Here is a 288,358-nt window from a genome sequence, read left to right as displayed (position 1 = left end):
TTTCTTCTCAAGTGCTCATGGAACATTCTCCAGGATAGATCACATCTTGGGTCACAAATCAAGCCTCAGTAAATTTAGGAAAATTGAAATCATATCAAGCATGTTTTCTGACCACAATGCTATGAGATTAGGAATGAATTACAGGGAAAAAAAAGTAAAAAACACAAACACATGGAGGCTAAACAATACGTTACTAAATAACCAGAGATCACTGAAGAAATCAAAGAGGAAATCAAAAAATACCTAGAGACAAATGACAATGAAAACACAACGATCCAAAACCTATGGGATGCAGCAAAATCAGTTCTAAGAGGGGAGTTTATAGCTATACAAGCCTACCTCAAGAAACAAGAAAAATCTCAAGTAGACAATCTAACCTTACACCTAAAGGAACTAGAGAAAGAAGAACAAACAAAACCCAAAGTTAGCAGAAGGAAAGAAATCATGAAGATCAGAGCAGAAATAAATGAAATAGAAACAAAGAAAACAATAACAAAGATCAATAAAACTCAGAGATGGTTCTTTGAGAAGGTACACAAAATTGATAAACCATTAGCCAGACTATCAAGAAAAAGAGGGAGAGGACTCAAATCAATAAAATTAGAAATGAAAAAGGAGAAGTTACAACAGACACTGCAGAAATACAAAGCATCCTAAGAGACTACTACAAACAACTCTATGCCAATAAAATGGACAACCTGGAAGAAATGGACAAATTCTTAGAAAGGTATAACCTTCCAAGACTGAACCAGGAAGAAATAGAAAATATGAACAGACCAATCATAAGTAATGAAATTGAAACTGTGATTAAAAATCTTCCAACAAACAAAAGCCCAGGGCCAGATGGCTTCACAGGTGAATTCTATCAAACATTTAGAGAAGAGCTAACACCCATCCTTCTCAAACTCTTCCACAAATTTGCAGAGGAAGGAACACTACCAGACTCATTCTATGAGGCTACCATCACCCTGTTATCAAAACCAGACAAAGATACTACAAAAAAAGAAAATTACAGACCAATATCACTGATGAATATAGAGGCAAAAATCCTCAACAAAATACTAGCAAACAGAATTCAACGACACATTAAAAGGGTCATACACCATGATCAAGTGGGATTTATCCCAGGGATGCAAGGATTCTTCAATATACATAAATCAATCAATGTGATACACCATATTAACAAATTGAAGAATAAAAACCATATGATCATCTCAATAGATGCAGAAAAAGCTTTTGACAAAATTCAACACCCATTTATGATAAAAACTCTCCAGAAAGTGGGCATAGAGGGAACCTACCTCAACATAATAAAGGCCATATATGACAAACCCACAGCAAACATCATTCTCAATGGTGAAAAACTGAAAGCATTTCCTCTAAGATCAGGAAGAAGACAAGGATGTCCACTCTCACCACTATTATTCGACATAGTTTTGGAAGTCCTAGCCACGGCAATCAGAGAAGAAAAAGAAATAAAAGGAATACAAATTGGAAAAGAAGAAGTAAAACTGTCACTGCAGATGACATGGTACTATACATAGAGAATCCTAAAAGTGCCACCAGAAAACTACTAGGGCTAATCAATGAATTTGGTAAAGTTGCAGGATACGAAATTAATGCACAGAAATCTCTTGTATTCCTATATACTAATGATGAAAAATCTGAAAGAGAAACTAAAGAAGCACTCCCATTTACCATTGCAACAAAAAGAATAAAATACCTAGGAATAAACCTGCCTAGGGACACAAAAGACCTGTATGCAGAAAACTATAAGACACTGATGAAAGAAATTAAAGATGATACCAACAGATGGAGAGGTATACCATGTTCTTGGATTGGAAGAATCAATATTGTGAAAATGACTATACCACCCAAAGCAATCTACAGATTCAATGCAATCCCTATCAAATTACCAATGGCATTTTTTACGGAACTAGAACAAAAAATCTTAAAATTTGTATGGAGACACAAAAGATGCCGAATAGTCAAAGCGGTCTTGAGGGAAAAAAACGATGCTGGAGGAATCAGACTCCCTGACATCAGAGTATACTACAAAGATACAGTAATCAAGACAACATAGTACTGGCACAAAAACAGAAATATAGATCAATGGAACAGGATAGAAACCCCAGAGATAAACCCACACACCTATGGTCAACTAATCTATGACAAAGGAGGCAAGGATATACAATGGAGACAAGACAGTCTCTTCAATAAGTGGTGCTGGGAAAACTGGACAGCTATGTGTAAAAGAATGAAATTAGGACACTCCCTAACACCATAGACAAAAATAAACTCAAAATGGATTAGAGACCTAAATATAAGACTGTACACTATAAAACTCTTAGAGGAAAACATAGGAAGAACTCTCTTTGACATAAATCACAGCAAGATCTTTTTTGATCCATCTCCTAGAGTAATGGAAATAAAAACAAAAACAAACAAATGGGACCTAATGAAACTTAAAAGCTTTTGCACAGCAAAGGAAACTACTAACAAGACGAAAAGACAACCCTCAGAATGGGAGAAAATATTTGCAAATGAATCAACAGACAGAGGATTAATCTCCCAAATATATAAACAGCTCATGCAGCTCAATAATAAAAAAACAAACAACCCAATCCAAAAATGGGCAGAAGACCTAAATAGACATTTCTCCAAAGAAGACATACAGATGGCCAAGAAGCACATGAAAAGCTGCTCAACATCACTAATTATTAGAGAAATGCAAATCAAAACTACAATGAGGGATCACCTCACACCAGTTAGAATGGGCATCATCAGAAAATCTACAAACAACAAATGCTGGAGAGGGTGTGGAGAAAAGGAAACCCTCTTGCACTGTTGGTAGGAATGTAAATTGATACAGCCACTATGGAGAACAGTATGGAGGTTCCTTAAAAAACTAAAAATAGAACTACCATATGATCCAGCAATCCCACTACTGGGTATATACCCAGAGAAAACCGTAATTCAAAAAGACACATGCACCCCAAAGTTCATTGCAGCACTATTTACAATAGCCAGGTCAGGGAAGCAACCTAAGTGCCCATCTACAGACGAATGAATAAAGAAGATGTGGTACATATATACACTGGAGTATTACTCAGCCTTAAAAAGGAATGAAATTGGGTCATTTGTTGAGATGTGGATGGATCTAGAGACTGTCATACAGAGTGAAGTAAGTCAGAAAGAGAAAAACAAATATCGTATATTAACACATATATGTGGAACCTAGAAAAATGGTACAGATGAACCGGTTTGCAGAGCAGAAATTGAGACACAGATGTAGAGAACAAACGTATGGACACCAAGGGGGGAAAGTGGCGGGGGTGGGTGGGGGGTGGTGGTGGGATGAATTGGGCGATTGGGATTGACATGTATACACTGATGTGTATAAAATTGATGGCTAATAAGAACCTGTTGTATAAAAAAATAAAATGAAAGCATAAAAATAAAATAAAATAAATGAAGGAAACAATAACAAAGGTCAGTAAAACTAAAAACTGGTTCTTTGAGAAGATAAACAAAATTGATAAACCATTAGCCAGACTCATCAAGAAAAAAAGGGAGAAGACTCAAATCAGCAGAATTAGAAATGAAAAAGGAGTAGTAACAACTGACACTGCAAGAAATACAAAGGACCATGAGAGATTACTGCAAGCAACTATATGCCAATAAAATGGACAACCTGGAAGAAACAGACAAATTCTTAGAAAAGCACAACCTTCCGAGACTGAACCAGGAAGAAATAGAAAATATAAACAGCACTGAATCACAGGCACTGAAATTGAAACTGTGATTTAAAATCTTCCAACAAACAAAAGCCCAGGACCTGATGGCTTCACAGGTGAATTCTATCAAACATTTAGAGAAGAGCTAACACCTATCCTTCTCAAACTCTTCCAAAATATAGCAGAGGGAGGAACACTCCCAAACTCATTCTACAAGGCCACCATCACCCTGATACCAAAACAGACAAAGATGTCACAAAAAAGGAAAACTACAGGCCAGTATCACTGATGAACATAGATGCAAAAATCCTCAACAAAATACTAGCAAACAGAATCCAATGGCACATTAAAAGGATCATACACCATGATCAAGTGGGGTTTATCCCAGGAGTGCAAGGATTCTTCAATATACGCAATTAAAGATGATACAAACAGATGGAGAGATATACCATGTTCTTGGATTGGAAGAATCAACATTGTGAAAATGACTATACTACCCTAAGTAATCTACAGATTCAATGCAATCCCTATCAAACTACCAATGGCATTTCTCAAAGAACTAGAACAAAAAATTTCACAATTTGTATGGAAACACTAAAGACTCCAAATAGCCAAAGCAATCTTGAGAAAGAAAAACAGAGCTGGAGGAATCAGGCTCCCTGACTTCAGACTATACTTCAGACTATACTACAAAGAATATACACTGGAGAAAAGACAGCCTCTTCAATAAGTGGTGCTGGGAAAACTGGACAGCTACATGTAAAAGAATGAAATTAGAACACTCCCTAACACCTTACACAAAAATAAACTCAAAATGGATGAAAGACCTAAATGTAAGGCCAGACACTGTAAAACTCTTAGAGGAAAACATAGGCAGAACACTCTACGACATAAATCACAGCAAGATCCTTTTTGACCCACCTCCTAGAGAAATGGAAATAAAAACAAAAATAAACAAATGGGACCTAATGAAACTTAAATGCTTTAGCACAGCAAAGGAAACCATAAACAAGACGAAAAGACAACCCTCAGAATGGGAGAAAATATTTGCAAACAAAGGAACTGACTAAGGATTAATCTCCAAAATATACAAGCAGCTCATGAATTTCAGTATCATAAAAACAAACAACCCAATCCAAAAATGGGCAGAAGACCTAAATAGACATTTCTCCAAAGAAGATATACAGATTGCCAACAAACACATGAAAGGATGCTCAACATCACTAATCATTAGAGAAATGCAAATCAAAACCGCAATGATGTATCACCTCACACTGGTCAGAATGGGCATCATCAAAAAATCTACAAACAATAAATGCTGGAGAAGGTGTGGAGAAAAGGGAACCCTCTTGCACTGTTGGTGGGAATGTAAATTGATACAGCCACTATGGAGAACAGTATGGAGGTTCCTTAAAAAACTAAAAATAGAACTACCATATGACCCAGCAATCCCACTACTGGGCATATATCCTGAGAAAACCATAATTCAAAAACAGTCATGTACCACAATGTTCATTGCAGCACTACTTACAATAGCCAGGATGTGGAAGCAACCTAAGTGTCCATCGACAGATGAATGGATAAAGAAGATGTGGCACCTATATACAATGGAATATTACTCAACCATAAAAAGAAACGAAATTGAGTTATTTGTAGTGAGGTGGATGGGCCTAGAATCTGTCATACAGAGTGAAGTAAGTTAGAAAGGGAAAAACACCATATGCTAACACATATATATGGAATCTAAAAAAAAAAAAAAGGTTCTGAAGAACCTAGGGGCAGGACAGGAATAAAGACGCAGACGTAGCGAATGGACGTGAGGACACGGGGAGGGGGAAGGGTAAGCTGGGACAAAGTGAGAGAGTAAAATTGACATGTATACACTACCAAATGTAAAATAGGTAGCTAGTGGGAAGCAGCCACATAGTACAGGGAGATCAGCTCAGTGCTTTGTGACCACCTGGAGGGGTGGGATAAGGAGGGTGGGAGGGAGACGCAAGAGGGAGGGGATATGGGGATATATGTATATGTATAGCTGATTCACTTTATTATACAACAGGAACTAACACAACATTGTAAAGCAATTATACTCCAATAAAGATGTTAAAAAAAAAAGAAGATCCCTAGTCATAGAATTGCCCCCACTCCTACAGCATCCAATCCAGAGCAAAGTCCTGCTTCCTGAAGCCCTCCCAAATCATCTAACCCAAGTCCAAATCCCATAGTAATTCGTTTCTAACACCCTCTTACTGAGTGGCCCCACGGTCCCCATGGAGTATGCTGTCCCTCACTACAAGTCAGAAACACAACTTGATAACTGCCCTGTCTTTCTGGTGGTTTTTGGCTGGAGGTCCTTCACAAAGTCTTTACCCAGAGGTTACCATCTCCAGTGAAAACTGCAGCCTGCCCCACCCCCCAAGCCTCCCCATTCCCTTGCTCCGTTTCCATCATAGCACCCGTCGCCTTCTCCCACACTGGATCAATTGCTTATTTGTTCTATATCGTTTGTGGTCTGTCTCACCCGTCCCCAACCCCATTTGAATGTGAGCTCCACTAGGGGCATGGATTGTTGTCAGGATTGTTTCAGGATGTATTCAGAATGGCTAGAACAGGGCCTAGCACATCGTAGGCACGTGGTAAATATTTGTTGAATGAATGAACAATTGCTAGGACCGGAGGTCCTAACCAGCTTGGCCATCAGGAAGGCTTCCCTGGAAATGGGCTATGAAGGCTGGGATCTGATGGGTAAATAGAGGTGATCCTTCCTGACAGTGGGGAGGAGTGTTTCCAGCATGTGCAAAAGGCCTGGGGAAGCAAGGGGGTATTTCATGATTGGGGGATTACAAGTGCTTCGAGATAGCTCAAGAGGGAGTTCTGGAAGGGGAAGGCAAGAGATGAGGTTGGAGAGTTGCCAGGGGCCAAGAGGCCTGGGTCACTGGGAACTCAGAGTTTACCCTGAGGGCCACCGGGAGCCATGGTAGTGCTTAAGCAGAAGGCAGCATTTTAAGAGCAGATGGCAGGAGGGGGACAGTGCCGTGGAAGAGGTGAGGCTGGAGGTGGGAAGACCCGTGGCCAGACTGTAGGAAAGTGAGATGATGCCATCTGGGTCACGGTGGCAGCTGGAGAGAAGGGGCTGAGTCCAGGGAGAAGGAGGAAGACCCAGGTGCCTCCTGGGTCCTGGCCTGGGCATCCAGGTGATCAGAGGTGCCATTCACTGCAGAGGAGGATGTGGGAGGGGCAAGTTACGGGGAAGGTGCTGAGTGTGAGGCACTTTGTGCTGTGGAACATCAGGGGAGATGTCACGTGGGCAGTTGTATGTATACCTGGAGCTCAGAATTAGACTGGAGACACAGGTTTGGAAGATGGACACAGCGGTGCTGAGAGGAGTGGTGGAGAGAGGAATTCTGAAGACTTCTAGCTGAGAAGCCACAGCCCTGGGGCCTCAGGGCAGACAGGGTTTCAGGGAAGGCAGAGGAAGGCCCACTTCCCCCCCACCCCTCTTCCACTCTCTCTGGGGTCTCTAGGTCTCACCTTGCTCCCTGGAGCTCCCAGTGGCTGGAATCACTCGCTGGGACAGAAGAGTCCTCCCTCTCCTAATAATTCACCGCTCCAGGCTTGTTTAGAAAGCAGAGGGGGAGGCTCTGTGCTGCACACAGGCCGCAGCAGTAGGCGCTCTGGAACCACAGCCCCACCTGGAGGCGGAGATGGCAGCCCCGCCCCGGGACCCAGGCCCCCATTATTCTGGGAAAGCTCAGAAGGGGGGCTGAAGTTGGGGGGGTAACCAGAGGAAGTCCAGGCACAATGTCACCATCAGCAGCTCACAGACAGCAGAACTGGGGGGCAAGCCTGGCACTCTCCCTCCCTGTCCCAGTGGCCCCAGCCACCTGCCCCCGAGACTCCGACCGGAGCTGGCGGCAGCCCTGCCCCGATGGAAGGGCTTAACCCAGACTCCCTGGGCTCCATTCTGCCTCCTACATGCCTCTCCCTCCCGTCTGCCCACAGCCAGGCGGGGCCTCCCTCCTCCCTCCTCCCTCCTCGGAGCACTGATGCAGTGCCCCTCCCTGCCGCAGTGCCCACATCTTCCACATCTCCTCCGGGGTCTTCCTAAAGTGCAATTCACAGCACATCACTCCTCCTTCAGATGTCCCTCAAGCAGGGACTCATCCCCAAAACTTTTGGGTCAAAGGCTGATCTCCCTCCTGGGGCCTCAAACCCTCCCACTTGACTCTTTTTTTAGTTCCTTAGTGTGCATCCTCCCTGCTGCCCTCCCCCTTCATCTGCCATTCACCCTCTGCTCACTCATCACTTCCTCTGGGCGGCCTTCCTTGGTCCCCAGGCTGCGTAAGGAAGGTCTGCTTGAGTAACCCTCACTCACTGGGTTTTTTCCACTTGGGTGCCGGGAGGGCAGAGTCTGGGTCTATTGTGTTTACCACAGCTTCCCAGCAAACCCACAGTGGGCCAGCCGTATAGACAGCATTGAGTTGGAATGTGTCATGAAGCTCTTTCACCCTCCTCCCCTCCCCCGATCCTTGGATCCTGCCCCACTGGATCCGGTGAGCAGGAGGTGTTAGTCCCCATCCCAGCGAGAAGGGGCAGCTGAGTCCAGAGGCTGCGTCCCTTCACCTGTGCCACCCAGAGGGTCTCAGCCCTGAACCCAGTGACGTCCCAGGGGTGTTGGGAGGAGACACCAGCAACTGAAGTCACGTTTCATCAAGGCTCCCAAACCCTCAGGGGAAGTAAGGGCAATGAGACAGAGCAGAAGATTCTGTGGGGAGGGCTCCAGAGGGCCCCTGAGAAAGGGAAATTGCCCTGTGGCTTCCTGCTCCGAGCAGCAGAGGGGATGTTGGCTCCTGGGAACCTGGTTCGGTCTCTTCCTGGCAGCGGAACTTGGGCACACTGATTACCCTTTCCCACCTCTAAAATGGAAAGCACCGGAGAACCCTGTCTCAGGTATGGTGAGCTTAGCGAAGCAATGCGTGGAGAGCTCCTTGCACAGCGCCTGCCGCGTGGGGAGGCAAGTTCCCCTTCCCAGGCCCCCAGGCCTTCCCATCACCTTCATGCATATGAAAATTCAAGTGTGTGCAACGTCCAGGCCGAGGGTGGATGGGACGGACCTGGCGGAGGGGACAGAGGACACAGGGGCAGAGCTGCTGACTAGGGGCTATGGGACAGGGCCCTGGGGCTGAGGAAGAGCAGGAAGTCCTAACAGGAGGAATGGGGAGGGGGACCTGTGGCCTCTTTCAGCCCCTTTTCATTGCAGCTGGGGAAACTGAGGCTAAGAGGAGGCAGAGCCAGGTTTGCGACTGCAGCTCTCCTGAACCTACCGTGCTGACCGCAAGCTTCGAGGCACACGCTTTAGACGTAGACAATTGTTTGGCTCAAGATCACAAGGAAGAGGGTGTGACAAGCCAGGAACCCAGGGTCCTGACTCCCCAGGACCCTTCCCCCTTCCCCAGGAGGCCATCCTCACAGGGTCTGGAGGAAGGTGTGGAGGCTGGGAGTGAGGGCAGATCCCACAGTCCAGAAGCTTCCCATCATCTAGTCAACAAACGCCAGGCTCTGTGGAAATAGCAGAAAAAAAGATGCAGCCAGCTCTCAGGGAGCATATAGACTACTGGGGAAGAGATGTTAAGAAATCACGAATGAATGTAACAGTATAACTGTGACGAGGGCTATGGAGAAGGGGTTCATGGAACTGTGCAAGGATGTAGTAAGGGACCACACTCTACCTGGGAGGTCAAGAAAGTCTTTTGAGGATGTGGTGCTTAGGTTGAGACTCAGGATGAAAAAGGTTACTGCGAGATAATAATTATATATCTATATCGATACCTGCCCCTGGTTCCTGGCACAAGGCTCCTATAACCCTTGTAATTTCCTGACTGATGAGAACACTAGGAGCATCTCTTGTTTTACTGAAGTCACTTGGCTGGGGAGAGTGGTGGTCCCGAATGGCTCCTGGAGGGGGGCTGTCCACCAGGAAGACCAAGCCATGATTAGAAGCTTGGAATTTTCACATACACACTCCTCAACGCCAACTTCTCCAGAGAGGGGAGAGGGCTGGAAATGGAGTTAGTAGTTGATCATGTCTACACAAAAATCCCAATAGCATGGGTTTCGGGGAGCTTCTAGATGAGTGAACACATCCACGTTCTGAGAGGGTGACACAGCCCAGCTCCACGGGGACAGAGGCTCCTGCGCTTGGGACCTTCCCAGACCTCGTCCTGTGTATCTCTTCATCTGGCTGTTCATCCGTATCCTTTGCAATAACCTTTAATAAACTACTAAATGTAAGTGCTTCCCTAAGTTGTGTGAGCCACTCTAATAAATTGATTGAACCCTAGGAGGGGGTCATTGGAACTTTCGATCTGTAGCTGGTTGGTCAGAAGCACAGGTAATTACCTGGGCTTGTGACTGGCCTCTGAAGTGTGTGTGTGGGGGGCAGTCTTATGGGACTGAACCGTTAACCTGTAGAATCTGGTTGTATCTCTGTGCAGATAGTGTCAGAATTCAGTTGAATTGTAGGACACCTAGTTGGTTTCACAAAGAATTACTTGGTGTAGGGAAAATTCCCTGGGAAGATGGGTTTTTTCCCCTACACAGTTACCCAGGCAAGAGGGTGGAGTGCATTCCCGGCAGAGGGAATGGCATGTGCAAATGTCCTGTCATGGGAGGAAGTACAACATACTCTAGAAATGTGCTCCAAGTTTGCCTTTTCAGGAAGGTGGAGTAGAGGCTTCTTCTTCCCCTTTTCTTCTTGAAAATCACCCCATCACACACACACACACACACACACACACACACACAATGAGAACAAGAAACAGAAACTCCATCTTCTAAGAAGATATTTCTGACCTCAAACTACAATATTGTAGAAAAGCATCAAATGTTCTAGATTCTAGTATGGTTAAATAATGGAATTATTAAACAATTTTGTCTTCTCTCTAGTTCTAGAACTTGGCTTCCTCAGCCCTGCTCTTTCTTATTGCATTAACTAATAAAATTCCAATGCCTGCCCCTAAGAATGAAAATCTTAATTAACAACTTCTATGAAAACAAACCTCAGAAAGATGGGAAGTACCTGTCTTTTCTCCCCTGAAGCTGTAGAAACACAAATACTTACTATACTCCATCATAAAAATGAGTTTAAGAATCAGACATGATTGGGAATTCCCTGGCGGTCCAGTGGTTAGCAGTCCACACTTTCACTACTGAGGGCGTGGGTTTGATCCCTGGATGGGAAACTAAGATACCGCAAGCCCTGGTGCGGCCAAAAAAAAAAAAAGAAAAGAAGAAAAAGAATCAGACGTGATACAGATCAAAACAAGAAATTTCACGAGCGTGTCCATCTTGTTTTCCTGTCCAATGTGGAGACTGTGGAACTATGTATGAAAAACATGTTAGCTCTGTTAATACAACTCCATCCTGAGGAGGACTTCCCTGGTGGCACAGTGGTTAAGAATCCGCCTGCCAATGCACGGTTCGAGCCCTGGTCTGGGAAGATCCCACATGCCGCGTAGCAACTTAGCCCGTGCGCCACAACTACTGAAGCCTAAGTGCCCTAGAGCCCGCGTGCCACAACTACTGTGCCCACGTGCTGCAACTACTGAAGCCCGTGTTCCTAGAGCCCGTGCTCCGCAACAAGAGAAGCCACCTCAATGAGAAGCCCATGCACTGCAACGAAGAGTAGCCCCCGCTCGCTGCAACTAGAGAAAGCCTGCGTGCAGCAACAAAGACCCAATGCAGCCAAAAAAAAAAAAAAAAAAAAAAAATCCATCCTGGGAAATGTTGTTTGCACAGAGAGTCTTGAAAGACAACCAGACTTCAGATTGTACAAAACTCTGTGGAAGTAACTTTTAAATTCCAAAAATAAGACTGGGATGGCAATTGGCTATTTTAACTGATAATTTGAGCCAGGATAATTATGTTACAATTGTCATCTGTATGGCTGTTAGCATAACTGACACCATCTTGGGCCCATTCAGCTCCTCCTGTCCTTCCACTGACCTTAGCCAGGACTATACTGTCCTGTCATCAAGGACTTTGTAGTTAATAGATATTGTTTAATAATTGTGAGGTCCAGGTGGCTCTATGTTTTGTCAGTCTCCAAACAATGATGAAGACTTGTGCTGACTATTCCCGGCGCCCAAGAGACTAGTTACCCATTTATAAATCTTGACGAGAAATGCACTTCTTGTTTCCAAGCACCTACCCCCAAACCCTAAGTTAACTATGAAATTGTCCCAGTGGCCCCTTGGTGGTGCAGAGTGCAGATGCCAATGCTTCTGTATCATTGTCTGCCCCATCCCACCTTGTGATTACCCTATAATAAACTGATCCACTGATTATATGGAGCTGCTTGCCTCGTTTTTTGGTCTCAAGATACCTTCTCAAGGAATTCCCTGGTTGTGCAGTGGTTAGGACTCGGCGCTTTCACTGCTGTAGCCCTGGGTTCAATCCCTGGTTGGGGAATTAAGATACTGCTAGCCATAGGGCATGGCCAAAAAAAAAAGATACCTTCTCAGTTTTGTTTTTGTTACCTCCTGCAGCCAGCAATTAGCAAACCAGCCAGGAGACTGAAAACGACAGAGAAATGGGTAAAGGGATAGTGCAGGGGGGCTGGGGCGGGGGAGCCCATCTCTGGTGGGGGAATCCCAGGCTGGCAAGCCACGGCCACGTGGGGTGACCTGGCTAGGTTTCTGGAATGCTTCCGGCCGGTGTGTGAGTATGGGGATGCCAGGAAAACACCAGAGGGCTTACTAGATATATTAATCCCAGCCGTGGGAAAGTGAAAGTGGAAAAAAGAAAGTGAGCAAGCTATCAGGCTGTTGCATTACCTTCGTTGTGTGCTCTGAGGATTAGCACAGACAAGGAATTGCAGCTCAGCAGGGAACTAGAGCCAACTAGAGAGGCTCAGGGGTTAGAGAGGGATGTCCAGATGCCATGGTCCACCACCTCAGACGTTATGTCAGAGAAAATACAACAAGAAGAGCACGTTGAAGTGATGCATGTAAGATGGCTCAAATGAAGGGCTGTGGGCTGCCCCGTTCAAAGGTGTTATTTCAAAGGTGTTATAAATCAGAAGATTGCCTCTCTGTCCCTTTCTGGTTTATATTTCGCTCATACCTGATTATGCTGTGGGTTTGGATGTCCTACAGGACCGGGACCTCACAACCACCACGGGCGAGTTCCGGTTACTGATCCCAGGGGTCCAGCTAAAGGGGACCCTGTAAAGTTGCCTATCCCTCGGAGAGTGGTGGCAATAAAACAATATCGCCTACCTGGGGGGCAGGAAGAAGCAATGGCTACCGTCAAGGAATTAGAGAAGGTGGGAGTTATAAGACTGGCCCAAAGCCCATTCAATAGCCCCACGTGGGGACTTCCCTGGTGGTCGAGTGGTTAAGATTCCGCGCTCCCAATGCAGGGGGCCTGGGTTCGATCCCTGGTCAGGGAACTAGATCCCACATGCCGCAACAAAGATCCTGCATGAGGCAATGAAGATCCCGCGTGCCGCCACTAAGACCCGGTGCAGCCAGATAAATAAATAAATAATTAAAAAAAATAGCCCCACGTGGCCGGAGTAAAAACCAAATGGCACCTGACGCATGGCAGTAGACTATAGAGAATTAAACAAGGTAACACCCCATATCTATGCGGCAGTTCCAAACACAGCCCGACTCTTGGATACGATCTCCTCTTCTCTCAAGACATATCGTTGTGTCTCAGATTTGTCTAATGCCTTTCTCAGCATACCCTTAGAAGGGGTTCCCAGGACCAGTGTGCCTTCACGTGGGAAGGGAGACAATGGACTTTTACTGTCTTACCCCAAGGTTATCTGCATAGTCCTACTATACGTCATGGGATGGTGGCCCAGGTCTTGGAGAAATGGACTCTTTCTCCCTCTTTTGTTCTCTGTTGTTACACTGATGATATCATGTTAACCTGTGATGACTTGCTCTCTCTTTCCCAAGATGCTGTGTCTCTTCAGGAACGTTTAAAAGCTCGGGGATGGGAGGTAAACACTGACAAGAAGCAAAGACTAGGAGAGTCAGTAAAGTTCTTGGGAGCTCTCTGGTCTGGTGAGACCACAGTGACGCGCGAGACTGTCATTGATAAAATACAGGCGTATCTGCATCCCGCAATGTAAAAGAACTACGAGCCTTTCTTTGTAGGTGGGCGAGGGTACTGGCAGCCTTTATTCCTCACCTTGCCCAGATATTAAGACCCCTATATGCTTTAGTAAAAAAGGGAACAATCTGGGACTGGAATATCCCACAACAAGAGGCTTTTGAAAAGGCCAAGGTGGTTGTCAAACAAGCCTAAGGACAGAGAGTGTTAATGCCAGTCGTGAATTGGATATAAGTATACATCCAGAAGGGTTTGGATGGGAACTGTGGCAGCAACAAAATGGGAAAAGAATCCTGCTAGGATTCTGGTCTCAATTACAGAAAGGGGGGGAGAACCAGTCTAGTCCAATAGAAAAACAATTGTTAGCAGTTTCCCTAGCCTTTCAGCAAACCGGGGATCTGACCACCAACTTACCCGTCAGCTTACAAACTCCCCTGCCTGTGGGTCGATGGATTAAGGACTTTCTTTTAAAGTCTAAGAGTGCCTGTGCGTAGCTGAGTACCTTACACAAGTGCATGCGTACCTTCAACAGAGAAGCACCTCTTACACTGGTCCCCTCTCTCAGGAGTTGCATGTTTTATTAGGGTTGGTGACCACCACAGATGCTCTGACCATCACCTGCTTGCACCCTCTGTAGAGCACAGGTATGAGAAGATACCGGGATGCCCCCTGCTGATACATGGTACACGGATGGCAACTGTAGGGGCAATTCCCCCCTGTACTCGACAGCTGTTTGTTTGGATTCTGATGTCATCTGGTTCGAGAAAGGGACTAGACAAAGTAGTCAGTGGGCAGAACTCAGAGTGGCGTGGCTGGAGACTATTCACGGGTCCACGCCCCTCAACCTTGCCACTGACAGTTGGGCAGTATGGAAAGGCTTGACATGTGGATGTCTCAGTGGCATCAAGATAATTGGAAAATATAGGGAATTCCCTGGCGGTCCATTGGTTAGGACTCAGTGCATTCACTGCCGGGGCCCAGGTTCAATCCCTGGTTGGGGAACTAAGATCCCACAAGCCACACAGTGTGGAAAAAAAAAAGAAAAAAGAAAAATTGGAAAATATTAAATAAACCTCTGCGGGGGATGAATTATGGGCTGATATTTGGACTGCCTGCATGCAACCAGGTGCCAGTGTGCCCATGTGGCACGTTTCAGCCCACTCACCCTAACTCTGTCTGGCAATCATGAAGCTGATGCATTAGCCAGGGCAAGAGGTCTGCTGCTGGAGGAATTACAGATCCCCTCTGACATGGTGGAATGGCTCCACCGAAAAGAAAAAGGCTCCATTTGCCCCTCAAATATGCGGATCCCCAAGCTGTAGATCATTTGAAGTGCCGCCCCCTGAGACACCCCCCAGGGCACATCAGACACTCTGACCATCCAGTTACTAGATGGCAAGTGGATACATAGGGCCTTTGTGGGTGTCAGAAGGGTATCAGTGTGCTCTAACCTGTGCCCACACAACCACTGGATCAGTGCAAGCCTTTGCCATTAAGAGCCAATCAGGGGCTTCCCTGGTGGCACAGTGGTTAAGAATCCGCCTGCCAAGGCAGGGGACACGGGTTCGAGGCCTGCTCCGGGAAGATCCCACATGCCGCGGAGCCCGTGCGCCACAACAACTGAGCCTGCGCTCTAGAGCCCGCGAGCCACAACTACTGAGCCCATGTGCCACAACTACTGAAGCCTGCGTGCCTAGAGCCCATGTTCCGCAACAAGAGAAGCCACCGCAATGAGAAGCCCACACACCGCAACAAAGAGTAGCCCCCGCTCGCTGCAACTAGAGAAAGCCTGTACGCAGCAACAAAGACCAACGCAGCCAAAAATAAAATAAATAAATAGATAAATTTATTAAAAAAAAAAAAAGAGCGAATCAGGCCGTTACAATTAAAGGCTTGTCAAAATTGGAAGTTATGTGAGGAACACTGGCCCAAATTGACAGTGATCAAGGAATTCATTTCACTGGACATGAAATACAAGAGCGGGCAGAAGCCCAAGAAAGTCTTTGGCCTTTCCATTTTCTGTACAACCCCACTGCGGCTGGCCTGGTTAATTGGGTGTTAAAAGCCACCTTAACAGCCCTATCTCCCTACAGCACGTTACAAGGTTGGTCCCCTCGGCTGTCTGAAGCTATCAGACTGTAAAATGCAGGCTGACAATCTGCATATGAACGACTGCCTGACTGAACACCAACAAGGGCGTTGAGAAAACAGGTACAAAAGGGAGGTCTTTGCCTGTGCAGTGGGAGGAAGGTCTTGTTTTTGTCTGTTTTTTTGTTTTGCAGCTACCACTGGACTTCCCACCTGGTGTTACTGTAATTCATTGGCATTTAAATTGGTCTCCCCCTCCCAGGTGGTATCCTGGATGGGACTCGCCTTGGTATCACCTTCATTCAGGGATTTTATGTGGGAATGGGCCCCAGCAGACCCAGATCACCTCTCCAGAAGCATTAGCACGGGAGCTGAAGTGGATTTAGTCATGTGGGGTCCCACTGAGGTCCCTGTATATAATTTTAGTTTACCTACTGAAGGTATTAAGGATAAAATGTGTGATATCACCACTGGGAAAAAATGCCAAAACCAGGGGTGGTTTTGGCCGGTGGAGATCACACGGCTACAGTGTTACTCATGAATGAGGATTTGCTTTATCTTTGACCCCTAAAACACTTGTCTTATTGCCCATAGTGTCTGCCTCATGAACTTCCTGACTCTGGTTACGGGAAGTGTCTTCCTATGCTGGGCCCCAACATATGCAGAGGTCCACAGTCGTTCTGACTACAGGGTCTGTGGCCCGTTGCCTGTCTCCAGTGCCCAGGGGATGCCGTGGACAGTTCACCCGTTCAACCACATGGAATGGGAACAATGGCTTGGATTGGTGACCAAAAATCCCCTTGCTGATCTGACTCCTACTGAGGGAAGTTCTATGTTTGATTACAGTGACTCTAAACAATATGTTTTTCCCCTGGTGCAAAACTAGTCAAATGAGTCCCAGATTCCAGTGGCTTATCATATTTGGGATGGCTTGGGATAGTTGGGAGCTGAACATGGAGTCTTGAGGTCCGTAGCCCCCATCTGCATAGAAAGGACCAACCATATCCAAACAAATCACGGACATATCGGGTGTCTTCCCTATGAAGTCTGCCAAGTAACTCACTAGATATTAAATGCTGAATGGACAGGAAAAGAAGCAGCTTCATACAACAGGCTCCTTTATGACTCCCAAACAAGGGATCTGGATATGTGGATCCTATTTGTGCCTTATCTGCCCTGTGGGTGAATGGGCCGATGCACCTTGGGGTTTCCTTCCCTCTCAGGCCATATCTATAGATATATACACATACACACACGTTCTTACTGGAAATCTCCCATAACCTTCCTGCTATTAAGTCCAGGTGGTGGGTCCATCATAGTACGTCATGGTGGGGACGGCCAACATCTATTTTCCTTCCCCAGTACATAGGTGTAAGTGCCATACGGGAAATCCAGGCGTTAGCACAGTTCACCATGTCAGCTTTGAATGACCCCCTCGAAAGCATCTCTCTATTAAACCAGGAAACTGTTCACAAGAGAAAAGTGGTGCTGCAAACCGTACGGCTTTAGACATGTTGACAGCTGTGCAGGGAGGAGCTTGTACCTTATTGGGCAGGAACGCTGTGCATTTATACACCTTCATCTGAACCCAACATAACTGATTTACTTTCCCATATGAAAACAGTCATGAATCATATAAAGTTTCCTTTGCTGATGCTTTAACTCACTGACTTACTTCTCTCTTGGGTAAATGAGGAACCGTAGTTCTTAGTATTCTTCTATGTTTAGTAGTTTTTCTTGCTGCTGCTTATGCTGTTGCTGCCAATGAGGAATGCAAGCCATCTCCTGAGATCTGTCACTAGTGTCTCTGTGGAAGAATGATGGATAAGAGTGTATGGCTATCAAGACGTCATCAAGATGTCAGGGGTGGAGTGTACGGTGGTTGGCATAACTGACGCCATCTTGGGCCCATTCAGCTCCTCCTGTCCTTCCACTGACCCTAGCCAGGACTATACTGTGCAGTAAATGACTTCTCTGTCATCGAGGGTTTTCTAGTTAATAGATACTGTTTAATAATCCTTAGGACCAGGTAACCGCTATGCTCTGTTAGCCTCCAAACAATGACAAAGACCTTCGATGACATAGTCCCAGTGCCCACCACACTAGTTGCCCATTCATAAATCTTGATTTGGGAAGGCACTTCCTGTTTCCAAGCATGTACCTCCATACCCTAAGTTAACTAAAAAATTGTCCCGGTGGCCCCTCAGCCATGCAGAGTGCAGGTGCAAATGCTTCTGGGTCATTGTCCACCAGATCCCACCCTGTGAGTAAGTTACCTTATAATAAACTGATCCGTTGAGTACATGGAGCTGCCCGCCTCGATTTTCAGTCTCCAGATACCTTCTCAGTTTTGTGGGCACTTTTCATTATCTCCATCCTCCAACAGTCATCTCTTAATTGCTTCTAAGGTTTTCTTCTCTGGAAGAGTGAATCAAAGCGGAAGATAATCTTTGGCAACTCCCTCTCTCCCCATGAAATAAGAACAGGATGAATTAAAAGTAGAATTTTAAAGAACTGTTACCAAACCGAACTTGAGTCCACTCGCCCGTGCCCAGTAAAGCCAATCTGCTGACACTGGGTTATGGTGAAGGAAAGTGCAGTGTTTATTGCAGGGCACCAAGCAAGGAGTCCAGGTGGCTAGGGCTCAAAAAGCCCAAACTCCCTGATGGCTTTAGGGAAAGGTTTTTAAAGACAGGGTGAGGGACAGGGCTTATGGGGTACATGATTAGCTTATGGGTATTCTTCTGATTGGTTAGTGGTGAGAAAATCAGGAGTCAACATCATCAACCTTCTGGTTCCAACCTGTCTGGGGTCTACGTTCTTGTGGGCAGCATAGAGTTAACTTCTTCCATCTGGTGGGGGTTCCAGTATCAGCAAAACATCTCAAAGGATATGGCTCAGCATATTTTCTCTAGCCCTTGAGGAGGAACTAAAGGTCCTTGACTTTGTTTAATGGGTAAACTATTATTATTTTGTCTTTTGTTTCAATATTTATTTATTTATTTGGCTGCGCAGGGTCTTAGCTGTGGCATGCAGGATCTAGTTCCCTGACCAGAGATCGAACCTGGGCCCCCTGCATTGGGAGCATGGAGTCTTAACCACTGGACCACCAGGGAAGTCCTATTATTTTGTCTTGTTTGACTGTTTTACTTTGTTTCTGCATTTTCTCACTTCTCTGATTAGATTTATCCTTTGGAACTAGGGGAAGGCCTAGGAGGCTAAAGTTTTTCCACAAATAAGAGGCAGGTGGAGGGCTTGTGGGGGGTGGTCTGTCCCGGGAAGATACCATAGCATCCTGCTCGGTTACAGAAGTTTTTGGAAATTAAAAATGTAAAAGCAGAAAAAAATTTTAAAAGTTGTAGAACAGTTAGAAGATGAAGTCTATGAAATCTCCTGGAAAGTAGAACAGAAACTCAAGGAGATGAAGAATTGGTCCAGAAGATACAACATACAACTAAAAGATGCTAACAAAAGAGAGAAAAACAAAAAACAAACAACAACAACAAAACCAAAACAAGAAAGTTTCTAGAACTGAGGATGTGAGTCTCCATATTAAAAAGATTCACAAGTGCCCAGAAGCAAGAAAGAAAGACCTGCAGAGGGCTGAGCATGTGAAAAATCAGAGCACCAGGGACAGAGAGAAGACTCCCAACCTTCACACACAAGAGGTCTGGGATAAAAATGACACTGGACTCCCAACAGTAAACATGTTACTCCAAGACTATGGAACCATGTTCCAAGTTTGGGGGAATACTGTTTACAACCTGGACTTCAATACCAGCCAGATCATTGTTGAAGAATAAACAATGCTGTACATTAGATTTAGGCTTAGACACAGTCTGAGAGAACTTTTTTTTTAAAGATCATGATAGGGACTTCCCTGGTGGTCCAGTGGGTAAGACTCTGAGCTCCCAATGCAGGGGGCCAGGGTTCAGTCCCTGGTCGGGGAACTAGATCTCGCATGCCACAACTAAGACCCGGTGCAGTCAAAATAAATAAATAAAAATAAATCTTAAAAAAAAATAAAGATCACGATAAAACACACATAACATAAAATTTATCACTAGGTATATAGTTCAGGAGTGTTAAGTATATTCACACTATCGTACAACCAATCTCCAGAAATTTTTCATCTTACAAAACTGAAACTTGATCCCCATTTTCCCTCCCTCCAGGCCCTGGCAGCCACCCTTCTACTTTCCGTCTCTATGATTTTGACTACTCTAGATACCTTACATAAGTGGAATCATACAATATTTGTCCTTTTGTCACTGGCTTATTTCACTAGCATAATGTCCTCAAGGTTCATCCATGTTGTAGCATGTGTCAGGATTTCCTTCCTTTTTAAGGCTGAATAATATTCCATTTTATGTAATATATACCACATTCTGTTTATCTATTCATCTGTTGATGAATACTTGGGTTCCTTCCACCTCCTGGGTATTGTCAATAACACTGCTATGAACATGTGGCTGTACGAATATCTGTTTGAGTCCCTGCATTCAATTCTTTTGGATATATACCTAGAAGTGGCATTGCTGGATCACATGATAACTCCATTGTTAATATTTTGAGGAAGAGATAACTTCTTTTAACCTCTGCTGAAAGGAGACAGCAGACCCCGCTGTTCCCCCCAAGCTCAGAAACTACATAGAGGTTTTTGTAGTGTTTGGAACCCAAAGCCTGACCCCTGCTCCCAGAACTGAGCCCACTTCCTTCCCTCTGCTCGCCAGCCATGCCGGTGCTGCAGTCCCTGCTGGGAGAGAAGCATTTGATGCAGGGAGCAGGGAGTTTTGGTTCTATCCAGTCCCAGCTGGGACATGCCGGGGCCGAATGCTCTTTGGGCTCACACTCACTTCCCCAGGCCCAAGCCCCATGGTTCCACTTTCTGTGTTCCCGCTCTGCTCCGCCCCCAGTTCCCTCCTTGGGACCTCGCTTGTTCCCAGGCCTGAGCAGCTCCTGCCCGGCCCCCCTCAGCTGCCATCCCTACTGATCTGCGCCCCTGCAAGATGTCTTGGGACCCTCCACTACCCCCACCCCCAGAGCCAGCATCCCCTAGGCCTTCCCTGAGGTCCTGGGGCTTGAAGACGACTTGCAGCTAACTTTCCACCACACAGGAGGGAGCAGAGTCAGTCCTTCGGAGTTTCACAACCAGACATGGCTCCTCCTTGAGGAGATGCGAGTACTGAATATCTTTTTCCAGAAGGGACGTTCCCCCAGTGAACATCTACCGGGGAGGGGCATCCCTCTAGGACGGTCTCCACAGCTGTCTCAGGGAACACTTGGCAGAGAGTCATTCATGTATACAAACCAAGCTACAGAAAATCTAGCAAACAGGCAAAGACGACAGATCACCCCTCAAGCCCCCATGGTTCCCAGCTCCGGGAGCGTTACTGGTCTCCCGTGAGTTTTCTGCACAAGATGGGCAACTCGATGTGTGTCTGCTCTGGTGGGGCGCCCTCGACACCCAGAGGTACCATCACGTGGCAGACTGTCGTTTGACTTGTGAAAGGGCACACGTCTCATAGCCATCAGGGCCAGTGCCAGAGGAAGAAGTCCACAGGAGCCCAGGGAAGGCTCCAGGCTGTGGGACAGAAGCCTTGTAACCTAGCAACCAGCATGCAGAGGGTTTCCAGCCTCTGCCAGCTGACTGACCCCTGAGCAGAGGTGTCCTCCTCCTCTCTCCCACACCCTGGCCTTGATCTTCCTGACTGCTGGCGTGTTTTCCACCACCTTGGACCAACATGACACACTGGTGGACATTGAAGTGGACAGCAGGACATTGTAACCACCATGTCCAGCACTGCACCATCATTAGTCCCCTTCCCTTCCTGGAAAGGATCATCCCGCCCACTTGGCTGTTGCCTGAAAACCCCAGGCCACATGACAACAACTGCAAGAGTGGATGGTGCCAATGCAGCAGCAAGGGCCCCAGTCCCCCTGAGTCCCCCTGACCATGGGCTGCCCACAGCAGGCCCCGAGCCCATCACCTTCAGACTCCAAAAACCCGGCAGAGACTGCGGAGGAAACTCCAGCCCTTGGTCCTGGCAGGCACCCTCCTCTCGGCTCCTTCCCATGGCAGCTCCCCAGCCTCTCTGTGAGCCTGGGCTTCCCTCTCCACACCCTACTCGGCTCTTGAGGGACCTGGGGAGGCCCAGACCAGTGTTTTGGGGATGGAAAGGGCTCGGGTGACGGCCAGCATAGGCCTGGCTTCCAATTCCATTTCCTCCATTTGCATGATGTGTAAGGGCAAAGAAGAGTTTCCCACTCAGACTCTTATTTTCCTAAAATAGAAAGCAGGGTGGTGGGAGAAGGAAATGAGAGCTGAGATCTCTAAGAAATGACACAGGCACAGGAGGCCCTAGGGAAATAATAGTGATAACAGATATCGAGCACTTGGCATGTGCCCAGATGCCTATGTTACACTCTCATTTTCACCAACACCCCACTCTCACCAGTCCCCATTGTACAGAGGAGACTGAGACTCAGAAAGGTTAAGGAACTTGCCCAAGGTCACACAGCTAAGTGATGGAGCCAGGATTCAAGCTCAGCTCTATCTCCAAAGCCCATCTTTTTTTTTTTTTTTAAGTTATTTATTTATTTATTTTTGGCTGCATTGGGTCTTCGTCATTGGGTCTTTGTTGTTGCGCGTGGGCTTTCTCTAGTTGCAGCGAGCAGGGGCTACTCTTCATTGTGGTGTGCGGGCTTCTCATTGTGGTGGCTTCTCTTGTTGCGGAGCACGGGCTCTAGGCATGCAGGCTTCAGTAGTTGTGGCACATGGGCTCAATAGTTGTGGCATGTGGGCTCTAGAGCACAGGCTCAGTAGTTGTGGCGCACGGGCTTAGTTGCTCCGCGGCATGTGGGATCTTCCCGGACCAGGGCTCGAACCCGTGTCCCATGCATTGGCAGGCGGATTCTCCTTAAATTTATTTATTTATGTATTTATTTATTTTTGGCTGCATTGGGTCTTGGTTGCTGCACGCAGGCTTTCTCTAGTTGTGATGAGTGGGGGCTACTCTTCGTTGCGGTGCACGGGCTTCTCATTGCGGTGGCTTCTTTTGTTGTGGAGCACGGGTTCTAGGCGCACAGGCTTCAGTATTTGCAGCACGTGGGCTCGGTAGTTGTGGCTCGCGGGCTCTAGAGCACAGGTTCAGTAGTTGTGGCGCACGGGCTTAGTTGCTCTGCGGCATGTGGGAGCTTCCCGGACCAGGGCTCGAACCCGTGTCCCTGCATTGGCAGGCAGATTCTTAACCACTGTGTGGCAGGCGGATTCTTAACCACTGCGCCACCAGGGAAGTCCTGAAAACCCATCTTTTTATTCTTCATCCTCTACTATAATTCTAGACAAAATTGGGTTGTGTAGAAATCTGTCAGACTTACGTGATCCCCTGAAACATATGGGGGAGAGATGAAGAATTGCCGTTTTCTCTGGCCTGCTGAAGGAGCAGCAGAGCTGGGTTAAAATCCAAGCAACTCCACTTTCTCATTGCCCGATCTTAGGCAAGTCCCTTCACTTTTCTGAGACTCAGTTTCCTCATCTGTAAAGTGGGAATAACATTTGTCTTGCCTACTCATAGGGAGGATTAACTGAGTGAACGGTTGTATAGGTCCTGCTTGGAGGCCCTAGGGGTTCAGAGAATCACCCTTGGTGGTGTTTCTGGAAACATGTGGAAATGTCCCCTCCATCCTATCTCCTCTGCTTAGCAGACACTATTCCTGGGTCTGGGGCCCCATGCGTGCCTCTGTGTCCTGCTCCTCTCAGCTCTTGCAAAGGTCTCTCTCCTTCCTTATCTTACTGCATCCAGCGGAGGCTCAGCAGCCTGTCAGCAGGACTGAAATACACCCTAAGAAGCTGTAAAAGCAAGCACGCCATCTGACCCAGAAATTCCACCTCAGGAATCTATCCCAAGGAAGTCTTTTCCACCCATTCATCCAGTGAGTCATCAACAATGATGCTGATCATTGAGCACCTACTGCGTGCCAGGCCCTGTGCACTATGCTGGGGGTACAGTGGGGGGCAAAGCAGACTGGTACCCTGGCCTCTGCCCCTCAGAAGCCACCTGTCTAATTGCTGAGGAACAATTAAGCAAATAATTACACAGATAAATATACAACTGCAAATTGGAATGGCAAGGAAATGGTTTCAGTATGTCGGTTGTAGTAGGCTTTTGCCTACTGATTTTGGTAAGTCCACTTCTGTGCCCAGGAATCTGGAAGAATGCTCACAAGATAAAACCAAGTGAAGGGGAGGATTTGAAATTTCTGTTGAGGGTTATTACACAGGAACAACTTCTTCTTCCTCTCCTTCTTCTCCCTCTTCTCCTTCTTCCTCTCCTTCTCCTTCTCCTTCTTCTTCTTCTTCTTGCAAAGCTGAATTTATTTATTTATCTACCAATTTATTTATCTGTCTTCCAGTTTTCTTGATATAGTTGGCATACAGCACTGTATAAACTTCAGGTGTCAGCATAACGATCTGGCTTGCACACTTCGTGAAGATTAGTGAATATGCATCAGCTCATATAGATACAAAAATAAAGAAATAGAAAAAAAGTTTTTCCTTGTGATGAGAACTCTTATGATTTGCCCTTAACAACTTTCATATATAACATAGATCAGTGTTAGCTGTATTTATCATGTTCTACATTATATACCTAGTACTATTTATCTTATAACTGTACCTTTTGCCTGTCTTCTTCCGATTTCCCCTCCCACTTCCTATACCTCTGGTAACTACAAATCTGATCTCTCTTCCTTTGAGTTTGTTTGTCTTTTGAAGTATAATTGACCTACGACACTATGTTAGTTCCTGCTGCACAACACAGTGATTTAATATTTCTATACATTTCAAAATGCTCACCATACTAAGAAATAACGTAGTTATTGACTATATTCCTCACACTGTATATTTCTTACTGGTGACTCATTTATTTTGCAAGTGGAAGTTTGTACTATAGGAGCTTCTTCTTGAAGGTCAGGGCTGGACCTGATTTCAGCTGGGTCATGGGACAGGCAATGGTGTCTGTAAATGTTTATGCAAGGAAAGAAAAAGACGGAAAGAAAAAGACAAAAAGTACAGGCAGGGCTTCCCTGGTGGTGCAGTGGTTGAGAGTCTGCCTGCCAATGTGGGGGACACGGGTTCGAGCCCTGGTCTGGGAGGATCCCATATGCCGCGGAGCAGCTGGGCCCGTGAGCCACAATTACTGAGCTTGCGCGTCTGGAGCCTGTGCTCCGCAACAAGAGAGGCCGCAATAGTGAGAGGCCCGCGCACCGCGATGAAGAGTGGCCCCCACTTGCCACAACTAGAGAAAGCCTTTGCACAGAAACGAAGACCCAACACAGCCATAAATAAATAAATAAATTTAAAAAAAAAGTACAGGCAACACAGTGGCAAGGAGCACTCTCAGCTACCAGAGTATGGTTTCTAAACACCATTCTCCAATAAAAGGAAGCAAGGCTTCTGGGAGAAATGCCTGATTGTAGGATGAGGGCAGGGAAAAGACAAGATGACCCTGGAGCATCTGATAGCACCAGGCAGTAAGGAAGTGCTCAGAGAAGGGAACAATGGGGGTATGGCAAAGGGTCCCAGGAGCCAGACTTGGGGAACTCCCAAAGCTGGAACAATCTGAGAAACAAAATAAATAATGTAGTATTAGATTATAGTCAAAAGTATAAATTAAATATACATGAGTCCATACTGACATAAATAATTGAATAAATAAATGGGGGAGAAGAGACAAATCTTTCTTACAGAAGAATTCCAAATAATTTATTTGGATGCTGCTCCCTCCAGGAAGTGGGGCTGAGTTCCCCCTGAGTGTTCCTTCCAAAGAGCAGCTTTACTGTGGTGAAACCTGGAAACACCACCTTAACCAAGTGGTCAAGTTTAACATCACAGTGAGAAGTCACGCAGATATGTCATGTGCCCCCGACAGGGTGTGATGAGAAGGACACCTCACCTTGGTAGTATCCTCCCCCTAAAATTCATAACCCCAGTGTAGTCATGAGGAAGACATCAGAAAACAAAAACAACAAATTGAGGGACATTCTGCAAAAATACCTGACCAGTACTCTTTAAGACGGTCAAGGTTATAAGAACAAGGTCAAGGAAAGGTTGAGAAAGTGTCACAGACAGGAGACATTATGACTAAATGCAACATGGAATCCTGGTTGGGATCCTGGGCCAGAAAAAGGACAGCAGTGAAAAAACAGATAAAATCCAAATAAAGTCTGTAGTTCAGTTAACAGCAACGCAGCAATGTTGGTTTCTTAGGTTTGGCAAATGCACCCTGGTAATGTGAGATGTTACCAACAGGGGAATTTGAAACTAGCTGAGGGATATATGGGAAATCTCTACTATTTTTGCAACTTTACTGTAAATCAAAAATTAAAAACAAACAAACCACCACACAAACACCCAGGTAGAATAAAGAGTAGAAAGAAACACAGCAAAATGTTCGTTATATTTGGGAAAAGAATGTCCTCTTTTTATTTGTCAAATGTCTTTAATTAGGGTTTATTCTTTTTATTTTAAACTTTCATTATTTCTGATTAGAAGTCTTCTGTTATTTTAAAGTGACAAAAAACAAAATAAAGCATTTTGTACAATATCTATATCATCTCATTTAATCCTCACGATCAGTTTAGAAAAGATTCTTTCTACCATTTTACAGATGAGGAAACTAAAACTCAACATCAAAGTGATTTGCCTAAAATTATATAACAAGGCAGAGGAGGAGCTGGGACTTGAACCTCTGTCTGACTCCTGAGGCACAGGGAGATGGAAAATCCTTATCCCCTCTGGGGTCAGGAGAAGTGGTTGGTCTCTCTCCTAAGCAGATTTCTCTTTAGCCCAAGGAAGAATTTTTTTTTTTTTAATTAATAACTACTTTATTTATTTATTTTTGGCTGTGTTGGGTCTTCGTTTCGTGCGAGGGCTTTCTCTAGTTGCGGCAAGCGGGGGCCACCCTTCATCGTGGTGCGGGGGCCACTCTTCATCGCGGTGCGCGGGCCTCTCACTATCGCGGCCCCTCCCGTTGCGGGGCACAGGCTCCAGACGCGCAGGCTCAGCAGTTGTGGCTCACGGGCCCAGTTGCTCCGCGGCATGTGGGATCTTCCCAGACCAGGGCTCGAACCCGCGTTCCCTGCATTAGCAGGCAGATTCTCAACCACTGCGCCACCAGGGAAGCCCCCCAAGGAAGAATTTTTAAGTAGAACTGCGTCCTGGAAAGGTAATGAGCGGCAGAGGACCATGGAGTGTCCCGGAGAGGGATTCGGGAGACCTGATGCTCTACCTTCCTCCTCAGACCCAAAGCGCAGGCTGTGTCCCTCCTGTGAGACTCAGAACTACACCAGGAGGGCCATGTTTCCTCGTTCGGAGAGGACAGGGGGGATAACGGGGGTGGGTGGGAGTCGAGGGTTTCTTCTTCATCTTCATCCTCGTCCTCCCTTCACTATGGGGCACCTCACTGACGACTGGGCACGTAGGGACCAGCTTTTATTTACTCAGAGCCTCCCGGATGTCAGGTCCTGGTCTTGACCTTCTAAATCCTGCCACCAATGTGAGAGGTGGGTACTGCAACCCCCTTGTAGAAACAAGGGAACTGAGGACGGGAGAGAGAGGTGGCGCGTCCCAGAACGCGGCGTCGCATTCCCAACGCCCCTGGGCGGGGCGCTCCAGCCAACCCCGCCCCGCTGGGCCGGCCGGGCGGGGTTGCCGCGCTCGGCGGCGGGCGGGCAGTTCCGTCCGCGTCCAGCGAGCCGCGCGGACCATGGAGCCCGTATCGCTGCAGGACTTCGTGTGCGCCCTGGACCCCGCCTGCCTCCCGCGTGTGCTGCGGGTCTGCTCGGGTGTCTACTTCCAGGGTGAGTGAAGGGCCGAGACCCCTCCGACCCCGGCCCCGCGGCGGACTGGTTCTCCCTGCCAGGGCGTTAGAAACCCGGGACATTGCGCCCTGGGTTCGAATCCCGACGCTGCCGCTACCCAAGCTGTGTGATTTGGGGCCACACTCCAACTTCTCCGGGTCACTGCTTTTGCTTCCGTGGAATGCGGGATCGCTGATTGCCCCGCAGGGTGGTGATGGGAAGTCCATGAGCTCAGATACTCAAGTGGGTGGAACCGAGCCAAGCTGGGGTGGAACGGCGGTGCGCATTGCATGAGGTCCGACCGTGCGGGGTCGCGGCATTCAGGCGCTCACGACGCCGGGCTGTTGCTTGATTCTGAAGAGCCAGGTCAGCCTTCCCCTCCGTATGCCCTCCCACTCCTCCCCCTCGACGCCTATCTACACGTCCTTCCTTCAGTACCCCCATCCCGCCTTTGCCCTCTGCTTGGCACTGGGCCGTACTTGATCCGATCAACTCTTCAGTTCTCAGCTAAAATCACTCCTCCTCCGGGAAGCCTTCCTGGCTCCTTGCACACCTGCACATCTGCCCACCTGGCCGCAGCCCGCCTGGTTCACAGGGATGGTACACAGCTGGGGCTTAGTAGTCATTGCCTGAAAGAGTGAGAGGGGAGGGATTGACAGGCAGTGAGGGGCGAGGCGGCGGCTCTGAGGGTGAGGGAGGACCTGTGGGCAACTGAGTGGGAAAGGTGGAGGAGGAGGAGAGAGGGAAGTGAGAGTCTGGGTGGGGTGCGGGAGGCTCCTTCCTTAGAGAGCAAACTATGTCTGAGTGCCCTGCCTCATCCTGTTCCCTCCATCCGCTCCCTTGCTCTGCCACAGCAGCTTCCAGAAAAGTGTTCTGAGGCCCCAAGTGGGGTTCCTAGATCAAGGGTGAGACACATGGAGGGCCCCACAGGGGGCAGGACGGGCCACCACACCATGGGGTCTCGCCAGGCCCACTTGGGACTCTGAGGGATCTGGGTTCAAATCCCGCTCTCTCTGGGGGCTTCCTGCAGGCATCTGTGCTCTGTTTGCCCTCCTCTTGACACCCCCTCCCACTGTGTGTCACAATACTTGCGTTTCCTCATTATGCTCCCCCCGGCGGGGGGGGGGGGACGGGAGTGGCAGAAGTGAGGGTAAGAGAAGAATCTGACAGGATGAGAGTGTGGGAGTGGGGTGAGGTGGAGGGGGGCAGATGGTGATACTGATGGGGCAGATGCCTGTGGTCACCGCGTGGTTAGGAGCCCCAGTTTGGAGGCAAATGTCCTGGGTGGAGTCCCAATTCTGCCTCCTATTACCTGATGATCTCGGGTGGCCCATTCACCCTTGCCAAGGCTCGGTTTCCGTATTTAGGAAAGAGAAACTGTCCTTCCCTTCAGGGGCAGTCATGAGTCTTAAGTGCCATGACACATCTGCAGTGCCGAGCACAGCGCTGGGCATATAGTTAGTTCTCAGCACCAGGGCTGCTCTTGTTACCAGCCCCGAGCGTCTGTAGACAGAAGTGTGTGTTTTATGAGCCTGTGTGTATTTTCCTGGGGATAAGGGGTGGGATTTTCATCCGCTTCTCAGGGCTGTTGTAAAGGACCCTGCCGGGGCTGCCCCGGGGGTGGAGTAGAGTCAGGTGGCCTGGAGGCTTGCCCACCTGCACTGTCTGTCCCTCATCAGCAGGATGGGTCGCTGTGTGTGAGAGATCTTTACTGAGCACCTTCCATGCTCTGGACCCTGCTATAGCCCTTTAAACCTTGTAAGTCAGGGCCCAGACCCGCCTACTGGGCCCACCCTGTCAGCGGCCCGCCATCCTCTCCTGTGCTTCCCTTAACAGCAAGTCATCTGAAGAAGAAAGCGCCAGTGTGGGTGTTTGGCTTTGTGTGATCTTGGGGCAGTCACTGAACCTCCCTGGGCCTGATTTTGTAGCTAATAAGGGAACTGGGATTTACTGGGTTGTTTACTCATTCATGACTTAAACACACACACTTCGAGGCTGGGCCTGTGCTGGCTGAGATGGATCAGTCCTGCCCTGTGAGCTGAGTTCGGGAGGCAAGGGGATGTGACCACAGAGGGGTACAGTCAGTGCTAAAAGAAGGCAGAGCGGCATCAGGGAAGGGCATTCCAGGCACCGCAACAACGTGTGCAAAGGTGTGGCCGAGCAGTGCCTGGGGGGAGCAGGGCACAGGCCGCCCAGTGCTTGGCCTTTACTGAACGGGTGAAACTGACTCTTTGTCTCCGCAGGCTCCATCTATGAGATCTCTGGGAATGAGTGCTCCCTCTCCACAGGAGACCTGATCAAGGTCACCTGTGTTCGCCTCCAGAAGGTGGTCTGCGAGAACCCGGGGACGGGCCAGACCATGGAGCTCGCTCCCAACTTCCAGGGTAAGGCAGGCACCTCTATCTCCCTGAGTGTCCTGGAACCCTCCAGGCACACCCTCGGGCACACGTGACCCCAGCACAAACTCCCACCCCTCTAGGTTGGCACACACTGCTCTCACATCCACCGCTACCCAGCCCTGAGACCCGAATGTCCTCTGAGTGCTCTGACGGTGCCCTGAGCTGGCGTGGCTGCGTCCTCTCCATGTCCATCTCTGATTACATCTGCCTCTTGGCTGGGCCTTTTTTTGTTTCATGTCTTTGTCCACATGCCAGTTTTTGTATTCGCTCCCACATTCACTCACCAAACATTTATTGACACTTGCTGTGTGCCAGGCCTCATGCTGGGGGCTGGGGTGTGGGGTTCGGGATGAAGCAGATGCAGCCCTCTCCGGTGGGGAGTTTCCAGGATGGCAGTGAGGAGGACAACAGCACAAGTAGGCGCCAGTTTGAAGAGGGCCCCGGGCAGGAGTGGCCTGCCTCAGAGGTCTGTGCAGGCTTCCTGGAGGAGGTGGCACCTCAGCTGGAGGAAGGATCCCAGCTAGAGGGAGTAGCATGAGCACACTGGTGCTCCAGAAACCCCCCATAGCGCAGTCACTGCAGGAGGTGTGTAGTGTGGTGGACCATGGGCCTGGACGCTGAAGCCAGCAGCCTGGATGGGAATCCCACCTCTGCCGGCTACTAGGTGTGGCCGTGGTTAGTTCCCGTGACCTCTCTGCGCCTCAGCTTCCTCTTCTGTAATGGGGCGGTCAGCCTTGATGTGACAATTAAATGAGTTGCCATGTATGATGCACTTAGAACAGGGCTGGGCTCAGAGCAGGCACCCTCTGCAGGCTTGTTCTCAGTATGGTTTCCTGTGATCGCTGAAGGGGACCAGTGAGGGCATGGGTTCCAGGTGAGGGGAAGTGGTGGGGAGGTGAGCGGGAGCCAGACCACAGGGGGGCGGGGGGAGCTTGTGTGGGGCACGGACACATTTCGTTCTTTTTTTTTTTTTCAAGGCTTTTTAAATTTAATTTTTTAATAAATTTATTTATTTATTTAGTTTTTGGCTGTGTTGGGTCTTCGTTGCTGCGTGTGGGCTTTTCTCTAGTTGCGGCGAGTGGGGGCTACTGTTCGTTGCGGTGCGCGGGCTTCTCACTGTGGTGGCTTCTCTTGCTGCGGAGCACGGGCTCTAGGCGCATGGGTTTCAGTAGTTGCAGCATGCAGGCTCAGTAGTTGTGGCTCGTGGGCTCTAGAGCGCAGGCTCAGTAGTTGTGATACACGGGCTTAGTTGCTCTGCGGCATGTGGGATCTTCCCAGACCAGGGATCGAACCCATGTCCCCTGCATTGGCAGGCGGATTCTTAAGCACTGTGCCACCAGGGAAGTCCCCACATTTCGGTCTTTATTTTGAAGGTATTAAGTAGCCAAAGAGCTTTTAAATAGGGAAGTGATGTGTTTTGTTTTGTATTTTGAGGTTTTTAAAAAATGTGAAATAATTTCAAATTTACAGAAGACTTGCTAGAACTCCTGTATACTGTTTATCCAGATTCACCAGTTAAGCATGTTGTTACATTTGCATTCCCTCTCTCTGTATATTATATATGCATACACACACACACATATATACATATGAACATATATTACTATATATGTGTGTGTATATATATCTTTTTTCTGAACCATCTGAGAGTTATAGACATGATGCCCCATTACATCTGAATATTACTCCCAATATTTAGCTTATCTCCTAAAAAACAAGGACATTCACTCACAAAACTGTAGTTCAGTGATTAAATTCAGGAAATTTAATATTGATACAATACTACTGTCTAACCCACAGTCTGTATTCAGATTTCACCAGCCGCCCTACTAATGTCCTTGATAGCCTGGTGTTTGCCTTGATCCAGAATCTAGTCCCAGATTGCACATGACATTCAGTTGGCCTCCTTTAGTCTCCTTCAGGCTGGAATAGTTCCTCAGCCTTCCTTTGTCTTGATATCAACATTTTTGAAGAGTCCCGATCAGTACGTTTGCAGAATGTCCCTCAGACCGACTTTGTGCGGTGCTTCCTTGAATAGATTTGTGTTGAGGGTTTTGGGCAGGAAGACCCTGGAAGTGATATTATGTCCAGACATGGGGTATTTTAGGCCAGTCTGGTGGCAGAAGAATGGACAGGGCAGGGGGATGGGTAGAGGGGTGGTCAGAGGTCATTTGGCCGGTAGCTCCTGGGTTTCTAGTTTGGGAGGGACTGTGGCACTCAGCCACCCAGGATGGGGTGGTAGGTGCTGGTGTGTGGGAATGGAGCAGTGGTGAGGTATCTGGAGACAAAGATGGCAAAGTGAGAGGCAGGTGGGGTCGGGAGGTAGGAAAATGTGGCAGTGGTTTTTTCTGTTCTGTCTCTGGTGACAATCCCTCTGCGTCCGTGCCTGTGTCAGAAGGAACTGTCCCCACCCCTGCCCTCACTGTCCATTTGCAATGGTCACTTGCTGCCTGCCGTCCCTCAGCCCTGCAGCCTGGATATCCAAGTGCTGGCCCACCCTTGGCCCCTGTCCTCGGGGGATTCTGGCTGGTTCTCTGCAGCCAGACCTGGGCATGGGATATGCGGCCCTGGGCCCGGCAAAGGTCTGCCCCACCCTGACACCCCCTGCTGTGCCCCACAGGCAACTTCAGCCCCCTCACTGGCCCCCAGAGCTATGGAACCCTGGAGGAGCTGGTCTCTGCTGCAACCCAGAGCTCCAAGCAGCTGCCCATCTGCTTCATGTCGACCCACAGAATCACCACCAAGGCCAGGGTGGTGCCTCAGGAGCAGCCCCTCAAGCTTGAGGCTGTGGAAATGCACCTCGGGACCTGCTGTGCCCGCTGTGTGCTGGGCACCGGGGCCCAGCAGGTCCTTCTGCACCTGCCCCTGTCCCAGAAGGGGCCCTTCTGGGAACTGCAGCCTGGGCCCCCTCGGACTCTGCTCCAGGTGCTGCAGGACCCGGCCCTGAGGGACACCATCCTCACCTGCCCCGCCCTCCCCTGGCGCTCCCTGACCCTGATGCCCCAGTATGAGGTCGAAGCCGTCATGCACTGTGAGTTCCCCGGGCAGGTGGGTGGGCCCGGGGGCGGGAGGGACAGAGGGGGCCCTGGGGAGCTGCTCTGATGGGAAGATGCCCCCTATCCCCGTGGATAGTCCAGGGATTCCAGGTGGTTTACCTGGTATATACAACGTAACAGAATAAAGAATCCCCAATAGTGGAAGTTAGGTGCAAAAGGAGATAGGAAAACGGGTAACTTGAGTGAGGTCCCACGTACTTCATAAAGTTTGGCAAAAGTTGGGTTGTGAGGTTGCCCGCAGCTAGGACAAAGAAACATAGTGTTAGAAAGTGCAGCGTTGACCATTTGCTCAGGAGAAATATATTTTCCTGTTGCTGGGGAGAGCAGGATTGTTCGTGAAGGGCCTCCTGTCCGGGAGGGTACTGTCTGGCCGAATCCCCCGGCTGTTTCATAGGTTACTTCTTAGGACAGGCTGGTGGCTGCACACAGAGGGTTGGTGAAACAGAGGCAGAACCTGGCCAGGTCTGGCCGGTCGGAGGCCAAGCTGGAGCAGAGGTAGAAGAATGGGTGTACGTGTAGAGGTCCCCAGGGCACCCCCATTCTTCAACCTCCACTCAGCCTTGGCCTCTTGACTGGCCAGGTTCTGCCTCTGCCTCACCAACCCTTCTCTGGATTCTGCCAGCAGTCTGACTGAGGACTGTCCTAAGAAACAACCTATGCTTTGTTTACTAGTTTTTGTAAAAATAACGAGTTGGCTACCCTGGAGAATGAGGCAGCTCAGGTAATTTATAAAGCATTCTGAAGAAAAAAACAAGTGTAATGAACCCGCATGTGCCCATCTCCCAGCTTCAGCCAATTATCAGCTCATCTGGCACAGAGCAAAAATCCCAACCACGTGACCTGAGGGAAGTCACCACCACTCCTCGGAGCCCGTGTTCTCATCTGCAAAACAGGGAGAACATTCCCTGTTCTGTCTTCCGTGTGGTGCGGCTCAAACAACATAGTGGGTGGGCCAGTTTTCCTCAGACTCTTACAGAGTTTATGCACCAGGCGCTATCAATGCCAGGACAGGGGGAGGTTGTCCAAAGTCATGTAGTCAGTGTCTTTCTTGATTTGGTTCTATCTATTTAAATCCAGAAAGGATTTGGAAAGACAGCTTATAAAATTACATTCAAAATTCAATTAAAATTTTTAAAGTGAACTGATTGGATATTCAGTGATATTAAGGAATTATCAAATTATTATTTCAGTGTGATCATAGCCTAGTGGTTATTATTTATGAAATTTTAATTACCCCTTCTTTTAGCAATACACATTGAAATAGTCACAGATGGCAAGATGTGATTATTCTGATTCCAAATAATCCAGTGGAGGGGGAATGGATAGATGGGGGTATAAAGGAAAGAAAATGGGCCATGGGTTAAATGTTGAAGCTGGGTGACAGGTACATTGGGGTTCACTATACTATTCTACTTTTATAAATATTTTTAAAACTTTTTATAGTAACTTTTTAAAAAGAGGTTGAAGGAAAGAGTGGGCAAGGAATCTGGTACGATAGGAAAACGCTGGTAGGAAAGAAAAGATGAAGACAGCAAAGAGGTTAGCAGGCTCAGACCTCTGAGGGGGGGAGGGTGCGCGCCGGAGCTGACCTCTCCCCTCCACAGTGCGCAGGACCATCGTCAGGATCCCCTCCACCCTGGAGGTTGACGTGGAGGATATCACCGCCTCCTCTCAGCACATCCACTTCATGCAACCGCTGCTGCTGAGCGAGGCCCTGGCCCGGGGAGGCCCCTTCCCCCTGCCCACAGAGATCCTGGAAGTTCCGGAAGGGCCCCCCATCTTCCTCAGCCCATGGCTGAGCTCCTTACAGAAGGGCCAGAGGCTCTACATCTATGGCCTGGCCTCGCCACCCTGGCGGTTCCTGGCCTCAACCAAGGGCCGAAAAGTGCCCAGACACTTCATGATCTCCGGGGCCTACCAGGGCAAGCTGCGGCGGCGGCCGAGAGAGTTCCCCACGGCCTACGACCTCCTGGGTGCTCTCCAGCCAGGCCAGCCACTCCGAGTAGTGGCCACAAAGGACTGTGAAGGAGACGAGTTGGAGAACCCCGGGTTCATGTCCCTGGCCATGGGAGACAGGCTGGAGGTGTTGGGGTCTGGCCAGGCCCTTGGGGTTCAAGAGAGGGACATGGACGTCCTGGTGTGTCAGCGGCTGAGTGACCAGCCTGGGGATGAAGAGGAGTATGAAGAGGCAGAGGACCAAGAACAGATTCTGCTGCCCCTCCACCTCTCTGGCGGCTTCGTGGAAGAGTTGGGTGATGGCCGGCGCTACAGCCTGCAGGATCTGATTGCCCAGTTCTCACTGCCCTGTGAGGTCAAGGTGGTGGCCAAGGACGCCAGCCACCCTGCTGACCCTCTGCCCTCCTTCCTGGGCCTGCGGCTGGAGGAGAAGATCATGGAACCCTTCTTGGTGGTCAGCCTGGACTCCAACCCTGAGATGTGCTTCGAGGTCCCTCCCCGGTGGCTGGACCTGACTGTCGTGGAAGCCGAGGGGCAGCCAAGCCAGCCGGCTGGGCCCCTCCCCGTAGTCCCAGTGGAGGAGCTGACAGAGGCCTTCTATTATCACCTTCGGAAGTCACCGGCCTTTGAGGGTCAAGCTCCTCCGCCCAGGCCTCCGAAAAGTAAGGGCCTCAGTGGGCAGAAGCAGCAGGTCAGCAAGGCGAAAGGTGTCAAGGTACCAACAGAACCCAAGTGGGCAGGGAGGGGCCACCTGTAGGGATCATTGGGGTCCTGCCGTTTCTTCTTTGTCTGCCTGGCATCACGTGTCTCTTACAGCTGTACAGAATGTGCAGTTTGTTTATTTATTTAGTTAGTTAGTTTTGAATTTTATTTTTTTATACAGCAGGTTCTTATTAGTTACCTATTTTATACACATTAGTGTATATATGTCAACCCCGATCTCCCAGTTCATCCCACCACCGCCACTACCCACCCACCCCCGCTTTCCCCCCTTGGGGTCCATATGCTTGTTCTCTACATCTGTCTCTATTTCCAGAACGTGCAGTTTATAAACGTGCACGCTTTGTACCTATTATTCGATCCTGACCATCCTGACATTGGTGTGATCATCCATATTTTACAGTCGAGAAAATGAGGTCTCAGCGACTGTGAGACTCACCCAAAGTCACACAGTTTATATATGGGGGGGCCTGAACTGGAGCGGAAGCATTGTGACTCCAAGTTCACGGTGCTTTACCTCTCTCTGCTACCCCGGCTGTCACTCCTTAGCTCAAGTTACAGCATTTTTCACCTAAACTCTTTGAGCAGCCTCTTCAACCCCTCCCCACGGCTGTCAGAACGGCCTCCCACGTCCTTCCCTGGTCACTATGGGGCCTCAGCCCCACCTTCTGAAACCTTCCGTGGCTCCCCATTGCTGGGGTAATGCGAACCCCTTAACATGGTATCCAGGGTCCTTCATAGCTGACTTCAGTCTCACCTTCCCAGGCCCACCTTCCACCACTGCTCAGCAGCTCCAACCACAGAGGAACTCCTGACGCTCTCGGTATGCCAGGATTCCTGCCTCAGCACTTCACACACGCCAGTCCTTTTGCCAGGAACGTTCTTCCTCCTTTCAGACTCACGGGCAAGGCTCAGCTCACATTTCCTCCAAGGCGGTGACAGTTCTCTCTCTTCTGTAGTCACACTGCACACTGTACATAGCTTGGAGGTGGGAGGCCATGTAGTTTTAATTAGTTGTACTTGGTCTCTGGCTAGAACAAGAGTCCTGTGGGGCAGGGACCTCCCACTCCAAGGCAGGCAGAGAAAGTGCCAGTGAGTCCGAACTGAACCAAATTGAATCACAAGCGGGCAAAGAACGTCAGAGTCAGAAACACGAAGTTCACGTCCTTGTTTCCTCACTCCGTGGGCTGTACTGCCTCTCTGGGCATGTTCCCTCACCAGTGAGCCTGGGATAACATCACTAACTCTCAGTGCTGTTTTGTTAGCCTCTACTAGTGGGGCACTTACCCTGGGGTGGCCCCTTACACGTACGTACTGCCCCACCCAGCTCTCACGGCGTCCCTCTGAGGTGGGCGCTGATAGCCATGCTCTGCTGAGAATGGGGGGCGTGGCGGGGTGGGGGGGGAGTGATCTACATAAAAAGCACTTTGTAAACTGTAACAAGCATACTGTTTTGGGATGTGCAGAGACTTGGATTTCGTACTGTGTGGGGAGGCAGTGGGATGGCAGTGGAAGTTAAAAAGATGAACCCTGAGCGATCTCAGCCCCAGAAGGGGCTCGTATCTGTGGGGCAGGGGGTAGGGTAGTCGTTTTCTGACAGAACCAAAACTAGACTGGGACATCTGAAACACAGGCCTTGTGACAGTGCTGGAAAGAATGTGGTACAAAGAGTTGAGACCTCCGTTCCAGCCTTGGTTCCTGATGGCTCCTCTGGGATGGCTCCTGCTTGTTGCCCTAGAACCAGCAATTTCCCTCCCTGGGAATCAGTATTCTCCGCTGCTCATCAGGGAGCCGTACTGTTTGCTTCTGAAAGCATGACATGGTGGGAAGAGGAGCGGCTTTGCAGGCCACAGACATGGTTCTGCGTCCGAAGCCTGGCCTAGCCAGGGATCCCCCGTGCGAGGCTTGACGTGGCACACTCTTTCTGAGCCTGGTTCCTCACATGTGAACTGGGGACTCAAACAGCTCAGAGAGTCACTTGAGGATGAATGAACGGATATGCATACAGCTTCTGGCACATGGCAGGATTTCAGTAAAAGTCCTCTTCCTTCTGGGACCCCTCTCAGCTCTGCACTCTGTTTGTCCTGAGGCTTTGTGACTACTTTTTTCTCCTTCAGCAAAAGATTTGGAGGACAATGACCAAATCCCTGTGTAAAAACGCAGGGACACCCTGTCTCTAGCCCCCAACCCTGTCATCTCTCACCCTGGCCCCTTTCTCCCCTGCTAAAGAACAGTTCAAGTGCTTGTAGCAAAAACACCTGGGGTCCTGAGAAGCCATACGCTGAAAAGGAAGTTCAGAGGGGAGCAGAGGAAGTGAGATTTGAAGGAAATTGCATTTCATGTACTCTCTTACTCCATTTCTTGGGATCCTGCTAACTTCTGCTTTTTCTCCTACTTAGTCTTCTGAAGCCTTCCAATTGCAGAAACCATCTCTGCTGCCTAAACCCAAGAGGAAGACCTTGCCAAAGGTCACCAAGGACAGCTGCAATTTATACAGTAAGATTCCTGGTCACAAGAAGGGTCTCAGGCCCACTAAGCCCATCACTCAGGATACAGGTGAGTCTGTCAGCCCCCGTTCACCCCTGTCTTTCCTTCTCCCCTCCCCCATGCCATTCTGCTGCTGCTTTTGCCTCTGATGGTGCTGGCCATACCCTCAGCAGGGCCCTGCCCGTGAGTGACCCTTCCACAGTCCCAGTTGGATGGACAGGCCTATATGAGATGGGCTGAGGCTGAAGGGTCCCTACTGTCCTTCTCCCAGTGGCTCCAGGGCCCTGGCAAGGAAAATGAGTTCATCCCCCAACTACCCAAGGCACACAGGAGAATGTTTGCGAAGTGTTCAGACACAACAAACTGTGGTTTCTGGGCTAGCAAGGACCTTAGAGCATCCAGACCAAGCCCTCCCCTGTCCAAGGGAGGAAAGTACCCTAAAGAGGGGAAGGAACCTAAGGCCAAAGGTCCTCACTGACTTGGATTCTTTTGCAGATGATGAACATGATTACGAAGAAATACTTGAGCAGTTTCCGAAAACCCTCTAGGTGCTGGAGGAACCTTACTTCCTAACTGCTGCTTCTCAGGGAACCCGAGATATCAGCCAACTATTACAAGCCTTTAGAGGACCTTGGACAAGGTCTCTCAGAAATCAGACTGTGGACAAGGAGTGGCCGGGTGGGGACGGACTGGAAATGGGAAAGACCCTGCACCAGCTTCCCTTTGGCTTCTCTGGGCCCAGCACCTTGCATTTGGCTCCTTCAGCCTCGGAGCTTTGGTACCAAGTAGCCAGCTGGGTTCTACTCAGTCCTGCACCCCAACACCAGTTGTCCCACTGGTTAGTGCAGAAAGGAATCCAAGAGACTGCCCACCTTGGTGACGGCAGCACAGTGCCTCCTGCCTCTTGGTAAAGGGGCCTCAATCCTGATCACACACTGCACTGAGAGCCTTTTGTAATGTTGGCCGCCCCTGCTCCACTCTCTCCTCCCTCTCCCCGTCCCCCACCCAGGCTCTGAGCCCCTGAGGGACCAGGACTGTCTTCCTCATCTCTGCAGCACCCAGCACATGACAGCTGTAGGTGACTATCCAAGATTATTTCACTTTAAAACCACAGAATAAAAATGACATCTGAGCTTCTGGAAAAATGATAAGAGATTATCACTTATTAAGTTCTGTCTGTGTACCAGACCCTTTACAAACCCCATCTAAGTCAACTCTCTGAGGTAGACAAGGCCTGGTTTTAAAGATCGGGAAACAAGCTAGTCTAGCGTGCTTCAGCGGGCAGGCTAGTCATGGGCCTGCGTCAGGATCCTTGCTCACCACCTACAAGTGATTTTAACCTCTCTAAGCTTCAGTTTCTTCACATGCAAAATGAAACTAAGTTATCTACCTCAAAAGATTATTTTAAGGATCGATTGAGATAATATCTATAGAGCCTTTAGCACAGTGCCTGGCTCATAATAAACATTCAATAAACATGTTAGTATCATTACTGTTGACCAAGATCAGAGAGCTGTACGTGTCTCTAAAACCAACACCCCTTTCACATGCTTACACTGTCTCCTAGTCATGGAATTCATCCCAGTGTTTATACTATGTTCCTGGGCTGTGGAGACAGAGCCAGTATAACGAGGTAAGAGAAGAAATACAAGCCTGTGTCTATGCAGAGGATAACTCCGTTTCCAGGGTCAGTTAAGGCCTGTTCAGTAAGGTAAGACCACAGGCCTCACTTCCTAGAAGTAGTGGGACTTTGGTTTCTTGGGCTAATGCAGTCACTGGAACTAAGCACCATGGTCAGCAGAGGACAGGAGAGAGACAAAAAGATGGAAGGAGTGTCCAGTGGAGGCAGGAGCCGAAAGAGGGTCAAATTCCCACTCCTGGATTCTAGGCACTACACCTGAGTGTGTCCTTCCTTTGCCTCCTAACATCCCTCTGGCTCTCTGGACCCATGTACTTCCCAGGCCGCCACACTCCAGCAGGGCATTCTCCAGGTGACCACTGAGCGGTGACTACGTGCTGCTGGGCCAGTCCCCAGTATCTAGCACCCATGTTCATCTCCACACCAGTTCCCATGCCCTCCTCCACAGATGCAATCTCTACCACACAGGAGGACCCTGAGGAAGAGAGTACTCTGGGAAAAGCAATAAGCAAGAGACAAAGTTCCTCCTTGGCACCGAACCCCTAGGGATCACGACCCCATGCAAATGTCAACAGTTTCACTTTCATGTTTGCAGTTAATCTTGGCACCAAATTGAGCAAGATCACAAAAGGGGGGCAGAGGAGAGGGCCACCAGTTCCCACAAAAGGGGATTTCGGAGTGGCCAAATGCTGCCATGAGGAGAAAGGCAGCAATTTCATAGCAGGGAAAGCTGGGCTTCAAAGGAAAACATGTTTGAAAACCACAACTGTGAATGTCTTACTAGAGCAGTGAGCGTAGGAAGGGAATGGACCAAAGGCAGATACCACCCTCAGGGTGCTTTTGTCTTCTTTACCTCTGGAATAAACCGCTGGGTGGTGGGGAAGGAATTATAATGGGACTAGAGAGTCCCCCAGGCAGTGGTCTCCAAAGTGAGCACACAAGATGACTGACTGGGAAACAGAGAAGAACTACAGTTGACCCCCCACACGGTCAAAAAATCCACATACAACTTTACAGTTGGCCCTCCGCACCTGCAGATTCGACCAACTGCAGATCGTGTAGTATGTGTTTATTGGAAAAAATCCGCGTGTAAGTGGACCTGCACAGCTCAAACCATGATGTTCAAGGGTCAACTGTATTGGTACATCCTTTCATATTTATTTTTAATATCCTTTTTCATTTCTAATTTTGAGTGTTTTGTAATATATATAACAAACTAATATAGTAACAGAAGTAAATAACTGCTAAATAAATGAATATAACCTGGGGATGCATGCTCAAAAATTTATCAAGAGTTTTGAATTTCCCTCAACAGCATTTTAAAAAACAAATAAAAAAAAAAAACCAAACAAATCTATTAATTCACATCGGACACTAATTCTTACTGGCTTTTCTCTAGTTAAATCCAATAAAGTACCACTATTTCCCAAGGAGCCTCATCTCCCACCTGTACACCTAAAGAGATCTTCCTGAGACTAGGCTGGACTCATGGCTTGGCTGTGACACTGGGGATTTCTGAGAACTTGGGTCACAGTGCTGTTCCTGCTGTCTCAACAATGTACCAAGAGAACACTGTATACCTGACATCCCAGGTGACCACAAATATCCAAAATGCAAGTTCCCCTGGCTTGAGCAGGTAGAAGCTCTACAGAGGCTGGCGCTTCACTCTGCTGAGGAGTGGCCTACCTCTGCTCAGCCCCACGGGCCTCCATAGTGCTCAGAATCCACAGAGCTCCTGTGAGACCGTGTCACTGCCAAGGTGGCAGGGAATTCAGTATCCCTGAGCAGCTACTCTGTGTTATTGGGAATGCTGAATCAGCAAGTCCTGGGACACCAATCTCTTATTTTGCTTTATATTCCTAGTAGCTGACCAATGGGTTGACACAGTAGGTATTCAATAAACACTCGCTGAATTAATGAGTAAGTAGTTTTTGATTGCTAAATCATCGAATTCAAAATCAAAAGAAAAAGTGACTTCCACCCAGAACCACTGCTATTGCCCCCTTGCCCATTTGAGGGCATTAGCATGGTAACTAGAAAGAGAAGTCCACCACCCATAAAAGTATCCTATCATGCATTCCATATTCAAATGTATATGCTTTTTTAAACCTGTTTTTAACCATTGTTCTTTCTTGTAGGAAACAATCAAGAATGGACATACTTGCAAATGAACATACTGGTTGACTGACTTTTAAGCATCTGCACAGCTCCCCAGATGGGAACTATCCTGCATGTACAGAAAATAACAACCACATTGTTGTTCATTGTCAGAAACCAAGGGGGTGGAGCCTTCTCCACACAGCTGCTGGTAGATCTCATTTAGAAACACAGTTAAAGCAGTTATAGAACTTTTATTTGCATGTTACACCTCATTAACTTATCTCAGAATTAGCTGAGATAATAAAGTATTAATTATTACAGTGTAAAAAAATAAGAACATTTTTACAAGTTACTGCAATAGAACTATTTTATTAAACATATGAATGTACTTATTTTGCACAAAATACATATCTTACTCTCTGCCCCATGAAACCACCATTCTAGAACCCCATGCTTATAAAAACACACTTTGGGCAGCAATTAGGACAAGGTGAAAGAAAGTGCAATTCTGAAAGTAACAACACATAACCAAAGTGGGGAACAAAAACAGGCAGAGGTTAGTGGGCTTTGTGGCTAGCTCTCTGCTGACAGGCCCTAGTCCTACTCTTAACAGGAAACAATTTAGGAATAAAAACTCCTGCGTATTATTTAAGTAATACCGCCCAACCCTCTTGGTAGCATCCCTCTTCCAATTCCATTTATCCTGATATTGTAACTGATTTGTAACTTCTTTAAGAAATTCCGCCCTGGTTTACATCCCTGTCAGTTGCCCATATCCCTCTGAGCTTCAAAAACACAGAACAGTAGTAAGTTTCAAAAGGAGTCAATTGAAACCTTTTATAGATGAAACCTGCTTCCTAGAAGTCAACCTGCCAAATATATGCACAGCTGGAGACAAGAGATTGCATAAAAAGTCCAGCTGGAAAATATCTCGGGTACCCAATTAGATCCACTTATTCTGCGTCTGTGGATTTAAAATGATCATCATCCACAGTGGAATAGATGTGTCCCTCGTTGCTTAGAAAATCCACAGCTTGCCTAGAAAGAAAGAAAAAACCAAATGCAGAAGAAAGGAAACTGCCTTTTGGATATGGCCGAATATGTAAACTTCACTCATTTCCCTACTTTCTATCTTACCTGAGAAGAATTCATGGCCATTTTGCTCACGGAAGGCTCTTGCAGGGAGAAACACCAGTAAAATTACAAAACTGAGGTAATCCATGGAGACAAACGCTTTAGGGCTGCCTTGGATGCCTCTCCCAAGTTGTGTAAAGCAAAGAAAATAGGACCTCACTTAAATACCAGTCTAAGCAAACTGAAACCAGGATCTAAAGCTATAGTTCCGGTTGCATATAATGTCTCCTAGTATAAACAGCTATATAAAAAAAAATAGCTCCTCACTCATCCACCGACCCTCTCATTCCCCTCCGGGAAATCAAGTTGCAAGAAGGAAAGGAAAGGTCTTTCTAGAAATGGTATGACACCTTCAGATCCTTAAAGGCCCTCAGGGTCAGTGTCAGTAACATATTTAATAAGAGTAACAATTTATAGAGCACCTACTATCGTGACAGACATTCTGCACCTCACCATCACAGTAACTCTAAGATAGGAATTACTATCCTCATCTTATAGGACAGGAAATGGAATCAGACCTGAGTATTCTTTTCTATCGAGACCTAGAATATCAACTGATTGATAGTAACAACTATCACAAACACCATAATACTCAGTTTGTTTGATTAGTTCATTGGAATCAGGAAGCTGCTTCTCTAACAGGTTATCAGGACAAGGATGTTGGAAGGACTGTCTAATGGCTTCAGGTCCAGATAGCCTGAGGAACACTCTCCGCAGTGGGGACAGTAACGCCAGTGCAAATGCACACCTGAGGACCAGGAGCTCAGGATCTCATTCCTCCAGACTAAATTCCACAAGAGGTATCTGGTCAATTTTTGCTCAAAATTACATCCCTTGCACATAATGGGACTTAGTATTTGCTGAATGAAAAATGAATGAGTGAAGTGACAGGCAGCACCATCTTTGTGAGTCCTTTTTCTATTTTTCCATGACTGAACAACTTCGCTTTTGTTAGTCAACAGTTTTGTGTTTTTTTTTTAAATTTTTTAAACTTACTTCTCATTACCGGGAAATCCTGGTGAGGGGAAATGGGTACAATTCTGGAGTCCTAGTTCACAGAAACCAAATACTCACTTGATTGAGGCTACGGTCATGTGTTGGAGCTGATTCTTGAGATCCTGAAAGTTCAATCCTTCAGGCCTTGGGCAAGCCTTAATCAAATTCAGTACCTGAAGATTCAAATCAGAAAGATTTTAGCAACTACTTTGAATCAGCTCCCCTATGTAAGCCAGAATCCCTTTATAGGAAAGAAATGAGTCGGGTACTTAGCACCATTAACGAAGTAACATTATTTACAACTGTCTGTGTCTTGCATGTCTGGAGCCACTCAGCTGTTTACCTGGTTCTGGGCCACAGTGAGGCCATTTGCTGGCATGAAGCTATTCCCACCAAAGTTCCCAGCTTCACCCATTCCTGGATTGCTGATAGGTGCTCTCCCTGCTGAGGGCTGAATTAAGAAATAAGTTTACAACATTAGTAAATTCACCAATTTAAACACAGTCCTTGCTCTTTTAAATAGCTTAATAAGTAGTTTACAAAAAACAATTTAAGCAGAGTTTTTTTTTTTTTTTTTTTGGCTGCGCCACACGGCTTGTGGGATCTTAGTTCCTTGACCAGGCATTGAACCCAGGCCATGTGAAAGCGTGGTTAGAGTCCTAACCACTGGACTGCCAGGGAATTCCCTAAGCAGAGTTTTCCCAATAACAATTGCTTTCCTTGGAAAGGACAGCTATTATCTAATGAGTATTTCATAGGAAGATAAAGTCATTCTCTGAAGCGTATCATATCAAACAGAGAGAAAGGTACTTCCTGGATCCTCCTTTTCTTTTGTGATGTGACAGGAACCAGAGGAAAAATAGCACTGAAGAAGAAAATTACTGAGATCTGCTATAGTGGTATCTATCTCTGGTGCTTCAATCATGCAAGCATTTACTGAGCATCAACTAGGCATGAAGCATTACAAGGAGAGAAAAGGAGACATAGTTCTCATCACCCTCTCTTTTCTTCTTTTTTGCCACCAAACTTTTAAAAAATAATAGATTATAGTCACTGTTTACATTTCCCAGCACTATTTGGATTCTCTCCAAATATACCTCTGAAACTGTTCTCACCAAACTTACCAATGCTTATCAACCAACACAGCCAGTAATCCCTTTCAGTCTTCATAACACTTGACCTCTCAGAAGCAGACACTGCTGACCACACCCTTCTTGAAATGTACCCCTCCCTAGGCTTCCTGACACCATATTCTTCTGGTTCTCCAATTAATTTTCAAACTATACCTTCTCAGTATCCCTTCTCAGCCTCTTTGTCTACCTGTCTTCCAAAAAGCTGATAGTTCCCCCAGGATTTCATCCCAGACCTCCTCCGAGGCCACAAATCCTTGTTCCCAACCATCTACTGAAGACCTCCACTTAGCTATCTCACACACTTCAAAATAAAGTTCACTACTTTCCTCCCCAAACCTGCTTGCCCTGGTATATTCCATTTCTATTAGTAAGTCCAAGCCCAGTGCTGTAGACCTCGGCCATCTTTGAGTCTCCACTCGCTCACCTCCCACAGTCTGTCACCACAGCCCATTAATACAACGTTCAGCGGCTCGAATTGATCCTCATCACCCCTGGTCTCCTGACTGGTGTCTCAGCTGCAAGTCTCCTACTCCAATCAACCGTCCTCACTGCTCCAAGTAATAACTTCTGATCATGTCTCTCCTCCACCTAAAAGCTTTCAGCTGGCTCCCCCTGCCTGTGAAAATAATATAAAACTCCTGGACATTCAAGACCTACCACAACTAGACATCAAAGTCTGTATTTTATTCTTGACCACCCCCTTTCAACACAGGGAATTCTTGCCAGTCACACACACGCCTCTGACACGTTATTCCGTGTCTGGAATGCCCCTCCCCTCAGCTGCCTGGGAAACACTTCTCATGCCTCAAAGCCCAACTTAGTTGTCACTGCCTTTGTGAAGACTTCCCTGACATCCCCCAGGCCAAAGTTAGTTGTGTTCTTCCTTCTTGGCTCTCACAGCATTTGGCCCATTCCCTCTCATAGTAGCCATCACACTGTTTGCCTGTCACTTTCCCCCATAAGCCCCTTCAGCTTTGCACAGTGCCTGGTGGGCAGCAGGTGCTCAGTCAATGTTTAATTTATTGAATTGAATAAAGATGGCAAAAGATTAAATATGTTAAGTACTCATTACAGGTAAAAGAGCATTGTGGAAGCTCATCAGTGAAATCCCATGCAGTCAAGAGACTCATTCATTCAACAAACGTTCATTAGGACTTCCCTGGTGGCGCAGTGGTTAAGAATCCGCCTGCCAGTGCAGGGGACACGGGTTCGAGCCCTGGTCTGGGAAGATCCCACATGCCATGGAGCAACTAAGCCCACGGGCCACAGCTACTGAGCCTGCGCTCTAGTGCACCTGTGCCACAACTACTGAAGCCCGCGCGCCTAGAGCCTGTGCTCCGCAACAAGAGAAGCCACCACAGTGAGAAGCCCGCGCACCGCAACGAAGAGTAGCCCCCGCTCGCCGCAACTAGAGAAGGCCCGCGCACAGCAAGGAAGACCCAACGCAGACAAAAAAAAAAAGTTCATTAAATGCCAATGCTTCAAGGTCATTAAAAAAAAACCCCAAAATTCAGTCATGGTCTCTTGTTTTCAAGCTAGATGCCTTCACATTGCTTGCTGGTGAAACAGAAGTCCTATTTTATGATCCAGTAATACTGAACTGAACGCTATTTCTTCCCTGGATACCTCTGCTGAAATGACCTCATGTTCTGCTTCAGGTGCGCCCCTGCTCCCATATGTGTATTTTAAGACTTGGTTTAGGCATCACCTCCTCCAGGAGGCCCTTCTTGATGTCCAGGTCAGGACAGGAAACTCTTCTCTGTGGTTCCACAGCACCCTGCAGTTGCCACTCCTCACTGCTTTCACTGCTTAAGTGATCTGAACCCTCAACGCTTAAGGCAAACTCTTTGAGGGAAAGGATTATTTTATTTACTCCTCAATATAACTGTCTATACTCACAGCTTCCACCCATCCTCACTTTAAAACCATTTTTATCATAGAACATTTGATACGTATGTATAGGTTATGAAGTATAGTCATAAAATAAACACCCTAAACTTTCTACCCAGTCCCATTCTTTTTAACCCACATTTCCCCTATCCGCTGCTGAAGCCTCTCTTCTGAAGATCCACGTTTCCAAATCCGACAGACCTCTCTCATCACCTTACTTGACTTCTAGGCAGCATTCTACAGTTGAACTCCACTCCCTCCTTAAAGTACTCTTTTCAGAATATTCTACAGAATCACATTTCCTGATTTTCCTCCTGCCCAACTGGCAACTTCTTTGACTTTCTCTGGCTCCTGCTGTGCCTCCAGACTCCTAAAGGTTAGTGTCTCAGAGCTTAGGTCTCTTACCTCTTAACTCACTAGATATCTCGTCTCATCCGAGGCTTTAAATACCATCCACACAATGACTCCCAACACTCTCTCTCTACCCCTGACCTCTCCTTTGAGTCCCAGCCTTATACAGTCAACTGTCCATTCTGGTCTCCATTTGGGTGTCTGACACGTCGCATTTGCTAAGTCCAGAACAGAACTCTGGATTTTACCCTTCAAACCTCCTAGCTTCATCTAGTTACTCAAGCCCCAAACCTAGGAGTTATTTTTGAACCCTCTCTTTTCTTTATATCCTGTATCTAAACCAAAAAGTCCTGTCAGCTCTACCTTCGAAATGTATTAGAATCCAACCACTTCTTACCCAGCTGCTGCTACCATTCCCCAGAATTACTTCTGTTGCTATTGCTGGTGCCTCACAGTCTACTCTCCACACAGCAGCTCAAGTGAGCTTTTGAAAAGGTAAATCAGACCACATCACTTCCCTAGTCAAAACCTTCTAAAGGTTTAGTGTCAATTAGAAAAAAGTAATCCATACTATGGCCTACAAAGCCCTACATGATCGGGGTCTCGCTCCCTTGCCTACATCCCTGTACCACCTCCCCTGTCATTTGCTTCACTCCAGACAGTCTGGCCTTCTTGCTGGTCTCAAGTATGCCAAGCTTGTTCCAGTCTCATGGCTTCTGACTTTTTATTACCGCTGCTTGGAATGTTCTTCTCTCATTTAAAATTATACCATTCTTATTTCCTCCATCACTGTCTTCTCCTACTCTGCTTAATTTCAGAGTACCTATAACTACCTAAAATTATATTTGTTTTCTTGTTGATGGTCCATTTCTCTCAAGAATATAAATTTGAGGGCAGACACTTTGCCCATCTTGTTCACTGCTATATTCCCAGGGCCTAGAATAATGACTGGCATATACTAGGCTCAATAAATTGAATGAATTTATCTTCGTATCCCCAGCGCTTAGCAAAGTGCTTGACACAGAACAAGATGCAACAGCTCCAGTCCCTCCTACTATAACCAGTCCTCCACCTTGCCACCAGAATCATCTAAGGGCACTCTAATATTCAGATCAGCAAACCCATTATGTGGTCCTAGATAGACTCGCCAAATTGAATTTGTACCACAGAAAATGTTGAGAAATTTCGATATGAAGCAAGAAATATAATTGCAGGGACAAAATAATGGTGCATAAATTATCCTGTTTAGCCAATAGGTTGGAAGGAAAGCAGCAAAATGCTATCTTAGTTGGGGTTTTTCTCTGAATATGGACTGAAAATCCTGAAGCTAAGAGCTCAGCCGATAATTATGTGTCTACACTTGAAGCTTGTCTTGGCTTCAGCCATCCAAGCCACTGGGGTTAGAGGAACTTGTAATTTTGAGAGGAAAGTGTTCCATCAGGAATAAAATAACACAGCAAAGCTCATGGAGAAAATTTTTTTTGAGGACTGAATGATGCCTTTCTTGTGGCTCAATCTTCAAAATGTCAAGGAAATCAAAGCCAGAGCACAGAAGCGGTTTATGTTTTTTCAAGGAAGAGAAAAAACGACGAGAATGAAGCCGCTCACCTGGCTGTTAGACTTGCTCAGCATCATGTGTGCATTGACTACTTCCAGAATATGTGTGGTGAATTCATTCATATCCTCCAGGGGCATGATCTTAAAGGCTACCAGACTTTTCTTGTTCTATTAAAATAAAGAGAGAAATGTGAACAAAGAATGAGCACATTCAAGTCAATTTCAGGTCAAAACATTGTGGTTCTTTTCTTGGTTATAGTATTTTACTAAATGAGGAAAATGTGTTATATACTGAAAATTTTTAACTCAGAGTTAATCCAAATACAGTCAATGAAATATAGTCAAAAGAACAAAACTAGCACAGAGATGTTCAATGACTTTCCCAAGGTTATACAACCAGAGTCTAGTCTCCAAATCCAGTGTCCGCCTTCTACACCTAATGAATGGTACAGATGGCAACTGTAGGCTGAGATCTTGTTCTTTCTCTACCTTTCTGTTTGTTTTATATTGAGGAAACCCATTATTCCTTTTGAAGAAGAAAATAATGAAATAACTTCAATATAACTCCCATTAAATACAGACTTACTAAGTCTTAAGTATCCTAAACTTAGGCATGACCCCAGAAACTGCTTCATGCAGATACATTTTAACTGTCGTTTTTTTCCTGACTTTACCTGAAAAGATCTCAGATGACCAGCCACTTTCACATATGTTTCTGGAGGAACCACAGTGTTTTCACTGCTGGCATCCTAAACAGAAAAAATACAAACACACCACTTAGGTTTTAGTGATGCTGGTGAAAGCCTCTTCAAAATTTCTAAATTATGTACAGAAAGAGAAAGTTACAAAGTAAGAGCTAAAGGATCCTAATGTAGCACTACCTAGTTTGCCCTGCCTTTTAGAATTTAATTTTTTAAAAATAAAACGAGGAATTAGAATAAAAATATCCAAGTTCTATGTTATCCACATCAAAAAACAAGCAAACAATTATGGCACTCTCATTCAGTGCTCTTAGGCACACAACTTTCTGGTGGACATACTTATTGGCATAGCAACTTTACTTTTAGAAATTTAAGAAAATAAAGAACATGTATTAAGATTTAGCTTTAATATGGTCAACTAATCTATGACAAAGGAGACAAGGATATACAATGGAGGAAAGACAGTCACTCCAATAAGTGGTGCTGGGAAAACTGGACAGCTACATGTAAAAGAATGAAATTAGAACACTCCCTAACACCATACACAAAAATAAACTCAAAATGGATTAAAGACCTAAATGTAAAGCCAGACACTATAAAACTCTTAGAGGAAAACATAGCAAGAACTCTCTTTGACATAAATCACAGCAAGATCTTTTTTGATCGACCTCCTAGAGTAATGGAAATAAAAACAAAAATAAACAAACGGGACCTAATGAAACTTAAAAACTTTTGCAAAGCAAAGGAAACAACAAACAAGACGAAAAGACAACCCTCAGAATGGGAGAAAATATTTGCAAACGAATCAACGGACAAAAGATTAATCTCCAAAATACATAAACAGCTCATGCAGCTCAATATTAAAAAAAAAACAACCCAATCCAAAAATGGGCAGAAGACCTAAATAGACATTTCTCCAAAGACATACAGATGGCCAAGAAGCACATGAAAAGCTGCTCAACATCACTAATTATTAGAGAAATGCAAATCAAAACTACAATGAGGTATCACCTCACACCAGTTAGAATGGGCATCATCAGAAAATCTACAAACAACAAATGCTGGAGAGGGTGTGGAGAAAAGGGAACCCTCTTGCACTGGTGGTGGGAATGTAAATTGATACAGCCACTATGGAGAACAGTATGGAGGTTCCTTAAAAAACTAATAATAGAATTACCATATGACCCAGCAATCCCACTACTGAGCATATACCCAGAGAAAACCATAATTCAAAAAGACACATGCACCCCAGTGTTCATTGCAGCACTATTTACAATAGCCAGGTCATGGAAGCAACCTAAATGCCCATAGACAGACGAATGGATAAAGAAGATATGGTACATATATACAATGGAATATTACTCAGCCATAAAAAGGAATGAAATTGGGTCATGTGTAGAGATGTAGATATTAACACGTATATGTGGAACCTAGAAAAATGGTACAGATGAACCGGTTTGCAGGGCAGAAATTGAGACACAGATATAGACAACAAACATATGGACACCAAGGGGGGAAAGTGGCGGGGGGTGGGGGGGTGGTGTGATGAATTGGGCGATTGGGATTGACATGTATACACTGATGTGTATAAAATGGATAACTAATAAGAACCTGCTGTATAAAAAATAAAATAAAATTCAAAAATTCAAAAAAAAAAGATTTCGCTTTAAGAGTATTCATCACAGCATAGTTTTGAATACTAAAACATTTTAAACAACCTACATATCCAACAAAAGGTGCACGTTCGTATAATGGGTTAGTTTATACTGTTGCAAATGATAATGCAGAATACTATTCATTGTCTGGAAAGACCTGCTGTGACTCATGGAAAAAAGCTTATTTCCCATAAGGGGAACATATACATCAAAAGGTTAACAAAAGTTAACTTGGATAATTATAAATGATTTTAATATTTCTTTTTGGGTTTTCTAGACTATGTACCTATTATTTATAAGAAAAATACATAAGCTGACTCAAAGTTCTTTTTGATTATAAAATACATGACTATAAAAAAACTAGAATATAGAATCTATGTGTTTAAAAATAAAAAACACCCCAATTCCCATTATCTGGAGATTATCAACTATTTGCATTTCACTCTACCTATTATTTTACATAGCTGTATCTATACCACAGATAAAACTTTGTATTCTCTCAAAGAACATTTTAAAACAACTTGCAACTAACACAACATTGTAAATCAACTATACTGCAATAAAAATTAAAAACAAACAAACACTTGCAAAAAGTAAAGCTGGATCTATACTTCTCTCCTTTTACCAAAATACATCATTTAATTATAAAAAGACTTAATCATATATAAAGATATAAAAAAAACCCACAGAAATTATAGAAGGAAACATGAATTGAAAAATAATCTGTAACGAGGAAAAGCTTTTCAAAGTCAAAAGACAAACTAGAGAAATCATATAATTATGATAAGAGGTTACTATTTTTCAGGCTCTTGCAAACAAAAATAAATAACCAAACACTCCTGGGGAATCAAAGGACTTAGACAACTAAAAATCCCCCCACAAATTAATATTGAATAAAGTTAAAAAAAAAAATCCAATCTCACTAAAACCAAAGAATTACACATAAAAAGTGAGAAAATTCTCAATGACAAGACTATTTTTAAACTATGATACAAAAATTTAAGACTCATAAAACCTACTGTTAGGGTGTGGAGAACTAACGGGGAACTCTCATGCACTAAGTAAATTGGTACCTTTATGGAAGGGAATAAAAAATGTAAAAACGTAAATGTAAGATTAACCAAAAAAGAAAGTAGAAACATGTAATATGTGTATTTCCTCCAGAAAACCTAGTTTAAATTGATCTTAAGGAGATTATCTCAATCATGAAGAGATGTACACAAAGATACTCACCGCTGCATTGTCTATAATAACAAATGATGGAAATAAGCTAAATGTTTCCTGACTGGGTCTATAAGTAAGGGGTGATATATCCTTATGATGGAATAGGCAGTCACCAAAATTGATGATGTAAATCTGTATTTATTGACATTAAGAAATCAGTTCCACTACATAGTTTTGAGCGAAAAGAGCAGATTACAGAGCAGTTGCATATCATATTATCCTTTATGTAAAACTGTAAGCATACATCTCATAAATGTACAGATATGCAGAGAGAAATGTCTGAAAGGGTATTTCCCAAAATGTGTTGTAACAGTAGTCATCTTTGGGATGTGGGATTTCAGGGGATCTTTAAATGTTTATAAGTGAGCACCATACATTTTGTATGAGCATGCAGTATTAGGCATTTCTAGTAACTACCTTCCCCCTTGATGGCAGGGACTGTGTCTTTTGCATTCTTTGTCTACCTGGAACCAAGCAGTCTGGTTCAGAATCAGTACTCCAATAATAACTGTTGAATGAATTCTCCTGTATTTTTCTGAGGTGCAAAAAATAAAGAATGCATTACTATCAAGTTAATTCTTCACAAACGACTTGTGGTTTTTGAAGTGAAAATAGCATACAAAGTATGCACTATCCAAATGTTCTATAATGAATGTATTTAAAAAACAACATAAAAAACCAAGAGGCCTTCTGCCCAATTAAAAAATAAAAAGGGGGCTTCCCTGGTGGCATAGTGGTTAAGAATCTGCCTGCCAATGCAGGGGACACAGGTTCGATCCCTGGCCCAGGAAGATCCCACATGCTGTGGAGCAACTAAGCCCGTGCACCACAACTACTGAGCCTGTGCTCTAGAGCCCATGAGCCACAACTACTGAGCCCACATGCCACAGCTACTGAATCCCATGTGCCTAGAGCCCGTGCTCTGCAACAAGAGAAGCCACGCCATGAGAAACCCGCGCATCACAACAAAGAGTAGCCCCCGCTCGCCGCAACTAGATAAAGCCCGTGCATAGCAACAAAGACCCAACACAGCCAAATAAATAAATAAATCTTAAAAAATAAATAAAATAATTAAAAAAAATAAAAAGGGTAAAAAGAATATATTTTCTTTAAGTCTATTTTCTCCATGTTTATACATACACTCATATACATGTTGCTTTGCAAAAAAGGGGCCACACCATGCATACTACCTTTAACATGCTCTTTTCCTCTCAACAATTTATGGTAAACACTCCTTTGTGACAATACATACATTTCTACATCATCTGCAGTATTTAAAAAAATATACCATGATTTAATTAATAATATCCTATTGCTAACATTGAGATTCCTTTTAGTTTTCCATTATTATAAATAATGTGATGATCAACAATCTTACAATTGAATCTTTGCGTGTATCTTTAATTATTCCTTAATGTAAATTTCTGGCAGTGGAGTGCTAGGTCAACATTTCTGTGATGATTTTGATCATTGGCTGATTTTTGAGAAAGGTGATACTCATAACATCAAGGTAGGATGGTATCCACTTCCCCAGACAAACAGTGACAAATCACTCCATAAATTAAGCGCCTACTGCTCTCAATAAAAGTGGACATTGCCATTCTCTTTTCTCCTTTGCCAATTTAATAAGTCAAAATGGTATCTTAATGTTTAGTAAACTTGCTTTTCTTATTGTTGTTGCAATTTGTATTTCATCTATTATGAATTACTTGTGCATTTCTTTGCCCATTTTCCTAAGGTGTGGTTGCTTTTTCCTTTTTGCTTTGTAAGAACTTTCAATAATTGAAAACTTTAAAAGTTTGTAATATTTTGCAAAAAATTTTCCCACTAATTTAAATATTTACTCAGGGCCCACTATGTAACTGGCACTGTTCTAGGTGCTAGGGATACAGTGCCAACATAAAAATCCTGGTTCTCACAGAGTTTACATTCTAGTGTGTCCTGTCACTTGCCCTTTAACTTTGTTTATAGTATTTTGGGAAGTTTAAAACATTTTAAATTTTTTATGACATCAAATGTATTGGCCTTTCATGTTAGGGTTTCTGCCTTTGATGTCTTGCTTATGTTTTATTTTTATAATAAGATCCACCTTTAAAAAGTAAGACTAGGGGAGGGGCAAGATGGCGGAAGAGTAAGACGCGGAGATCACCTTCCTCCCCACAGATACATGAGAAATACATCTACACGTGGAACTGCTCCTACAGAACACCCACTGAACGCTGGCAGAAGACGTCAGACCTCCCAAAAGGCAAGAAAATCCCCACGTACTTGGGTAGGGCAAAAGAAAAAAGAAATAACAGAGACAAAAGAATAGGGACGGGACCTGCACCAGTGGGAGGGAGCTGTGAAGGAGGAAAGGTTTCCACACACTAGGAAGCCCCTTCGTGGGCAGAGACTGCGGGTAGCAGAGGGGGGAAGCTTCGGAGCCACGGAGGAGAGCGCAGCCACATTGGTGCGGAGGGCAAAGCGGAGATTCCCGCACAGAGGAGCGGTGCCGACCAGCACTCACCAGCCCGAGAGGCTTGTCTGCTCAGCCGCCGGGGCGGGCGGGGCCTGGGAGCTGGGGCTCGGGCTTCGGTGCTGGCCGGGAGGGAGTCCGGGAAAAAGACTGCAGCTGCCAAAGAGGCAAGAGAATTTTTCTTGCCTCTTTGTTTCGCGGCGCGCAAGGAGAGGGGATTCAGAGCGCCGCCTAAACGAGCTCCAGAGACGGGCGCGAGCCGCGGCTATCAGCGCGGATCCCACAGCAACAGGGACGCAGAGGGAAAAACGGAGAGATTCCCGCACAGAGGCTCGGCGCCGAGCAGCACTCACCAGCCCGAGAGGCTTGTCTGCTCACCCGCCGGGGCGGGCGGGGGCTGGGAGCTGAGGCGCGGGCTTCGGTCGGATCCCAGGGAGAGGACTGGGGTTGGCTGCGTGAACACAGCCTGAAGGGTCTAGCGCACCACAACTAGCCGGGAGGGTGCACGAGAAAAAGTCTGCAGCTGCCGAAGAGGCGGGAGACTTTTTCTTGCCTCTTTGTTTCGCGGCGTGCAAGGAGAGGGGATTCAGAGCGCCACTTAAACGAACTCCAGAGACGGGCGCGAGCCGCGGCTATCAGCGCGGACCCCAGAGACAGGCATGAGACGCTAAGGCTGCTGCTGCCGCCACCAAACAGCCTGTGGGCGAGCACAGGTCATTCTCCACACCGCCCCTCCCGGGAGCCTGTGCAGCCCGCCACGGCCAGGCTCCCGTAATCCCGGGACAACTTCCCCGGGAGAGCGCACGGCGCGCCTCAGGCTGCTGCAACGTCACGCCGGCTTCTGCCGCCGCAGGCTCGCCCCGCCTCCTCCGTACCGCTCCCTCCCCCCGGCCTGACTGAGCCAGAGCCCCCGAATCAGCTGCTCCTTTAACCCCGCTCTGTCTGGGCGGGGAACAGACGCCCTCAGGGGACCTACATGCAGAGGCGGGTCCAAATCCAAAGCTGAACCCCGGGAGCTGTACGAACAAAGAAGAGAAAGGGAAATCTCTCCCAGCAGCCTCAGAAACAGCGGATTAAAGCTCCACAAACAACTTGATGTGCCTGCATCTGTTGAATACCTGAATAGACAACGAATCATCCCAAATTTAGGAGATGGACTTTGGGAGCAGGATATATTAACTTTTCCCCTTTTCCTTTTTTTTGTGAGTGTAGATGTGTATGCTTCTGGGTGAGATTTTGTCTGTATAGCTTTGCTCTCACCCTTAGTCCTAGGGTTAGGTCCGTCCGTTTTTTTTTTTTTTTTTTTTTTGGCTTAAAAATTTTTTTTTTCCCTAATAAATGTTTTCTTAATAATTTTTTCCTTATTTTCTATTTTTAAAAAAATTTTTAATAAGTTTTTTCATATTTTTTATTTTAAAAAATTAAAAAAGTTTTTTTTTCTTAATAAATTTTTTCTAAATAATTTTTTTCTTATTTTTAGGATGAAAGGCTCTTGGTGCTCCAGCCAGGCATCAGGGCTGTGCCTCTGAGGTGGGAGAGCCAACTTCAGGACACTGGTCCACAAGAGACCTCCCAGCTCCACGTAATACCAAACGGCGAAAATCTCTCACAGATATCCATCTCAACATCAAGACCCAGCTTCACTCAACGACCAGCAAGCTACAGTGCTGGACACCCTATGCCAAACAACTAGCAAGAGAGGAACACAGCCCCATCCATTAACAGAGAGGCTGCCTAAAATCATAATAAGGCCACAGACACCCCAAAACACACCACCAGACGTGGACGAACCCACCAGAAAGACAACATCCAGCCTCATCCACCAGAACACAGGCACTAGTTCCCTCCACCAGGAAACCTACACAACCCACTGAACCAACCTTAACCACTGGGGACAGATACCAAAAACAACGGGAACTACGAACCTGCAGCCTGTGAAAAGGAGACCCCAAACACAGTAAGATAAGCAAAATGAGAAGACAGAAAAACACACAGCAGATGAAGGAGCAGGGTCAAAACACACCAGACCTAACAAATGAAGAGGAAATAGGTAGTCTACCTGAAAAAGAATTCAGAATAATGATAGTAAGGATGATCCAAAGTCTTGGAAATAGAATAGACAAAATGCAAGAAACATTTAACAAGGACGTAGAAGAACTAAAGAGGAACCAAGAAACGATGACAAGCACAATAAATGAAATTAAAAATACTCTAGATGGGATCAATAGCAGAATAACTGAGGCAGAAGAACAGATAAGTGACCTGGAAGATAAAATGGTGGAAATAACTACTGCAGACCAGAATAAAGAAAAAAGAATGAAAAGAACTGAGGACAGTCTCAGAGACCTCTGGGACAACATTAAACGCACCAACATTCGAATTATAGGGGTCCCAGAAGAAGAAGAGAAAAAGAAAGGGACTGAAAAAATATTTGAAGAGATTATAGTTGAAAACTTCCCTAATATGGGAAAGGAAATAGTTAATCAAGTCCTGGAAGCACAGAGAGTCCCATACAGGATAAATCCAAGGAGAAACACACCAAGACACATATTAATCAAACTATCAAAAATTAAATATAAAGAAGACATATTAAAAGCAGCAAGGGAAAAACAACAGATAACACACAAGGGCATCCCCATAAGGTTAACAGCTGATCTTTCAGCAGAAACGCTGCAAGCCAGAAGGGAGTGGCAGGATATACTTAAAGTGATGAAGGAGAAAAACCTACAACCAAGATTACTCTACCCAGCAAGGATCTCATTCAGATTTGATGGAGAAATTAAAACCTTTACAGACAAGCAAAAGCTGAGAGAGTTCAGCACCACCAAACCAGCTTTACAACAAATGCTAAAGGAACTTCTCTAGGCAAGAAACACAAGAGAAGGAAAACACCTACAATAACAAACCCAAAACATTTAAGAAAATGGGAATAGGAACATACATATCGATAATTACCTTAAATGTAAATGGATTAAATGCTCCCACCAAAAGACACAGACTGGCTGAATGGATACAAAAACAAGACCCATATATATGCTGTCTACAAGAGACCCACTTCAGACCTAGAGACACATACAGACTGAAAGTGAGGGGATGGAAAAAGATATTCCATGCAAATGGAAATCAAAAGAAAGCTGGAGTAGCAATTCTCATATCAGACAAAATAGACTTTAAAATAAAGACAATTACAAGAGACAAAGACGGACACTATATAATGATCAAGGGATCGATCCAAGAGGAAGGTATAACAATTGTAAATATTTATGCACCCAACATAGGAGCACCTCAATACATAAGGCAAATACTAACAGCCATAAAAGGGGAAATCGACAGTAACACAATCATAGTAGGGGACTTTAACACCCCACTTTCACCAATGGACAGATCATCCAAAATGAAAATAAATAAGGAAACACAAGCTTTAAATGATACATTAAACAAGATGGACTTAATCGATATTTATAGGACATTCCACCCAAAAACAACAGAATACACATTTTTCTCAAGTGCTCATGGAACATTCTCCAGGATAGATCATATCTTGGGTCACAAATCAAGCCTTGGTAAATTTAAAAAAATTGAAATCGTATCAAGTATCTTTTCCGACCACAACGCTATGAGACTAGATATCAATTACAGGAAAAGATCTGTAAAAAATACAAACACATGGAGGCTACACAATACACTACTTAATAACGAAGTGATCACTGAAGAAATCAAAGGGGAAATCAAAAAATACCTAGAAACAAATGACAATGGAGACACGACGATCCAAAACCTATGGGATGCAGCAAAAGCAGTTCTAAGAGGGAAGTTTATAGCAATACAAGCCTACATCAAGAAACAGGAAACATCTCGAATAAACAACCTAACCTTGCACCTAAAGCAATTAGAGAAAGAAGAACAAAAAAAGCCCAAAGCTAGCAGAAGGAAAGAAATCATAAAGATCAGATCAGAAATAAATGAAAAAGAAATGAAGGAAACAATAGCAAAAATCAATGAAACTAAAAGCTGGTTCTTTGAGAAGATAAACAAAATTGATAAACCATTAGCCAGACTCATCAAGAGAAAAAAGGAGAAGACTCAAATTAATAGAATTAGAAATGAAAAAGGAGAAGTAACCACTGACACTGCAGAAATACAAACGATCATAAGAGATTACTACAAGCAACTCTATGCTAATAAAATGGACAACCTGGAAGAAATGGACAGATTCTTAGAAATGCACAACCTGCCGAGACTGAACCAGGAAGAAATAGAAAATATGAACAGACCAATCACAAGCACTGAAATTGAAACTGTGATTAAAAATCTTCCAACACACAAAAGCCCAGGACCAGATGGCTTCACAGGCGAATTCTATCAAACATTTAGAGAAGAGCTAACACCTATCCTTCTCAAACTCTTCCAAAATATTGCAGAGGGAGGAACACTCCCCAACTCATTCTACGAGGCCACCATCACCCTGATACCAAAACCAGGCAAAGATGTCACAAAGAAAGAAAACTACAGGCCAATATCACTGATGAACATAGATGCAAAAATCCTCAACAAAATACTAGCAAACAGAATCCAACAGCACATTAAAAGGATCATACACCATGATCAAGTGGGGTTTATTCCAGGAATGCAAGGATTCTTCAATATACGCAAATCAATCAACGTGATACATCATATTAACAAATTGAAGGAGAAAAACCATATGATCATCTCAATAGATGCAGAGAAAGCTTTCGACAAAATTCAACACCCATTTATGATAAAAGTCCTGCAGAAAGTAGGCATAGAGGGAACTTTCCTCAACATAATAAAGGCCGTATATGACAAACCCACAGCCAACATTGTCCTCAATGGTGAAAAACTGAAACCATTTCCACTAAGATCAGGAACAAGACAAGGTTGCCCACTCTCACCACTATTATTCAACATAGTTTTGGAAGTGTTAGCCACAGCAATCAGAGACGAAAAAGAAATAAAAGGAATCCAAATCGGAAAAGAAGAAGTAAAGCTGTCACTGTTTGCAGATGACATGATACTATACATAGAGAATCCAAAAGATGCTACCAGAAAACTACTAGAGCTAATCAATGAATTTGGTAAAGTAGCAGGATACAAAATTAATGCACAGAAATCTCTTGCATTCCTGTATACTAATGATGAAAAATCTGAAAGTGAAATTAAGAAAACACTCCCGTTTACCATTGCAACAAAAAGAATAAAATACCTAGGAATAAACCTACCTAAGGAGACAAAAGACCTGTATGCAGAAAATTATAGGACACTGATGAAAGAAATTAAAGATGATACAAATAGATGGAGAGATATACCATGTTCTTGGATTGGAAGAATAAACATTGTGAAAATGACTCTGCTACCCAAAGCAATCTACAGATTCAATGCAATCCCTATCAAACTACCACTGGCATTTTTCACAGAACTAGAACAAAAAATTTCACAATTTGTATGGAAACACAAAAGACCCCGAATAGCCAAAGCAATCTTGAGAACGAAAAATGGAGCTGGAGGAATCAGGCTCCCTGACTTCAGACTATATTACAAAGCTACAGTAATCAAGACAGTTTGGTACTGGCACAAAAACAGAAATATAGATCAATGGAACAGGATAGAAAGCCCAGAGTTAAGCCCACGCACATATGGTCACCTTATCTTTGATAAAGGAGGCAAGCATATACAGTGGAGAAAAGACAGCCTCTTCAATAAGTGGTGCTGGGAAAATTGGACAGGTACATGTAAAAGTATGAAATTAGAACACTCCCTAACACCATACACAAAAATAAACTCAAAATGGATTAAAGACCTAAGTGTAAGGCCAGACACTATCAAACTCTTAGAGGAAAACATAGGCAGAACACTGTATGACATAAGTCACAGCAAGATCCTTTTTGACCCAGGTCCTAGAGAAATGGAAATAAAAACACAAATAAACAAATGGGACCTAATGAAACTTAAAAGCTTTTGCACAGCAAAGGAAACCATAAACAAGACCAAAAGACAACCCTCAGAATGGGAGAAAATATTTGCAAATGAAGCAACGGACAAAGGATTAATCTCCAAGATTTACAAGCAGCTCATGCAGCTCAATAACAAAAAAACAAACAACCCAATCCAAAAATGGGCAGAAGACCTAAATAGACATTTCTCCAAAGAAGAGATACAGATTGCCAACAGACACATGAAAGAATGCTCAACATCATTAATCATTAGAGAAATGCAAATCAAAACTACAATGAGGTATCATCTCACACCGGTCAGAATGGCCATCATCAAAAAATCTAGAAACAATAAATGCTGGAGAGGGTGTGGAGAAAAGGGAACACTCTTGCACTGTTGGTGGGAATGTAAATTGATACAGCCACTATGGAGAACAGTATGGAGGTTCCTTAAAAAACTAAAAATAGAACTACCATATGACCCAGCAATCCCACTACTGGGCATATACCCTGAGAAAACCATAATTCAGAAAGAGTCATGTACCAAAATATTCATTGCAGCTCTGTTTACAATAGCCAGGACATGGAAGCAACCTAGGTGTCCATCATCGGATGAATGGATAAAGAAGATGTGGCACATATATACAATGGAATATTACTCAGCCATAAAAAGAAATGAAATGGAGGTGTTTGTAATGAGGTGGATGGAGTTAGAGTCTGTCATACAGAGTGAAGTAAGTCAGAAAGAGAAAAACAAATACAGTATGCTAACACATATATATGGAATCTAAGGGAAAAAAAAAAAAAAAAAAAAAAAAAAGAGGTCATGAAGAACCTAGTGGCAAGATGGGAATAAAGACACAGACCTACTAGAGAATGGACTTGAGGTTATGGGGAGGGGGAGGGGTGAGATGTGACAGGGTGAGAGAGTGTCATGGACATATATACACTACCAAATGTAAAATAGATAACTAGTGGGAAGCAGCCGCATAGCACAGGGAGATCAGCTCGGTGCTTTGTGACCACCTAGAGGGGTGGGATAGGGAGGGTGGGAAGGAGGGAGATGCAAGAGGGAAGAGATATGGCAACATATGTATATGTGTAACTGATTCACTTTGTTGTAAAGCAGAAGCTAGCACACCATTGTAAAGCAATTATACTTCAATAAAGATGTTTAAAAAAAAAAAAAAAAAAAAAAAAAGTAAGACTAAAAAAGTTCAACATCTCCAAAGTCCCGAAGTAACCCCACCCTGATTCAAAAACAACTACTTACATCTGTGTCAACCCACTGGCGAACATCCATGGGTGCAGCCGTCATGTCATCTATTTTGTAAACAATGTTGGTTGCAGCCTTCTCTGCATTTCTGATTATCCCCACAATAGTGACCTAGACCAGAAGAAAAAAAAATTTGGTTTTCTTGGAAACCAAAGAAACACTTATGTATTTTTTTAAAAATATTTATTTATTTATTTATTTGGCTGCACTGTGGCACGTGGGATCTGTGGCACAGATCCTGTGGCACATGGGATTAGCTGTGGCACGTGGGATCTTTGTTGCAGCATGCAGGATCTTTAGTTGTGGCATGTAGGTTCTTAGTTGCGGCATGCAGGATCTAGTTCCCTGACCAGGGATTGAACCTGGGCTCCCTGCATTGGGAGCGTGGAATCTTAACCACTGGACCACCAGGGAAGTCCCTATGTATTTTTTTTTCATAAATTTATTTATTTATTTATTTATTTTAGGCTGCATCAGGTCTTCGTTGCTGTGCGCAGGCTCTCTCTAGTTGCAGTGAGCGGGGGCTACTCTTTGTTGCAGTGTGCGGGCTTCTCATTGCAGTGGCTTCTCTCGTTGCGGAGCATGGGCTCTAGGCACACGGGCTTCAGTAGTTGTGGCTCGCGGGCTCTAGAGTGCAGGCTCAGTAGTTGTGGCGCACAGGCTTAGCTGCTCCACAGCATGTGGGATCTTCTCAGACCAGGGCTCGAACCCGTGTCCCCTGCATTGAGGCGGATTCTTAACCACTGCACCACCAGGGAAGTCCCCTATGTATTTTTTTTTTTTTAAAGGTTTTACATTCATTCATTCATTCATTCATTCATTCATTTATGGCTGTGTTGGGTCTTCGTTTCTGTGCGAGGGCTTTCTCTAGTTGCGGCAAGCGGGGGCCACTCTTCATCGCGGTGCGCGGGCCTCTCACTGTCGCGGCCTCTCTTGTTGCGGAGCACAGGCTCCAGACGCGCAGGCTCAGCAGTTGTGGCTCACGGGCCTAGTCGCTCCGCGGCATGTGGGATCTTCCCAGAGCAGGGCTCGAACTCGTATCCCCTGCATTGGCAGGCAGATTCTCAACCACTGCGCCACCAGGGAAGCCCCCCCATGTATTTTTAAATGATGTTAGTTTTATCTCATTCTTCACTCCTATGATTAAGTGACTCTTCCACAAATTATTTTTACTTACCTGTGAAATCTCAACATTTCCAATTTTGAACACTTCATCAACCAGAGTAGCAGAAAGCAGCTGAGATATGGTACAGGGTACAATATGCTGAGCTCGGGCTCTCTGAAAAAAAAGTATGCATACATTCAATTAAGAAAATAATAACTACTGTTCATTTAGCACCTGCTATGTGCCAAGCACTTTACATATAACATTGAATCTTCGAAATGCACCTCATTATCCCTACTTCACAGAGATGAACACCGAGGTTATATAGCTAACAAATGCCACACTTTAGATTTCAAACCCAGGCTTGTCTGACTCCAAAGCTCCTGATGAATGGATAAGTTTGTGCGGTACTAGGGATCACCAAAATGAGTAGGCCAGAGTGCAAACAGCGTAAGGAAGATGACCTGCTTCTGGAACAGACTTTTAAAAGGAAACCCCACCTTTAGGAGCTGGTTTTTTATCACAGATGAGATGGTACTCAGAAGGGGTTTGAGAGATGGCCAGCAGAGACAGAACATTGGAGTTGTTCTAACTCTCATGATAAAATATAACAGAAAGTTAGAGGTTTAGCTTTAGGATAGATGTTCTGACAATCAAATGTGAGTATGGGGAAATAGGGATAAGGGCTTGGCCACACTGGACATCTTAAAGGAAAGGGACAGGAGGTGATGGGCAGGACATCCAAATCACATCCAGAAGCAGCCTAACACCAGCATAAATTCTTATTTTTGCCTACCGCTGGGCAGAGGTTGTTTGGGGGACATAAAGATGAGTAAAATGGAATAGGATTTGCCTTCAACATACTCCTAACTTAGGGGAGGTAAAAATGTAAATAACGAGCCTGATCTTGATACACTATAGAATGAGATGCTCTATGTAGGATCTCGGAAATATTTTTGGCACTTTTAAGAAGAGGGAGCATTTAGGCTGGACCTTGAAGCACAAGAATTTCGACAGTGAAAAAATAGTGGGTAAGGAATATGCATTATAGGCTGAGGGCAAACATGCACTCTCATAGACTCTTAGAGGGACCATGTACAAGATGGAAAAAGCATGGTGGATTAAAGATTACAGTTCTTCCTGTTGGAGATCAACAGGATGTAACCCAGTAACTGTTCCACATGTAAGACTGAACATAGTAGACTCTTGGTCTTCATGGATTTAGCAGTTGAAGCTTATCCCTGAAGGTCCATGATACTAGCAACATTTCACTTTGCTGAAGCATAATTTTGAATGGTGAGTATTGCCAGGATGGTAGAAAGTAAGCCCAGCCAACTACCAGCACACATGTCACAACAGGCAGCAGCCAAGCTTGAGGGTAAAGATGATGGCTCTACCACTCAGGAGCAGTATGCTCTTGGTCACATTTCTCTATTCATCTGTACCTCAGTTTCCTCATCTATAAAACTAGGAATAATAAAATCATTAAAAATCATTATGAAAATTAAATATATGGTGAAGTACCTAGAATAACTGGCACACTGTAAGCACTCAATAAACATTAGGAATTATTAGGTCAGCTATTGTTCCTCACTCTTTATATCTGCAATAGCTTTTAACAAGGATGTAAAGGAATCAACTGTGTTTTTCAATTTTACTTTATAGTATTTTATAAGTGAAGTTATATGCTATATTAGTATTTATATATTTAAAATTTGCTGAGGTCCCAGGATTTAGTTCTCATAATCTACTATATAGTTTTCACCTATCACACCTGAGATTTTCACTGTATCTTCAGCATAAGAAAACTAAGAGCTACTGTGGTAACAGCAGCAAGAATATTGGCTTTGGAGCCAGAAAGTCCTATAGACCTGTGTTCAAATCCCAGCTCCACAGCCCTGGACACACCACCACCTATTCTATAAAATGAGGATATCTACCTTTTGAGTTGTAAATGAAATATATAATGTATATGAAAATGCTAATCCCAAGCTCCACATGTAGTAGGTATTCAATAAATATTATTACTCCTCAGGGAAAAAAGTTACAGATGGGTAATTATTGAGGTGTTAGTAAATACCTTCAAATTCATCTCAAATCACAGAGAGTTCTTGTTTTTTAATGAGCACCTATTATGTGCCAGGAACTGATCACAAAGAGTTTCCAGTTTGTTCCAAACAGATTCACAGAGAGGGTGTCAGCACAAGTACTGATATGTTTAATTTCGAAAAAAATTCTTTTCTAGCTGACTATGAACCACCGGCTACTCTGACAGTACTATTTAAAAAAACCACCATTTTTAAAGGCAAAATACGGTCAGTATCAGAAATTTCACATGATTCAATCAAATATAACAGGTTTATAGTCGACAGGAAACATTTTAGATAGAGTGTTTATCTAATTTACTGTGGAAAAGGCACTAGATTTAAACATAAAAAGACCTGGGTTTGAATCTCCAGTTTATAACCATCATTGTTCTCTGAAAAGCAGTCTTAATACACAGCCCCAGGTAGGGATACTGAGATTAAGAATTCTAACAACCAGAATGAAGAAAAATAGTTAAGATAAAGGAGAAAAGATGAGAACCAATGATCTATCTTTTGTTTTTTCCTTTAAAGCCTCAAGGAAGACAAAGTTAGAGGACTTGGAGTCCCCTCTGGTCTTCCTGGGAAAAAGAAAATTACAATAGACAGAAGTTGCTCATCAGATTTTGGATTTGTGCAGCATCATGTGTGGACTGTCTAACTAGCTATGCAAGCTCAGGTGTCCCTTAATCTCCCTGAGTCTCTGTTGTGCAATGCAGTAAATAATAAATAACTCACAGGATTATATAAAATAATCATATGGAAAATATAAAGCAATGCCCAAATGTATGGGAATTATCAATGGATTTTTTCCCACTGACACACCCTTGTGGATTAACAGTTTAGGTAAAAGCTTATCAACCTGGACATAAAACACAGAACCTACTAATACTGAGTCTTAACACCAAATCCTGTATTTTTTAAAGGATGAAATCAACAGCAGCTATTAAATTGAAACTCATTTCTGAAAGAGTGAATAACAAGCATTTGGACAGCTTTTTACAGATCACTTTCCTATACATTACCTTATTTATCAATTCTCAGAACCACCCTGGGACATGAGTAGTACTAGTACTATTATCAGATGAGAAAAATCAAGGGCCACCAAAACCAACGGTGCAAGCTGCTTCGCTAAACTCACACCACCAGTTAAAAGGCAAAGTTGATTCTGGACACCACGTATTCTGGCTCCAATGCTCAGGTTCTTTTTAATAATACTCTCTGCGACCATTTACTGAAAGCAACTCTGGGGCAGGTGTAATTATATATATCATAATATTAAGTCTCACAACAACCTTGTAAGGTATCTGTTATTAATCCCATTTAGTAGGTGCCAAACAGATTTCCAAGAAGGTATCATTTGTCCAATGATACCCTGCAAGGAGTGTCAGAGCAATGGTGGATCATAGATCCAATAGACTTCAAAGACCATGTTCTTTCCACCGCATTAGAGCACCTCATTACATTTCATTTAAAAACGACTTCCAATACATGAAGAATGTAAACTAGGCTATACAAAGAAGTTCACTTTTCCCACAAGGTTGATTCATTAGTTCTATTGGTAAATTTCAAAATAAAGCCAAGGAAACAATGGATGCAAAATTAGGGGAATTTCATTTTTCAAAATTACAGCACTCAATTATAAGATTCGGTAAGATAACAATTGACAATTATCGTATCAGCTCAAGTTTAACACCCTTCCTTCATCGCATAAATTTTCTCTCACAGATGAGTCAGTAGCTTCCGGACAGTATAAGATAAAACGAAGTACGCTTTCAACCTACAGATTTCTTTTCGGCCTGGGAAGGTGTCGGTGATCCAAAGCCCCCAGGGGACTGTGTGTAGCTTCCGGCTCCCCCAAAAGAGGAACTGCTATAGCTTTCAAATCCACCTGGTTTTAAACAACAGCGGTATTAATACCTGTTCCGCCCTCCAAGCCTCTGAAAAATCCACAGGACCCCCCAGACTTCAACCTAGCCACTTCCAACGTCTCCCTAACCTTCCCCCGACCCCGCACGCCCCCGCGGCCGGCCCCCGCCCCTCCCCCACCCCCGCCGCCACAGGCCTCTCCCACCCAGCCCCTTGCTAAATCCTTCTTGCGAGTCTCATAATAGGCCCCACTCATCATTACTGGTCCACATCTTCGTCACGATTCCCTCAGGAAAGAGTTCCAGAAGGTTCCGGCCTGGTGGGTTCCCCTAACCGCCTCCGGACCCTGCGGCGGCCGCTCCGCTATATCTACTTTAGGCAGGAGCCACAAACTCCTTCCCGCGAGAGACGGAGCCAGTCAGCAGCCAGAACTTTTCTCGCTTCAGCCAATCAGTGCTCACGAATCTTACGCCTTTTCCCGTCTTCTCCAGCCGCGCTCCTGAAAATGCGCACTCTGCTCCCGGAGGGTTGGAAGCCTCTGTGGCCATCGTTACTAAGGGCAAAATAGACTGCGCAAGCGGAAGTAAGGCTGAGGGACGCTGTGATAGGACGGTGTCTCAAAAAAATAACTAACGCATTTCAGGCCGTGTAATCCCACCCCCGTGACACCTTACATCACTTCCTTTGTACGGCCTCCTCCTGTTCCCGCCAAACTCTTACCAAGCGACGCGTTAATCTAAAGGGTTGTAGTAGAATTCCTGCTTCCGCATCTGGGCCTGGCGATCACGCAGCATTTGCGCACCCGGGGAAGTCACAGTAGTGGCTTCACGGCACCTCGTGGAGTTGCATGTTCTTTTCCTTCAAAAGCCAAGTTCAGTTCTTTTATTGCCACCTCCTCGTCCTGATTTTCCCCAGTGAGGCTATGAGAAACCTACACTGTCTTTCCCAGGATGGCAGAAGATCTGAGAATGACGTCCCCCCAACCTGTTCCTCACCCCGCTCTAATCCAGTTTCTCATCCTCGGTTGCTTCAAGTATTCTTCATATAACACAGTTGTGTCCCTACTACAGAGAGTGGAACACGTCTGTCAGTTCTTTGCTCTAAATACTATTATATTGTTAGGACTCCTCCTCCCTCCCCCAATTAACTTATTAAAAAAATATTTATTGATGTCTCTTTTGTTCCCAGCTCAGTGCTGGCCACTAGGATTCAATGGTAAATAAGATAGACATGGTCCCGGGCTTTGGGGCCATTGTATTTCCTTTTGCTAAAACTGCAAGCACTGTTTTTTGGTTTTTGTTTTGGCTGCGTTGGGTCTTTGTTGCTGCTGCGCGGGCTTTCTCTAGTTGCGGCGAGCGGGGGCTACCCTTCTTTGTGGTGCTCGGGCTTCTCGTTGCGGTGGACTCTCTTGCTGCGGAGCACGGGCCCTAGGCGCGCGGGCGCAGTAGCTCCACGACATGTGGGATCTTCCTGGACCAGGGATCGAACCTGTGTCCCCTGCATTGGTAGACGGATTCTTAACCATTGTGCCACCAGGGCAGTCCCTCAGGCACTGTCTTAAATATTTTACATTAATTAACTCAGTCCTGTGAGGTAGGTAAATGCTGCTGTTGTCCCCACTTTACAGATGAGAAAACTGAAGCTAAGTTGTGGGAGTCTGTATTGAAGCCCAGGAAGTCTGATTCTATCAACCAGTGTAGTTAGTATACCTTCTTGAACATCCTAGAAGTGGGGCACCAACTCACATGACAACTGGGGTCAGGCAGGAAAACTGTAAATATAGTGGATTGGATAATAGAGGGGAATTTTTTTTTTAATTGAACTGTAGTTGATTTACAATTGTGTTAGTTTCTGGTGTACAGCAAAGTGATTCAGATGTATATATATATATATGTTCTTTTTCCTTATAAGTTTTTTTAAATTTAATTTAATTAATTTTTTTATACAGCAGGTTCTTATTAGTTATCCATTTTATACATATTAGTGTATACATGTCAATCCCAATCTCCCAATTCATCACACCACCCCCCCGACCCCCCTGCGGCTTTCCCCCCTTGGTGTCCATACGTTTGTTCTCTACATCTGTGTCTCAATTTCTGCCCTGCAAACCAGTTCATCTGTACCATTTTTCTAGGTTCCACATATACGCGTTAATATACGATATTTATTTTTCTCTTTCTGACTTACTTCACTCTGTATGACAGTCTCTAGATCCATCCACATCTCTACACATGACCCAATTTCGTTCCTTTTTATGGCTGAGTAATATTCCATGGTATATATGTACCACATCTTCTTTATCCATTCGTCTGTCTATGGGCATTTAGGTTGCTTCCATGACCTGGCTATTGTAAATAGTGCTGCAATGAACACTGGGGTGCATGTGTCTTTTTGAATTATGGTTTTCTCTGGGTATATGCCCAGTAGTGGGATTGCTGGGTCATATGGTAATTCTATTTTTAGTTTTTTCAGGAACCTCCATACTGTTCTCCATAGTGGCTATATCAATTTACATTCCCACCAACAGTGCAAGAGGGCTCCCTTTTCCCCACACCCTCTCCAGCATTTGTTGTTTGTAGATTTTCTGATGATGCCCATTCTAACTGGTGTGAGGTGATACCTCATTGTAGTTTTGATTTGCATTTCTCTAATAATTAGTGATGTTGAGCAGCTTTTCATGTGCTTCTTGGCCATCTGTATGTCTTCTTTGGAGAAATGTCTATTTAGGTCTTCTGCCCATTTTTGGATTGGGTTGTTTGTTTTTTTATTATTGAGCTGCATGAGCTGTTTATATATTTTGGAGATTAATCTTTTGTCCGTTGATTCGTTTGCAAATATTTCTCCCATTCTGAGGGTTGTCTTTTCGTCTTGTTTGTAGTTTCCTTTGCTTTGCAAAAGCTTTTAAGTTTCATTAGGTCCCATTTGTTTATTTTTGACTAGGGTCAGGCAGGAAAACTGTAAATATAGTGGATTGGATAATGGAGGGGAATTTTTAAAACTTTTTTCTCCACAGTAAGAAAAGCAACCACACAAGCATAATGGTAAATAGCAACTGACATAAAGAATATGGGCTCAGTGTTGCCAGGTCATCTTAAGTTTTTTTAGCAGGTACCAGAAGCCTGCATTTTTATGTAAAAATTTCAGAATTTTGTTTATAAGTAAATTTAAAAATTAAAAGGGACTTCCCTGGTGGCGCAGTGGTTAAGAATCCGCCTGCCAATGCAGGGGACATGGGTTCGAGCCCTGGTCCGGGAAGATCCCACATGCTGTGGAGCGACTAAGCCCGTGCGCCACAACTACTGAGGCCGTGTGCCACAGCTACTGAAGCCCGTGCACCTAGAGCCCATGCTCCACAACAAGAGAAGCCACTGCAATGAGAAGCCCGAGCACCACAATGAAGAGTAGCCCCGCTTGCTGCAACTAGAGGAAGCCCGTGTGCAGCAACAAAGAAACAAAGCAGCCAAAAAAAAAAACAACAACAACAAACAAAAAATTAAAAAATGCTATGTAGGCCAAAGAAAAGGTATCTGTGGGCCAGGTGTTGCTTGTGTGCCGTTTCTTTCCTACGTAAATTCTGTTTGCGTCCAAATCATTGCTGAGAAATAAACAAGATACAGCCAAGAAGAAAAGTCATATCAAGATAACATTATTATATTAAGCCTAAGGTGATTGAAACTTTCATAGTCTGACAAGTGAGAGCATGTTTATGATATGTAGGATAATATGTTTGCAATTAAAAGTAATTGGGAAATTTAAGATGTGGGTTCACTTGGAGTATTCAGCCTCATTTGCGGTTCAACTAGTTACAAACTCAGCTGAGAGGATCATACTTTTAAAAATAAATAAAATGAAATATGAGTATATTAAAATATAACAATGCAGAACGTCAAACTAAGGTTTTTGCACATCTTTTCAAGAGCTTGATGATCTGATAAATTGAGCAGAGGGTTCAGTATTCAATTAGCGCTAAAATGATTAGTATTTACCTTTTGTTTTAGGAGGGGCAGTGAATTCATCTCTCAAGGTTTAGTTTTATCAAGTTGAAGTCTTCCTGTCACATAGAAGAGATTTCTGAGAAGTCTTCCGTTTCCCTCTCCAGGTAGACTGCTATCAGGGAAACCCACAGCAAGACTGAGAGAAGGAGAAATCACCCTTTAAAAGCAATCTGGTGACACATCCATTAGGATGGCTACTATTTTAAAAATGGAAAACAAGTGTTGGTGAGGACATGGAGAAATTGGAAACTTTGTGCACTGTTATTGGGAAGGCAAAATAGTGCAGCCACTATGAAATACGGTATGGCAGTTCCTCAAAAAATTGAAAACAGAATCATCATATGATCCAGCAGTTCCATTTCTGGGTATATACCCCAAAGAACTGAAAGCAGGGACTCAGTTACTTGGACACCCATGTTCATAGCAGCGTTATTCACAAAAGCCAAAAGGTGGAAGCAAACCAAGTATCTATTGACAGATGAATCAATAAACAAAACGTATGGGACATACAATGGAATATTATTCAGCTTTTAAAAAAGGAAAGAAATTCTGATACATGCTAAAATATGGATGAACCTTGAAGACGTTATGCTAAGTGAAATAAGCCAGTCACAAAGGACAAATATTGTATGATTCCACTTATATGAGGTACATAGAATAGTCAAATTCATAGGGACAGGAAGTAGAATAGTGGTTACCAGGGGCTGGAGAAAAGGAAGAATGGGGAGTTATCATTTAATGGGTATGGTTTCCACTCGGGAAGATTAAAAATTTCCCTACTTCCCTGGTAGCAGAGTGGTTAAGAATCTGCCTGCCAACGCAGGGGACACGGGTTCGAGCCCTGGTCTGGGAAGATCCCACATGCTGCAGAGCAACTAAGCCTGTGCACCACAACTACTGAGCCTGCGCTCTAGAGCCCGCGAGCCACGACTACTGAAGCCAGTGCACCTAGAGCCCGTGCTCCGCAACAAAAGAAGCCACCGCAATGAAAAGCACGCGCACCGCAAGGAAGAGTAGCCCCCGCTCGCCAAAAAGCCCACACGCAGCAACGAAGACCCAACGCAGCCAAAAATAAATTAATTAATTAATTAATTAAAAAAAAAAAGTTCGGGCGATAGATAGCGGTGATGGTTGCACAACAGGAATGTAGCTAATGCCACAGAACTGTACTTGAAAATGGTAAAAAGGTAAATTTTATGTTGTTTGTATTTTAACACAAAAATTTTTTTAAATCCACCCTGGGGTTTATTGAGTATATGCCACAGGCCAGAAACGTGCATTATCTCTGCTAAATTCTTCATATGCATTATCTCTCAAAGTTTTTGACCTGCCATTTAAACCTCCAAGTTCATTTTGCCTCCACATTATAAATACACATATTTTAATCAGAATGGTCTCAACATTGATGAATTTTCATTTAGACTTAATTTCCTGTTCAATTTTTTGTATAGTGAGATTTAGCCATTTCTAATTTTTCCATTTTCAATTTTGCAGAAATCACTGTGAATCAATTCTTTCCTGGGCAAACTTTACAATGAGGGTTAAATTCATCATTCAAATTTGATCCATACCAAATTTTACTGGTTTTTCACATCTGCCACTATAGTTCCATGGGTGCTCATTTCTATCAAGTACAGTTTGATTCAGGGGATTTCTGGTAGTTTTCAATGTTCACAGGATGTGATTCTCCTTTTTTTTTTTTTTTCCTAAGACAATTTTACTGGATGGAGTAGCTATTTTCAGTTTTATATTGTACTGATTATTTCCACCAGTAATAATCATTATGAATTGGATAATACTGATAGAATTCTTTTAATATCAAAGAGGCTTTTATAAGTGGTGCAGAACACTATTTGTTTAATGCTCAATTTTTTAACTCTTATAGGTAATAATCCTTGAAATCAATCTTTTGGGTATTTAAACATTGTTTACAAACTTAAATATCCTTAAAATTTTAAACTGCAATTAAAGTGCTAGTATGGCTGGCTGATTCTTATGAATACTTCAAATATCTTAAAGAGCAGACAAAATACAAAAATGATAATTGTGAAGTTAATGAAGTTGAAGTTTCAGGGCCCTTTGCTTGCACAGCCTCTTCCAAAGCCCTTCTTTTGTTTAGATACCTCTTTACTTTAATACCTTACTTTGCATTCTTTTTCTTAAATAGGGCTACACAAATTGTTTAAGCCTCAGGCCCAACAAAATCTGGTGCCTCCTGTCTCCTGCTTCCTTGGATCATTGCTTTATTTATTTTGTTATCATCCTATGGTTTCTGTAGTATTATTCTTGACTTTCAAACATTCAATCAGACTGAAAAAAAAAGAAATGTCATTTTAATCCAGTTGAGGTTATTGGATCTGGGTCTTCAATCAATTTATTCTTAGTCAGGTCTCACGACTTGCTTATGTGATCCAAGGGGACTGTCACCAGGCCACAGATGACCAGGCTGAGCTTCCTTTTTGTAATATCTGTTAGACTTTTATTAAAGTCATACCTTTCTCTTAGGTTTTCATTGTTTGCAACCTAATGTCTTTTCTCAAAATCATGGGCTTTCAGTCTCACTTGGGCAGCATTATATAAACCGCTGTCCTGTTTTTTTCTTTTAATTAGTTAATTAATTAATTAATTAATTAATTTTTGGCTGCATTGGGTCTTCGTTGCTGGGCGCAGGCTTTCTCTAGTTGTGGCGAGCGGGGGCTACTCTTTGTTGTGGTGCGTGGGCTTCTCATTGCGGTGGCTTCTCTAGTTGCGGAGCACAGGCTCTAGGCGCTCAGGCTTCAGTAGCTGTGGCATGCGGGCTCAGTAGTTGTGGCTCACGGGCTTATTTGCTCTGTGGCATGTGGGATCATTCCCGGACCAGGGCTCGAACCCGTGTCCCCTGCATTGGCAGGCGGATTCTTAACCACTGCGCCACCAGGGAAGTCCCCTGCTGTCCTGTTTGATACATTGATGGGGACTTTTGCAAGTTTGAAAATTCATGTGTTCTTATTGATATATTATTTTGTTATATTCATAGGGCCACCTGAAGGCTTCACTCCCTAGAAGAGGAGGAGTAGTCTTTGGTGTTAGCAGGACTCTAGGATGGTTGGCTAATTAGCTCTTGGAGCCCCTTCTTCTTGGTTATTGTGTGTGAGCAGTCCAGCCTGTCAGCCCGTCTTGTTCTGCACACAATTCCCATTGTCTGGGACTATTTGACTTCTCACAGGTCCGTGAATTTCTTCTTTACCCAAGTGGGAACTGTACATATGTTCACTTTATAAATAGGCATCTAATTAATAAAAGAAGCGAAGTGTCCATGTGTGTTTACTTATGAAAATAAACAAGTTAAACATATCCTGTACTAGTCACAGTCTTGTGTGTTTCAACTACCTTTTCGTGTTCTTTTTCTATGTGGACTGTTATCCTGAACTCATGGCCTTTCACAGATGCAACTTCTTCCAAAAACTGTGACAATAACAATAAGAAAATTGTTATCATATTATTATTAATGCTGCAGTTGTCACATCTTGGCCAGTGATGGGTTGGTTCCTTGGACCTATCAGTGCTAAGGAACCTCATGTTCCTTAAAGCCTTCTGGCTTTCTGGCAGCAGGAGAGCATCCCACCCCATCCAGCCTAAACTTTTTCTTTCCCGAAACACGGCCTCAGTGCTCCTCCTTTGAATGGAGAACGGTACAGGGGGCCGCTGCTGTTAGAGCCCTCTTAGTAGTCACTCAGGAAGGGAAACATTTATCTTTTAAGGTTAGGAGTTTACATGTATTTTTCCAATTTAACATAGCATGTTGCTATACCTTACATTTGTTAAGCTGACAGATAAATTGTGGATAGTTTTTTTAATGTCTTGGAGGAAAGGGCATTAGATTGGCAAAGACATAGGATATGGGTGTGTCTCTGGATTGGGAGGGCAGGATCAAATGTCCTGCTTTATTCACTTCATCTTCACAACAACCAAACGAGGTAAGCACTATCGTCATCCCCATTTTACAGATGAGGAAACTGAGCTTCCCAACCTTTTTTTATGTTATATGCGCATGTAGAAAATAGTGCTTGTGTGGCACACTGGACTAAACACATGAGGCTGGCAGGGGCCAGAGGTGCAGGGGCTAAAGGGGCACTCATCCCAGTTTGCCCAGGACGTTCCCATTTTTAAAACTAAAGGTTGGGACTTCGCTGGTGGCGCAGTGGTTAAGAATCTGCCTGCTGGGGCTTCCCTGGTGGCACAGTGGTTAAGAATCCACCTGCAATGCAGGGGACACAGGTTCAAGCCCTGGTCGGGGAAGATCCCACATGCCGTGGAGCAACTAAGCCTGTGCTCCACAACTACTGAGCCTGCGCTCTAGAGCCGGCAAGCCACAACTACTGAAGCCCGTGTGCCATAACTACTGAAGCCTGCACGCCTAGAGCCTGTGCTCCGCAACAAGAGAAGCCACCGCAATGAGAAGCCCACGCACCGCAACAAAGAGTAACCCCTGCTCGACGCAACTAGAGAAAGCCCGCGCACAGCAACGGAAGACCCAATGAAGCCAAAAAGCAAACAAACAAACAAATAAGTAAATAAAATAAATTTATTAAAGAAAAGAAAAAGAAAAAAAGAATAAAATTAAAAAAAAAAAAAGAATCCGCTTGCCAATGCAGGGGACACGGGTTTGAGCCCTGGTCTGGGAAGATCCTACGTGCCATGGAGCAACTAAGCCCGTGCGCCACTACTACTGACCTTGTGCTCTAGAGCCCATGAGCCACAACTACTGAGCCCACGTGCCACAACCACTGAAGCCCACGTGCCTAGAGCCCGTGCACCACGACAAGAGAAGCCACCGCAATGAGAAGCCTGCGCACCGCAACAGAGTAGCCCCCGCTCGCTGCAACTAGAGAAAGCCCCGGTGCAGCAACAAAGACCCAACGCAGCCAAAAATAAATTTTAAAAAAAAGGACACACACTCAAAAAAACTAAAGGTCTCTTGTCCTGGAAACCCCTCCAGTCCCATTCAAACCAAGATGGTTAATGCACCAAGCCCAGCCCGCCTGGCTGACCTGTGGATGAATATCTCCTTGCTCCTGTGAACTTTTAGTGATGCACTGGTGTGCCTGGACATTCCATGTGAGACTCAGTAATCAGCCTGAGGTCACAGAGCTAGCAAAAAGACCAACCGGATTGAATGCAGCTCTATGTGACTCCTGAGCCCAACTCTTTTTTTTTTTTTAAATTAATTAATTAATTAATTTATGGCTGCATTAGGTCTTCATTACCGCACGCGGGCTTTCTTTGGTTGCGTCGAGGGCTACTCTTCGTTGTGGTGCGCGGGCTACTCATTGTGGTGGCTTCTCTTGTTGCGGAGCACAGGCTCTAGGCACGCGGGCTTCAGTAGTTGCAGCACGTGGTCTCAGTAGTTGTGGGTCATGGGCTGTAGAGCACAGGCTCCGTAGTTGTGGTGCTTGGGCTTAGTTGCTCCGCGGCATGTGGGATCTCCCGGACCAGGGCTCGAACCCAAGTCCCCTGTATTGGCAGGCGGATTCTTAACCACTGCACCACCAGGGAAGCCCCCTGAGCCCAACTCTTAATCATGATGTTCTTTTTCCTGTGCCTCCTTTTTGCCCATCCCCTCACCCTTGTCAGCTCTTCTTTACCTTCAAATGCTTAGTACTTTGATGCTGTTGTCACATTAAACAAACAGAGGTGAAAGGGGCTTATTCTTGTTTTTCTCAAACATATTTGCAATTTTAAAGAGTGCCCGGGGTTCACTGCAGCACTATTTACAATAGCCAAGACATGGAAGCAACCTAAATGTCCATCAACAGATGAATGGATAAAGAAGATGTGGTACGTATATACAATGGAATATTACTCAGACATAGAAAAGAATGAAATAATGCCATTTGCAGCAACATGGATGGACCTAGAGATTATCATACTAAGTGAAGTAAGTCAGAAAGAGAAAGACAAGTATCATATGATACCCCTTATATATGGAATCTAAAAAAAAAAAAGATACAAATGAACTTATTTATAGAACACAAACAGACTCACATACATAGAAAACAAACTTACGGTTACAAAGGGGAAAAGGCAGGGAAGGGATAAATTAGGAGTTTGCGATGAACATATATACAGTTCTATATATAAAATAGGTAATCAACAAGGACCTACTGTATAGCACAGGGAACTATACTCAGTATTTTGTAATAAGCTATAAGGGGAAGGAATCTGAATAAGAATATATATATGTATATGTATAACTGAATCACTGTGCTGTACACTTGAAACGAATACAACATTGTAAATCAACTATACTTCAATTTAAAAAAAGACATTTGGGCTTCCATGGTGGCGCAGTGGTTGAGAGTCTGCCTGCCAATGCAGGGGACACGGGTTCGAGCCCTGGTCTGGGAAGATCCCACATGCCGCGGAGCGGCTAGGCCCGTGAGCCACAATTACTGAGCCTGCGTGTCTGGAGCCTGTGCTCCGCAACGAGAGAGGCCACGATAGTGAGAGGCCCGCGCACCGCGATGAAGAGTGGCCCCCACTTGTCACAGCTGGAGAAGGCCCTTGCACGGAAGCGAAGACCCAACACAGCCATAAATAAATAAATAAATAAAATTAAAAAAAAAAAAAAAAGACATTTAAGAAGACCTAAATACGTAAAGAAATAGACCAAGTTCATGGGCAGAAAAATTCAATATCATAAAAATATCAAGTTGAGAAGAATTGGCCTGTAGATTCTATGCAATTCTAACAGAGATTCTGAACAAGGTTAAAAAAAAAAAAAAGGGTGCCCTGGAAGAGGACACGTGCCCAGGAGGACAGATAGAACAGAGATACCTACAAAAGGGTGACAGTGCCTGGTCTGGATGCCTTTTATGAACTTTGGACTTTTCCCCACAGTCATGGGGAGCCACTGAAGGTTTTGAAGCAGAGCAATTACATGATCTTGCTGGCAGATTGAGGGAGTACTGACAGACAGATTGAGGGACTGCCCAATACTGGAGACAGGGTGATCTGTTAGGAGGCTGGAGAAGCAACCAAGGTAGTAATGATGTGGGCCTGAATCAAGGCAGAGGGAGTGAGAAAGAGAGGGACAGATAAAACAGAAGTCATAGGAAAGGGGAAGGTTTAAAATGTCTTTAATTTATTAATTTTTTTTCATCCAATCAGTCTTATTTAGTCCACCATTTATTTATTCAACAAATATATATTTAGTGCCTATTAAGTGCCAAGAGCTATGCTTCCCCTGAACTGACTCTAGTTTTGAAGCTGGGTCACAAGGAGAAATAGATCAGGAACTCAAGAGCAGAAGCAGGCTTCTTCAGTTCATATTTGGCTTTGTGAGTTTGTCAGTTGTGGCCAACTTCAGAATTTCTCTCTGGGATCTTTAAGGATCAACCATTACCAAAAAACCCAGCTTAGAGAAGACACAAATTATATAGTATAATTTGAGGCCCTTCAGGTTTCATCGTTAGATATTCATTCTTTTGGATCAGTCACTGCAGCTGCAAAGGGAAAATTCAATTAATTATTTCACGATCTTTTCACTTCCCTGCTCCAAAATCTTCAGTGGTTCCCCATGACCTATAGGATAAAGTTCAAGGTCCTTGGAATGACATCCAAACTGGGCACCATCACAGTTATAGTTTTAGGTTTATCTGTATGAATCTTACTGAAGCCTATTTCTCTCACAAAACTATAAATTAGTTTTGTTCATCATTGTATCGCCAGCCCCTGGCACTGTTCTTGACCTTCTTGGACTAAGCCCTCTGTGGACTTGGACCCCAGGCCAACCACAGCTTCCCAGGAGCTCGGAGGCCAGGAATGGACAAAGGTCCTGGGCACTGAAGGGCTGACCCCCTCATTCCCATCAGGGTATTTGTTTTATATGCATCACTGAGGTTATAGAATTAAAAGGCTACAGCAAAAACGTGAAGAATGCTTGCCTTTATCAGCTTTCATGCCACATGTTTTTCTCCTAAGAGTGATGTGGATTTTCTGGAGATGACAGTTGCCAAGAATCAAATAAGTGCTTTGGGGCAATTTGAAGAAGAGTGGCTGTTTTGTACTTAAGAAAGAATGGTCCCAACCCTTCGGATTTCTCTGCCTCACTTACCTTTTCCAGCAAACCCAGGTCCAGCAGGTCAGGCTGAACCCAGGGAGAAACCATTATCATTTAGGTAACGGCTCCTGGCAAAGGGCTGAGTGGGGCCTGAAATACCCCCTGGCTCCACTCTGAGCCCTGCTGGGGTACCTTTTTCTTTCTTTCTTTCTTTCTTTTCTGGCCACGCCGCGCAGCTTGTGGGATCCCAGTTCCCCGACCAGGGATCAAACCCGGGCCCCCTGCAGTGGAAGCACGGAGTCCTAACCACTGGACCGCCAGGGAATTCCCGGGGTGCCTTTTTCTATTTGTGAAAAGTTACCTTATGGGTTAGTGGTGGTGACAGTGACCAAAAAGCTGTGGTATTTAAGAGAAGTCCTTGCATCCAGCCAAAAGCTAAGACTCTAGCACCCCTCAGAGGAGTTTACAAGGAGCACCTAGGCTCTCTCAGAGGTCTCCCCCTTGTTCCAATTTCAAGCCTAGTCGTTGCCAGCTCCCTGCTCAGCCCTCAGGGAGCTGCCTGCCCTAGACTCCTTGCCCGCCCTCCTTCCCTACGGGTCCCATGGGTTACCGTCTAAGCTAACCTTGATGTGCCCTAGATACTGTTGAGCAGGTATGAATCAGGCCATAAGCTAAGAAAAGCACACTGCCTTATTTTTGTTAAATCAAAAGCAGTTGGTCCCTGAGCCCTCTTCTCTCTGCACTGGCAGAAAATTCATCTTGGTGATTATTTTGATGCCCTCCTCCTCCTTGGGGTGACCCAGGGCCTGAACACAGATGGCGCTTTAGTCTTTTTTTTTTAATTGAAGTATAGTTGATTTACAATATTGTGTTAGTTTCAGAAGTGCCACATAGTGATTTGATTTTTTTTTGCAGATTATATTCCATTATAAGTTATTATAAGATATCGAGTATAATTCTCTATGCTACACAGTAAATCCTTGTTGCTTATCTATTTTATGTACAGTAGTTTGTATCTGTTAATCCCATACTCCTAATTTGTCCCTCCTGCCCCCTTCCCCCTCCCCCCTTTGGTAACCATAAGTGTGTTTTCTCTGTCTATGAGTCTGTTTCTGTTTTGCATATAGATTCATTTGTATTGTGCTTTAGATTCCACATATAAGTGATATCATATAGTATTTATCTTTTTCTGTCTGACTTATTTCACTAAGCATAATATTCTCTAGGTCTATCCATGTTGCTGCAAATGGCAATATTTCATTCTTCTTTATGGCTAATATTCCATTGTAATAGTCCATATATACACCACATCTTCTCAAGCCAATCATCTGTTCATGGGCACTTGGGTTGCTTCCATGTCTTGGCTATTGTAAATAGTGCTGCTATGAACATTGAGGTGCATGTATCTTTTCAAATTAGAGTTTTTGTTTTTTCCAGATATATACCCAGGAGTGGAATTGCTGGATCATACTGTAGTTCTAAGTTTAGTTTTTTAAGAAACCTCCACACTGTTTTCCATAGTGGCTGCACCAATTTACATTCCTATCAACAGTGTAGGAGGGTTCCCTTTTCCCCACATCCTTTCCAGCATTTATTTTTATTTTAAATTTTATTTATTTATTTTTGTCTGCGTAGGGTCTTCGTTGCTGCATGCAGGCTTTTCTCTAGTTACAGCGAGCAGGGGCTACTCTTCCTTGTGGTGCGCGGGCTTCTCATTGCGGTGGCTTCTCTTGTTGCGGAGCATGGGCTCTAGGCTTGCGGGCTTCAGTAGTTGTGGCACGAGGGCTCAGTAGTTGTGGCTCGCGAGCTCTAGGGTGCAGGCTCAGTAGTTGTGGTGCACAAGCTTAGTTGCTCCGCGGCATGTGGGATCTTCCCAGACCAGGGCTCGAACCCGTGCCCCTGCATTGGCAGGCGGATTCTTAACCACTGCGCCACCAGGGAAGACCCTATTTGTAGATTTTTTTGTTGGTAGCCATTCTGACCAGTGTGAGATGATACCTCATTGAGCTTTAGATTTGCATTTCTCTAATAATTAGTGATGTTGAGCATCTTTTCATGTGCCCGTTAGCCATCTGTGTGTCTTCTTGGAGCTTTAGTCTTTAGTTGTCTATGGATCCTGCTGATATAGTCAGCGACTAGACTTGTATGGTTCTGAGGGGCCAGAGGTTCTGCTGTGACTCTGACCCCAGGGCTTTGCCAGGCTGGGAGCCTTGTTGATTAGTTTGTGTAATGTCCTTCTTTTTTCCTGAATGTAAGCTCCATGAGAGCAGAGGCTTTGTTTTGCTCACCTCTGTGTCCCTAGGGCCTAGAAGCTAATAGACTTTGGATATTTATTGAACCCAAGTAAATGTCTCAGACTTCATGTCTGAAGACCGGCTTCCTCCTGGACACCTTGACACTTTTGGAACCCAGCAACCTCCCTCTGCTTCAATGGTTGGGCCAGTCTCCCTTCTCTTATAGGTTCTTCCCTTCTGCTTTCTAGAGGACAAAATCTGGAGGTGGCTGTCTTCGAGAAGCTGTGGGCTTCTACCTGGCCACAGCCTCCCCCAAGGGAGGGGATCTTTACTACCTGCTTAGATCAGGTTTTCAAAAAAGATACAGGGAGAACATAAATTAACACAACAATTCCCCTGCTACAGTCTATTAATTCCACTCTACTACGAGTTACTCACTCCCTCGTTAGACCCTCATTGCTTTTCTCTAGGACTACTCTGCCTCCTTGCTGGTCTCCTAGAGCAACCATCTTCTACAGAGCCAGTGCGTCTTTCTAAGATGCTAATTTGGTTGTGTCTCTCCCCTAGTTAAGACTCTTCCATGGCTCCCCACAGCTCTCAGCTCAAACCACTGAGCATGGCTTGGCTCCTGCTTGCTGCCCCGGTTCAGGACCCCAAGCCCCAATATCACCCAACACAGCTCCCTGGGATGTTCCAGCATCTCTTAGCAGGAGTTGTTTCTTCTTCCTGGAATACCCTCTTCCCCATTTTCTCCTTCTTCTGGCTAACTCTTACTTGTACAGGCAGGCCTCCTGTTTTGAAAATTTTTTATTTTATATTGGAGTATAGTTGATTAACAATGATGTGTTAGTCACAGTTTTACAGCAAAGTGATTCAGTTATACCCATACAAGTATCCATTCTTTTTCAAATTCTTTTCCCATTTAGGTTATTACAGAATGTTGAGCTGAGTTTCCTGTGCTATACCATAGGTTCTTGTCTGTTATCTATTTAAAATATAGTAGTGTGTACATGTCAATCCCAAGCTCCCAATCTATATCTCCCCCCACGCCCTTTCCCACTAGCAACCATAAATTCGTTCTCTAACTCTGTGAGTGTTTCTGTTTTGTAAATAAGTTCATCTGTATCATTTTTTTAGATTCTGCATATAAGTGATATCACATGATAATTTGTCTTTGTATGATAATCTCCAGGTCCATCCATGTTGCTGCAAATGGCATTACTTCATTCTTTTTAATGGCTGAGTAATATTCCATTGTATATATGTACCACATCTTTATCCATTCCTCTGTCGATGAACCTTTAGGTTGCTTCCATGTCTTGGCTATTGTAAACAGTGCTGCAGTGAACATCGGGGTACATGTATCCTTTTGAACCACTGTTTTCTCTGGATATATACCCAGGAGTGGATTGCTGAATCATATGGTAGCTCGATTCTTAGCTCTTTAAGGAACCTCCATATTGTTCTCCATAGTGGCTGTACCAATTTACATTCTCACCAACAGTGCAGGAGGGTTCCCTCCTCTCCACACCCTCTTCAGCATTTATTGTTTGTAAACTTTTTGATGATGGCCGTTCTGACTGGTGTAAGGTGATATCTCATTGTAGTTTTGATTTGCATTTCTCTAATACTTAGTGATGTTGAGCATCTTTTCATGTGCCTCTTGGCCATCTGTATGTCTTCTTTGGAGAAATGCAAGCAGACTTCATTTTCTTGTGCTTCACTTTATTGCACTTTGCAGATGATGAGTTTTTTACAAATTGGTGTTTGGCAGCCCTGCGTCAAGCAAGTCTATTGGTGCCATTTGTCCAACAGCATTTGTCAGTTCGTGTCTCTGTGTCATATTTTGATAATTTTCACAATATTTCAAACATTTGCATTATCATTATATTTGTTACAGTGATCTGTGATACTAAGTGATCTTTGATGATGTTACTATTGTAATTGTTTTGGGGTGGCACGAAACGTGCCCCTGTAAGTCAGAGAACTTAATCCATAAATGTTGTGTGTGTTCTGACTGCTCCACTGACCAGCTGCTTCCCCATCTCTTTCCCTCTCCTTTAGCCTCCTTATTCTCTGAGACACAACAATATTGAAATTGGGCCAATTAATAACCCTACAATGGCCTCTAAGTATTCAAGTGAAAGGAAGAGTCAACTGATGAGACAAAGTTTATTGTTGTCTTATTTTAAGAAATTGCCACAGGGACTTCCCTGGTGGCGCAGTGGTTAAGAATCCGCCTGCCAATGCAGGGGACACGGGTTCGAGCCCTGGTCCAGGAAGATCCCACATGCCATGGAGCAATTAAGCCCGTGTGCCACAACTACTGAGCCCACGTGCCACAACTACTGAAGCCCGCACGCCTAGAGCCCGTGCTCCGCAACAAGAGAGGCCACCGCAATGAGAAGTCCACGCAGGGCAACGAAGAGTAGTCCCCACTCACTGCAACTAGAGAAAGTCTACATGCAGCAACGAAGACCCAACACAGCCAACAATAAATAAATAAATAAATAAATAAATAAATAAATAAATAAATAAAAAGAAATGTCCACAGCCACCCCAGCCTTCAGCATCCACCACCCTGATCAGTCAGCAGCCATCAACATGGAGGCAAGATCCTCCTCCAGCAAAGAGATTACGACCCACTGAAGGCTCAAATGATGGTTAGCATTTTTTAGCAATAAAATATTTTTAAATTAAGGCATGTACATTTTTTAAACATAATGCTATTGCACACTTAACAGACTACAGTATAGTGTAAACATAACTTTTACATGCACTGGGAAACCAAAAAATTCATGTGACTTGCTTTATTTTATTTTATTTTTTTTATTTTTTAATAAATTTACTAAATTTATTTTTACCAGTTTATAGGAAATATGGTGGACAGAAGAATAACTTAAATGATACCACGAAGAAACAATCAGCCAAATACTCCAGAATGTGGGAAATTTCACAGGACAAATGACCTGGTTCCACTGACAAAGAACAAGCAAAAGGAGGGAGGGAGAGAGACCTAACATTAAAGAGAGACTTAAGAGACACATCAACCGCATGCAATGTGCGGACCTGGTTTGGATCCTGATTTGAACGAACCAATTGTAAAAAAAAGTACTATGAGACAATCAGGGAAGTTTAAACATTGACCAAGTATCTACCTGGTGGTAGTAAGGAATTACTATTGAGATAGGCTGGGACCTGGGACCCTCTATGGGAGTGCTTTCACTTGCACCTGGGCAAATGTCTCCTTGAGCAACAGAAGACAAAGAACCTATAAGGGGCTAAAAATAACTGCAAACATGAGCAGTTGGGGCAATTATGAACAACAAGATACAAAAAGGCCACAAACCAACTGCCACTTCTGAGGTGCTGAGAGCAAAAGCAGGGTAGTACGCATGATCCCCACACATAGCACCACCAAGGGATGGGCAGATCATCTAAGCCACCCCTCCAGCCCGACCCACTGATCCGCCCCTACCCTCATCCCATTTAAAGAGCCAGCCCTCCTCCTTGGAGTGCAAGCAAGGGCACCTGTTTCTTGTTTTCCTCCCTCATGCTGCAGCACGAGCCCCAGTAAAGCCTTGCCTGAACTTCTCATCTGGTCTCTTATGAATTTCTGTTGATTGAAGAGTCCAGGGATCCCAGGTTGGCAACATTATTATTTTTTTAGATCTGCTATGGTATTATCATTGGGTTAGAAAAAGAGAATCCTTATCTTTTAGAGATATATACTAAAGTGTTTATGGGCAAAATGATACGATCTCTGGACTTGACTTTAAAATAATCCATCGGGGTTGGGGTGGGGGTACAGCTGAAGTAAGATTGGCCATGAGTTCCTAACTGCTGTTGCTGGAGGATGGGTACTGGGGGTTCCTTACATTATTCTCTCTACTTTTATTTATGTTTGTAAATTTCCATAATGAAAGAAGAGATGAAGCCTGTGTCACCTCCTCCCAGAAAGCCCTCTCACTTTCCTCAGAGGGTTAGCTCCCTCCTCTGGGCTTGTCAAGCCACCTAACACACTGAACGGCAGTCCAGGGGCTTACTTCTCCCTCTTGAGGGCAGAGTGGCCTTGGGTCCCCTCTATCTCCATGGGACATGGTTTCCAGCATAAATGAGCAGATGACTCTTAGTCTTGGTTCGTTTGTGGTCAAGCATCTTGATCTCCAACAAGCAGTTATGTTCCTTTGATGGCAAAGGCCTGACATTTTATACGGTATGTTTGTTCTGCTGGGGTGGGGCAACATGAAAGCTTCAAAAGTAGTTATTTGCCTGTCATTGAGGGGGGTTGAGTGAGTTTCTTGGAGAATCCAGTTGCTGGCTGTACCAACATTCTCTGAGGAACTGGCAGGACTGGTGCTGCTTCCTACTTGAGAGTCCAAAGTCCTGGCAGGTACAGCTCCTTGGGCAAACCCTGCTCACACCCTGCTGGACACAGGAAGAAAAGTCAGAGGAGCCAAATGCCTCCAGTGTCTGGGAACACTCAGTGACAGGACAGGAAGTTCTGCTCTGGTGCGTGGCCACCAACACCTAGTTGGGAAGCCTGTGGCTCGAACACTTGCTCCAGGAGAACCCGATGGCTCCCATGAGGCGAGCCCCCAGGATGAGGCTGCCCGAGCTGCTGATTTTCCTGGCCCACTGGGGAGTCACCAGGGCTGGACAAGGTAGGCACTGCGAATGCCTGTGATCTCCCTGTTTGGTACTATGAACTCAGGGTCTAGGGCTGCTGGAAGCTGCTCACAGAAAGCTGAAAATGCTGATAAAACTAGCAAGGCAGGGAGCTAGGCGGGGGAGCCTGGGTGAGAGAGTTAGTGGGTGGTGGAGGTGCTGTTTGAGCCTGAGATTTTAAGTGGGGGTGACAGCTGGCCACAGGAGGGACACTGACATTGTTCAGAGGTGTGGGTACGTAAGAGCCAGCCAGTTGGTAGAGGTAGAAGGTGGCAGGAAGATTCATGAATTCATTCAAAAAATATTGGTTGAGTAGCTCTCAAATCCAGTACTTTATTCAAACTCTGTTGAGGCATTTTACTAACCTCATTCTCTTTCTTAAAAAAAAATTTATTTATTTATTTATTTATTTATTTATTTATTTATTTATTTATTTATTTATTTATTTATGCTGGGTCTTAGTTGCAGCATGCTGGCTCCTTAGTTGTGGCATGTGAACTCTTAGTTGCAGCATACATGCGGGATCTAGTTCTCTGACCAGGGGTCGAACCCCAGGCCCCCTGCATTGGGAGTGCAGAGTCTTAACCACTGCACCACCAGGGAAGTACCCTCATTCCCTTTTTGACCTATAAAACACTTTAGAATTTCCTAACAGAGTTTACTGTTGTTTAGAAATTTGCAAGGGCTTCTTTTCTGCAAATGCCACCAGCAGATTATAATTTTGTCAACAATGTAGGTCTTAGTACCACCAGACTTTGACCTACATCATTCATGGTATAAATTTTACCCTTGCAAGATAACTCCTATCTCTCTCTTAAAACGAGATCAGTTAGCCAGACTCATCAAGAAAAAAAGGGAGAAGACTCAAATCAATAGAATTAGAAATGAAAAAGGAGAAATAACAACTGACACTGCAGAAATACAAAGGATCATGAGAGAGTACCACAAGCAACTATATGCCAATAAAATGGACAACCTGGAAGAAACAGACAAATTCTTAGAAAAACACAACCTTCCAAGACTGAACCAGGAAGAAATAGAAAATATAAACAGACCAATCACAAGCACTGAAATTGAAACTGTGATTAAAAGTCTTCCAACAAACAAAAGCCCAGGACCAGATGGCTTCACAGGCGAATTCTATCAAACATTTAGAGAAGAGCTAACACCTATCCTTCTCAAACTCTTCCAAAATATAGCACAGGGAGGAACACTCCCAAACTCATTCTATGAGGCCACCATCGCCCTGACACCAAAACCAGACAAAGATGTCACACAAAAAAGAAAACTACAGGCTAGTATCACTGATGAACATAGATGCAAAAATCCTCAACAAAATACTAGCAAACAGAATCCAACAGCACATTAAAAGGATGATACACCATGATCAAGTGGGATTTATCCCAGGGATGCAAGGATTCTTCAATATACACAAATCAATCAATGTGATAAACCATATTAACAAACTGAAGGAGAAAAACCATATGATCATCTCAATAGATGCAGAAAAAGCTTTCGACAAAATTCAACACCTATTTATGATAAAAACCCTCCAGAAAGTAGGATAGAGGGAACTTACCTCAACATAATAAAGGCCATATATGACAAACCCACATCCAACATCCTTCTCAATGGTGAAAAACTGAAGCCATTTCCTCTAAAATCAGGAACAAGACAAGGTTGCCCACTCTCACCACTATTATTCAACATAGTTTGGAAGTTTTAGCCACAGCAATCAGAGAAGAAAAAGAAATAAAAGGAATCCAAATTGGAAAAGAAGAAGTAAAACTGTCACTGTTTGCAGATGACATGACACTATACATAGAGAATCCTAAAGATGCTACAAGAAAACCACTAGAGCTAATCAATGAATTTGGTAAAGTTGCAGGATACAAAATTAATGCACAGAAATCTCTTGCATTCCTATACACTAATGATGAAAAATCTGAAAGAGAAATTAAAGAAACACTCCCATTTACCATTGCAACAAAAAGAATAAAATACCTAGGAATAAACTTACTCAAGGAGACAAAAGACCTGTATGCAGAAAACTATAAGATACTGATGAAAGAAATTAAAGATGATACAAACAGATGGAGCGATATACCATGTTCTTGGATTGGAAGAATCAACATTGTGAAAATGACTATACTCCCCAAAGCAATCTACAGATTCAATGCAATCCCTATCAAACTACCAATGGCATTTTTCACAGAACTAGAACAAAAAATTTCACAATTTGTATGGAAACACAAAAGACCCAGAATAGCCAAAGCAATCTTGAGAAAGAAAAACGGAGCTGGAGGAATCAGACTCCCTGACTTTAGACCATACTACAAAGCTACAGTGATCAAGACAGTATGGTACTGGCACAAAAACAGAAATATAGATCAATGGAACAGGATAGAAAGCCCAGAGATAAACCCACACACATATGGTCACCTTATCTTTGACAAAGGAGGCAAGAATATACAATGGAGAAAAGACAGCATCTTCAACAAGTGGTGCTGGGAAAACTGCACAGCTGCATGTAAAAGAGTGAAATTAGAACACTCCCTAACACCATACACAAAAATAAACTCAAAATGGATTAAAGACCTAAATGTAAGGCCAGACACTATAAAACTCTTAGAGGAAAACATACCCAGAACACTCCATGATATAAATCACAGCAAGATCCTTTTTGACCCACCTCCTTGAGAAATGGAAATAAAAACACAAATAAACAAATGGGACCTAATGAAACTTAAAAGCTTTTGCACAGCAAAGGAAACCATAAACAAGACGACAAGACAACCCTCAGAATGGGAGAAAATATTTGCAAACAAAGGAACTGACTAAGGATTAATCTCCAAAATATACAAGCAGCTCATGCAGCTGAATATCAAAAAAACAAACAACCCAATCCAAAAATGGGCAGAAGACCTAAACAGACGTTTCTCCAAAGAAGATATGCAGATTGCCAACAGACGCATGAAAGGATGCTCAACATCACTAATCATTAGAGAAATGCAAATCAAAACCACAATGACGTATCACCTCACACCGGTCAGAATGGGCATCATCAGAAAATCTACAAACAATAAATGCTGGAGAGGGTGTGGAGAAAAGGGAGCCCTCTTGCACTGTTGGTGGGAATGTAAATTGATACAGCCACTATGGAGAACAGTATGGAGGTTCCTTAAAAAACTAAAAATAGAACTACCATATGACCCAGCAATCCCACTACTGGGCATATATCCTGAGAAAACCATAATTCAAAAACAGTCATGTACCACAATGTTCATTGCAGCACTATTTACAATAGCCAGGACATGGAAGCAACCTAAGTGTCCATCAACAGATGAATGGATAAAGAAGATGTGGCACATATATACAATGGAGTATTACTCAGCCATAAAAAGAAACGAAATTGAGTTATTTGTGGTGAGGTGGATGGACCTAGAGACTATCATACAGAGTGAAGTAAGTCAGAAAGAGAAAAACAAATACCATGTGCTAACACATATATATGGAATCTAAAAAAAAAACGGTCTTGAAGAACCTAGCGGCAGGACAGGAATAAAGATGCAGACATAGAGAATGGGCTTGTGGACATGGGGAGGGGGAAGGGTAAGCTGGGACGAAGTGACAGAGTGGCGTGGACATATATACACTACCAAATGTAAAATAGATAGCTAGTGGGAAGCAGCTGCATAGCACAGGGAGATCAGCTCTGTACTTTGTGACCACCTAGAGGGGTGGGATAGGGAGGGTCGGAGGGAGACGCAAGAGGGAGGGGATATGGGGATATATGTATACATATAGCTGATTCACTTTGTTATACAGCAGCAACTAACACAACATTGTAAAGCAATTATATGCCAATAAAGATGTTAAAAACAACAACAACAACAACGAGATCAGGTTAGCAAATGATATAAAAACTTTGTTGTTTGGGACTTCCCTGGTGGTCCAGTGGTAAAGAATCCGCCTTCCAATGCAGGGAATGCAGGTTTGATCCCCGGTCAGGGAACTAAGATCCCACATGCTGCGGGGCAACTAAACCCACGCGCCACAACTACTGAGCTCCCGTGCCTCAACTAGAGAAGCCCGCGTGCCACAAACTACAGAGCCCATGTGCCCTGGAGCCTGCGTGCCACAACTAGAGAAAGAAAAACCTGCACGCCACAACTAGAGAGAAGCCTGCGCGCCGCAACCAAAGATCCCGCATGCCTCAACTAAGACCTGACGCAGCCAATAAATAAATAATAAATTTTTTAAAAAACCAAAAAATTTGTTGTTTTTCAAGACAAAGACAGGCTTTCCTAAGCTTGAATTTATAGTTATTAAAAAAGAAAACAAAAACAAGCAAGCAAACAAACAACAACAAAAAATCAAGACACAAGAAAAAGAATGTCCTGGGCAATAAAAAAATTATTTTAAACCAAAAAATGTCATGCACTATTCTAGGAACCAGGGACGCGGCAGAAATAAACAAAAGTCCCAGACCTGGTGAAGCATTCCTTCACCTCCGGAGAAACCTCTGAAAGACACATGAACAAAGAAATACATATTCCAGGAAATAACAAGTGTTACGCGGAGAATAATAAAGCAGAATAAAGGAGTAGAGAGGATGGCGGGGGAGATACTTAAGGGATAGCCGGAGAAGAGCTGTCGAATAAAGTGACATTTGACCAGAGATTTAAGGCAGCAAAGGAGAGAGCCATGTGGACGTCCAGGAGAAGAACACTCCAGCAGGATAGGACAGAAAGTGCACAGGCCCTGAGCAGGAAGCACAGGCGACGTGTGTGAGGAAGAGCCTGAGGCCAGCTGGCTGGAGCAGAGAGGACGGGGAGGGTGTGGGGAGGGATGTCAGGGGTTACGGGGCAGGGGGGGCTGGTGGCAGCTCATGTATAAACCTGTAGACAATTTTAAGAACTCAGAGTGAAATGGGACATCCTTAGAGGGTTTGGGACAGAACTGTGATGTGATCTGATTTGCGTGAGTTTAAAAGGACCCTTGGGCTGTTGTACGGAGAAGCGCCTGTGATGGGGTAAAGGTGGGGTGAGCAAGTGATCTCAGTTTGCCTGAGACTTTCCTGGTTTTAGCACTTAAAGTTGGGCGTCTTGGCAGTCCCTCAGTCTTGGGCAAACTAGGATGGCTGCTCATCCTGGTAAAGGAGAAGGAGCAAAACCAGTGACGAGGCTACTGCCATCATCCAGGGAGAGGAGGGCTGCTGGGAGATGGTCTGACTCAGGACAAGACTTGCTGACAGGACTTCCCTGGTGGCGCAGTGGTTAAGAATCCACCTGCCAATGCAGGGGACATGGGTTCAAGCCCTGGTCCAGGAAGATCCCACATGCCGTGGAGCAACTAAGCCCGTGAGCCACAACTACTGAGCCTGTGCTCTAGCACCCGCAAGCCACAGCTACTGAGCCCACGTGCCACAACTACTGAAGCCCACGTGCCTTGAGCTCGTGCTCTGCAACATGAGAAGCCCAGGCACCGCAACAAAGAGTAGCCCCCACTCGCCACAACTAGAGAAAGCCTGTGTGCAGCAATGAAGACCCAACGCAGCCAAAAATAAATAAAGTTAAAAAAAAAAAAGACTTGTTGACAGATGGAGGGTGTGAGAGAAGGAGGACTCAGAGGCGACTCCAAGGTTTTTGTATCAGCAGCTGGAAGGACGGGGTTGTCATTTGCTGAGATGTGGGAGGAGGAGAGGGCGGTTTGATTTGGGACATGCCCTGAGAGGATGTGTCATTCCTTGGGAGGGTGACTGCTTGGGAGAAGACCAAGAGTGGCCGTCCTCCATCTACTTGGACACAGAGACCCTGTTCCCTTCTGGGGGACTCAGGGCCCTGCCAGTCTGACTGGAGACTTAGGAATGATTGAAAGTATCTCCACCCCCTCACTGTTTCACTTTTAAATGTTTTCTTAGAAATCCAAACGCCAGCAGGCACCCCCTTCCCAAGCCCAGGGTCTTAGTGGTTAAAAAGAATCTCCCCTGCCACCAAAGGCACTAAGATGTTTATTGCAGTGTTGTTTATAATAATGGAAAATGCTAACAGCAATAGAATAGCTGAATAGATTATGGTAAAACCACCAGACAGAAAGGTTTCAAGATAATACCATAAATTGAAAATATTAAGTAACATTTATTAAGTACTTACTATGTGGCAGGCACTGCTAAAATTTTTACATGATATCCTCACAACAGCGTTGTGAAGTAAGGATTATCAGCAAGGAAACTGAGGCTTAGAGAAGTTAAATAACTCACCCAAGGTCACACATCTAGTTAAGTGTCTGAGTCTGGACATGAACCCCGGCTGTACATCTTCAATCTGTTTATAAAATAATGTTATATAAAAACACACAAAGAGGGACTTCCTTGGTGGCACAGTAGATAAGGCTCCGCACTCCCAATTCAGGCGGCGCAGGTTCAATCCCTGGTCAGGGAACTAGATCCCACATGCCGCAACTAGGAGTTCACATGCCACAACTAAGGAGCCTGTGTGCCGCAACTAAGGAGCCCACATGCTACAACTAAGGAGCCAGTGAGCCGCAACTAAGACCCAGTGCAACCAAATAAGTAAATAAATAAATAATTTAAAAAAATAAATAAAATCACACAAACAACAGTAAGGAAAATAGCCAAGAAGTGCTAACATTTATTTTCTGAGCACTTATGATACACCATGCTTGTGCTTGGTGCTTGACATATGTTGTCCTTTTAAAACCTATTTGAAAAATGAAATGAAAAAACCTCCTTTGATTTTTATAGCCCCTGTAAAGTAGGTACTATTACCATTATATCCATTTTGCAGATGAGGAAAATGAGACTCAGAGGGGACACAACACCCGCCCAAGATCCCACAGCTGGGAAGTGGCAAGACCAAGTCGGTACTCAGCCACTTTATCCATCATGCCCTTTGATGGGTCCTCTTGGGATGGTGGGTTTTATAGGTACTATTTTTTTTTTCTCTTTTCTCCCAACTTTCTGGAATGTATACGTCTATAACCTAAAAATGGAATTAAATTTAAAAAGAATTCCACAGCACCTGTAAGATTTTTCAGAATCCGAGTCTCTTCCTGAAGTGCAGACCTTTGAGACACCAAATCAGATAGCAGTCATCCCTGCTTTGCATAAAACCGTGGGGATTCTATGGGCTTCCCTGGTGGCGCAGTGGTTAAGAATCCACCTGCCAATGCAGGGGACACGGGTTTGAGCCCTGGTCCGGGAAGATCCCACATGCTGCGGCGCAACTAAGCCCGTGTGCCACAACTACTGAGCCTGTGCTCTAGAGCTCGCAAGCCACAACTACTGAGCCCGCGCGCCTAGAGCCCGTGCTCCACAAGAGAAGCCACGACAATGAGAAGCCTGTGCACCGCAATGAAGAGTAGCCCCCGCTCTCCACGACTGGAGAAAGCCCGCACACAGCAACGAAGACCCAACGCAGCCAAAAATAAATAAATTAAAAAAAAAAAACCCAACGGTGGGGATTCTCCCTCCACCATCCTTAGTCAGGAGCTTGGGTGGGGCACCAGCTTGCTGGCTTTGTCTGCGCTCACACAAGCCCGAGACAACACTGCATTTATCCCTCAGCCTCTAACTGCAGAGAAACCCACAAGTCCTTTCAGTATGGGCCCGCATGGTAGGAAAACATTTCCCCCAAGAACAATGAGTCTGCTTCGTGGAGCCGCTGTGAGGAGAGGGCAATCCATGCAGATAACACAGGGGTTAGGAAATGTTGGTTTTAACAAGTGAACCCTCTGTGTTTTGGAGGGTAGTGGTTTACAGAGGAGGAGTTATAACTGAAGTGTTTGGGGTTATCGCTTAGTGTCAAAAACGAAGGACTGATCTGAATCTAAAAAAAAAAACACAACATACAAATGAACTTATTTACAAAACAGACTCAGACTTAGAGAACGAACTTGTGGTTACCGGGGGGAACCAGGGGAGAACCGTGGCGGGGGAGGGATAGATTGGGAGTTTGGGATTGACACATACTCATTGCTATATTTAAAATAGATAACCAACAAGGACCTATTGTAAAAAACAAAATCAAAAACCAAAAATCAAACAAACAGAAAAACCGAAGGACTGAACTGGGGACCAACATCACTTTATGGTGGGTTATACACATAACAGACAGAAGTCATGGAATCACTGGCAGGGCCTTCAGATAGCCTTTGTGCAATACTCGAATCTTGCACTTGAGGAAACAGAGGCTCCAGAGGAGAAGAAAAACTGAAGCCCAAGGGGCAGAGTATCCCAGGGATTAAGCACTCAGGCTGGCTTGTCCACTCCATAGTCACGTGCTCCATATGAGATTACTCCTTTCATCCGGACATCCACCCCTTTGCTACTAGCATTGTTATCCCCATTTTACAGATGAGGAAACTGAGGCTCAGCTGAGGAAATCTCTTGTTCAAGTTGCCATCACCTGTGGAGGAGCCAGGATTCAAAACAAGATTTCCCTGAGTCCAAATTTCATGCATGCCGTTTCAAAAACAATCCATTGCCTTAAGCCAGAAAGCCTAGATCCTACCTTTTAATATCTATGTGACCTTGAGCCTCTATTTCACTATCTATAAAATAAGGATAATAGCAGAGGAGAGATTAAATGATAGTTAGGTGAGATCATGCACTTACACTGCAACGTGCTGTAAAAGTATAAGGGATTTTTTTTTTTTTAATATCCAAGGTCACACAGCTAGCTTGTGGCAAAGTGCACCGTGATCATTTCTGTTTAGATACAATATGAATCGTAGGTGTGCCACTAACTAGCTCAATTTCCTCATCTGTAAAATGGGTATAATAATAGAATGTATTTCTAATTTTGTTGTGAAGCTACATAGGCAGAGGGCTTGGCACAGCATCTGGCATTCAGTAGGTGCTAAATAAATGCCTTCCTTTTCTTGTCTCCAACCATAAGCAAACTCACCTTTCGGACACTTTAAGACCTTATTAGACTCTAGGGCTTCCCTGGTGGTGCAGTGGTTAAGAATCCGCCTGCCAACGCAGGGGACACAGGTTCGAGCCCTGGTCCAGGAAGATCCCACATGCCGCGGAGCAACTAAGCCCGTGTGTCATAACTACTGAGCCTGCACTCTAGAGCTGGCAAGTCACAACTACTGAGCCCGCGTGCCATAACTACTGAAGCCTGTGTGCCTAGAGCCTGTGCTCTGCAACAAGAGAAGCCACCAAAATGAGAAGCCTGCGCACCCCAACGAAGAGTAGCCCCAGCTCGCCACAACTAGAGAAAGCCCGCATGCAGCAACAAAGACCCAACGCAGCCAAAAATAAATAAATTAAATAAATAAAATTTTTAAAAAAAGACCTTATTAGACTTTAGGAATGATTTTTGCAAGTATCCTCCACCCCATCATGAATCATAGTAAAAGTATCTCACATTATCTATGATTATATATATATATGATTTTTAATGACATTTTTAATATTGCATTTGAAATGGATTGTTGGTTTCGATAGCATAGTTTTTTTTTGTTTTTTTCTGAACTTCGGAAGCAATGCACTCTTTTTCAGGTCTCAGACATTTCCATGAGCCTTACAAAAGTATTAGGTCCTGGGCCCTGTATCTGTTGTCCCCAGTGTACAAGGTGGGCCTGATGACCCCTTTGGTGAAGAAGGGGGAGGGCCAGGAGACTTTTGCCTGCCCAGGCACAGGGAGCAGAGCTGAGCTCTCAGAATTAAAACTAGAGGGTGTGCTGTGCCACTGGTCCTCCGCTCAAGAAGGACCAGCCAGGAGGGGACAGGATCTGTTTTCACATTGTTCTGTTTCAAATGTCCTGGCCCCAGACCTGCACTTTTCTGCAGAGGACAGCAGCTGAGGGGACGCTGGGGCAGGCAGGGGAAGGACACAGCCACTCCCCTGGTCCCATCTCCCTTCCATGGTGAAAGGGGACTTTCAGGACACCCCAGGGACCAAATTCAAAGTAATTGCTGCTTTGCTTTGCTGAGCACTTATGCATATTCTCATATTCTCTCATTTTAAACCTCACAATAACCATAAAAGCTGGGGGACGCTGTTGTCCCCATTTTACAGATGAGGAAACAGGCACAGAGTAAGTTCACCCAGCTAGTGGGCACTGGAGCTGGAATTCCAACCCAGGTCTGTGCCCTCAACTTCTCACTGGATTTGATGCTAAATTTATTCATGGTCTCAATAATTAATGAATAACAATGACAGCTAAGATTGGTATACCTTTTCTTAAAACTCAAAGATTATATGAATACTTTCTTACTGTAAAATATCCAAGCAGTATGAATATAGAAAGCATCTTAATTTTCATGAGATTCCCCAGGTGAGGCAACTGCGTGGTAATGTTTGAGAAGCTCTGGTCCAAAGGATAAAGTGTTAAAGTGCCCAACTCCCCACACCCTCCCAGTCTCACTCCTGGCCCCGGAGGTAATTGCCAGGGACAGTGGTGTGTTGAGAGTCTTCTGGACTAGCTCTTTCTTGTTCACTGTCTTATTTGATGCTCACAGACAAGCAGGCCAGACGTCAAACACCCTCAGGCCAGCTGGCTTGCCCAGAGTCCTCAGCCAACACAAGGAAGAGCCTGGATTAGAAACCCAATAACCTGCCTCCCTCTCCAGGAGGTGCCCATCCTCTTCTCCATGACATGATATTTAGAGCTTAATTCCTCACATTCTGTGACCAACTCCATAGAAGCCTGTGGCTCCCATCTTTTATGGGTAACATAGATGTATTATAAAAGCCTTCTGGGGGCTCTGAGCCAACATTGTGTCTCAGCTTTGCAGTCAGAGAGGTTGGGTTCGAGCCTCAGTTTCCTCATCTGTGAAATGGGCATAAGAATCCCACCTCACAGAATGGTTGCAAGGATGAAATGAGATGAGCATGTGAAGGGCACCTGGCTAACATTCTTTGAGGGCTTACCAGTCCAATCATCCTCCCCACAGCCTTGCTCATTCATCAACTATATGGGCATCTTCCACATCCCAGGCACTGTTCTGGGTGCTGAGGACACAGGGATGAACAAGACAGGCTTTGTGCTCTCATGGGACTGACACTGAAGAAGGGGAAGATGGCTGACAAGCAAGCCAACAAGATAAGTTCATATGTGAGAGTGCTCTGAAGAAAATAAAACTGGGGGAGTCACATAGCTAGCGACCAGAGGGGTGGGAGGAAGTGGAACTTGAGCAAAGGTAGTCAGGGGAGGCTTCTCTGAGGAGGTGACCTTCAAGCTGAGGCCTGAATGAAGAGGAGAAAGCAGCCGTGCGATGACCTGGGGAGGACTGGGGAAGGGGGCAGAGGAGCCAGGAAAGAGGCCCTGTGAGGAGAGGGGGTGGGTGGGGTTGGGCAAAGCAGCAGAGGAGGGGCTTGTGATCAGACTCCACAATGAGGAGACTGGAGCCTGAGGTGGAGCCCCTGCCTGGATCTCTGGCTCTCTCTGCCATTCTTTTTCTTTTTAATTTTTATTATTTATTTATTTATTTATTTTTGGCTGCACTGGGTCTTCGTTGCTGCGCGCGGGCTTTCTTTTTAATTGCAGTGAGCGTGGGCCACTCTTCGTTGCGGTGCACAGGCCTCTCATTGCGGTGGCTTCTCTTGCTGCAGAGCACGGGCTCTAGGCGCGCGGGCTTCAGTAGTTGTGGCTCGTGGGCTCTAGAGTGCAGGCTCAGTAGTTGTGATACACGGGCTTAGTTGCTCTGCAGCATGTGGGATCTTCCCAGACCAGGGCTCGAACCCGTGTCCCCTGCATTGGCAGGCGGATTCTTAACCACTGCGCCACCAGGGAAGTCCCTCTCTCTGCCATTCTTTCCACTCTTCCTGGCTTCTCCTGAAGTCAGGCCTTTGAGGACGTGGGCACGCACGCACACACCCACGCACACGCATATACATACATACACAAAAAGCACACACACACATATGTACCCACATATGCACACACATGAACACACACATGCACATACATGCATGCACACACTCAGAGGTCATAGGAAGTGTGAGGGAGGCTGCAAGGAGTTTCAGTTCTATGCTGATTAGTCCAGAGCTTGCAGGAAGAGACAAACCAACAGCTGACAAGCCTCAGGCAAGGAGTTTCTGAAGTGGAGAAATAACCTTTGAGTACTTTGAGGGCTGATGTCAAAGGGGCAGAATTGCTCCATGTCTGTGGTTAGTTGAGAAAGAGCTGGCTTGAGGCAGGGGAATGGTCTCTGCATGGTCTGCAGAGAAGGCAAGGGACCCACGTGCCAGAGAAAAGGGCCAAGGGCCTCTCGCTTCCACTGCCAACCTCGCCTGGCCTCAGGCTTGGAAGCAGGTGTGACCCACTCATCGCCTCTGGCAGAGGCTTGGGAAAGTCCACCAACTCTACCCATTTACTAGTTGAAACGGGGAGGTTATTTTCTTTCCTCTGGTTTAGGATTTTGCCCCCGTAGAAGTAATTTCAAATATATTAGTGATCACAATTTGTGTGAAAAGTTTAAATTCCCCCCGTTATAAACAAAGACTCTCGGTTTGGGTAAAAAATTAAAATGCAGGCATAGACTATCTACAAAAAGACATAGTTAAAATAAAAGGCACTGGTTTTACCCCCTTAGCAATCACATCTTCCTGGGAGAGGATAGGGAGCCAGAGGACCCCCACCATTACCATGATATCTCAGGCATGTTGACCTCTGAACCTTAGTTTCCTTATCTGCAAAATGAGGATAATGATCAATCCCTTCAGGGCTGTGGTGAGGATGACTATATAATGACCATGGGAGGGACCATGATTTGCTTAATCAGTCATTTGCAACTTAGTGTGAACGTTTGTTTTTTGTGTTTTTTAAAATAAATTTATTTATTTATTTTATTTTTGGCTGTGTTGGGTCTCTGTTGCTGTGCGCAGGCTTTCTCTAGTTGCGGCGAGTGGGGGCTGCTCTTTGTGGCAGTGCGTGGGCTTCTCGTTGCGGTGGCTTCTCTTGTTGTGGAGCACGGGCTCTAGGCATGTGGGCTTCAGTAGTTGTGGTGCTCGGGCTCAGTAGTTGTGGCGCACGGGCTTAGCTGCTCCGTGGCATGTGGGATCTTCCTGGACCAGGGCTCGAACCCGTGTCCCCTGCATTGGCGGGCGGATTCTTAACCACTGTGCCACCAGGGAAGTCCCGTGAACAAGTTTTTGATCCTTTCCTGAGTTGAGGTTTAGATCAGGAGAGGTGGGCAAAAGCTCAGAAGCACCTGGAGGAAAAGTCAAGTAGTGAAATCAGGGTCCAGACTTTACCTTCAGGACTTAGAGCCCCACTGAAGGTCCTGTGGCAGGGAGGGGGGAAGGGAGGGCTTGAGGGAGTGGGGGACTGACTAATCCAACCCTGAAAGCAACAAAAGCGGGACCCCCCCCAGGCCCAGGCCCATTTTCCTGGGATGGGGTGGGTGTTGACGGTTGGCTCTGAGTCTGAGTGACACAGGAAGTGGAGGAGGAAGTGACAGCAATGGTGGAGAGTGAGGAAATTCCAGGCCTCACCCCTGTTTTAGCCTGAAACAGGATTTAGGGCAGAGACTAAACCTGTTGAACGCCCTCCTTCAATAAGCATCATCGAAACCACTTACACCAGGCCCTGTGCTCAGTGCAGATGATAAAGCCACTCCACGTGGCCAGTTTCTTTGGATGCCGTTCTCTGTATTACACCAGAGATTTTTGGCATTTTACCCCGCATCCAGAGTCACTAACAAGTGTACCCACAGTAAGAAACTCAACCCAATCTGAAGTTACGTTCCTTGTTTTCTGGCCTCATACTTGTAAACTCCATTTCCACACATATTCCCCAGGTTTTTGCTGGTATTGATCAGCAAGATCTTACAATGCATTTGATGTGCCAGCCTTCTCCCAGGTCAGATTTTTGTATGTATTTCCCTGGTGAAAAGATTTGGCTCTAGTTATGGTCTCAGAGAGGTGAAGCAACTTGCCCACGGTCACACAGCTAGTATGTGGCTCCAGAGCCTGGGCGCTTAACCCACCTTTGCTTTAAAACAAGCACCCTGCTTAGAACTCCCGAAGTGTTTTGGTTTTCTTTTTTTTAATATTTATTTATTTATTTATTTACTTTTGGCAGTGTTGGGTCTTCGTTGCGGGCTTTCTCTACTTGCGGCAAGCGAGGGCTACTCTTCCTTGTGCTGCGTGGGCGTCTCATTGCGGTGGCTTCTCTTGTTGCGGAGCACAGGCTCTAGGCGCGCAGGCTTCAGTAGTTGTGGCACGTGGGCTAAGTTGTTGTGGCTCGAGGGCTCTAGAGCGCAGGCTCAGTAGTTGTGGCACATGGGCTTAGTTGCTCTGCGGCATGCGGGATCTTCCTGGGCCAGGGCTTGAACCCGTGTCCCCTGCATTGGCAGGCGGATTCTTAACCACTGTGCCACCAGGGAAGTCCCCCAAAGAATTCTTGAGGGTCACGCAGTCCATCTCTCATGCTGCTGCTGGGGACACTGAGGTGGGGAGATAGAAAGGGCTTTGTCAAAGGTCAGAGGTCAGGGACAGAGCCAAGACTGTTTTCTGCTCTGCTCAGTGCCTCCCTGGGCAAAACCAGGCCCTGGGTTCGGAGAAGACTTCCTTTTACCTGTGCAAGCTCCCTTCCCCCAGCCCAGGGTTCCCTTGACTCCCTCCACATCCAGGCTCAGGGAGAGACCTGCATTGAGCAGGGTCTCCTTGCCCCTGCAGGGAAGTTCTGGCACGTCTCTGACCTGCACCTTGACCTGGACTACAAGGTGTCTGAAGACCCGCTCCAGGTGTGCCCATCCGCTGGCTCCCAGCCGGTGCCCAATGCAGGCCCCTGGGGCAACTACCTCTGCGATTCTCCCTGGATCCTCATCAACTCCTCTATCTACGCCATGAAGGAGATCGAGCCAGAGCCAGACTTCATCTTCTGGACTGGGTGAGAGCCGTCACCACAGCTACCCTTCCCCGGGCCACTGCCTGTGCCCCCTGCCTGCCTGGCACCCTCCCCACACCATCTCCCTTAGTCCTCACCAGCCCTGTTGCAGAGAGGATGAACCTGAAGCTCCAAGCTTGTCCAGGGGAGCCTGGGCCTGGCTGATTCCCGGGTCTGTGCCCTTGGCCTTGTGTCTTACGGCCTCAGCAGAATGTGGCTCTCACTGAGGCTGGGGACACGGTCATGGCATGTCTGGGCATGGGGGGAACTCCCGGATTTTAAGTCGGGGGTGGGTGTGGGCGTCGATGAACACTGGTGCCACTCCCACCGGGGTTTGGGGACTGCAAGCCCCAGAGATCCAAATACAGGGAGGGGAGAAGGTAGGAGGGCTGAAGGCGAGCCAGCATTGGGAGCAAGTGTCCTGGTCAGCTGCGGGCCACCCCCCGGCTGCCCTGGCCCTGGGGATCCTCAATGGTCAGAGCACTACTCTGTGTGGAACGAGCTTGAGGGGTGATTTCAGCTCAGCCACAGAGATGCCATCTCTGCTGCCCACCCATGGATGCTGCTGGAAGTCCTCTGACTTCCCTCAGCACCCGAGGTCCTTCCTTCACTCATTCACTCCTTCCCTCCTTCCCTTGGTAGGTCAGCCTGTCTTGTGCTCACCCCCAGGAGACGGGGGGAACAGAGATGATAGGGACCTGGACCCTCCTTCAGGGAGCTCATGGTCTCCTGGGCGACACAGACAAGGCCACCGACCATTATATCCCAGCGAGGAGGGAGGGTCACTGGGTGGATGGGGGAACTTCACAGGGCACCTGACTCCCTCTGGCGGGATTGGGGAGGACTTCCTGCAGGAAGTGGTGAACCAGGGAGCGGGTGAGGAGGGCTGGCAGGAGCTCGGGCTTCTTGTGCCCTCCTCCAGCCTCTATGGACACTTCTGTAAGGCGGGATCAAACCCATGACGTCCCCAGCTGTCCCTCAGTGTGACATGGGAGTGATCGGAATGACCCTCAGATGGACTGTGTGGTCAGTAGGGGGAGGAGCAAGGCTGGACACTTAAGAAATGTGACAGTGTCTCAGGAGGAGCCTGGGCAGCTCTGGCTTCCCTGGGCTCAGGAATCAATCTAAGGAGAGAGTGAGATTTAGGCCATGACCCTGGCCTCCTGCTCTCTGAGGAGGGGCCCTTGGAGAAATGCGTAACATTCTAAAAGATTTGATCCCTCTGGGAAATTCATGACCCTTTAACAGAAGCATGATTTTTCTGGGAAATCTCTGGGACTTGCAGAGGTGTATGGCATTGGACAAGATGACCTCTAGGACCCTTCATAATTCTTCAATTTCTCAGAAATTGGACCTCTCCGGGAGAATTGCAGTCCCTTGGGGGATAACCTGTAGAAACTGGATGTGTTTTTGCAATCCCCTGAGGGATAACCTGTAGAAATTGGATGTGTTTTCTATCACACAGAGTTAAATGCTCCAAACTAGAAAAAAAAAATGGAATTTTGTTCTCTCTTCGTATTCCTGGCCTGTCCCCAGGGAGGACAGGGCTAAAAGGCCCCTCTTACTGCCCTAATGAAGGTATCAGAGTCGCAGTAGGACGTAATGGATGTGAGCATAGACTCTGGGGCCAGGCTGACTGGTTCAAACTCTGACTCCTCCACTGTCTAGTTGTATACATTAGGCAGGATTCTTCACCTTTCTGTGCCTTGGTTTCTTTATCTGTCAAATGGGACTAACAATAGAACCTATGTTGTAGGTTATTATGAAGAATAAATTAGTGGATAAGGGTACAATACACAGAAAGTACCCAGCACAAAGTGAGCCAGTGTGGGCTGCCAGTAGCGGTCTCAGGACGATTCAGCTAATTACCTTCCCTGGGGAGTCTCTGGGCAGCAGCTGCCTCACCCCGTCGGTCCAGCAGAGTCCTCAGGCTTTAGTTGTGAGGGCTCTTAGCATCCCCCAAACCTCCTTTTCCACTTCTTCCCCCACCTTGCTGCACCTTTCTAAGGTGGATCCAGGAATTTAAGTCTGTCAAACATGGGGGACTAAATGGTCCTGGGGTAGGTCCTCGACCTACCAGAGTAGATCTGAATTCTATATTCTGAAGCCAGCTCCAAACTCCTTAGAACCCTTGGGGAAACTCAGAACTCAGACACGGCTTGTCCAACCCAAGCTCCCCAGGGGCTTGCAGATGAGACTGGAAACCCAGAGCTTCCCTCTCAAGACCATATTAACTGCAACCTAGCAGCTACTACATTTTATATATATACTTTTCCCCCTTTATTGAAGTCCCACAAATACTCTGTGTGTAGGTACCATTATTGTCCCTATTTTATAGATGAGCTAATGGAAACTCAGAGAGGTTAAACAACCAGCCCAGGGACCCATAGCCGGTCAATGGCAGAGCCTGGGTTTGGACTTTGTCCCATGTGACTCCCAGCTCCAGCCTGGTCGTTCCCCTTCAGTAGCTGTCTGAGGCCCAGTTCTGCAGTCTCTTTTCTCGCGGTAGAGCCGTCCCTTCTTTTCCTTGTGCCACTTCCCGAGCTGCCTGGCGGTGTTTTGCAGTGATGACACACCCCACGTGCCCAACGAGAACCTGGGAGAGGCGGCCGTGCTGCAAATTGTGGAGAACCTGACCGAGCTCATCAGAAAGGCCTTTCCAGGTAAGGCTGTGCCCCAGGTCCCCACAGCATTCCCTGATGCCCAGGCGGTGCCTGGCACAGTGGGACGACAACGGCAGCAAGATGGAGAGGAACGACCTTCACCCGTGGACAACGATGGCTGCTGGCCAAGTCCCGTGCCAGGCACTTCACAGTGATTGTGTCTTACCTTCCAACAACCCTGTAAGGAACATGAGAGTTTGTCGGCCTGTGGATACACACAGAATCCTGTTAATGGTGTTAAAAAACCAAATTCAACTGAGTAAATCTGAAGATCTATTTGGCTGTATTCAACAATTCATGAATCAGGCAGCATCCCATCTAGCAAATAGAAAGGAGCGCCAGGAACTTCCCTGGCGGTCCAGTGGTTAAGCCTCTGTACTTCCACTGCATGGGGCACGGGTTCGATCCCTGGTCGGGGAACTAAGATCCCGCATGCTGTGCAGTGCGGCCAAAACGAAAAAAAAGAAAGGCACTCCAAGGAGCTGTACAAATGGAAGGTTTTATAAACAGAAGGCAGTGGAAAAAGGAAGATTCTAGCAAAAAGTGGATTGTTTCAGGCAAGGTTACCTTCGTTTAGGGGAAGGGGTGGTGTCTATCAGGCAGATTTCCTCACTAGTGCTGACCAGGTAATTCCAGATTGACTGTTTAAAGGTCACATTCTTGGGAGAGGCTGAAACCTCAGTTAGGTTAGGTATTAACTTGGTTAATACCTAACTTGGTTTGCTGACCTGGGGCTTAGCACAAGTAACTCCATTTTGGGCCTGTTGTTTCTTTTTTAGTAAAGGAAATGCCTGACATTTCACTGGCTTCTGTCCTGACAGTTTAACAGCAGACTCACAGCCCCTTCTCGAGGCATTTACTGTTATATTTAGGCATCTTCCCTGGGTAAGTCTCACGTGGTCTCACACACAGCCCTTGCATCCTGCTGTGGCTCTGGAATTGCCATCTACTGCCTTTAAACCATCCCGGCTGCTGGGACTTTGGCGAGATGCTGATTTCCAGCCAAAGTGCTGTTTCGTGGTGCAGTCCAAGGCCTTCAGAGCCTGGGAGAGCAGGCCAGGACTGTGAGTGATTATGGTAGCAGCCCCACGGGACTTGACAGGGAGAATGCAGCCTGGGCGCTCCATCTAATGGCCCTTGAAAATGGCTTTAATCAGGCTGTGCCAAACACAAGGTCCTGGGGGCTGAATCAGGCTCTCAGCCTGCCAGCTGGACACCTGTGAAAGCAGACCCCTCGGACCCCCCTCCCCATCCCCCAATCTCCTTTGGGTTCCGGCACAGCTGCTTCCTCTAAAGGTCTTGGTCATGGGTCCCCAGGACCCAGATATGAAATAATGATAATAAAAATAAGTAATAGCAGCAGCAAGAACAACTATATGTATCTATGTATCAAGGGCTAAGTGTCAGGCACTCCTCTAAGAATATTATATGCCTTAGCTCATTCACTGTCAGGAATGAGACTCAGGAGACTCCAAGAGAGTGGAGCTCTCTCACATTTTTACTGATGACAAATGTGAGCCTTGGGGTCAAGGAAACAGGCAAGGTTGAGGATGCAGATCCTGGTTTGAGGACATCTCTTACGTATCACTTCTACTGCCACTCCAGGAGGGGCCCCCCGAGCTGCTGTTACCATCCCACATCTGTCCCCGAGGCAACCTCATTTCTGACACCTCCTTCCCTCAACGTAAATCAATTTGTGCAAAGAAGTTGCCTGGATGCTTCTAGTCTATGTAACTCAACCCAACCCAACCCAACCCAGATATGCCTGGGCTACTTCATCTTCCAGCAGAAGTCACTACTAGGTTCAAACCAGGACACTCTCCCCCATGGCAACAATAGGTATTATTATCCCCAGTGTATAGATAAGGAACCTATGGCTCAAAGCTAGTCAGTTCCTAGGGAGGGATTCAAACTTAGATCCAACACTGAGCACTCTTTTCTCTGCTCCACATGGGGCTTCAGGAATAAAAGTGAAATAATGGATAAGAAAATGCTTTATTACTATGACCTGACATACAAGTGTAAATAAGATTTTACAGTTTATAACGTGCTTGCACATTTACTGAATTTCCTAAATCCAAGATACCATTGGCTGTAAGATGTTTCATTATTTTATGTATCGCTAAGAAAAAAAATGCTCTCCGGGGAATTCCCTGGTGGTCCAGTGGTTAGGACTCAGCCCTTTCACTGCAGGGGGGTGCGGGTTCAATCCCTGGTTGGGGAACTAAGATCCTGCAAGTTGCATGGCGTGGCCAAAAGAAAAAAAAGAAAAAAAAAATGCTGTCCATTAAAGTATGACACAGAACTTTCCCATGGCCTCAACGGTAAGACACGTCCCACTTATAGAGATGTTAAAATATGAACACATTGGAAGAGGTGAAATGAGGCATTATCTTATTTGAGAATGGTAGCAACATAGGTCAAGCAGAACACTCCCTATCATAGAGATAAATAAGCTGAAGCAACTTGTTGGAGAAGAGGAAGGGACTGAAATTTGAGATTTTGGTTCCATGTCATGAGTTCTTCCTGCCACGTGCACCTGTGTCCCCCCCATCAGAGTCACTGTGAACACTGGCCCCTGTCTTTCCACCGTGGCCGATGGTAAACACAGGTGTGCAAGGCAAACTGATCCAGGTCCCAATTCAGGTTCTGCCACGCTCTATAGCTGGGCCATCCTCCGGACACTCAGTGTTCTCCCTGTGCAAAATGAGGAAAATAATGGTACCTGCCCAAAGGGTTGTTATGAGGATTAAATAAGGTAATCCATTCATTCATTTAGTCAGTCAACAAATATTTGAGTGTCCTCTACGGGTGAGACAGCATGCTAGGGGTAGGGGATGTGGCCGTGAACAAGATGCCAGGTCAGGCCCTCATGGAGCTTAGGCTTGTAAGGATCTTCTAACAGTGCCCGACACATAGAAGTGGCAAAAACCTGTTACCCCAAAACTGGGTTTGCCTCTTGGTGGGTGTCAAGCCAAAAGGCACAACCAAGCCAAAGATCAGGAGAAGGAAGGATTTATTACTTGCAACACGTAAGGAGAACACCAGGGATCTTTCCAAATCAGTGTGTCCTTGAACAGCAAAATTGGGGAAGTTTTAAGCTAAGGATATATGCATATTCATGAAGGGGCTTGGGCAGGAGAATGCAACTTAGAATTGGGGCAAAGGTTGACAGAGTCCAAGCTTTAGTTGATTGAAGTCACAAGGGTCAGCAAAGGTCAGCATCATCATTCCTTAGGTTCCAGTTGATCTCATGGTTGAGGGGGTTTAAATTCTGCCAAACAGCTCAAGACAGTGCTTCAGGCTAATCTTTACCATTGAAACAGAACTGGGAGTCTTTACAACTGATTTATTATCTTTGCCCTTGTTACTTCTCTTGCCTGATAACAGTCATTTGTTCTTTTGTTCCCTTAAGATCATTGTTACTGAGATCTGTTCAAGGGCAAGCATTGTAGCCAGGCTTAGATCCCAAAATGGCTTAGGCCAAAAATGGCTTCTCTTATGTCTCTGGGGACACCCTACCTTATCTGCTTATAAAACAGGAGAGATAACCTCCCTTCTCATCTGCCTTTGGGATGCCAGGGATTTGTGTTTTCTCTTAAATGAATTCTTTTTTTTTTTTTTAAATAAATATCAGAGCTGTATTTCATTCTGTTGTTTATTTATTTATTTATTTATTTTTGGCTGCATTGGGTCTTCGTTGCTGCGCGCAGGCTTTCTCTAGTTGCAGTGAGTGGGGGGGCTCGTGGCAGTGCGCAGGCTTCTCATTGCGGTGGCTTCTCTTGTTGCAGAGCACGGGCTCTAGGCGTCCGGGCTTCAGTGGTTGTGGCATGCAGGCGCAGTAGTTGTGGCTCACGGGCTCTAGAGCGCAGGCTCAGTAGTTGTGGCGCACGGGCTTAGTTGCTCCGCGGCATGTGGATCTTCCCAGACAAGGGCTCGAACCCATGTCCCCTGCATTGGCAGGCGGATTCTTAACCACTGCGCCACCAGGGAAGTCCTTAAATGAATTCTTATGGTTGCCTGTATCTATGTTAGAGAGGTGAGGTTTTCTTTCAGGCAGTCACAGCCATGACTTCTGGCTTTGTGAATAATTCCTCACGGGAATTCTACAGCCTCCTCCTTTGGCAGAGCTTAGCATTTCCAGATCTTGTAGGCTATACAGGGTAAAGGGTTTGTTAGAATCATTTTTTCAAGTAGGAATTGGAGGCGCCAGCCTTCCTCATTGGTTCAAGTTCACTCTCTGGGGTAAGCCAAGCTCATATAAGGGCAAGGCCCTGCCTTGAGCTCAGAGGAGTTTTTGTTTATTATCAAATATTTATTGAGCAACTACTACATGCCAGACACAGATGTAAAATAAAAGCAGGAGTGAGGCTACTCACAAGGAAGAAATGAGTCTGACAGGCTCCCCTCTCCCTCCTGGGTTCATTCACAGGCCACATCCTCAGGGAGGCTCCCCTGACCCCCACTCCCACCCCTGTTATACACTCCCACAGCAAGTGGCTCTTCCCTTTTTGTGACAGCCATTACTCAATGCCTATCAACCCTACCGCACTGCCAGGCCTCTGGGCCTGGGCCTGGGGGCCCAGGTCTACACGTTTGCATGTACTAGGTGCTCAGTAAATATTTGTTGATTCATGAATGAGTGAAACTCCCAAGGCCTTCCAGGGTACAGCAGACCCCTTCCCTAACAGTAAGATGGATCTGGAATTGACAAGAACAAGGCACACTAAATGACCAAGTGGCTGATCATGGATCTGAAGTTTATTTGCATCTTCTAGCTTTCTCCTCCTTATCTCATGCTTCATTTCTGACCACGGAAATTTCTGCGGGGAATGGAGTTAGAGAACTCACTGCTCTTCCTTCCCAGATCTGAGCCAAGTTCTGCCAGATTCTATAATGTGGTTTTCTGCTTGGCTCTGTATTTTTTCTTATCTGTGCTATAGCTCTTCCCTATTAGCTCTGATAGCCAGTGGCTGAAACTAACTCCACTAAGCACTTTTGCATATACATTCTTATATTTTTCTTTTTCCTCCCAGATACTAAAGTCTATGCTGCTTTGGGAAATCATGACTTTCACCCCAAAAACCAGTTCCCGGCAGGAAGCAACAATATCTACAATCAGGTAGCAGAGCTGTGGCGACCCTGGCTCAGTAACGAATCCATCGCTCTCTTCAGAGAAGGTACTAACATCATTTGCTACTGTAAGGAGCACTTTATGCCAAGGTCTGATCTAATTTCATCTTCACAACATCCCCATGAAATAGGGACTGATTTTATCCCCATTTTACAGATAAGGAGACTGAGGCTTGAACATAATAAGTCACTCGGCCAAGGTCACCCAGCTTAGAGGAGGCAGACTTGGGAGTAGGATCCAGGGCTGATTCCAATGCCCATGTTCTTAACCCCACAGCACTAATGAGGATCATAAGAGAATATTCACTGAGCATTTCCTGTGTGCCCGGAACTGCCCTCAGCACACTGCTAGACTCCTTACAACAATCCTAGGTAGGGGCAGTGACCTTCAGCTCAGGCCAGGTTTCTCAACCTTGCCACTGTTGACATTTGGGGCTGGATAATTCTTTGTTGTGGGGCCGTCCTGTACATTGTAAGGTGCTTAGCAGCGTCCCTGGCCTCTATCCACTAGTTGCTAGTAACACCTCCAGTTGTGAAAACCAAAAATGTCTCTGGACGTTGCCAAGTCTTGGGGACAAAATCACCAGGTTGAGAATCACTGGTTTGGAGACACAGTATCCCAAAGTGACCTGACCTCCTCTCCTTCCTTACCTCAGTCCCTTGCTGTTGGGGCTCCCCATTGGTCAAACCCAACCAGAAGCTCACAGCACAGAAGCCCATGGATTTAACCCACAGCTCCTGGGGCAGAGAGCTGAGCAGAGAAGGGTTGACAGTGGATCTGGAGGGGCAAACACACCTCCATGTTATTCCCATTATACGGAGGAGGAAACTGAGGCATAGAGAGGTTAAGGAACTTTCCCAAGTTGCACAGCTAGGAAGTGATAGAGCCAGGACTTGAACCCAGGCAGCCTGGCTCCAGAGCCTTTGGCCTTACCCACGATGCCGCTCCTATGGGAAAGATGGGAAGGGAGGACGCAAGGGAAGGAGAAGGTGGGCGAGTGAAGTGGAGGGGGACAGAGGTGTGTCTGTTCGGAGGCTGGAGACCCCTTCAGATTCCCCCTGGCTGTGATGTCCTAGGTGCCTTCTATTCTGAGAAACTGCCGGGGCCAAGCGCAGCTGGGCGAATCGTGGTCCTCAACACCAATCTGTACTATAGCAACAACCAGCAGACGGCCGGCATGGCCGACCCTGGCCAGCAGTTCCAGTGGCTGGACGATGTGCTGACCAATGCGTCCCGAGCTGGGGAAATGGTAAGGGCTCCCCACTCCTCCTCTTCCCTCCCTGGGGTCTCTTCCCGTACAAGTCCCCCACTTTGGCACAGACTCACCCACTCACTTGAGATGCCCACATCACAGAGGGTCCTTCATCAGCTCGGCACCTGAGGGGGCTGCTTCCATCCTCACAACAGCCTGTGAGGCTGGGACCCTGGAGTCCATTGCAGATGTGAGGCTCCTGATGGGCAGTGACAGTCTCAAGTCACACAATAAGTGGTGGGGCCTAGACTAGAACCCCAGTCTCCAGAATCCAAGGCCAGCACAGCTGCAGCCACACTGTGGGCTAGACCTCAAGCGGATGCCCTGCCCTTGAGGTGTGTCCGTCTAGTCTGCTGGGCTAGCAGGCCCCCGATGACTGACCCTGTGTCTCATTTGCCTGAGTCCCTGCTCTGACCAGCGCATCCCAGCAGGATCTCATGGCCGGTGCTTTTGCCCTCACTATGCATCAGATATGTTGCTAAGTGCTTTATATGGATGATCTCATTTAACTCTCATATCTCCACCAGTTAGGTGCCCTTCCCGATGAGAAAACTGAAGCTCGGGGAGGTGACACACAGCTGGTGTCCAGCTGCAGTTTGGCTCCAAAGCTCATGCTCTTAACTGCCCTTCCTACCACTGCCCCCGCCGCCCATTCTACGTCTTGCAATGGGGACCAAGGGCCCAGGCACTGTTAGCTGAGAGACTCGAGGAATGTAAGACGTGAACACACATTACCACACAGCATATGCTACACAACCATGCAAGGAAGGTTTGGTTACAGTGCCTGAGCTCTCCAAGAAGAGAAGACTTGTCTCTGAAGGATCAGAAAGGTTTCAGGAGGAGGTATCCTTCGAGCTGGGTTTTGAAGCATGAGTAGCATTTACCGAAGTGAGAATGAGAAGGGCGCTCCAGGTGGCAGGCATAGCATGGGTAAAGGCACAGAGGGAGGGAAGCACGTGGCACATTCATTTCTGGGTACAGGGAGATGCCGGATCACCTGGGAGAGGGATGGGGGAGGAGGTACCTTTGAGCCCATCTGCTTGCCTCTGGGGAGACGGGCAGGTTGTGAGAGGTAGAGATGAAAAGTTGTGGAAGGGGTCTCTGAGCCCCTGCTGGGCACCCCTTCCTCGTAGGTGTACATTATCGGCCATGTGCCCCCGGGGTTCTTTGAGAAGACGCGGAACAAAGCGTGGTTCCGGGAGGGCCCCAACCAGGAGTACCTGAAGGTGGTCCGGAAGCATCATCGAGTCATTGCAGGGCAGTTCTTCGGGCACCACCACACCGACAGCTTTCGGATGTTCTACGATGATGCAGGTATCCAACCTGGAGGGCAACGGCCAGACCAACTCCCTCTTTCCCTCGCCAGCCTCTCAGCTCCACTCTCTCTTGAAAGGTACCCCCATCAGTGTCATGTTCCTTACACCTGGGGTCACCCCATGGAAAACCACGTTACCTGGAGTGGTCAACGGAGCCAACAATCCAGGCATCCGGGTGTTTGAATACGACCGAGCCACACTGAGCCTGCAGGTCAGGAGCCTTGGGTCTGCTGGGGCCAGAGGAGGAGGGAGGAGGGACCTGATAACATCACTGCCTTCCGTAGCTAATCCACCCTCTACTGACCACTGAGACTCAGGAAGGTCAAGTTACTTCCACCCTTTTAGAGCTCAGGATCAGAACCCTGGCTCTACCTCCAAATCCTGCCACCAAGTCAGGTCAATTCTTCTCCAAATTGCCCTTTGCCCTGGATCATTGTCAAGGCCTTCTACGTGTTCTCCCCGCCTCCAGCACTGCCCTGCTGTAGCTCATCTGGTACAGCTAAGGAGGGGATTAATCTTTCTAAAGCACTTCTTGTCTCTTTCCTGCTCAAAAACCTTCAGTGGCTCCCCAATGCTCCCAAGATAAGTTGGATCTCTTTGGTCTGGTATTCAAGGTCTCTCACAGTGTAACTCTCCTTGGCCTGGTATTCAAGGTCTCTCACAGTGTGACCTCAGGCCCACTGCCAGGTCTTCTCTACACTGACTACGCCGCAGCCAAGCAGGCCCCTAACTCAATGAGCAATCCCACACCTCCTGGGATGTGCTTGTGATTACTGAAATGACAAAGAAATATTATTCCTTAATGTATTCCACAAAACGTGTTAAGCCTCTGCCATGTGCCAGGCCCCGTGCTAAGCTCAGGAGATACATAAGTGAACAAAAGTCACTGCTCTCCTGGAGCTGACAGACAATAAACAAACACATAAAGTTAAGTGTGGCACGAAATAAGTGCTAAGGAGGAAAGAAAACAGGGTGAGGAGGCAGGTGGTGACAGTTACGGGGTACGTGTATATGTGTGTAGTGTTAGATGGGGCAGGGAAGTGTCACTGATAGGGTGACATTTGAATTCTGAGTAAATTCAGGGAGTGAGCTGTGTGAGCGTCTGGGGAAGGAACAGGAAAAACACGTCAGAGGCCCAGGGTGGGAATGCGCTTAGTGTGTTAGGGGAGGAGCACGGAGGCCCGCGAGGCCACGGCGGAGGTCACGAGGGGAGGGGGAGAGGGGGGGTCAGGTAATGCAGGCCATGAGGATGACTCTGGAATTTTAGAAAACCACCATTCTGCTGGGTGAAGAACAGGCTGTAGGGGGCAAGGGCAGACACAGGGGGACCAATTAGGAGGTGACCACAGCCACTGAGAGGTGATGGTGGTGTGGGCCAGGGTGGCACCCGTGGGTGGTGAGGAGAGCCAGATCCTGGATGTATTTTGAAGGCAGAGCAGACAGGATTTGCTGGCGGATTGGTTGAGGGGTGGAAGAGAAAGCGAGGAGGCAACGAGGGCTCCAAGGCTTTGGCCAGAGCACCTGGAAGGATGAGGTCGCCATTTACCGAAACGGGCTCACTGCAGGAGGAGCAGATTTTGGAGGAAGATCAGAAGCCTGGCTTTCCTGTTAACTTTGGGATGTCTAAGTGGCATCCAGGTGAAAATGCTGAGGGAAGAGGCAGCTGGGTATTCAAGTTGGAGTTCCAGAAAGAGGTGGGTACAGAGATTTAATCTGGGTGTTGAGAAAGGACATTTAAAACCAGGGGCTGCATGAGTTAACCTGGGGCCTTGACTCTAGAGTGAATGTAGATGGGGAAGAGGTCTGAGGATTGTTAAGAGTGTGGTCCATCGTCCACACGGGCACTCCGACCACAGGGTTCGGGGAAGACTAAATGAAATAATGTAAGGCGCCTAGCAAGAAATTTCCATCCATCCATGGCAGCTCCTCTTACCCCACCTCTCCTGACTGCAAATTTAGGTGGAAAGTGTTGCACAGATAAACCCTTCCGGGTTCTAGTCCTGAAAATGCACCTGAGTACTCAGGGTCTTGGGTGTAGCCCAAGCCCCCATCAAAGCACAATTCTATAAGCTCTCTCAGCCAGGCACTCCATCCCACTGCTTTTATATTGCGTTTTATCCAGTCTTTCTGCAAATTTTTACTGACAGTCTTCTGGGTACCCGGGAGCTTGCTGGAATAGAAAATGCACAGGCCATGGGGTAAACAAGCTGGGTTCCAATCCTGCCTCAGCCACTTGTGGGACCCTGGCCAAGTGAATTAACCTCTTTAGGACTCAGTTTCCTCATCCATGAAATGGGGATAATAAGCGCAGTTACCTCATCAGATTCAGTCAGAGGATGTCTGCCAAGCATACCCTGCAACTAGTAAATGCTCAATAACTAAGAGCGGTCAGGATTACAGCTATTAGAATCTGGGGGCAATGCAAGGTGGAGGATTGGGGGCGGAAGTGGACAGCTGCTCACAGCCGGCCCGCCTCGCGCCCCCTCTGCAGGACATGGTGACCTACTTCTTGAACCTGAGCCAGGCGAACGCGCAGGGGGCGCCGCGCTGGGAGCTCGAGTACCGGGTGACCAAAGCCTACGGCGTGCCCGACGCAGGCGCCCGCTCTATGCACGAGGCGCTGGGCCGCATCGCCAGCGACCAGGGCGCGCTGCAGCGCTACTACGTCTACAACTCGGTCAGTTACGACACGCGGGCCTGCGACGAGGCCTGCCAAGCCGAGCACGTGTGCGCGCTGCGCGAAGTAGCCTTCGACGGGTATGCCGCCTGCCTGCGCGCCCCCGGCGTCGCGCCCGCGCCCCGCCTCGCGCTCCTGCTGGTGGCGCTGCTGGGCCTGCGCACGCTGCTTGTGTCGTGACCTTGGGCGCCGCCCGCTGATTGGCTTGGCTCGCCTTCCTCCTGGTAAAATGGGGAGAGCATCACCGCCGTGAGCTGGACTTTCCACCCTTTCCCCGGCGTCCGCAGAATGAACTGGGACGGGACAGCCGATCAGGAAATGAAGCCCCAAGGGCCCCATCAGAAGCACATTTCTTTCAAGTTTCATGTTTTATCCCAAACACAATGCTCGTCGTGCATGTTATTCTGTTATTAATTTGTAAATCATGTTTAAAGTAACTCCCTTGCCCAGTTATTGAATGTTCCCCCCTCCTCCTATTCGGATAATCCGAGTAAAATGAGCTGCCAGGAAGATGCGCCTGGTTGATCCAGTGCCCTCTGTCTCCCCTGGCACACGGCCCGGACTCGGAGGCAAACTTCGCGAAGTCCCTCAATCAGGGATCGGAACGGGCCTTGGCGTTCTGTTGTTTCGTTTTGCAACAATGCAGACGTGAGACATTGCAGTTCTAGCCCGGGCGCTAATCTCCGGGCCATATTCGTCGTTGTGGGTCTCCAGGAGCCTCAAATGTAAAACAAGGCGATTAGAAGCCTCCTAAACTAAGGGCATTGCGCCTCGGACGGTCCGTCTTCGGGCTTAGCGGTCCTTGGGGCCCTCGGGGCTCAGCGGGGCTGGGGTGAGAGTGGGGGGATCCCTAGGCAGGCGGCAGGGCCAGGGATCTGTGGGACCGCTGATACCCCAACCGCGGGGGTCTACGGACCTCGCTCCTCCCCGGACAGGGCGGGACGGGGAAGTCCCGCCCCGCAGCCCGAGTCCTGGGCGGCCCCGAGGGCTGTGTCCGCCTCCTTCCTGCCACCGCGACCCTGGGCTGGGAAGGCGACCCTGGGCCGGGAGGGCGGGTCCGAGCCCAGAAGAGAAAGAGGCGCAGAGGCTGGCGGGTCATGCCCTGGTCGCCACGCGCCGCTCTCTTCTGGGACCTGGTCCTGGGCGTATTGGGCACCCTCGCCTTCGTGATCGACCTGGGCGCCGACCTGTGGGCCGCGAGCCAGTATGTGCTCAGCGGTCGCTACCTGTGGGCCGCGCTAGTGCTGGCGCTGTTGGGCCTCGCCTCAGTCGCGCTGCAGCTCTTCAGCTGGGTCTGGCTGCGCGCCGACCTCTCCAGCCCGCACGCGCCGCGGCCCCCAGGCCACTGCCTGGCGCTGTTGCATGTCCTGCAGCTGGGCTACCTGTACAGGTGAGCGCCCTGCCCTCGGGGAGAGGGAGGGGGAACGGAAGTCAACGTCACCTCCTGCAGCTGGGCTGGTAGCACAGGTGAGAGCCCTGACCCCGCGACGGGGACGGAGAGGAGAGGACTGGGACCCCGGAGAGGAAACTAAGCCCCTTGTAGTTTAGCGGGCGCCTCTCCCTACAGGTGAGCTCCTGATCCCTGATGAGGGAGAAATCCGGCTGACAGCCCTCAGAGCTCATAAACGGTACCCTTCCTGGCACAGCCGAAGAAACTGAGGCCCAGAGAGGGAAGGGAGGCGCATGACTTGGAGTCGAACTCTTTGGGATCCATTCCTGGCTTTACCACCTGTGTGGCCTTATTCCTGCCTTTCTCTGAGCCTCAGTTTCCTCCTCTGTTAAAGGAGGTAGTGATCTAGAGATAGGTGTGGCTGGCAGGCCTGTGGTGAAGGGCAGAGGGGGAAGCTCCCCGCACAGTGCCTGGTGGCAACAGACCTCCCGGTGCTTTTAGCTGTGGGTGGAGCCTTGGGCAAGTCACTTGACCCCTCTGGGTCTCAGTTTACTCATTGTTCCAGAGGCTCACAGTGTAAGGATTAAATGGAATGAGACCTGTAAATTGCCCTGGTGCAGCGTAAGCAGGCAGCAAGTGTCAGCCAGCTTCATGATCAGCTGGGTCACCCTGGAGTTTCAGCAGCCCTGACCCCCAGAGCAGCGCTTGTTCCCTCATGGCCAGTGCCTCCCACCCTGTCTTTCCCAGTTGTATTCTCCCTGAACACTTGCTCCCCGCCCCACCCCCTCACTCCCAGACCAAGCAAGAGGGCAGAGATGGGGTCTGACTCATCCACGTCCCTGGAGCCATGTAGGACTGGGCTCAGGCGGGGGCCCTCTAGAGATGGGGAAACTGAAATGAAGGAGTCAGAGTCATGTGATGAAGTCAGGACATGATGTGGTCTGGGTTGGGATGGGATGGAGGGAGGCAGGATCTGCTCTTGAATCCATGTTTACAGATTCTCTCCAGATCTTGCCTTGAGTCTCCAGGAGGGGGCGAGAGGAGCTTTGAATGTTGCAGTTTTGCCTGAGGGACTGTCCAGGCATCAGTAACACGTTGGGTGAACACGAAGGGGCACAGTTATTACAGTTCTGGCAGCCCGCAATGAACCCTGAATCTGTAATTACATCATGTATCTTCTGTTTCTGCTGAGCATGAGTCAGACAGACTGTACTGAGCTTTGGCTGAGAAAACGGGGTCTCTGTTCCTGCCTGTGACTAGGCTGAGGCCTCTGCCAGGGCACTGGGGGACCCCCCCCCAACTCGGGCCTGCTCCCTGAGTGTGTTGTCAGGTTCATCCAGGGGAAGTGACAGTAAACGTCTGATGAATGAATTTGCAATGAGTGAATGGCCTCACCTCCCAATAGCCAACTGAGATCAGTTCTGGGCGGGGGGAGATCTTAGTGCATCCTCCACTCCCCCCTCGTGCCAGTGGATCACTCAGGCCTGTCTGTCCAACCTCTGGACTCTCTTAACTCTGCCCCGTCTGTTCCCATCACTCTTAAATGGATCCCTGGGTGCTTTCTGTAGCACAGTAGGACCTGTCTTGCCTGTGCTCAGAAGCTCTCAATGGCTCCCTTCCCCACGGGATCCTAAGAAATTCTTACACTTGCTAAAATTTGAGAATGATAACTTTAGGCAATTTCCTAGTACACCTTTCAAATTCAAACAGCTTTGGGTCCAAATCCTGTTTCCACTGCTCATTTGCTCTTTGGTCCTGTTTCCCCATCTGTAAAATGGGGATATTGTAAAGGAGTAAATGGGACAAGGTTTGTGATGAGCTTGGTATGGTGGCCACCGCAGAAGTAATAGCTGTTGTATTTATCCCCACTTCACAGATGAAGAAACAAGTTCAGTGAGGTAAGTCGCTTGCCCAAGGCCTTATAGCATGTATGTGACGAGCTAGGATTTGAGCCTGTCTGCATTCACTCGATGGGTAGGGAAGGAGGAATGCCACAGGATGCTAACTGGGCCCCTTGGGGCATCGTGTGTACTGCCTAGGTGCGTGCAGGGGCTGCGGCAGGGGCTGCTGGTGTGGCGGCAGGAGGTGCCCTCCGAGTTCGACTTGGCCTATGCCGACTTCCTCTCCCTGGACATCAGCATGCTGCGGCTCTTTGAGACCTTCCTGGAGATGACACCGCAGCTCACACTGGTGCTGGCCATCATGCTGCAGAGCGGCAGCGCCGAGTACTACCAGTGTGAGTGTCAGGCCCTCGGCCAGCCCCCCTTTTACACCTTGGGAAAGTTGCCCACAAATGTCAGAAAGGTTTTCACTCTTTTATAAAGGCTGCTTAGAAAATAGGAGAATGTCCTTTAGTCGGGCAGGTCTGTGTTCAAATCCAAAGTTATGCTCTAGCCTTGAGTTTGGACAAAGGACTCCACCTCTCTGAGCTATCAGTTTGTTCTCATCTGGACAAATAAATGGACGTAATAAATGATCCTACCTCATAAGGTTAATGAAAGGTTTAAGTGAAGTGACGCCTATAAAGCCTCGTGCCTAGTGCATAATAAATCTTAAGTGTAATTTTTATTATTTTGAAGATAACAGATGAAGTGTGTAGGGTGCCTGATGCCTAATAAGCAGCTTGTTGATCAACAGATAAATTATTGAGCGCCTTTGTACATGCCGAGTGCCTTTGTTTTGATCGAGCACCTTTGTGCCTGTCCCTGTGTTAGGAACACCACAGTGAATAAGGAGATGGACACAGCCCCTGGCCTGCCAGGACCATAGACTGTAAAGCACGTAGTTACAGTAAAGCGTGTGGAGTGATCTGAAAAGGAAGAGGCAGGTGGCCTCATAAAACACAGGAGAGGTTTGTGCGAAGAGAAGCTTTGGGAGGGCTTTTAGGGGAGTTGCCCAAGGTCACAGGCCAGCTGGCAGCCAAGTTAGGACTCCAGCTCACATCTGATTCAGGGTCTAGGCTTCCCCTTCTCCTTCACAGCCCTCGCACACCTGCTGCTGTACAAGGCACAGCCTCCCAAGGAGCCAGTCCCAGCTCTGCCTCCACTCTCTGCGGGACTTGGAGATCCCCTCTCTGGCCTCAGTTTCCACAGCTGTACAAGCTGGGGAGTTAGACTCAATCTCCAAGGGCCCTTTCAGTTTGCTAATCTGAGTCTGCAGTATTAATTGAAAAACAAAACAAAAAACAAAAAACAGTAATAGCAGCCATCATGATTGAGTGCCTGCTATTAGCCAGCACTGAGGAAAGTGCTTTATTGTCATCATCGCTCACATTCATAGCACCTCTAGTTTGGTGCTATATTTATCTCCATTTTACACAAGAGGGAAGAGATGCCGAAAGGTGAAGTGATTTGCCCTGGGACACACAGCACTCATTGTGCACGTACCATCGGGCCTCTGTCTGTGAGTCCTGCATCCACAGATTCAGAGGGCTGACTCTATTACGCCATTTTATATTAGGGACTTGAGCATCCGCGGATTTTGGGAACCAATCCCCTGTGGATACTGAGGGATGACTGTTTTTTGTTTGTCTCTTTGAAGGCAGTGGGTGTCTAGGACCAGGGCTAAATGGGGACAGTCTACACTGTGTGTATGGAGGGAGTGGGGATGGGGGATTGAGGGAAGAGACAGGTTTTTCCAACTTTTGTTTAGCAAACATGTATTCAGCTGCTGTTATATGCCAGCTGCTGTTATATGCCAGCTGCTGTGGGATCCCTGGGGAGCAGAATCTGTTTCCTACCCTGAAGGAGCTCAGAGGTAAGGAAATAATTACTGTGTGATAAGACTCCAGACAGGAGTGGGGTGCTATAGGGGCTGCACAGCGGAGTGGGGTGGCGTGGGGTCAGGATGGGTGACTATAGGGGATAATCAAGCCAGAACTTGCAGGGTAAGGAGGAGTAGGCCAGGGGAAGCAGGGCATGGGTCTACCTAATACCAAGGGTACAGCTTGTCAGGTCAGAGAATGCGGCATGCTGGCAAATTGGAGGAACATCAGCCCTGCCGAGACCCTGAGTGTGGGGTAGTTAGAAAGGCCACAGATCTGATTCCAGGCTGGGAGTGGGTTCCTGACCCATAGCAGGTTCCCAGCGAACATCTGTTGATCAAATGCGATAGGAGGGGGGCGGGGAGGAAGCAGTCTAGAGATGCTTCCAGCCCTCGTTGGAGGGCCTGGTGCTTCTAGCCCAGGATGGGCAGCTAGGAGGTGGGATAGGATCCCCACTGTACGCTTCGAGTCTTGGAAAATCAAAACCAGGGCCCAGTCTGAGGGTGGAGGGGAGTAGAAGCTGTTCCATCCGTATAACAGGGACATCCCTTTTGGCCCCGGAAGGCAGCTTCAGCTAGAGGCCTGTCGCCAGCCCATGGGATTTCCTGCTTCCCTTTCTGAGACTAAGAAGGGGGAAGTGGACTGCTGATTTTCAGATCCAAGAAAGGCGTGGGCTCTTCTGGGAAAGGAAGGGTTACAGGGCCCTAGAAGATGCTCAGGGTGTGGCCAAGGCCCAGGGGTGCCAGATGCTGGGTGACAGGGGTGCCGATGAGAGCGTATAAGTCACACACCTTCTCATCCGTGAGAAATATAACCATGGTAGCACCCGAAAAGGAAAGGTTTGTGGTGAAGGGCAGACTCCATATGGATCCTAGCTCTGTTTGGGGTTGTGTGAACTTACTGTTCTCCAGCTGTAGTTTTCCCTTCAACAAACTGGGGGCCGTAATACCCACTTCAGTGTGGCTACGCGGCCTCCGCAGTACCCGTGGCCTCTGGGGAGTGCCTGCCGGCTGCCCGCAGGGCTCATCTGTCTCCTCTTCCTCTTCGTAGGGGTCAGCATCTGCACGTCCTTTGTGGGTATCTCGTGGGCACTGCTTGACTACCACCGGGCCCTGCGCACCTGCCTCCCCTCCAAGCCCCTCCTGGGGCTGGGTGCCTCCGTGATCTACTTCCTGTGGAACCTGCTGCTGCTGTGGCCCCGAGTCCTGGTCGTGGCCCTGTTCTCAGCCCTCTTCCCCCGCTATGTGGCCCTGCACTTCTTGGGCCTGTGGCTGGTGCTGCTGTTCTGGGTCTGGCTTCAGGGCACGGACTTTATGCCAGATCCCTGCTCCGAGTGGCTGTACCGGGCGACGGTGGCCACCATCCTTTATTTCTCCTGGTTCAACGTGGCTGAGGGCCGCACCCGAGGCCGTGCTACCATCCACCTGGCGTTCCTCCTGAATGACAGTCTTCTGCTGGTGGTCGCCTGGGTGACTCAGAGCACCTGGCTGCCCAGCGGGTGCCTGTTGCAGAGGCTGCTGCCCGCGGCCGGCGCCTGCTTCCTCCTGGGGCTGGCTCTGCGGCTGGCCTACTACCGCTGGCTGCACCCCAGCTGCCGCTGGGAGCCTGACCAGTTGGACGGGACCTGGGGTCTGCGCTCCCTCGAGGGGCGTCAGCTGCCTCAGAACAGGCGCATGGCCCATTTGGCTAAGAACTTTTTCCCCAAAAGTAGGGATGAGGGTGCTTTGCCGTGGAAGGGAGAGGTGAATGGTGTCCTTTGAGGCAGGCTCAGACCCCGACAGGGCACTGAAGGCCAGACGGAATCAGTCGGTAGAATATAGAAGATAAGCTCCTGATGCTGCTATGGGCCTTGATTCACTCAACGAGCACTTGATGCCTGATCTGTGCCAGGCGCTGGAGACCAGAGTTGAGGAAGACAGAGGCCTGCCCTCAAGGATGAGAACAAGATTGAGAAGGGCTGGGCCCTGGAGGGTCAAGGGCCCCAATTATGTATGAAACACTTTGGGAGGAAAGAAGAGACCCCCCCCCTTCCCTTCCCCCCAAACAAGTATAACCCCAAAGCATCCCAGTGTTGGTATTTTTACCTCCCTGGCTCCCTCTAAAATAATTGGTGGAGCTGCTGTCCCACCCTTGGTTCCCCTCTCCTGGGCTGGAAGGCCCCAGGACCTCCAGGATGTGTTCTCTGGAATTCTTCCTCCCCTGCCCCACCCCAGTCATTCAATTCATTCAGCAAATGTTTACTGAGGGCCTTTTATGTGTCAGAAGCAACATTCTAGCCTTGGCAGATCAGCTGCCATTCCAGCTTCATCCCTTACCCTCTCCAGCTACTCCAGGACAGGTTCTCAGGCTGGAAGCCAGGGATGCCTGACTGCCTGTCAGCCCTGTCAGCCCCTCCAAGGCCTTAGTGCAGCTGGCCCGGCCTCTGCCCCTGCTCTCAAGGGGTGACCTTTCAACCAAGTGCCTTGTGAACCTGTGGTCTGGGCCATGGCTCAGCCCGTTGAGTATGGTTTTGTGCTTCAGGCAGTGTACTTTCTACCTCAGTCTGTGTGGGTGGAAGAGGTGTGTGTATCTGCGTCTCTGTAAGCGAGAGACACGTGTGTTGTCTTTGTTGAACAGTATTATTAGATTATTATTAAAACCTCATGAAATCCCCTAGCCTAGTTGTGTCATTAAATCCACCGCCAAGTTCAAAGCTGCCTGGAAAAAAGGGGTCAGGGACGCTAAGTCCTCCTCTCAAAGTCGGTAAAGGCCCTGGGGCCAGAGAAGAGGGCTGGCTTAGGCGAGACTTCTTAACCTTGTTTTCTAAGCGTCAGGAGCTGGTGAGCCAGTGTGGTGTTGACCGCTCAGGTGGGCATCAGAACCCAGATCTGGGCTGACTCTAGTGTGTGCTCTTAGCCAGCTCTGCTGCTGGGCCTGGCGGGAGTAGGTACACCTTTGGTATCAGGAAGTGAATACGCGAGCGCAGGTGAAGAAAGGTCTTTTTGCTGGGAGGTCACTGGGAGCGATGCAGTGATGACAGGAGATGTGGATGTGGGCAGTGGTGTTGGGGAGGTCTGTGGTTTGGAGAAACAAGGAGCAGGGAAAGGGCACTGGAGAGAGAAGGAAAGGTTCATCACCACTGGGACGGGATCCAGGAGAGTCTGTTATTCATTCATTCATCTAGTGGAGACACAGTAAACAGAATAAGTGAAAGAATGTATCAGATAGTGTTAAGTGCTAAAAGAAAAATAAGGTAGGGAGAGTGCATGTGTGTTGTAGGTGGGAGTTACAATTTTATATAGAATGGCCGGGAGGGCCTCCCTGAGAAACTGATATACGCCCTAAAGGAGGTGAGGATGGCAGCCACGCAGATGTGCTTTATTCCAGACACCAAGTCAGCAGTGACTGGATGAAGGAGGGCTTGTAGCAGTTATACTGGCCTGGAGCCAAGGCTGACACAGAGATGAAGGTTGGGAGCAGGGAGGAACTCTGGGAAGATGACGCTGGTGCTTTTTACATACACAGAATGGTAGAGGTAGAAAGGATCTCCAGGATCACTTAGTCCAATGATTTTCAGACTTTTGCATTTCATGAACCAGTATAATGGCCAACATGGTTGCCAAGTTAATTTTAATGAAAAAGGGCAGTAAAAACTACCACCATCTATTATCTTGTCTTATGAAAGGACATATAACCTCAGAAAAAGGACCATTTTTTTAATTGACTATAAACACACATTTGCACACACACAAAAGTGGAATCATTATTTTTCTCAACTCATAGGGAATATCGAGGGTTGAGACCTCAGAGAGCAGGCTTGGCCTTTATAAATCCCTGGGCTTAGTGTCCAACCTAGCCTCAAACATAGCTTCTAAGGGGTTCACTAAAACAAATACTTGCTCTCAACTATACTTCAATTAAAAAAAAAACAAAACAGGGCTTCCCTGGTGGCGCAGTGGTTGAGAATCTGCCTGCCAATGCAGGGGACGCGGGTTCGAGCCCTGGTCTGGGAAGATCCCACATGCCACGGAGCAGCTGGGCCCGTGAGCCACAACTACTGAGCCTGTGCGTCTGGAGCCTGTGCTCCGCAACAAGAGAGGCCACGACAGTGAGAGGCCCGCGCACCGCGACAAAGAGTGGCCCCCGCTCGCCGCAACTAGAGAAAGCCCTCGCACAGAAACGAAGACCCAACACAGCCAAGAATAAATAAATAAGTTAAAAAAACAAACAAACAAAAAAACAAAACTTGCTACATTTACTTTTCTCTACTTCTTCCTGTCATATGTGGAGAAGACTAGGCTCTGGGGAGATGCCATACATGCCCAGATGACGCAGTGTAGTGTCTTAGGCTATTTCCCCTGAGAAAAATCCAAAAAGATGCTTAATTTTTTGGCTAAGCTCTCATCTGTATTCTCTAGATGAAATTGTCAAATGAGGGTAACACGTATGTAATTTAAAAAGCTGTGGAATTTAGTGGTCGTTTCATTTGTAAATAAAGTTTACAGAATCAAGAATTTTAAAAAGATGACAGTGATGTTACTTGTAATTAGAAATTTCCTTTGAAGATTTCCATTTTTTTTTTTATGTCAAGAAACTTGTTTCTAAAAAAGCTCTTGATTTGCTCATTTTAACCTGCCACCGGAAAGGTTCTTGAGAAACGTGCAGATGTTATACCTATTGGAGGGGGGAGATGGAGATGTTTACTCTTTGGGCTTAAAAACTAATAACACTCTGATACCTGTACTTCTGACCGATTAACAAGTTTGCTTCAACTATATTGTGGCTCAAAATGTGCATCTTCTGATGAAAAGATTTAATGCCTCAGAATACAAGGCAACCCCCTCTTTTCTGGGGGGAATTAATTTGGGGAAAAATACATCTTATAGTCTGACATGTATGGTACTTGGAAGCTAGAACCCAATTCTAATCTCTACTGGAATAAAAGGCAAAAGGATTCCTGACTGTTTTCCAGACCAATGAACAGTCAGACTCACATCTAAAGAAATGAAAAAAGTAGTTGATGTAACATGAAAACAAGCCAAATCAAACAGTTTGATATCAATTTGTCAGTTTTATTGCTTTTGCATTTTAAGCTCAGCACAGCAAGGTATTGATTTTTTTAATAATTAAATTTCAGCACATTTGACAGCAAATGAAATCTCTTGGTGTTCCAGTCCTAAACTTTGAAAAGTGATGTATTTTATTTTATTTTATTTTATTTTATTTATTTATTTATTTTTAATTTATTATTTATTTATGGTTGTGTTGGGTCTTCGTTTCCGTGCGAGGGCTTTCTCTAGTTGCGGCGAGCGGGGGCCACTCTTCATCGTGGTGCGCGGGCCTCTCACCATCGCGGCCTCTCTTGTTGCGGAGCACAGGCTCCAGACGCGCAGGCTCAGTAGTTGTGGCGCACGGGCTTAGTTGCTCCGCGGCATGTGGGATCTTCCCAGACCAGGGCTCGAACCCGTGTCGCCTGCATTGGCAGGCAGACTCTCAGCCACTGCGCCACCAGGGAAGCCCAGTGATGTATTTTAGAAACAATTAAGAAATAAACTTTCCCTTGCAAATTATTTTAAAATATTTAATTTTCTCATTTATTTATACCAAATGGTTAGTTTTGTTTGTTTCTTTTCGTGAAATTAATGACTCAGTTACTGAAAGGGTGCCATCTTTCTAATGAGCTCTTCTGATTTTTTATGAAGCCCTACTTAGAAGCCTACTCAGCTGGGCAACTGGGCTGATCCTACTCAGAAAAGACACAGGAGCAAACCATATAGAAAATAAAAACTTTATTTTTTCAAGTTTATAAGATAGTTCCCATTACATATAACATTATGGTCAAGGACTCTACAGCCACAAATGCCCGCAGTCACATAAATACATCTAATCAGTGCCTTTTCCTGCTAAATGAGGCATCTGAAGTCCAGAGGGTCATGTTTTGAGTAGAAGTCGTCCTTAATGGGATGGCTCCCATCAGTGCATTAGGAACTAGCCAAGTAACCTTGCTTGCTAGAGCTGTCTGACTCAGAGGAGAGGAAGGGACAGAGGGCCTGCTGCTCAGAGGTGGGACAGAACTAGACTTTCTCTCGTGGTTTAAGATATTTCAAAATCTCAGAATTCAGATTTGGCCTCTACAGGGTATTTGGGGAATTCCAACTTTTGGATGAAAAAGGAAGCCAAGTTAGTGGTAAGAAACAGAAGCCTGCTTAAGAGGGGTCCTAACTGCCCCCTTCCTGCAGCAGCGAGGAGAGGAAGGCCCCAAGCTCACCAGCCCTTGGCTTAGACCACTGCTCTCCCAGGAAGAGGGAGAGCGCGGCTCTGCCCCTCGACTCCCCTCCCCTATGGTTCGGCGGCACTGACACCCATTCAAGGTGGTGAACATCCAGAAGCTCCATATACTGCAGCTGGAGTTCGCCCATCAGATTCTGCTTGGAGCCTTAACGCGAACAAGTTTGTGTAAACTGCGAACAAGCTGTGGCACAAGTCTCCTGGGACACTAGCTTTGCTCCCCCAACTTGCAGAGCAGAAGACAGGGATACCCCAAACCAAATAAAAGCCCAAGTAGGCATCTAAATCTGGAGCAGGCATCCATTCTCCTGGACACCACCAGCTGCCCCAGGGGCACCGGACAGGGTGATGCTAAGGCACAGTCAGTTTTACATTCGAAAGTAAAGCCACCTCTTAAACCCAGGACACAGCTGACAACTCCAGATTCCCTACTAGAGACGGCCTAGCTCTCACCACGAAATGTGCAGACCCATCTTACAGAACCCACGGTGCCCAGCTGGGAAAAGGACTCATCATGTGGCTTATTCCATGGGGACTCTTTCTAGTAAAGAGGGCTTCCCCCTTGACGAAAGGACCCACAGTATCCTTTCGACCTCAGCCTCCAAGAGCTCGTGGTGCTGCCTACTTATTTTCCTCTCCAGACCTCTGTGCTGGGGAAGAGGAAAACACGGTGTCCAAGAAGAGCACTGGGTTCCCTGAACAATTCATTTTGGCAAAGAGGAGCCAGGAAGCTCCATTTCCTGTCTACCCTCTAAACAACCAGAAAAGAGCAAAGGCGGCACTGCTCAGAGAGCTTCCTCACCTCTCTTAGCCAATTTCAAGTTCCTTTTGCAAAGACCTAAGCCGTGCAGTCAGAGCAGGAGGGAAAAGGCCATCGAAAAAGGAGTCCAAGTCATATTCTAGAAATAAAGAGCTTCTCCCAGCGGGCAGGGAGAGGGAAGTGTGTGTGTGCTGACCTGTGTGCACGACGTGGGTACCGCTCTGCAGCCTCATCAGCCTGAAGCACAGCACCAACAGGGTGGCCTATGTCCAGGGCAAGAAACCAACAGCTCTACTGCCAGTACGGGGAGGGCTTGGGGCCTGTAAGTACAGACCCACCCTAGAGCATTCTAAGATAAATTACCAAGCAAGGCAGAGCAGCATCTGGGCAACTATGCTGAACTCAGACCGAGAAGGTCTGCCTCAGACTTTGTATTTCCCGTCCAAAGGAAACAGGCCAAAGAGGCAGCTAAGTAATGAGCACTGACTTGAGCTCCTCTCCAAACACATCTTCTCTAAAACTGAGTCATGAAGCACTTTCTCCATCAGTTCTGAGGGAATGTGTGTATACCAGCCTTTCTCTGGGTGATCTGGCTTTGGAAGGAATCTGACCCCTTTGTGCTGCAACATCTCTGAAAATGGATATGCAGAATCTCTGAGTACAAGCATTTATAGCTGGGGTTGGTCAAGGATGCCTCCTACTGAGGACCCAGACTGCACCTCTCTGAGGTGCTTATAAAATCACCTCTGTGCAACCTGGAGGAGGCTGAACTTCCTCAGCTCTACGCAAGTTTATTCTGCCTGAGCAGATGCCCAGGCCCGCCTTGGAGGGATGGGCATCCACAGACACAGCTGGACTGAAGGCTGCGACCAGTGCCTGCCCAGGCCAGCCTTGGAGGGATGGGCATCCACAGACACAGCTGGACTGAAGGCTGCGACCAGTGCCTGCCCAGGCCAGCCTTGGAGGGATGGGCATCCACAGACACAGCTGGACTGAAGGCTGCGACCAGTGCCTGCCCAGGCCAGCCTTGGAGGGATGGGCATCCACAGACACAGCTGGACTGAAGGCTGCGACCAGTGCCTGCCCAGGCCCGCCTTGGAGGGATGGGCATCCACAGACACAGCTGGACTGAAGGCTGCGACCAGTGCCTGCCCAGGCCAGCCTTGGAGGGATGGGCATCCACAGACACAGCTGGACTGAAGGCTGCGACCAGTGCCTGCCCAGGCCAGCCTTGGAGGGATGGGCATCCACAGACACAGCTGGACTGAAGGCTGCGACCAGTGCCTGCCCAGGCCAGCCTTGGAGGGATGGGCATCCACAGACACAGCTGGACTGAAGGCTGCGACCAGTGCCTGCCCAGGCCCGCCTTGGAGGGATGGGCATCCACAGACACAGCTGGACTGAAGGCTGCGACCAGTGCCTGCCCAGGCCAGCCTTGGAGGGATGGGCATCCACAGACACAGCTGGACTGAAGGCTGCGACCAGTGCCTGCCCAGGCCAGCCTTGGAGGGATGGGCATCCACAGACACAGCTGGACTGAAGGCTGCGACCAGTGCCTGCCCAGGCCCGCCTTGGAGGGATGGGCATCCACAGACACAGCTGGACTGAAGGCTGCGACCAGTGCCTGCCCAGGCCAGCCTTGGAGGGATGGGCATCCACAGACACAGCTGGACTGAAGGCTGCGACCAGTGCCTGCCCAGGCCAGCCTTGGAGGGATGGGCATCCACAGACACAGCTGGACTGAAGGCTGCGACCAGTGCCTGCCCAGGCCAGCCTTGGAGGGATGGGCATCCACAGACACAGCTGGACTGAAGGCTGCGACCAGTGCCTGCCCAGGCCCGCCTTGGAGGGATGGGCATCCACAGACACAGCTGGACTGAAGGCTGCGACCAGTGCCTGCCCAGGCCAGCCTTGGAGGGATGGGCATCCACAGACACAGCTGGACTGAAGGCTGCGACCAGTGCCTGCCCAGGCCAGCCTTGGAGGGATGGGCATCCACAGACACAGCTGGACTGAAGGCTGCGACCAGTGCCTGCCCAGGCCCGCCTTGGAGGGATGGGCATCCACAGACACAGCTGGACTGAAGGCTGCGACCAGTGCCTGCCCAGGCCAGCCTTGGAGGGATGGGCATCCACAGACACAGCTGGACTGAAGGCTGCGACCAGTGCCTGCCCAGGCCCGCCTTGGAGGGATGGGCATCCACAGACACAGCTGGACTGAAGGCTGCGACCAGTGCCTGCCCAGGCCAGCCTTGGAGGGATGGGCATCCACAGACACAGCTGGACTGAAGGCTGCGACCAGTGCCTGCCCAGGCCAGCCTTGGAGGGATGGGCATCCACAGACACAGCTGGACTGAAGGCTGCGACCAGTGCCTGCCCAGGCCCGCCTTGGAGGGATGGGCATCCACAGACACAGCTGGACTGAAGGCTGCGACCAGTGCCTGGGCACCCACCGATCCTCCCAGAAGTCAGGTTGAGAGATGTTCCTGCATTTGGCCCAAGATTGAGTTTTCAGGCATGGAGTAAGGGGTCTACAACCTCATTTAAATCAGGAAAGTGTTTCTGGCCTTCTGGTTTCCCAATTAAAATGGGGTTTGAGAAGCGGGAAGGGTATTCCATGGGAAAACTGGGTTGTGATCATGGCAATCTGTTCTTCAGTTTCAGGCTGAGATCTGGGTAAATATGTGTCCAGAGCACCTTTCACAGGGCTTAAAGGATTCAAAGAAACTCAAATCCCTTCGTAGTTTTGGCTAAAATGTGATTATGAACCTTTTCTCAGACTTGATTTGACTACTTGGGTCCAAAGCCTGGAGACTGGCCAGAGCTGCATGGGGGTGGACATGAGGTACAGAGGGCAGGAAAGGGCCAAGAGCCCAGCATGGATGACTAAGAAGGGCGAGGGCGCTGTAGAGGTGAGCATGTGTTGGGGAAGGGTGCTTCTCTGCAGGAGGAAAAGGTGGAATCTTCTTGTTTCAAGAGCCAAAGAAGTGGAAATTCCTAAGAAGCCTTAGTTCTTCTCTCCAGTTTGGAGGTAAGCCCCTTGGGACATACCCTTTGACTAAGAGTCAAGCTGAAGGCTTACAATTTACTGTCTAAGAGAAGGAGTTTCTAGGGTTGTGCCATTTGGTGAAAGGGGAGAGGGACTGGAAAGGGGACTAAGGCTTCTAGGATGGGAAACAGCAAAGTCTAAAGTTAATCAGTGTCCCAGGCCCCACAGTTCAGCCAACCAGGAGATGGAGGAGCGGGAAGGCGCCCACCCTAGAGAGCAGACCACTGGAGCAGCTGAGGAGGCGCTACTGCCACAGAGAGGTATCTCAGATATTTCAGGTGTGATTTCCCAAGGAAACTTTACACGCCCCGCTCTTGCTAGAAAGAGGGGGGGAACCTGCTTCAGAGACCAGACCCTTACCTATAAAAATAACATATACATTCACTGGGAATATGTTCTACAGCTAAGGAGATTACAAAGACTGCAAGAGATGTTATTATAAAAGTCTGCTGCGTTTATCCTATCACCACAAGTTAATGGCAGTTCTCAATCTGGTCATGGACGCAGAGTGCAAGTCTGCGCCAAGAATTTCCTTTTCTTTTTCTTCATTTATTTTGAAACAAAACAAAACAAAACAAAACCCAGAAGAATTAAAAGCACTGTAGCTGCGGTGAGTCTATTGTTCTCTCAATCCAACTGTCCTCCGCTCCTATGCGAGGATGAACACGGGGCTGCAGCTCACTCTTAGCAAAAATAAGCTTCATCTCTTGCAGCTGTTGGTTTTGATTGTGTTCTCGCCAGCATTCCATGGAGAAAGAGTTCCCAGTTGGTTCCGCTCTCTAGCTCCTTTCAGGAGTGAAAAGGAGCTCGCGGGGAAGGCTCTTCATTCCAGTTCTTAGAGAAAATCAAGCTCCAAAGCCTGGTGGAGGGACACCAGGTCTCCGTGGTTTGTGATCCTCCAGAAGGGCATGTTGTGCTGGAAGGGGGAGGAGGGTGGGGAACTGGTTAACCCAACTTCTTTTGGGAGCTTATATTTACCCACACCCCTTCCTCCACAGACCTCTCCCCAAAGTGCTTGGTAACCCTCCTTACTCCTGCCCACCTCATAAGACTGTCATACGGATCAAATAAGTCATGTGTATAGGGACGTATGTATACTACAAGACACTTACAGACGTGAGAGATTTTTATTAGGTTTCAGTGGTAACTCTGTTCTAGCTACTATGTACGATCCTCAGGATCAAATAAAATGACCCACGTAAGAAATCAGTATTAATATAGTATTACATTTTTTTATGGATAGTCTATTTTCTATAAGGTTCAGAGCTGCAAAGCCCAAATCTTGTCCATGACCAAGATGAAGAACATAGAGACCTAGAAAATAATAATCCCACTATATTATGTGATCAGAGTTATATCCAGAATACTGTGTGCCATTCTGGAAGCCATATTTTAAAGAAGGGCTTAGAAAAACATGAGTGTTGGAAACCATGTTCTATAAAGCTGACGGAAATTAGCTTTACTAATCATTTTGTTCAGACTGGTTGCAAGTTACCTGGAATAGTGAAAGTCCTAGAACACAGTTCTTTTGGCATGTAGCTCAGTGCTTTTTCAAGCCTGATGCTCACACATAATATTTAAAAGGCCTTGAATACACTGAAGAGGAAGCAGACTTGTTATGTTGTGCTCAGAAGTGCCAGATTAGGACCAGGATACAAAACAGAAATTTTAGTTCAATGGAAGGAGGAACATCCTAAGAGCCTGGATGACCCCACAGTGGAACAGCATACCTGGGAAGCAGTCTCCTCACCCTTAGGTGTATTCAAGCAAGGACTAGAAAGTCTTCTGTCACAGAGGGTGCAGAAAAGATCCCTCAGAGGGAGGAGACTGAGATCTAAGGCATTTTCCAATGGGTGCACTCTGTGGCAGAGGACTAGAAGCATCCGCTTAGAGACACAAAGTCTGATAATGACTTGAGTTGTTCTTCTATCTCCCCCACTCCCTTCTTCTTCAGACCAAGAAGCACTGATGCCTACATCCACTAGTGTCTTCCCCAGAGGGCAACAAGCACTTAGAATTAAAGCTTTGGAGATAACACATTTAAAAAAAGAAAAGTCCTTGAATTGCTACATAAAGTGGCAAATGAAAACATAATGAGGTAATAATGCCACTGATTACCGATCTAACAGTTCATTAACAGCTGCTGAAGGTTTGTGTTTTAACTAGATGGAGAAAATCAGGACAGATGGTTCTAGTTGGCAACCCACTGCCTTCAAGTCTAAGAAACAGAGTTGCTGGAAGAAAACTGGGGTAGAGAGGGAAGGAACTTCTGTAGGTCCATTTAGCAGATGAAGATTCTCAAAGAGGATAAGTAAATTGTCTAAAGTCACACAGCTAGTAAATAGATGAGATGTGAACTGTCTGATTTTAGGCTCCATAGCCAAGACTTTTTTAATCTACTGTTTCCTGTATTAAAAAGGGATGACCTGGAGTTGGGACCTGCACAGCAAGGAGGTTAACATCAGAATAATCTTTCCAGGGCTCAGGAGCAGGAAGGACTTTCTCTAAACAACTCCCAATTCATCGCACTGGTTTTTTGAGACTCTGAAGCCTGGAAAAGTCTGAATGATTGGCCTTTAGTGGTAAAGTCTCACGCTCTTGAGAAAGCATTGACCTCTAAGACGAAGATGGAAGATGAGGCCCACATCAGGTTTAATGATGGGCGTCCTTGTAGCAGGGCTCAAAGATTTTAAGATTTTAGAGCGGCAGGGAGGAGAGAGAAGGGGAGGATCTAACAACTTACAGGGAAAACTCTACATGGGGAAAAAAATGACCCTCTTTCCTTCTTTTAAAAGAAAAATGGGAGAGGAAGAGGAGGAAGGGAAAACACTGTAAATGCACAACAGATTACTACGATTTCTGGGTTTTACCATTTCTCTAATTGCTCAATGTATTCCCATATAGACTATTTACTTTGCCATGGTTACCTGTTTGGCTGCGATTTCTTCATCTCGTCCATCTCCAATCACTACGTATGTGACTTTCTTTCCAAACCTCGACACAATTCTCTCGAAGCAGCTCTCCTTACCTGATGAGAAAAAGAAATTTCCTATTAGGACATTCCTCCCTTTCTTTTTTTCAATACCAAAGAAAAGGGCTGCTGCTAGGTTCACCTGCCTGTGCTTAGACAGAATCAGGGCAGCCCATGTGGTTTGCTTGGTGGGGAGCAGGGGTGGTAGCTAGAGATCCAACAGGCCCTCTGCCCAAAGAATGTGAAATTGTGCCATTCACACAACAGACTTTCTAGGCACTGTGCTCTCTAAGTTCTTATTTTAACTTTCACACTGAGGGTGAAGTACCTAAGATCTTAGTGTGGGATGTTTCTATAAACACAGTATGAGAGCTGTGCACACTCCCTCCCTCTTCCACAGCTCCTGTACTTTACAGCATACAAAGCAGTTTCAAAGTGTTCCTTCACTTAATTCTCAAAATAATCCGGTGAGACAGGTCCCATCCCCTACTCTGATAGATGGAAATGGACCCAAAGGATTAGTGACTTGCCCCAGATCACAAACAAGCTAGTAGCTAGACTCTGAGCCTCTGACTCCAGAGTCTAGGCTCTGGTCATTGTGCCATGACAAAAGGACGATTTTTGAGGGGAAACCGTTAGCGTAAGAAAAAAGTGGAAGTCCCCGATTTCCGGTTAGTAATTAGGAAAAAACAGCCATTTCCTTCTAACTCTACATTTCCCAGAAACAGTCCTAGTCCTGGGCCTTATGTCTTTCAGGAGGGGAGGAGTCTCAGAGTACCAATGAATATGGCAGCAGTATTTGTCACATCTGGAATCTCCTATTATACTGTGTAACTGCAACTGAGATCCTGTATCAATGACATTAACCTTGGGAAATGGGTGATTTAAATCCACTGCAGACAGCTCTTAGAAACACGGCGATGTATCAAAATTCAAATCCTACCTGGAACCAACACCTAAACATGCACACATAATACTGCTATGGCAAAGACACTGTACTTGCATAAGTAAATAAAAAGAAAATTATTTCTCTTGCTCTTCCTTCACCATCTCTTATGCTTTATTTCCCTGCTTCTGCCACCTTCTTCAGTTAAGCAAGGCGCTAACTCTGCTTCCTTTTTATATCCTGCTCCATTAACTTTCTCATCCTATCTTCTTGCCAGATTCAGTGACTTAGCACCAGGGTTCCTGTGTGAATAAGAAAAAGGTGCCTCTTCCTCAAGGCACTTGAATGCCATCTGCTGGAAAACTGTTGTAATAAATATACAAATATAGAAATACACAAATCTAAGATGACTACATCATAACTGACAAGAATCTTTACACCCATACTCAGAAGTCCTGACTGGTACATCTAAGCAACTGCAAGTCTATGACATGCCTAGCCCAGGTGGCACCTCAAACCTGGACCAGACACTAGTCCACTTGGGGCTTCAGTCTCCCACTCTTAATACAAGGCTTGGCTTAGGTGCACTTAGGTCCCTTTCAGTGCTACCATTTTATAATAGCATTGTCACACCTTACGTTCATATCAAGCATTCAATCCATGTTTGCTAAGTAAATACATTTTAATTTCACAAATGATTAAGGGGATGACTCTACTCTATGCCTTGAGCCCCAATTTAAACATTAAATAATTCAACTAATAATGAGTTCTTAACATGTTCTTATTAAGTGTTAAAGAGTTATTTGTCTAATTCCATTCCAACCATTAGGTTCTTACCTAAGCCAACCTCTGCTAGACCCACAGTCTAATTTATGATTTATAGAAAAAACTTTTAAGTCAGTAGGATTTTAGAAATTTCCCCTAAGACCCAACAAAGGGAATGTCTCATATTTAGAAGACAGGGACATAGAGATGTTTTCATTGTCCTGGCCTGCAATGATCAAGGAAGAAATACAATTAGGAATGTTTCCTCTAAAAGGATTAAGAGTGAGTTATTAACAGCTCAGGGTAAAGAAGTAGCCATATGAAAAAATAATTCCAATACAGTTGGTAAATACACTGCTTCCATTTTATACTTTCAAAACAATCCTAGAGATGAGCTTTCCTGTTCAGGAGGATAAAACCAATGAGCACTCAGCTTACCAAATGTCAAGCAATAGAAGCTGTAACTGCAAGACCAACCAAGCCTTTGGAGAAGATTAGGTTCTTGGGTTTCCTCTATCAGAAAGACTTCTGGGCTTCCCTGGTGGCGCAGTGGTTAAGAATACGCCTGCCAATGCAGGGGACACGGGTTCGAGCCCTGGTCTGGGAAGATCCCACATGCCGCAGAGCAACTAAGCCCGTGTGCCACAACTACTGAGCCTGTGTTCTAGAGCCTGTGCGCCACAACTACTGAAGCCCGTGAACCACAACTACTGAGCCCACGAGCCACAACTACTGAAGCCCGCGCACCTAGAGCCCATGCTCTGCAACAAAGAGTAGCCCTCACTCGCTGCAACTAGAGAAAGCCTGCACGCAGCAACGAAGACCCAACGCAGCCAAAAATAAATAAATAAATAAATAAATTTAAAAAAAGAAAGAAAGGAAAGACTTCTGACATTTTCAGAAATGATTTTGAGAATTCTCTTTAATGTTCAGATCACAGAGTGTACCTTAAGAGAACTGCAATTCTGAAACCATTTCAGAGGAACCGAACAAACATTTCCTCTCCCTGCTCTCATCTCATAGTTCTGTAAAGGAAAGCCTCAAGCCTCTCACTGTGGTTACCATGGTGCCAGGTACCACTGTAGCTCTGCTAATTAGCTCTGGACGAAATGAAAAAAATCACCAAATAAGCACACTTACTGTCAGAAGGAATAAACTCATGTCCATTAGTTTGATGAGCCTCTGAGTGCCAGGATGCAGTATCAAGCAGCACAGAAATCTACCTTTCAGGTGTGGGAAGGTTAGCGAGTGCTCTGAGTTCTTACAAAATGCATAGTAAAGCAGGGGCAGCAGTAGCAAAATCTGAAGGGGGGTTACAGATGTATCTCCCCCATCAAAGCCCCTGTAAATGAAATAATTCAACCATACAAAAAAGAACAATAAAAAATAAATGCCTATATAGCTACCACCAACTCAGCTTTATCAAATCTTAACTTTAGAGTTGCTTTAGATAAAAAAATATAAAAATGAGATCGTACAGATTTATTTGAAGTTTTCTATTTACCCCTACTTGATGACATTCTTCCTCCTCCTTTCTCTCCCTGAGTGTGTATCCATAAACAATGTATGGCTATTATGGTGAACATTTTTTACCTTTATATAAATTATATACTGTACATACTATTTGTAATGTGTTTTTTGTGTTCAGCATTGTTTTTAATACTAATCCTTAGGGATATATGTAGTTTTAGTTCATTCACCTTTTTTTTTTTAAAATTAATTAATTTATTTTTAGCTGTGTTGGGTCTTCGTTGCTGCGCGCGGGCTTTCTCTAGTTGCGGTGAGCAGGGGCTACTCTTCGGTGCGGTGCGCGGGCTTCTCACTGCGGTGGCTTCTCTTGTTGTGGAGCATGGGCTCTAGATGCGCGGGCTTCAGTAGTTGTGGCGCACGGGCTTAGCTGCTCCGTGGCATGTGGGATCTTCCCAGACCAGGGCTCGATCCCATGTCCCCTGCGTTGGCAGGCGGATTCTTAACCACTGCCCCACCAGGGAAGCCCCAGTTCATTCACTTTTAGCTGCTATACAGTATTCCATTGTTTGACTATTCTATTTTCTGTTCATAGACAGGTTCATGTGCTGTTTCTAATTATTTTCTACTATGAACAAGGCTGCATCAAAAAAAAAAAATCCTTGCACATATCTCCTTGTGCAAATGAGAATAACTCAAGGGAAGGAGCTGGCATATTTCAAGCTTTGCAGGTCATATGATCTCTGTTGCAATTATTCAACTCTGCTACTGTAGTGTGAAAGCAGCTATGGAAATGATTAGGCATGGCTCTGTTTCAATAAAACTTTCCAGAAACAGGCAGTGGGCAGAACTTGGTACGTGGGTTATAGTCTGAGACCCCTGCTCTCGAGTATAAATATCTAAAAGTAGAATTGCTTGGTCATAGGGTTATGCACATCTCAAACTTTACTAAACATTGACAAACTGTTTTCCAAAAAGTTATATCCATTTTCAATCCCACTAGCAGAGTAAGTTCTCATTTCCTTGACAAAGTTTGGCACTGTCAGACTTAAATTTTTGTCAATCTAATGGATGAGAAAGGCATCCCATTTTAATTTGCATTTCCTTAATTTGCAGATCCTTAATTGGTGAGGTTAAAAAACTTTTCATATGTGTTTACTAACAATTTGGGTTACCTTTTCTGCAAACTGGCTGCTCCAAGGTTTGTGCCTACTTTTTAAAATTATGTTGTTTGTTGCTTATTGATCTGCAGGAGTTCTTTATAGATTCTGTATACTAACCAACAAGTAAATGTATTGCAAGTATCTTCTCCCAGTCTGTGACTTGTCTTGTCACTTTATGTCATCTTTCACTGTATATAAAATTAAAAGCTTCACGCAATCAAAATGATCATTCTTTTCTGTTTTTTTTTTTTTAAGTACTATTTTTGGGGTCTCTTAAATGAGATCCCTCCCTACCTTAAGGTCATACATATACTTTTCTATTTTCTCTTCTAAAAATTAACGTTTTGCTTTTCATGGTAAATTTTTTATCCACCTGGAATTTATTTTTGCAAATAGCATAAAGAAGGAATACAGAATCTGCTTTTTTCCCCCGTATGGATAACCCAATTATCCGAGCACCACTGACTGAAGGTAAGTTCCATGAGGACAGAGGATTTTGTCACTGCTATATTCTGAGTGCCTTGGCAATGCCTGACATTTTTTAATCTAGTAGATAACTACAGCTCATCTTCACATGAGGACTGTCTCCTTGGCTGCAACAGGGAAGTAGGAACTGTAGGCACAGACTAAAGGGTCTGGAGGGGTAAGGAGATAGCGGTCATAGTCCTCTTTCCCCGGACCATGTACAGCACATAAGATTAGAGTGACACATTCTGCTGCCTTCTCAGCCGAGCAAGTTGGTTTTATATAAATCTGGTGCCAATTCATTAATCAATTCAGCAAATATTTATCGAGTACTTACTATTTCATGTACTGAGAACTGAACACATTTTTAGGGGATAAAAAATATCTTCACATACACAGTCTCACTTGATTTTCAAAACCTCTCTGGTAGTTTTTCATCTTATATGAGAAAACTGAGGCTCAGGAGATACAGTATTTTCCCTAAGAGCTAATAAGTGGGGGAGTTAGGACTCTATCCTAGTCCTTAGTTTTTTGTTTTTGTTTTTCCTTTTCAAAAAAGTATGGTAAAAAAACACATAACATAAAATTTACCATCCTAACCATTTAAAAATATACGTTTCAATAATATTAAGTATACTCACCCTGTTGTGCAATAGTTCTCCAGAACTTTTCATCTTACAAAACTGAAATTCTATACCCATTAAGCAACAACTCCCTATTTCCCCTCTCCCCAAGCTCCTATTAACCACCATTCTATTTTCTGTTTCTATGAATCTGACTACTCTAGGTACCTTATACATGAGTGGAAACATACAGTATTTGTGATTGGCTTACTTCACTTAGCATAATGTCTTCAAGGTTCATACATGTAGTAAGCATATGACAGGATTTCCTTCCTTTTTAAGGTTGACTAATATCCCACTGTATGTATTACCACATTTTGTTTATCTATTCATTTGATGGACAGTTGGGTTGCTTCCACCTCTTGGCTACTATGAATAATGCTGCTATGAACATAGGTGTGCAAATATTTCTTTGAGATCTGATTTGGATTCTTTTGGATATATACCCAGAAGTGGGATTGCTGGATCATGTGATAGTTCTATTTTTAATTTTTGAGGAACCGCCATACCATTTTCCACAGCAGCTGCACCATTTTACAATCCCACCAGAAGTGCACAAGGGTTCCAAATTCTCCACATCCTTGCCAACACTTGTTATTTTGTTATTATTATTATTTTTTTGATAGCAGCTATCCTAACGAGTGTGAGGGATTTAACCATTTTAAAGTATATATCTTAGTCCTTGATTTCTAATACAGTGCTTTTTTGATTATACTACATTACAGTACACTCTCTGTGAAAGAGGAATTTGAAATGAGTCATAGTGGATTTCTAAACTAGATATTATGTTCTTTCAAATATTATAAAAGAAAAGAGCATGATAAATTTTAAGTCCGACAGACCTGGATTCGAATCCTGTTTATGTAACTTACTAGCTGTGAAGTCTTGAGCAAACTCCATAACTGATAAGCCTGAACTGCCCCATCAGTAATGTCAGGAGAAGAATGCTGTGAGGATTATAGATATATGTATATATAAAGTGTCTAACTGAGGAACTGGTAAATAATAAGCACATCCTAAGTAGCAAGTATTATTGTAAGGCTAGTGACAAGAAACAGAATTGAAACTGTACCAATTTTGGTAGCACTGTAGATGTTTTCAATAGGAAATATTTCTCCTAGCCCATATAGGAGAACCTTGGCCAGAGCTGGAACCAGTTGGGTTGTAGTGATCAGAACATTCACACAATTCTTTCTGGAAGGGAGAAACAGGGAAAAGAAAAGAAAAAGGTGAAATCAAACCAACCTGCGAACAAGAATTCAAATGGCTCTTCTCTGTAGGACCTACTTGTGAAAAATTAACCTCAAAGTGCCTGGCATGGTACCTGTTCAGTGCCAGTGTTCACTTTTTGCTCTAATTGTCTCAGGTTTATTTATTTTCCCAATTAAAGGACAGAGATTTTTGTGGTGGACACAGAGCAGCAACTTGATTCTTGCCTCACTTCCTTCTGACCATTCTAGCTCACTGCGTTGTTAGCAAACACCACCGACCCACGGCACTGATACCACACTCCAGAAAACACAATGAGGCTTTCAGTTACAGTGCCATTTCATCTGAATGAGACATGACTGAAGTCCTCTCTGCTCATCACACAATGGCAACATAAATTTCAGAATACATATTATTTTCACAAGTCCTTTACCTTCACAGATATCCACCCCTTGGTGTCAGTTTTACTGTTTAGTAGGCTGTGAATCTGGAATTCTTGCTTTGAGGGAGGGACGAATAAGGGTATGTATTTATTTCCTGGTCTAAGCTTCAAGCTCAAATCTCCTTAATCTGCTTAATGTACCCTTTTTCTTTTCTTTTTTCAAGTTATTTATTTTTGGCTGTGTTGGGTCTTTGCTGCCGTGCGCGGGCTTTCTCTAGTTGCAGCGAGCAGGGGCTACTCTTCCTTGCGTGCGCGGGCTTCTCATTGCGGTGGCTTCTCTTGTTGCGGAGCACAGGCTCTAGGCATGCAGGCTTCAGTAGTTGTGGCTCGCGGGCTCCAGAGCGCAGGCTCAGTAGTTGTGGCGCAAGGGCTTAGTTGCTCCGCGGCATGTGGGATCTTCCCGGACCAGGGTTGGAACCCGTGTCCCCTGCACTGGCAGGCGGATTCTTAACCCCTACACCACCAGGGAAGTCCCTGTACTCTTTTTCTTTTGAATCCCAACTTCCTGAGTAGGTTTTGCTACATTTCTCTGGCACTTCCTACACTTAGGATATTTGTGATATAGCTCCTACATGTATTCTTTGATGTCACTAGGCCCACCCACGTCCTGGGCTGGAGATTCTGGGTTACTGAGTATAACTTAGTGAGCAAAAAGTAAGAGAAAAGAAAAAAGCTTTCAAAACTCTTCGGTGTGCTTTTAGAGTAAAATGACCTTGCCTCCCACCTAACCGAATATTTCCCTGCATCATGTGAACTCTTCTCAGCCTTGTCCCACAGTCTGTTTTAGGGAATGGCCTATCCTGGACTAGGGTGGGAGAAAGCGTCTCTCTGAGAGGATGAAAACGAAAGAGTTATTTCCATACCTGGACTGGATGAGGAGTAAGGACTTCAGTGCAGTTCCCAACCAGGAATCTGTTAGAACTTCAATTTCTGCTCTTAGTCTCTGCAGCGCTTCCTTTCTCTGGGGACTGAGGAGCCCTTTGGGAATAAAAGTAGACACATTCATCATTTGACAACATCCTTGCTGGCATAGAGAAAGCGACTTCTAAATTCAATTTGGAAACAGTGTGAGTTACTGAAATATTCTTCTGAGCTAACACATCTCTCTCCTTGATAAAACCCTAGTCTACTCAAAATGCCTTTTTTACTTTCTTCACCAGAATATTTTGCTGGGGGAGGGGGGAGGTGCATAATCACAACAACAAAATCAGCTGATAGAAACACTGTGATTAGGTTCTGGCAGAGGCTCTTTCTTTCATCACCAACCGGTAACGTAATTTGCAGACCAGTGGACCATACTTTGAGTAGCACTGCTTTAGATGTGACATCAAGAACCAAAGGGGGAAAAATTACAGATGGAGAGTCCACAGCATTTCCAATCTCTTTCTAAAGAAACCGAGGCCCACGGAGGAAAGGGGGCTGCCTGAGAATACACAGCAAGTTAGTGGCTTTTGGTCTCAGAAATCTTCCCACTATCATACACTGCTCCCACAGTGACTGCTCTCACTCCCTTCAGAACACATCAACCTGAGATCCCAGGCTGAATCACCAGCTTTCTGAATGTCATTTATTTGTACTGTACTTCTGAAACAACTCCAGCTGATAAGAGACTAAAACACTTCTTTAAGATCAGATGATTAAGCACAAAACAAAAAGCAATTCATCTGATGGGAGCACGTTACCTGACACTTGAGTTACAATATTCAAATAATAAACCTGGCTCTGAATTTTCTGTAGTGAAGGTAAAAAGAGAAATTCTGCATTCTATTACCAACACTCCATAAAAACAGAAGTGATCTCTATGAGTAGAACTGTGTATAATTTGTTTTCAGTCTGATGGTTTTTCACAATGCAAGCCTAGAATTAGATGACTCTCAAAATTTCTGATAAAACAAAACAAAAACCAAACAAGTATCTATACGTCATGTATGACATATACATAAGCACGCATATGCCATATATTTAACTAATATCATGTGGCACTTTTGTTAATTCATATTTTACAAAATACAGGTGGATATTACTTTTACTATGTTCCCCAGGGTGGGCTCAGGGGATTCTCACAGAGGGTTATATATCACTTTCTTCAGGAAACCAGGTCCAGACACTCACTGGGCAGAGAAAGGACCAGAGACTTAGGTTGTATATGAAAACGAACAAAAGAAAGGCTAATGTCTGTGAGAGAGAAACAGCAAAAAGACTTGGTTACCAAAATAAAAAGTACTGGCTCTGAATCATGATGAAAAAAAAGCAGTAAAGAAAGGAATCTGAAAAAAGTAAATAAATTAGATTCCCAAAAGCCCAGATGCCTATGATTTTTTCTGGTATTGGAGCACTGTAACAGGAATGCACCAAACTGATCTTTGAAGCCCTATTTTTACTTTCTGCCCCACACTGTAGTAGTGGTATGGTAGGTAGGAGGCCTCTCTTGACCTGACGTAATATACTTCTAGGCAGTCTATGGAATCCCTGAAACTTCACACAACATTTTGTGCAGATGGAGGTGTTTGAGGGCGATGGTTCACAGTTTTCAATATTTTCTCACAAGGGTATATCACTAAAAAAGGAATTGCATGAATATAAAGTGCAGTGGACCAAGAGTTCGGGATTCCAGTTGTGGTATGGTCACTAATTTGCTATGTGACCCGACCTTGTTACCCTCACGATGGACCATCAATTTTCTCAAGTGCAAAATGAAGGATTTAGATTAGTTCCCTAATGTCTCTTCTAATTTGAACAATCTATGGCTAATTAATTAATTCCAAATAATAGAATTTTAGGCATAATGGCACCTGACATTTGAGATCTATCTGGGCAGAAAGAATTTCCAAGGTCCTTCAAATCATAATGCACGGATACTGCCAACCTATCATCCTGGACCTAGTTTTCCATCCACTATAAACCTGGTTGCTAGTTCTACCTGACTTGTCCCGATGGCTATGTAAATCTGTTCAAAAATATGGCAACCTATTAAATATTACTGATAGTAGTTGTGACCCCAGAAAAAAACACATGCCATCAAACATAATCTATGGAACACATTTCCTTTAAAAAAAAAGGCATCTATCTAAAAAGAACAAGAGAACTTTGCGAAGTTATACCAAGAGAAGTCCATGAGAAATGCAGAGCTTCCTCCCCAGAGGGTTTCAATCAAACCTGTTTTTAAAATACAGAGTTAAAATGTTACTGTGGCACAAATTCATAAGTCAGGGAGCCCTAAGGAAACCCTGGAAAAGAAAACAGGAAATCAGAACAAAACAGAAAATTAGCTGGTTGTATGCCACACTTACCAGCCACATTGCTTTTATGCTTGTCATAGATTTCTCTCACTTTTCGGTATCGGAAAGCCAGTTTCCTCATCCAGTCCACCCCTCCCTGGACGCCCACAGAGGAACCATGGCTGCCACTACCTCCTGAGCCACTGAAACCATCTGTTGAGAAACTGTAGTTGCTGTAGAGAGAGAGGATGATGAAAATTAAAATCTATACTGCATGGAGTTTTTGGTTGAATGCCACCTGGGATTGATTTTCTGTCCTATTCCTAGCATCTGACAGCAAGGCTTTGAGACTCTTCTTTCTTAATCTCTGTATGTCAGAGTCTATCTTTTCATCAGTCCTCCATCTCACCCCTATTACTTCTATCAAAGAAAGGATGGAAAGGGAGAGCAAGAGAGGCAAGACTAATTCAAGCACCAGCATCCCCTAGAGGTTGGCTTCAGACAGACCATCTTTTCATGAATGACAGAAAATACCTTACAGTGGAAAAAACCCAGAATACAAAACTTTTGTGTACACACACACACACACAATGATTGCAACTATGTAAAAGGAGAAACGTGAAAAAATAATGGAAGGAACTAACCCCAAATTCTAATAATAGTTAGAAAATGGGAATGTTTTCCTTCAGTGATCTGTTGGCTAGTTTAGTAAGTTCATGGGTCACTGTAGTGGCTATAAAATATGTCCACAAATTCTTTAATACTCCTCTCCTCTAACTTTGCTCCCTGTAGGTATGGACAGTATTTGAACGTAAACAGAATGTGGTGGAAGTGATGGTGTTGGACTTTAGAGACCAGGCTTCTCTTACAGCACCTGCTCTAAAAGAAGTCAGCTGTCACAGGAGAACACTCAAGCTGCCCCATGAAGAGGCACATAGTGAGGACTGAGGCCTCCTCCTATCAGCCACACATGGAAGCAGGTCCTCCAGCTCCAACCAAGCCTTCAGATGATTTTAGCTTCAGCTATCTTGACTTCAATCTCAGAGACCCTGATTCAGAACTACCCAGCTAAGTCACTTTCAAGTTCCTGACCTACAGAAACTATGAGATGATAAATGGTAACTGTTTTAAGCTACTAAATTTTGGGGTAATTTGTTACACAGCAATAGACAACTATTATATAGTTAAACAGGTTGGGAGGGATTAATACTTCCTAAGTCAAGATTTCCAAATGACTGACAGAATTAGAGACAACTTGGTTCAATCAGAAGTCAAAATAGAGTTCAGTGTGAGATTCTATATTTAAGAAAATAAAGCTGCCAAGACATAAGATAGGTAATTATTAGTTAGCCATATGTATAAGAGAAAAAAAAAAAAAAAACTAGGGTTGAGTGGATTGTGAACTGCTTCAGACCAGGCTTTTTCCTAAGGTGAGTAAAATCTCTTAAGACTGGTGCCCTCCAAGGCTGTGCAAGACACAGCATACACGACTGGATCTGCTCCAGAAGTGAAACCTTTCTATCCTTCTCGGCACCACAGGGTTACGTCCTTACTAAGTGATGTGTCCAGTTCTGCTCTAGATTTGAGAATTCACAGAGGAAACAATTTTAGGGTAGACACATGGAAAAACTTTTTGCCTATGAAAAGGGATAAACATTAAAACAAATTAACATGAAAAGATGTGACAACTTTTTTTCTAAAGGTCTTTAAATGTAAGGTAGATAAATTTTTAGATTATTCTTAGCTAAGACTACTGAGCTAGAAGACAGTAGCCAAGAGAGAAAGGAGGAGACCGAGCAAGCATTTTGCCACTGAGACCTCCTTGGTTTACTGTTCACTGTGATAATTAATGTTTAAGATTGTCTTCCATAGGGTCACTCCTGACACCATCAGACCCCACACAATTAATTTCCTTGGTGAAATCCCTGATGCTTATTTGTATCTAAAACCAATCAATCTGGAAGCACACTTTTCCCAACTGAAAATCTGGCCAAAGAGAAACTAGTATATTCTTTACTTTGGAATGCTTTTTTCTCATTCCATCATGCTACCCATTCATCAAGGTCATACTTAAATTCGACTGTGCTGAGAAGGCCACTCCAATGTTGGCACCACCTGCTCCCCACACCCATCAGAATTACTTTCTATTCTGTGTTCCATCACATTTTCTATTGTCACCTTCTCACACTACATGCCATCGTTAACTATGTTTGTTTCTATCTCCTCTAATAGATTGTGAGCTCTTTTAGGGCTGTGTCTTATTCATCTTTGTTTTCTTCTGAACCTAGACAGTGTCTTGTGCGTAACAGGTGTATTGATGTTTAAGACATCATTGTTTTTATCACCTCAAGTCTTGGCCATTGTCATCAGAAGCCACATCTTCCACATGCACCTGGTCACACTCCTGTTAAGAGACAAAACCACACATTATTTCAGCCCAGGGAGTAGAAGTGCTATTACCACCACAATATATTGTAAAAATACCACAAACAATGGCGAGGTGATGAAATACCTTATGGTCTCTTATGTGTGGAGGATCACTCTCACCCCCCTTGCTGTTCAACTTCTTTTAAGGCCTAATTTACATTCCTCAGTCTTCATGAAATCTTCCTTAACCATCCCAACCCTCAGTTATGCTCTTATCTCAATAGTTCATTTTTCCAACAGTCCATGGGTATAAACACAAGCTCCCTTACACTGTCAGGTGTGCCTCTGTCCTACACTAGACTCTAAGTCCTATTACCTTGTAGGCCTCTTATGGCACGACCATGCCTTACATCTCCTTTGTACCCCTCTAGTCTAGTCCAGTGCCCTTATATAGCATGTACTCAATACATTTTTGCAGATGAAACAGATGCTGGTAGAGTGCGTGTGGTATCAAAACTGAGAATGACTGAAACAGAAATTTGTAAATTCAAACTTAGGAATTAGAAGAGGTCATCTAAGTCAATCTCCTCATATTCTAAAAGTGAGGTAAAACGATTTGCCCAAGGTCATAAAACTAGTGAGTGGTAGAAAGAAACTAGAAGGAGCCTGGGTCTTCTAATCTGAATCCAAGGTTCTTTCCTCTAAGCCCACACTACTACTGACATAAAACGCCACCCACTGCCTAACTGACAGATTCAGTCCTCTGACACCACCTAGGGTGGTGCCGTGATGTCCACCTGCATCAGAATCCTCTGGGGAAGATTTTTAAAAATGCAAATTTTTGAACAGAATTTCTGTGAGTGAAGTCCTAGAATCTTCATTTTTAACAAGCTCCCCAGGTGATTCTTATGCCCCCTAGAGTTGAGAACCACTGACCTGGGGGGCAGGAACACATTCAGGTCAAATTCTTCACAGAACTTTCAGTCCTGAGTGAGGACTATGTCTAGAAAATCATTACAAATACAATTTGGCAACAATTACTGGCACATAGTAGGTTTTCAATAAATGTTTGCTGAATAAAACTATAATGTCCCAACTTATCAACATGTGAAGTTGAGGGAAGATTAAAGCACTGTGGAGCTTACACAAAAGTGTTGGAGTTTAGAGCCCTATTAATTTAATTTGTTGGAGAATTGTCTGTTGAGTAGAACTAGACTGTATTTTAAAAGAAAGAGGATTACTTCATGTTCATTTTACTTTAAAATTTTATTTACTTTAAAATTTTCACTATTTAAAAAACTAGGTAATATATGTAGTACACAGTTCAAAATTCAAAAGGACATTAAGTGACAAGTCTGCTCCTTCCCACCTCTGTGTCCCAGCAACACATTCCCATCCTGAGATAGAGCAACTGTTACTAGTTTGTTGTGTACAGTAACTGCTTAACTGAGGCCCAGAATGGGGAGATAACTTTCCTAACTTGGTACTCGCAGTCTGGTCTCCTGATTCCCAGTCCTGTGCTCTTTCCACTACACAATGTTCACCTCAAAGATGAACTCAAATGTCAAAACCAAAAAAATTAACCAAGAAGCTCTCGGTGTTTCCTGGTTTCCCTCCACCTAACTATAAAATGATCTGACATCAAGGCTAACCTATACATGGACAAGCACGTATAAAATACAACGAGTTAGAGTAGCCATCTACAGATCTGACAAATCAAGAGGCTATCTTCTAAGAAGGTAAAACTGAAAAACATTCAAGAGTACAAATAATCAAAGCCACCTTCTATATGTTATTTAATATAGCTGAATAAATTGGAATGTTGGTTTATATATCAGTGTTTTGCCTGATGGGGTGGCACTGACCCTAGAGCTAGATCACTTCCAAATAAGCTAACAAAAATCAAGTTTTTGAGCCAATAAAACTGAAGCCCAGAACTAAGACTGTGGTGACCTAGCCAAGGCACTATTCCTTTAAGACTATGTACACCCAAGTGCCGAGCTGGCCTCTCCATACCTACCCTGTCTAACCACATTTCCTCTAAATACAAAAAGCACAGGCTCAATAAATAGTTATTGAACAAGGTGTTTCACTGAAGTGCAGAAACAATTTAAAATGCTTACCTCTAAGTCATTGAAAAATAGATGCGTGTCAGCCACTTCAAAAATCATTTCTTCCATTGTTAAACCTGAGCCAATCACTACTGTTGGGTCCTGAAAGACAATAAGCGAATAATTTGCTTGACTTGGCACTCACAGCATTGGTTTTTATCTTTAAAGGTTTCAAAATAGTTTGGGTCAAGGCCAAAACAACACTGGCCCACAACAGTGCTTCTCACTACTACTGATGCAATTTCATTCACAGTTATAAGAATCTGGGATTGTGCAAAGTTAAACATTTCAGGACTTTAGGACTTTAGTTTCTAGAAAACTTAACCCACTTAAAAAAAAAAAAACACCACTTAATTTTTGGAGAAATTCCGTTTCAGAAGAAATTCTAACTATCGCTGAAATATTGCTCTTATAACACCCATTATCGTCCCCCCCCACCTCACACACACAGTACAACACCAGAAGTCAGTAATCTGACAGTCTCAACAACCAGATCAGTAAAGAAATATCTGCAGGAAAACCAATGCACGTAGCTTTAAAATGAACTATCAGACCTTCCCTTAGAGGCAGTATGCTCTTATTTTATATACTCTCATTACCAGTCTTTTATATAGTATATGAGCTTATGTCAGCTTGCCAGTCTAGATACTAAAAGCCTATGGGAAAGTACTTCTAACAGAAACACTGGTGACAATAAGAAATAATCAGGAGCAGTAAAAGTAGGAAAGCAAAGGAGGCTGATATTTTTATAAAATTTTTTCACAGAAACTAAAAAATAGGAGCCTGGAGGTAATTTAGTACAGAAATATACAGCCACTACCTCAAAACAGCTCAGCCCTCTATCAAAACTGATGTTAATACTGATGACTAAAGTTAAATCCTGCTTGGTATGTTTCATTTAAGAAGGTATATAATCTATTTTATTTTATTTTAAGGTTTTTTTAAAAGATTAATTAATTAATTTAGACTGTGCCGGGTCTTAGTTGCGGCATGAGGGCTTCTTAGTTGCGGCATGCGGACTCTTCAGTTGCGGCAGGCGTGCAGGATCTAGTTCCCCAACCAGGGATTGAACCCGGGCCCCCTGCATTGGGAGCGTGGAGTCTTACCCACTGGACCACCAGGGAAGTTCCTAAGAGGGTATATAATCTATTTTAGAAAGATATTTTATATTTTAAATGTACAGATCTGGTATATTCTCAGCTAAATGGTATGCTCAGTTTGGGCTGTTATATGTGACATAGGGATAACAGACTAGTCTTTGGAGTAGATAATCCTGAGACTCCACTCTGTTCTGAGCCTCAGTCCCATACTTAGTCTTTGCAAAATACCGCTCTCCAACAACTTCAGCTTTTAGTACTGGTCCCAGGTCTAGTCTCTACCTTTATCATCAGCTCTGCCTGACCATGTAGTCTGCCTGGTATAAGCCATCGGGTGAAGTTTTATGTGAAAGGTGAAAGGTCAACAGGGTAAGATGGAGATAACAGAGACAGTGATTTTGGTTACCTGCACAAATAGTCAGGAGAGGGACAGTTACAACAAAGGAAGAAAGACTCAAATTACCTTTCCATACTTCTGGGCATAGGATCCAGTAAGAAGGGAGTGGAAGATGATGATGGTTTCATCTAAGTCCCACAGAAATACCCGCTGAGTGAGGAAAATATTTTAAAAAATGAGTGAGCATCTTTTTTAATCGTAATGGAATGAGACAAGAAATCAATAACACAAGGAAAACTGGAAAATTCACACATCTGTGAAAATTAAACAATACTATCTTAAGCAACCAATGGATAAAAAAGAAATAAGTGAAATTAGAAAATACCTTGAGATGAATGAAAACCAAAAACAACATACCGAAATTTATGGGATGCTGTGAAAACAATGCTAAGAAGGAAATTTATAGCTCCAAATGTGTACCTTAAAAAAGATCTCAATCAAAAACCAAACTGCACAATTTAAGTTGCCAGAAAAAGCCAGTAGAAGGAAGGAAATAATAAAGGTTAGAAGAGATAGATAAAGCAGAGGGTAGGAGAAAAATAGAGAGAATCAACAAAACCAAAAGTCGGTTCTTTGAAGAGATCTACAAAATTGACAACTTTTAGCTAGACTGGCTCAGAAAAAAGAGAGAAGACATAAATTACTAAAATCAGAAATAAAAGTGGGACATTATTACCAATTTTACAGAAATAAAAAGGATTATAAGAAAATACTATGAAGAGTTATACACCAACAAATAATCTAGATGAAATGAACAAATTCCTAGAAATTCACAATGTGCCAAAACTGACTCAAAAAGAAATAGAAAATCTGAACAGATCTTTAACTGAAGGAGGTTGAATCAGTAATAAAAAACATCCCAAGAAAGAAAAGCCCAGGACCAGATGGCTTCACTGCTGAATTCTACCAAACACTTAAAGAAGAATTAACACCAATCCTTAAGATCTTCCAAAAAAATTGAAGAGGAGGGAACACTTCCTAACTCACTCTATGAAGCCAGCATTACCCTGATACTGAAGACAAAGACACTGCAAGAAAACTGCAGACCAATTCTCATATGAACAGTGATGCAAAAACCTCAATAAAATAGTGGCAAACAGTATTCAGCAGCATATTTAAAGAATTATAAATCATGACCAAGTGGGATTTGTTCCCAGAATGCAAGAATGGTTCAACATAGAAAAATCAATGTAATATACTGCATTAACAGAACAGAGGAAAAAACCCACATGGTCATCTCAATTGATGCAGAAAAAGCATTTGACAAAATTCAACACGCTTTCATGATAAAAACACTCAATAAACTAGCAACTTCCTCACCATGATAAAGGACGTATATGAAAAACCTACAGCTAATATCATACTCAGTGGTGGAAAATTGAAAGCGTTACCCCTGAGATTAGGAATAAGAGAAGTATGCCTGTTTTCACCACTTCTATTCAACATGGTACTGGAAATTCTAGCCAGAATAAACTGGCAAGGAAAGAGGAAAAAAGGTACCCAAACTGGAAAGGAAGAAGTAAAATTACCTCTGTTCGCAGATGACATGATCTTATACACAGAAAACCCTTAAGAATCCACAAAAAATTGTTGAGAGCTAATAAATGAATTCAGAAATCAGCTGTATTTCTATAAGCTTGCAATGAATAATTCTAAGAGGATTTTAAAACACAAGAGCATCAAAAATAATAAAATATTTAGGAATGAATTTAACAGTTCAGGACTTGTACACTGAAAACTATAAAACATCACTGAAGGAAATCAAAGAGGACACACCTAAATAAATGTAAAGACATTCCATGTTCATGAATAGAAGACTTAATATTGTTAAGATGACAATACTACCCAATGTGATCTACAAATACAATGCAATCCCTATCAAAATCCCAACAGTGTTTTTTAAAGAAACAGAAAAACTCATCCTAAAATTTGTATGAAATCTCAAGGGACCCTGAAGAGCCAAAATAATCTTGAAAAAGAACAAAGTTGGAAGACTCACACTTCCTGATTTCAAAACTTACTACAAAGCCACAGTAATCAAAACAGTGTGGTACTCGCATAAGGATAGATATACAGACCAATGGAATAGATGAGAGAGCCCAGAAATAAATGCTTATATATATATGTGGTCAATTGATTTTTTTTTTTTTTTTTGCCAAGGATACCAAGACCATTCAATGGGGAAAGGAAACTGTTTCCAAAACAAGGTCCTGGGAAAACTGAATATCCATGTGCAAAAGAATGAAATTAGATCCCTACTTCACACTATGTACAAAAATTAACTCAATATGGATCAAAGACCTAAATTTAAGAGCTGAAACAATAAAATGCTTAGAAGAAAACACAGGTGAATATCTTCATAATCTTGTTTCCTTAAATATAACACCAAAAGCACAAGCAATAAAAGAAAAATAGAACTTTATCAGAATTTAAAACTTTTAAGCATCAAAGGATACTATCAAGAGTGAAAAGACAATCCATAGAAAATATCTGCACGTCATATATCTGATAAGGGATTAATATCTAGAATATATAAAGAATTCCTAACATTCAACAACAAAAAAACAACCCAATTTAAAAATGGGCAAAGGATTTGGACATTACTTCAAACAAAACAGACAAATGGCCAATACACACATGAAAAGATATTCAACATTATTAATCATTAAGGAAATTCAAATCAAAACCACAATGAGACACCACTTCACACCCATTAGGATGGATTATGCAAAAAATGGGAAATAACTGGAACCCTGGTACATTGCTGGTAGGAATGTAAAATGGTGTAGTCATTTGGAAAACATTTTGGTGGCTCCTCAAAAAGCTGAACATAGAACTACCATATGATCCCACAATTCTACTCCTAGGTTTATACTTTTTCAAATAATTGAAAAGACGGACTCAAAGAGATACCTGTACAGCAGTGTTATAGCAGCATTATTCACAATAGCTCAAAGGTGAAAAAACCCCAAGCGTTCATCACAGATGAAAATAGATAAACAAAATGTGGTATATATACATAATGGAATTATTCAGCCATAAAAAGGAATGAAGTTCTGATATATGCTACAGCATGGATGAACCTTGAAAACATTATGCTAAGTGAAGTAAGCCTGACACAAAAGGATAGATTTTGTATGATTCTACTTATATGAACTATCTAGAATAGGCACACTTATAGTGACAGAAAGTAGAACAGAGGTTACCAGGGACTAATAGGAGGGGAGAATAGGGAATTATTGCTTAATGGGTGCAGAGTTTTTGTTTGCGATCATGAAAAACTTCTGGAAACAGATAGCAGTAACAAACAACACTGTGAATGTACTTAAAATTGCACACTTAAAAAATGGTAAATTTTATATTATATATACCTTACCACAATTTAAAAAATGAGTGAGTTCTCCGTTTTTTCCAAGAAATATATCAGGTCTTTAGATTTTCTTTCTTTCTCCTCCTGCCCTCCCCGCCACCCCCAGTAACAAAAGGGAAGAGAGGTTTCAAACATAGCCTCAATTTACCTATGTCTTCTGAACACCTGTCAATGGACTCATTTTTAAATATGGCTTTTCCTTCTTATTAAATGATCACATTATAGAAAAATTGAAGAAAGAAAACAAAAGGATTAATATCAAAACTCCATTATTATTAGAATTTTGTATGACTTTCTAGTCTTTTAATAATGAAGCCAAATGTATGCCCATAATAAATTCCTATAGTGTTTAAACTACAGAATAAGTGAGAGCCAATCTCATTAATAACTTACCAGATCTGCCTGCATGTTTCACAGAAACTTGGCCTAAAGCACTTTAGTTCTCTCATTTTACTTGGAGATTTTTAAATGGAGAACAGTATATTACTTGTGACACCCTCTGCTTTCTGAATATGATGCATTATTCTTTCTGTTCTCCTCTGGAATACAGAAAACAGTTTGTTCTTTCCCTTAAAAAGTGACCTGGCTACCTAAATTCAAAAAAGCTTTTTCAATGCTCTTGGTGAAAAGGATCTGAAAGTGATATGGTAAGATATGGGCATAGAGTAATGTGTTTTTACATTTCTCTTTTCACTTGGCCAATTCATTTTCTCTTGCTCAGGAATTATAGGGTATACAACACAGAACCACATAATCTCATGAGTTTCAGATATATATTTGATAAATTTAAGAAATGAGAAAAAAAAAAGGTTGCAACTCAAATGAGTTTCTTCCCATACTTCTAATTCACTGTCCTGGGAAGAGCTGGCATCAGCTTTCCTCTTGCCCCGGTTCTTGCCAGTCATGTTTTTCCTGGACTGGTCATCAGCATCTTTACTTGGTGTAGTCTGGGTCAAAGATGGGCTTGTAGAAGGGTCTCCTAGAGAGGAAAAGTGAGACACCGGTATTGCCAGTGTAGTCACAGGCTATAAGAACCAGAGCAGAATGGTCAGCAGGTTCTCTGCCCTTAAGAATCATGTTGCAGGGATAAAGGCTGGAAAACCAAACTTTACTTAAGCAATTTGGAAATGTAGAGCAAACATCATGAAGAGAGTTATAACTAGAATTTATATGCCTGCCTCCCAATGGAAGAACACATCTATAAAGTCATTTTGCCAAAAAAAAAAATTAAACCTGAACCTGATCAAGCTTCTAGATCAGGGTTTCTCAACTTGGCACAATTGACCTTTTTGGACCAGATAATTTTTGTTGTGAAGGGACGTCCTGTGCATTGTAGGATGTTTGGTTAAGCAGCATTCTTGGCCTCTACCCACTAGATGCCAGTAGCACCCCCTTCCCAGTGTGACAACCAAAAATGTGTCCATACATTGCCAAATATCCCTGGGTGTGGGGGTATGGGGGTGGAGGCAGGGGGCACAGAACCACCTCTAGCTGAAAAACCACTCCTCTAGATCCATTTACCACTTTAAATAAAATACAGAAGGCAGTGGGCTGTGGTAAACTACCCTCTAAGGTTATAATTGGCGAAATTTAGACTGAGAAATGGTATGGGACAAACAATCTATTGATTGTTTCTTCAACAAATAAATTACAATTGGAAATAAAAAGAGATGGGGGAATTTATAGGTTAAAACAAAATATCCACCAATCACAATGTATGGACCTTACTTGGATCTTATTTTAAACAAACTGTAAAAAGAAAAAAAAAACTCCTAACATTTATGAGAAAACTAGAAATATGAATACCCTTTGGTATTTTATGTTATTAAGGAATTATTGTTGAATATTTTAGATGGGATAATGGCACTGTGGTTATGTTATCAAGCATTATAAATAAATATGATACCTGGAATTTGAGGAGGGAATTGGATGAAGTATAGTTGAAACAAGACTGCCTATGAGTTGTTAATTGTTGAAGTTGGATGACAGATATATAAGGGTTCATTATACCATTCTGACAACTTCTGCCACTGTTTGAAACTCTCCATTATTAAAAAGTTAAAATTGTTATGAAGAACAAAGATATTTAGAGAAATGAATTCAAAACTAAGGCATCAACACATGTAATGATTTCAAAGTTATGCAGGTTCGAAGCAGCAACCATTTGTATGTCCATTTATTTAGAAGAGCAGTAGAGGCAAGATGCACAGAAAACTGCATTAGTTGATGTAGACCACTGTTTTTAAAAATGCATCAGTGTTAACGATAAACAGTCCTTCCCCAAGTTACATGATGTGACAGCAAACCACCAAATTTTCATGAAAAATAGGGATAAAAAGTATGTGCATATGTTTACTGAATGTGTGCATAAAGTCTTTATGTCAGGATTTTTTAATCTGGACATCATAATTCATTGATCCATTTCAAAGCTACAGGTTTACATTTGTAGGTTAAATTTTATGTATTTCACGGGGAAAAAGAACCATACCTTTCTTCAGAATCTTAAAGGGATCCATGACACAGAAAAAGTTAAGAACTACTGTTCTGAGGCCTAACCAGAAGTCAATTATGCACAGACTAAAACTGCAGTCCTCCAGCTTTTATAAAATGTGCTAAGATTCTGAAGTTCTCTGTGACAAGCATATTATAGCTACAGGGAGGGTGGAGTGGAAGTCATAAATAAAGTCTTTTCATTCTTGGTACTTTTCTGTTCACAACATCAGGTATTATATTCAGTCTGCCAACGACTCATCGTTGTCTGGCTACAGTGTTTAATTACTCCTCACCTGAGAAGGAAGGCCAATAGCATGGTAACAGTGACTTAGACCAGAACAAAATAATCTTCACCATCACCTGTTGGATGAAATGCCCTTAAGCCAAATGTAGAGCTTACCAGAGGAAAGTCTCTGTGCTGCAGGAGCAGGTACCATGACACTAGGCTTCTCTGTCTGGTATGTGGCTGCTGCTAAGGTGGTACTCTCAGCATCACTGTTAGTCTGGCCTGTGACTCCAAAGCTGGAGCTGGGGTAGCAAGCCTGGTACTGACTTTGACCAAGGATAGTATAGGTGGGATAGTCCTGTAGGTCAAAGGGAATAAGGGAGGAAAATAAGCCTCTTAGCAAGAGCATAACACTAATTTCAACACAAGAGACTTTCATGTCCCTCTTTTTCATAATTATTTCCCTAAAACATTAACCCGACTTATTTACCTAACCTATACAGTCTTCCACCTAAACCAATGATTTTCGAAATGCATTCTGTGGAAACCTAAAAGTCAAGAGGACATGCCTCAGGGACTGTCTTTGGGATGAGGTTAAGGCTGAGAGCAAAGTGTCCCATGCACTGTACACACAATGTCACTTTTCTACTATACCAGTCTTTTTTTTTTTTTCTACTTTATGTACAGAATTTCTGCAAAAATTTCTGCACAGAATTTTTGAAGGAAAGAGTCTACTCTTTAAGAAGTTTATAAAACACTGCATTAGATGATAGTGCTTTTAAGGACAGATGAGCTTAAACAAAAAAGCGAATATCCTACATTAAAGTTTCCCAGTTTAAAAACTGAGTATCTCTCTCTCTTTAAAAATATTTATTTATTTATTTATTTGGCTGTACAGGGTCTTAGTTGTGGCATGCGGGATCTTTAGTTGTGGCATGTGGGATCTAGTTCCCTGACCAGGAATCGAACCTGGGCCCCCTGCATTGGGAGCATGGAGTCTTAACCACTGGATCACCAGGGCAGTCCCCTCTCTTTTTTTAAATAATCAAGTTTTATTTAAAAATAAAGTTTCTTTAAAATATTTGAAGGGAACTTTTGGTAGTTTCACAGGCACATACATGACAAAACTTATCAAATCATACAATTTAAATCTGTGCAATTTACTGTATGTCAATTACACCTTAAAAAAGCTGTAAAAAATGGGTATGATGCACAGCTCAAATACACACCTTAAAAAAATTCCACTGATAATTGATATTGGTGACAAGTAGGAAGAAGCTAACTGATCAGACCAATTATTTATAAAGAACACTGAGCATCTAAGCCAAATATAATTCACAGTGTGAGTGTGTGTGTGTATGTGTTGGTACATGGGAGTTAAAAACCTAGCAGGATAGGGCTTCCCTGGTGGCGCAGTGGTTGAGAATCTGCCTGCCAATGCAGGGGACACGGGTTCGAGCCCTGGTCTGGGAAGATCCCACATGCCGCGGAGCGACTAGGCCCGTGAGCCACAATTGCTGAGCCTGCGCGTCTGGAGCCTGTGCTCCGCAACAAGAGAGGCCGCGATAGTGAGAGGTCCGCGCACCGTGATGAAGAGTGGCCCCCACTTGCTGCAACTAGAGAAAGCCCTCGCACAGAAACGAAGAACCAACACAGCCATAAATAAATAAATAAATAAATAAATAAATTAATTTTAAAAAAATCTAGCAGGATAGAAGACCAAAAAACATTTCCAACAAATTAGCAATAAATTGTATGTCAAATGAGTAAAATACAGAGGAAGACAACTATCACTGCAGACTGTGACAGAGAGCTTTCTGAGACAAAGAAGCAGAGGGGATAGGAAAATGAACAGGCCCTGGAAAGGTTTTATTAAGGGGCCAGAGATGTTGAGTCTGGATGAAACAAAGGATCTCTGTAGGCCTGAATGACTGGTTAAGGATAGGATTGGATTCTTTAGGCAGTGGTGTATAGTTTGTGTGGGAGCAGGAAATGGGGATCATCAAATTCAAATAAACAAAAATATGAAAAGATTCTGAGCAGGTGAGTGACAGGATAAAATGTGGCATTTAAAGAAAATTAATCAGATAGTGTTTTAGAAAATGTCCAGACATGGTGAAAAATTAAAGATGAGATGAATAGCTAACTCAAGATTAAAGAGGAAAAAACTAAACCATGGGAAATGACAGCAAAAATGAAAAAGCAGGGACTTCCCTGGCAGTCCAGTGGTTAAGACTCCACGCTTCCACTGTAGGGGGCACAGGTTAGATCCCTGGTCAGGGAACTAAGTTTCTATATGCCATGTGGCGCAGCCAAAAAAGAAAAAAGAAAAAGAAAAAGCAGGAAAGAATTCCAGAAATGGCTGGATTAGGGCTGGGTAAGGAAAAAAAAAAATCAAAGATGACTGGTCTGGTTTTAGGCCTAGGTATATTAAAAAATAGTGTAACTGACAAGAATTGAGAAGCCATAGGAAAACGTGGTATTACTTTTGGAGGACAAGGAAATGGAAGAAAGGGTGGAATGAAAGGCTGGTTTTAGATATGGTCAACTTAGGGAAATAATAGGATATTAAAAAAAAAAAAGCCCATCAATCAGCAGGAAGCCTGTAGATATCATGAGGTCAGGACTAGAATCTTCATTTTGGAAGAAGTAAATGGGCATTGTGAATGTGGTTAAACATTCCTGGGGATGAAATAATAAACATGTGGAAAACTAAATAGAGACTGTCCATGACAGAAGACAGGATATGCAAAGGGAGAGAGATGTTACCCTGAAGAATTCCAGGTACACAGCAGGAACTCAATAAATACTTGTGGACTAAAAGAATGAACAAATGCAAAAACAGTCAAAACATAAAAAGTGAACCAGAATAGCAATGTTAACTGCAGCCACAAAAAAAGATCCATGGAGACAGTGGTTGATAATACTAATTGCTGCAGAGAAAACAACAAATAAAAACATAACAACAAAACCAAAAAAACCCTAAAACACTGAAGATGTTACCAGTGATCTAAACATAGAGAGTTAGTAGAATAGTGATCAAGACCAGACCACAAGGAATTCACAAAGAAATGAGTGGCTAAGTAAAAAAAAAAGTCAAAGTAATATTTCCACAAACATTTATTATGTGCCTTTAATGTGAGTACTAGGCATTTTTCTGAACTCTCAGAACAAATAACTGAACAAAATAGAAAAATAAATCCCTACCCTCACGGAGCTTACATTCTTGTGGCAGCAGGGTAAGAGACAGACACACACACAGTAGATAAAGGAGCAGATACAATCATATCATTCATAGTCTTAGCAATGGAATGAGAGAAACTGGGTAGTAGCCTGAGAAACCATCCAAGGTCTCAGTCCTGAGGGCATCCAGAAAAAGGTCTCTCCACAGTCCATACTGGTTGTTTCTTAGATTGGCAAACTGATAATGGAAAGAAGAGAGGAAGAGCTAGCTAGATGAACCATATCAACAGGAGGAACAAAAGCAGCACCGTACCTGGTTTGAGATGCTGGAAACTGCTGCTGCTGGAATATTGGCAATAGTAGATGAAGTGGATATCAGGCTGGCATTTGTGCTTGAAGCTATAAGATTGAAAGTGTTTAAAGATATTATGTAAAAGCCTAAATGAAACTGAAAATATATTCTGTCCTAAGGAAACAGATTACAAGGAGATAAAAAACATTGGCAAAGGAAATAAATACTATATACTGGTTTTGCTCTTTTGCATGCCATACCTTAATTTAGACTTGATTAGCAATAAAACAGTTCACACATTTTTGTTTCAACTTGAGGCTTCAACTATTCCTACTAAAGTCCTAGAAGGATACAACACAATGCACTGGTTCATACTAATGATACCAGTGAAATCAGAACCTAAACCAAATCACTCCAGTCCATCTTCTCTGGCAGCTGAAAAATAACTCACCTGCAGTGTGACCTACTGACACCAGTAGAAACAACAAGAACTCTGGTAAATCCACGTGTTAAGTCATACACTGTGATATTTACTGTCACTTGCCCCAAATTATGCCTTTCCTGGTGCAACACAATTACTCTGAGAAATTGATGTAGTTCTCCAAATTCTAAAGTGCTTGGAGTTGCTTCAACAAACACCATGTTCTGGCATTTAATGATTTCACCCATGAGCCTGGAAAAATTCGGAAAACATTCAATATTATTCTGGCCAGGGAAAAATTTACTTCATAAGCTACTTAGACTGCCTGTCTCAGGACAAGAAATTTGGGTTTTTTCACACCCTTCTATCACAGATTCCACCAGGGTTTTAATAAAACCCTCAGTGACTGGTATTTGTCACAGTGACATTTTTCAGGTGGACAATGTAGGTGAAACTGTGAGGTACTGCTCTTGAACTCCTCTCTTTTGCTCATCATAAGCATACTTATACATGGTTTCTACCACAGTCACACACACCATAAAGGCTCACCATCAGGTAGACCACACTATCTGACTACCTATCCCATTGGTGGCAAAGTCCTCTAGAGGGAAAGTTATTAGGAAAACCTCCATTAAGAATAGTGCAAGTGGGCTTCCCTGGTGGCACAGTGGTTAAGGAATCCACCTGCCAATGTGGGGGACACGGGTTCGAGCCCTGGTCCAGGAAGATCCCACGTGCCGCAGAGCACCTAAGCCCACGTGCCACAACTACTGAGCATGTGCTCTAGAGCCTGCGAGCCACAACTACTGAAGCCCGTGCACCTAGAGCCCGTGCTCTGCAACAAGAGAAGCCACCGCAATGAGAAGCCTGTGCACCGCAACGAAGAGTGGCCCCCGCTCACAACTAGAGAAAAGCCTGCGCACAGCAACGAAGACCCAACGCAGCCAAAAGTAAATAAATAAATTAATTAATTAAAAAAAAAAAAGAATAGTGCAGGTGAACAAATGCAGCAGAAACTTGAGAGGACTGGTCAAAATCATAGGGAATTTTAACCCCTTTCCCCAAGGGTACTCTGCTTAGAAGAAAGTCTAGAAGAGATTGAGGTAAATTAGATGTAAGGAACAGCTACTGCTAGCTTTCAGAAGAACTTGGGACAAAGAAGAGTTAGAGTAATTTGTCCACAGTCATGGGGTTAAAGGTAGATAGTCAAAACGACAACTGTGATCTCCCAATTCTTCATCCAGTGCCCTTTCTTTCCTCAGAGTCAGTGGCTGAGCTAGGGATCAGATTTCGTCACTATCCAGGGAGATTTTCTTTTCTACAGTACTCCTTCCCCCAGGTAAACTAAAGGATTCTTGTCTACTTTCTTAAACCCAACACCTAAATGAAACAGATTTTATAATTTATAGATGATATTTTCTTCCCATCAATATTTTTTCCCCTAAGGGGGAAGTCCTAAGAAATCATTGTATATAAGCTAAATGACTCTACAAGTAGTTTTTAATTATTCTTGTGGGAAAAGAATTTTGAGTACATTCCAGATTCTATTACCAGTACATTATGCTAGGCAGGCCTGCTGGCTAAACACAGGTGATTTAATGTGGGAAAGAAAATGAAGTATTTAATCTCTTAAGTTTATCTCTCCCAGCAAACTCCCATTTCTAGATCAATTTTTCTATAGCCCTAATCCTAGCGTATATTCCTCTTTTCCTCCCATTTACCTTTAATTCTGTTCTACCTTCTTAATGATTTATAAACGGTTAGAGGTACAACTCATTCACATCTGATATCTGCACACATGGAGAAAAAGGTGCTCTGACTGACAAGGTAGTTTTATAAATTTAACAATTTTCAGATCACTTACAGAATTGGGCTGCAGGTAAAAAGGTAGACCTTACAAACAACTGGCCACATTTTCTTAATTATCCCTGACAGGAAGTTTAATGACTTGATTAGCTAGTTGTTGATACCAAGTTTTTAACAAGTACAGTACTAAAAATCACAAATTCCTCTCAGCAATATTGGCTTCTATTACAGAAAATGTTGGTCTGCTAACCTAGAAAGTTTACAGGGCTCAATAACAGTTCTTTCTCCAACTCAATCAAATAATTTCTAACATGTGTTATTCATTCATTAATTTGTTCATCAAACCAGGGTCTACTATGTGCCCAGAAACGGTTCCAGCCACTGAGGAGTAGAGTAGTGAACAAGACAAAGTCCCTGCCCTCATGGCGTTTAAATTCTAGTGATAAAAGTTAGATGATAATTAAATAAGTAGTATTTATTTAGGCTCTTATAACCAGCATTGAACCCAAGCTAAACTCACTTTAAAATATACACAATTACTACTACATGCCGTACCTCCTGCACAACGATGACTAAAAAGCCAGGCACCTCAAAAAAAAAAGCACTGATCATCCTACATAAATATACATCTAGGTCTCAACAACAACAAATTAAACTGAAGATTTAAAAAACAAAAGCAGCAGCAATAAAATATGCAACAAAAATAAATTTAGAGGATAAAATAAAACTCAAGTGGTAACTCCTATTAATACATATATTTAAAGACTATTAGCTCTCCAAATGCCAACGGCATGGCCAATTGTTTTCAGATAGTTCCCACTCCTGTTTTGCAACAGAGCTGTGAAATCAGAGAAAGACAAAGCTTCTGAGAACCATGCCCCATTAGAGATCCACCTGAAACAGTCAGGATACAGAGATAGCTTTAATCAGAAGACTGTGGTTATAGAACTATGAGAGGCACAGTTGAATTAAGTGACATTGCCCCAAAGCTGGAGGGTAAACCCAAGGGTTAATGGCACACAGAAGTTGGTGCAAGATTTAGTTTCTACCCACCTCTCTAATTTTATGAATGTTTCTCTACCACCCATGCTCACCCAGCTTTCGAGTTACTCAAAACAAGAGAGACTCTTTCTCACTCAAGGACCTTTGCAATGTTGCTCTCCCTGCCTGAATTGTTCTCCCTGGTCTGTCCCTCTTGCCCTCCAGCATGATCATTCCTTCTCAGCATGTCTACTTCCAGAGAGACTCTTTCTGGACTCCTCTATTAGAACTAATTCCTTTCTTGTTTTCCCAGTCACAACAACCAATTCTTTTTTCCTCTCAGAGCACTTTTCAAAACTTGTTTTTTTCTGCCTCCCCTCCTAGTCTGTAAGCTCCATGAAGGCAGAATCTTACTTACTTACTATTCATCACCTCCAACATCCAGCAAAGCACCCGGCCTACAATAGGTAAAGCTCAATAAATACTCGTGGGATTCATGAATAGTATGTCAAGGTTATCAAAAACAAGCAAAGTGTGAAAAACTGCAGTCAAGAGAATCCTAAGGAGCCATGACAATCAAATGAAATGTGGTATCCTGGATGGGATCCTGGAACAGAAAAAGGACATCAGGTAAAAACTAAGGAAATCTAAATAAACCTAGGATTTAATTAATAATAATGTACCAATATTGGTTCATTAATCATAACAAATGTTCCATTCTAATGTGAGATGTTAATAATAGGGGAAACTGTGTGCAGGGTAGGGGGATATATAACTCTCTGTATCATCTGCTCAATTTTTCTACAAATCTACAAAACTACAATAAAAAGTCTATTAAAATACAAAACAAATCTCCTAGTCAACGAAAGACTCTTGTGTGTTACCAACACTATCAGATCCCAAAGACATTCACTGAAATTCAAGGTTGGGTTAAAATTAATTCTGAAATTTCTGAAATTAATTTTGCTACTTGAATTTTAATTATCTAAATCATCTCAATTGAAGAAAATAACCAGAGATTGGGCCACACAGTCACAGACACTCTAGGAAAAGGTTGATATAAAGAAGCCAGATCTAGTTAATCAAAGGGTTTTCATGAGCACTGAAGTATAAACTAAAGAAAAGGTTTTGATCAGAGCTGATCAAGCCAGAAGTGGAATTTGCTGTAATTTCCCTAACTTCCCCCGGGAAGATGGGCTATTGTCAATTGTTGAAAGCTTCTGGAGGGGATGAGGGGACATTGCTGTTTTGACCACTTTAAAAAAAAAAATCAATACAATGCTCCTTGTTTTTATTCCGTGGAATGACTGGGTAGTTACACAGGGGGAAAGATGAAGCCCTGGAGAGCTGACATTAATTATCTGTGCTAAAGGAAATGAAAAGTGGGGGTGAGGAGAGTGATACTGATAGAGGAGAATCCAGGTGATTCAAATGTGCCAGTAATACCCATATTTCCTTTTAGCCAATTGTTACCACTTGCTTTCTACCAACTTTTTCTCAGAATAAATGGCAAAAATTGATAACTTGATGGTTAATTTCTGCCTTAATTTCTACCCTTTGCCAAAGTTCTAACTGCAATATAATGGGCCAATAGGTTAACCAGAAAAGGGAAGGGAAATGAATTTAAGTACTTGCAAGTATAGGTTCTCAATTATGGGAGGTGATATTGATACCATGACTTCTACACTGAAAATCATAAACATTACACCCATGTGCTGGGGTCAGGCTGCCCAGCTTACATCCTTGACTTATTTACTGTGTGTCTTATGTGCCAAATCTGTAAAATGAGATTAATGACCGTACTTCCCTCATAGGTGTGTTGTGATTACATGAGTAACACCTATCTCTGCTAAAATAATGCTAAGCACATAATATGCACTTAACAAATACCAACAGTGATCATTATTAGCACAATGGAGGAAATTGGGTTAATTGATCTAAAGGGAAAAAATGTACTAAAAGGTAAGAAATTAGGATAGTGGCAAATGAGGTTGAAAGCATAGCTTCATGACTTTTTTAAAGCAATGGGTCTTAAAAGACCCCCAAAAGGTAGCTCCTCTTGTTTTACAAAGAGGGAGAAGTAAGCACAGCTATCAGGTTCCTCAAATTCAAGGTACAAGTACAGACGAGTGGTGGTTCTACACCTTGGGAGAGGATTATTAATATAAAGGAAGAGAACTCCTTGCTCTTCTTTCATGACCTAGGTGTAGTCATCAGAGATATATCAGTTTAGGAGGGACTTAGCTACTAGATTTGCCTGTAGTTGGACCCCAAAGCCTACCAAAGTAGAGGAACACTTTATAAAAATGAAAGGGGGTAGAGGAGAAGACAAAGTCATGCTCTTGAGTTTTTTCCTCCTGGTTTGTTCCCATTTTAGAAAGAAAGAAGGGGGAGGGGACAAACATAAAAAGAAGGGAAAATAATTAAGAGGAGACTCTGTAAACAATAAGAGATAAAGGTAGCTCAGAGCAAGGTCTTAGGAATGTAGTAACCAGTTGTTCCCAACAGACTAAGAAAAAGTAGTCCTCAATCATTTTATTGAAAACAGTTAATACTGAAAATCAAAATATTTTGTTTAATATAATCTACATCAAAACAGTTTTTCATCATCAAAGTTTATATTTTAAGAATACCTAGGACTGGTTTTATAAGGAATAATATTTAAAAGCTGGGAGAAATCAGGAGAAAGGAGGCAGATGAGAAGCCAAGTAGATGGACATTAATTTCCAATTTGGAGCAATGACAAATTCCCTGCATTGGACTTGGAAGGGTAAGGAATTAACTTCACAGTGCCTTTTGAGTTTCTTTGTCTTCATTCCAAATAGTCCTGTCATAATTCTAACCTTTTAGAGGAAGAACTCAAGAAGGCAGAGATGTTTAGAGTTCAAGCTTTAATGCTATGCTTTCCATCACAAAACAGAAACAACACTGAATTTTTTGAACAAGAGAAAACCTCACCAAGAAGTAGTAAATGGGGGTGGAGGTGTAACAAAAACCACAGCAGAAAAGCAGCACACATCTCACAAAGCAGCACTCAATCTCACTTTCCATTCTATTTGGACTTCACATAAAAGAAGTCAGCAAAGCTCTAACCCATGGAGTCTTCTGCTCATTTACAGGACAAAATGCCACTGAGAACAGACTAGAACAAAATTAGACAGGTTTTCTGGACACCAACGTGCAAAAGAGGAGTCTTCAATTTTATGAAGCAGTTCACAGTCAAAGGCTTAAACTACTTATGAACCACACTCCTAGGTTCTAGTTTGTCTAACACAAAAAGCATGCACAAATGCAAATATCCTACATTACCCAGTATGTTTGGAGATACAGGTAGATTAAAAACAAAAAACAATAATAATTAAAAAACAAAAACAAAAAAACAAAACACACACAACCATGCCTGTTTACCTTGAATGGGATAAGAATAATGTGCTGGGCTTGGCTGGCTTGTGGTTAACCCTGTAGTGCAGGTAAGAACACTGTGTTGACTTGGAGATGGAGTCTGAGTTAAACCACTTTCAGGTTTCATACCTGGCCACAATGCACCTGAATCAGATAAATTGGACCAATTACAAACAAAACACTGGAACTGAGGAGCATGGTTATGCTTTCAAATATCAGCCAGTAGGTTTAAAATCAAAATCTTAAAACAAAAATAAATTTGCTTGTAAGAGAAAATTATTGAATCTCCCACTCGTAATATACCACAAGCAAATACAATTTCAAAGAATTGGGGAATGGGGCCATAGAAACAAAAATCTTGTCAAAAACCCAATAGTGATATGTATGTATGTAAGTTCACTTCAATGGTTGGGGAAAATTGATCAGCAAAGGGCTACTGACACCCTAGCATTGTTGTAGAGTGCCTGACATTCCTGTAGAGTGATAAATCATTTATCTGCATTGTCTAGGTAGGAGACATTCCACATACGTTTAAAATTCACTTACCCATTAAACAAGCACCAGATTTTTCTAAAATGTATGTATACTTCTCTGCCTTCTTAAGCTGGTTATTTTGTTACCTTTATTTCTTCTGATTAGGAAAGACATACCTGCTTACTTTTATAAATTAAAAAACATTAACAGAAATATAATTTCTAATTTTTAGAAATAATAAAGTCATATATAATCCCACCATCCAGACTTAACCGCTATTCACAGTTTGCATAAGAGTCACTCAGATTTCTTCTGTTTACTAATCTCTTTCTTCTTCTTTTTAATAAAAATGGGATGTTACATGCTGTTCATAATTTGCTTTTCCACATAATACCTGAGACATATCTTTCCCTGTTAGAACATATAAGACATCATAGCTATTCACTTTTATTTTTATCACAATGCTCCTAAGTGACAATCTTTCTAAAAAATATTTATATCCTTTCCTGCCTTCTTAGCAGGGAGGAAATAATGACCATACCTTTTCTCAGATCTATACTGTGCTGTGCTATGTACATTACAGAAACATCCCCAGAGGCTATATGTGAAGACATTTGCTTATTACTAAGTAGAACTCAATTATAGTTCTATGATTTGAAGGCTCTTGTATCACTTTGTCTTTTCTCTGTGATCTGTCACTTCTTGACAATCTCCTGTTTCTGGCTGTATCTCCTTTTTCATTTGCCGTAAACTAGGATATCATTAAAAAAGCTTGCTTCTTCTACACGACAGCCTAAGGATATCCTTTATGAGTAAAGAGTTTTTGTCATAAAAAAATTTTTTTTTTGGCCGCGCTGTGCAGCATGCAGGATCTTGATTCCCCAACCGGGGATCAAACCCATGCCCCCTGCATTGGGAGCATGGAGTCTTAACCACTGGACTGCCAGGGAAGACCCCAAGTTTTTGTCATAATTTTGGCTATGCAAAAGTCTATTAAAAACCTCACTGTAGGGAAGAGATATGGGGATATATGTATAGGTATAGCTGATTCACTCTGTTACAAAGCAGAAACTAACACACCATTGTAAAGCAATTATACTCCAATGAAGATGTTAAAAAACAAAACAAAACAAAAAAAACCTCACGGTGCTCTGAATAGTTATAGCTGCTGGATCAATATAGTTGAAGCTGGAAATTAGGCCCAAGAAAATTCATCAAACACATTCCAGGTAAGAAATCAATACCAAGGTCAGCCACAGATTCAAATTCAATATTACCTCACTTCATATACTCTTAATCTGATAAGAAATTTATAAATATATAATGCTTTGAGAATAAGGACCTCTGCTTCACCAGGGCACTCAGATATCTTAGTGTAACTCAGATCTGTAAAATCTGTTGATAAGTAAATGTAAGAATAGTAAAAGGAGATGTGAAAATCTTAAAAGGTTCACAGTGGAACATGGTAATTGCCTTGTCTCAAACTCTTTTTTTTTTTCATTGAAGTATAGTTAATTTACAATGTTGTGTTAGTTTCTGCTGTAGAGCAAAGTGATTTAGCTACACACACACACACTTTTTCAGATTCTTTTCTATTATAGATTATTACAAGATATTTAGTATAGTTTCCTGTGCTATACAGTAGGTCCTTGTTATTTACCTATTTTATATACAGTAGTGTGTATGTGTTAGTCCCAAACTCCTAATTTATCAAACTAAAGCATTAAGAAAACAAGACATATTCTTTTCTCACCTACTAAACACATGAAATAACATATTTGAGGAGATTAAGGAATGCCAACATCTCCAGCACGAATTAGGAGGGTTGCCCTCCACCCCCTTCCACCCCTTGGTTCATGATGATTTTCAGTCTTGCCCAGGTAAGCCACAGCTTAATTCCTTGTTATGGCTGACGTTTAACAATAAAAAATATTTGAGAATGTAGTTTTTTTAAACATTTATGATGTGAAATTTGAATATTAGTGCTAAGATTCTTGGTGGTTGACTATCACACTTTTTAGAAACATAGAAACAACTTGCCTTTTCAATGTCACAATAACTTTCAGATTTATTGTAATCAATGTGTTTTTTTTCTAAATAGGTTCTGAACCTGAGGTGTTGGGTTTGGAAACATGTTTATTATTACACTGTCCTAAAATACTATCTTACTAATAAGAATAGTATTAACTGAGAGAGTTTTGCTAGTCTCATTATTCAGTATGTATCTTTAAAGTTTCAAAATGTAAAATTTCTATAAACTGGTCCATCTTATAAGGTCAGAAATTAGTGCAAAATGTCCAAGACAAGTAGAGAAAATAATAGATAGTTCTGAATGTTTTTGGGCAGAAACATAAAGTAGCTATTGAATATTATTTTATGAAGAACAGAGGAATAAAAGACAATATGGACACTGCCTCCAGTATCACTGTAGCCCTGCTCTTTAAGTGTGTGTGTATCTATCTGTCTATCTTCCTTTAAAAGCACTCTTTCCAGAATTCCAAGTAACAAGTAGCATGACCAAATGGTGTGACTGTAGAGCACTAATGCCAGCAGCAAAGAAGAAATGAAATCCTGGCTTCCTGACTCCTGGTCCACTGTTCTTTGCCTATAAGTAGACTTTCTCAAGTCATTTTAAGCACCAAGAGCCTGATGTAGAGCAGCAGCTGATCTAAAAATGGCAAAGGAAGTCTGCCTCTGAGTGCTGTTCTCCTGCTGCCCCACAGTGGGGTCTTATCACAAACTCTACCCAAGTTTCTCAGCACAAATACTTCCCCCCTATTGGTTAGTCACTAACCAAACTAATCTGAGCAGTTCACTTTGCAGTAATATATAACAGAGTAGTGGAAATTTAGAGAAGATTCGTTTGGTTAAGAATTGAAGTACATATAAATGCTAAAAAAACCACATGAAAGAATATCTTGTTGATTTAATACCTCACTGGGATGAGCTCTTATAAATACTAAGTAATTTAATCTGAGTACTTTTGTTAACTATAAGTAGATGTATATTATGGAAAATATAGAAAGTGAAAAGAAAAAAATAGCATAGTCTCATCACACACACAAAAAATACAGACAATTCTCATTTTTGCACGGGACTGTGTTAACTGAAACCTATACACATTGGAACTGTGTCCTCACTTTGCATGGTTCCTTGGTAATTGAGATCAAATCTGTACTGCCTGTACTGTTAACATTCAGTTTTTCTTCCAAATTATTCTTTATGTAAATATTTTTAAAAACTACTAACTTGGTATATTATATTGTATTTTCAGTTTAATATAATGCTTTTTTCAATTAATAATAAACTTTTTTCAAGACACTAAATATTCTTTAAGAATATGATTTATAATGGCTACACGGTTTTCCATTCTATGGATACACTGCAATTTAACATATACCTTTCAATTCAATATGTCTGTTGTTTTCAATCTTTTGCTATTATAAATAATGCTGTGATGAATATCTTGGTAGTAAATTTTTGTGGTTATCTCTAATTAATTCCCTAGGATAAATCCCTAAAAGTAAAATTACTGAGGGATATGGCATGAACATCCTTAAGACTCTTAATACATACTGTCAAATCTCCATCTCATATTAAAGTTCTTTTAAAAGAAGGTAGAACAATGGCAGTTAAGCCAATCTTTTATGAGCCCCTAAAAACGAACGAGTACCCTTTCTCTCACACGTATTCATGCAGATCACTGGAAGTTAAACCTCAAATCCTCATTCTACCATCTCACCAGATTTCTATATAGCTCTGAAAAGATATGACCACCATTCCTTTACTTTTAAAGATTAGTCATAATATGGGCTTCTTAGATTTCCTCTAGTCTTTTCTCACTTCTTTAAAAGGAGGAAACTTTTAAATTTCAAACTCAACTCTGAGATTAACTTTTTCATACAGACCTAAATTTATGAGCACTTCTGGAATTAAACAGACCGGGGTGCACTTCTAATCCTAGGCGTTTACTAACTGTATGACCTCAGGTTAGTCACTTAATCCTTCTAAGCCTGTTTCCTCATCTATAAAAAGGGATAATGCTGCCACTTACTTTTTAGGGTGGTCCTGAGGATTACATAAGAAACTATTGTAAAGTGTGAAGCACTCATTCTCAGCATACTGCTTGCGTAGTAAGCACTCAATATTATTACAATATATTATTAATACTGTATAAATGTATAACATACAATCGTATTACAGTAAGATTTTCTAAAGCTCTGTTTACATCTGAAATAAAATAACAGACTAGCTAATCTAGTTTTAGTGCTAACAGGCAACACTAAGATAATAAAATTACCAAAATCTTCACAAGAAAAAAAGAAATGGAGTCTTTTTTTTAACTGAAGTGTAGTTGATTTACAATACTGTGTTAATTTCAGGTGTATAGTATAGTGATACAGTTTTTTTGTTTTTTGCAAATTATATTCCATTATAGGTTATTACAAGATATTGGGTATAATTCCCTGTGCTATACAGGAAGAAATGGAGTATTTTACATCTGAGTGATATAAAAGAAAAGAAGCCATGTGTTAAAACGTAAGAAAATGTCTTTCAAAAATACAGTCACTTTAAAAAGCATTACACACACACACACAAAGTATTATAAACATTTCCCTAAAATTTCCTTTATAAAATTTGAGAATATGCCATACCTATCATTCAAAGGCAAATTAAGCTAATGAACAGTTCTCTCTGAATTACTGATAAGAAAAACTTATTAAACAAGTTTCCCTCACCCCCAATTATTAAACAGAAATAGATTAATAAAAGAGCCTGTTATAACCAATATTTCTTTATAAAATAAACACTGTTTCCTTCAAGTTTTTAACAGGGATCTACCTATTTTACAGATTTTTCTTTCTTTCTTTAAAATGAGGGAAATGCTGTGATTATAAAAGATACCATAATATCTAGGACCGATATGCACATGGCATTGTGCTAGGTATTCCAAAATCTGAGTTCAGAGATATAATAAGAGTTTTATTTAACACTGAACAGCAGAAATAATCAACTGTTCAACAATGTCATAAAGGGCTTTTGGCTTTCTAATAAAGAATTTAAATCAAAACAGAGAGTAAAATAAAATGTGAAATACTTTATACTTGCTGGCCTATTGTTAGCCAGCTGTTGATAAATTAGCTTTAATATATGCAAAAAGAAATAAACACAAACATATTCACAGAGTCCTGCTTCCAAAAGGACTGCTCAGTCTTGCCTGGTTAAATATATCAGAAACATAAAATTTTAGTATATACCGACAGGCACTGAGGCATGGGTGTACAAACAGGAAAACAAGAGCATTTCTGTTTCTCTTCTCTCATGAAGTTATCAACTACCACTATCATTAAACATAACCCCCAATTTTTGTTTCTAGTAGTTATCAGGAGCTAAGGAATGCTAACAAGCCTCAAGATAAGAAAGCTGTCAGTATCATAAAAGAGTAGCCAAATAGGCCAGGAAAAGTAGGAATCTCAAAACCAAAAGCAAGCAACACCCAGAATCTGTGGCAATCTGAAAGATTTTTCTAATTCCTAGCTAGTTTCAATAAAGGCTACACAGTTATAATTTTATTAACATATTGAATATTTTTTTAAAAATACAGTATTCTCTTAATTTTCTGACACCAGTTCTAGGAAAGCAGGGAAGGGACAATAAACCACACTGACAATATCTATCAATTAACACACACACAGAAAAAGCACAGATATTAAGTGCCCAAAGAACCTCAAACTGACTTCTAGTAAATCATTCTAATTTATAGTTCATGTACAAGATACCTAAAACCAAAGAACAAAACTCTCTATGCACATGATAAGGTTGTACAAAATTGGGGATTTCCCCCTCTAAGATGACTTTCTGGTTCAGCAGAGCAACAACTGATCAGTTTGGGGCAGCAGGGAAGGAGAGGGAGAAATTGACAAAACAGAGCGGGGTTGGGGGGGGGCAGAAAACTATAAGGTACATTCCATCTGGATATGTAGATTACCTGGTTTTAGCAAGAAATGAGCCACCTCAAAATAAATTTGTCATGGTATCATGTTTTGTATGAAGTAAGTCAAATCAACAGTAATTCCTCAAAGAGTTTCCAAACACTTGAAGATTCCAAGCTTTACAGTCAAGACTTAGTATCCTGGAAATAGCTACATTATGGCAGATAAACAACTGAGTATTGAGAAGTTATGATTTTATATGACATGCATCAAATACACTGCTGGAAAGTTGCATACCCAACTTCTATCACACCTGTGCCTGAGCAGGTGCTCTGCCAAGAACAACGTGGCATCTCTCAGCTTCCTGATCAGCCGTGCTCGCTTTTGGGGGAAAGACGGAAATTTCTGGGGGATAAAATCAACATTCTTAGCAACTGCTCACAATAGAATGCCTTACCGAAAGGAGGTAGTCCGTATGTTTGGGTTGCCTGAGGGTAGACAGCATAGGGTTGAGACTGCTGCAGTGGCTGATACTGAGTCTGCCCAGGGTAAGCAGTTTCCGAAACAGGAACTGAGAGAATATGTGCATAAGGTCTAGAAAAGTTCAAGAAAACAAAAACTTTCATGTGAGAAAAGTAGGGGAAATAGCTAATACCACTAACAGCAAAGAATCAGCAGTGAGGAGACTAACCTGCCACATAAAATGTCTCTTACTATGGTCAGAAAGTAGAATTATTTTTTCCTTTCCAGGTTCTACTGTCACCTACCTAACAAACAATTTTACAGAAAATTTAATAGTTTCAAATATCTTCCTCCCAAGGTCCAGTTACTATGCCTCAAACATTTGTGGTGTGCCACATGCAAGGCCCTATGTGAGATACAAGTATGGACTAAACTCGTTTATGCCCTTATGTCTAAATATAGAATAAAACCCTAAAATGACAGAAAACTGGACAGAACAGGATTGGCAACTGGCTCCATTCTCCACCTAGCCCTCTGGGCCAAACTAAAGTTCTGAGAGGGAAAGTGGGACTTAGAGAAGAGGGTGAGGCTGGCAGAGAAAAGGTAAGCAACCATATTAGAAAACAGGGAGTACAGGTGTGGCCCAATATCCCCAGATCGAGCCTATAAAATAGAAGTCACATAACTAATAAAATCCAGGAAGTTCTAGACAGGACACAGAACTGCCCAGCTGATATTTAAGCCAGAGTACACTGCCGCTAGTTGGTGACAACCACATCAGGTTTAGCTAGAGATTTGAACTTAACAGTGAAACTTCTGGGATTTTAAACTAGCTAGATGACTTGGTCATTTTATCCATGGAATAAGATGGTGCCACATTTTATGCACTGAATTTTTAGATACCGGTTATTTTATTTGATAAGTTATGCTGTACTTACAAGCAAGAAAGTGTCATATGTACCATGTAGATCATAACAATAAAATAATGGGGGAAAGGGGTGTTTCAGAAAGGAAAAGATTTTTTTTCCCCCAGTTTTAGGGAAGAAGAAAATGAAGGAAGCCTATAAAGAAATGGTCTGTGAGCTGAGCAGATAGCATGTGCAGAAATGGGAGAGAAAGGGTGTTTTAGGAAAAGAGAAAAACTCTGGCAAGGGTACAGAGGAAGGGCTTCAGCCTGCAAGGAGCACATATTATATTAAGGGAAAGTATAAGAAGACAGACAGCAAAGACCTTGAATATGAGGCTAAAAGTGTTCAACTGGGAGTCACTGAAATAGTTGAGCAAAGAATGACAAGATCAGAGCTGTTCTTTAATAAAGATTAGTTTGACATTTCTTTGTAAAATGGATTGCGGAGGGTGCTTGAAATAGAGGCGGTTAAAAAATGCAATGGTTTTAGCTAAGTGGTAAGGAGGTCTGCATTAAGATAGAAGGCATAGGGACTCCCTTGGTGGCGCAGTGGTTAAGAGTCCACCTGCCAACGCAGGGGACACGGGTTCGAGCCCTGGTCCGGGAGGATCCCATGTCCGGCGGAGCAGCTGGGCCCCTGCGCCATAACTGCTGAGCCTGTGCTCTGGAGCCCGAGAGCCACAACTGTTGAGGCCCGCCCACCTGGAGCCCGTGCTCCACAACGGAGAGGCCGCCGAAGTGAGAAGCCCGTGCACCACAGCGAGGGGTGGCTCCCGCTCGCGGCAGCTGGAGGGTGCCCGCACGCAGTAACGAAGACCCAACACAGCCAAAAATAAATAAATTTAATAAATTAAAAAAAAAATTAAAAAGGCAAAAGATAGAAGGCAGAGATAATAAGGTATCCTGAGTTCAGCAGGTATACAAATATTTTTTGAACGAATGAATGAATTTGGAATATGTAATATTCACATCTCGGTAGACCCTAAAAGACTGAATTTGAAAATTTCTATTCTTATTAGCCAGATCTGAGACCAGGAAATAGCTCAGGTTGTAGCTGTTAATCAAATCACGTGAGAATGATTTAAAATCTTAGTGACTTCGAATGGATTAACCTCCAGATATGATAAAGATCATAATATCATTTTTTATATAGTGTCTTTATAGCTCAAATTATTTTCTTATCTTCTTCATAATGATCTCAGAGAATAGTTTCAGTCATTTCACAGAAGAAAAAAACCACATGAAAATGACTGGCCCAAGAATGCTATTAGTGTTAATACCAGGTTAGAATTTGGAGAACTCATTGAGTTGACTTTTCAATTAGCTCATTTTTTTAATGAGCTAATTTAAACGCAAAATTCAAAGGAAAATTCAAAGGAAAAAGTTTTCTCTTTATAACATACCCATACATATCACTCACCTCTGTTACCAAAGGTGAGTGTTCTTTACGTACCCTGCCTATGTAAGCACATCAGAATTTATCCCAGTTTAATAAAGCACACTTGTATGTATCTATGTATGTAGGCTCACTCTATCAATGCACAACTGCTGGCTCGAACATACACACTGTTCTGCACCTACTCATCTTGGAGATGATTAACTTAGTGGACCTTAAATGCTGATCTTACCCCATGAGGCCCAAAATATTGCCTCTTAATGACTTCAACCCACTAAACCTGTTTAATCTCAAGCCTAGTTCTACTCTTGAGGACACTCCTAAAACAATAAACTGAACATAGATTAGGCTGAGAAGTCCCAGTCTGAGGCTGGCTTCAGCTTTTTAAATTGGTCTCTCTACTAAAGTAGAGCAAAGAGAGAATGATCAGAGGTCAATCAGTAATATGTTTTCATCACTAATGGTATTTTGCATTTTTCAGTGCCTATTCATTTTGAGCAAGCTCCTGGGTAACAGTGATCTATTCCAGACAATCATCAACTTTTTAAAAGGATGTTACATAGACTATATTTAGAGGGAATGAAAAAACTGGAGTAGGGAAGAACAAGAAAGGTGAAAATAAGTTAAATGTCAACTTAATAACTTAAATATCAAGTTAAATTTTGCAATGAATCTAGAGAAAAAGCATACAGATTTTTGAAATAATTATTCAACTTACTTTGCAGAATACATTTGTGAGGTATAATCATTGGATGAGCGAGGGATGTAATCGGTGCATGTCATAACTGAAAGAAAGATATCACCAGGAAAAAGTTAGAACATTTTAAAAATGAAATGGGGAAATTTCATGTCTCACTGTGTAGTCTTTCAAACTAAATAACAGAATACAACTTGGGCATCAGAAATTTAGAAAGACTATGCAGTAGGAAATACCTCACTCTTCTAATAATGGGTTTAGAGACTTTTAGAGACAGTAAAAGAAGCTAGAATGCAAGGGGTATGGTAAAGCGCTCGAAAGTCAGTACCAACTGACCTCTGCCTTCACCCATCACTGATCTACAACCATAGATGAAGCAACTTCCTAAGCTCTCAGCTGTGCTCATAGGCAAACTTAAAATGCAAGATCTATGTCTAGGAAACCACATTATACTTCTTCAGCTTATTCATTCTCTGGGTGCTTACCCTATTCTGAATAAAAGGTCATAAGAATGACTTGCAGGAAGACAGATTTGGAGCAAGAACCCAATTTTATTAGAAAACTGTAGCTACTGCTGTATATAATCAACAGCAGAAAGATGTAAGTATGCTTCTGTATTACTATTTTTTCAGCTTTGTAGTAAAGGCTTTACGTTTGGCAAAGCAGAGACACACCTGAGGAACTGATGTAATACTCTGATAAACCATCAAGTAAAGAGACTTTCACAGCTAGTGTCCTCTTCACCTCCATGACTTCATCCAGAATAGATACCGTCATGAGGCTTGACCCTAATGATTTCATCTGGGATAAATACTGTAAATATTCAACTCAAGTTTGACAGATAGCAGAATCCTATTCATTAGCACTATTTCAGTCCATATTGTAGACAGAGTAACATCACACAGAGCTTGTACCAGACTCCTGAACTGTTCAAGAACTTCCCTCAACAACTATAAAGGAGGTTGCTCTATTGTGATTAGGGACTAAGGGTGAACCAACTAACTTTATGTCTAGCTGGGTTCCCTGAGTGTCTGACCCAAAAAGGGAACCCTGATCAAGATCAGATGCAGGGCCAATTCATGCCCAACAGTATGATAAATCATCATCTGTGAGTTTATCATGAATCTTGTCCACTGCCGTTGTTCAAAGTCTTTGAAAATACTTAATGGCAATTTGCAGATTATGTTAATCCATAATCACTTTGACAAAAATGAAGGGGATCTCAATTAGATCTAAAGTTCTTAGCATGCATCGCATAGAATGGAAGTTCATTTGAATTCTACATAATGGTTCCTTCTCTGCTGACAAGTACATTCAAAAACCCAAATCCTTCTCCTCCTCTGATTTAATTTAATTCTAGAAGAGGTCCACAAAACATCCTGGGAGATCTAGGCCAATTTTTACTTCTCTAGAGAATGAATGAGCCTTGATCTTTGCAGCACTTGGGAACTATGAAAGGCTTATAAAGAGTCAGGGCAAGGGACTTCCCTGGTGGTCCAGTGGTGAAGAATCCGCCTTCCAATGCAGGGGACGAGGGTTCGATCCCTAGTCGGGGAACTAAGATCCCACATGCCATGGGCAACTAAGGCCGCGCGCCACAGCTACTGAGTTTGTGCGCCTCAACAAGAGAGCCCGCGTGCCGCAAACTACAGAGCCCATGCGCCACAACTAGAGAGAAGCCCGCGCACCGCAACGAAGAGCCCACGTGCCGCAATGAAAGATCCCGCATGCCTCAAGGATGATCCCGTGTACCATAACTAAGACCCACTGCAGCCAAAATAAAGAAAGAAAATAAATAATTTTTTAAAAAAAAGAGTCAAGGCATAATCTGCTTAAAATCTGTAACTTCTCTGTCCCCTTGCCAAGCTGTGGGACAGCTGCCTTCCTACTAAATTGCAAAAGTATTAAGATCATTATTGTATGTGCGCTAAATACCCAAGTTTTCTGTTCCCTTGTGACAAAAAATTACATGTGAGGTGGGATAATCAAGTTTCAATGACCTATGTCAGCTACACAACAAAGCCAGACCCCAGAATAAAATTACACAAAATGGAAATAGAACCCAAATTTCTTTAGCTTTGTGTAAATAAATTTGAATGTGTTTAACTTTGCACTGGTTAAAAAAAAAAAAAAGCAGTGGAGATGAAGCAAAACCTTGAAATATATCCTGAAGGTAAAACTAACATGACATCCTGATGAATTTGTATGTAAGGAATGAGGAAAACGGGAATACAGGATAATTTCTAGGTTTTCAGCTTGAGTAATTAGAGGGATAGTGAAACCACTTCCAAAGATGGGGAAGTTCGGGAAGAGGACAGATTTGGTGAGGGCTAAGGGAATAGAAAGCTTTCACACATTTTAAGTATGACTTTCCTTTTAAATATCTAAGTGGAGATGTCAAGTAGGCAGCTGGATTCACAAATGAAATTAGGGGAGAAGTCAGACTAGAAATACAAATTTGGAATTCATTAACAATGTACAAAACATTTAAAGTAATGTAGTAATGGATGAGAGGATGCAGAAAGAGCAAAGACGGTAGACTAGAACCAAACCCTGAGGCCCACCAACATTCAGAGTTCAGATAGTAGAAGAAAGGCCAGCAAAGGAGAAAGGTGGGAGAAAAAATAGTGGGAGGCAGGATACAAGGAGAGAAATGTCCCCTAGAACTAGCACTTTCAGTTACTGAAAGTAACTAATGACCTTGACAAAAGCAATTTCATTGCAAGAGTGGTGACAGAAGCTAAATTTGAGAGGGTTGAAGGGTGAGTGGGAGGTGAGAAAGCAAGTGAGGGCAACTCTTTCCAGAGGTTCCAACGGGTCATGGAACAAAGAGAAGGTCTATATCTAGCGGGGGATGTGGACCCAAAGGACGGTTTTTTAAGATGGTAGATACTGAATCATGTCTCTTTACTGACAGGATGGATTAAGAAGAGAAGAACATGACGATGCAGGAATGGTATTAGGATAACCAAAGTACCAAAGTACCAAAGTCCTTGGGGGAGGTGAGAACAAATAGGGTATGAAGCACAAATAAAAGGTTTTACCTTTGACAGGAGCAAGAATACTATTCCAATTCTGACAAGAATGAAGCAAGATAACATGGGTACAAACACAAGTAGCTTTGAAGATTTGGTGGTGGTAGGATAATAAGGGAGCTTCCTGTCACAGAGAGCTTCTACTTGAGAAGGAGTCATCAGTTAAGCATGAAGAAAGGTGAATGAGTATAGGTGCTTTGAGACGAAAGAAGTGGTGTGAAATATTAAAAGGTAAAACTCATGAGTAAAATGTAGTAGGGTGCCCACTTGAGGCCCTGTGAGTAAATAGTCAGCTAGGTGTATAATTCATCCAATAACGTTCAGCTATTTGAATGCACTTATAGAGAAGGTGGAGAGTTGGATTAAATTATGACTGGGGTTTAGCAAGAAGAGTACAAGAGGCCAAATTATTGAAGGTATTTGTAAGGGAGTAATTATAATAAAGAACCATAGAATCTATGCTGAGTAAAAAGGGACAGGAAAACAAGAAGGACATTATGGGTATTGGATAGGTCATCTACATGGATATTGAAATTACCAAGAATAATAAGAGTCTGGATGGAGAAGAAAAAGAAGATATAGTCTTTAAAGAGCAAAATGACTAGGAGTTCAGTCTGAGGTAAAAAGAAATGTGGGGGAGGGACATAAATATAGACTTCAAAGGAACTAGAGTTTTTGAGAAAAAAAGAGAAATGGTTTTCAAGAAGCAAGAAGACAACTTACCTCTGGGCCCTGAAGTATATAAGGAACAGGCCTTTTTCTTGGGGATGAGTGAGATATTTAAAAAATTAGAGTAGACACTTTTCATTGATTAGAGCAGTTTCCCATATGTATCAGAATTAGCTATCTTCTTGAAAATGCAGATTTCCATCCACATCAGGTCTACTGAATGATAATCACTGAAGATGAGGCTAGAATTCTACATTACAAACAAGCACTCCAGATGACTCTTAGGTATGCTGAAAGTTTGAGAACCACTGGAACAGCATCTTTGAGGAAATAATATATACAACTCAAGACATACCATTTTTTTTTAAAATAGGCACACCATTTTTTAACACATGGGAATTATATAAGGTTAAGCATAATCATCTTAAGATATATCCCCCAAACAAGTATCTTTTCAAAAAGTGTCTTACACAAATTTATCCTTTTAAAGTGTGTGGGAAAATATGGAAGGGCACAGCTATTGGGCTGGCCAAAAAGTTCGTTCGGGTTTTTTCCGTAAGATCTTATTTAATTTAATTTCAAGGAGGACTATTTGCCCTATGGAGCATACCACCATGATATGTCAGAGAAAGCTCATGTTTCCACAGGAAAAAAAAAAAGAACATTCTACAAATTTTTGTCTAATGCATGAATATAACTGTTCTACAAGAGAATAAGGGTTGGTAAGTGGATCCCTGAGATGGATCTCCCTCAGGGCCCAGTATCAATCTTGGGCCCTCGGGGCTTACTTTTCTTTTTTTGGCCTAGATGGATAGGTAGAATTATTTGGTTATTAGGAAGGCAGAAAAATATCAAGCCCTCTGGAGAACAGTCAGAGGTTGGCCCACAAACTTTTCTGATTTTGAGTAAGGCACTATTTATTACCTTTAGAACATCCAATCTCGAAACAAAAACACAATCACCAATCCCTGGGGAGTGAATTCCATGTGATTTTGTTCCTTAGCTGGTATGTCAATAAGGCTTATAGGAGAGCACAAGGATGAACACACAAACAAGGCAATGAAAGGATTCTGGATATTCTGAGACAAACAAGGCAATCAGTGAAAACCAATTATAAAAGAATAGCATCACCTGGTCACAGGAACACCTCTTCCATGGTGCACAGAATATGGTACTTACTTTCCTCCGACATGGTAAGGTTTGAAGCAAGGCTTGAAGTTTCGGGTTTCTGATCATTGACTTCAGAGTTGCTTACTTGACTGGGAAAACCAAAATGAATACATTAGCCCCTGACTGACCTGCTGCATTGCTAAAAGTGATTAAATCAAACCCTTTCTTCCTAGGTAAGTAAGAGGCAAGGTAAGTCTACTTTATGAAATACTTATTCTTGGTTTTTAGCGGCTACCTAAAGAGCTAGGGCCAGGGCTAGTACCTTCAGCATTCTACTGTTCTTCGTCATCACTTCAATCTTTATATCACTCGGAAATTCCACCTAAGCCACAGGCAAGTCGGGTTTTCTCTAAAGACCACATGGTAAAAGAAAAATTCCACAACACCAAAAACTGCTGTCACTTTATTTCCAAAGTACCAAAGGGAAGTAGGAAGATGCCTGATTTCAGACAATGGTCCTCATAATCACTTGACAAGTTTTTTCAAATCATACACGCTTGCTTCCAAGAAGGGGTTCTGAACCTTAAAATGGTGCATTCCACTGTATTTCCTTTCCCCCAATTAAAAATAAATTTTTATTTGTTATCATTCCCAAAACTTAGCAACATCTTTTTAAAAAAACTTGTAAGACAAATTAAGAGAAATTGTAAAAGATAAGTCATGTAAACTGGGAGGACAAGTCATTATGTTAGACACTTTAATGTTGGGAAGATACTCACTGAAATTCTGAATTGGAGATTATACTTTCATCCCTCACAATGTCCTCCCTCTTCCTTCTATCTTACTTTCCACTCTCCACATATTCCCTCAACTACCAGTATAGCACAGTGCTTAAGAGTGTGGATTCTAGAACCAGATTGCTTGAGTTCATATTCCACTTTGCCAAAACTAGCTTTATGACTTTAAGCAAGTCACTGAATTTGTTTGTGCTCCAGTTTTTCAACTGTCAATGAGGGATAATTATAGAAGCTACCTTTTAGGGTTGTTATAGAAATTAATGAGTTAATATATGAAAAGTACTTAGAACAGAGACTAGAACAGAGTAAGTACAATATAACTGTAGCTAGTATTATTACAATATAACTTCTCCCCAGCCCAGGTATTCTTCCCACATTCATGTTCCCTAGCAAGAAATCTGCTTTGCTGTTTTACACTCCAGGGAGACGTGGAGTTCACTGTCCCAGACACTACACATATCTGGAAAGAGTAGTTTTAAAAAGAAAAAAATTTTAAAAAGAAATGTTACTTACAAAAAAAAATACACAGCACCAAAATTCTTAAAGCTCTCATTATCTTTTCTGAATGGACCTCTAATATTCAAGCATAATATCAATAAAGGTTTTTTTTCCCGGGTATATTCTCAAGGTTCAAACAATTTTCCCTAAGATGTAATTAATTTTTAAAGGTAAATCCCCAGATGAAGTTTATTTTAATCTATTTACTCAACTGTCTGTATTTCTGGAATAGCGCTTAATATACTAACCAAGATATTACTATGGGAATTGAGGGTAAGGGTAAGAAATCATACTGAATAGTTACATCATTGTTTCCCAAAATGGCTTATTTCTTATAATTACCTGAATGGTGAAAATACAGACTTTTGAGCCCCATCTTATGCTTAATTAAATAGGATTCCAAGGAGAAAGGTATAAACCCAGACAAGAACTTCACATTTCTGACTACAATGACTGGTCTTCTATGTGTACCTGAATAAGTCTGGGGTTCACTGTTATACCCACTGTTGAAAGACTATTTCTAGATCCTGTATCTGAGAAGGTATATTTGTATGGTCTGGCATACAATGGACCAGTTCCTAAAATCCTATGGTCCTGTAATCTTATAGCAAAATCCCCTACTTATTCAACTGAGTATCTAGAGATTAAATAGAAACAACGGCACCAAGACAGTGAATTAACTCCAGCACTTTGTTAAATATTTAAAGTTATTGTATCTAGAAAAATTATTACTGTCTCAAAATATAATTATTTTCAGTTATATAAACATAAATTCTACTTAACAATGTGTGTATGATATTAAAAAAAATGCTCCAAAATAAAATTTCCCTCCTCCAAAAAAGAGCAAAAACACCCAAACTCCAAAAGTAAGCACCACAAATATTTCATTCTCATTCAATAGAACTCCTGTCAATAATTAACACAACCAACCAAAGAATGGATAAACAAAGTGTGGAATACAGTGAAGTATTATTCAGCCTTAAAAAGGAAGGAAATTCTCACACATGCTACAACATGGATAAACCATGAAGACATTACACTAAATGAAATAAGCAAGTCACAGAAAGACAAATAACTCATGATTGCACTAATAAGAGGTACTTAGAGTACTCAAAATCACAGAGACAAAAAGCAGAATGACGATTGCCAGGAGCTGGGAAAAGGGGAAAATGGAGAGTTATTGAAGTCTTTTTTTGGGGAAGGGTCAATGCTTGATAGTGAAAATATGACAGATCATTTAATTGGAAGTGTATAACACACAGGGCTAGTGTGACAATAGAATAAATAAGCTGGAATGATAGTGTGTGTGGTGGTATAAGAGTAGGATTCTTAAAATTAAGATGTTAAGAGGTGATGCAGTTACCAGTTCATATGGTTGGTAGACGAACAACAGAAGGTAAGAACTGTGGACAACTTAAAATCATGGTGTTGTGAAAGCCAGAACATGACATGCAAAGAAGCTGCCTCTTTTCTACAAGGGGAGCCAAGCTAATGACTAAGGTGTCCCATATCCATTTGGTAATTAATGATTAACCCCTTGGATTTTCCTTATTTCTGTCTTCCCTATTATGTATACTGTACATCTGACTGAAGAATATTCACCATTGTGTCTCTTCCACATATCACAGGATCTGAGAGATACCATGAGATTGGTATATATTGTTGAATAAATAATGAATAAATGAAAAAAATCACCACCTATGTGTTTCAAGGACAAACTTTTAGAGGAAAATTTTCACCTTAAACCAAATAATTTCAAAACGTAGACTGATGCTAAAAACCAAAAACAGGGTAGTCAACCCAAATCACACCCATATACTAATCAGCATGTAAAAACAATTATAAGTAGGTCATTAAAAAGAAATTCAACTCTGTATACCTTAAAGTTTGCTCTCCTGATTCCTGCATCTTGGCTTTTTTCACCTGTAAAAAAATTATACAAAAGCATCAATGTCTTGATCTGTTTTTAAAATCATCTAGCTACTCAAGTGGCAGCCTAATATTAACTAATAAATTACAGGGTAACTGTTTCCTTTTGTTTCCCTTAGATTTATTTTATTAATCCCTATTATATTTTAGAGTTAGAGATGTACTTGTTTTTCACATGAGGCTCTCTCTTTTTTTAAATGAAAAAAGTGTTTGTCAGATTCAAGGTAAAATAAAAGGTTTACCAGGATTTTTACTCAACACAGAATGTTTACCAGGATAAGGTATCCAAACTTGGATACAAACTGGTTAGTTTAAAATTTTACCAGACACACAGTTTTATTCTCACACAGTAAGTATGGCAATCTCACTATCATCTAATCATTTATTTAACAGAAATATCTTTATATTCAAATTACTTACATGCCAAAAATAAAAATAAATTCTAATCAGGTTACCAGTAATCTAAAAAATATTCTTCACACTATTCTGTCTTTTCCCCATATTTTCACCTTCTCTAATTCCTTCTAAGGTAAAAGCATTTTCATTGAAACAGTTTAAGAATCCATAAATGAAAGATCAATGGTCAACACTACTAAGTTTTCCCTGTTTTTTTATATGACAAAGAATTTGATTTTAGAGTTTTCTGATTAGAATTACTAGTTATAGTAGAAGTATGCTTAGTGTGCTTAGCCATACAAATTATGAAAACTTAAAGTATTTCAAGCTGACAAAGAGTACTGCCAACCACTACAAAGAGTAAGAACTCACAGAGGCAGAAACTTTGCTAAACAATTTTAAATAAACATATCCGGTGGGAATATAGCTATTTAATATGATTAAATTTAACAATTCAGACAACGTAAATAATAAATACAAGTTAAATACAAGGCCCATACAATTTCTAATGGACAGCCGCTCCTCATGAGAAAACATGACAAAATAAATAAAACCAAATACTCTTGGTTATTTGCTTATGGCATATCAACTCATTATATAATGCTGCCTTAATTTTCATAGGTACCATAAAGATAAAGAAAAAAGGGGCATTAAAAAAGAACCCTGTAGGGACTTCCCTGGTGGCGCAGTGGTTAAGAATCCACCTGCCAATGCAGGGGACACGGGTTTGAGCTCTGGTCCGGGAAGATCCCACATGCTGCAGAGCAACTAAGCCTGTGAGCCACAACTACTGAGCCCGCGAGCCACAACTACTGAGGTCTGTGCACCACAACTACTGAAGCCCACGTGCCTAGAGCCCGTGCTCCACAACAAGAGAAGCCACCACAACAAGAAGCCTGCGCACCGCAACGAAGAGTAGCCCCCGCTCTCTGCAACTAGAGAAAGCCTGAGCACACCAACGAAGACCCAACACAGCTAAAAATAAATAAATAAAATAATTTTTTTTAAAACCCTCTAAATTTAGAAACAAAATTACAGAAGCATATGAAGAAAAAAGAAAAAAACAAAAAACAAAGAACTTTGAGGTAGATAAACCCTTACTAAGCATGATATTAAATTCAAAAGCCATAAAGGAGAAAATAGACTGATTTTACAAAAATTCAAAACTTCTGTATGATAAAAGATACCAAAACCAACCAGGAGGTCAAGGAATTCCAGGATGGTATACATACTGTGACAAGAGAATTTAATTGTATTACAAATGTATGACATAACCTCACTGAAAGGCATAGGAGAAAAATGCGTTGATGGAATAACGCTGGAAAACACGTTTTGACTGGAAACTGCAAGGCTAAAGATAAGAAAAATTCAATTTTCTAGCTTATCTACTGCCATAATTTCACAAATGACAAAATACAGGCTCTTGCTATAATATAAATGTGCTGTCCCTCCCACCTGAAGATGACAGTATTTACATAAGGTCAGATAATAACGTAATTTTCCAATAGTGGTGATGAATCTACGCTTAGCTCACCCAAAGACCTTCTTTGCAATCAAAGAAATGAATTTAAAACAGTCTATGGTCTCCTAACAGTAATCCATATAAAAAAAAAAATTAAAAAAAAAAAAGAGACCTCCTTTTCCCTTTCCACCATGTGAGGTCACAGGAAAAAGATGGCAGTCTATGAACCAGGTAGCAGGTCCTTACCATACACCAAATCTGCTGGCGCCTTGATTTTGGACTTCCCAGCCCCCAGAACCGTGAGAAATCAATTTCTATATGAACCACCAATTCTATAGCATTTTGTTACAGTAGCCAGAATAGACTAAGACACAGATTGATGGCATTTTCCAGACCCCCTTACTGTCAGGTTGGAGCTATCCATGTAAGCCACTTCTACAACTACCCCTTAAAAACATCTCATGTGATTCTTCAATCCTCTCTTCCATTTCTTTGGCAACCATGGAGGTTACAGTTGAAGATAATAGCATCACAAGATGAAAGAAGCCTTCATGGAAGACTGGCCCAGGAAAGCTGTCAATCCACATGAGACTAATGTGAGAGAAAAATACACTGCAGATTCATTCTCCAACGTTAAATGCCTATAGTGAGAATTCTAGTTCATATTCATGCTATCATTCATTCAACTGACTGTTCTCTACCAAGCCCTCCTGAAAGGGAATATAACGATAAACAAAATACAGTCCGTGACCTCAAGGAAGTTACAGTCTGGTTGAAAAGAAATAGATAATTTCTAAAACAGTAAAACAGGGACTTCCCTGGTGGCACAGTGGTTAAGAATCCGCCTACCAATGCAGGGGACACGGGTTCAAGCCCTGGTCCAGGAAGATCCCACATGCTGTGGAGCAACTAAGCCCGTGAGCCACAACTACTGAGCCCGCGTGCCGCAACTACTGAAGCCCGTGCGCCTAGAGCCCGTGCTCCACAACAAGAGCAGCCACTGCACGCAAGGAAGAGTAGCCCCTGCTCGCCACAACTAGAGAAAGCCCACACGCAGCAACGAAGACCAAACGCAGCCAAAAATAAATAAAATTTTAAAAAAGTAATAAATAAAACAGTGAAATAATGATTCTGATAGAAGTTCAAGGTTCTATGGAACACAAAGAAGGAGCACCAAACCCAGTCTTTTTACTGGGGGGAGTCTAGAGAATTAGAACTCATTTGAAATAACTTAGGTACCTGCTTATAAATGTGGAAATAAAATATTTTTAATTGATATGGTATCCTTTATAGTTTGAAGATTACTCTCCTTTATCGATAAGACAAAAAGAAATTAGGGGTTGAGTGTAGTCGTTCTCTCTTTGCCACTTATTCCATCCTTTTATTCTCCAAACCAAAACCACACATTTTAGGGTCCTTTTCATTGCTCTCAATCAAGAATATTTCCCAAGCTTCACTCCTTTTCCATGTTTTAGCCTAGAGTACACTGTGGTTGTAATCATGTACCACCTCTTTTGTCTACAGTATTACTAATTTCTTTTTAATATTTAAATACAAAAGGCACATATGCTCATATTTTTAGAAACCCAAACCATACAGATATGTATAAAATAAAATATAAAAGACCTTATTCTGCCCCCAAACCTCCATGATTTCAGTATTAAGTTTCGTGTATATTCTTCTAAAAATTTTTCCTATGTATATATGTTCTTTTAAAACTTGAGCTCAAAGAGCACCCTGATAGCTATAAAGGAGTTTTTTAAGTGCTTCCAGTTTGCCAGGAACAGTGTTAATTTATACCTCCTATCCTAAAACCGAGTTTGGTTAGTGCCCCCTTTCACTCTACAAAAGAGTTCTAGTTCGGACAATAATATGAGCCGCTTCAGAGTAGCTGAGAAAGATGAAGACTAGGGTAAAAAGATGGAGTGATTTCAAAGTAAGTGATGACCATAGAGAGAACCATTTCTGACTGCAGAGGACTGAGGACTGACTGGCAACAGGGGAAAGTGAAAGAGAACCTGAGGCTAGGATTTATGTTGTATTGTGAACAATGACTGGAACAATCTCGAGATAGAGCTAGCAAGTAGTACAGAAACAAGAAAGGGATAACTCAATAAGGAAGAGACAATGTGATTAAAATAACTCCAATAGTAATGCTCATCAGCAGCATCTCTCTTTATACACAAGTAAACAGCAGGGTTAAAAATCTTGGCTTTATTCAAGATATGGAAACAACCTAAATGTCCATCGACAGATGAACGGATAAAGAAGGTATGGGGTGTGGGTGTGTGTGTGTTTGTGTGTGTGTGTATAATGGAATACTACTCAGCCATAAAAAAAAGAATGAAATAATGCCATGTGCAGCAACATGGATGGACCTAGAGATACCACACTAAGTGAAGTAAGTTGGAAAAGAAAGACAAATGCCATATGATATCACTTATACGTGGAATCTAAAACACGATGCAACTGAACTTATCTATGAAACAGAAACAGACTCAGACATAGAGAACAGACTTGTGGCTGCCAAGGGCGAGGGGAGTTGGGGAGGGATGGATTGGGAGTCTGGGATCAGCAGATGCAAACTATTATATATACGTATAACTGAATCACTTTGCTGTATACCAGAAACTAACATAATGTTGTATATACCTCAATAAACTATACCTCAATAAAATAATTTTTTTTTTAAATCATGGCTTTATCATCATCAACTTGGGACAGGACCATTCTTTCCACTCAAGTTTTAGATTTCTACTACAGCCTGTGAAAATTAGCTTTACTCAACATCTGACATTTACTCTTCTTATTCTAATTATTTTTAACAGTTAATAAATGCTCTATATTTTCTTAGATTCTATATTTGTCTGTTCGGCACCCACTAATCACAGGGCCAAACTAAGAGCCAAAGTTGCTTACATCTCCCCTGCAATCTAGAGCCTATATTCTGAACCATGCTCTGAACTATATTCCCCTGCTGTAAATCAACCCAGCGCCAGATACCTAGTGATAGCTTCTATACCCCAAAACCCTCTGGAATTATTCAAACTAGCCAATCCTAAATAAACAATTACCCTATGTTACATTGCTTCACACCTTGCCTGTGGAAACCTCAATTAAGGCTGTAGCCTATGCATTCTCTTAGAATTCCCCTATGCACCTCTGCCTCCTGAATGACACTGGTGCTTACCCCCGTGACCCTGTGTGGTCTGCTACGTCTCTCATCTGTAAGAGAACTGTAACATGAAACTTTTTAAAATAATAAATTTATTTATTTATTTGGCTGCGTTGCATCTTCGTTGTTGCGCACGGGCTTTCTCTAGTTGCGGAAAGCAGGGGCTACTCTTCGTTGCGGTGCGCGGTTTTCTTATTGTGGTGGCTTCTCTTGTAGCGGAGCACAGGCTCTAGGCTCCCAGGTTTCAGGAGTTGTAGCACACAGACTCAGTAGTTGTGGCACACGGGCTTAGTTGCTCTGTGGCACGTGGAAGCTTCCCAGACCAGGGCTCGAACCCGTGTCCCCTGCATTGGCAGGTGGATTCTTAACCACTGTGCCACCAGGGAAGTCCAAACTTTTTTTTTTCTTATTTTTTTTCAATGGCACTGACCTCTTCATGTAGTCACTCAATCACCTTTATAAATTAAGACCCAGGTACAAATCAATTTAAAAAAAAAAAAAAAAAAGATGCCCCATGACAATCACCATTTATAGTCAGCAGAAAATTTGTGGGTTTAAAACAAAATTTTTTTTTAGTATTTAAAAAAAATTTTTTTTTTTAATTTTTTGGCCACATCACGTGGCTTGTGGGATCTCCGTTCCCAACCAGGGATTGAACCCAGGCCCCTGGCAGTGGAAGCACAGAGTCCTAATCACTGGACCACCAGGGAATTCCCAGAAAATTTGTTTTTAAAGCACTTTAATTTCTTACCTCTCTCTGAAGTAACAATCAGATTTTGCACATCATATTATAGATACTGAACAGAACAGCAAGCAAATGAAGCAGAGAGGAAAAAATGACTCACCAGCAGGTCAGCTTCACAATTCTCATTACCTTAAATAGGTAAGGAGTGACTAACAACAATACTCATTTCAACAGTATGTCAACACTTACATAAGTCTTTTGAAACTATGACTAGACCTTTGTCTTACTATATTAAAAACTCAATGACAGAATCTTCTTTGGTACATTTAGCGTCTCTAATTCACCTATTTGTTCTTATAGTGTATATCTTAGATACACCGCTGAGGATGATTTTTAACCCTACCATTTCCCTGATTATTAATGTTCCACCAGGGATATGGGATGACATTTTAAATGTTTCAAAAGGTCCTTTTACCAACTGCTTATGTCTTCCTAGTTTTATACTTAAGTGAGGGGCTAAAAGACTAATAGCAAAAGAATCACCAGTATGCACGTCTCAACATAAAGTGAAATATTAAAAATATATCACTGATGTAAAGAATACATCTAGAACATGAAAAACATACCCTATTATCTGCTTTCAAAATTCAAAGTTTTTTAGGTTGGATTTTCATAGGGAGGTAAACATGTACCACTCTATATTCTCTCAATATAAAATGCAAGAGGCTCATTCAGGAGAGCAAATTGAATAGCAAACTGAATCAGTATTTATCTAATTTCAGAAAAAGGTCAAGCCAAAAGGAAAAGATTCTTTAACACAAAAGTATCTTAAGAGAATGATTACTATTACCTTCCTTTTCTAAATGCTAAGGGTCAAAAAACACTTAGGAAAAAACAAAAACAAAAAAGAAGCCATGGCAAGGCAATAAATCTGTATCACTTGGGGACATTTAAAATGATTTTATTTATTTATTTATGTTAAATATTTAAAAGAAATTAAGAATTCAACCTATTCTCAAGGGTCTTATCTATTTTTAAGAATTAGCTAGTGGTCAAATTATACTTTCTTCAACTACTACTACTACTTTTAAAAAAATTAAGTCAGGGAAATTTAGGTAATGATAAAAATAGATTTTCTGGCAGAAATGGTATATACTGTTTGGTAAATAGATGTCCTCTTTTATTTTCTAAAAACTGTTAAGAGTAGCCATTGCTTTTTTTAAATGACATTTCTAAAGACAATATTTATTTTGTAATGCTGAATTTTCTAAGCAAGTCCTTGGCATTAAGTTAGCAAAATATGAATTTAGGAACACAGAACATTGTTTTCTTAGAAGGAAAGTATTAAGGAGTCCTTTCCTTAATTTTATTTCTGATTTAGAATCTGTAGTACAACTGAATACTATTTAAAATCTCTTAAGATTAGCTTTTCTACAGTCAACTTTAAATTGTTAAAGGAAATACTTACTGGTTGCTCTGGTAAATCTTGCTCTTCTTCCATGAGGACCAATATTTCTTTACTACGCTTATGTGACTGGACTGCAAGCGTCTCTCAGCAGTCTTCACAGTCTGTTTAAAAAAGAGGGGGGATTCAAAGCTTTATGTACTCTTAAAGCATTATCATTGAGGCCATCAGAGAATAATTTTTAAAATATTTTGCTACCTCAGTCCTTCTACGTGAGCTCCAATCTCAAAATCTCAAATCTGCACGTGGCTTTTCAAAATGGACATGCTGCACCAAGTCAGGATAGGTTTACACAATGACTTTTATAATTCCTTGCAAAAGCCAACACGTGGAGCCACTTCTGCTGTACTTAAAACATGGTTACTATAGTGCCCAATGCATTAAACACTTTATAACAGCTATGTGCAATTAACTAAAACACAACTTTTTTTAGAATTAGGGTTACATTAAAAAATGATAAAAACTAGCTTAGCCAGTCAAGAAGTTATGATAACATCTAACCTGCTTTAATGGGGAACATTTACATAACTGTTAACACACACACTTTAAATAGGGCAAATTGGAATATCAAATAAATACTTTCGCAACCAACTATCTGTATATATGTAATCAGCTTAAAGGAAAACTCAACTCTTCCGGATCTATTTTAATAATGCAAATAAATAAGTAAAGTGAAACATTGAATTTTAGAATTAAGGAAAATAATCATGTAGAGCTAGGACCCAATTTATCCTGAAATAACGAGCTCCGCTACATGTATTGCCTAGTCAATTATTTAAGCAAAATCTTTACCTTCTCAGACCCTGCTCTTCCTGTCCTGGTTTTCAAACTAAAAAAGAAAAACAGGACTCTAAGCCCCACATTTACTGGTAAGAACACCTTATTGTGCCCTGCTGCCCAGTGAGACAGAAAGATGTTAGAAAACTAAATAATTATAAAAACTATAAACTCCATTTCTATTTAACAAAAATGAAAGTAGCACTTCTCCAAAACAGATGTGACTGTTTATGCCTTTAATTAAGGTCACACCTGTTTTCACTTATTTTACCAACCACTGTAACCAACTTAACAGACAAAGCTAAAGCAAGTATACAATCTTACTGCAGAAGTAATGAATAAAAAGGGAAATGAAAAACTTCACTTGTACCAATTTACTACCACTCCAGTAATACTGCTCTATTCTGGTGTAATACAACACACTTTATTTTAGAGTCACACTCTAGAATGGGAAAAGGAGAGAAAACACGTGTAAGGGACACAATCAGACGCAAAACTGTCCAACTCTGACAGCTTTCCTCCCTGCCCTGATCTAGAATGTCAAAAGAAAAAAAAGTTTAAAGGTCAGAAGAACTTGATGCTCAATGCACTCACGTGTAACTCATACACAGAGCCTCAAAAGCTAAGTTTTCATACTACATGACGTAGATAACTAGTGCTGCAGAATTACAGCAGGCAATAACTAAAGCTCACAGGAGCTATCTTCCCTGCATTTGTTTTGCTCTACTCAGAAGAGCACAACCAATGTGACGTGAAACTGATTCACAATTGTGAAAGATGAACTGTTTTTATGTTTTACCAGCTTATATCTGTTTTACTTTTAAGATGAAATGTCTTGTCTTTATGGGATTTTTAACAGTGTCAATGTACATAATGTATTTAATACATATGTGATTTCATCCCAAAAATAAGAGCAAACTAGGGTCAAATCATTAGAGAAATGTAATGCCTTTAATACCTCATTTGTTAAATTTTTGTGTGACCAGATCTCATCTAAACAAAAAGTGATAATATCCCATGTTTTACTCAATTGAAAGCCATAACTGTAATGACTGCAATCTCTAATTAGTAGATTCTCAGCGAAGGAGAAGGAAGGGATATTCTTTCTCATGGAGGAAGGGTTATAAATCTACCCCTAAACAAGAGGAAGGTAAGAAAAATTGTGTTAAAAAAAAAAAGAAAAAAAAGGTACTCAATAACATGTCCTTTAATTTAATTTTTGTTTTAAACACAGAAATGAATTTATTTTAAAAATATGAACAATGTTAAAGGAGAACATAGATTTTTTTTATAGATCAAAAGGGGTCATGGGTTTTAAAAGGTAAGAAACACTACTCTTAATAGTGGGGAAATAAATTCTCAAGCCATATAAATCAAAATGTTAAAATCTTGAATTTTGTTTTTTAGGAATATGGTAATATTAAAGTGATTTTATAACAGAAAGGGAACAGCTTTCTATTTTTCTTGAGATAAATTCTATACGTTGAAAGAAAACCTTCTTTAAGGGAAAAGATTGGAAGACATTCCTTTCTACCTCTCCTATTTCTTCTTCTTTGAAAATAAGCACCTTTTGTTGCTTCCATCTTAAAAATCACCTTTATCTTCTTCATTTTTCAATTTAGGGAAATAAAAGGGTCATAGATAATTTCTACATTTGGAAAAAAAAACCTTAAAAAAAAATCAAGTAATTAATCAATGAACACCAATAATTTTGATAATTTTAAAACAAAAAAAGCAACCTACAAAGGATGAACATGACTTATTACAGAATTTCTGGGATCTACTGGCAACATGTGATATATGTGAAGTTTGTAAACATACATTGTGGTACACTTGTATATAAAATATATTAATAATGACTATAAATTATGTAATTCCATCACAACATGCATCTAAAATACTACTTTCCATCAATATAGTATTCTTCCTTCCTTCCAATATCTTGTAATGTCAAACACCTGAAATATACTAGATAAAAGAACGCAAGTATTTATCATGCTTCTAGCATTTATCAATGTGATAATAAAACTTTTAATATTAAGATCTTACACCATTTTCTACAAGTGGCACATGCTTACAATCGAAAGTCACATTTACTAACCACCAGATGAAAGTGTTGTATAACACAGACAAGGTGCTCCAGTACTGGATAATAAAAAAAAGTACAGAATTACCATACAAACCTTAGTTTTCTCACTTCCGGGTACTGGTTCTAGAGTTTAATTGTGTAATTTGGTATTTTCTTACCATTAATATAACCTGACATTGAGATTGGCTCAAGATGGTGGAATAGAAGGACATGCGCGTACTCCCTCTTGCGAGAGCACCACAATCACAACTAACTGCTGAACAATCATCAACAGGAAGACACTGGAACTCACCAAAAAAGATACCCCACATCCAAAGATAAAGGAGAAGCCGTAATGAGACCTCAGGAGGGGCGCAATCACAATAAAATCAAATCCCATAACTGCTGGGTGGGTGACTCACAGACTGGAGGACACTTATACCACAGAAGTCCACCCACTGGAGTGAAGGTTCTGAGCCCCACGTCAGGCTTCCCAACCTGAGGGTCTGGCACCAGGAGGAGGAATTCCCACAGAATCAGACTTTGAAGGCTAGTGGGATTTCATTGCAAAATTTCGACAGGACTGGGAGAAACAGAGACTCCACTCTTGGAGGGCACACACAAAGTAGTGTGCGCATCAGGACCCAGGGGAAGGAGCAGTGACCCCATAGGAGACTGAACCAGACCTACCTGCTAGTGTTGTAGGGTCTCCTGCAGAGGCGGGGGGTGGCTGTGGCTCACCGCGGGGACAAGGAAACTGGCAGCAGAAGTTCTGGGAAGTACTCCTTGGTGTGAGCCCTCCCGGAGTCCGCCATTAGCCCCAGCAAAGGGCCTATAGGCTCCAGTGCTGGGTCGGCTCAGGCCAAACAACCAACAGGGAGGGAACTCAGCCCAACCCATCAGCAAACAAGCAGATTAAAGTTTTACTGAGCTCTGCCCACCATAGCAACACCCAGCTCTACCCATCACCAGTCTCTCAAATCAGGAAACTTGCAAAAGCCTCTTAGATAGCCTCATCCACCAGAGAGCAGACAGCAGAAGCAAGAAGAACTACAATCCTGCAGCCTGTGGAACGAAAACTACACTCACAGAAAGATAGACAAGATGAAAAGGCAGAGGACCATGTACCAGATGAAGGGACAAGATAAAACCCCAGAAAAACAACTAAATGAAGTGGAGATAGGCAACCTTCCAGAAAAAGAATTCAGAATAATGATAGTGAAGATGATCCAGGACCTCGGGAAAAGAATGGAGGCAAAGATCGAGAAGATGCAAGAAATGTTTAACAAAGACCTAGAAGAATTAACAAACAGAGATGAACAATACAATAATTGAAATGAAAAATACACTAGAAGGAATCAATAGCAGAATAATTGAGGCAGAAGAACGGATAAGTGACCTGGAAGACAGAATGGTGGAATTCACTGCTGTGGAACAGAATAAAGAAAAAAGAATGAAAAGAAATGAAGACAGCCTAAGAGACCTCTGGGACAATATTAAACGCAACAACATTTGCATTATAGGGGTCCCAGAAGGAGAAGAGAGGGAGAAAGTACCCGAGAAAATATCTGAAGAGATTATAGTCGAAAACTTCCCTAACATGGGAAAGGAAATAGCCACCCAAGTCCAGGAAGCACAGAGAGTCCCACGCAGGATAAACCCAAGGAGAAACACGCCGAGACACATAGTAATCAAATTGGCAAAAATTAAAGACAAAGAAAAATTATTGAAAGCAATAAGGGAAAAATGACAAATAACATGCAAGGGAACTCCCATAAGGTTATCAGCTGATTTCTCAGAGGAAACTCTACAAGCCAGAAGGGAGTGGCATGACATATTAAAGTGATGAAAGGGAAGAACCTACAACCAAGATTACTCTACCCAGCAAGGATCTCATTCAAATTCGATGGAGAAATCAAAAGCTTTACAGACAAGCAAAAGCTAAGAGAATTCAGCACCACCAAACCAGCTCTACAACAAATGCTAAAGGAACTTCTCTAAGTGGGAAACACAAGAGAAGAAAAGGACCTACAAAAAACAAACCCAAAACAAATAAGAAAATGGTACTAGGAACATACATATCAATAATTTCCTCAAATGTGAATGGATTAAATGCTCCAACCAAAAGACACAGGCTTGCTGAATGGATACAAAAACAAGACCCATATATACGCTGTCTACAAGAGACCCACTTCAGACCTAGGGACACATACAGACTGAAAGTGAGGGGATGGAAAAAGATATTCCATGCAAATGGAAATCAAAAGAAAGCTGGAGTAGCAATACTCATATCACATAAAATAGACTTTAAAATAAAGAATGTTACAAGAGACAAGGAAGGACACTAGATAATGATCAAGGGATCAATCCAGGAAGAAGATATAACAATTATAAATATATATGCACCCAACATCAGAGCACCTCAATACATAAGGCAACTGCTAACAGCTATAAAAGAGGAAATCGACAGTAACACAATAATAGTGGGGAACGTTAACACCTCACTTACACCAATGGACAGATCATCCAAAATGAAAATAAATAAGGAAACAGAAGCTTTAAATGACACCATAGACCAGATAGATTTAATTGACATTTATAGGACATTCCATCCAAAAACAGCAGATTACACTTTCTTCTCAAGTGCGCACGGAATATCCTCCAGGGTAGATCACATCTTGGGTCACAAATCAAGCCACAGTAAATTTAAGAAAATTGAAATCATATCAAGAATCCTTTCTGACCATAACACTGTGAGATTAGATATCAATTACAGGGAAAAAAAGGTAAAAAACACAAACACATGGAGGCTAAATGATACATTACTAAATAACCAAGAGATCACTGAAGAAATCAAAGAGGAAATAAAAAAATATCTAGAGACAAATGACAATGAAAACACGATGATCCAAAACCAATGGGATGCAGCAAAAGCAGTTCTAAGAGGGAAGTTTATAGCAATACAAGCCTACCTCAAGAAACAAGAAAAATCTCAAACAAACAATCTAACTTTACACCTAATGGAACTAGAGAAAGAAGAACAAACAAAACCCAAAGTTAGCAGAAGGAAAGAAATCATAAAGATCAGAGCAGAAATAAATAAAATAGAAACAAAGAAAACAATAGCAAAAATCAATAAAACTAAAAGCTGGTTCTTTGAGAAGATACACAAAATTGATAAACCATTAGCCAGACTCATCAAGAAAGAGGGAGAGGACTCAAATCAATAAAATTAGAAATGAAAAAGGAGAAGTTACAACAGACACCGCAGAAATACAAAGCATCCTAAGAGACTACTACAAGCAACTCTATGCCAATACAATGGACAACCTGGAAGAAATGGACAAATTCTTAGAAAGGTATAACCTTCCAAGACTGAACCAGGAAGAAATAGAAAATATGAACAGACCAATCACAAGTAATGAAATTGAAACTGTGATTAAAAATCTTCCAACAAACAAATGTCCAGGACCAGAGGGCTTCACAGATGAATACTATCAAACATTTAGAGATGAGCTAGCACCGAACTTTCTCAAACTCTTCCAAAAAACTGCAGAGGAAGGAACACTCCCAAACTCATTCTATGAGGCCAATACATCATCCTGATACCAAAACCAGACAAAGATACTATAAAAAAAGAAAATTACAGACCAGTATCACTGATGAATATAGATGCAAAAATCCTCAACAAAATAGTAGCAAACAGTCCAAGAACACAGTAAAAGGATCATACACCATGATCAGGTGGGATTTATCCCAGGGATACAAGGATCCTTCAATATACGCAAATCAATGTGATACACCATATTAACAAATTAAGGAATAAAAACCATATGATCATCTCAACAGATGCAGAAAAAGCTTTTGACAAAATTCAACACCCATTTATGATAAAAACTCTCCAGAAAGTGGGCACAGAGGGAACCTACCTCAACATAATAAAGGCCATACACGACAAACCTGCAGCAAACATCATTCTCAATGGTGAAAAACTGAAAGCATTTCCTCTAAGATCAGGAACAAGACAAGGATGTCCACTCTCACCACTATTATTCAACATAGCTTTGGAAGTCCTAGCCATGGCCCTCAGAGAAGAAAAAGAAATAAAAGGAATAGAAATTGGAAAAGAAGTAGTAAAACTGTCACTGTTTGCAGATGACATGATACTATACATAGAGAATCCTAAAGATGCCACCAGAAAACTACTAGAGCTCGTCAATGAATTTGGTAAAGTAGCAGGATACAAAATTAATGCACAGAAATCTCTTGCATTCCTATACACTAACAATGAAAGATCAGAAAGAGAAATCAAGGTAACAATCCCATTCACCACTGCAACAAAAAGAATAAAATACCTAGGAATAAACCTACCTAAGGAGGTAAAAGACCTGTACTCAGAAAACTATAAGACACTGATGAAAGAAATCAAGGATGACAGAAACAAGAAGGAGAGATATACCGTGTTCTTGGATTGGAAGAATCAATATTGTGAAAATGACTGTATTACCCAAAGCAATCTACAGATTCAATGCAATCCCTATCAAACTACCAATGGCATTTTTTACAGAACTAGAAAAAATCTTAAAACTTGTATGGAGACACAAAAGACCCCAAATAACCCAAGCAGTCTTGAGCGAAAAAAACGGAGCTGGAGGAATCAGACTCCCTGACTTCAGACTATACCACAAAGCTACAGTAATCAAGACAACATAGTACTGGCACAAAAACAGAAACATAGATCAATGGAACAGGATAGAAAGCCCAGAGATAAACCACACACCTATGGTCAACTAATCTATGACAAAGGAGGCAAGGATATACAATGGAGAAAAGACAGTCTCTTCAATAAGTGGTGCTGGGAAAACCACTGGGACAGCTACATGTAAAAGAATGAAATTAGAACACTCCCTCACACCATACACAAAAATAAACTCAAAATGGATTCGAGACCTAAATGTAAGACCGGACACTATAAAACTCTTAGAGGAAAACATAGGAAGAACACTCTTTGACATAAATCACAGCAAGATCTTTTTTGATCCACCTCCTAGAGTAACGGAAATAAAAACAAAAATAAACAAATGGGACCTAATGAAATTTAAAAGCTTTTGCACAGCAACAGAAACTATAAACAGGATGAAAAGACAACCCTCAGAATGGGAGAAAATATTTGCAAATGAATCAACGGACAAAGGATTAATCTCCAAAATATATAAACAGCTCCTGCAGCTCAATATTAAAAAAACAAACAACCCAATCCAAAAATGGGCAGAAGACCTACATAGACATTTCTCCAAAGAAGACATACAGATGGCCAAAAGGCACACGAAAAGCTGCTCAACATCACTAATTATTAGAGAAATACAAATCAAAACTACAATGAGGTATCACCCCACACCAGTCAGAATGGCCATCATCAAAAAATCTACAAACAATAAATGCTGGAGAGGGTGTGGAGAAAAGGGAACCCTCTTGCACTGGTGGTGGGAATGTAAATTGATACAGCCACTATGGAGAACAGTATGGAGGTTCCTTCAAAAACTAAAAATAGGATTACCATATGACCCAGCAATCCCACTACTGGGCACATACCCAGAGAAAACCATAATTCAAAGAGAGTTATGCACCACAATGTTCATTGCAGCACTATTTACAATAGTCAGGACATGGAAGCAACCTAAGTGTCCATCGACAGATGAATAGATAAAGAAGATGTGGTACATATATACAATGGAACATTACTCAGACATAAAAAGGAACGAAATTGGGTCATTTGTAAAGACGTGGATGGATCTAGAGACTGTCATACAGAGTGAAGTAAGTCAGAAAGAGAAAAACAAATATCATATCTTAACGCATATATGTAGAATCTAGAAAAATGGTACAGATGAACCGGTTTGCAAGGCAGAAATAGAGACACAGATGTAGAGAACAAACGTATGGACACCAAGGGGGAAAGCGGGGTGGGGTGAGGGGGGCAGTGGTGGTGGGATGAATTAGGAGATTGGGATTGACATATATACACTAATATGTATAAAATAGATAACTAATAAGAAGAACCTGCTGTATAAAATAAAATAAAATAAAATAAAATTCAAAAAATATATATATATAACCCGACATTATTCTACATTCAATGAGATTCATCTTTTGAAATATCCAATAATATAATGGCTTGACACCGAAGTGGAAAGTGGATACTTAATGTAGTGTAAATGAATATAATTTTAACTTAGTCAAGCAGCCAATGAAATAACATAACATACTCTGAGTTAACTTTTTTGTTTTAAGCACCTTCAAGGCATTTGGATAGTAATGTTTTTTCATAATTTTCTAGTTTCAATTCTTACTGTTGGCTTCTAAATACAACTGTTTTACCACCTTTTTTGGAGAGAGTTTATCAGTATCCACGTGCCTTCACGGGCAGAAATCTGGGAAAACCTGTAACTGAGAACAGAAATAGTATTTCCTAAGACTTCACATTTCCCTACCTGCAAATACTAACAATGAAAAAATAGGAATTTTGATTTGTTTGAAAAGGTCACATAATTTTAAACATTGTGATTGCACACGCTCATAAAGCAGGATTCTTTTGTAATATGACAGTCATAATTTTTATTTTTAATACTTAAAAATTAGAAGGGAAATAACTAGCAACAAATATTTTATTTCAAAATTCTCATTAGATTCCTACCTCAAAATTTCTGTTTTGTACCAACTTCAACATACTATTTACCCTGTAATTATAAATGGCCACAAGCAAGAACTTAGATTACTTCAATATGTTATTATAGCTCTTAAGTATAGGAAGGGGAAATACATATATACTGTGTATATACATATTTATATTTTAAAACACGGAATAAAGGTCAAATTGTTTTCAGTGAAAACAAAGTATTCATCACTCTTAATTACAACATCACGAGAAGTGTCAAAATAGAGCAGAACAGTCTCATTATAGGTCCTAGAAGGGGAATTTGCATATGGCAAAGTGTGCACAGAGATATTCAGGGGTTAACTGAATATCTTTTATACAGCTGTAAGTAGAAAACAGGTAACTCATAAATTTGACCATTGACTACACTATATTTTAGAAGTCTATTTACTACCCCTTCCAAAGCCTTATATATATTTTTAGAGCACACCACAGAAAAGGCTACAGAAGTTTCCCTGGGGAAAATGAACAGCATGTTTCCCAAAATTAAATATATCTCAACAATAGTTATAAACAAAAGTAGCCTGAAGAAGGTATCAAAAAAGTGGTATATCATCACTTATGATTTTTATTAATATGTGGATTACTTTGGGATATAAAAGAACTAGGCAATTAGCAAATGTTTACCATGGTGTCCTCAAATATAATTATATGTATGTCTTGAAGAATAAAAACAAAGAGCAAAATACCCTCTTCTAGGTGGCCTGAAGAAAACTACTTCAAGTATTATTATTCAACAATAACTGATCTCTTCTAAAGAGGATCTATTAATTAATTCAGAAACAAGTGTCCTAACACCCAAAGTACCAAACATAAAGCCTAAAGATATCTCTTCAAAATAAATTCTATTTTATAAAGTAGGAGGCCTCATAAAGCATAATCGGAAAAGATGTCAGGAAAATGGTTTCAAAAACATAAGAAAACATTTCTATGGTCTCTTGCAGAACAGTACTTAGTAGTCTCAGTGGGGATGATACTAAATATGAATTTGGGCTTCACAATCTATAGAACACTTACAGTAGGTTTCAAACAAGAAGTAAACAAAGGTTTATTCCAATGCCTACAAATTTCTTACTGAAAATTAGGCAAAAATAATAATGAACATCTTGGAGGAGAATAACAGAGGCAATTAAGGAAGATCTGCCCTACACCAGTCTTTAAAATCAATTACAGTGGGGAGGATAAGAGACCTATCATTTACTGAGCATATAAAATCCACCAAGTATTTTTACATTCGTTGCCTTACTTAATTTTATCTCCACAACCATTTTAAAACACAACTGGTACCATCCTCATACTATGGACAGGGCAAATGGGATTCAGAGATTTAAACAATCTGCCTGAGAATAACAGCAATCATGTTTTCAGACTAAAGTAGGAATATATCAAATAAAGACAATAGAGGAGAGTGCTGATGGCTGTGCAACATTGTGAATGTACTTAATGCTACTGAATGGTATACCAAAAAATGGTTAAAACTGTTAATTTTGTTATGTATACTTACCACAATAAAAAAAAAAAAACTACAAGAAGACCCCTGAGACTAGAAAGACCAAAATAATGACCAAATCCAAAAAGTGTTCATAAGTAGAGAAAATCATTATTTAAAAAAATATTGTCAGGGGACTTCCCTGGTGGCGCAGTGGTTAAGAATCCGCCTGCCAATGCAGGGGACACAGGTTGGATCCCTGGTCCGGGAAGATCCCACATGCCGCGAAGCAACTAAACCCATGTGCCACGACTACTGAGCCCATGCGCCACAACTACTGAAGCCTGCAAGCCCTAGAGCCCACACGCCGCAACTACTGAAGCCCGTGCGCCTAGAGCCTGTGCTCTGCAACAAAAGAAGCCACTGCAATGAGAAGCCCACGCACTGCAACAAAGAGTAGCCCCCACTCGCCGCAACTAGAGAAAGCCCGCGCACAGCAATGAAGACCCAATGCAGCCAAAAATAAATAAAATTTTTAAAAAATTGTCAGAAAAACTGAATATCAATGTGGAGAAAAACATATCCACACCATACACTATGAGTAATTCTAAATATATGAAAAACCAATAAGCTTTCAAATAATTTTGGAGAAAACAGAAGAGCATATTTATTGCATCTGTGGGAAAGAGATAAAATTTTGGGCAACGAAGGAAAGCACAAGCAACAAATTGACAGATCTGGTTATGTAAAACATACTTTCATGCAGTGAAAAAATAACAAATCCAAGATTAAAAGGATATAACAAATGGAAGCAATGCCTGAAATAATTATGACAGATAAAGCTTAATGTCTACAATATAAACCCAACCAGGGCTTCCTTGGTGGTGCAGTGGTTAAGAATCTGTCTGCCAATGCAGGGGACACAGGTTCAAGCCCTGGTCCAGGAAGATCCCACATGCCACGGAGCAACTAAGCCCATGAGCCACAACTACTGAGCCCGTGTGCTGCAACTACCGAAGCCCATGAGCCTAGAGCCCGTGCTCCGCAACAAGAGAAGCCACTGCAATGAAAAGCCCACACACCACAATGAAGGGTAGCCCCCGCTCGCCGCAACTAGTGAAAACCTGTGTGCAACAACGAAGGCCCAACACAGCCAAAAATAAATGAATAAAATAAAAATAAATTTTAAAAATAAAAAATAAAAGAAATAAACCCAACCAGTTCAACATTTACTGCTCATCTGTTACGCGGCAAATGATGACTAACATGCACATCCATCAAAGGATACAAACAGTTTAAGTAACAACCAAGATCAAATCAGCACTCTGGAAAAAAGATTCTCACTACTAACTGAATAAATTTTAATATTTTTAAGATACCACTTCACACTTATTAAATTACCAAAAATAAATCTAAACAATAAAACCTAAAGTTATGCGGGCCATAAGAAGAAAAGAAATATTCAGGCACTGCTGTAAAATTTTATGTATCTTCAGACTGTTCTCTGGTTAGAGTATAAAAGAGGTCATAAAATTGCCCATGGCCTGAATAATTTTTCTTGGATTTTCCCCTCAAAATTAAATAGAGGGGTAAAAAGCTAACTCTATTTTAAAAATTGAGTAAGTTTCTTGTTCACAGTAATGAAAAATTAGAAACAACCAACATGTGGAGAATGATTTATCTAAGCTGTAATTCTACATTCTATATTAAATGAAACTGCAACCTATTTCAACACCAGCTCATTTAAAAGATGAAAAAAAAAGTAAGATTTTACATTAATTATAGAATAATAATAATACCTTAAATAGTTTAATAAAAATCAAAAGCAGGGCTTCCCTGTTGGTGCAGCGGTTAAGAATCCGCCTGCCAATGCAGGGGACACGGGTTCGAGCCCTGGTCCAGGAAGATCCCACATACGGTGGAGCAACTAGGCCCATGCACCACAACTACTGAGCCTGAGCTGTAGAGCCCACGAGCCACAACTACTGAACCCGCATGCCTAGAGCCCGTGCTCCGCAACAAGAGAAGCCACCACAATGAGAAGCCCGCACACCACAACAGAGTAGGCCCCGCTCGCCACAACTAGAGAAAGCCCACGCGCAGCAAGAAGACCCAACGCAGCCAAAAATATAGATAGATAGCTAGAGAGACAGATAGATAGAATTGAGCACACGACCCTCCCTTTTAAAATTACATTCCTAATATTAACTTAAGCTATTTATTCCTTTTCTTTCATTAAATCTCTAACTATTCTGTTACATCAGTTTGACCTCATGGTCATACTCTTAAAAGTTTTAAAATGTTTTAAATTTATAAACTCAAAACTTCTTTTTCACTGTTGTTAACTGGTACTTTAAGGACTGTCTAAAAATCCTAAAAAGATTCTTTTTTTAAGCTACTTTTTAATTTCTTGTACAATCTAGCAAAAATAACAATTTGATTTCTCTTTATAGCCATAAGTCTTTAATTTACAAGACACAAACTTCGATCTATTGTTAATGAAACAGGTAATTTTAATTATACGGGATATAAAAATAAATTATTTTACCATTTCTAGTCAGAGATGAGTATCATGGTTTTGGAAAAACAAAAGATCTCCTAACCTACCAAAACCTCAAAGTTATTAGTGAAAGAGCTCCTTGCTTCATTATTACTTAATAATTAAGAATTCTTCAAAACTACTTCTCTGACCCCTACTGTGTTCTGTAAATCTGGCAGTTAACAATTCTGTCAAAACTACTAATTTTCCTTTGGTCCTAAGATTCCTGTGGAATCTTGATCGTAAATTCCACAATGGCAGAGACCACCTTCTTTTTAGTATCTGAGAGCACATAGCAGGCAATCAATAAATATTTGTTCAACCAAGTACAATTTCTAGGCTCTTGATTCCTCTAAATATCTACTTAAAACCAGTTCATTAAGAACCTTCAATATATTTAGAGGCACAAAAAATTCAAATCTTCACTTTTCTCATTTCTCACCAGGAATGCCTAAGTCTTTAATTCTTTACAAGGTTTATTAACTGATTTGAAGAACATCATTTTGAAGTCTGTGTTAAGTGAAAAGTTCCCTTCAAATAAAAGAAAGGACTGATATGCTTTAAATCAAATCTTAATATCACATACATAACAAGGGATCACAACACACGCACTACTTACTTAGAGGTGAGGAGTTAGGAGACCTTAAGCTTCTGTCCCTTAATAGGCTGAGAAAGGAAGGAGGGAAGGAAGGAAGGAAAAGAGGGAGGGAGGGAGGGAGGGTGGGGAGAGAGAGAGATCAAGTATGAAATCACCTTCCCCAAACACAAATATACACAGCTATCATGAAACATTTCTGGCCAAAGATGGGTCCACATCCTAATCCCCAGAACCCATAAATGTTACCTTATTTGGAATAAAGAGTCTTTGCAGATGTATTTAAGGATTCTGAGATGAGGAGATTATCCCAGATTATCTGGGTAGGCCATAAATGCCATCTTAAGAGAAAGGCAGAGAGAAATTTAACACCCACACACATACACTGAGGAGAAGGCAATATAAATATGGAGGCAGAGACTGGAGTGATATGGCCAAAGAATGCCAGCAGCCACTAGAAGCTGGAATAGGCAAGGAACGGATTCTACCCCTAGAGCCTATGGAGGGAGTGCAACCCTGCCAACACCATGATTTCAGACCTCCGGCCTCCAGAACTATGAGAGGATAAATTTCTGTTGTTTTAAGCCTCCAAATTTGTGGCAATTTATTATGGCACCCACAGGAAACTAATACTATTTGTAAAGAAGTTTATTTTGTTTTTCATTCGTTTTTTCTATTACCTCTCAGCTTGGGTTTGTTGGCCATCTGGCCACTGAATGAAACACATAAGCTGAAAACAAAGGTAGGAAATGAAGAAAAGTATGTAAATAAGACAACAAAACATGATTATACATACAGCTGGAAAAAGGCTTCCAAACATTAAGAATAAAAAGCTTTCCAAATAATTGGACAGTTTGCCTAACAGAACTGTCACATTACAAAATTAGCATTTTCCTGCTTTCACTCTGGGTCAAATCCTAAATTTATAGTTGAAGAAATTTCCAGGTAACATAGTAAAACTGGTGGTCCCAGGTGTTTCATGGATCTTGAGACACCTTAGTGATCCATCTAATGCCTTGAGAACAAACTAGTATTGTATCTGTAAGATAGCATTTAAAATCAGCATACAATCACTGTACTGGACTATTTGATGTGTTCTGCTTGGGGAAAAAAAAATACTGCTAGAGCTAAACCTGAAAGATATACAAGTCCTCCTTTCCAGTTGGTCTTGAATAACTTTCTTAGGCACACTATGCCTCAAGATTGAAGCTCATATTTTTCTATTTTGATTGACTGAAGTTCCTATTTTGTATTTCTTTCATGAAGTCATTTTGTGATATCTATAGAGTAGTATGATTCTTCATAAAAGCATTTACTAAACATTTAACTTAAAATTTTGTAACACTGTGCTAAGCACTGTATTAAGAACATTAATAAACAGATTATAGAATGATACTGGATAATCAGAAATTTCTGTCATTAGAAAAACATGACTTTTCTAACTAAGCAAATACCTCTTTTTGGAGGGGGCATATACTTCTTTCTTTGGAGCTTCCTTTTTTGTTTTTCTTGACTACAGCCCTAGAATTCTTTCTCAACATAAAATATTCATAGAATATCTGAAACCAGAAGAAAAACACTAAAATAAAATAGAGGGTAGAATATGGCAGGTGTTTAAGACATATTCTGAAAGAAATCATAATTAGTGTGTTTTGGCTGCTTTCAAAAATTTATGTCAGTGTTGAAAATACCATTTAACTAAACACTAAAATGTATATATCAGACAGAGTAAAAATATAGAGGCTTCATTAATTTAACCAATAAAAGCTGTTAATGCTAACTTCAAGCAACAAAGTAAACAAGAAGAGTAAATTTTAGGAACTTACTCTTTTTCTTGATAAAGACTCTTAATTGAAACAATTTTCCCAGAGGCTATTATTTTCTGCTTGGTCTAAAATGAAGGGATCAAATCTACAGAGGCCAGCAATCTCAAACTCTGGAATCTCCTCTGAATGCAACTCAAAAAGGACGATACACAAATTAAACTTAATCACTAAAAGAAAAGTATACGCTTTCCAAACGAACTTCAGGGTAATGTTATCAAAGTTTTAAAAAAAAATGATATTTTAATTTAAATTGCATTAAACACATAAATTAATTTAGGGGGAAATGATGAGTTTACAATATTGTGTTCTCCTATCTAATAGCACAGTATGTATTTCCAGTTACTTAATCTTTTTCTTAAAATGTTTCTTAGCAGATCCTCTACGTTTCTTTATGTTGGCATTTTATCTTTTTGTTTGTTATATTTTTTATTTCTAAAGAAGTTATTTTTTATATATAGGATAGTTGTTGATATTGGTACATTAATTTTGTAAACTCCCACGTTACCAAAGTCTCTTGTTGTTTCTAACAATGAGAATAGTTAAGATGGTTGATTCTTGAGTTTCACGTATATATTTTCCCCAGCTGCATAAAAATAGCTCCTCTTTCCCAATAGTAACTTCTTTATTTCTTTTTCTAACCTAATGATATTGGCTTACACATCCACTATAATATTAAGTAACAGTGCTAATTGTTGGGCATCCTTTTCTTGTTCCTCACATTAATAAAAATACATCTAGCATACCACTACTAAGCATGACATTGGTCAAGTGCTTTTTTGGCATCCAAAAAAATGAACATCTGGTTTTTCTCTCAACTATTAATATAGCATATTACTAGATCTCCTAATATTGAACCACATATGCATTTGGTTCAGAGATGAAACTCTGGCATTGTAGAATATTATTTTAATGTACTGTTGAATCTGTTTTCTAGTACTGAATTTATGATGTTCAATAACTGCCTCTAATTGTTTTAAATGAACACCCTAAGAGGGGAAAGGCTATTTGTACAGGGTGAGCTCCAGTCAGGTCAAATACAGTCTTGAGAATGAGGTCTTTCACGGAACCACCAGACAGGTCAAATAATGACAATTTTCTGGGAACAGGGCTGTGAAGGAGCTCCAATCTTGTTCTGCCCCTTCCAGTGGCTTCCAGGTTGCTAGTTTTCACCATGACTGGGGGCTGTTGGTTTCCAAGGCTACTATGGAGCTGGAGAGAGAAGAATGGGAACAATGCAAGATAAAATGCTATACAAAGTTCACTGTTTTTGCTGAGATTCAGCCATTTTTCTTGAATAAATGTTCAGATTGCTGCAAGCCTGTAGTTAATTTTCAGAGTCCTGAAAGAGTTGATTCTGACTATTTTTGCCCGTATTCTCACTGCTTTTATGAAGGAGAATTTTCAGAGGTTCTTACTCTGCCATTATTGTTGACAACCTTTGCATTTCAATTCAGCTCAATCTTTGTACTTATTCATTTGCTATTCACACTTTCTGATTCTTAAAATTTCAATATTTACATTTATTTCCTTTTTCATTTCCTCTGAAATTACTAATGATGTTTATCTTTAAAATCTCCTTCAGTTTATACTATTCACTATTTTCTTTAGTGTTGGAAGCATTTCGTACCTCTCTTTCATAGAATTAATTTTTCTTAAATGGCCGATAAGTCTAGGTTAGTAGTTCATATTTGTAGTTAGGGATTTCTTTTCTTTTCTAAAATAAATTTATTTATTTATTTATTTTTGGCTGTGTTGGTTCTTCATTGCTGCATGCAGGCTCTCTCCAGTGGCGGCGAGTGGGGGCTACTCTTCATTGCAGTGTGCAGGGTTCTCATTGCGGTGGCTTCTCTTGTTGCAGAGCATGGGCTCAAGGCATGAAGCCTTCAGTAGCTGTAGCACGTGGGCTTCAGTAGTTGTGGCACATGGGCTCTAGAGCGCAGGCTCAGTAGTTGTGGTGCACAGGCTTAGTTGCTCTACGGCATGTGGGATCTTCCTGGACCAGGGCTCGAACCCATGTCCCCTGCATTGGCAGGTGGATTCTTAACCACTGCACCACAAGGGAAGCCCCAGGAATTTCAACTAAACAGTGTATCCTCAGAGTGGGTGAGAATCTTTGTTCATATATTATTATATGCAGGTTCTAGTTATATACATCCACTTCTAGTAACTATGGAAGAGGAATGAAATATGCAGTTAGGCGGTGTCTGCAGGTCACTTGCTTTCTGGATATGAATTCCTTCCTCTTCTGAACATCACATAAATTACTAGGGATATATCTAGTATCCCATGCCAGGACTCTAACTTTAGAGAGTAGCTATCATAGCTTTATGTGGGGGAGAAAAACTTTGTTAGTTAGCTACTCACTTTGCTTTTTGCTTCTGCTGCTTTTGGGTGGAAGTCTATAGTTGCTTCATGCTGTGCTTGCTTCTTTCTCTAACCTCAAAATTCATTCATTCACTTACAAAATATTTATTGAGTGTCTACTATGTGCCAGGCACTAGTTTAGATACTGGGAATTCAGTGATGAACACAAAGTCCCCAGCCTCAAGGAACTTATATTCCAACAGGAAGATAAACAAATACATAAGGTAATATAATTTCACAAAGTAATAATACTTTTCTTTTTAGATCTTTTTTCTTGATGTGGACCACTGTTAAAGTCTTTTATTGAGTTTGCTACAATATTGTTTCTGTTTTATGTTTTGGTTTTTTGGCTGCAAGGCACGTGGGATCTTAGCTCCCTGACCAGGGATCGAACCTACACCCCCTGAATTGGAAGGCCAAGTCTTAACCACTGAACCACCAGGGAAGTCCCCAAAGGAATAATACTTTGGAAAATAAAACAAAGGAAGGAGTCCCTCTCATCAGGAAGTTTGCACAAGACTCTCAGATAGCCTCATCCACAAGAGGGCAGACAGCAGAAGCAAGAAGAACTACAATTCTGCAGCCTGTGCAAGGAAAACGACATTCACAGAAAGACAGACAAATTGAAAAGGCAGAGGACCATGTACTGGATGAAGGAACAAGATAAAACCTCAAAAAAACAACTAAATAAAGTGCAGATAGGCAACCTTCCAGAATAAGGATTCAAAATAATGACAGTGAAGATGATCCAGGACCTCAGAAAAAGAATGGAGGCAAAGATCGAGAAGAGGCAAGAAACGTTTAACAAAGACCTAGAAGAATTAAAGAACAAACACCTAGAAGGATTAAAGAACAAACAAACAGAGACAAACAATGTAATAACTGAAATGAAAAATACACTAGAAGGAATCAATAGCAGAATAATTGAGGCAGAAGAACGGATAAGTGACCTGGAAGACAGAATGGTGGAATTCACTGCTGTGGAACAGAATAAAGAAAAAAGAATGAAAAGAAATGAAGACAGCCTAAGAGACCTCTGGGACAACATTAAACGCAAAAACATTCACACTATAGGGGTCCCAGAAGGAGGAAAGAGAGAAAGGACTCGAGAAAATATTTGAAGAGATTACATTCGAAAACTTCCCTAACATGGGAAAGGAAATAGCCACCCAAGTGCAGGAAGCGCAGAGAGTCCCAGGCAGGATAAACCCAAGGAGAAATGCCGATGCACATAGTAATCAAATTGACAAAAATTAAAGACAAAAAAAATTATTGAAACCAGCAAGGGAAAAACGACAAATAACATACAAGGGAACTCCAATAAGGTTAACAGCTGATTTCTCAGCAGAAACTCTACAAGCCAGAAGGGAGTGGCAGGATATATTTAAAGTGATGAAAGGGAGGAACCTACAACCAAGATTACTCTACCCGGCAAGGATCTCATTCAGATTCGACAGAGAAATCAAAAGTTTTACAGACAAGCAAAAGCTAAGAAAATTCAGCACCACCAAACCAGCTCTACAACAAATGCTAAAGGAACTTCTCTAAGTGGGAAACACAAGAGAAGAAAAGGACCTACAAAAACAAACCCAAAACAATTAAGAAAATGGTACTAGGAACATACATATCGATAATTACCTTAAAAGTGAATGGATTAGGGGCTTCCCTGGTGGGACAGTGGTTGAGAATCCGCCTGCCAGTGCAGGGGACACAGGTTCGATCCCTGGTCCAGGCAGATCCCACATGCTGCAGAGCAACTAAGACCGTGCGCCACAACTACTGAGCCTGTGCTCTAGAGCCCATGAGCCACAACTACTGAGCCCGCGTGCCACAACTACTGAAGCCCGCGTGCCTAGAGCCCATGCTCCACAACAAGAGAAGCCACCACAACGAGAAGCCCGCACACCGCAATGAAGAGTAGCCCCCGCTCGCTGCAACTAGAGAAAGCCCGCACACAGCAACGAAGACCCAATGCAGCCAAAAGTTAAAAAAAAAAAAAAAAAAAGTGAATGGATTAAATGCTCCAACCAAAAGACACAGGCTTGCTGAATGGATACAAAAACAAGACCCATATATACGCTGTCTACAAGAGACCCACTTCAGACCTAGGGACACATACAGACTGAAAGTGAGGGGATGGAAAAAGATGTTCCATGCAAATGGAAATCAAAAGAAAGCTGGAGTAGCAATACTCATATCACATAAAATAGACTTTAAAATAAAGAATGTTACAAGAGACAAGGAAGGATACTACATAATGATCACGGGATCAATCCAAGAATAAGATATGACAATTATAAATACATATGCACCCAACACAGAAGCACCTCAACTCATAAGGCAACTGCTAACAGCTATAAAAGAGGAAATCGACAGTAACACAATAATAGTGGGGGACTTTAACACCTCACTTACACCAATGGACAGATCATCCAGACAGAAAATTAATAAGGAAACACAAGCTTTAAATGACAAAATAAACCAGATAGGTATAACTGATACCTATAGGACCTTCCATCCGAAAACAGCAGATTACACTTTCTTCTCAAGTGCACATAGAACATTCTCCAGGATAGATCACATCTTGCATCACAAATCAAGCCTCGGTAAATTTAAGAAAATTGAAATCATATCAAGCAACTTTTCCGACCACAACGCTATGAGATTAGAAATCAATTACAGGGGAAAAAACGTAAAAAACACAAACACATGGAAGCTAAACCATACGTTATTAAATAACCAAGAGATCACTGAAGAAATCAAAGAGGAAATCAAAAAATACCTAGAGACAAATTGCAACGAAAACACGACAATCCATAACCTATGGGATGCAGCAAAAGCAGTTCCAAAGGGGAAGTTTATAGCAATACAAGCCTACCTCAAGAAACAAGAAAAATCTCAAACAAACAATCTAACTTTACACCTAATGGAACTAGAGAAAGAAGAACAAACAAAACCCAAAGTTAGCAGAAGGAAAGAAATCATAAAGATCAGAGCAGAAATAAATGAAATAGAAACAAAGAAAACAATAGCAAAGATCAAAAAACCTAAAAGCTGGATTTTAGAGAAGATAAACAAAATTGATAAACCTTTAGCCAGACTCATCAAGAAAAAGAGAGAGAGGACTCAAATCAATAAAATTAGAAATGAAAAAGGAGAAGTTATAATGGACACCACAGAAATACAAAGCATCATAAGAGACTACTACAAGCAACTCTGTGCCAATAAAATGGACAACCTGGAAGAAATGGACAAATTCTTAGAAAGGTATAACCTTCCAAGACTGAACCAGGAAGAAACAGAAAATGTGATCAGACCAATCACAAGTAATGAAATTGACAATGTGATTTAAAATATTCCAACAAACAAAAGTCCAGGACCAGATGGCTTCACAGGTGAATTCTATCAAACATTTAGAGAAGAGCTAACACCCATCCTTCTCAAACTCTTCCAAAAAATTGAAGAGGAAGGAACACTCCCAAACTCATTGTATGAGGCCACCATCACCCTGATACCAAAACCAGACAAAGATACTACAAAATAGTATCACTGATGAATATCGAGGCAAAAATCCTCAACAAAATACTAGCAAGCAGAGTCCAACAACACATTAAAAGGATCATACACCGTGATCAAGTGGGATTTAACCCAGGGATGCAAGGATTCTTCAATATACGCAAATTAATCAATGTGATACACCACATTAACAAATTGAAGAATAAAACCCATATGATCATCTCAACAGATGTAGGAAAAGCATTTGACAAAATTCAACACCCATTTATGATTAAAACTCTCCAGAAAGTGGGCATAGAGGGAACCTACCTCAACATAATAAAGGCTATATACAACAAACACACAGCACACATCATTCTCAATGGTGAAACACTGAAAGTATTTCCTCTAAGATCAGGAACAAGACAAGGATGTCCACTCTCACCACTATTATTCAACATAGTTTTGGAAGTCCTAGCCAAGGCAATCAGAGAAGAAAAAGAAATAAAAGGAATACAAACTGGAAAAGAAGTAGTAAAACTGTCACTGTTTGCAGATGACATGATACTATGCATAGAGAATCCTAAAGATGCCACCAGAAAACTACTAGAGCTCATCAATGAATTTGGTAAAGTTGCAGGATACAAAATTAATGCACAGAAATCTCTTGCATTCCTATACATTAATGATGAAAAGTCTGAAAGAGAAATTAAGGAAACACTCCCATTTACCACTGCAGCAAAAAGAATAAAATACCTAGGAATAAACCTACCTAGGGAGACAAAAGACCTGTATGCAGAAAACTACAAGACACTGATGAAAGAAATTAAAGATGATACACACAGATGGAGAAATATACCATGTTCTTGGATTGGAAGAATCAATATTGTGAAAATGACTATACTACCCAAAGCAATCTACAGATTCAATGCAATCCCTAACAAATTACCAATGGCATTTTTTACAGAACTAGAACAAAAAATCTTAAAATTTGTATGGAGACACAAAAGACCCCGAACAGCCAACGCAGTCTTGAGCGGAAAAAACGGAGCTGGAGGAATCAGACTCCCTGACTTCAGACTATACTACAAAGTTACAGTAATCAAGACAATGTGGTACTGGCACAAAAACAGAAATACAGATAAATGGAACAGGATAAATAGTCCAGAGATAAACCCATGCACCTATGGTCAACGAATCTATGACAAAGGAGGCAAAGATATACAATGGAGAAAAGACAGTCTCTTCAATAAGTGGTGCTGGGAATACTGGACAGCTACATGTAAAAGAATGAAATTAGAACACTCCCTAACACCATACACAAAAATAAACTCAAAATGGATTAAGACCTAAATGTAAGGCCAGACACTATAAAACTCTTAGAGGAAAACATAGGCAGAACACTCTATGACATAAATCACAGCAAGATCCTTCTGTACCCACCTCCTAGAGGAATGGAAATAAAAACAAAAATAAACAAATGGGACCTAATGAAACTTAAAAGCTTTTGCACAGCAAAGGAAACCATCAACAAGACGAAAAGACAACCCTCAGAATGGGAGAAAATATTTGCAAGTTAAGGAACTGACAAAGGATTAATCTCCAAAATTTACAAGCAGCTCATGCAGCTCAGTATAAAAAAAAAAACCACCCAATCCAAAAATGGGCAGAAGACCTAAACAGACATTTCTCCAAAGAAGACATACAGATGGCCAAGAAGCATATGAAAAGCTGCTTAACATCACTAATTATTAGAGAAATGCAAATCAAAACTACAGTGAGGTATCACCTCAAACCAGTTAGAATGGGCAAATCTACAAACAACAAATGCTGGAGAGGGTGTGGAGAAAAGGGAACCCTCTTGCACTGCTGGTGGGAATGTAAATTGATACAGCATAGCACTATGGAGAACAGTATGGAGGTTCCTTAAAAAACTAAAAATAGAATTACCATATGACCCAGCAATCCTACTACTGGGCATATACCCAGAGAAAACCATAATTCAAAAAGACACATGCACCCCAATGTTCACTGCAGCACTATTTACAATAGCTAGGTCATGGAAGCAACCTAAATGCCCATCGACAGACAAATGGATAAAGAAGATGTGGTACATATATACAATGGAATATTACTCAACCATAAAAAGGAACGAAATTCGGTCATTTGTAGAGATGTGGATGGATCTACAGACTGTCATACAGAGTCAAGTAAGTCAGAAAGAAAAAACAAATATCGTATATTAACGCATATATGTGGAACCTAGAAAAATGGTACAGATGAACCAGTTTGCAGGGCAGAAATAGAGACAGAGATGTAGAGAACAAACACATGGACACCAACGGGGGAAAGTGGTGGCGTGGTGGTGGTGGTGGGATGAATTGGGAGATTGGGATTGACAAATATACACTAATATGTATAAAATAGATAACTAATAAGAACCTGCTGTATAAAAAATAAAATAAAATTCAAAAAATAAATAAAATTGGTTGTGGTGATGGTTTCACAACTCTGTGAATGTAGTCAAAACCAATGAATTATATACTTTAAATAGGTATGTGAATTATATCTCAATAAAGCTGTTACCAAAAATATAATAAATAAATAAATAAATAAAACGAAGGAGTAGAGCATGACTACAGGGGAGCTATTTCAGATTTGATGATAATTTCTCTGAGGTGGTAACAATATTTCAGCAAAGATGTGAATAATCAAAAGTAGAAAACTGTACAAAGATGTAAAAGAGGGCCTTCAGAAGGAAACAAGTGTAAAGAAACTAAAAGGAAAACATCCTGATATGTTTGAGAAAGAGCAAAAAGGCTGATGTTAATAAGTGAATAAGTGGTAGGAAATGAGTCCTGAGAAGCAGGCAAGGGCCAGATCACACACAGCCTTGTAACACATGATAAGCAGTTTGGGGAGGTAATGGGTGCTTCAAGCAAGAGAATGACATGATTTGATTTATATATACTAAATGCCACGGGGAGAAGAGACTATAAGGAAAGCCCTCCCCAGGCAGATTGTTCCAGTTTGGAAAGCATTTCTCTGGGCTTTATCCAGGGGACAAACACCAGAAGCTCAAAATAGAGCAAGGGGCGGGAAACTGATGAATGCTCCAGGCACTCTTCCATTCTCCATATTCATTTACTTGGAGTCTGGTATATTTCTGAAACTTCTACATATACTTTCCGATGTGATTTCTTCTCCTAGTTTCTCTATCAATCCAATCTCACTGTTTCCTATCTTTCAGAAATTCACTGAAGTCTATCAGCTGATGGCACTCTTTCTCAAGTACTACCTTTAAAAAAACTTACCTGACTTATCTACTAACACATTCACTCAGAGTCCTCTGTACTCAAGAGTCCTGCTAAGTAGACACAAATATCCAGCAGACCTGCACGCAACTGAGCTCTTTTAAGGCTCCCTTTAAAGTAACCCTAAGAGAGCCTTTTAGCTCTCACAATTCAGGCATCAGCACAAATCACATTTCTGTGGCCAAAAAAACAGCAAACAACCACACCTTCTCTGCTGAACTTCCTGTGGACAGACAAAAGCCATCACCATGTTGGTTAACTCCCTCCATAAATAAACAGCCCAGCCAACTGACTGTGGTAAAGTTGGTGAATTCTTCTGGCTACTTTATTTGGGAGGCATGACTAACACATCATGGTACTGTCAGCTGTAGGAATATTTATAGTAACTTTACACTAAACAGAATACTATCAGAACTTACTGGGAAAGAATTTTTTAAAAAATACGTTTAGGCTGTACCAAATTCTTAACAGGAAAAAAAATTTTATCAGGAATAGATTCTCCGAAAAGAACTGTTTTTACAATTTCTAACCTTACTTCTTGGAAAATCATCCTTTGAAGTAGTCTGTAAAATTATCCTTAATAAAAATTAACACAGGGCTTCCCTGGTGGCGCAGTGGTTAAGAATCCGCCTGCCAATGCAGGGGACATGGGTTCGAGCCCTGGTCCGGGAAGATCCCACATGCCGTGGAGCAACTAAGCCTGTGTGCCACAACTACTGAGCCTGCGCTCTAGAGCCCGCAAGCCACAACTACTGAGCCCATGTGCCACAACTACTGAAGCCCGCGTGCCTAGAGCCCGTGGTCCACAACAAGAGAAGCCACCGCAATGAGAAGCCCGTGCGCCGCAACAAAGAGTAGCCCCCACTCGCTGCAACTAGAGAAAGCCCACGCACAGCAACGAAGACCCAACGCAGCCAAAAATAAATGATAAAATAAATTTAAAAAAAAAATTTAACACAAACTTTTCCCCACAAGCTTCCAATAAAATTGGGAGATAGCGTTCCACAGGAAAAATTCCAAAACCACAGTATAAAGTATTGAGAAGGAATGAGTTCATCTGAATTAGAGTGTCAAAATGACCTTAATAATAATCCAACAGTTCTACTACATTCCTTCCAACCCTCTTCGGACCTCTCTTCAGTTTTTAGTAACGTGTCAGTCACAAAGCATAAGAGTTTCTCTAATGCATGGAGATCCAGACTCCATAGAACTCTCAGCCTCCAAAACTTTATCTCCACCCTCCTTTAATCTAAAGTTAACATTTCTAAGAGAATCACATTTTTTTCTATAGGTGCTGTGGCCTGACACATGGTATACTCCAACATGAATGTTCTATAAATGTGTCTATACTACCCATTTTCTAAAGTCAAAATTCTATATAGCATTCTATATATCTATCCATCACATGTATCTATCAATCCACTCTCCAGTATTTGAACAAAACTTACTACACGCTATATTACCAGAACTGAGTCTTTTGAAATGCATGTCTTTAGCTGTCAGAACTATAAAATCTAGGTACAGATCTTTTATTAATATTTTACTTCGAATTTATTTATTCCTTCAAAAATCCATCAGCCAAAACACCATCACACATAATTTCAGTGCTGTCATTCAGTACACAGAGTAAAGAACAGTGAAGTAAGTTTTAACACTTGCTATTTTACCCTTTTCAACATAATTCATCTCTGTAAGAGGCAGGCTTGGCAAGCTTGAAGCATGAACTCTGGAGTCTGACTCTTAGGTTCAAATCCCAGTTCTGGCACTGATGAGTGGTGTGGGAGCTTAGACAAGTTATTTAACTTTTCTGAGCCTCATTTACTTCATCTGTAAAATGGGAAAAATAATAATTAGTGTTTTTCTCATAAGCTTGTCATAGGTTTAAATGAGTTAATATCTATAAAGCTCTTAGAATAGTGTCTGGCACATAGTTAGGATGATATAACTGTTAAAGAAAAATAAAATAAAGAAATATCTTAGACATAAGCTCAACAGACTCAGGACAGAAATGTGGTCTTGAGTGAAAGTCAATTCATTAACTAGTTCCTCTTAGTTTTTCAAAGGGCAAAATATTAAAATTATTAAAGGTAAGGTCCAGGGACTTCCTTGGAGGTCCAGTGGTTAAGACTTCACCTTCCAATGCAGGGGGTGCAGGTTCAATCCCTGGTGGGGGAGCTAAGATCCCACATGCCTCACGGCCAAAGGCCAAAAAACCAAAACAGATGCAATACTGTAACAAATTCAGTACAGACTTTAAAAATGATCCACATCAAAAAAAAAAACTCTTTAAAAAAAAGCAAAACAAAACCCAACAACAACAAAAAAGGTAAGGTCCAAATAACAAGAGATTCCTGTGAGAGATTAAACAAGTTGGGCCTGTAGCTGATACTCTTTGTCCCTGGCTTTGATTCCAACACTCTGCACAAGAACTTCCTTCCAAGTCCTCAAGGAAAGCTGTTTTCAAGCTCCTGGGCAATAAAACATTGAATATCAATCACGTCCTGTTACTTAGCAAATATGAACTCATCATGGTCACAAATACTTTCAGGAGATCCAACTGTGAGTTGTGAGTTATTAATAGCTAACATTTATGTAATGTTTTTTATGGGTCAGGCACTGTTCTAAGTACTTTACGTATATTAACTCTTTTAATCCTCTCAATAAGTCTATAAGATATGTACTATTTACTGTTATCACCATTTTACAGATGAGAAAACTGAAGCGTAGAGAGTAACTCAACCAAGGTCATATACCTAATAACTCACCAACCTGGAATTCAAGCCCAGGCAGCCTAGCTTCAAAGCCTGAGGTTTTAAACCATAGCTTCGTGCCTCAGTACAGAACATCACAGACAGGACTAATGATTTTAAAAAGCTGACCAAGTTAAAAATGTATGCTGGGACTTCCCTGGTGACACAGTAGTTAAGAATCCGCCTGCCAATGCAGGGGACACCGGTTCGATCCCTGGTCTGGGAAGATCCCACATGCTGTGGAGCAACTAAGCCCGTGCGCCACAACTACTGAGCCTGTGCTCTAGAGCCTGCGAGCCACAACTACTGAGCCTGCGTGCCTAGAGCCCGTGCTCCGCAACAAGAGAAGCCACCGCAACGAGAAGCCCACGCACCGCAACAAAGAGTAGCCCCCACGCACCACAACTAGAGAAAGCCTGTGCACAGCAACGAAGACCCAACGCAGCCAAAAATAAATTAATTAATTAATTTATTTATTTAAAAAAAATGTATGCTATGTCATGCTACAGTCACCAATAGCCAGAACTCACAAGCCAGGTAATGAGAAGATACTAAGAAAGCCAGTTTTCTTCTTTATTCTTCCTCATTCTCGTTCTTCTCCCAGGCCTCCCAAATAAATATGAGTTAATACAAGAGAAATGCTTTAAATAGTGCCTGGCACATAGTAAGTGCTCATTACGTGTTAAAAGGAGCTAGTGGTATAAACAGTAGTGTATGCCTGCTGACCCTGCCTCACTCTAATAGCTGTGATATGCTAGGAACTGTTGATATCTCTACCATCTTTCCCCCTTTATGATTACAGGAAATGAATCAGGATAATAAATAAATACAGTCCACTGTAACAAATCCTAATGACTCTTCAACTGTGTTACTTTCACCTGACTATATACACAGGAGCAAACTGCTTCACTCCTTGGCTCTCTTTTCTTGGTTTACAAAGACTGGAATGGGGCCAGAAAAAAGCAGAATAAAGCAGCTTTGTAACCTTCTGACTAGTTGCCAAGAGCAGAAGCAAGGTTTGTGAAAGGAACTTAATCAAACTAAACTTTGACTGTTAGATGGAAACTAGAAAAGGATTCTAATGATAAAAGCTCTACACATGACCAAGCGTTGTCAACCTCACGATTCTGTATCACTGCAGTTTTTTAAATGATGTGCCTAGACATAGAGTGAAGGACAGAGGTGACAGTAACAATAATTGGGGCAACAGGGTCTCCCTCTCTCAACTGTTCTGCACAATTATTTAGGTTAAAAGATTAAGAAAATCAAGATACATTTCAGTGAAAAAACAACTAACAAACCCACACATCTCCAATTCCCAAAAAACAATATTGGAAAAAATCTAGCAGTCACTAGAATTTTTCAGACTGCAGGTTCAACACATTACTGGGTTATCATATCCATTTAGTGGATACCAACAGTTTGTTCTGAATGAAATGCAATTAAACAAAATAGAATAGAAAACATTACAATGCATCACCAATAGTAAAAATAAATATTGTTTCATGAAACGTCTGTTTCAATTTTAAATATTAATATGTACATATATGTGTATAAGTACTGGATAACAATGAAAAATGCATCTTATAGTGGGTTGTGATCAAAAAAGTTTGAATGCCATTTTACCCAAAGATTTTAAGAAACTGACCCGGGACTTCCCTGGTGGTCCAGTGGTTAAGACTCCGTGCTCCCAATGCAGGGGGGCCGGGTTTGACCCCTGGTCAGGGAGCTAGATTCCGCATGCCACAACTAAAGATCCCGCACACTGCAACTAAGACCCCGTGCAGCCAAAATAAATATTTTTAAAAAATAAAAAATAAAAAAATAAAAAAGACCAGTCGAAAAGGAGGAAAATATCCACTTCAAGCTACATATGAAAGAACACTCAAAGTTTTAGTGATTCTCTAAATTACAGTTTTTTAAAGGCAAGCCTCTGAAAATGAACAAAAAAGGAAAAAGGAACCATCTGGGTAAGAATCAATAGTTTACCACAGTTATTCCAAATAAACAACAATTTCACCGAATGAGAGGTACCAACACTAAATAAATATTACTAACAGGAGATAAACAGAAATGAGATAAAGCAAAGATTTTCAGTTCATCTAGCTATTAAATACCACACCAATATGACAGATGGTGCATAAGCAAAAGCTCTAGTACTCACTCTCAAGAACACTTATTTTTTAATGTTATCTAATCACTGCTTCCTAACCTATAGCAAAGTTAAGAATTGATGAAAAGGAAAAACAGATTTGAAAAACTCAGTGAAGTAATAACACACTGATTACTAGGGTATGTTTTTTAATAAGATATGTATGTACTATTTTGTATCCTAAAATGTTCTCTAAATTCTGAAATATTTCAAGAAAAAATCATACACACGCACTTTGGATTACGCTGTCAGTAAAGAGAGTGACATTATCATATTAATATAATCAATCTAGTAGGAAAAAATTAACATCGTTGTGCTAAATTAAAATGCCCTCTTATTTTGAAAAAAGGAGGAACAACAGGTGAATCTGACCTAAATCTTTTTCAACTACTATGGAAACTAAAGAATAAGTTCAATTCCACCTAAGAGCTAATCATTCTAATTTATTCCCATAGTAACAGTGCTGATAGCAACAAACTACCAATTTTCCTAAATTCAGTAATTGCTACATTATTAAATTTCAGGTGAAAGGAAACTATTGAAATTTTAGAAAATAAACTGATTATCAAACCCACATATAAAAGAGAGTTGCTTTTGAAATAAAAATCAAATGTTTAAATCAAAGTAAAGAACATTCTAAATACCAGTAAGTAAATCATCATAGCAAAGCTTACACTTTTCACCTCAATAACAATACTTTTCTGACAAAGAGAAAAAAAAATCAAGACAAAAGCTACTATTAAAAATCAGTGCACTTAATTAACATGTCTGAATTAATAAAGGGGGGTTAATAGCATATAAGAATGAAAATAAGTAGTATCCCTAACCAAGTGTCACTTCTGACCAGAAACAACGGTAGTTTTTTTGTTAACCAGATTCCATGATTCTCAATTGTATTCAAAAATACTCAGAAAAATAACTTCTCATCACATGTAAGTCCCAGGCTCTTCCATTAAGCTGCACCTCAACTGATATAAAATCATCTCCTTCCCTTAGAGATGCAACAAAATTTTTAAATCTGGAAGTAATAAAAGCACAAAAGAGTAATAGTAATATGACTAACAATACTCTAAATGATTATTTGCATTTTTATTTAAAAAGGAATTGTTTTATGAAAGCACACCTCCTCTTTTCTAAAGTAAAAATAAAAAGACTAATTTAAATATATTACTCTAAACATGGTAGTCCTAAAGAAATGGATGCACTTAATCTTGTACAAATTTCCAAATCTCGAAATGAGACTAGAGGTAAGTCAGAAATTTCAGCTTTAGTCTTCTGTTTTATATTTCAAAGTTGTTAAATTCATATTGGGGACAGTAAGATTTCAGAGTTCAAGACTATTACATAATTTATTTAATATTCTGCAAATCAGAGAAAGGGAAAAAATTAATGTCAAGGGGTAAACATTTTAGTAACATAGAATGCATTTTATTAAATAAACTGCCTTTTCTCCAAATAACTCAAAAGTAATTAACTTCCATATGATACTTTTTTTAAGAGGGAAGGATATGGATATTACTTGCTTTCTTAATATGTGGTTTTTGCCATCTAAGAAACCTAGCTAGTAAAGGGTTTGCAATTTGCCTTAAGCCAGCATTTATAAAAGGACCAGGTAAAACCCCTCTCTAAAGTTCCCAACCAAATGCAGCATTCTTCTGTGTTTCAGAGAAATTGGATTTTTTAACTGTTTTAACCTATGAAGGAAGAAATCATTAAACTAGTAGAACTTTGTACAAAAAGGTCACGAACTCTGGAGCTAGAAAACCTAAGTTCAAATCCACCTCTCCTGCCAACTAGCTGTGTTACTTTGGGCAAATTGTGTAACTTCTGTGCCTTGGTTTTCTCATTTGTAAATGGAGATAAATATAGTACTTACTTCATAGTGTTTTAAGGATTAAAGCATTAATACTATATGTAAGCCACTTGGTAATTCCTGGCACAGAGTAAGTGCTACACAAAATGTGCTTTTTAAAAAAAATTACTGCTTTACCACTACAGATTTTTACAGTTCAGTTGTGAAAAAGTTTCCCAAATGAAAATTACTTAATTTTATGTATAAAGAACATGACTTTATTTATATTAATTAAGCTGTGATACAGATTAATGCAAGAACCTTAAATTCAAATAATGAAAAGAAATCACTGAGTGTTTTGAAAATAGAAAATCATAAAATCTAGTTAAAAAAATCATATGCTGTTGTACTGATAAGAATTGACACCTTCTTAGGATTAAAGCTTATTTTCATTCTAATATGTTAAGTCTTCTTTTTCCCTACACCCTGGTGATGCAGGTTATGTTTAGTCTTATAGTTTAATTCAGATCTATACAAATAAAGTCAAATTCAGAATCTAAGTGTAAATGTCAGCCTTGTATAATGTCACCTAGTTCATTTGAACTGTCTATATATGTAATATAACTGTACGTAGTAGGTATCCATAAAAAATTTGCTGAAAGGAATGTATTACAAAGATTATTACTATTTCCTAACTACTATAAAACTATTTGTTTTTATTTCCTAGGGAATAAAAACAAATCTAACTAGTACAAATATTAACCAAGCTAATAAGTTAAAGTGCATCCAACACAATCTGTAGCAAGATCTTTAAGATATTAAGCACTGACCGCCTTGGGCTAATCTGTTAATTAACTTACAATAAGTCAGCACTATCGACAGTTCCTCTTCTGGTTTAAAATACTACTACATATTTAAAAGGGGAAAATAGCAAAGATAAATTTTATGAAGCCCATATTTCAAATATCCTTTTTAATATACTATAAATAAGAGAAAATACCCTAATTATTTCTACATTTAATAATTAGATACCCTAGGACTTAGGTTAATGGGATCAAATAAAAATATCAAGATGATCATGTCGCTGTTTGCTGTGTTCTCTGCCAATAAAACATATCAATAAGGCAGTTTTTGCTTAAGCCATATATTCTGTACAAGAACATGCACCTGTATTTTTAAGTTAATCCGCAGATAGAAAGTCCACATATTTTTCCACTTTACTATAAATATTACAATTCGGCCCCTTGGCATAAACCAATTAAATAATGTATGGGGAAAAAAAACCCTATTCTTAATATCCTTAAATACATTTGGAACTATTTCTGTGTTGAACTATATTCTATGTTGAACAATTCTGAACTATTCTTCCTCCATTTAAATCACATAGAAGTTAAAATATCCTGCTATTATATGCAGAACACAAAAATCTTTTAGCCAACTACCAAAAAAGAAGTTCTATGAGCCTTTTGTCTGTAAACAAAACAAAGAGAATGAAGTCATGGAGTGGCTTAGGCAGATCACAGAAACCATCATACCGCAAGGTACAAATGACCAGGACACTGTAAAAATTTTAAATTTTTAAAACTGCATTTTCCTTAAAACATATCCTAGGGTTCAAGGATAAAAATTAAAACATGTAAAACAAAGTACAGTAGCAAGTAAAATGACAAAAAATAACAATCAAAAATAATCAAACAAAATCAAACAAAAAAACCCTGCAGGCATAAAATACGCATAAATGTATTTTAAATTGAGCCATCAGGGTTACAAACTAAGACTTTGCCAAACTAAAGCAGAAATTTTTATAGAAAACCGACAGTCATTCCTCTCCTGAGCTTTAAAAACACATACATTATGTTGTCTCTAGTGATATTTTTTTCCTTTGGCAGCTAAGCAAGAGGTGTAGGCTTTTCAGTAATTAGAAAGTCTATCTCTGTTCTGTACAAAGAACAGGACCATGAATACAACTGCTCCAATGAGACCACAGGATGTTCGTTTCATGTAAGAGCTTTTATGCAGAATTTGTATCATAATAGGCCAAAGAGATTTTAGAAGAAAAGAGAGAGAGAAAGAGACTCCTTAAGACTTTTCAACTTCTACCTCTGTACAACAGTTTCTTTCTGGAGTCCCTCTTTGAAGGCAAAATGACTTCAGCCTTGAATTTTAAATTCTGCATCATAGATTTCTTAACCTAAAACGTTTATTCCTATGACATAAATTTATTGAAATGCACCACTAAATACAATATTGTGCTCTCCAGCCTACAGCTTTGAAAGAACTAAAACCCATTTCTCTAAACACATGAACAGGACTTATTTGCGAAAAATGACCTTGGGAAAAACACCACCAATTTAAACCCTGATTTCCGTATTTTGTAAAATAAAGGGATAAGTTTGAATTCTTACGGTTCCCTCCAGCTGTGAACTATAGAAATCAATCTAGATTTAAACAGACATGCTGAAGAAGTAAGAAGTTCAGAAATGAAAAAGGTTGAAAGAGGGCCTTGCATCAATCCAAATATAGGTATATGTATGTACAAAAAAAAAAAGAGTCCACCAGCCTGGAGGTAAGAAAACATAGAGTGTCAGCCCATATTCATTGGGGTTAGTTTTTAAAGATTGGGAAATGACGAGGCCAGGATGAACAGAAGCCAGAGTTTCCAATGTAGGTGCTGGGGAGGAAGTACTAGTAAGGAGCTTTCAAAAGGGCTTCCTCAGCAGTGAAATAAGTCCTGAAAGCCAACCAGAAGGGTCCTTCTCTGTGGCTTCTAGGACTAATACGGTCAAGCTCCAAAGTCCTTTGCTAAAAATAGCTGAAGGGATCAGCCCAATTTTGGAATACGCCAAGGTCTATGCTATGTTTGCATATGTATATGTCTCATATAATGAGGGAGACTTTTCTATAACTTATTAGTCAAAAGAAAAGCAGATGCTAAAAGCTGTATTTATTCTGTTCACTGAAGTACTAAATTTTAGAGCACAATTTACATGAGAACAGAAACTGATCACACAAAAACATTTGTAATCAAACGCTAGACATACAACATAAATATTGGAAAGACAAAAATAAAAATTATCCAATTCTGTGTCTCAAAATATACCTCAGATAACAAATTTTGGAAAACAGGACACTAACCGTTATTAAAACTAATCCCTTCATTTTAGAGATGACTAAAAGCCTACAGAGACATTTAAGAAATTTATGAGAAACTGAAGTCTCAAAATGAGAAAAAGATGGTTTTAAGACAGTGAAAACAGTAAAGAAAAAAAGAGTCAGAAGAATATGCTAAGTAATAAAGTAATGTAATGTCTGGTCTATGAAGAAACAAGAAGAAAAACAGAAAACTTGTCAATACAGTAACAATGAAGAAACAATGTATAAGAAGCAAAGATAAAGATACACATGCACACTGACTTCAGCTAAAGAAAATGTACTTCGAAATTACTATAATGAACTCTTTAGCAGAAATTTTTTCAGTAACAGTACACTAAAATTTTTGGCAATAAGCTTAAAAATCTGGGGCTAATAATCTCCCAAGAAACTCTGTCCTCCGTCATAGCAACTGTCCTATAAGTAAAGCCCGTGTAGAAAACAGAGCTGATCGTCCCAGAACATCCGCATGTTTGCCTCAGCTGTGCATATCCATTCTCATGGGATAGAGAACAAGAAAATGACAGAACGTCCTCATGACCTGTCGATTAACAAGATGACACAAGCCCAATCTGCCAGCAATTCCGAGTGCCTGCCACCTGTTAGCCTGCTCTAGCGAAAGCCCCCAAAACTGTGCACCAGCGAAGAACTGGGAACGCCTTTGTTGTTCCCTAACCATGGAAGCTACCAGAGTTCAGTCTAACCCAGCGCCTTAAGGAAAACTTCCCCCAGGCCGGGTAAATCTGCCCAGATCCGGGCTTGGGCAAAGGCCTCCTCTAGCAAAGAAAAGGAGGGAGAACCCAGGCGAAGCACAAATGTCACCTACTCGTCCCGGGAGGGGTAGGGGTCAAGGATGAAGAAAGTTGGAGAACCAGGACCTAGGACCCCAGAGAGAGACAGGCTCAGTTTCGCAGTGGAGCAGGGTGAGCACAACGAGGAGGTGGGCCGTCCTGCTGGGTGAAAAAACAGCAAGATCCCAGGATCAACGGTCGGGGAAGAGAGGTGCTAAAGTGAGAGTAGGGGCAAAACCGAGGGGCAGTAGCTGAGGGAAGCGCTGAGGCGAAAAGGCAAGAAACCAGGGCTTTTAAAAGGCGGATGAGGCGGAGGAAAAATAGCAAGGCGAGATGTGAGCGGCGACAAAACAGGCTCAGCTGAGGGGAAAGAGGCGAGGCCGGCGTGGGGGGGAAGGAATGAAATGAACTCAGGAAGCATTGCAGGGACAAGGGACAGGCAAAGAGAACCCCCACCCACAGGGATCGGGACACAACTCTTGACCCGTCCCTCTACAGGCTGTACTCGACCGGCCGCACTCAGACCCTGTCGGCAGCGGAGACTCACCCAAAGGCTGCAGAGGCCCCACAGAAGGACATGGGGACCGGTCCAAACACACAGGAGAACCAAGCGGCTGCAGGAAACGGCGGCGTTAGTGTGACCCGGATGCGCATCCCTAGAAACCGGAAGTTGGCGGCCAGAGTCATCACACAATCCACACCTCGTTCCAACAGAAGCCTTTGGGCGCATGTGTCAGGCCTCACGGGGAGGGGCGGGGAAGCGCCTAGACCCCGCCCACTCGGCCGTCCTGGGAGCCCCGCCCCTGATTACGGCCCGCCCGGCCCCTCGGTGGTGCTTGGGCCGGGTAGGTTGGTTCATGCGGCTCCTAGGTACCACTGAGGCCCAAGCAGCCCCGGTAAGAAAAAAAATACTCAGCACTCATGTTTCAAGAAGGTGTTTTAAGTTGCGTGTAATTCCTTTCTCTCTAAAGCGAAAGTGAAATGTTGGACGTATTTGGTAGATTTAGAAAAACTGTGGGAGGAAGAATCTCTAGGAAATTCTGGAAGGCGCTTGGAGGGGAGGCTAGCCCAAGGTGATGGTTTTATTCCGGTATTAGTTTATTCCTAATATTGTACTGAGCTTCCAATTAACTTCTATTTCGTGCACAATATTTTATGTAATAATTTTATCAGAAACAAGGTTTTTAAATGCTTCGTTAACGTTAAATTACTACCCCAATATGGAAAAGGAGCAGGGTTGAATTAAGGTTTTGTGGGGGCCTGAAGTTTATTCAATTCGGGGGCTCTCTTTAAGGAAACCCACAATTACAAATACAATATTAGGTCTAAAAATGAATCTTCAATGTTAGCAAAGAAATCACAAATCACAAGTTTTAAAAATTTCATAAATAACACAAAATCCAGAAAAAATAAACACTATTAGTTGATACACCTCTAAAATACTTTTTTTCCTACATTTTTTTGGCTGTATCTTCTTTGATCACCTTTTCCTATGACAATTTACTAAGTAATATCATTTACCGAGATCCTTGACTCCTCTCTCTGACACCATACATCTAAATCATCAGTAAATTCTGCAGGATCTACCTTTAAAATCTGTCCAGATTACGACTATTTACTGCCTCTGTTGGTATAAGCCACAGTTAATGTGTGGCCGTTTGCTGTTTTTATACACTTGCCCTTCCAGGGTCTATTAACACAGCAGCAGTGGGCTCCTGTTAAAACCTTAATCAGATCAGGTCCCTCCTCCAGTGGATTCCTATTTCAAAGTGAAAACCAGAATCCTGCATAAGCCTAGAGGACACTCAAGACTTGACACCCCCCAGTACAAATAACCTCATCTCCTACTCTTTCCATTATCCCTCTTTTCAAGGCACATTGGCCTCTTTGCTATTCTTCTAACCTGCACATAGACTCAGGGTATTTGTACTTGCTGATCCCTCTGCCCAGAATGCTCTTCCTCCAGATAACTGCATATTTCACCCTATCACTTCCTTTACATCTTGGTTCAAATGTCACCCTCTCAATGAGAACTTTCCTAACACTATATTTAAAATTAAAGTGTTACCCACAAAAATAAACTCAAAATGGATTAAAGACCTAAATGTAAGGCCAGACATTATAAAACTCTTAGAGGAAAACATAGGCAGAACACTCTATGACATAAATCACAGCAAGATCCTTTTTGACCCACCTCTTAGAGAAATGGAAATAAAAACAAAAATAAACAAATGGGACCTAATGAAACTTAAAAGCTTTTGCACAGCAAAGGAAAACATAATCAAGATGAAAAGACAACCCTCAGAATGGGAGAAAATATTTGCAAATGAAGCAACTGACAAAGGATTAATCTCCAAAATTTACAAGCAGCTCATGCAGCTCAATATCAAAAAAACAAACAACCCAATCCAAAAATGGGCAGAAGACCTAAATAGACATTTCTCCAAAGAAGTTATACAGATTGCCAACAAACACATGAAAGGATGCTCAACATCACTAATCATTAGAGAAATGCAAATCAAAACTACAATGAGTTATCACCTCACAACGGTCAGAATGGCCATCACCAAAAAATCTACAAACAATAAATGCTGGAGAGGGTGTGGAGAAAAGGGAACCCTCTTGAACTGTTGGCGGGAATGTAAATTGATACAGCCACTATGGAGAACAGTATGGAGATTCCTTAAAAAACTAAAAATAGAACTACCATATGACCCAGCAATCCCGCTACTGGACATATACCCTGAGAAAACCATAATTCAAAAAGAGTCATGCACCACAATGTTCATTGTGGCACTATTTACAATAGTCAGGACATGGAAGCAACCCAAGTGTCCATCAACAGATGAATGGATAAAGAAGATGTGGCACATATATACAATGGAATATTACTCAGCCATAAAAAGAAACGAAATTGAGTTGTTTGTAGTGAGGTGGATGGACCTAGAGTCTGTCCTACAGAGTGAAGTAAGTCAGAAAGAGAAAAACAAATACCATATGCTAACACATACATATGGAATCTTAAAAAAAAAAAAAAGCTTCTGAAGAACCTAGGGGCAGGACAGGAATAAAGATGCAGACGTAGAGAATGGACTTGAGGACACGGGGAGGGGGAAGGGTAAGCTGGGACGAAGTGAGAGAGTGGCATGGACATATATACACTACCAAATGTAAAATAGATAGCTAGTGGGAAGCAGCCGCATAGCACAGGGAGATCAGCTCAGTGCTTTGTGACCACCTAGATAGGGAGTGTAGGAGGGAGACACAAGAGGGAGGAGATATGGGGATATATGTATATGTATAGCTGATTTACTTTGTTATACAGCAGAAACTAACACACCATTGTAAAGCAATTATACTCCAATAAAGATGTTTAAAAAAAAAATTAAAGTATTACCATCCTCCCTGTGCTTCCTAGCCCAGTTGCCTCACTTAATTTTTCTATAATAACATTTTTCCTGTCCAACAATTTGCTAGTGAATTTGGTTTAACATCTCGCCCCCACCCCTACCACCCTCCCCTTCCTCCCCCCACCAGAATGTGAGCTCCATGAGGGCACGCATGTTTGTCTGTTTTGTTCACAGATGTATTTCAGTACCAGAACAGAACCTTGCATGTGGAGGGCACCCAATAAATGTTTGTTGACTAAAAGGATCAATTGCTCATTTACTTTGCTTTTGCTCATCCAAAACCATGCAAGCTGAGCCACCAACTCCACCAGGGGGAGTCCATGAGTAACCAATGTGGTATCCCCAGAAACGTTATTCCTAAAGCATATACATACACATAAATCTAAAACACACCTACAAGAAAGCACACAAATACCTCCCCAGAGCAAAGAATGCTGGACCTACTATCAATAAAAACCCTCCAATGTCTTCACAGTCCCTTAAGAATAAAATCCAAGCTCTTTACTATGGTCTACAAGGCCCTTCTTGGCCTGCCCTTCCTAACTCTCTGATGTCATTTCCAGCCTCCCTTACCCTCACGTACAGCCATCCTGTTCTTTGTGTTTCTTGTACAAACCAAGCTTTCTTGCCTCAGGGTCTAAGCAAATACCCTTTCTGCTCTCTTGAACACTCTTCTCCAAACCTTCCAGTGAATTGTTCCTTCTGCTACTTTCAGTTAAATTTCAGTTCTGAAGGCTTCACGCAGGCCCCCCATGACCCCCATCTCCCGTCTAAAGTAGCTCTTCCATCCCCTTCGCATACCTTATCTTTTCTCCATGGTCCCTATCACTATCTGAAATTACCTTGTTTATTTATCATCTGTCACTAGAAAGTAAGCTCCATAGGGGTCTATATCTCTCTTGTTCACTGCTGAATTCTCAGCACTAGAAGAGTGACTGGCATATAGTAGGTGCTCAATAAACAAAACAAGTAATTACTAAAATTTACTGAAGCTTTACTATGTGTTACTTACCATACACAGTAAATATATAAATGCTCATATTTCTCTTTTAATCCTCCCAACAATCTTGGGAAGTATTATGATTATCTCCATTTTAGAGATGAGGAAACTGAGGCAGGGATAAGTTAAGCAACTTGCTCAAGGCCACACAACTGGCAAGAAGCAAACCCATGACTTGAATCCAGGTCTGCAAGACTACAGAGCCCATGATTCCTCTCAAACTACAGGAAGAGCAAGTATGGATTCATTTATTTACTAGTTTCTTTTCTCTGACTTCATACAATTGTGCTTGCTGTCATGGTCAGCAAGAGTGGAAATGTTTGTTGGGGTTTTTTTCCTGCCCTATTGCACTACTCCTGGGGACAGATATCAAAAAATATGCTAGGGACTTCCCTGGTGGTACAGTGGTTAAGAATCCGCCTGGCAATGCAAGGGACACGGGTTCGAGCCCTGGTCCGGGAACATCTCACGGAGCAACTAAGCCTGTGCACCACAACTACTGAGCCTGCACTCTAGAGCCCGTGTGCCACAACTACTGAGCCCGTGTGCCACAACTACTGAAGCCCGCGCGCCTAGATCCCGTGCTCTGCGACAAGAGAAGCCACCACAATGAGAAGCCCGTGCACCGCAATGAAGAGTAGCCCCCGCTCACCACAACTAGAGAAAGCCTGCGCGCAGCGACGAAGACCCAAGGCAGCCAAAAAATAAATAAGTAAATAAATTTATTTTTTTTAAAAAAGAAATATGCTAAAAATATGGTTTTGCTCAAGCCGAGTTATAACTACTTAGATATTTGCTATATTATTTCTGTAGATTTGAAATATTTCATTCAAATTTTAACACAAAAGAAAGGCTATTCAAATAGTCCAAAAGTATTATGGCCATGTCTTTCTAAACAAAAGCCAAAATGTAAATCAAAACACAAGCCTCATTACACTAAAACTATCTAAAAATAAGTTTTCTAAATTATATATTTCCATTAAAAAGACATAATGAATCAGTGTTTTGTAATAGTTATCAACTTAAACCCTCCTGATTGATCTGAGAGGCTAATGGTCTAGCTTTTGTTTCTGTTGACTTCTCTATGGTACTTAAGGCAATATCTTATTATGTACATGATAGTTGAGCCTTTAAAAGCAATCGATAGTTGATGGGATTGTAAAATGGTGCAACTGCTATGGAAAACAGTATGGCAGTTCCTCAAAAAATTCAAAATCAAACTACCATGTGATCCAGCAATCCCACTTCTGAATATATAGCCAAAAGAATTGAAAGCACAGTCTCAAAGTGATATTTGCACACCCATGTTTATAGCAGCACTATTCATGATAGCCAAAAGGTAGAAGCAACCCAAATATCCATTGACAGATAAATGGATAAATAAAATATGGTATATACATACTTTATTTTTTTAATATACTTTAGAATACAATGCAGACTTAAAAACGAAGGAAATACTGTCACATGATACAATATGGATGAACCTTGAGGCCATTATGCTAAGTAAAATAAGCTAGTCACAAAAGGACAAATACTGTATGATTCTACTTATCTGAGGTCTTTAAAGTAGTAATTCATATATATATATATATATATATATATATATATATATATACCAGTGGCTGGGGAATTCCCTGGTGGTCCAATGGGTAAGACTCCGAGCTCCCAATGCAGGGGGTCCAGGTTCAATCGCTGGTTGGGGAAATAGATCCTGCACGCATGCTGCAACTAAGACCCGGTGCAGCCAAAATAAATTAATTAATTAATTAAAATAATCATTAAAAAAAATAAATATACCAGTGGCTGGAGGGAGAGAACAAAGGGGAATTGTGTAATGGGTAGAGAGTTGCAATTCTGCAAGATAAAAAGACTTAGGAGACCTGTTTCACAAAAATGGCAATATACTTAACACTACAGTTAAGTGTACACTGAACTGTACACTTAAAAATGGTTAAGGTGGTAAATTTTATGATATGTTTTTACCACAATAATTAATTAGTTTTTAAAAAGAAATCTATAGCAATCTAGTCATTGATATAATAAAGATGTGGGTCACTTTATGCCTACTCGGCCCTTCATGGACATTATCATAGTCTTTTTCACAGTTTTGTCGAAATTTACACCAGTAAGAAGCCCTTGGAGTGGAATAAATTCACATTTTCAAGATGTGCAGTAACCATTGCTGTCTTTTTTTTTTGAATTTTATTTTATTTATTTTTTTATACAGCAGGTAATACAGCTGAGTAATATTCCATTGTATATACGTACCACGGCTTCTTTATCCATTCGTCTGTCAATGGGCATTTAGGTTGCTTCCATGACCTGGCTATTGTAAATAGTACTGCAATGAACATTGGGGTGTGTGTGCCTTTTTGAATTATGGTTTTCTCTGGGTATATGCCCAGTAGTAGGATTGCTGGGTCATATGGTAATTCTATTTTTAGTTTTTGAAGGAACCTCCATACTGTTCTCCATAGTGGCTGTATCAATTTACATTCCCACCAACAGTGCAAGAGGGTTCCCTTTTCTCCACACCCTGTCCAGCATTTGTCGTTTGTAGATTTTCTGATGATGCCCATTCTAACTGGTGTGAGGTGATCCCTCATTGTAGTTTTGATTTGCATTTCTCTAATACTTAGTGACGTTGAGCAGCTTTTCATGTGCTTCTTGGCCATCTGTATGTCTTCTTTGGAGAAATGTCTATTTAGGTCTTCTGCCCATTTTTGGATTGGGTTGTTTGTTTTTTTAATATTGAGTTACATGAGCTGTTTATATATTCTGGAGATTAAACCTTTGTCCGTTGATTCATTTGCAAATGTTTTCTCCCATTCTGAGTGTTGTCTTTTCGTCTTGTTAGTAGTTTCCTTTGCTGTGCAAAAGCTTTTAAGTTTCATTAGGTCCCATTTGTTTATTTTTGTTTTTATTTCCATTACTCTCGGAGGTGGATCAAAAAAGATCTTGCTGTGATTTATATCAAAGAGTGTTCTTCCTATGTTTTCCTCTAAGAGTTTTATAGTGTACAGTCTTATATTCAGGTCTCTAATCCATTTTGAGTTTATTTTTGTGTGTGGTGTTAGGCAGTGTTCTAATTTCATTCTTTTACATGTAGCTGTCCAGTTTTCCCAGCACCACTTATTGAAGAGACTGTCTTGTCTCCATTGTATATCCTTGCCTCCTTTGTCATAGATTAGTTGACCATAGGTGCGTGGGTTTATCTCTGGGCTTTCTATCTTGTTCCATTGATCTATGTTTCTGTTTTTGTGCCAGTACCATATTGTCTTGATTACTGTAGCTTTGTAGTATAGTCTGAAGTCAGGGAGTCTGATTCCTCCAGCTCCATTTTCTTCGCTCAAGACTGCTTTGGCTGTTTGGGGTCTTTTGTGTCTCCATACAAATTTTAAGAGTTTTTGTTCTAGTTCTGTAAAAAATGCCATTGGTAATTTGATAGGGATTGCATTGAATCTGTAGATTGCTTTGGGTAGTATAGTCATTTTCACAATATTGATTCTTCCAATTCAAGAACATGGTATATTTCTCCATCTGTGTGTATCATCTTTAATTTCTTTCATCAGTGTCTTGTAGTTTTCTGCATACAGGTCTTTTGTCTCCCTAGGTAGGTTTATTCCTAGGTATTTTATTCTTTTTGCTGCAATGGTAAATGGGAGTGTTTCCATAAGTTCTCTTTCAGATTTTTCATCATTAGTGTATAGGAATGCAAGAGATTTCTGTGCATTAATTTTGTATCCTGCAACTTTACCAAATTCATTGATTAGCTCTAGTAGTTTTCTGGTGGCATCTTTAGGATTCTCTATGTATAGTATCATGTCATCTGCAAACAGTGACAGTTTTACTTCTTCTTTTCCAATTTCTATTCCTTTTTTTCTTTTTCTTCTCTGATTGCCTTGGCTAAGACTTCCAAAACTATGTTGAATAATAGTGGTGAGAGTGGACATCCTTGTCTTGTTCCTGATCTTAGAGGAAATGCTTTCAGTTTTTCACCGTTGTGAATGATGTTTGCTGTGGGTTTGTCGTATATGGCCTTTATTATGTTGAGGTAGGTTCCCTCTATGCCCACTTTCTGGAGAGTTTTTATCATTAATGGGTGTTGAATTTTGTCAAAAGCTTTTTCTGCATCTATTGAGATGATCATATGGTTTTTATTCTTCAATCTGTTAATATGGTGTATCACATTGATTGATTTGTGTATATTGAAGAATCCTTGCATCCCTGGGACAAATCCCACTTCATCATGGTGTATGATCCTTTTAATGTGTTGTTGGATTCTGTTTGCTAGTATTTTGTTGAGGATTTTTGCCTCTATATTCATCAGTGATATTGGTCTGTAACTTTCTTTTTTTGTAGTATCTTTGTCTGGTTTTGGTATCAGGGTGACGGTGACCTCATAGAATGAGTTTGGGAGTGTTCCTTCCTCTGCAATTTTGTGGAAGAGTTTGGGAGTGTTCCTTCCTCTGCAATTTTGTGGAAGAGTTTGAGAAGGATGGGTGTTAGCTCTTCTCTAAATGTTTGATAGCATTCACCTGTAAAGCCATCTGGTCCTGGACTTTTGTTTCTTGGAAGATTTTTAATCACAGTTTCAATTTCATTACTTGTGATCAGTCTGTTCATATTTTCTATTTCTTCCTGGTTCAGTCTTGGAAGGTTATACCTTTCTAAGAATTTGTCCATTTCTTCCAGGTTGTCCATTTTATTGGCATAGAGTTGCCTGTAGTAGTCTCTTAGGATGCTTTGTATTTCTGTGGTGTCTCTTGTAACTTCTCCTTTTTCATTTCCTGTTTTATTGATTTGAAACCTCTCCCTCTTTTTCTTGATGAGTCTGGCTAATGGTTCATCAATTTTGTGTATCTTCTCAAAGAACCAGCCTTTAGTTTTATTAATCTTTGCTATTGTTTTCTTTGTTTCTATTTCATTTATTTCTGCTCTGATCTTTATAATTTCTTTCCTTCTACTAACTTTGGGTTTTGTTTGTTCTTCTTTCTCTACTTCCTCTAGGTGTAAGGTTAGATTGTTTATTTGAGATGTTTGTTGTTTCTTGAGGTAGGATTGTATTGCTATAAACTTCCCTCTTAGAACTGCTTTTGCTGCATCCCATTGGTTTTGGATAATTGTGTTTTCATTGTCATTTGTCTCTAGATATTTTTTTCTTTCCTCTTTGATTTCTTCAGTGATCTCTTGGTTATTTAGTAACGTATCGTTTACCCTCCATGTGTTTGTGTTTTTTACATTTTTTTCCCTGTAATTGATTTCTAATCTCATAGTGTTATGGTCAGAAAAGATTCTTGATATGATTTCAATTTTCTTAAATTTACTGTGGCTTGATTTGTGACCCAAGATGTGATCTATCCTGGAGAATGTTCCGTGCGCACTTGAGAAGAAAGTGTAATCTGCTGTTTTTGGGTGGAATGTCCTATAAATATCAATTAAATCTATCTGGTCTATGGTGTCATTTAAAGCTTGTGTTTCCTTATTAATTTTCATTTTGGATGATCTGTCCATTGGTGTAAATGAGGTGTTAACGTTCCCCACTATTACTGTGTTACTGTCGATTTCCTCTTTTCTAGCTCTTAGCAGTTGCCTTATGTATTGAGGTGCTCCGATGTTGGGTGCATATATATTTATAATTGTTATATCTTCTTCTTGGATTGATCCCTTGATCATTACGTAGTGTCCTTCCTTGTCTCTTGTAACATTCTTTATTTTAAAGTCTATTTTATCTGATATGAGTATTGCTATTCCAGCTTTCTTTTGATTTCCATGTGCATGGAATATCTTTTTCCATCCCCTCACTTTCAGTCTGTATGTGTCCCTAGGTCTGAAGTGGGTCTCTTGTAGACAGCGTATATATGGGTCTTGTTTTTTTTTTTTTTTTTTTTTTTTTTTTTTTTTTTTAATTTTGAACATATGAGTTTAATTACCTGCTAGACCATCCAGATGGAAATATGTGGTAAATGGGTGGAAACAAAGGAGAGGCATAAACTTAGGAGAGGCAGGCATTTTCAGACAAGTTTAGGTTTAGACATTCACTAGATGGACTGTTTTTTAACATTTAAAATAAAACTTTTACCACAATAAATAAAACAATGTATTAAAACTCACTTCCACAGTTGTCCAAATTATTTTTTTAATCATGATTTAATTTTTAAAATTGTTTTCACCTTTCTTTAACTGTCAAGTTTTCTTTGGCAAATTTATTCAAAACACTAAATTTTCATTTTAGAACCTAGTTTATACTTATATAACAGAGGCCCTAAATTGATCCAGGTTCACCAGGATACCTTTCTCTAAGCCCTAATGGTTTACATCTTCCCTTTAAAATGTATAAATATCTTTTAATTACATTGTCATCCACAAAGACATTCTGGAGAAAAAAATTATAAATTAAACACCTATAAATTCTTCTTCATTTCTGTTATAGTGTAGCAATTTATCATCTAACCCATAGTGGTCTATCAGCTGAGTAAGGCTTAGTTTCTTGTTCTCCTCAGACATAGCTGACTGCAGCTCATAAAGCAATAGCTGGCTACAGCTTCTCCACTTCTTTATTAACATCTGTAACTGAGACAGGTCATTCTTTGATCTATACATTTTGACTAGTTTTAGCGTCCGAAGAAGGTCTTCTTTCTCCTGAATCTGCTTCACCAATTTTGCTTTTTCTTTGTTTAATCCATGTTTGGGAAGATTCTCATTCATAAAGTCATTCCGGAGATCACTGCATGACTCAGAATCAAGTGATTTAGATGCACATGCATTGATATTCTTGAAGGTATTTTTCAAATATGTACTTTCTTCAAATTCACTGTCTGTGTGTTTAAAATTTTCTTGAAATTCCAAACAGTTTTCTTCTGTTGAAGGTGCTGGTTTCTCTGAAAAGGTCTGATCATTTTCTTCACTCTCTACTTTAAGTCGTTTTACCACATTGTTTTCTTGAACTGCTTGTACGGGGAGATGGTGGATTGGCCCCAGCCTGTGGAGTGCTAGGTAACACCACAGCTGAGTCTGATGGACTTTCCATCTTGAAATCTTGCTTTACTTCCAACTGCTGCCGGCAACCGGGAGTCTCTGGGTCTTGTTTTTGTATCCATTCAGCAAGCCTATGTCTTTTGGTTGGAGCATTTAATCCATTCACATTTAAGGTAATTATCGATATGTATGTTCCTAGTACCATTCTCTTAATTGTTTTGGGTTTGTTTTTGTAGGTCCTTTTCTTCTCTTGTGTTTCCCACTTAGAGAAGTTCCTTTAGCATTTGTTGTAGAGCTGGTTTGGTGGTGCTGAATTCTCTCAGCTTTTGCTTGTCTGTAAAGCTTTTGATTTCTCCATCGAATCTGAATGAGATCCTTGCTGGGTAGAGTAATCTTGGTTGTAGGTTCTTCCCTTTCATCACTTTAATATGTCATGCCACTCCCTTCTGGCTTGTAGAGTTTCCTCTGAGAAATCAGCTGTTAACCTTATGGGAGTTCCCTTGCATGTTATTTGTCATTTTTCCCTTATTGCTTTCAATAATTTTTCTTTGTCTTTAATTTTTGCCAATTTGATTACTATGTGTCTCGGCGTGTTTCTCCTTGGGTTTATCCTGCGTGGGACTCTCTGTGCTTCCTGGACTTGGGTGGCTATTTCCTTTCCCATGTTAGGGAGGTTTTCAACTATAATCTCTTCAAATATTTTCTCGGGTACTTTCTCCCTCTCTTCTCCTTCTGGGACCCCTATAATGCAAATGTTGTTGCGTTTAATGTTGTCCCAGAGGTCTCTTAGGCTGTCTTCATTTCTTTTCATTCTTTTTTCTTTATTCTGTTCCACAGCAGTGAATTCCACCATTCTGTCTTCCAGGTCACTTATCCGTTCTTCTGCTTCAATTATTCTGCTATTGATTCCTTCTAGTGTATTTTTCATTTCAATTATTGTATTGTTCATCTCTGTTTGTTTGTTCTTTAATTCTTCTAGGTCTTTGTTAAACATTTCTTGCATCTTCTCGATCTTTGCCTCCATTCTTTTCCCGAGGTCCTGGATCATCTTCACTATCATTATTCTGAATTCTTTTTCTGTAAGGTTGCCTATCTCCACTTCATTTAGTTGTTTTTCTGGGGTTTTATCTTGTTCCTTCATCTGGTACATAGCCCTCTGCCTTTTCATCTTGTCTATCTTTCTGTGAATGTGGTTTTTGTTCCACAGGCTGCAGGATTGTAGTTCTTCTTCCTTCTGCTGTCTTCCCTCTGGTCGTTGAGGCTATCTAAGAGGCTTATGCAAGTTTCCTGATGGGAGGGACTGGTGGTGGGTAGAGCTGGCTGTTGCTCTGGTGGGCAGAGCTCAGTAAAACTTAATCTGCTTGTCTGCTGATGGGTGGGGCTGGGTTCCCTCCCTGTTGGTTGTTTGGCCTGAGGTGACCCAACACTGGAGCCTACCTCGGCTCTTTTGTGGGGCTAATGGCAGACTCTGGGAGGGCTCACGCCAAGAAGTACTTCCCAGAACTTCTGCTGCCAGTGTCCTTGTCCTCAAGGTGAGACACAGCCACCCCCCGCCTCTGCAGGAAACCCTCCAACACTAGCAGATAGGTCTGGTTCAGTGTCCTATGGGGTCACTGCTCCTTCCTCTGGGTCCTGATGCGCACACTACTTTGTGAATGCCCTCCAAGAGTGGAGTCTCTGTTTCCCCCAGTCCTGTCGAAGTTCTGCAATCAAATCCTGCTAGCCTTCAAAGTCTGATTCTCTAGGAATTCCTCCTCCCGTTGCCAGACCCCCAGGTTGGGAAGCCTGATGTGGGGCTCAGAACCTTCACTCCAGTGGGTAGACTTCTGTGGTATAAGTGTTCTCCAGTTATGAGTCACCCACCCAGCAGTTATGGGATTTGATTTTATTGCGATTGCGCCCCTCCTACTGTCTCATTGTGGCTTCTCCTTTATCTTTGGATGTGGGGTATCTTTTTTGGTGAGCTCCAGTGTCTTCCTGTTGATGATTGTTCAGCAGTTAGTTGTGATTCCGGTGTTCTCGCAAGAGGGAGTAACAGCACGTCCTTCTACTCCGCAGTCTTGAGCCAAATCCCATTGCTGTCTGTCTATTTATTTATTTATTTATTTATTTATGGCTGTGTTGGGTCTTCATTGCTGTGCACGGGCTTTCTCTAGTTGCGGTAAGTGGGGGCTACTCTTTGTTGTGGTGGCGGGCTTCTCATTGTCGTGGCTTCTCTTGTTGTGGATCACGGGCTCTAGGCGCACAGGCTTCAGTAGTGTGGCACAAGGGCTCAGTAGTTGTGGCTTGCGGGCTCTAGAGCGCAGGCTCAGTAGTTGTGGTACACCGGCTTAGTTGCTCCACGGCATGTGGGAATCTTCCCGGACCAGGGCTCAAACCCGTGTCCCCTGCATTGGCAGGCGGATTCTTAACCACTGTGCCACCAGGGAAGCCCCCCATTGCTGTCTTTAGAGCAAAGCATTTCCAGTCTCCTGAGTATGTTATCTTCTCTTTAACCACAGACATCTTTTCCATATGGTTACTATTATTCATATTTTTCCCCAACAAATAAGTATCATTTGGAAACACCCAAGATCTGTTGCTCTGTAGAGAATAATTCTTGAACAAAAATAGGGTGTTTTAGTACACCTCACCAGACAGGATTAAAATTATAACCCTGGAAATCTACATGAGATATAAATGGAACATTTTCTGCATCCTTACCACAGGCAGCTTTGTATTCATTAATATCACACTTGAAGTGTATTCTGGTTATCTATTGCTATGTAACAAACTATTCCAAAACTCAGTGGTTTAAAACAACCACTGTATAATATCTCACAAGTTTTGAGTCAGGAATTTGGGCAGGCCTGAGTTGGATGATTCCTTTTTTCCATCTGGAATCAGAGTTCGTTGGTAATGTTCTAACTGGCAGCTAGGCTGATCTGGAGGGTCCAACACAGCCTTACTCATATGCCTGGCACTTGATGGGAATGCCCGAAAGGCTGGGTTTAGCTGTGTAGTCTCAGAGCCTCTCCACGTGGTCTGTCCATCAGGGTAGTTGAACTTTTTACATGGCAGAGACAGGTCCTAGAAGCTGCCATTCTTTTAAGGCCAGCCTGGAAACTGACACAGCATCATTTCCATCCACTGGTCAAAACAATCATAAAGCTCATCTAGATTCAAGGAAGGCAACGTAGACCCCGGACATTGTCAGAGTAACTTGGACCTCTTGCCACTATTGTTATCTTTCTGATGTTCACCCAAAGAGCTCCTGAGGAAACATTCATTTTGATGTGTATCTGCCCGTTTATTTAGCAACTACTTTGTAATATTTTAGGCTCTGAGGACACAGCAGAAAACAAATCAGACAAAAACCTCTGCCTGCATGGAGCTCACATTCCAGTCAATCCATAGTCAGAAATCTAATGAGTTGACTAGGTTCAGTTGGGGTTAAACATCTATTTCCACTTCCTTCTAGTGAGCCTTCTTATATTGCAGAAGTGGGAAGGTTAAAGATGGCATTTCTCAGGCTCCCTTACAGCTAGGATTCTGGATGAAAGCTAGGTATTGCCAATTAGATGCACTTGGGTAAGATTTACAAGGTGGAAATGAGGAAGAGACCATTTTCCTGCACTTTGGCCATTTCTACTGGCCAATAGGGTCATCACTGGAGACATGGGGTTTTCCTGCAGCAGTCTTTCCATTTCCAGTCTCCAGCTCCATGAGTTGGGAAGGCAGTTGTAGCAACAGTGGCCACCAAAGGAGAGCTACCCAATCCTAGCTTTCTGACCCCTGAATCTTAATTGTAGAGAAGTATGACTATGTTCTTGAAATTAGTCATTCTTGAGTTACCTCTGATTCTCTCTCCTCCAGATTTTCAATGATTTACAATGATTTTGTAAGCATTCAATTTCCTGAAATTAATTGCTTTCTGCTTTAAACACCTAGAAAGATTTCTGTTGCCTGTGCTGAAAACTGACTGAGAAGGTATGATATTAAAATTAAAATACTCAGTTCCCACTATCTCTGCCTTCTAGGTAGACTCTCTATATTTACATGATGATTACATTAGAATCCCTCACATGGAAATCTGAGCATCTGATGTTCTTGCCTTTAACTCCTCCCAGACAGCTCTGCAGCTTTCCAGGCACAGGGTGAACCTGACCAGGTCCCTGGTAGAGAGAAAGCCAAGTGTTAGACCAGAGAGCAAGTCCCGGGAATCACGTGAAGCTTGGGAAGTGCAATCGCAGCAGCCAAGGGACCCAAGGTACCACCTCAGCATTAGCTCTTGAGAGACAGGACAGCCTAGTTCCTCCCCTGCTCCATGGCAGTGTGCTTTAAAGCTCTGAAATGGGAATAAGAATGCTAGTCCTAATTCACAGAGCTTTGTAAACTATATAGTAGTACACAAATATCAGAGGCTACGTAGTATCTGGACTGGTTGTTCTTAAAGTATGGAGGTCTCTGAGCCACTATCAGGGAGTAAGTGAAATTAAAAATAATATTAATGCAGCATTTTTTTTTTTTTACCCTTATTTTCTCAAAAAGTGTGGTGTTTTCCAGAGACTCTGTGATGCCATCATTGCTCTGATGGCTAACTGGAATACGTGCTGGTGTATTCTTTATTTTTTTAATTTCTGTTTTAGTTTCTAAAAGAGAAAATATTAATAGCTATAATCCATATAAACAAAAGTTCTTTGGGGTTTCTAAATAATTTTTAGGAGTGTTAAGGGATCCTGAAATAAAAACATTTGAGAACCGCTCACTTAGGCCCTTGTGTATACCCATTCTCGTACTATCTGTAATGGCCCCCACTCTAACCATTTCTGGTTGCCTGATTCCCACTCATAACCCTGCCATGTCCAGCACTCTTCTACTAGGATGCCTTTCTATTTTGATGAACATACTTGAGACAGTATCTTCTCGCACAGATGTCTAGTAGCATTTGTCTTGGCACAGCCTTGGGATGCCATTTAACTGTGACCTGTCTTCACGGGCAACACTAGACCCACAGCTCAGCCCCTTGCGTTACTGGTGCTGGGTCATCCTTTCTGGCTGGACTCATCTGGGATACCTGGTTTCTGCCCCTGCTTTCACCCTATTTAATATTAATCTCACCCACTTTGGCCCCCTGTTCCTACTTGTTGTTCCCCTTCTGTTCAAGTGGCCACCTGCTGTGGGGATCATTGCCAGCTGCCCACAACTAAACTGAGCCATCCCCACCCCTTAGCCCTGTCCAGTTGGATAGCTTGAGCTGGGTCAAACTGAAGCCTCTTGGAAGTTTCCTGCCAACCACATAATGGATTAATATTTGCTTTTAATTATGGCTATACCTTCCACCAAGAATGTTGTTATCTGTGTATTTGTACTCTGTAATTAGATTTAAAATTAAAACATAAACTGTTAGCACTGAATATTTCTTGTGGGTAGGATTAAAGAGACTTAATTTCTACGTTGTATGTATCTGTAAAGTTTGCTTTTTTTTTTTTTTTTTTTTTTACTATAGTGAGAATATATAGAGGTTAAGAACAAGGGCTCTAGAAAGAGAGTGTGTCTGATCTCCCAGAACTCCCTGGCTATCCCACCGTTGTGTGACACTGGGCAGGTCAAGTACTTTCTCAGTGCCTCATTTTTCTCACCTTTAAAATGGAGATTTTAAAAACCGCTTATCGCTTATCGAAGAAGAAGGAGGAGGAGGGGGAGAGGGAAGGAGAGAAGAAGAAAGCCCTTATAGGGTTGTATGAGCATTAAATATATGTAAAGTGCTTAGAATTATGTCAGATATCTATCTATATAAGTGATTAAAAATCAAAATAGAATGGAGAAATAGAAGGTATATTATGAAGCTTTCATGAGTTTAGAGATACAGAAAAACATTATAATAAACCATAAAGGTCTGATCTTTATCAGGAAACTTGAGAAGATGAGAAGCTATTAATCCAAGTGCTTTAGAGAATGCCAACACTGGATTATCCATCCTCCTTTGTTTAGAGAGATAAGGAAGAAGGCTAGTGAATTTTTACATAGGAGTTACCGTAAAATTTAAGACAGATCCAAATGACTTCCAAATCATGTCATTATAAAAAGACTAAGTCTTTTAATTAAAAAGACAAAGAGCTTTTCTATAATATTGGAATGTTTGCTTTAATAATTCCAGGAAGTATTTACTTATAACCCTGAGGCTAATCATTCTTATTATAGAAAACTATATTTTTTTTAGAAAGCTACATTTTAAAAAGAATGTTTGTTGTAGAAAACAGTGGTTATTCATTTAAAGCTTTAAACTATTTTTGTTATAGAAGGTTAATTTTATTCCAGTTTGGTGATAAATTAACCCCCTATGACCTCACTGATCTAGATCTAATTAACTTGACAAGTATAAAAGTCTAGGCAGAGTCTCTTAAATTTGATAATGCATGTAAATACTTTCCTTCATGTGAAAAAGTTATCTTATAAAAGATTAAATATAAAACTCTAACAGATTAACTTTAAAAAGCAATACAAAGAATGAAATTCTGATACATGCTACAACACGGATGAGCTTTGAAAACATTATGTCAACTGAAATAAGTCAAACACAAAGGACAAATACTGTATGATTCCACCTGATGAGGCGCCTAGAATAGGCAAATTCATAGAGACAGAAAGTAGAATAGAGGTTACCAAGGTTACCAGGAGCTGGGGGAAGGGAGAATGGGGACTTATTGTTTATCGGTACAGAGTTTCTGTTTGGGATGATGAAAAAGTTCTGGAAATAGATAGTGGTGATGGTGTACAACCTTGACAATATACTTAATGCCACTGCATTCTTCACTTAAAAACAGTTAAGATGGCAACTTTTATGTTATGCATATTTTACCACAATAAAAAAATACTATACAAAAAAAAAAGCAATTCAAAGGAAACAATGTAATATTTTCTAAAAGACAACTAACCTGGATTAAAACTTCAATGACATGAAAAATCCAAAAATGTAGAGGAATTGCTCTAGATTTAAAGAAAATAGAGGGAATTCCCTGGAGGTCCAGTGGTTAGGACTTGGCCCTTTCACTGCCGTGGGCCCAGGTTAAATCCCTGGTCGGGGAGTTAAGATTCCACAAGCCACGCGGTGCGGCCAAAAAATAAATAAATAAAAGAGAATAGAGAGACCCTAAAACCAAGTGCAATGAGTGAACTTTAATTCAATCCTGATCTGAAAAAAATCTATAAAATATATTCTTGTATCAATTGAGGAAATTTGAACATGAACTTGCAATTAGAAGATATTATAGAATATGTATTAACTTTCTTAGGTGTGGTAATAGTATTGCATTTATGTAGGCGAGTGTTGTTATCCTCCGGAGATACATGAGGTATTCACTATTTAAAGGCTAAAGGGCCATGATGTCTATGGCTTTCAAATAGTTCACAAAATTTTTAAAGTGCAGAGAGAAATTAAAGCAAATGTAGCGGGAATTTCCTGGTAGCGCAGTGGTTAAGAATCCGCCTGCCAACGCAGGGTACACGGGTTCCATCCCTGGCCCGGGAAGATCCCACGTGCCGCAGAGCAACTAAGCCTGTGCGCCACAACTACTGAAGCCAGCGCGCCTAGAGCCCGTGCTCCGCAACAAGAGAAGCCACCACAATGAGAAGCCCGCACACCACAATGAAGAGTAGCCCCCACTCTCCACAGCTAGAGAAAGCCCGCGCGGCAACGAAGACCCAATGCAGCCAAAAATAAATAAATAAAATTTTAAAAAAATAAAGCAAATGTAGCAAAACGTTAGCAGTTATTGAATTTAGAGGAAGGGTAGATATGTGCTCATTGTTTTATTCTTTCAACTATCCTGCATATTTGAGAATACTAGAAAAATCCAGAATCTTGATATTTCATCACAGGGAGAACAGTACTTGTAGGGAACACTTGCTGTTTGTGCTCACCCAGCACACATACCCCTCTTCCTGTAACAGCACTTCCATTTACCTTCTGGGCATTACCCTCCCCCAGTGTACGCCCACTTATTCTAAATTTCAATCTAGGTGTCCTCTCCTTCCCTGAACCAAGGGGGTAGGTGCACAACCCACGTCAGGTCAATCAAACGCTCCCTTGTAAGAATTTAACCTTGGGTAGATTAACACAAGGCACACCTGATAGTGCCTGGAGCTACTGCTCATCACTTCCTGCTTCCCAACTCCCTAGAGCTACCCTGTGTGCTTTTTCTGAGGCTTGCCATTTAGCTTTTGCCTCAGTGAGCTAACCCACTCTTTGCAATAAAATATTGTTGTTGTCCTGAAGACCAGAATTGGTCACTGATTTTGACCAGTGAACCATTTTAACACCAATCCAATGTTTTGTTTACAAAAAACAAACAAAAAGCAAACAAAAACAAAAAAACACCTACAGAAGAAAGAACGCCTACAGAGAAAATTCCTAGCATGAAAAATCTATTTGCTTTTATATGAGGGTTAAAATCTTCCAGGCCGGAGACAAATGACAATTGTGAAGTGAGCTGTGAACCATAAAAACAATTTAAAAATTCAGAGTTTGAACAAGTGGAAGGTGAGAGACATATTAAATTTACTCCCTCCCTGGAATGCAGTCTCACTTTACTACCAAAGTAGGCAATGGGAGTGAAAGCAAGCTGAAAGCAGAAAAAGCTTCACCGCCTCAGCAGAGGATGGAATCTCGCGATAATATGGCTGCCGTTTACCAAGCGCCCACCGCCCTAGGCGCTGAGTTAGTCCTTCATATCCGTCACCTCACTGAATTCTCCCAACGGCAAATTTATTATCTATTATTTGGCTATATATACTCTGATTATCTGCACTTTACAGAAACCTGGAGCTCAAGATTGTTAAATCTCTAAGTCGTAGACCTAGAAGGAGGAGGGGCATGATCCAAACTCAGACGTGTGACTACAGCACTGAGGGCGAGCGAGCTCCAGCTTCCTGGACCAGCCTCAGATCAGCATCCCAGAGGCCTAAGCCCCTCCCCTTCAAGTTCCTGAGCCAATCCAGGGAGCGGTCAACAGATGTTGAGAGACTCTGATTCTCTCCACCCACTCTGGACCCAAGAGCCTCCTTTGCAGACACCTTCCACAGCACCCAGTTCCTGGCTCTCAAGGGTCTCCTGAGTCACCTCTGCTACCCGCAAGAACTGGGTCCGGGGAAGCCCTAGCCTCCTCTGTGCCACACACTCCCAAGTTATGGCACCTGCTAACCCCCGCTTCGTCGTGTTAACTTCATCGACAGAAAGTAGATTTCTCCCGCTCCCATTCGCCTTGACCTAGTAAAGCCTAATGGATATAAGCATGGCATTTGGAGCCAGATACACCTAGGTTCAAGTCCCTGCATCACCACTGCCTGCCCGTGTGTAAGTTTCTTCATCTTCAGGCTCCCAACCTAAAATTAGGAATGATAACCCTATCTTTATAGCAGGCTTGTTGTGAGGATAAGGTGCACTAACCTATAGAAAGCATCTAGCACAGTGCATGGCACTGTGTAAGCACTTGATAAACAACAGTTGTCATTTTCTTACTTTCATTGTTATCCCCACACTGTAGTCTGTCCAGCCTTTCAACCCCGATTTTGTACTTTGGGGTCTAGATCTCCTGCCTTCTCTTGTCATTTTTTTTTTTTTTTCTCTCTCTAGAAGTGAATCCAAACCCTGGGAGGGTTCCCAGTTCACTGGTGGGTCTTCTTCATTTAGACAGATCTTCTAGAAACAAGAATTTAGCTTGCCTGACGTTTTCATTTATAAAACTTATTTCCAGGTAAAGTTTTGCTGCAATGCCCACCAGTTTTCATCTAGAACTTGAATGTAGGTGATTATGCCCCTGGGAGCACCAATAAAGGATGGAGAGGTCACCAGGTGGGGCTGGAGCCTGGGCCTCAAGTCAGCTGGGCCTGACCCTGGTCTTGCTGGCTGTGAGGCGTGCACACTACTTCTCAACTCTGAACCTTAATTTCCTCAGCTATAACATGGAGAGTCTGGCTCTTAACCTGTAGGGATGTAGTGAGGAATCCATGAGATAGCAACTGGAAAGCCCATGTGCCTGGCACAGAGTAGACAAGGGTAATGTCAGTTTCCTTCCCTCTAGCAGACCATCACTGTCTTGAAGTACTACCATCAGCATCCTAAAAGAGAGGTCCCACCCCTAAGGAAGCAAGGCTTCCGCTCTCCTATTGCATTTTCTACCTTTTCCCTAGTCACTCCTTTTGCTTCTCTGAACCTTAGTCATTCTGCAGTTGGGGGTGGGGCAACACAGGAAAGAGAGGCGGTTCCTGGGACTCAGCCAGCCGCAAAGTGGCCCTGCTCAGATGCCATCTGGTCAGGAGCCAGACTTGCTGCTTAGAAAAGCACATACGTTCTGGGCACTACTACCTAAGGGAAAACTCTGAGACACTTCAAAAACAGCAGTAAAGGTGATTAAAGAGTTAGAGAAAAGGGCCTGTGAGGACAGTCTACAGAACCTAGATTGTTTAGGTTAAGGAAGTGAAGGCAGGAGGGGAAGCCTGGGCTTCTGAGAAACAGTTTCCAAAGAGACGAAGCCAAACAAAATAAAATACATACAGTGGTAGGTCAATGTTGTAGATTGGGAGGGGTGAGTGGTGGGTGACAGTGGAAGGGTCTTGGCGGGTCCACTGAGGCAGGACCTGAAGTCGGGGGATTTCTGTAAGAAAAAGAATGCAAAATTATTACCACAAAATTGCTAGGGCCCTTCCTGGGCTTTGAATGGTATATGCTGGTGAGGGACCCTGAAGCTCTGTTGATTTCACCTCTAATCAAGTAAATTTACTTCCAATCGATGGTGTGACAAGTGAGCTGGTAACAGATCTGAGAAACGGTCACAAAGCTTGATTGTTCTGCAAACTCTGCCTGGCAACGCCTTCTTCCCCTAACTAATGCCTTTTTAGCCTGCAAAACGCAATGCCAGCCTGCTCTCCTCTCAGACATCTTACCAGATGCAGCCCTTCCCCGCCACAGTGGTTCAGTGCCTCACCTTCACGTGTGCACCTGTCGTCTGTCACACACTGTGCTTATATGGACCACTCCACCTGTGCATTAGTTATCTAATGCTGCGTAACACATTTCTCCAAAATGTAATGGCTTAGAACCATAAGCATTATCTCACCATTTCTGTGGATCAGGCATCCGGGCATGGTTTGTCTTAAGGCTCAGCTGGAAGAGATCGGCTTCCCAGCTCACATGATTGTTGGCAGGATTCAGTTCCTCATAGACTGTTGGACTGAGGCCTCAATTCCTCAAGAGCTGCTGGCCGGAGGCCTCCCTCAGTTCCTTGCCATGTAGACCTCTCCATCAAGCAAGCATGGCAGCTGGCTTCATCAGGGTGAGCAGATGAGAGAGCAAGAGAGAGAGTGGCAGCAAAGTGACAGTCACAGTCCTTTGTAACCTAATCACAGAGGTGACATCCTGTCACTTTGGTCATATTCCATTCATTAGAAACAACTCACTAGGTCCAGCTCACACTCACATGTAGGGAATTACACAAAGTCATAAATACCAGGAGGTGGGGATCATTTGGAAGCTTGTCAGAAGCTGCCTACTACAAATGTCACTCCTACTCCATCTCGTCACGGCTGTTGTCCTGCCTGTCCCTGCCAGTCCATTATGAGTGCTTTGAAGACAGAAACCACAATTTACTCACATCTTAGTGCTCCTTAGTGACTAGCACAGGCCTCTGGGGCTTGTTAAGTGAATGGATAATGAATAAATGAATGACTGGCTACTCCCTGTAGCAGAAATGGAACCAAAGGCAAGTGTATCATTTTAATTAAGAGAGTGTGCTATTTATTACCTTTTCACCCAGTCACTGCATTTCTAGAAAATTAAGGAAATAATCAGGAAAGTAATTACAAGGATATATTTAAAAGTTTGTAAGTTAGTTGCAAGGATGGTCTACAGAATTGTTTATAACAGCAAACATCCCCCTCAAAAACAAAAACAACTAACCTGTAAACTACCTGAATGTCCAATAATAAAGGATTGATTAAATGCATTATGTTACAGTCCTACAATGGATATTCTGAAGTCATTAAAGTGAAAAATGTTGAACAGTAGTAAATGGCAGGGAAAGATGCTTATAATATTGTACATTATTTTAATATTGTATAATGCACATTATTTATTGTACATCTAGAAAGCAGGTTACAAAGCAGTGTACGTATTTCACATTTTTACAAAGTAAATATACACATAGAAAAAGTCTGGAAGGATTTAATCAGTTTTGAATGGCCATGAGGTTCAGATAGACTGATTTTAAATTGCTTAAACAAACAGGTACGTGTTTCTTTTTTTGTTTGTTTTTTTCACATAACAAGATGTCTGAAAGTAGGCAGCCTCTGGCCTTGGTTCTCTCTGGCTCAGTATCACCGCAGTTCTTTTGGCCTTCCCCTCATGCTTGCCACATCACGGTCATAAGATGGCTGCCCCAGCTCCAGGCATCACATACACATTCAAAGAAGGAAGAACGGCTAAGGGGAAGCTCCAGTCATGGCTAACTCTTTACTAGGAAAGCAAAAGGTTTTCCAGAAGTCCCCCACTATACTTCCCTAACTCTCTCATTGGCTGAGTGACATGGACATTCCTAGCTACGAGGGAGGCTGGGGACACTAGAAACAGAAATTTCATGATTGGCTTCAAAAGTCATGATGTATGCCCTAGTTACACAACTACCTAAACAAACTTGAAGGTCTGTTAGCAAAGAAGGGAGCAGGGACATTGGGTAGGCAACTAGATCTTGCCCCCTTTAGACAGGACATGCTGTCCACTTTGTCACTGTCACTGTCACCTCACTCCTTCTAGTCTTACACCTGGATTGCTCTACTCAGTTAATCATCTGCTAGTCCCTGAGGGCATCTGAGCTTTCAACACTTGAATATAAAACTCAAGATTAGAAAACGTGAAAAAATTGCTAGCTGTCCGTCATTATTCATCATTTCCTTCTTTCTTCTGGTAACAAAGCAACCTTCACCCCAAGAACTAGCAGGGCATATGGCTGCCCAGCTCAAGATCATATCTTCCAGCCTCCCTTGCAGCTAGCTGGCTGTGACCGTGCAAGTGCTCACCACTGGAAAGTGACTAGAATTGATATGAGCATCACTTCTTCTACATCATATCCTAAAAGGAAATTGTTAGCCATCTACGTCCTCTTTTCCCCCTTTCCCACAGGCTGGGAATGTAGATGTAGTGGTGGAGAGCTTGCTTCAACAATGTTCTAGGAGAGGGCAGAGCAACAAGATAGAGGGAACCCGTGTCCTTAAAATGACCACCTGGGGCAGAGCCACTTACTCACCACTGGACTCATGCTGACCCACTCATAGGCTTAAAGAGATAAAACAACAACAACAACAGCTATTAAACAAGGTATGTATTTTTAGAGTATCCTGTATTTTTTTATCTCTTTATTAAAACAGCTATTCCGTTCCCCAACTAATATAGAAAACAAACCGCATTATACTAATGGTTGTCGTTAATAGTTGAAAAGGGGGTTGGAGCTAAGTTGAAAAAAGGAGTCAAATAAGTGCTGGAATAGGAGAAGATGTTTTTGTAAAGAGGTCTTGGAAAGTACAAAGGCCTTCATTACTGGGGGAGGCACCTGAACTACTAACAGGCAGGGCATTGATAGAGCTTGGTCAGAAGCCCTGCTGGGCTCTGCTTTGGCCTAGAATGGAATTAATATGGTTGGGGCTGAATCTAAATACAAAGACCGGGGTGAACCTGAACAGTGCAGCCTGAATGGCACAAAGACCCATGGTTCAAGAAGGGTCTGTGCAGCTATGAATTAGGTGAGAGGGCCATCAGTCAGGGTCTTTTTAGGTTGAAAGCAACAGAAGGCAACTGTGACTCTCTCAAATAAAACAAAACCAAAAAGGAATTTATTAGAAGGACACGGAGGAGATCAGAGAATCTACAGAAGATCTTGAGAGCCAAGTTCCAGGAAAGAACAAGATCCAGGTAAGCTCTGGGAATCCCACTAGCAGAAACTTCTAATTTCCCAGAATTAGAAGTCAGAATCACCTGGAGGGCTTGTTAAAACAGAGATTTCTGGGGGCCTACCCCCAGAATTTCTGATTCAGCTGATAAAGGGTAGGGCCCTGGAATTCGTATTTCTAACATTTTCCCAGATGCTGATGCTGGTGGGCCAGGGGCCGCATATGAGAACCACTTCTCTAGGTAAACACATCAAATGACTCAGCACCGACTGCCTTCCATCTCCGTGTCCCCACTCAAGATTCCACAGTCCTGAGAAAGTCTAGTTGACTCAGAGTTGAGTCACTCCTGTGGTCAGAGGGGTAGAGTCCTGTGACTGGCAGCCCTTTGAGTCTCACATGGGTTGGGGGAGGTGGGGGGCTGGGAGGGAAGTTCCCCAAAGGAAGGCTTGCTGGTCAGACAAAAATAGAAGACGGCCAAGCTGAATGCACAACTCTCTTCATCTGGTGCAAGATCTGCTGCAGCAACTTCTCTCAGCACAGAAAGTTCCAGAGGAGAAAACTTTTTAAAAAGAGAAGAAAGGAGGGAAGGAAAATGTGGACTCTTGGACAGTTATCTTTATTCAAACTTCATTCTATTTTCCAGCCCAAGATAGGAGACTCCTGCCCCCTAGAGGAAAGAAATCAATTCCACAGCCGTCTTGGTGACTTAGAGAAGCCCCGAGGAGGCAGTGGACTTTGCACTGGGGACCATTTTGACCAGTTAGGCCACTGCCCAGGACAACGTGTCATCATGCATGCTGTAGCTTTTCTCAGCCGCAGGGAGACTGACACCAACAGATAGTTCCTTAAAAAGCCTAAACATATTTTTGCATTATATTTTATATGCTCACAATGAATTTTTTCCTTCAGAAAAACTTTGAGAAAAAAAAATTTGTTAACCTAAGTAACCAAGCCTATAGTTCTGTAAGTCTGTATTGCTGTCTATCAAATTTTCTTAAAATGAGGCTCACCTGAGCTTATAAACCAATACGATGATTTAACATAGCAACATGGAGTGTGTTAAAAACATCATGTTCGTATCTACACAGCAATCAATGTCATATGCCATAGTAACAGGATAAAGGGCAAAAATACATGATTATCTCAATAGATGCATAAAAAACATTTGACAAAATCCAACACTCTTTCATGATAAAAACACTCAATAAACTAGGAAGAGAAGGGATCTTTCTCAACCTGATAAATGTCACCTACAAAAACCCCACAGATAACACCATACTTAATAGTGAAAAACTGAATATTTTCCCTTAAGATCAGTTGTAAAGATTACTGGTTGCCAGGGGCTGGGGGAGGGGGAAAGAGGAATTTACTAATGAGTACAGGGTTTCTTTTTGGGGTGATAAAAATGTTCTGAAATCAGATAGTAACAATGGTTGCACAACCTTGTGAATGAATGTACTAAAAACCACTGAATTATTCACTTTAAAATGGTAAGTTTTGTGATATGTGAATTATATCTCAAATAAAGTTGTTATTAAAAATATATATTTACATGGGTGCAACTAGTGATTGTGTAGCTAGAAGCGGGGAGAAATCCCATGATCCCTGGAAGCTTGCTTGGGACAGAAGGAGAATTATTTGTTATAATATTCTCTTTAACTTCCCAAAAACTGGTGGCAAGGGAGCCCAGTTGAAGAATTTAGTTTTGTTAAAGGAAAAAAAACAAACCCTTTAATTGTCAGGTATACTTGCTCCTTTGTTTCAAAGGGCACTTTAGTGTTCCATGGGTCAGTTTCAGCCTGAGGTTTAGCCTGGGGTCTAGAACAGAGAAGAAAATACTTCACCTTATAGAGTAAGAGAAGTTTTACAACAGACTGCTGGAGACTAGAATGGAGTTAGAGGCTGGAGGAGATGGTTGCAAGCTGACTCCCAAGGAGGGATAGAGCCAGAAAGAAATTCCTCTTGGCAGTAATGGCCCATGAACTTTTAGGACAGTGATGTCTTATAGATAACTTTAAGTGGGTGCCTCTACTGTGCTGAAATTCTCCCTGTATGTCACTAAAGCCTCAGTAGAACCTGCTAAGTGTTAGGAATACTTGGAGAAATGAAGGAATCAACAACTTGTCCAGAAGGGGCTGAGAGAGCCTGCAAGAAAAAAAATAGCACCAAAGGAGCAAGAGTAACAATGAGAAACAAACTATTTCTTGGGCCAGCCTGGGGGATGTGGCCCCAAATCCACTCAATTCCTTGGCTAAAATCACAGGAATTAGGGGGAGAGGGCTAGAGACCAAGTTAAGGATGGTTTTGGCTACATGTAAGAAAAAACCCAATTCACGATTACTTAACCAATAAGGAAATGTTATTGTTTCACAGAATGAGAAATCCTAGATTAGATTGGCTTCAGGGCTGGTTAATTCAGTAGTTTAATGATGTCATCAAGGGCCCAAAGTTCTTTGCCTCTTGCTGCTCTGCTATCCACAGCTTGTTGGCTTATCTTCAGGCCACCATAGATCCCGCTACCCTGATTGCATATTAAAGTGAACCCATGTATTGATTAGAACGCTTTTGATTACAAACATCAGAAATCCAACCTAGGTAAGCTTAAGGAAAATAGGAATCCAAGGGGACTTCAGGCATATCTGAATCCAGGAAGGCATCAGAACTTTCGTTCTTTCCATCTTTCAGGCTTATTTGACTCTGCTTGGCATCACTCTCAGACAGGAGATGGCTGCTGGCATGCCAAACCTTCAATGCCGTGTATCTCATGCTGAGCATGAGAGACAGAGACAGAGAGACCTTCTTTTTTCTAATGTCCATTTGACAGATTTCATGAACGGATTCTGATTAAGTCACCGGCCCATCCCTATCCCTGGATCAACCACTAGAGACACAGGACAAAAACCTTGGATTGACCAGCCTTGGGTCTTCTGCCCACGCCTGGGACTTAGAGTCAGAACCACCCAAGCCACAAGGACTGAGCTGCATTTGGGGGAGGAGGAATGCGTCTCCATTGGAAGACAGTCTGAGCAATGAAAGTGTGTCTGCCATTTGCCAGAAGGCTGTCAGACATGAGGACGTGGGATTCCAATGCGAACTAAGGCTTAATAGGCACCCTCCAAGAAACCAGAAGGGAAGGATGAAAGGAACTGGAAATTTTGGGGGGCCTACCATGTGCTTTCCCAAGGTCGCAGAGCTAGGACATGGCGGAGCCTGGATTTAAATCCATGCCTTTTTAGTTCCAATATCCATGCACTTAGCACTGGGGGGACTGCGCAAAGGCAGAGGGGCCACGACAGAGAAGAGCTGTGCTGTTGAGACAGAGAAAGCTGTCCAGCAGACACCATGGCGGAGCACTTAGCCCAGCCTGGATATGAATCAGGGAAGACTTTCTGGAGGAGGAGATATTTGAACCGAGGCTTAAAGGACAGTAGGTGTTTGTCAAAGGAATAAAGGAGAGAAGCAAGAAAAGAGGTTGTCTGGCTAGGCAGGGGAGGTCACAGAGGCCAGAGTTTCGGCTTTGGACACTGTCTCCATGGGATAGGGGCTTTCTTATCCTGTCTCTTCCCAGCTCTGCCCACATGCCATCACACCACAACAAGCCATCCTTGTTCTGACAAACATCTACATCCTGTGGGTTCTGCCATCTACATCCTGTGTGACAATTGCCTAGTCACTTCCCCTCTTTGGGGTAGAATTACCTTATCCATAGAGTTGTAGCGGGCAAATTGACTGTGGTGATGGTTGTACATATCTGTGACTATATGAGAAACCATTGAATTATACACTTTAAATAGGTGAATGTGAATTCTATCTCAATAAAGCTGGGTGTTTTTTTTTAATTGTAGTGGGCACGGTGATGGGGGAAGTTTGGCCTAAGGGCTGCAGAGCTGTTGCAATCAAGGCTTTGTTACTTTATAGCCAGGTGGCTTTATGTACATTTTTCTTTTTACTTTATCTCTCGGAACCTCATTTTCCTCATTGTAAAAGGGGAATTATGTCTTTATCTTGTTTAGGTGGTGAAGGAACAGATGCAGTCGGGGGCTGGAATGCTTAGAATTCTGGCTCCATCACTGACAATCTCTCTGTGCCTCCACATCCTCATCTGTTTAATGGGGATAATAGTACCTTATTCATTGCATTGTTGGGAAGATTGTACACTTTGATACCTAGAGTTGATACCTATAAAGTTCTTAGACCTATGTCTGGCATGTGGTCCAATAGTTCATAAAAATTGTAGCTAGTTTATTATCTCTATTTCATATCCTGGATTCTATTTGGGATCTTCTAGACAAGGTGTAATTGCCCACCCAAACCTAGTACTGGACTCCCTGAGGACTGGGGATTCCCCATACCTGAGCCTTGCCCTAAAGGTAGTACACAATTCTGAGGGTGGTCTGCCAGCCCATGTTCCTCTTTTCTAAAAATGCCTTTCCCATAGAAGTGGGCTTCAGCAGTCCCCAGCCATAACTGAATGAATAGGGGTGGATCCCCTCATCCAAGCTGGATCAGTCAACTCTCTTCCAGAAATTTGGACTCTGGGATGTGTTAGCAGGTGATGCTGAAGCTGAGAGGTGACATTGGCTGGACAGCCATTTTGCACCATGTGAATGGGAATGGCAAGAACTCAGAGAGAGAACCATGGAAGACTCATAAAGAGTGATGAGAAACCTCAGAGGGAGAAGGAGAGAACGGTTCTGCCAGGAGTCCTGGTGCATTTCCATTCAGTCAATCAACAAATTTATTGAGCACCTACTATATGCCATGCCCCGGGATATAGCAGTGAACAAGAGGACAAATTCCTGCCTTCAGGTACAATGGGACACCGCTGAAAGGTTTTGTACAGGGAAACAACACAATCTTATTACATTTTTAAAAGATCGCTCTGGCTGTTGTGTGAGGAATGGATCTTATGGGGACAAAGGGAGAAGCAGAGAGAATGTCGCAACCATCCAGGCGAGAGCTGAAGATGGCTAGGCTAGGGTGGTGTGGAGGGAGTGGTGAGCAAGAGTGGGAGTCTGGTTCTATTTAGAAGTTTCCAGTTCCTGGTTCTAGTTCCTCATGAGACCTGTCTACTTCCTGCCCCCAAGTGTTCATCTAGATTTTCCCCTTCCTTCCTCCTCCATAACGTTTTTCTTGCTTTGGCTAGTGCGTGACACGGATTCTGTTATTTGCAACTGAACCATTCCTGACTAAGACACCTTGGCTCTTCAGGCTGGTCTAATTCACCACTGTCTAGAACATGACCAGTTTCATTTTCCCTGTGTTAAGGAAAGTGTTTTCTCTTATGGGTAATCCACATAGGAATTAACAACCTCCTGAAGGAAACTTTTCTTCCAGAGAACTTTCAAAGGAAGCAAAGATTTATTTTATGATGTGAGAAAAATGCTTGTATCATATGCCACCTCCAGTTATGCCCACAACATCAGATAAGGGGACAGTATAATAGTAACAGTTGCTAAAATATGGAGCTGATTATACTCCAGGCCTTGTCCTAAAAGCTTTATACGTATTGGACTTCCCTGGTGGTGCAGTGGTTAAGAATACGCCTGCCAATGCACAGGACACGGGTTCGAGCCCTGTTCAAGGAAGATCCCACATGCCGTGGAGCAACTAAGCCCGTGAGCCACAGCTACTGAGCCTGCGTGCCATAACTACTGAAGCCAGCACGCCTAGACCCCGTGCTCTGCGACAAGAGAAGCCACCGCAATGAGAAACCTGCGTACCACAATGAAGAGTAGCTCCCGCTCAACGCAACTAGAGAAAAGCTCGCACGCAGCAGCGAAGACCCAAAGCAGCCAAAAATAAATAAATAAATAAATAAATATTTAAAAAAATAATAATTATTTTTAAAAAAAAGCTTTGTACATATTAACTCATTTAAGCCTCAGAGCAACCCTGTATAAGGTAGGCTGTCATTGTTCTTATTTTACAAATCTATCATTGCTCCCATTGTACAGATGGGAAAACTGAGGCACAGAAGGTTCAGTAAGTGTCTAAGATCCCAAAACTAGTAAGTGGTAGATCTGTGATTCAACCCAGGCATTCGAGTTCCAGGCTCTTAGTCAGTGTTTCTCAACTAGGAGCACTGATGGCATTTTAGGTGGAATGGTTCTTTGCTGTACAGAACTGTCCATCTCACTCTTGTGATTAGTTTAGTGTCCCTGTCTTTGTATACATGAACTCAGTTTAATCCTCTTGATGACCCTATGAGTTAGGTATTGTTATTCTCATCCCCATTCTACAGAAAACTGAAACCCAGGGAGGTTCGTAGCTTGCCCTGAGTTACCCTCAGGGCAAACTCGTAACAGGGGAAGCCAGCATTTGAACCCAAGCAGTCTGACTCCAGGTCCTGTGCTTTTAACCATCCTGCTATCCTGCCTCACTAAGAGTTAACAGACTAGACTAGGTATGGGGTGCCCTGGCCAGATAGGACCTTTAAGTAGAGTCCAGCAGGCCTTTCAGAGTGGGCTCGGCAGCTCAAAGGAGCCACTCCAGGCTGGAAAGGCAAAGACTGGCAGGAACCAGTGACCCTTTCCTCATGCAGGACTGGCCAGCAGTTAAGGGGGAAAGCGGTGTGATTAGAAAAAGTCTAACCTGTAAAAGACACAGCCCAGGAACTGGGGATAATCAAGGAGTCGGAATCAGGAATCCACAGCAGACTGAGGCCAAAGGAATGTCAGGAACGCTGGACTGCTGGGTGAGTGCCTTGTCTTCCCCCACTTGTTTTTTCTTCAGCCCCTCCACCTGCAGCTGGTCCTTCCCTTAAAGGTACAAAGTTGCAGGGACATCCTGGGCACTCCTTTGCCTGTAACTCTGTACCTTCATACTCCCAGATATGCTCACACATGGCTCATGGCAGGGCTAATTAGTACCATTTTGGATAAAGCCACTGGTGGCTGATACCAAGAATCAAATCTTCTGGCTCTATAATCCCACTCCAAAAATAACTTGACAAAAACTGAAAGCCAGGGGCCTGGAGATATTGGTGGCTGCCATCCCTGTCCTTGTAACTTTAAGCCAACTGCACATCACAGGCTACAGAGTCTGAAAAGCAAAATTGTGAAAAGCAGGACACCACCCAGGACACTCACTGTCTGTTGCCCAGGACACCACCTCACTTTGAATTCAACCTTCTCCTCTTTAATTGAAGTTCAGCTCTGGGGCCTGGCCCTGACCCTTAACTCTGACTTCCATTTTCTGCCCTTTGAACTTGTGGGGGATTTTAACTCAGACTCTGCTCTGGTTCCTCTTATTCCTGCCCGCTTCAGGAGGAATACCCCATCCAAGCTCAGATCTTTAGGACCTATGCCTTGGTGAGCAATCACTTGTTTGCAAGTAGAAGAAACCCACTCAAACTAAAAAGGAAGAATGTATTATGAGAGCCCAGGGGTCTCACAGAGCCCAAGGTCATAATTGCAGTCATGTAATAGGATGTTGAAATGGGGCCTTTCCCCACCTCTGTTTCTACAGAGATGCCAGTACATGGATATCATATCCCAAAGTGAATGGGAGGCTACTTCCTACGTAGAAGTTACAGAGGAAAAGTGTAGAATCAGCTTTACCATTTTCAGACCTCTCAGCCAGATCAAAGATACTAAAAGGTGGTCAGAATGCAGAAAGGGGAGATTTGATGAAGAGATATCTTTGGAGAGAGCCATTGTCTGTACTGTTGTTCCCACCATCTTACCAGCCCAGGGTGGAAGGGAGAGAGGTGGAGAGGAGCAGTATACATTATTTCAAACCTAGAGAGGCAGTTCTTCAACAGCAGGCTGCCTCTCTACACTGTGGCCTGGGGCCTGCCTTCTCCCTAAGAAACCCTGAAGATGAGAGATGGCTCACCAACTACTTGGGCCACACTTATCAAGAACTTTCCATGTGCTAGGCACTGTTTTCTGTGCTTTCCCTGTATTAACTCATTTAATCCTCCCAACAACCCTGGATGGTTAGTGCTGTATTTTGAAACGTGATGCTCTCACTCACCAACATATTGTGAATATTTTCCCATGTCAATAAATATTCTTCTGCCACATGGATTTAATGGCCACATGGTCTTCCTTTGCACAGCTGCAAGCGCTCATGGCTAAGCACATGGATTCTGGAGTCAACCTGCCTATTTTCAAATCCCATGTCTACCAGTTACATGTGGTAGAGGACCATTTTTAGAAAGGAAATGAATGTATGTAACCCGTGACTTGGCAGTCTGGATGTCCCCCACATCTCCAGCCCACTAGGGTCACCTGTCACTGCATTAATGTTTCTTGAACATCTAGCATCTTCCAGAAACTAGAGATACAACAATGAATGAGACAGATGTATTCCCTGCCTTCAGAAAGTTTATACTCTAGTAAGGGAGACAGGTAGTAGCAAGTAAAAATGCCAAAGAAGAATGCAAAATCATGTAAATGATAGACTCAATGAAGGGCAAAAAGCAAGGGGCTGCTGAGATGGAGCAAACAGTAATTCTTGGGAAGTTAAGTAAAATTGGCTTGAACTCCCAGATCCTGGAGAGTGGGCAACTCAGAGCCCCTCTCAATATCTCTAACGATGTGATTGGGCATGGAGGACAGTGGATCTGTGGCTTCTGGTCTACTCTAGCTCCACTTCCCTTCTCTTGGTTACTTAACTCCTTGTCATTTGATAATTTCCTGGGATGAACAAGCAGGACATCAAGAATCACGATGCTGTTTGTTCTTGGATTAAATCCTCCTCGTCTCAAGACATGTTTTGCCAACCAAGTCCTTGCAGGTCTTTGCAAACCCATGAAGCTTCTCTTTGGACATTACCTCATCCCAACCTCCCTCTCCCATTTTACAGATGGAGAAACTGAGTCTCATCATCTTCAATAATTTTCTAGAGAAATTTCAGCTTCTCCTCTGATTTGGAAAGTTTTCATGAGAAAATGCATATTCAAAGAGACATAGAAATTGATCTGAAATTTCATCAAAAGTTTATCTCAAGCTGTTAAATCATCATCATCATTCAGGGTACTTCCACATTCTGGATCTACAAGTGTCAAAGCCAAGGGAACTGAACAAGCTATATAGAAATGGATGTCTCAGAAAAGAGAAGTAGCTGCAGTGGACAAGAAGAACAACATTCTCAATTTTCAGGATATTTACAAAGTGTGTGGTACGTGTTTTTTCTTTCTAAGTTCCCTCTTCAAAGAAACGATCCCTCCTCAGTCCTGATGAACTTTTTTTTTTTTTTAAACTGATGAACTTTTACTTATTGGCACACTTTGTTCACCTATGCTGTGAAAGGAACAAAACCTAAGTCAACTATGAGACACTTAGAATAATTATAATGGTCAGTGCTGGCAAAGATGTGACAAAACCAGTATTTACACAATTTGCTGGTGACATTGTAACTGACATAGCCCTTTTAAAAGCATTTTTTTTTAAAGATGGAGAGCACAATTTTATTCTAAAAATAGATCTCAGTAACAATGAAATACCAAAAGTTGGTCATTATAATAAAAAAGGTAACAGGAATTTGCTTTAATTTTTTTCCTGAAAAATACAAAATTATCACTATAATATACTGCCAACTCTCATTTATCTGTATTTGAATTATTCATTTTATAGATTATCCAAAGACATTTTAAAATCATAGATTGGATTCTGCCTAATATTTAGATATATACCTAGACTGATTTTATCTTCAAGTAAACACATTCTCAAAGAATGCAAACAAAATTGAACGTTTGCTTAAATAAACATAATTAGGAAGATAAAGTGACGTTGAGGAAATGTTCTCCAAAGTGAAATTCTGGTTTGCATCACTGTTTTCCTCAATTTTTGCAGATAACCAAAAAAAAAAAAAAATGGCTGCGTTGAAGTACTGGTATCTGGAAGTAACAAATTATACAACTTATATGCAGAAGAAAGAGATAACTAAATTATTTCAAACCCAAAGCACAGGAAACTTTATAGGCAAATAATGACATTTAGTGCTTAAAAAGTGGTTTTATATCTTCAAAATGCTAAAGAAACAAGTATTCAAGAAAATTTCAGGCCTATCCACAATGTTCTGACTGACTTGAAGTACTGAAATATCAAGAATGCAGGAGACAAAACAAGTTAAATTTAAAAGGGCCCCATTACTATGAAATATATCTTAAGTATATTTTCCAAAGAAGTGAAACCAGTGGTTGAAAGATCAGTTGGGGCAACTTACCTATCAGTCACATCTCTTTTCAAACCAATGTAAGCACATGTGTTTCATAATGCTTTCTCCACACTACATACATCCTATCATATCCATATTTTGGATAAGTTTTATCACCCATATTCATCATATCAATCAGCCATAATGCACAGTGAGTAGAAATGATCCTTTTATATGAAAATTCTTGGTATAATATTTTCAAAATTCTCTTGAAAATTCAGAGAATTTTCATTCTCTGAAAATTAAAAGCTGATCACAAGAGTCACCTTTAATTCCTATTAAATGTAAATGCATGTTCATTATGATTCTCAGCTCCTTTTTTGGACTATCAGAAATTGGTGCAATTTGCTTTAACCATCTAAGATAGAAGAAATACTAGCTTAGTATTCGGTGTGACTAAGTACCTCTTTTGTCAAAATTTGACCCTGAGCTTTGAATGCTCCAATATAAACTATAAAACTGAAAACATTGCAAAATACATTGGCTAATATCGGTGTCCCTACAATACTGTGCTTTTTCTCCCCATTAACATAATACATCTGGAAGTCCCTCCTCTTCAGCAAGGGAGGGAGAGGAGCTGTCCGAAGGAGACCCACATAAGGAAGTAGGATGCTTCCTGTCTTAAAAATTCCTGCTTTAAAACTTCATAAGAATCGATTCCAAAATACACTGGTGTTTTAGTACAAAATTGCTCTCTCCCCAAATCTTTGAGTAAAATGGACAGTGAATGAAAATGCAGCATTTTCATCCTGTAGGTTTAGCAGCCCCACAGTCCCTGGCTTGATAAACACAGCATTCATCAGTAGCTCAGAATTCTAAGTGTTGTTTTGGAAATCATATGATGGGCTTTTTTTTTTTTCTTTTAATTTAAGTGTGTTTCCATTACACCAAACATTTCCAGATATAGAAAGCAGCTCTACAGCTCTTAAAAATATTCACCAAATAGGAAATTAACAGCTAAGTATGAAATGAAGCAGTATGCAGTGGTGACAATATTCTCACGGTACCAAATAATCCAACTTATTATTTAATACTGACAACTAAGTCTTTAAAACATTAGCATGTTAAACATTGCAATTCACTGAAATTATATCAACTGTCATGGAATGCTCAAAAGAAGTTATTAAAAAAAATACAGCCTCTCCAACAGCTCTCAAAGAGAGTTAAGCCCAGGTATTGGTTCTGGGTTTATCTGGGTGTTTTCTGGATTTTTTGTTTTTGTTTTTGGTATGTGTTTTGTTTCTAAACCAAGTACTAAGTTTTGGGAATTACCTGGTGGTCCAGTGGTGGTTAGGACTCTGCACTTCCACTGCAAGGGACACGGGTTCCATCCCTGGTCAGGGAACTAAGATCCCACAAGCCTCGTGGCAAACACACACGCACACACACACACACACACACACACGCAAAAAAAAACAAGTACTAAGCTTTAAAACATATAAAATACTGATGCATTCTGAAGAGACATTGAAACTAAAATTATGCTTAAAACCTGGTTTGGGGCTTCCCTGCTGGCACAGTGGTTAAGAATCCACCTGCCAATGCAGGGGACACGGGTTTGAGCCCTGGTCCGGGAAGATCCCACATGCCGCGGAGCAACTAAGCCCATGCGCCACAACTACTGAGCCTGAGCTCTAGAGCCCGCGAGCCACAACTACTGAGCCCACGTGCCACAACTACTGAAGCCTGCGCGCTTAGAGCCCGTGCTCTGCAACAAGAGAAGCCACCACAATGAGAAGCCTGCGCACCGCAACGAAGAGTAGCCCCCGCTCACCGCAACTAGAGAAAGCCCGCTCACAGCAACGAAGGCCCAACACAGCCAAAAAAAAAAAAAAAAGTCAAACCAGGGACTTTCTTGGCGGTCCAGTGGTTAAGACTCTGCGCTTCCACTGCAGGGGGCACGGGTTCCATCCCTGGTCGGGGAGCTGGGATCCTGCATGCTGCATGGCCAAAAAAACCCAAAAAGCAAAAAAAATCCAAATCCTTTTTGCCTTTAGTAATCGTGAGGAAGCTTTACATATTCATATAATACATTGTACATTATATGCACTGGCTTGTTAATACTATTTTCAAGAAGAGAATATTGTTTTAAACTAACAATAAAACAAAATTAATTGACTGGGCTGCATCAATCTTTCTTCTTTCCATTGGTGCTCGGATTTCCTTAAATGATGGCATCATGTTCACAGATGGGTCTATAACAAATGCCTCTTCTTGAATAGTACATTTTGCATCCAATGTAAAGCATAGATTAAATTCCATAATTTAATATAATACTACCAACAAAGCTGCCAGTACCAAATTTTGATCTTTTATTTTCTTTAGAGTTAATAGTTGCTGTAATTGTTACTGATGAAGAAACAAATGTCACCGAACTACTGTGGGTTGTAGTCATTGTGGATGTTGATTGACATCCGGGATGTTTTTTGAAACACTTGTTATTTTGGGTGTAGACTCTAAGGTGGTGGAAATTATATCTGTTGAGACCCCTGGTGTTGTCATTTTAGATGCTACTATGGGTTTCACGGTGGTGACTGTTCCATTCTTTGAGACTGAGGAAACTGGAGTCGTTGATGATTTCATAACGTGGTTGGAAGATTCACTTGCATGGCTGAAAGCCACCCGTGGGGTCTTCCCTGTTGAGTTAGCATTGGAGTTTTCTAGAGACAGCGCTCTTTGTCTTTGGACAAAGACAGTGCTCTTTGTCTTTGGAGGGAAACAGAGGCAGAATCCCAGTCAAGGACTGGGGCCAACACGGCAGAAGGAGAAGCCTGCAGCACCATGGATCTATGGGTCCCCAGAAGCATCTGCCAACTTTATGGCCTTTTCCATGTTCACAACAACTTTTTTCCCCACAAGAGAGAAGGGGAAAGGGACAATGACAACAGCCGACTCATCTCAGGGAAATCACCCTCCTGCCTGCGCCCCCAACCCAGAGGCAAACGAATACAGAAGACAACTTTATGCACTGTTGGTGGGAATGTAAATTGGTGCAGCCACTATGGAAAACAGTATAGAGTTGCCTCAAAAAATTAAAAATGGATCTACCATATGGTCCAGTGATTCTACTTCTGGGTATTTACCCAAAGAAAACAAAAACAGTGATCCGAAAAGATGTATGCACCCCTAGGTTCGTTGCAACATTATTTACAATAGCCAAGCTATGGAAGCAACCTAAATGTCCATCAATAGAAGAATGGATAATAAAAGATGTAGTATATATATGCAATGGCATATTACTCAGCCATAAAAAAGAATGAAATTGTACCATTAACAACAACATGGGTGGACCTAGAGGGTACTATGCTTAGTGAAATAAGTCAGACAGAGAAAGACAAGTACTGTATGATCTCACTTATACAGTAACAAACACAACAAAACAGAAACAGAGTTGTAGATACAGAGAGCAAACTGGTGGTTGCCAGGAAGGAGTCGGGGGTTGGGCAAAATAGGTGAAGGGGATTAAGAGATACAAACCTCCAGTTATAAAATAAATAAGCCATGGGGACGTAATATACAGCATAAGGAACATAGTCAATAATATTGTAATAATTTTGCATGGTAACAGATGGTTACTGGACTTGTGGTGATCATTTTGTAGTGGATTTAATTGTTGGATTACTATTTTGTTGACCCAAAACTAACATAATATTGTACATCAACTATGCTTCAATTAAAAGAAAAATGTTCCTAGAACCTCCCATCCTACTTACTCACACGCCCTGCCCTTGCTGGGCTTGGCCCGGGGGCTGAGCTGGGTGGTCATAGAGTAGGGGCCTCAAAGGGAGGAGATAGGAGGGCTGAGGGAGCTGGCCAAGAGGAAGAAAACCTCCCTGTCATGGACTTATTCACCCCTGAATATTATCACATGAATCAAGAAGCTCTGTCCACATCTCCAAGCCTCTTGCTCCTGTTCTCTTAAGCCAGTGGCACAGTTTTCTCCCTTCCTATATAGCTCTCAAGGACCAGGAAAAGGACTGTACCAGCAGGGGACAAATAAGGAAGGGGTAAGGTTCAGCTCTCTTACCCCTGTTGCCCACACCACCCCTGCCCCCACCAAGAGCTGCTGTGCCCTGGGTTACTTCCCCAATGAGAAAATGAGAAATGAGAAAATCTAGAGTGCAATGAGAAAATCTAGAGTGCATTGGAGATGAAGTCTTCTAGGGGGGAAGGCACCTCAGGATCAATGATTCACTCCTCTGAGTGCAGAATGAAGTATTGAGACATGTGGTTCTAAGAACCTTGTAAGAACAGATCAGACTCACCTTAGAAAGGAGCCAAACCAAGCTGTGGCCAAGACCGTCCACACCAGAAGCACCATCTCCCATGCTTGGCCCCAGTTGGAGTCTGAGGAAGGCAGGGTAGGAAGGATGAGAAGCATGTAAATATTGAGTACCTACAGTGTGCCAAGAGCTGTACTCATCTCATTTCATCCTCACTACTACTCCAAGAACTCAAGATTCCTAACTTTCCCCATTTCACAGGTGAAAATGATATTAGTTCAGATTCTTTGCCCTGGAACAACAATCCACTGAAGTGAGTGTTTCCTGAAAGGGGGTGGGTGGGGTGAAAAAGGGGTATTAATTTTAAGGATCGGAGACTATGACCTGGAATCCATGCACATGGATTAGTACTCACCATGCATTAGATATAGTTCTATGCACTTTTATTTAATCATTATGGCAACCCCATGAAGTAGGCATTAATGTCATTCCCACTTTACAGATGAGAATGAGGGCACAGAGAAGTTAAATGACTCAGCTAGTAAATGATAGAGCCAGAATCTGAACCAAGGTAGTCTGGAACCAGAGACTATGCCCTTAACCATTACACCAGTGGTTACCTAGCTGCCTAGCTAGCTGTCTGATAGCTGATTGGGCCTAAGAAATAATCTGGAATGAGGGCTTTATTCTTCTCTCCTTCTGTAGACCAGCTCTCTCTGGTGGAAAATGACCATAGCCAGCTCCTGATTTCCTATCTCCTCCATTTAAGAGGCCAATCAGACTAAGACTGGAATTCCAAATTCCTGGAGAAGAGACTCTGATTGGCCCATTATGGTTCAGATCCATACCCCTGGTCCAATCAGTTGAGACAGGGTTGGGGGTTGGGGACAGGGTCACGTAATACAGAAGCCCCATCACAGGAAATATGTGGAGATGGGAGGGACAATTACCAGAAAATGGGGAGGTTGCACTGAGGAGTCACCCAAAAGTTTTCCACTACAGGAAAATGAGGCTCAGGAAGACTGGATAATTTGCCCAAGGTCACTGGTAGTAAAGGATGAAGCCCAGATTCGAGCCCAGTTGATTTGTGTCCAAATTTAAGTCCTTTCCTCCATAGCATACAACCTCCCCACAAAAGTGAAAAACCTTGGTTAGATGCATAAGGTAAGTTCACAAGGGAATTTTCACTCAATCACTATTTGTTAAGCACCTGTTATGTATCCCGCATTGTTCTAGACAGTGGGGTTACATGGTAAGTAAAACAGACAAAAGTCCCTGCTCTCATGAACCTGACATTCAAAATGATACAATTGAATAAGGACAGAGGCCTGTCCTGGAGAAAAGCTCCTTTGGTTGCTGCCCCAGGTGGTATGGAACATGGAAAGAACTTGGACTTTGACGTCTGTCACAGACATTGGCTCCTTTTAGACATTTCCCCATGGACTGCAAACCTGGCACCAATTCTTCACCTTTCCCTGTACAGTCTTCCCTTGTTATCTGCTGGGGATTTGGTTCTAGGACAACCACCACCCCAACCCTGCAACTCAAATACCAAAATCTGCAAAGTATTTGCATGTAACCTATGCGCATCCTCCGGTATGCTTTAAATCATCTCTAGATTACTTATAATATCTAATACACTGTAAATGCTATTTAAATAATTATAAATACAATGTAAATGCTATGTAACTAGTTTTTCTTTTTGGAACCTCCTGGAATTGTTTTTTTCAAATATGTTTGATCCATGGTCGATTGAATCGGTGGGTGTGGAACCTGCAGATATGGAGGGAGGGTCAACTGTATCCACACCCTTTGCCATGATATTTCACAGTGCTCTCTCACTCTGATGCTGGCCTTGGTCATGTGACTTGCTTTGGCCAATAGGATATCAGCAGATGTGATGCAAGCTGGGCCTTAAAAAGCACTTGTGTGATAGGGTTTGCCCCCTCTTCTGCCTCTGCCATTACCCAGGAGAACATGCCAGAAGTAACCCACTGGAGGATCAGAACGAGAGGGCCTAGTCCTCCCAGCCAAGGTTAGACTAGATCAGCCGATAGCCAGCCAACCTCCAGACATGTGAGCTAGTCCAGCCAAAATCAGCAGAGCTGCCTAACTGACCACCAGATGCATGAGCTGATTGTTGCATGCTTTGGAAACATGTGATTGTTTGCTATGTACTATTATTTTGGCGATAGATAACTGATAAACATCCCCCAACACTGTATTAATTTCCTCTGTGGCCTTGATGGAAAGGTAACTCCAAATGACCCATCCCACTAAAAAAGCCATTTTCCTATCCTCACCCTGGAGGACAGGGCCATGATGGAAACTAACCCCATCAAACACCTTATGTCCTGAGAATTTGAACTTGGAGGCAGTGCAGCCAAAATAGGAGATCTTGTTGGAGGTCATTCATCGTGCTGGTGGTGGCAGCACTCAAGTGTAAATGTGTCTCCAACATGATCCTAGACCCTCCATCTCTCCTTTGGTTCCTGTCTGTCCCCAAACTGGCTTCTACAGCTCCCCATAAATTCTTTGAGCCTCGCCCACATCCCTCCAATAAATTCTCTTTTGCTGAAAATTGGCAGCGGTGGTGTCTGTTGCTTGTAGCCAAGAACTCTAACTGCTACTCTGCCAGCTAGACCCAAATTCAAGTCCCAGTCCTACTACTTAGCAGCGGATCATTGTGCAGGGACTCGATGAATAGGTGACCTCTCAAGAGGTTATTTAGCCCTTGTGTCACCCAAGAACCACAGGGAAATGAGAGCAGCAGTGTCAGGGGCTCTGAGTGCCAACCCCCATTCTGCAATGGAAGGGAGCAATTATCTCCTCTCCCGACATCTAGGCAGCTGGAGTCTAGCTAGGTGACTGATCCATGCTTGCTTCATGGGATGCTCCCACCTGGGTCTTTGAATCTTGGGGGACAGTCTCAAAGACAAGGGAACAACTGGAATAGTCACAGTGGGGACAGTGCCAGTGGCATTGTCCTCACAAGCTAGTTCCTAGAGCATGGACTTGGCTCCATGAGCTGCCCACCCTCCTGTTTCCTGGGTCTGGTTCTCCTGCTTTACTTTCATTTCTGGGACCCATCCAGTGCCCTTCCAATAAATTTCATTCCTAAGTCAGTTTCAGTTATTTGCATCCAAAAACTCTGGTGTAGTAAGGATGATGCCCATTTTACAGAGGAGGAAATGATACTGGCTTGGAATTTATTTACTTGACCTAGACTTCTAACAGACTAGATTTTGAGCTCTTTGAGGACAGAGACTCTTTTTGATTCATCTTTATGTCACCATCTCCCAGAACAGAGTCTGGCAATGAGCAGGAACTTTGTGCATTTTTTGGAAAAGAGGAAGGAAGAAAGGAAAGGAAGGAGAAAAACAGAGAGAGGGAGGAAAGAAAGAAAGACAGATGTAAAAGGAAGAAAAGGGAAAAAAAACTTCCCCCCCACCCCTATAAGTTCAGGCAAACTGTCAGCCTTTTCAGATCCATTTCCAAAGGCTTCCAAAGGAAGCAGATGAGGTTTCTAGAACTGCACACCCAGAAATGGCACAATCCCAACATTTTCCCCATCTCAGAGGACAGCAGAGTGAAAGGAAGAAAGGGCAGGTTTTGGAGTCAGATTTGAAATTTATCCCCCAGCTGGTTGTATGACCTCGGAACAAACCTCAGTGTCCTGATTCAAAAATGAGCATGTGCGTCTGTGATTTTAAGAGACATGAAGTGCCTACAGAACAAGGTGCAGGGATTTAACGGCGAACAGACACAGACAAAGCCCTTGCTCCCCTGGAGCTTACAGACTAGTAGTAGTGGTTGTGTTGGGGAGAACAAGTATTAATCAAATGAGTAGACAAGTAAACAGAAAATTGGAATTGTGTTAGCACTACCTAGGTGAAATGCAGAGTCTATAATGGAATTCACTGACAGTTTACAATGGGAGAATTTGATCTAGTCCAGGAGGTTGAAAAGGGTCCATGGGAAATATAAAAGATGAGTTAGAGGTCTGGCAGACTGCACAGAGTATGTCCTGGTTAAATGATGAGAAAGAACATGGCAAGTTTGAGGAAAAAAAAGAAGTAAAAGACCAATAGATTCTTGAAGGGAGGCAGGACTAGAGAAATAGACAGGGAGCAGACCCCACAAAGCCTTAGCTACCATGGGAAGGGTTTTGGTCTCTCTCCTAAGAGCAATGGAAAGCCAGTGAAGTGTTCTGAGTGGGTGAGTTAAATGATCAGATTTGCATTTTGGAAAAATAACCCTGGCAATGGTATGGAGAACAAACTGGAGATAGGTCATAATGGACCCAAGAGACTAGTTTAGGTGGCCAATGCAGAAGTCCAGGCAAGAAGAGTTAACAGTTTAGACAGAGGTGGTGGCTTGGAGTGGAAGGTGAGAAGACTGAGAGAACTCGATGAATTTAAGATCAAGAAGGTAAAACTGAAAACACTCAGTCAAACTCCACTGAAAGGGTTTTGACAAATAATAGGTACCATTCCCATTCAGTGGAGGGTATTTTTGTTTTTGTTTTTTGCTTGGTTTTAATGATTGTTGTTGCTACAAATAAAATTCCATCAAATAAAAAGAAAGGACTCAGTCAAAGATTGGATTGGGAGGAGGGAGAGGATAGACATTAAGGATGATTGTCCAGGTTTCTGACTCCCATAACTGGAGGGATGGTGGTGCCATTTACTGACTTGGGGTCTGGTTTGGAGAGAAGCTTTGAGACATTTTGAATTTGGAGGGCCATCAAGATAGCCAAGTGGAGATGTCAGGTGAGCATTTAGATAAATTGGTCTGGACTCAGAGGTGTTTGGGCTAGAGATGTGGATATGTAACCATAGTTGGTAATTATGCCTTGGACTCAGTGAGCTTGCCTGGGGAGAGAATATAGAGTAAGGATAGAAGAAGTCTAGAGCTGAAACTTGAGAAACAATATTTAAAGTCAAGTAAAGCAGAGAGGGGTGGGGGAGGGAAGGATTGGGAGTTTGGGATTAGCAAATGCAAGCTAGTGTATATAAGATGGATAAACAATGAGGTCCTACTGTATAGCACAGGGAACTATACTTGATATCCTATAATAAACCATAATGGAAAAGAATATGTATTTGTGTAACTGAATCACTTTTCTGTACAGCAGAAATTAACACAACATTGTAAACCAACTATACTTCAATAAAATGAAAGAAAGAAGAAAGAAAGAGAAAGAAAGAAACGAAGGAAGGAAGGAAGGAAGAAAGAAAGAAAGAAAGAAGAAAGAAAGAAAGAAAGAAAGAAAGAAAGAAAGAAAGAAAGAAAGAAAGAAAGAAAGAAAGAAAGAAAGAAAGAAAGAAAGAAAGAAAGAAAGAAAGAAAGAAAGAAAGAAAGAGAAAGAAAGAAAGAGAAAGAAAGAAAGAAAGAAAAGCCATGGGACTTTCCTGGAGGTCCAGTGGTTAAGACTCCATGCTTCCACTGCAGGGGTGAGGGTTCGATCCCTGGTCAGGGAACTAGGAACCTACATGCTGCTTGAGTGGCCAAAAAAAGAAAAAAAAGAAAAAAGAAAAGAAAAGCCAAGAAAAATAAATAAATAAAGTCAGGTAAAGAAGGCTGAATCTGCAAAAGATACAAAAGAGTAGGCAGAGAGGTGGTGGACAAAGCAGACAGAATAGATACTTATTGCCTTTGCCTTCCAGCATGCACTCTGTGGTAGGCAGAATAAGGCCTCCCCCTCACCCCATTTCCCTGGCCCAAAGATGTCCATGTTCTAATTCCTGGACTCTGTGAATATGTTACCCTACATGGTAAAAGGAGCTGCGCAGATATGCTTAAATTAAGGATTTTTGAATGGGGAGATTACCCTGGATTATCCAGGTGGACCCAATGAAATCACAAGGGTCCTTATATAAGGGAGGAAGGAGGGTCAGAGTCAGAGAAAGAAACGTAAGAACAGAACCAGGAGCTGGAGTGATGCGGCCATAAGCCAAGGAGCTAGAAAAAGGAAGGGAAGGGGTTCTCCCCTAGGAACACAACCTGCCAATGCCTTGATTTTAGCCCCATGAGACCCATTTCAGACTTCTGACCTCCAGAACTATAAGAGAATAAATTGTGTTGTGTGAAGCCACTGTGTTTGTGGTAACTTGTTACATACAGCAGGAAATCAATACATGACCCCTCTTCTTTTGACAACAGTACCCCAATTTTGCTTTGGGGAAAGCAGCTCAATTCTAAGCCTATATACTCCAAAGAAGCTAACTCTAAGCTGGGTCTCCAATGGTGGCGTAGGTGACATAGCCTAAGCCAGTCTCCCATTCCACCCCCTCCCCTGCCAGCCACGTTGATCAATCAGGATTGGGCATATGATCTCAGCCAGCCCCATCAGAGCAAATCTCGGGATTTACGCTAGGGCTGCTGGGGGAAAGGGCCTCACTCCTCTTTGCTGAATGTGAAGGAGGAAGCACGCAGCCCTGGGAGCCACTGGCAGCCATCTCACAACCAGGGGAGAGAGACTGTCTGAGAACCGAGTCCATATGGAATAGTACAGCTGAGAGAGGGAAAAAAAGAGTAACCGGATCCTAACACAGGGCTGCTGTTCACCTGGTACGCACTGGAATGGCTGATTATTGTTGAAATATTTCTGTTGGTAAGTAAATGCTGCCCAGAACCGCCTGGGAATAGGAGTGATTTCGCCACTTCCTCCTAGCCACCCTTCTGCAATCCCTGAACTTCCCCATGATCCAGTAACTAAAGAGTTAATGTCAGAACCAGCAGGGGACTTCCAGAACACTCCCTCTTACTTCTATTCTGAGGGTCAATGACAAAGCAAGGCCAGTTGTTAAATATTTTGAATGTCATTCCAGTCCTCATACTATGGTTTGAACCCCTCTATTCAACTGGGTCCAAACATCTACTCCTGGACTATTCTGGAGTTACTGAGACAATACGTTCTTTTGATGTTGTTGTTGAAACACGTAGAAGTCAAGGTTTCTGTCACTAGATAATCCAAGAGACGCCACACTTTTCCAACCGCTCTCCACTCCCTGCCGTGCGCCGCTGCCTTGAGCTCCGGGCTCCTATTAAGCTAGCGCCGCTGTCATCTCCTTCCCATCATGATCATCTACCGGGAACTCATCAACCATGATGAGATGCTCTCCGACATCTACAAGATCCGGGAGGTCACGGGGGGTGGGGTGGGGGGCTGTGTCTGGAGGTGGAGGGGAAGATAGTAGGACAGAGGGTAACACTGATGACTTGCTCATTGATGGAAATGCCTCCGCTGAAGGCCGGGAGGGCGAAGGTACCGAAAGCACAGTAATCACTGGTGTGGATATTGTCATGAACCATCACTTGCAGGAAACCAGCTTCACAAGAGAAGCCTACAAGAAGTACATCATGGACTTCCCTGGTGGCGCAGTGGTTAAGAATCCGCCTGCCGATATTGGGGACAGGGGTTCGAGCACTGGACCGGGAAGATCTCACATGCCACTGAGCAACTAAGCCTGTGTGCCACAACTACTGAGCCTGCGCTCTAGAGCCCACCAGCCACAACTACTGAAGCCCACGCACCTAGAGCCTGTGCTCCACAACAAAGAGTAGCCCCCGCTCGCTGCAACTAGAGAGAGCCCGCACACAGCAATGAAGACCCAACGCAGCCAAAAATGAATAAATAAATTTATTTTAAAAAAAAAGTACATCAAAGATTATATGAAGTCAATCAAAGGGAAACTTGAAGAACAGAGATCAGAAAGAGTAAAACCTTTACGACAGGGGCTGCAGAACAAATCAAGCACATCCTTGCTCATTTCAAAAACGGTCAGTTCTTTACTGGTGAAAACATGAATCCAGATGGCTTGGTTGCTCTGCTGGACTACCGTGAGGATGGTGTGACCCCATGTATGATTTCCTTTAAGGAGGGTTTAGGGATGGAAAAATGTGAACAGATTTGGCTGTTACCTTGGATCTATCACCTATCATCATAACTGGCTGGCTGCTGCTTTTCATCCACACAACACCAGGACTTAGACAAATGGGACTGATGTCATCTTGAACTCTTCATTTATTTTGACATTGTTTTATTTGGAGTAGAGGCATTGTTTTGGAGGGAAAAAAACACAAAACATGTCATGTAGGTTGTCTAAAAAACAAAATGCATTTAAACTAAACAAAAAACAAACAAAAAAAGAGACCCCACAAACACCAGGAAATGTGAGGTCACAGAAGCCAGGCGATGAGAGTTTTAAGAAGAAAGGAATGGTTAACAGAGTCAAATGCTGCTGAGAAGTGGAAACACTGAAACCTCATAAATGTGTAAACCATTTGAGCCCAGGGCAAGTGCTGCCAGAGGTGGCTCCTCTCCCCTCTAGTCTCCTACAGCTCCATCCAGAAATATTCATATAGGTTAGATTCAGCTGCATGTAACAGAAAATCCAAAACAGCAGAGACTTAAACAAGAGAGAATTTTATTTCTCTCTCAAATAGAAGTGGCCCAGAGGTAGGCAATAGAGGGCAGGAATGGTACACCACCAATATCACGGGCCCAGGCTCCTTGTATCATTCTCTTCTACCATCATGGCAAAGAGCTTCCATTTTCAAGGTCGCTTCAAGGCCAAAGACGGCTGTTAGAGCACCAAATTCCAGGTGAGAAGAGAAAGGAGGGACAGGCAGAAGAGGCTCACTTAGCTGAGTCAACTCCCTTGAAGTAACATTTCCAGAAGTCCTATCAGCTCTTTCACTTACATCTCTAAAGTAAGTCAGAAAGAGAAAGACAAGTATCATATAATATTACTTATATGTGGAATCTAGAAAAATGGTACAGATGAACTTATTTGCAAAGCAGAAATAGAGTCACAGACGTAGAAAACAAACTTATGGTTACCAAGGGGGGAAGGAGGGGTGGGATGAACTGGGCGACTGAGACTGAAATATACACAGTACTATATATAACATAGATAACTAGTGAGAACCTACTGTATAGAATACTGTGTATACTGCACAGGGAACTCTACTCAATACTCTGTAGTGACCTAAATGGGAAGGAAATCTAAAAAACAGTGGATATATGTATATGTATAACTGACTCTCTTTGCTATACAGCAGAAACTAACACAACATTGTAAAGCAAGTATACTCCAAAAAAAAAAAAAAAAAACCTCTTTTACTTACATCTCATTAGCTGGAACTTAGTCACAAGGCTGGCTCCCTGAGGCTGTAAGGAAGTATAGTCTTTAAGCTGGATGCATTGTTACTTCCAATAAAATAGGGGTTCTGGGACTTCCCTGGTGGTACAGTGGTTAAGAATCTGCCTGCTAATTCAGGGGACACGGGTTTAAGCCCTGGTCCGGGAAGATCCCACATGCAGCAGAGCAACTAAGCCCGTGCACCACCACTACTGAGCCTGCGCTCTAGAGCCCGCGAGCCACACCACTGAGCCCACGTGCCACAACTACTGAAGCCTGCGCGCCTAGAGCCACCACACCGCAACGAAGAGTAGCCCCTGCTCACCACAACTAGAGAAAGCACGTGCAGCAACGAAGACCCAATGCAGCCAAAAATAAATAAATAAATAAATAAATATATTTAAAAAAAATAGGCGTTCTTCTGTTTTGGAGTAGGGAGAGAATAGATATTAGGTAACCGGCAATATTGCCGCAATTAACTGCTCACATTCGATGGCCCATGTAATGGTCCTTGACAGGTTACAAAATGGTTTTGTCTCCATTGCCTCCCCCTCACCTTCTAACACATCTCTGCAGTAGTTGTCATCACCTCCATTTTTACAATTGGAGAAAATGAGGCTCAGAGATAGGCATTCAGTTACCTAAGGCCAAACAACTAGTGATGACAGAACTGGGAGACAAATCTAGATCTAACTCCAAGGCCAGGGTTCTTCCGCATTCCCCATCTTGCCTTCCTGAACAATTTTTGGCTGCTGCTGTAGTTAAAATTCATTTGTTGTAAAACATCCATAATGTTGCAGGCTGTGAGATCAAGTATTGCTATAAACAATGAAACAATGAACTGCAGAGAGCAATGATCATCTCCTCCATTTCTAGTCTCCCCCTCTCTCTCCCTAGTGCCCACAGGGTACATAATAAGCCTGTACCCTGTGGGCACTATAAGTTACTGCCCTCCCTGGACAACCCCCAGCCTGGGACAACATCAGTGCCAGTTGAGGAGATGCGGTAGGGGTATCAGCAGTTAATCTGAGGAGAGACGGGCTTCCTGTCATCCAAGAACAACCAATTTGCATTCCAAGTGTCAAATCATCCTCTTCCTAGGAGAGAGAAAAGAACCAACATTTACTATATCCATTTTACAAATAAGGAAACCGAGGCTGGGGAGGTGAAGTGATTCACCCAAGATTGCACAGCCAGTGACGGAGCTGAGATTCAAAAGATTTGTAGCATTTGCTAATTTCTGTGGTGTAAATACTCAGTCAAGCTACCAACATGACGTCTCTGAACACAGAGTTGGGAAGAGATGCTCACAGTAGACCCTCACAAGCCAGGATGACCTAGCTCTAGCACCACTGAATAGCAGACATAACATACTATTGCATTTTTAACACATCTGCCACTTGCTAAAGTGTGAAGGCAGAGACTTTATCTTTTTCTGTCCCCACAGCACATGGCAGAGTGCTACCTATGATGGGCAATCATTAAACATTGGGGAATGAAAGAAGGAAACCCATTGTCTTTTTTTTTTAATTACTTTTTATTGGAGTATAGTTGATTTAAAATGTGGTGTTAGTTTCTGCTGTGCAGCCAAGTGAATCAGTTATCCATATACATATATCCACTCTTTTTTAGATTCTAGTCCCATATAGGTCATTACAGAGTACTGAGTAGAGTTCCCTGTGCTATACAGTAGGTTCTCATTAGTTATCTATTTTATATATAGTAGTGTGTATATATCAATCCCAATCTCCCAATTTATCCCTCCCACCCCCCTTCCCCACCTTGGTAACCATAAGTTTGTTTTCTACATCTGTGACTCTATTTCTGTTTTGTAAATAGGTTCATTTGTGGCATTTTTTTAGATTCCACATATAAACGATATCATATGATATTTATCTTTCTCTGACTTACTTCACTCAGTATGACAATCTCTAGGTCCATCCATGTGACGGCAGACGGCATTATTTCATTCTTTTTTATGGCTGAGTACTATTCCATTGTGTATATACATATATATATGCCCACACCCATTTTCTTTTCACGAGGCCATGCTGCCTCAGACGGTCACACATACCAAAAATATTACATATGTATAGAATTTTACTGACTAAGCTCTTTCACACACAGTAACTCAGGCAGAGTTTGTTGACTGTGTCTCAATTTCTGCCCTGCCAACCGGTTCATCTGTACCATTTTTCTAGGTTCCACATATATGTGTTAATATACGATATTTGTTTTTCTCTTTCTGACTTACTTCACTCTGAATGACAGTCTCTAGGTCCATCAACGTCTCTACAAATGACCCAATTTCGTTCCTTTTTATGGCTGAGTAATATTCCATTGTATATAATGTACCACATCTTCTTTATCCATTCATCTGTCAATGGGCATTTGGGTTGCTTCCATGACCTGGCTATTGTAAATAGTGCTGCAATGAACACTGGGGTGTATGTGTCTTTTTGAATTATGTTTTTCTCTGGGTATATGCCCAGTAGTGGGATTGCTGGATCATATGGTAATTCTATTTTTAGTTTTTTAAGGAACCTCCATACTGTTCTCCATAGTGGCTGTATCAATTTACATTCCCACCACCAGTGCAAGAGGGTTCCCTTTTCTCCACACCTTCTCCAGCATTTGTCGTTTGTAGATTTTCTGATGATGCCCATTCTAACTGGTGTGAGGTGATACCTCATTGTAGTTTTGATTTGCATTTCTCTAATAATTAGTGATGTTGAGCAGTTTTTCATGTGCTTCTTGGCCATCCATATGTCTTCTTGGTAGAAATGTCTATTTAGGTCTTCTGCCCATTTTTGGACTGGGTTGTTTGTTTTTTTAATATTGAGCTGCATGAGCTGTTTATATATTTTGGAGATTAATCCTTTGTCTGTTGATTCGTTTGCAATTATTTTCTCCCATTCTGAAGGTTGTCTTTTCATCTTGTTTATGGTTTCCTTTGCTGTGCAAAAGTTTTTAAGTTTCATTAGGTCCCATTTTTTTATTTTTGTTTTTATTTCCATTACTCTCGGAGGTGGATCAAAAAAGATCTTGCTGTGATTTATGTCAAAGAGTGTTCTTCCTATGTTTTCCTCTAAGAGTTTTATAGTGTCCTGTCTTACATTTAGGTTTCTAATCCATTTTGAGTTTATTTTTGTGTATGGTGTTAGGGAGTGTTCTAATTTCATTCTTTTACATGGAGCTGTCCAGTTTTCCCAGCACCACTTATTGAAGAGACTGTCTTGTCTCCATTGTATATCCTTGCCTCCTTTGTCATAGATTAGTTGACCATAGGTGCGTGGGTTTATCTCTGGGCTTTCAATCTTGTGCCATTGATCTATGTTTCTGTTTTTGTGCCAGTACCATATTGTCTTGATTACTGTAGCTTTGTAATATAGTCTGAAGTCAGGAAGTCTGATTCCTCCAGCTCCATTTTTTTCCCTCAAGACTGTTTTGGCTATTCGGGGTCTTTTGTGTCTCCATCCAAATTTTAAGATTTTTTGTTCTAGTTCTGTAAAAAATGCCATTGGTAATTTGATAGGGATTGCATTGAATCTGTAGATTGCTCTGGGTAGTATAGTCATTTTCACAATATTGATTCTTCCAATCCAAGAACATGGTATATCTCTCCATCTGTTGGTATCATCTTTAATTTCTTTCATCAGTGTCTTATAGTTTTCTGCATACTGGTCTTTTCTCTCCTTAGGTAGGTTTATTCCTAAGTATTTTATTCTTTTTGTTGCAATGGTAAATGGGAGTGGTTCCTTAATTTCTCTTTCAGATTTTTCATCATTAGTGTATAGGAATGCAAGTGATTTCTGTGCATTAATTTTGTGTCCTGCAACTTTACCAAATTCATTGATTAGCTCTAGTAGTTTCCTGGTGGCATCTTTAGGACTCTCTATGTATAGTATCATGTCATCTGCAAACAGTGACAGTTTGACTTCTTCTTTTACAATTTGTATTCCTTTTATTTCTTTTTCTTCTCTGATTGCTGTGGCTAGGACTTCCAAAGCTATGTTGTATAATAGTGGTGAGAGTGGACATCCTTGTCTTGTTCCTGATCTTAGAGGAAATGCTTTCAGTTTTTCACCATTGAGAATGATATTGGCTGTGGGTTTGTCGTATATGGCCTTTATTATGTTGAGGTAGGTTCCCTCTATGCCCACTTTCTGGAGAGTTTTTATCATAAGTGGGTGTTGAATTTTGTCAAAAGCTTTTTCTGCATCTCTTGAGACGATCATATGGTTTTTATTCTTCAATCTATTAATAAGGTTTATCACCTTGATTGATTTACATATGTTGAAGAATCCTTGCATCCCTGGGATAAATCCCACCTGATCATGGTGTATGATCCTTTTAATGTGTTGTTGGATTCTGTTTGCTAGTATTTTGTTGAAGATTTTTGCATCTATGTTCATCAGTGATATTGGTCTGTAATTTTCTTTTTTTGTAGTATCTTTGACTGGTTTTGGTATCAGGGTGATAATGGCCTCATACAATGAGTTTGGGAGTGTTCCTTCCTCTGCAATTTTTTGGAAGAGTTTGAGAAAGATGGGTGTTAGCTCTTCTCTAAATGTTTGATAGAATTCACCTGTGAAGCCATCTGGTCCTGGACTTTAGTTTGTTGGAAGATTTTTAATCACAGTTTCAATTTCATTACTCGTGATTGGTCTGTTCATATTTTCTATTTCTTCCTGGTTCAGTCTTGGAAGGTTATACCTTTCTAAGAATTTGTCCATTTCTTCCAGGTTGTCCATTTTATTGGCATAGAGTTGCTTGTAGTAGTCTCTTAGGATACTTTGTATTTCTGCGGTGTCTGTTGTAACTTCTCCTTTTTCATTTCCAATTTTATTGATTTGAGTCCTCTCCCTGCTTTTCTTGATGAGTCCGGCTAATGGTTTATCAATTTTGTGTATCTTCTCAAAGAACCAGCTCTTAGTTTTATTGATTTTTGCTATTGTTTTCTTTGTTTCTATTTCATTTATTTCTGCTCTGATCTTTATGATTTCTTTCCTTCTGCTAACTTTGGGCTTTGTTTGTTCTTTTTTCTCTAATTCCTTTAGGTGTAAGGTTAGATTGTTTATTTGAGATTTTTCTTATTTCTTGAGGTAGGCTTGTATAGCTATAAACTTCCCTCTTAAAACTGCTTTTGCTGCATCCTATAGGTTTTGGATCGTCGTGTTTTCATTGTCATTTGTCTCTAGGTATCTTTTGATTTCCTCTTTGATTTCTTCAGTGATCTCTTGGTTATTTAGTAACGTATTGTTTACCCTCCTTGTGTTTGTGTTTTTTACGTTTTTTTCCATTTAATTCATTTCTAATCTCATAGCATTGTGGTCAGAAAAGATTCTTGATATGATTTCAATTTTCTTAAATTTACTGTGGCTCGATTTGTGACCCAAGATGTGATCTATCCTGGAGAATGTTCTGTGCACACTTGAGAAGAAAGTGTAATCTGCTGTTTTTGGATGGAATGTCCTATAAATATCAATTAAGTCTGCCTGGTCTATTGTGTCATTTAAAGCTTCTGTTTCCTTATTTATTTCCATTTTGGATGATCTGTCCGTTGGTGTAAGTGAGGTGTTAAAGTTCCCCACTATTATTGTGTTACTGTCGATTTCCTCTTTTATAGCTGTTAGCAGTTGCCTTATGTATTGAGGTGCTCTGATGTTGGGTGCATATATATTTATAATTGTTATATCTTCTTCCTGGATTGATCCCTTGATCATTATGTAGTGTCCTTCTTTGTCTCTTATAACATTCTTTATTTTAAAGTCTGTTTTATCTGATATGAGTATTGCTACTACAGCTTTCTTTTGATTTCCATGTGCATGGAATATCTTTTTCCATCCCCTCACTTTCAGTCTGTATGTGTCCCTAGGTGTGAAGTGGGTCTCTTGTAGACAGCATATAGATGGGTCTTGTTTTTGTATCCATTCAGCAAGCCTGTGTCTTTTGGTTGGAGCATTTAATCCATTCACGTTTAAGGTAATTATCAATATGTATGTTCCTATGACCATTTTCTTAATTGTTTTGGGCTTGTTTTTGTAGATCCTTTTCTTCTCTTGTGTTTCCCACTTAGAGAAGTTCCTTTAGCATTTGTTGTAGAGCTGGTTTGGTGGTGCTGAATTCTCTTAGCTTTTGCTTGTCTGTAAAGCTTTTGATTTCTCCATCGAATCTGAATGAGATCCTTGCTGGGTAGAGTAATCTTGGTTGTAGGTTTTTCCCTTTCATCACTTTAAGCATATCATGCCACTCCCTTCTGGCTTGTAAAGTTTCTGCTGAGAAATCAGCTGTTAACCTTATGGGAGTTCCCTTGTATGTTATTTGTCATTTTCCCCTGCTGCTTTCAATAATTTTTCTTTGTCTTTACTTTTTGCCAGTTTGATTACTATGTGTCTTGGCATGTTTCTCTTTGGGCTTATCCTGTATGGGACTCTCTGCGCTTCCTGGACTTGGGTGGCTATTTCCTTTCCCATGTTAGGGAAGTTTTCGACTATAATCTCTTCAAATATTTTCTTGGGTCCTTTCTCTCTCTCTTCTCCTTCTGGGACCCCTATAATGTGAATGTTGTTGCACTTAATGTTGTCCCAGAGGTCTCTTAGGCTGTCTTCATTTCTTTTCATTCTTTTTTCTTTATTCTGTTCCATAGCAGTGAATTCCACCATTCTGTCTTCCAGGTCACTTATCCTTTCTTCTGCCTCAGTTATTCTGCTATTGATTCCTTCTAATGTAGTTTTCATTTCAGTTATTGTATTGTTCATCTCTGTCTGCTTGTTCTTTGATTCTTCTAGGTCTTTGTTAAACATTTCTGGCATTTTCTCGATCTTTGCCTCCATTCTTTTTCCGAGGTCCTGGATCATCTTCACTATCATTATTCTGAATTCTTTTTCTGGAAGGTTGCCTATCTCCACTTCATTTAGTTGTTTTTCTGGAGTTTTATCTTGTTCCTTCCTCTGGTACATAGCCTTCTGCCTTTTCATCTTGTCTATCTTTCTGTGAATGTGGTTTTTGTTCCACAGGCTGCAGGATTGTAGTTCTTCTTGCTTCTGCTGTCTTCCCTCTGGTGGATGAGGCTATCTAAGAGGCTTATGCAAGCTTCCTGATGGGAGGGACTGGTGGTGGGTAGAGCTGGCTGTTGCTCTGGCGGGCAGAGCTCAGTAAAACTTAATCTGTTTGTCTGCTGATGGGTGGGGCTGGGTTCCCTCCCTGTTGATTGTTTGGGCTGAGGCGACCCAACACTGGAGCCTACCTGGGCTCTTTGCTGGGGCTAATGGCGGACTCTGGGAGGGCTAACGCCAAGGAGTACTTCCCAGAACTGCTGCCAGTGTCCTTGTCCCCATGGTGAGCCACAGCCACCGTCCACCTCGGCAGGAGACCCTCCAACACTAGCATGTAGGTCTGGTTCAGTCTCCCCTGGGGTCACTGCTCCTTCCCCTAGGTCCCGATGCGCACACTACTTTGTGTGTGCCCTCCGAGAGTGGAGTCTCTGTTTCCCCCAGTCCTGTCGAAGTCTTGCAATCAAATCCCACTAGCCTTCAAAGTCTGATTCTCTAGGGATTCTTCCTCCCGTTGCCAGACCCCCAGGTTGGGAACCTGACGTGGGGCTCAGAACCTTCACTCTAGTGGGTGGACTTCTGTGGTATAAGTGTTCTCCAGTTTGTGAGTCACCCACCCAGCAGTTATGGGATTTGCTTTTACTGTGATTGCACCCCTCCTACCATCTCACTGTGGCTTCTCCTTTGTCTTTGGATGTGGGGTGTCTTTTTTGGTGAGTTCCAGTGTCCTCCTGTCGATGATTGTCCAGCAGCTAGTTGTGATTCTGGTGTTCTCGCAAGAGGGAGTGAGAGCACGTCCTCCTGCTCCGCCATCTTGGTTCCTAATCTCAGCCATTTTTTTAAAAATAACTTTTTTGTCTTTTTTTTCCTTTAATAAATTTATTTATTTATTTAATTTTGGCTGCGCTGGGTCTTTGTTGCTGTGCATGGGCTTTCTCTAGTTGCAGCGAGCGGGGGCTACTCTTCGTTGTGGTGCACGGGTTTCTCATTGTGGTGGCTTCTCTTGTTGTGGCCCACGGGCTCTAGGCGCGTGGGCTTCAGTAGCTGTGGCATTCGGGCTCAAGAACGCAGGCTCAGTAGTTGTGGTGCACGGGCTTAGTTGCTCCATGGCATGTGGGATCTTCCCTGACCAGGGCTTGAACCCGTGTCCCCTGCATTGGCAGGCGGATTCTTAACCACAGCGCCACCAGGGAAGCCTTACTGTAGCCATTTTTAAGTGTACAGTTTAGTGACACTTACAGATTATTGTGCACCGATCACCACCATCCATCTCTAAAACTTTTTCGTCTTCCCAAACTGAAACTCCAAAGCCATTAAACACTAACTCCCCATTCCCCTCTCGCCCACCCTTTGTAACCACCATTCTACTTTCTGTTTCTATGAGTTTACTGCTCTAGGCACCTCATACAAGTGGAATCATACAGTATATTTTTTTGACCGACTTATTTCACTTATTATAATGTCCTCAAGGTTCATCCACACTGTAGCATGTGTAAGAATTTCCTTCCTTTTTTTTTTTTTAAAGAATTTTTTCTTTTTTTTAATTTTAATTTTATTTATTTATTTATTTTTGGCTGCATTGGGTCTTCGTCGCTGCGTGCGGGCTCTCTCCAGTCGCGACGAGGGGGGGCCACTCTGGAGCATTGTGGTGCGCAGGCTTCTCATTGTGGTGGCCTCTCCCATCGCAGAGCACGGGCTCTAGGTGTGTGAGCTCAGCTGTAGTGGTTCACGGGCTCCAGAGCGCAGGCTCAGAAGCTGTGGCGTGTGGGCCCAGCTGCTCTGTGGCATGTGGGATCCTCCCGGACCAAGGCTTGGACCCATGTCACCTGCATTGGCAGGCAGACTCCCAACCACTGTGCCACGGGGGAAGCCCAAGAATTTCCTTCCTTTTTACGGCTGAATAATATTCCATGGTATGTATACACTGCATTTTGTTTATCCATTCATCCCTCAGTGGACACTTGGGTTGCTTCCATCTTTGGCTGTTTTAAATATTGCTGCTATGAACCTTGGTGTTAAAGTCCCTGCTTTCAGTTCTTTTGGATATATAACCAGAAGTGGAATTACAGGGTCATATGGTAATTCTGTGTTTAAGTTTTTGAGGAACTACATGCTGTTTTCCACAGCAGCTGCAGTGTTTTACATTCCAACCAGCAATGCGCAGGATTCCATTTCTCCACAGCGTTGCCAACTCTTGTTATCTTCTGTTTTCATCTCATCATGGTTTTGATTTGCATTTCCCTAACGATTAGTGATAATGAGCATTTTTTCATGTGCTTGTTAGCCATCTGTATATCTTCTATGGAGAAATGCCTATTCAAGTCCTTTAACCCATTTCTTAAATGACTTGTCCATTTTTTATTGTTGAGTTGTAGGAGCTTTTTATATATTCTGCATATAAATCTCTTATCAGATATATGATTTGCAAATAATTTCTCGCATTCAATGGGTTGCCTTTTAACTCTGTTGATAGTGTCCTTTAATACCCCATCCTTTCTTTTAAGGAACTGATTCATCATTTCCTTCCCAAGGCCAAAATCCCCTGACTCACGCATGTGGCAGGTCTTCTTAAAACACTCTCTGAATGTATTTTATTTTATTTTAGTTTAGTTTAGTTTTTTTATTTATTTATTTTTGGCTGCATTGGGTCTTTGTTGCTGTGTGCGGGCTTTCTCTAGTTGTGGTGAGCAGGGGCTACTCTTCGTTGCGGTGCATGGGCTTGTCACTGCGGTGGCTTCTCTTGTTGTGGAGCACAGGCTCTAGGCACGTGGGCTTCAGTAGTTGTGGCTCACGGGCTCTAGAGCACAGGCTCAGTAGTTGTGGTGCATGGACTTAATTGCCCCGCAGCATGTGGGATCTTCCCAGACCAGAGCTCAAACCCATGTCCCCTGCATTGGCAGGTGGATTCATAACCACTGCACCACCAGGGAAGCTCTCTGAATGTATTTTAGAATGACCTGGGAAGTTAAATAAAAAGAACGTCAGGCTAATCACACTCTGTTCCTCTTGTTAAAAAACGAAATTTAACTGAGTAGATTATAAGGATCTTATTGGCTTTATTCAATGATTCATGAATCAGGCAGCACCCCATCTAACAGACAGAAAGGAGCTGCACAAAAAGAAAGATTTTTATAGGCAGAAGGGAGCAGGGACAAGGAAGTTTTACTAGAAAAAGCAGATTGTTTGTGGCAAGGTCACCTTCCTTTAAGGGCCAGGGAAGGCAAGCGTATATCAGGCAGATGACCTCACTAGTGCTGATTAGGTAATTTCAGATTGACTGGTGTAAGATTCCATTCCTGGGAGAGGCTGAAACTAATCAAGTTAGGTATTAAGTCTTGGTTCGGTGACTTGGGGTTTAGCATAAGTGACTCCATTTTGGGTCTGTTGTCTTGTTTTTAATACTCTTTTTAACAGTTTCACAATTCTAAGGAAAATTCATATGAATATGCAATATGAACTTCATGAAAAGGTGTCAGGGAGGTGGGAGGAGATGGGGAGAGTGGAAAAGGAGGCTGCATGGAGAACAACACAATTTATCAGGACAGGATGTAGCGTTTACTAAGTACTTATTCTGTGCCAGGCACTGTTCTAAGCAATTTTAAATCCTAAAAACCACCCTATTTTGTTGACAGTAAAATTATTCCCATTTTACAGATGAAGAAACAGAGGCCCAAAGAGGTTAAATCACAGACTAGGTGGAGCCAGAAATTGAACCCTGGCCATGCAGACCCAGCGGCTACTTTACTGATCACAGTGTGACACTTTGTCGGCTTCGGAGTCGGAATTAATCTGCATTCAAACTCAAATGACTAACAAGAACATGGTTACAAACCCATTAGTAATATGAGAGAAATTCAAACTGAAAATAAGTTTTTACTTTACACTTACCAGCAGTTTGAAAGTTGGACAACATCAAGTGTGGATGAAGATTTGGGGAAATAGAAACTCTCATGTAATTATGGGTGGGAGTATAGCCTGGTGCAGCCATTCCAGAAGAGATTTGGCAGCTCTTCACCCAGTTAAGTATGAGTGTAGCCTGGGACCTAACACTGTCACCCCTGGATATACATTCAGGGAAATTCTTACACTGGTCCATAGGGGAACATCTGGAAGGCTCTCCTCACAGCATCATTTGTAGAAAAGGGAGTTGAAGGCAATCTAAGTGTCCATTGCCAGGGGAATAGGTAAGTAAAATGTAGATGCACATGATGGAGGACAAGACAGATGTTTACATCAATGAACCAGATGTACACACTTCAACATGGTTACATCGTAAAAGCAATGCTGAGTGGGAAAAAAAATGAGACACAGAATGAGGTCCATAGCCCAATTTACGTAAATCATGCCTTTTATGTAAATTTTAAATGAATATGCATGAAAAATAACACTACATTTTCCAAGGATACATAAAAGTCAAAGATATGTATTGAACGTGCTAGAGCTACCATGGAGGATGGGACTGGAGAATGGTGATGAAGGAAAATATCATGCATTCAGATGGAAAAATGGATGAGAGAAGCGTCTTGCAAAATGGAGGTAAAAAAAGGATCTATGCATCTCAGTTCTACCAAGTTATTGCTATGTGACCTTGGATAAGTCATTTCCCTCCTTGATACTTGTTTTTCTTATCTGGAAAATAGGAAGATATGAGCCTTCACATCCTATGTCATGAAGGATGTCTGCAGAGGAAGTCAATGTGATAGAATGGAAAGTGCATAGCCCTTGGACATGACCCACCTGATTGCTGTGTGGCCTTGGGGAAGCACTTCACTCTCTCAGCTTCTGTTTTAAATGAGGTGGTCTCAGGCCTCACTGAGAAGGGGACATTTGAGAAAGGTCTTGGAGGCAAGGGAGTGAGTTGTAGGGATATCTGGGGGGAAAAGTAATTCAGGCAGAGGAAAGAGTCAGTTCCAACCATAGGTAAGGACACGACGTTCCTTTCACAGTGCCTGCCACACGGTCTGTGCTCAGCAGCTGTTGACTATTCACTCACCCCTTCCCCTCCTCTTGCAGAAATGTCAGGATCCAGGTGACCTTCTAGCTTCAGTGACAATGACACTCTGGCTTCAGAAGCTCTTTGTAACACTGCGTTCACATATACCATCCACTGTAGGAGTGCCCTCTCTAACTGACCACAGGAGCCTCAGCCTGGAAAAAAGTCATTGCTGCTGGGGCTTCAGCCTGCACGGGGAGCACAGGAGCCCTCAGACAGCAAGGTGGAGCCTTCACCAACTGCTCTTCCCCTCAAGAGACCCCTACCCCAGCACACATCAAAGCTAGGACAGTACCTAGAGGGGCTTAAGTGAGGGTACAGTCAAACAGGGAGAGGAAAGAAGGGAAGGAACCCATATTTACTGAGGCAGATCTGGGTTTGAATATTATTCTGCTGCTTACTCGCTCATGTACGCTTACAAATCACTGAAGCCCTCTAAGCCTCAATTCCCCCATCTGTAAAATGAGCATGAAAAATATCATTTCTGTACAGTAGTTGTGAGGACTCAGTGAGATAAGATTTGTGAAAGTAGCAAGCAAATATCTGTGGGTCACCAAAAAGTAGGCCCTTTCCTTCTGTACCAAGTACCTGGGAGGCATTCACTTCCTTATTCAGTCAGCTCAGGTCCTTATTTATTTTATTCATTTCTGTGGGGATTGAACCACCTAACTTTCAAGGAGAGTGTGAGGTTACAGTGAGGCAGTAGATAAAAACTGTGGTTAGCATAGTTGCTGGACCAAAACAGGTACTCCATAGGTATTTGTTGGATACCTAGATGGACAGGTGGATGGATGGATGGATGGATGGATGGATGGTTGGATGGATGGATGGATGGATGGATGGATGGATGGATGGATGACTGGGTAGATGCGAGGATGGCTTGCTGATAGGATATCAGGGAAAACATGATTTGTATTACAGAAATACAAAGTCTGCACAAAAACCAAGTGTTTTAACAAGAGGGTTTTATTATATCTGTTTGTGGCCTCAGGTCTTAAGCACAGATATAGCATAGATGAGTAAAAATAGGCATAAATGTGCCCAGTTCTAGTCAGCTGTGACCTACACTTACCACTCTTGTGTCTACAATTCATCTGGATGAGGTAAGGGGCTAGGTCTTGCCTGAGCCAATGTTCTCTAAGTGAGATCACTGGTCGTTCCCTGGGGTCAAGGCTGAGATTAGGGGAAAACGCAGGGTGAGGACTTCGTGATGTCCAACATGGGTTCAAAATCCTGATTGGTGATGTTTCATTAAAAGAATTATAACTCAGCTTTTCCGGTAATCCTGTCACTGTTGCAAGAAGGGAGAGACACAAGTGCATTCCATGCTATGTAACTTCTGCAATCACATGGCCCCTCTGAGCCCCATGATCCTCTTAGTAAGATGAAGGATCTGGACCCTACCAGCTTCAAAATGTTCCGATCCTCTGAAAATCCCTGACATCTTTTTTAAAATATGGATGTAGAACTCTGGAAAAATATATATTAAATTCCTTGCTTGTCTGTCCGTAGAGAGTCTTCTTAAACCCTTTCACAATAAGTGCATGTATATGTCAATGTGTGCTTATGCTACACCCTGGGGAAGCAGGAATCTTTGGAGATAGACAGCTTATCTCTAGGCGTCATGTGAGAAAT

At 42.4% G+C, this 288,358-nt stretch overlaps 5 protein-coding genes and 3 pseudogenes across 14 annotated transcripts; 4 read left to right on the top strand and 4 right to left on the bottom strand.

Moving 5' to 3' along the window:
- Window positions 1-27,718: 27,718 nt before the first annotated feature.
- THEMIS2 (thymocyte selection associated family member 2) lies at window positions 27,719-39,277 on the top strand. 3 transcript variants are annotated; one of them, XM_061186907.1, is made up of 7 exons: window positions 27,719-27,812; window positions 30,056-30,196; window positions 32,832-33,242; window positions 34,872-35,026; window positions 35,414-35,938; window positions 38,343-38,499; window positions 38,926-39,277. In XM_061186907.1, the coding sequence occupies exons 1-7, from the start codon at window positions 27,719-27,721 to the stop codon at window positions 38,976-38,978; spliced, it is 1,536 nt and encodes a 511-aa protein (XP_061042890.1). In that variant the 3' UTR covers window positions 38,979-39,277. The 3 variants fall into 3 exon arrangements, with proteins under 3 accessions (XP_061042890.1, XP_061042891.1, XP_061042889.1); XM_061186908.1 differs by lacking the exon at window positions 34,872-35,026 and having other exon boundaries at window positions 32,832-33,151; window positions 35,369-35,938; XM_061186906.1 differs by having other exon boundaries at window positions 34,872-35,938.
- Window positions 39,278-42,508: 3,231 nt separating this feature from the next.
- RPA2 (replication protein A2) lies at window positions 42,509-68,052 on the bottom strand. Its single transcript, XM_061186905.1, has 9 exons — window positions 67,816-68,052; window positions 67,469-67,575; window positions 63,673-63,774; window positions 62,493-62,606; window positions 49,905-49,979; window positions 49,282-49,398; window positions 44,643-44,750; window positions 44,378-44,472; window positions 42,509-43,207 (listed from the first exon to the last, which is right to left on the bottom strand). Exons 1-9 carry the CDS (start codon window positions 67,823-67,825, stop codon window positions 43,123-43,125), a joined length of 813 nt encoding a protein of 270 aa, XP_061042888.1. The 5' UTR covers window positions 67,826-68,052; the 3' UTR covers window positions 42,509-43,122.
- A 35,850-nt stretch (window positions 68,053-103,902) lies between these two features.
- SMPDL3B (sphingomyelin phosphodiesterase acid like 3B) lies at window positions 103,903-114,863 on the top strand. The gene is made up of 6 exons (XM_061186904.1): window positions 103,903-104,022; window positions 109,059-109,202; window positions 110,233-110,405; window positions 111,542-111,722; window positions 111,802-111,935; window positions 114,216-114,863. The coding sequence occupies exons 3-6, from the start codon at window positions 110,334-110,336 to the stop codon at window positions 114,579-114,581; spliced, it is 753 nt and encodes a 250-aa protein (XP_061042887.1). The 5' UTR covers window positions 103,903-104,022; window positions 109,059-109,202; window positions 110,233-110,333; the 3' UTR covers window positions 114,582-114,863.
- Window positions 114,864-115,434: 571 nt separating this feature from the next.
- Window positions 115,435-122,429, top strand: XKR8 (XK related 8). The gene is made up of 3 exons (XM_061184660.1): window positions 115,435-115,791; window positions 117,831-118,027; window positions 120,605-122,429. Exons 1-3 carry the CDS (start codon window positions 115,499-115,501, stop codon window positions 121,312-121,314), a joined length of 1,200 nt encoding a protein of 399 aa, XP_061040643.1. The 5' UTR covers window positions 115,435-115,498; the 3' UTR covers window positions 121,315-122,429.
- Window positions 122,430-130,157: 7,728 nt separating this feature from the next.
- Window positions 130,158-226,482, bottom strand: EYA3 (EYA transcriptional coactivator and phosphatase 3). Of its 8 annotated transcripts, none has more exons than XM_061184652.1 (20): window positions 226,379-226,482; window positions 216,864-217,023; window positions 190,078-190,178; window positions 182,842-182,885; window positions 179,737-179,816; window positions 174,875-174,941; window positions 171,849-171,985; window positions 164,991-165,128; window positions 162,005-162,040; window positions 158,396-158,481; window positions 155,074-155,257; window positions 153,020-153,159; window positions 148,877-148,960; window positions 147,329-147,418; window positions 145,184-145,242; window positions 142,911-143,071; window positions 140,484-140,598; window positions 139,042-139,163; window positions 132,557-132,657; window positions 130,158-130,545 (listed from the first exon to the last, which is right to left on the bottom strand). In XM_061184652.1, exons 3-20 carry the CDS (start codon window positions 190,108-190,110, stop codon window positions 130,465-130,467), a joined length of 1,758 nt encoding a protein of 585 aa, XP_061040635.1. In that variant the 5' UTR covers window positions 190,111-190,178; window positions 216,864-217,023; window positions 226,379-226,482; the 3' UTR covers window positions 130,158-130,464. The 8 variants fall into 8 exon arrangements, with proteins under 8 accessions (XP_061040635.1, XP_061040636.1, XP_061040634.1 ...); XM_061184653.1 differs by lacking the exon at window positions 216,864-217,023 and adding an exon at window positions 193,610-193,691; XM_061184651.1 differs by lacking the exon at window positions 216,864-217,023.
- Window positions 226,483-236,263: 9,781 nt separating this feature from the next.
- On the bottom strand, window positions 236,264-237,305 carry LOC133088816 (swi5-dependent recombination DNA repair protein 1 homolog; annotated as a pseudogene).
- Window positions 237,306-263,467: 26,162 nt separating this feature from the next.
- Window positions 263,468-265,631, bottom strand: LOC133087235 (porimin-like; annotated as a pseudogene).
- Window positions 265,632-272,608: 6,977 nt separating this feature from the next.
- LOC133087234 (translationally-controlled tumor protein-like) lies at window positions 272,609-273,478 on the top strand (annotated as a pseudogene).
- Window positions 273,479-288,358: the final 14,880 nt, after the last annotated feature.

Source organism: Eubalaena glacialis, chromosome 3 (genome assembly GCF_028564815.1).
Source record: "Eubalaena glacialis isolate mEubGla1 chromosome 3, mEubGla1.1.hap2.+ XY, whole genome shotgun sequence".
NCBI lineage: Eukaryota > Metazoa > Chordata > Mammalia > Artiodactyla > Balaenidae > Eubalaena > Eubalaena glacialis.
Note: the sequence above shows the minus strand (reverse complement) of the source record. Positions and strands in the feature narration are given on the sequence as shown.

What these genes read in the sequence shown, in the direction of transcription:
- THEMIS2 (XM_061186906.1), top strand. Translation starts at nt 27,719, where the DNA reads ATGGAGCCCGTATCGCTGCAGGACTTCGTGTGCGCCCTGGACCCCGCC. An exon ending in GCAAGGCGAAAGGTGTCAAG is followed by an intron (nt 35,939 to 38,342) that starts GTACCAACAGAA and finishes TCTCCTACTTAG; the next exon opens with TCTTCTGAAGCCTTCCAATT. An exon ending in GCCCATCACTCAGGATACAG is followed by an intron (nt 38,500 to 38,925) that starts GTGAGTCTGTCA and finishes ATTCTTTTGCAG; the next exon opens with ATGATGAACATGATTACGAA.
- EYA3 (XM_061184652.1), bottom strand. Translation starts at nt 190,110, where the DNA reads ATGGAAGAAGAGCAAGATTTACCAGAGCAACCA. An exon ending in TATTTTTCAATGACTTAGAG is followed by an intron (nt 145,243 to 147,328) that starts GTAAGCATTTTA and finishes GTCTCTTAACAG; the next exon opens with GAGTGTGACCAGGTGCATGT. An exon ending in GCATAAAAGCAATGTGGCTG is followed by an intron (nt 140,599 to 142,910) that starts GTAAGTGTGGCA and finishes TTATTCCCAAAG; the next exon opens with GGCTCCTCAGTCCCCAGAGA.
- SMPDL3B (XM_061186904.1), top strand. Translation starts at nt 110,334, where the DNA reads ATGGCCGACCCTGGCCAGCAGTTCCAGTGGCTGGACGATGTGCTGACC. An exon ending in GATGTTCTACGATGATGCAG is followed by an intron (nt 111,723 to 111,801) that starts GTATCCAACCTG and finishes CTCTCTTGAAAG; the next exon opens with GTACCCCCATCAGTGTCATG. An exon ending in GAGCCACACTGAGCCTGCAG is followed by an intron (nt 111,936 to 114,215) that starts GTCAGGAGCCTT and finishes CCCCCTCTGCAG; the next exon opens with GACATGGTGACCTACTTCTT.
- XKR8 (XM_061184660.1), top strand. Translation starts at nt 115,499, where the DNA reads ATGCCCTGGTCGCCACGCGCCGCTCTCTTCTGGGACCTGGTCCTGGGC. An exon ending in CAGCTGGGCTACCTGTACAG is followed by an intron (nt 115,792 to 117,830) that starts GTGAGCGCCCTG and finishes TGTACTGCCTAG; the next exon opens with GTGCGTGCAGGGGCTGCGGC. An exon ending in CAGCGCCGAGTACTACCAGT is followed by an intron (nt 118,028 to 120,604) that starts GTGAGTGTCAGG and finishes TCCTCTTCGTAG; the next exon opens with GGGTCAGCATCTGCACGTCC.
- RPA2 (XM_061186905.1), bottom strand. An exon ending in GTCATCTGAGATCTTTTCAG is followed by an intron (nt 49,399 to 49,904) that starts GTAAAGTCAGGA and finishes TTATTTTAATAG; the next exon opens with AACAAGAAAAGTCTGGTAGC. An exon ending in TCACTGTGGCCCAGAACCAG is followed by an intron (nt 44,473 to 44,642) that starts GTAAACAGCTGA and finishes TTGAATCTTCAG; the next exon opens with GTACTGAATTTGATTAAGGC.